This window comes from Mobula hypostoma, chromosome 3 (genome assembly GCF_963921235.1).
Source record: "Mobula hypostoma chromosome 3, sMobHyp1.1, whole genome shotgun sequence".
In the NCBI taxonomy this organism is placed as follows: domain Eukaryota; kingdom Metazoa; phylum Chordata; class Chondrichthyes; order Myliobatiformes; family Myliobatidae; genus Mobula; species Mobula hypostoma.
This window is the reverse complement of record NC_086099.1, coordinates 172,521,418-172,809,775: the sequence shown is the minus strand read 5'-3', so window position 1 is coordinate 172,809,775 and position 288,358 is coordinate 172,521,418. Positions and strand designations below refer to the sequence as shown.

The 288,358-nt window shown below is 40.0% G+C and overlaps 2 protein-coding genes across 5 annotated transcripts; one reads left to right on the top strand and one right to left on the bottom strand.

Annotated features, from left to right (window-relative positions):
- The first annotated feature begins 46,496 nt into the window (after positions 1-46,496).
- akap9 (A kinase (PRKA) anchor protein 9) lies at positions 46,497-256,273 on the top strand. Of its 4 annotated transcripts, XM_063044114.1 has the most exons (52): positions 46,497-46,616; positions 53,731-53,973; positions 61,953-61,997; positions 63,541-63,597; positions 65,746-65,904; positions 74,042-74,197; positions 79,321-79,518; positions 80,866-83,445; positions 89,790-90,003; positions 90,954-91,030; positions 92,057-92,201; positions 99,926-100,023; positions 100,693-100,804; positions 100,972-101,203; positions 113,328-113,409; positions 115,673-116,023; positions 116,285-116,740; positions 119,421-119,585; positions 123,863-123,994; positions 124,429-124,544; positions 125,983-126,200; positions 128,540-128,629; positions 143,541-143,767; positions 158,298-158,460; positions 170,032-170,244; positions 173,801-173,836; positions 174,836-175,068; positions 187,011-187,130; positions 189,946-190,122; positions 191,427-191,531; positions 197,900-198,052; positions 201,776-201,952; positions 203,436-204,158; positions 205,666-205,830; positions 206,387-206,845; positions 208,683-208,743; positions 215,232-215,341; positions 220,530-220,721; positions 221,849-222,013; positions 223,740-223,890; positions 226,299-226,521; positions 227,547-227,697; positions 231,307-231,999; positions 234,565-234,815; positions 236,219-236,324; positions 239,187-239,366; positions 241,176-241,379; positions 241,613-241,845; positions 242,363-242,442; positions 244,540-244,696; positions 245,223-245,362; positions 252,529-256,273. In XM_063044114.1, exons 1-52 carry the CDS (start codon positions 46,569-46,571, stop codon positions 252,570-252,572), a joined length of 12,066 nt encoding a protein of 4,021 aa, XP_062900184.1. In that variant the 5' UTR covers positions 46,497-46,568; the 3' UTR covers positions 252,573-256,273. The 4 variants fall into 4 exon arrangements, with proteins under 4 accessions (XP_062900184.1, XP_062900186.1, XP_062900187.1 ...); XM_063044116.1 differs by lacking the exon at positions 63,541-63,597; XM_063044117.1 differs by lacking the exon at positions 128,540-128,629.
- Positions 256,274-259,357: 3,084 nt separating this feature from the next.
- LOC134344396 (lanosterol 14-alpha demethylase) lies at positions 259,358-287,889 on the bottom strand. The gene is made up of 10 exons (XM_063044113.1): positions 287,523-287,889; positions 282,779-282,877; positions 281,063-281,239; positions 278,567-278,693; positions 275,637-275,811; positions 273,387-273,506; positions 272,116-272,311; positions 270,732-270,827; positions 267,993-268,161; positions 259,358-264,056 (listed from the first exon to the last, which is right to left on the bottom strand). Exons 1-10 carry the CDS (start codon positions 287,685-287,687, stop codon positions 263,878-263,880), a joined length of 1,503 nt encoding a protein of 500 aa, XP_062900183.1. The 5' UTR covers positions 287,688-287,889; the 3' UTR covers positions 259,358-263,877.
- Positions 287,890-288,358: the final 469 nt, after the last annotated feature.

Here is a 288,358-nt window from a genome sequence, read left to right as displayed (position 1 = left end):
AAAGGTTCAAAGGATCGACTTCTAATTTTCTCCAAACTAAGACATAGCATCAATTGAGAGAACCATTGTGACAAAGTGGGAGCTGATGTATCCTTCCACTTCAACAAAATGGCCCTCCTAGCTATCAATATAAAAAATAAAATAACATGTTGGTCAGACACAGAGATACCATGGATATTTTGAGGAATTATTCCAAAAAGCACAGTTAATTTATTAGGTTGTAAATTAATTTTAAGTGCTTTAGAAATTGTCGAAAAAACTGACTTCCAGAACTGTTCCAGTATAGAACAAGACCAAAACGTGTGTGAGTGTAGCTGTCTCAGTTTTACATCTATCACAATAACTAACAACATTAGGAAATATTTTAGACAGTCTCTCCTTTGTCAAATGGTAACGATGTACAATTTTAAATTGAATCAGCAAATGACTAGCACAGATCGAAGAAGAGTTAACCAGCTTCAGAATCTGTGTCCAATCTTCTGTCATAAAAGTCAAATTGAGTTCCTTTTCCCAATCCTGTTTAATCTTAAATAAAGGATGCTTATCCCATTGTAATAATAATATTATAAATTCTTCCAATGGAACCCTCCATTGAATAGTATAATAGTATCTAACAGGTCAGCTTCCAATATGTAAGGAAAATTACTTAAATAATTTTGTAAGAAATGTCTAACTTGAAGGTATTGTAAAAAGTGGGAGTATGAAAGAGAATATTTATCAACTAATTGTTCAAAAGACATCAATCCATCTTCTTTAAATAAATCCAGAAAATAATTAATACCTTTATTTTTCCAAAGTAAAAAAATTGGATCACTCAAAGAAGGCTTAAAGAAGTAATTTTGATAAATTAAACTACAAAGTATAAATTTTTTAAGATTAAAAAAATTGCAGAACTGGAGCCAAATTTGTAAAGAATGCTTAATCACAGGGTATAGGTTTAAATTAGCAACTTTAGCTAATTGTATAGGTAAAGCAACTCCCAATAATGAGGTTAAATAAAACTGTTTCACAGCTTTCAATTCCAAGTCTACCCAAATTGGCCGATCGTTCTTATCAACCCAATATAACCAAAAGGACATGTATCACACATTAACAGCCCAGTAATACATTCTTAAATTAGGCAAAACAAGACCACCATCCTTTTTCAACTTTTGTAGGTGACATTTACTAATTCTTGGTCTTTTATTATTCCAAATAAAAGATAAAATAATAGAATCAATCTGATCAAAAAAACTTCTTAGTCAAAAAACAGGGATGTTCTGAAATAAATATAAACATTTTGGTAAAATCATCATTTTAACTATATGGATACGACCGACAAGTGAAAATGTAAGTGGACTCCATCTACTAAATAAATACTTCATAGAGTCTACCAAGGGAACAAATTTGGCTTTATAAAGATCCTTATATCTTTTAGTGATTATAACACCTAAATATCTAAAAGAACCTGTGACTTTGAAAGGAGTATTATCATATATAGAGACATATATATATGTATACATATATATACTAAAGGAAACAATTCACTTTTACTAAAATTTATTTTATATCCTGAAAAATCTCCAAATTCATTGAATAATTTTAGCAAGGCAGGAATAGATTCTTTGGGATTAGATATATAAACCAATAAATCGTCAGCGTAAAGAGAAGTCTTATGAATGGTCTCATTCACAAAGATCCCATGAATGTTATTAGCTTCACAAAGAGCAATAGCAAGGGGTTCTAATATTAAATTAAATAACAAAGGACTTAATGGACAACCTTGTCTTGTCCCCCATGAAAGCTGAAAAAAGGGAGACCTACAGTTGTTAGTGTTCTAGGCTCTTTTTGACCATCAACATATGGAGGAACTATCAGGTACTCCCACATCCCCTAGTGATCCTTTGATTTCAGTCTCCAAAGCCGATGTATGAGCATCCACAGAACCTATGGAAAGCATCCGGCCTAGATGAGATACCTGGCCAAGTACTAAAGAACTTGACTGATCAACTGGCTGGAGTGTTCACTGAGATCTTTAAATTCTTGCTTTGGCAGTCTGAGGTACCCACTTGTTTCAAACAGGCTTCAATTATACAGTTGCCCAAGAAGAATGTGGTAACCTGTCTCAATAACTATCATCCAGTAGCATTGCCTTACATCTACAGTGATGAAGAGTTTTGAGAGATGATGAACCTTCATCCACTTAAAGTGCTCTATCTACATTGTCCACTGAGACCTTCAGAAGATCGTGAAATCTGTCAATCATTAAGTTGATTTAAAAGTACATTGCTAGAGGGATATTACATGCTGAGGGTTGTAGTAAGAATAATTCAAAAGCGGTATACTTAAGAGTATTTTCCAAGGGAGTTCTCCGTAATCCTGACCACAGTTTACATGCCACCAGCAGCTGACTGTAATCAAGCGTTTGAGATACTGCATGATGTCATCTCCAAACAAGAAACAGTCCATCCCAAAGCATTTCAAATCATAGTTAGGGACTTCAGCCAAGCTTGTTTGAAGATTATCATCAGCATATAACCTGTAGCACCAAAGATCCCAGCACAATAGACCACTGTTATACTAAGATAAGGAATGCCTGGCATTCCATGCCCAGACTGCATTTCAGTAAATCAGATCACTTGGCTGTCCTCCTACTTGCATACAGGCAGAGGCTAAAGAGAAAAGCTCCAGAGACTAGGACAACAAAGAGGTGGTTGCAGGAGGCAGAGGAGTGGCTACGGAATTATTTCAAGTCAGCGGACTGGACCATGTTCAAGGACTCATATGTGGATCTGAATGAATACACCATGGTTGTCACATACTTTATTAAAACAATTGTAGATCAGTGTGCCCCTGCAAAATCATTCAGCGTCTTCCCTAGTTAGGATGAGTCATGAGATCTGCAATCTGCTGAGAGCCAGATCAAAGGCATTCAAGTCTGGTGACGAAGTCCAGGTATGATCTCCAGAAAGCCAGCTCATGGATGAAGTGATAATTCCAGACTAAACTTGAATCAACGAAGGGTGCTCAACAGTTGTGGCAGGGCTTGAATACATCACCTCTTCTAAGGTTAAATCAAGCGACATGAGCGACAGCAGTAATAAAGTATTTTGAGAGGTTAATGATGAAACATATCAACTCCTGCCTGAGAAGCAACTTAGATCCACTCCAATTTGCCTATCAGAGCAACAGATCCCAAGCAGATGCCACGTTTCTGGTTCTTCACTCAACCCTGGAACATCTGGTCAGCAAAGGTGCATACATCAGGATGTTCTTTATCAACCACAGCTCAGCATTCAATATCATCATCTCCTTAAAACTAATCAATAAGTTCCAAAACCTTGGCCTCAATACCTCATTGTGCAATTGGATCCTTGATTTCCTCACTTGCAGACGATACGGAATGGCAACTATACCTCCTCCACAATCTTCATCAGCACTGGTGAACCACAAACGCGAGTCTGTGCGCTTAGTCCCCTGCTCTACTCACTTTACACTTACATCTGTATGGCTAAGTACAGCTCCAATGCCATATTCAAGTTTGCTGATGACACCACTGTCATAGAAATAACCAGGGTGGTGACAAATCAGTATGAGGAGGGAGATTGAAAATCTGGCTGGGTGGTGCCATAACAACCACCTCTCACTCAACATCAATGAGACCAAGAGGCTGATTATTAACTTCAGGAGGAGGAAACTGGATGCTCATGAGCCATGCTCATCAGGGGACCAGAGGTGGAGAGGGTCAGCAACTTTAAATTCCTTGGTGCTATCATTTCAGAAGACCTGTCCTGGGCCCAGCATAGATGTGTGGTGGAGAGTATACTGACCGGCTCCATCACAGTCTGGTATGGAACCACCAAAGCCCTAGAATAGAAAATCCTACAGGAAGTAGTGGATATGGCCCGGTGCACCACAGGTAAAGCCCTCCTCACCATTGAGCACATTTACATGGAGTGCAGTCGCAGGAAAGCAACTTCCATAATCGGGGACCCCCACCACCCAGGTCATGCTCTCTTCACACAGTTACCTTCAGGAAGAAGGTTCAGGGGCCTCTGGACTCACACTACTAAGTTCAGGACCAGTTGTTACCCCCCCCCCCCCAACCATCAAGCTCTTAACCAGAGGGGATAACTTCACTCAACTTCACTTGCATTGAACTGTTCCCGCAACCTATAGACTCACTTTCAAGGATCTTCATCTCATGTCCTCAATATTTAGTGCTTCTTTTTAAGCTATTATTATTATTTTTTTCTTAGCTAAAGCTTGTAAAACCTGATGTATGGACATAGCCAATCACACACACTTTTGTCAATTGCTAGGAACTTTGAAACCTTAGTGCTGTTTAGTATTGAGGCTTTCTGAAGATTTACATAGATATTACTGTGTAGCTCTAATCGTTTAATGCTATTGTGTAGTTCCTTTGGGATGACACCAGTTGTAGATATTACTATCAGGATAATGTATACCCTGTTTAAGACTGAATTTCCTCTTTTAATTCAGCATATTTTTGGTGTTATTCACATTAATTTCTGTAACCTATGTGTGCTTGGAATGGCTATATCTATTAAATAATTTGTTCTTGCTTGTTTATCCTGCATTATTATATCCGGACAGTTAATTATGGATTGTCCTATCTGTAATAACTGATCAGTTCTAATATAATATGTGGTATTCTGACTAAAACTGTATCAGGCTTGGATTTATAGTCAGGTGTGATTTCATTTATGAGTTTGTATTTTAAAGCAATATTTTGATGTGTGATGTTTGTCACCTGATTCTGCCTGTATAAATAATCAGATTGTGTTAAACTGCTAAAGGATCCAGCAATGTGTTGGATTGTTCCTGGTTTTCCTTGGCATTTTCAGTATTTATTATCTTGAATTTGTTGGTCTTTTTATTATGTATTTTTGATCATTTTTTGTGTTAACCACCCGGTCCTGTGTTGTGCATAGAACCCTTCTGTTTCTAGGAAGAGGTCTTCAACTCTGAGCCAGGCATTTAATGCTTCCTTGTCGACATCAAGTCTACTCAGATTGTGGAGATGTCTTCTGTGGTGGTTCATGCTTTTCCACTGGTTAACTTTTTCTTCAACAGTAATAATGTATTCATTTTTCTGGGTTGTGTTCTCATTTAAGTTTAGTGGTGTATACATCTTATTGGAATTGCATATGCTTGTGTGGAGGGCTGATTCCTGTTTTTTTTTGATGAAAGTATATCCTTAGAAGTTTTATCTGACAGTTGTAGATTTTTAATGTCTGGTATTCCTCTTCCCCCTGCTGTCCTAGGTAGTGTTAATTTAAGTGCATTCGAATGTACATAATGTTTTCTGAAATTTGTCGTTTCAGTTCTTATTTTTCTTTGTAAATTTTCCAGTTTGGTTTTGGACCAAGATATTATGCCAAAAGAATACATTAATATAGATATAGCACTAGTGTTTATTGTCTTTGTTATATTTTCACTCTTGCACTCTGGCAGATCTTCTTAAGTAAATTCTGTCAAAAGTTTTTCCTTTATCACATTATGATCTATTTTCTTTCCATGTTGATATTCCAGATACTTGTATGTTTCATATTTATCCATTGGATGTATTGTATCCCGCTGCTCTGATTTGTATTCTATTAGCTCGATTGTATCTTTCTTTATGTTTAATGCTGCATTTATCCAGGCCAGGATTGGTTGTCCCCCGAGGCTCCTCAGGATAGTTCAGTCATTCCACACAGACATGAAGGGCGTCGTTCAGTTCGATGGCTCTTTCTTCGAGGCCTTCAACATCCACAGTGGTGTGAAGCAGGGCTGTGTGCTTGCCCCCACCCTGTTTGGCATCTTCTTCGCAGTCATGCTGAAGCACGCCTTTGGAACATCAACTGATGATGTCTACCTCCACACCTCCACACCAGATCAGACGGGAGGCTGTTCAGTCTGAGGGCAAAAACCAAGGTTCGTGAAGTACTCATCAGGGACATGTTGTTTGCAGATAATGCGGCACTGGCAACACACTCTGAAGAGCAACTGAAACGCCTCATGGACAGCTTCTCAAGAGCCTGCCAGGACTTCAGCTTGACCATCAGTCTGAAGAAAACCAATGTGTTGGGCCAAGGCGTTGAGCACCCCCCTGCCATTACCATCAACAACTACGAGCTGGAGGTAGTTCACGAGTTTACATACCTTGGCTCCACCATCACGAACACCCTCTCCCTAGACCCAGAGATCAACAGACGGATCGGACGAGCAGCCTCAACATTCGCCAGGCTGACAAAGAGAGTCTGGGAGAACAGAAAGCTGACGACGCACACCAAAGTTGCAGTCTACAGGGCCTGTGTCCTCAGCACACTGCTTTACAGCAGCGAGACCTGGAGCCTCTACTACAGATGAGAGCGGCGTCTCAACGCCTTCCACCTTCGCAGCCTGAGATGCATCCTGGACATCACATGGACTGACCGAGTCACCAACAATGAGGTCCTGGCCCATGTCTAGATACCCAGCCTCTACACCCTTCTCCAACAACGCCGTCTCCGCTGGCTGGGCCACGTACACTGTATGTCAGACGGGAGGATCCCAAAAGACCTGCTGTACGGGGAACTGGCCTCCGCCAAGAGAGCACAAGGACGGCCCCATCTTCATTTCAAAAATGTTTGCAAGAGAGACATGAAGTCACTGAAAATGAACGTCGAGAGGTGGGAGGACATCGCAAGCGATCGCTCTCACTGGAGACTGGAACTACGCAGAGGTCTAAAAAGAGGAGAAGAGAAGCTGCGGCTTGTTGCTGAAGAAAAGCGCACTCAAGACAACACTGGAGGACAGCGCCTTCGAGTGCAGTCGCTGCGGCCGAGACTGTCACTCCCGTGTGGGCCTCTACAGCCACAACAGATGCTGCTCTAACACAGACTAAAGCAAGACTTTCCGGGCGCAGATCCATGGTCTCGCGAGACTAACAGATGCCACCACCATATCCAGTCCAAAGTTTATGTTCATGTCTTTCAAAAATAGTTCTACTATTTGAATTAATTGCTTTAGCTTAACTGATGAAGGAGCATATACTTTCAAATCGTCCATGTATAAAAGGTGTGTAAAGGTATAGCTCATTTCGTTGTTTCTGATTTGATAGCTAATTTTTGTCCAATTCAGTAAATTAGAGAACGGGTTTAAAGCTAGACAGACCATAGTGGGCTTAGAGAGTTGCCTTGGAAAATGCTTCGGTTTATTTTGATAACTATGGTTGTTAATAGATAGGGTGATTACAGTACGCCAATGCTTCATCAGATGTTGCAGGGTTATTGTTACTTATTTTTCCTCAGCTCAAGCTGGTAAAACCTGAGGTATGGGCATAGCCAAGCACGCGCATTTGTCAATTGCTAGAAACTTTCAGACTATTCTATTGGTGTTTAGTATTGTGGCTTTCTGAAGATTTACATAGATATTACTGTGTAACTGTTGATGAGGTTTGTCCCTGTTTCCTGTCGTGTCATTCTCAAGTTCAGTAACTCGGTAATATTCACGCATTATTAATATGGTTACTTCTAATGACCATTTCATGTGTGTCCTCCTTCTCCTAACTGCTTGAGTGGTCTCATAGCAACAGGACTGCTTCCCTGAGAAACACTTGCAGCTGTCGCAGCCTGTGGTGTTGGTGGGCTACTTTGAGTGCCAGCAGTATCTTTATCGGGTTTCACGGTGCCTGCCCGCCTATCCAGCAGTGCACCACTAACGGTTCACTTACTGTCATGCCCAGCGCTCTTTCCATTTCTGAAATTAAAGGGAATTACTTTTTATACCTACTGCCAGTTCGTAGTTTCAGCCGTCTCTAACATGGAGAACAGACACTGACCAGAGCACTGCCCAATCTGGGTACGTTCATGTCTGGACTAATCATTATTATTTTTTTTTTCTTTCTTTTTGTATTTGCACAATTTGTTGTCTTTGGATACTGGTTGTCTGCCCTGTTAGAGCAGTCTTTCAATGATTCTATTGTGGTTATTGGATTTATTGAGCATGGCCAGAAGAAAATGAATCTCATTATTGCATATGGTGGCATATGTGTACTTCAATAATAAATCTACTTATAACCTTGAACCCCTTCTGAACAGAGAGCAGTCTATTCACTCTGCACCAATCCCAACCTAGTGATCAAACTCACAGACAAGACCAGTGCCTTTGGTCTAACCAGAGGGCATTAGGTCGCAAAAGTTGGGCAGAACAACCCAAGTCAGAAAGAGAGAGGGGTAGAGCTGGGAGACAAGAGGCAGATGGAGACAGACAAGAAAAGAAAGATAAAATAATTGAAGTTGTTTGTTCAGGTGAGAAGCGAAGGATAGATGGAACCAGAAACAGGTGTAGAGGGGAAAGGTGTGTGAAGTATGTGGGTGGTAGGCACATGAGTACGGAGGGTGGAAATGAGTGTAACGCCCCAGTTAAGATTTTTACTGGTATGCTGTAGGTAGTTCATTTTGACAGTTCTATAAGAGTAACTAAAGACCACTGAGCCTTACGTCTGTGGTGGGAAAGCTGTTGGAAAAGATTCTTAGAGATAGGATCTATGGGCATTTAGAGAATCACGGTCTGATCAGGGACAGTCAGCATGACTTTGTGAAGGGCAGATCGTGTCTAACAAGCCTGATAGAGTTCTTTGAGGAGGTGATCAGGCATATAGATGAGGGTAGTGCAGTGGATGTGATCTACATGGATCTTAGTAAGGTATTTGACAAGGTTCCACATGGTAGGCTTATTCAGAAAGTCAGAAGGCATGGGATCCAGGGAAGTTTGGCCAGGTGGATTCAGAATTGACTTGCCTGCAGAAAGCAGAGGGTCGTGGTGGAGGGAGTACATTCAGATTGGAGGGTTGTGACTAGTAGTGTCCCACAAGGATCGGTTCTGGGACCTCTACTTTTCGTGATTCTTATTAACGACATGGATGTGGGAGTAGAAGGGTGGGTTGGCAAGTTTGCTGACGACACAAAGGTTGGTGGTGTTGTGGATAGTGTAGAGGATTGCCGAAGATTGTAGAGAGACATTGATAGGATGCAAAAGTGGGCTGAGAAGTGGCAGATGGAGTTCAACCCGGAGAAGTGTGAGGTGGTACACTTTGGAAGGACAAACTCTAAGGCAGAGTACCAAGTAAATGGCAGGATACTTGGTAGTGTGGAGGATCAGAGGGATCTGGAGGTACATGTCCACAGATCTCTGAAAGTTGCCTCACAGGTGGATAGGGTAGTTAAGAAAGCTTATGGGGTGTTAGCTTTCATAAGTCGAGGGATAGAGTTTAAGAGTCGCGAGGTAATGATGCAGCTCTATAGAACTCTGGTTAGGCCACACTTGGAGTATTATGTCCAGTTCTGGTCACCTCATTATAGGAAGGATGTGGAAGCATTGGAAAGGGTACAGAGGAGATTTACCAGGATGCTGCCTGGTTTAGAGAGTATGCATTATGATCAGAGATTAAGGGAGCTAGGGCTTTATTCTCTGGAGAGAAGGAGGATGAGAAGAGACATGATAGAGGTATACAAGATATTAAGAGGAATAGAGTGGACAGCCAGCGCCTCTTCCCCAGGGCACCACTGCTCAATACAAGAGGACATGGCTTAAAGGTAAGGGATAGGAAGTTCAAGGGGGATATTAGAGGAAGGTTTTTTACTCAGAGAGTGGTTGGTGCATGGAATGCACTGCCTGAGTCAGTGGTGGAAGCAGACACACCAGTGAAATTTAACAGACTACTAGACAGGTATATGGAGGAATTTAAGGTGGGGGCTTATATGGGAGGCAGGGTTTAAGAGTCGGCACAACATCGTGGGCCAAAGGGCCTGTACTGTGCTGTACAAATCTATGTTCTATGTTCTATGTCTGTTCTGCTTTCAGTCTGTTTGGGTTGGAGCTGAGATATGAAGCCTTCTTGTTCCACTTAGGAATGTGGTGTCAGCCAATCAGGATGGTGGAATTGGCACAAGGTTCTAGAGAAAGCTGGGCAGTGAGGTTTTGTGAGGGACACTCGTGTGAGTCCTGGCCTTTTATGGTGAGAGCTGGGAGAAGACAGGAGGGAAGATGGCTGTAGATGCCATCCCTGTCGATCAATACTCCCATGGGAGACCCATTTGTTTGAGGTGGACTTCGAGTGACATTCGAAAGGCAGTGTGTGCTTTCACGCAGACCGAGGGTCCAGTGTGTGAGTTACGTACAAGTTCAAGATGAGCTCCAACTTACATGCACATTTAATTGTTTAATTATAATTGGCCCTTTTTGTTTTTTTCCCTTTTCACTAATAATTCTCTGGTTAAGTTAATAGTCATAAAATATACTTTCTTTATAATTGTATGCAGTGTACGATCTGTTGTTTCTTGCCGACGGATGATTGCAGGGGTCAGTAAATCACACAGCACTCACACAAACCAGGGTTGGGATGGGCAAGACATCCCAACCTCATGGATTTGGCAGAACCAAAGTGTATACACCCGGAGCCTGAGAAAGGTGGGTTTCTCACTGTGGAGTCCAGTGGCTGTTAGTGAGGGACCCATGAACCCCATTTCCTGAGACGCCCGGTAAACAGGGGTTTCATGAGTGATGGGGGACTGGAGGGGCATTGTGAAAAAGGGAACAAGAATACAACAGGAGGGGATCAGAAGGAGGGAGAGAGGGGAAAAAAAGAAGAAAGAAAGAAGTAGGTGAAACTTCAATATTTGTTGTTCCTTATTCCAGCATCTGCATCTCTGGTGTTTCCATTAAACTAAAGCATATTTGTCCTTTAATAAAATTGTAGAATAAAATTGGTTAGGGGAGGATGAATGTAATTATATGCACTTGATGGTCATTGTGGAATTGGTGGGCTAAAGAACCTATTTGTGTAGTATATGAATCACTTGCACACAAAATATCCGAATTTGTTTTGTACTTTGTCTATTTTCCACTCACTTTAATAATAATGGTGTTGTTTCTGAGGATGGAGAATGGCAGCACATAATCCTGACTGATACTTGCAGACATGGACCAAAGAGCTAGATTCCAGAGGAAATGTAAGAGTGGCCATCCTCACATCAAAGTGGCATTTGACTAAAATTGGCATCATGAAGCACAAGTGAAAATCAATGAGCAGCTGAGGGAAAGCACTCCACTGGCTGAAGTCATACATCACGAAGGAAATATGGTTGGTCCTCAGAGCAACCAACTTCTATGACTTTTTTAATGCCCTTCTTTCATCATAGGGCCAGAAGTACTGATTGCACAAAGCTGAATTCTATTCACAACTTCTCAAAAAATGAAACTCAGCAATGATAATGTTGGTTCACTCTTGTTAAAGGTGGTAAGTTCTTGGACATTTGTTGTGCTAATATTATTTGTTATTTATTAGCCCATGTCAGCATGTAGGTTAGCAACACAATTCATGAAGATGGGTCACTATCACTTTCTCAAGGCCATTTACAGACAGGTAATAAAAGTGGCTTTGCTATTGATACTGTTAAAAAATCAATAAAAATACTGGACATTTTTAGTACAGATTAGGGCAATGCCTAACAATTTTGTCATATTCATAATTAGTTAAAGAGTAATACTGCACGGAATATGGGTCTTCATCCCCTTCATTAAATGACGACCGAAAAGTCCATCTAAGCTAGTTCCATTTGCCCACATACCCCCTACTTCTTCATGTACCTGTCCAAGTATCTTTTTAAAATTGTTATTGATGTTTTTGATTCATCTCAAGCACTTCCAGCAGCTTGTTTCATATATGCATCTCTGTCAATGCAGAGAAGTTGCCTCTCAGGTCCTGTTAAACCACTCACTTTAAAACTATGTCCACTACTCCACTTTGATTCACTTATACTGTGAAAAAGGCTATGTGGATTCACCCTTTCTATGCCCCTCATGATTGCATACACCTCTATAAGTTTACTCCTTAGTCTCTTATGCTCCAAGGAATAAAGTCCACCAAGAATGCCTACTGTGCTATTCCACACAGACTTCAGAAAATCTGATCACCTGCCTGTACTTCTACTCCATGAGTATAGGCAGAGACTGAAGACTGCAGCACCAGTAGTGAGGACCAAAAAGGTATGGACAAGGGAAGCACAGGACTGCTTTGACTCGGTGGACTGGACTGTATACAGAGTTTCATCTGGATGAACATGCCATAGTTGTTACTGATTTCATTAAAACCTGTGTGGTTGAGTGTGTGCCAACAAAAACATTCCCAAACCAAAAGCCATGGATGAACCAGGAGGTTAATGGTCTACTGAGGGCTGGATCTGTGGCATCTAAGTATGGCGACCCAGATCTGTACGAGGAAACAAGGTATGACTGGTGGAAGGCTATTTCAAGAGCGAAGAAACAGTTCCAAGTGAGGTTGAATGAGACATCAGGTGCACATCAACTCTGGCAGGGTTTGCAGGTCATTACTTCCTACAAAGTGAAAGCCAACATCACGAATGGCAGCAATATTTCACTACCAGATGAGCACAATGCCTTTTTGTCCACTTAGAAAGTGAGATTATAACTACATCTGTGAGGATCCCTGATGCACCAGATGACCCTGTGATCTCTGTCTTGGAGGCCAACATCAGGCTGTCTTACAGGAGGGTGAACCCTTGAAAGGCAGCAGGCCCTGATGGAGTACCTGGTAATGCTCTGAAAACCTCTGCCAACCATCTGGCGGGTGTATTCAAAGACATCTTTGACCTCTCGCTGCTACGGTTGGTAGAGTTCTCACCTGCTTCAAAAAGGCAACTATTATACCAGTGCGCAAGAAGAACTTTGTGAGCTGCCTTAATGACTGTCGTGCAATAGCACTCACATCTATGGTGATGAAATACTTTGCGAAGTTGGTCATGGCTAGAATCAACACCTGTCTCAGGAAGGACCTGGTCCCACTGCCATTCGCCTATCGTCACAGTAGGTCTATAGCAGACGCAATCTCAATGACTCTTCACGAAGCCTTAATTCACCTGGACAATACAATCAACTAAGTCAGGATGCTATTCATTGACAATAGCTCAGCATTTAACACCATCATTCCTGCAGTCATGATCGAAAAGCTACAGAACCTGGGCCTCTGTACTTCCCTCTACAACTGGATCCTCCAATTCCTAACCGAACGACCAAATCTGTGCAGATTGGAAATAACATCTCCTTCTCACTGACGTGCACCACAGGAAGGTGTGCTTAGCCACTGCTTTACTTTCTTTAGACCTGTGACTGTGTGGCTAGGCATACCTCAAATGTCATCTATAAAATTTGCTGATGATACAACCATTTTTGGCAGAATCTTTGATGGAGATTAGAAGGCATACAAGAGTGAGATATACCAGCTAGTGGAGTGGTGTCACAGCAACAACCTTGCACTCAATGTCAGTAAGACCAAGGACCTGATTCTGGACTTCAGAAAGGTAAGGTGAGGGAAGATGAACCAACCCTCATAGAGGGATCAGAAGTGGAGAGAGTGAGCAATTTTAAGTGTCAAGATCTCTGAGGATCTAACCTGGCCCCAACATATCAATGCAGCTATAAAGAAGGCAAGACAGTAGCTATATTTCATTAGATGTTTGAGGAGATTTGGTTTTGTCACCTAAAATACTCAAACTTGTATAGATGTACTGTGGAGAGCATTCTAATAAGCTGCATCACTGTCTGGTGTTTGGGGGGGTGGGGGGCTACTGCACAGGATCAGAAGATGCTACAGAAAGCTGTAAACTTAGTCAGTTCCAACATGGGTGCTAACCTTCCTACAATGTTCCCTCTAATTTGTAATGACCGTTGTGCGTAAATATCTTGCACTGTGCAATTTTTTTGCCCAGCGACAACATGTGTGCACTGAATTTTTAAGTGGAAATAAACCTGAAGCTATTCTAAAGATAATAAACTTCCAAGTCCAGTTTTTTGTTCTTTGTTTATAAGAAATAAAATAATACACATCGATGATTTTCTCGCCGGAGCTTTTGCACACCACCCATATCTGATTTACTTGCTAAGTGACGTTTTTAAAAGTCACTCCACTTCTTCTCACTTGCAAATCCTCCAACAACTCTTGCATCGCGACAATACATGCAGGTAACACGAGCTATTTATTGTACATAAATTTCTCGTAGCTGCACATTCCTGACCTCATGAGCTTTCAGTGTCACAGTTTCTACTGTTTCATTAAGCCATTCTGATTTCAATGAGCTACCAGTTCTTTTGCACTTCATGCCCTTTGCTTCTTTGGAATTCGACATAGTGAATCAATCATTTCTTCAATAAAAACAGTATAAATAAGCCAGTTCTAAAATCTGCAGATAAATCATCGCAAACTCCACATTGTCAACATCAGAAACTGAAAAAAGAAATGTGATCGTGTACGATCATGAAATATACTAAATTTGCCAATGAGGTAGAGGGTGACAACCTTTTGTGCACAGTTTAAATTCCTTTGTGTGCTAGCAGCAAAAGATGTGTGCACGCGAACATCTTAGAGAGGACATTGCCTCCGTAGTATCCAAGACATCTTCAAGAAGCAGTGCGTCAGAAAGGCAGCATCCACCATTAAAGACCCTCATCACCCAGGACATGCCCTCTTCTCATTGTTACCATCAAGAAGGAGGTACAGAAGCCTGAAGGGCTCAGCAATTCAGGAACAGCTTCTTACCCTTTGCCATCCAATTCCTAAATTGACATTGAACCCTGAACACTACCTCACTCTTTTCCCTTTTTTTTTGCACTATTTTTAATTTAACTATTTAATATACATATATATATACTTACTGTAATTTATTTTTTTAATGTTCATGTATTGCATTGTAGTGCTGCTGCCACGTAAACAAATTTCACGACTAATGCCAACAACAGGAATTCTGCAGATGCTGGAAATTCAAGCAACATACATCAAAGTTGCTGGTGAACGCAGCAGGCCAGGCAGCATCTATAGGAAGAGGCGCAGTCGACGTTTCAGGCCGAGACCCTTCGTCAGGACTAACTGAAAGAAGAGTGAGTAAGGGATTTGAAAGCTGGAGGGGGAGGGGGAGATGCAAAATGATAGGAGAAGACAGGAGGGGGAGGGATAGAGCCGAGAGCTGGACAGGTGATAGGCAAAAGGGGATACGAGAGGATCATGGGACAGGAGGTCCGGGAAGAAAGACGGGGGGGGGGTGACCCAGAGGATGGGCAAGAGGTATATTCAGAGGGACAGAGGGAGAAAAAGGAGAGTGAGAGAAAGAATGTGTGCATAAAAATGAGTAACAGGTGGGATACGAGGGGGAGGTGGGGCCTAGCGGAAGTTAGAGAAGTCAATGTTCATGCCATCAGGTTGGAGGCTACCCAGACGGAATATAAGGTGTTGTTCCTCCAACCTGAGTGGCTTCATCTTTACAGTAGAGGAGGCCGTGGATAGACATGTCAGAATGGGAATGGGATGTGGAATTAAAATGTGTGGCCACTGGGAGATCCTGCTTTCTCTGGCGGACAGAGCGTAGATGTTCAGCAAAGCGGTCTCCCAGTCTGCGTCGGGTCTCACCAATATATAAAAGGCCACATCGGGAGCACCGGACGCAGTATATCACCCCAGTCGACTCACAGGTGAAGTGATGCCTCACCTGGAAGGACTGTTTGGGGCCCTGAATGGTGGTAAGGGAGGAAGTGTAAGGGCATGTGTAGCACTTGTTCCGCTTACACGGATAAGTGCCAGGAGGGAGACCAGTGGGGAGGGATGGGGGGGACGAATGGACAAGGGAGTTGTGTAGGGAGCAATCCCTGCGGAATGCAGAGAGAGGTGGGGAGGGAAAGATGTGCTTAGTGGTGGGATCCCGTTGGAGGTGGCGGAAGTTACGGAGAATAATATGTTGGACCCGGAGGCTGGTGGGGTGGTAGGTGAGGACCAGGGGAACCCTATTCCTAGTGGGGTGGTGGGAGGATGGAGTGAGAGCAGATGTACGTGAAATGGGGGAGATGCGTTTAAGAGCAGAGTTGATAGTGGAGGAAGGGAAGCCCCTTTCTTTAAAAAATGAAGACATCTCCCTCGTCCTAGAATGAAAAGCCTCATCCTGAGAGCAGATGCGGCGGAGACGGAGGAATTGCGAGAAGGGGATGGCGTTTTTGCAAGAGACAGGGTGAAAAGAGGAATAGTCCAGATAGCTGTGAGAGTCAGTAGGCTTATAGTAGACATCAGTGGATAAGCTGTCTCCAGAGACAGAGACAGAAAGATCTAGAAAGGGGAGGGAGGTGTCGGAAATGGACCAGGTAAACTTGAGGGCAGGGTGAAAGTTGAAGGCAAAGTTAATAAAGTCAACGAGTTCTGCATGCGTGCAGGAAGCAGCGCCAATGCAGTCGTCGATGTAGCGAAGGAAAAGTGGGGGACAGATACCAGAATAGGCACGGAACATAGATTGTTCCACAAACCCAACAAAAACCCAACATATTATTCTCCGTAACTTCCGCCACCTCCAACGGGATCCCACCACTAAGCACATCTTTCCCTCCCCACCTCTCTCTGCATTCCGCAGGGATCGCTCCCTACACAACTCCCTTGTCCATTCGTCCCCCCCATCCCTCCCCACTGATCTCCCTCCTGGCACTTATCCGTGTAAGCGGAACAAGTGCTACACATGCCCTTACACTTCCTCCCTTACCACCATTCAGGGCCCCAAACAGTCCTTCCAGGTGAGGCATCACTTCACCTGTGAGTCGACTGGGGTGATATACTGCGTCCGGTGCTCCCGATGTGGCCTTTTATATATTGGTGAGACCCGACGCAGACTGGGAGACCGCTTTGCTGAACATCTACGCTCTGTCTGCCAGAGAAAGCAGGATCTCCCAGTGGCCACACATTTTAATTCCACATCCCATTCCCATTCTGACATGTCTATCCACGGCCTCCTCTACTGTAAAGATGAAGCCACACTCAGGTTGGAGGAACAACACCTTATATTCCGTCTGGGTAGCCTCCAACCTGATGGCATGAACATTGACTTCTCTAACTTCCGCTAAGGCCCCACCCCCCCCTCGTACCCCATCTGTTACTCATTTTTATGCACACATTCTTTCTCTCACTCTCCTTTTTCTCCCTCTGTCCCTCTGAATATACCTCTTGCCCATCCTCTGGGTCACCCCCCCCCTTGTCTTTCTTCCCGGACCTCCTGTCCCATGATCCTCTCGTATCCCCTTTTGCCTATCACCTGTCCAGCTCTCGGCTCTATCCCTCCCCCTCCTGTCTTCTCCTATCATTTTGCATCTCCCCCTCCCCCTCCAGCTTTCAAATCCCTTACTCACTCTTCCTTCAGTTAGTCCTGATGAAGGGTCTCGGCCTGAAACGTCGACTGCGCCTCTTCCTATAGATGCTGCCTGGCCTGCTGCGTTCACCAGCAACTTTGATGTATGTCACGACTAATGCCAGTGATATTAAAGCTGATTCTGATTCTGAGTCTTAGCTTACCCAACCTCTGCCTACAACTCAGACCCTCGAATCTTAGCAACATTCTCAGAAATTTTTTTGCACTCCTTCCAGCTCAATGGCACCTTTCCAACAGCAAAGAAACTAAAACTGTGCACAAGATTCCAGGTGCGGCCTCACCAACACATTGTATAATTGCAACAGAACATTCCAACTCCTGTACAGTACTCAATGCCCTGATTGATGAAGGGAAGCATGCCAGACACCTCCCTGTCTACCTGCAACACCACCTTCAGGGAATTTTCCCAAGATTATAATTGTAATGTTGAAACATAAAAATGAAAATGATACTCATATTTTAATGGTAATCAAAATATATCTTATAGATCAGGTTACATCAGCTCACAATAGTTCCTTCAAGGTTATAGTTACAAAGTTACAACCATAATTCGAACTTGAACAGCACATGTCTATATTGCTCCACTTCCTGTCTGTTGGTGTACTTGCCTAAATTAGCATGTCCAAGAGTGCATTATTTGTTCAGTATCATTCTTAAGGATCTGCCAATATCTTGCTTTTCTTGTGGCATAAATGTTCAGATTAGTAAAATGTGGGTAATTGTTGGATGTAGATAATGCTTGCAATACAGATTAATGCTGGAACCTATTTGGTTTCCCATTCATAGAGATCATTTAGATATGGGCACAATAGGAATCACATCTAATTTTTCCAGTTCCAGATTAGCAGGCATACTAATTTATGAAAGAATGCTGGGAGAAATAAAAGAATTTGAGTAGACACACTTGATTCAATGAAAAGAATTGCAATGAAATACTGAGCTAAGAAAAAAATAAGAATGCTGTCTATTATATTGTATAATAGATCCACATGAAAGGCTGCAGATGCTGGAATCTGGAGCGAAAAAAACAAAGGAACACAGCAGGTCAGGTAGCATCTGTAGAGGCAAATGGACAGATGAAGTTCAGGTAAAGACCCTGATCAGTATGAAACAGGATGTGTAGAGGTGTCAGGGCACCGGAGCGGGGATCCAATCACAGACCCAGTACTGTGCACACAGTGATATTAACTGAGTAACAAATCCCGAGGTACAAGCAAAGTCAGCGTCAAAGTTCAGGCAGAGATCAAAACACCCAGAGAAATCCAAAAAACAGAATCAGGAGCAGGCAGAGTTGATATTTTGACAGACAGAGTACAGATACAAATTCTGGGAAGGCTCAGGAAAATTCACTGGCACAATCTAGCAACAAACAGGTGAAAACACCAGTCTGAAATACACAGCAATAAACAGAGAGGCAGATGATAGATGGAGCACAATGAGATACAGGTGGCAGCAATACAGGTAATAATGAGAAGCAGGTGATAGATGGAGTACTCAGTAATACAGGGACAGGAGCACATGATATTGTAAAACCACAGACTGGCAACTAGGAGGAAACACACAAAAAGACGGAGTTCAACTGGAGGTATTGACAGAAGCTGAGGCTGGAAGTACAGACAGACAGACAGAGAGAGAGAGAGACAGAAAGAAAGAAAGAAAGAGGCTGTGTGGATACTGGACTCTGAGAGGTAAGGAAGATGATAAGTGGATCCAGATAAGGGAGGGATGATGGGCACGTGGAATATGATGGGGAGGGGGACTGGAGGACCAGAATTTGTAGTACCTGGGTGATAGCAGATGGAACCAGGTGGTGGAGAGAAATGAGACTGGATGGTGGGGGTTGGGGGGGAAATAAACCAGGAGGAGGTAGAAAGGAGCATAGGAAATGTGGATTGCCTCCAACTGGAAAATTTAATATTCATCCTATTGAGTTGTAGACTGCTCAGAGGGAAATATGAAGTATATGAAATACATACTTTTTCTAGTATGTATTTGGCCTTACCCAGCAGTAGAGGAGGCTCCGGAATGACTGATCAGTATGTGAATTGGGAGGGAAGCTGAAATTGCATGCACAAACATGAGGAAATCTGCAGATGCTGGAATTTCAAGCAATACACACAAAATGCCGGTGAAACACAGCAGGCCAGGTAGCATCTGTAGGAAGAGGTACAGTTGACGTTTTGGGCCAAGACCCTTTGTCAGGACTAACTAAAAGAAGAAATAGTAAGAGATTTGAAAGTGAGAGGGGGAGATCTGAAATTATAGGAGAAAACAGGAGGGGGAGGGATGGAGTTAAGAGCTGGAAATTTGGTTGGCAAAAGGGATATGAGGCTGGAGAAGGGAGAGGATCATGGGACGGGAGGCATAAGGAGAAAGAAAGGGGGAGGGAAGCCCAGAGGATGGGTAAGGAGTATAGTGAGAGGGACAGAGGGAGAAAAAGGAGAGAGAGGAAAAAAATTAATAATAAATAAATAACGGATGGAGCATGAAGGGGAGGTGGAGTATGAAGGGAAGGTGGGGCATTGACGGAAATTAGAGAAGTCAATGTTCATGCCATCAGGTTGGAGGCTACCCAGACGGAATATAAGGTGTTGTTCCTCCAACCTGAGTGTGGCTTCATCTTGACAGTAGAGGAGGCTGTGGATAGACATATCAGAATGGGAATGGGATGTGGAATTAAAATATGTGGCCACTGGGAGATCCTGCTTTCTCTGGCGGACAGAATGGCATGAAACTGGGATTCAGGATGGCCATTACGAACGGACCTTAAGTACTCCGCAAAACAGTGACTTAGTCTGTGGTTTGACTTACTGATGAAGAGGAGGTTATATCAAGAGCACCAACTGTAGTAGCGGAGGTGCATGTTAATCTTTGTCTGACCTGAAAGGGCTGTTTGGGTGGATGGTAGGGAGAAGTTGTAGGGCAAAATTTTGCACTTCCTACAGTTGGAAGGGAAAGGGCCATGGGGTAGAGAGAGATTGGAAGGGAGAGCTAAGCAAATTAGGAATTAGAGAGTGCAGTTCCTGTCAAAAACAGAAAGTGGTGGAGAGTGGAAGGTGTGATTGGTGGTGGGATCCCATTGAAGGATGATGTACTGGATACAAAGGCTGGTAGGGTAAAAGGTAAGGACCAAGTGAACTCTATCTCATTAAATGGTACAATTGTTCACAAGGGTAGGAAGACTACAATGTCTATATCATGGATTTGGATCATCCCGAAGTCCTTTGAAGCCAGTGACATGATTTTGAAGAGGGGTCACTGTTAAAAGGTAAGAAATGTGACTTTTTCTCATCTCTACAAATACCAATGCAATACTGACCAAGCAGTCTGTTTGTGATGTGGTTTGAGGCACAAACATTGGACAAAACACCAGGATAATTTTCCCACCTCTAAAAAGCTATATTTTTATTTTACTCTTGGCCCAAAGGGACAGACATAAGCTGACAAAAAGAGACATATATGATTCAGGTACTTAGTGTTGGATCCAACTGCTTAATTGTCATTTTCTTTGCTGTTCTACAATTAAATACCTGCTTGCATTTTATATAATTACTTGTATACAAATAACTGCTTACAATGATCCTGGTGGCTATATCGTGCATTACAGTTCAATATGCCTCTAGTGGCTACACAAAACTCTGGAAGCTTTGTTCTACATTAACTGAATAAGTGTTTTCTCATTGATTAATTTTTCCTGCAGCATTGATTAAATATTTTGTAATTTGATTATTATCTATAGATTTGAATGTAACTTTTCTTATCTCTGAGTATAAAATAGCTGCTTTGTGCTAGGTGCCATACTCTTGAATCTTAAGTTTCCCTTGTCAGTATCTGGTCAGTTTTCTTCTGTTCTATCAACGCTTTATAAAGGAATCATGAAGCAGCAAGCTTTGTACCTCTTTCCTGGCTACTAAAAGAACTTGAGATTAAAACTCCAGAGCCCATCACTAGGCCGCTGAAGAAAGGAGTGCAAGTTAAAAGAGGAGGGAAAAAAGTGCAAATTGAATTAGTTATTAGAGATATTTAACATAATTGAAATAACAATTCAGATTCAGAATCAGGTTTATTATCACCGGCACGTGACGTGAAATCTGTTAACTAGCAGCAGCAGTTCAATGCAATACATAATCTAGCAGAGAGAGAAAAATAATAATGATAAATAAAATAAAACATAATAAATAAACAAGTAAATCAATTCAGATTTTGAGGATCTAATACTGGATAAACCAAGTATAATCCATGGATTGCAAGTAATGTCATAGGTTACGCAGTTCTGAATACGATGTCACGATGTCCATTCTAAGTCTCAAGTATCTGCTTATTAATCTCCCATTTCCATTACTTAGTCTATAGTTTTCTATGCCTTGGTGATTCAGGTGCTCCTATTAAATGTGTGAGAGTATCAGCTACATCTATTCACCTAGATAATGTATTCCAGATTTCAGCTATCCTCTGCGTGAAGAAAGTTCATGCTCACTTTAAATTTCTTACTCCAGTGCTAAATCAGTGTCCTGTATTTTAGATACCTTTGCTATGGGTTTCTGACGATCAAATCCACCTCATAATTTTATATAGCTTCATAAACTCCCTGCAGTCACCTCTCCTCATAATGAATACATTCAATCCTGGGCAAAGGCTTGGTAAATCTCCTCTGCACCCGCTCTATTGCAATCGTGTGCTGAGAATTAAAATTCTATGGAGTACTCCATCTGTGGTCTAATTGATGATTTACTAAATGGCATACTAAACCAAAATTATTCTCTAAATGCCTTGCTGCTCTAACTAATTCTTGTAAAATTGTGGCTCATATCAGTAAAAATCCAACAGTTTGAATAATGGGGACACAAGAGACTGCAGATGCTGGAAATCTTGAGCAACACACACAAAATACTGGAGGAACTCAGCAGGTCAGGCAGCATTCTTAGAGGGAAGTGAACAGTCAACAGTTTGGACTGAGACCCTTCAAGAGTGGAAAGCAAGAGAACAGAAGATAAAATGGTGGGGGTGGGGGCAGGGGAGGAGGTGTGCATGGGGAGGATGAGGGAGGAGTACAAACTGGCAGGAGATTGGTGAATCCAGGTGAGAGGGGGAAGGTAAGGAGGGGTGGGGAGGAATTGTATGAGAAGCTGGGAGGTGATAGGTGGAAGAAATAATAGAATCATAGAGGCATACAGCACTACAGACAGAAACAGGCCCTTCACCTATCTAATTCATGCTAAACTATTTTTCTGCCTAGTCCCATCGACCTGAGCCTGCACCATTGCTCTCCAGACCCCTCACATCTGTATACGTACGCACATTTCTCTTAAATGTTCAAATCCACTGCTTCTGCTGCCAGCTCATTACACGCTTTCACCACCAAGAAGTTCTGCTTCATGTTCCCTGAAAACATTTCGCCTTTCACTCTTAATCAATGACTTCTAGTTTTAGTCCCACCCATCCTCAGTGGAAAAAGCCTGTTTTCACTTGCCGTTCATAATTTTGTATACCTCTACCAAATCTCCTATCAATCTTTTATCCCCCAAATGATAAAAGTTCTAATCTATTCAACCTTTCCCTATAACTCAGGACCACAAGTCCTGGCAAGATCTTTGTAAATTCTCTCTGTACTCCTTGAATCTTATTGATATCCTTCCTGTAGGCAGGTGACCAGAACTGCATACAATACTCTGTTAAGCCTCACCAATGGTGTATACAATTTCAACATATCAAATTCTGTACTCAATACTTTCATTTATGAAGGCCAATGTTCCAAGAGCTCTCTTTACTGCACTCCTCCGTGCCCTACCAATCACTGTACAAGGCCTACCCCGGTTTGTCCTCTCAAAGTACAACACCTCACGCTTTCCTGTATTAAATTCCATCTGCCATTTTTCAACCCATTTTTCTAGCTGGTCCAGATCCCGTTGTAAGCTTTGATAGTCTTCCTTGCTGACAACTACACCCTCAGTCTTGCTGTCATCTGCAGATTTGCTGATCTAGTTAATCACATTATCATCCAGATCATTGATATTGTTTACAAACAGTAATGGACCCAGCATCAATTCCCTACAGCACACCACCAGACATAGGCCACAAGTCAGAGGGGCATCCGTCTATTACCACTCTGTCTTCTCCAGCAAAGCCAATGTCAAATCTGATCCACTACCTTATCCTGAGCATCAAATGACTAAAAATCTTGACCAGCCACCCATGCAGGATCTTGTCAAAAGTCTTACTAAAGTCCATGTAGACCACATCCACGTCCACTACCTTTCCTTTGTCACGATTCCTGGTTAGATATTATCTTCTATGCAGAAAGCCCTGTTGAACATTCCCAATCAGTCCCCTTCAATCTAAAAACTTTTATATCCTGGTCCCTTACAATACCATCCAATAACTTGCTACTGACATCAGATGCACCAGTCTATAATTCCCTGGCTTATTCTTAGAGCCTTTCTTAAACAAGAGAACATTAGCTATCCTCCAATCGTCTGGCACCTCACCAGTGTCTAAGACCATCTTAAGTACCTCTGTTAGGGCCCCTGCAATTTCTGCACTAGTTTCCCACAAGGTCTAAGGGGACACCTTGTCATTCCTGGAAATTTATCCACCCAAATCTGCCTCGAGATACAAAGCATCTCCTCTCATATGAGGTTCATGTCTTCAGTCATAGGAGAGGACAGTGGACATTGGAATAAAAGGAACAAAGTGAGGAACCAGAGGAAGAAAGATGTAGGCTGATGGGCAGGTTATGTAGACTGGGAAGGGGAAAGAGAACAGGTAAAGGGGCAAGAAGGATAAGGGAAAAGAAATGAGAAGGGGGCAGAGAGGAGTGGTTATCAGAAGTTGGAGAAGTTGATGTTAATGCCATTGAAGGCTACCAAGACAGAATATGAAGTGTGGCTCCTCTAGTTTGCATTTGGCCTCAATGTGGTAGTAGAGGCTGTGGATCGATATATAATTGTGAGAATTGCAAGTGGAAGCAAAATAGATGGCCACTGGGACTGTGGGAATGTGAAGCTAAAATGTCGACTGCTCATATACCCCCATTGATGCTGCCTGACCTACAAAGTTCCTCCAGCATGTTGGATGTGTTGAACAATGGGGAGTTCATTTGTCACCTGGGCAACAAGAAAAAAAATTCTTCCTGTAATTCTCTGATTTCCTGTATACTTTAGTGCTGTGAAACCAAGAATATAAAATTTTAAATCCTGTCTTATTTACAAATTTAATAAATAATGATTTACAACATAATTAGAAACAGTATTTTGAGGAATTCTTCCAGGTTTACTAGAAGAAAAACTAAAAGTATTATAATTTCTTTGATTTTAAAAGAACATTTCAGGCAGAGGACTCACATAACGCTTTTTTCAGTAGGATAGCTGGCATGACTCAAGCTACAAAATGGGCTTCGTATATCATCATATTAGAAACATTTTGACATCCCAAGTCATTAAACAAATTGTGCCATCAAGCCACATTCTGTAGGCTAATATTCTTCCAGCCTGGATGCTAAATTCCTAGAACCATACGTCAGCCGTGACTGGAAGTGTCAGGTTTAGAATTTTGTTCAGCTTTATAATTTTCACAGCAATACTAATGCTTAAATGTTCATCCATTTTAGTCGTCACTTAATTTTGTCATATCTTGAGAAATTTATTGATTCTAATTTCTTAATAATCATTCCAATCAATGCCAGATTTTACAACTAGAATTCAAATGCCAATTTCATGGAAACATAGAAAACCTACAGCACAATACAGGCCCTTCGGCCCACAAACATGTCCTTACCTCAGAACTACCTAGGCTTACCCTTAGCCCTCTATTTTTCCTAAGCTCCATGTACCCATCCAGGAGTCTCTCGAAAGACGCCATTGTTTCCACCTCCACCACTCCCACCGGCAGCCCATTCCATGCACTCACCATTCTCTGCGTTTATATAAAAAAAACCAACAACTTACCCCTGACATCTCCTCTGTACCTACTTCCAAGCACCTTAAAACTATGCCTTCTTGTGCTAGCCATTTCAGCCCTGGTGAAAAGCCTCTGACTATCCACACAATCAATGCCTTTCATTATCTTGTACACCTCTATCAGGTCACCTCTCATCCTCTGTCACTCCAGGGGGAAAAAGGCTGAGTTCACTCAACCTATTCTCATAAGGTTTTCTCCCCAATCCAGGCAGCATCCTTGTAAATCTCCTGTGTACCCTTTCTATGGTTTCCACGTCCTTCCTGCAGTGAGGCTACCAGAACTGAGCACAGTACTCCAAGTGGGATCTGACCAGGGTCCTATATAGCTGCAACATTACCTCTCAGCCCTTAAACTCAATCCCACGGTTGATGAAGGCCAATGCTCTGTATGCCTTCTTAACCACAGAGTCAACCTGCGTACAGCTTTGAGTGTCCTATGGACTCGGATCCCAAGATCCCTCTGATCCTGCCAAGAGTCTTGCCATTAATGCTATATTCTGCCATCATATTTGCCTGGAATATCTTTTTACTGTGTTAAAAATTAGCAACATTTTTGGTTTCCTTGCTACAGGTCCTCGAGGCCCAGTTTATGATGGGGTTCCATTTCTGTAAACTGTTCGTAACTCGAACAGTTCACAAGTCAGAAATGCAGCCATCAAATGACAGGTTCTGACATGATAGGTTATGATAGGAAATCCGTTCTGGTCTCTCAAATGTTATTCATACATATAGGGTTTTCATTCATTTGTTAGCTGGGGAGGACTTGTACTAAAAATTGGAACTTTTAGATAGTATCAAGTTTGTAATCTCAAATATCTGATTTGAAATTTTACAGCCCAGTTTTGAAGAACCAGAATGAAGAGGAAATGTCAGTTAGCTGATTCTCAGCTTGTTAGTTGTTAAGTATTTAAGCATAAGTATACCTTCAAGAATGCTGTGTATTATGTGGTTTGGCATGTGATACGTTGTTCTATTGGATGCTGCTATTCATTGTTAGCTTACTGCTCCAAATAAAGGATATTCGTTTGATAACTCAATTTCAGTTTTTACCTTTGAAAAGAACAAATCTAATGAGACTACAGACATCATGTTGTCACAAATGGAAAACTGACAATTCAGAAAAGACTTTTAAATTTGCACATCTGAGCACCATTCAGCAACAGCCCCAGCAGACTGATTAAAATAATTATTAAACATTTAGTCAATAATGGCTGTTGCAAGTGTTTAATGCTTTCTATATTTCTTTAATTTGTTGAAATTAAAAGGGAACTGTGTCCCAGTGCCGAAAGAACATTGATTTGCATATCTATCCCCCACACAGGGGTGGTTTAATATTTATTCTCCTCAGAAAACAGTTTTTTTTGAGGAAGTGCCAATTGTATTTGTGCTTGTATTTGATATAACGTACATGGATGTTAGCAAGAACTTAGATAAAGTCATGCCTGGTTGGCAGTTCAAAAACCCATGGGTTAAAAAGTTGAGGTGCTAAATAGGATTAAAACTGGATCAATGGCAAGAAGCAAGATATGGTTGTTCATGTGCGTTTTTGTGACTGGAAAGATGTCAGTACTTTTCCTAACGACCACGAGTTGCTCCTGTGATCCATATTATTGACTGAGACCCCCATTTAGAGGGAAAGGTAGAGAATACTGTCGATGATAGACAACTTAACAGTGAAAAGTTTCAGAGTGCAGAAAGATATAGGTGGTCTGGTCAGTCGGGTACAGTTTAGAGAAGTGAGTTTTTTTTTGTGGAAATGCAACACAATAAATGGGAATTATGCAGAAGGACCAAAGTTCTAAAAGTTTATGTCCATAGATCCTTAAAACTAGCAGGACATGTCAATGAAGTGGTTAAAATGGTTTATGGAATGCTTTCCTTTATTAGTTGAGACACAGAATACAAGACCAAGAAAGCGAATAAGCAACCTCCTAGCTATTGTATGCTTTTGATGATGCTGAGTGCTAACAATTACATGCACTTCGCTTTGTGGGCATTGCATGCCAACTCGATGGACTGCAACTGGAAGGAATTCTTTTCACTCCAAAACCATCATACATATCTGCCTTAAGTATTCAGCAGCAGCCAAGATGCATGCAATACCCCTCTGTATCAGCTGGATTTGGTATATGATCCATAAGGTAGCTACTGGAATGAAAAAATTATTCATTGACAACATAACTTTAGTGGTCAATCCAGGCACAGATGGGTAACATGCCTACAAGCAGCAACATGATATAGGATAGACTCTGATATCATCTTGTTTAAAAACAAGTGCCCACCATCTTGAGTGCTCCAAGCAAGCCCTACCATAGTAGCCCAATGGTTATCAGAATGTGTATCAAGATTGGTGGTCATCTCCTGCATGCTGCAAATTCATCTTCACCTTCTGCTACCAGTTAGCATCTGTGGTTCAGGGGTCAGAAAAAGGTTGCATGTGGAGGAGGAGAGCAACAGGAAAGCAATGGCTGGCTACAAACCCTGGGCAAAATTCTGAGCAAGCTTCAAAATTCAAAGTCCAAAGTAAATTTACTATTGAAGTATGTATACTGTATGTCACCATATACAGTACTACCAGAAATACATTTTCTTGCAGGTGTTCACAATAGATACAAAGGAATACAACAGAATCGATGGAAAAACTAAACACAAAGAAGGACAAACAATCAATATGCAAAAGAAGACAAACTGTTCAAAACAAATAAAGCAATTAATTAACTAATCAATCAGGTAATAATATCAAGAAAGCAAGTTGTAGAGTCCTTGAAAGTGAGTCCACAGGTTATGGAATCAGTGTTGAGATGAGTGAAGTTATCCATGCTTGTTTTGAGCCCGATGAGGTAATAGCTATTCCTGAACCTAGTGGTGTGGGACCCAAGGCTCCTGTACCTCCTTCCCAATGGCAGCAATGAGAAGAACATGTCAATGAAGTGGTTAAAATGGTTTATGGAATTCTTTCCTTTTAACAGTTGAGACATAAGAGAGAGCGAATAAACAACCTTTACGATGGATGCTGCTTTCTTCTTCTAGCGCTCCTTGTAGATGTGCTCAATGCTGGGGAGGGCTTCCCCTGTGAAGCACTATGGTGTATCCACTACCTTTTGTAGACTTTTTTTGTTCATGGGCATTGGTGTTTCAAAGAGCTCCATACTTCTGAGACTGCACAGAGAATCTCTGGCAGTGGGATTAGTGTGGAAATTTGCAGTGAATGCTTTGATACTTTTGAGCTTGAGTGATGGGAAACAAATTATGCCTGCCTTGTTGAGGGCCAAGTGGAAAAGTCTTTGTTTTAGTTTTTATCAAGCCCTCACTACTTTTTCAGTTACATAGATCATTGTTTTGCTGTTGTTTTGTGCTTTGTACACTGATACAGAACCGAACATTTTGTTACGTCTGGCACCACGCTGCCAAGAAAGTGTAGCAGTTAGCACAACACTATTACAGCTTGGGGCGTCGGAATTTGGAGTTCAATCGCGGCTTCCTCTGTAAGTAGTCTTTGTACGTCCTCCCCGTGGAATATGTGGGTTTTCCCTGGGTCCTCTGGTTTCCTCCCACAGTCCAAAGACATACTGGGTAGGTTAACTGGCCATTATAACTTGTCCCCTGATTAAGTTAGGGATAAATCAGGGTTGTCAGGGTGTAGTGTGGCTCAAAGGGCCAGAGGGGCCTATTTCACACCGCATTTCAAAATTTCGGGTTCCTAAACTGCGGACCCCTTAGTTAATGATGGGGTCCATGGCATAAAAATGTTGGGAACCCCTGCTCTAAATAAATAAACTTTCACCCTGCTATTACTTTCACATTGTCAATCTCTGACTCCTCTCTTCCTCAACTTCTCTTTCTCCATCTCAGCAGATAAGCTAACAACCAATATCCATAATAGCAACAGCAACCTTGGCAGTATCTCTTATCTTTCATCAAGTAAGAACTTAATTCCATTCTCTCAGTTTCTCTGACTCCATTGCACCTGTTCTGCTGACAATACTTTCTAAACAGCTGTCTCTTAGATGTCTTCTTTTTTTCTTAACTGCAGCTTTCCTCCACCATAGACTTTCAACCATATCTGTTCTATTCCCTGCACTCGTACTCTCACCCCCTCGTTTCCCATTCCATGCAAAATTAGAACCTCCTTTTTCCTGACTTTCTACTCCTCCATAGTTATTGCTACCTTGAATGTGATGCCACAAATTAGTTTTCCAATCACAGGCCACAGCAGAGGTAATTTTGTACTTTTTGTTACTATAGATGCTGCCTGACCTATAGTTATCTTTGTTTCAAATTTCCAGCAACTGCTGTATATTGTATCTCACAATTTCTTCAGGATTTTTTTTTCTTCTATGGTCCTTCTTTATACAGCTCCCTCAGACAGATTAGCTATCATGAATAAGCATTCAGCACACCACCCTAGACAATGTTGAACTGTGTGTCAACTATCTTGATGTTTATCTATCCTAGACCTTTTTTCTACATTCTATCCATTCTTTGCAAGTTTCAATTAGATTATTCTCTAAATTGTCCCACTTCTACAAAAGGTCATCAACCTTGAGCTTTTATTCTGTTTCTCCCTCCCTAGATGCTGCCTGAATACTATTTATATTCTTGGACACGAGGCATTGATTCAAAGAGATCTCCAGCACAGAAACAGGCTCTTTGGCTTACTGTGTCCATTCCAAGCTTTTTGCCCACCTCGGTACATTAATCCCATTTGCTCACATTATATCTGTATCCTTCTATAACTTCTTCATGTACCTGTCTAAATGTCTCTTAAACGTAGTGATTGTATTATCTGATTCCACCAGCTCCTCTGACAATGAGTTACAGATATCAACCATTCTCTGCAAAAACTTTACCCCTCAAATCACTTTTAAGATGCCTTGTCGTCATCTTTAATCTATATCCTCTTTTAGTTGCTAACTTTATCACAGGAGTTTATCAGTCTCTCAGGAGATTCCCTGCCCCCCCCCCCCGAGTACAGATGGTACAACTCTCATTACAGAGAAGGTTCAGATCCTGCAGAGACGGGCTGAACACTTTGAAGCCGTCCTCAAACGATGAGGTGATAAACAAGATTCCCCTGGTCGACATCAACAGCACCATGGATGACCCACCGTTAGTAGCCGAAGTCACAGAGGCTGTCAGCCAGCTATCCAGTGGCAAAGCCCCAGGGGCAGATGCCATACCTGCAGAGATCTACAAAGCCAGTAGTCCTGTACTTACAGAGAAGCTCTCTGAGTTGTTCCAGTGTTTTGGGAAGCAAGGATCCATTCCTCAGGAACTTAAAGATGCATCCATCATACACATCTGAAAGAGGAAGGGCAATCGACAAGTATGCAACAACCACCGAGGAATCTTGCTGCTCTCCATCGCAGGAAAAACCCTTGCAAGAGTTCTGCTAAATCGTCTGCTCACTCACCTGGAGCTGGGCCTGCTGCCAGAGTCACAGTGTGGCTTTCGCAAAGATCGTGGGACTATTGACATGATTTTTGCCACGCGCCAACTTCAGGAGAAGTGTCAGGAGCAGAATCGTGAACTCTACACAACTTTTGTTGACCTCACGAAAGCCTTCGACACTGTCTGCTGACAAGACCTGTGGAGGATCATGTCAAAGTTTGGCTGCCCCACCAAATTCATTCCGATGGTACGCCAGTTCCACGATGGCATGATGGCCAGAGCGCTGGATGGTGGCGAATCCTCTGAGGTGTTCCCAGTCAGCAATGGCGTCAAACATGGTTGTGTGCTTGCACCCACACTGTACAGCATGATGTTTACTGCTGTGCTGAATGATGCCTTCCAGGACAGTGATGCTGGAATCAGCCTCAAGTACAGAGTGGACGGGAAGCTCTTCAACCTGAGGAGACTTCAAGCTATTACCAAAGTGAAGGAGACTGTTCTGAGAGACTTCCTCTTTGCTGATGACTGTGCCCAGTATGCTGGCTCGCAGCCAGAGATGCAAGGCAATATGGACAAATTCTCCATGGCTTGTGACAACTTTGGACTCACCATCAACATCAAAAAGACAGAAGTCATGCACCAGCCTGCTACTCATGCACCGTACACAGAACCGAAAATCACAATCAAAGGACAGAAACTACAGGCAGCGGACCAGTTTACTTACCTTGGCAGCACCCTCTCCCGAGCAGTGACTATTGATATAGAAGTTAACTGCAGAATAGCAAAGGCAAGTTCTGCTTTCGGTAGACTGCGCTCCACTGTATGGGAATGTCGAGGAATCAGTCCAGCAACAAAACTGAAGGTCTACAGAGCCGTGGTTCTCACTACCCTCCTGTATGCCTGTGAAACGTGGATTATGTATCGAAGGCATGCAAGACAGCTCCACATGACTTGTCTTCGCAGAATATTAGGCATCAGATGGCAAGACAAAGTACCAGACACTGAAGTTCTCTCTGGAGCAAGTCCGCCATCAGTCCACACACTGGTGATGAGAGCACAGACCCGGTGGGCAGGTCATGTCATTCGCATGCCGGATGAGCGCATAGCCAAGCAGCTCCTTTTAGGGGAACTCTCTGCTGGAAGATGCTCGCATGGAGGGCAGAAGAAATGTTACAAAGACACACGAAAGGTCTTCCTGAAGTCATCTGACAGAGACACGACCTCTTGGGGAAACTCTGGCACAAAACCGCCCTACCTGGCGCGGCCTCATCCACAAGGGCTGTCAAGCTTGCAAAGCTAGGTGCATTACTGAAGCACAATGTAAGCGCGAGCTGTGCAAGTCCAGGGCCACCAGCACACCAACTGCAGTGCTGACACGTGTCTGCCCAACATGTGCCAGGACATTCCACGCCCGAATTGGTCTGACCAGTCATCTTCGGACATATCACATCCAGTCTCAAAGTGACTAATGGTGTCGAGGTCTTCATCGACGACAATGGACGAACCATATATTATCACAGGAAAATGTTTCTAACTATGTACCATATATCTGCCTCCTATTATTTCGCATTACTCCATCAGGTCCCTCCTCGGCCCTGCTTGCTCCAGGGAAAATAAACCCATCCTATCCAATCTCTTCCCATAACAAATGTTCTCTAATCCTGGTTAATCTCTTCTGCACCCTCTGCAATTAACTACATCACTCCTGGCTGCATGACCAAAACTGCGTATAATACTCCAAGTTCCACCTAACCAGTGTTTTGCAAAGTTGCAAGATAACATGGAGTCATAGAATACTACTGCACTGCAATTGGTCCTTTGGTCCATCTAGTGCAGGCCGACCTGATCTTCTGCCTAGTCCCATCTACCTGCACCCAGACTATACACCTCCCAGCCCTCCCATCCATGTATTGAATCCACATGTACCTCTCCTGCTAGCAACTTGTTCTACACTCGCATCACCTTCTGAGTGAAGAGGTTTCCCCTCAGGTTCCCCTTAAATATTTCACCCTTCACCCTAAACCAATGACCCCTGATTCTTGTCTCACGGTACTGATTTCTATATTCTGTACACTGACCAATGTAGATGAGCATGCTACATGCCTTCTTCACCACTCTATCTACCTGTGTTGCCACAGAAATGTGGACCTAGAATCCCTCGGGCCTCTGTTCATCAACAAATCTTAGCAGCTTCCCATTTACTGCATATGCTCTATTCCTACTTGACTTCCCAAAATCTATTGCCTCATACTTCCATCTGCCAACACTCTGCCCAGGTTTCCATTTGATCTACATCCTGCTGTGGCCCTATACAACCTTCATCCTATCCACATTACCATCAATCTTTGAGTGAGCAACAAACTTACAAACCATACCTCCTGCAATCGAATGTATTTCACAACAACAAAGGTCCCAGCACCAGATCCCTGTGAAACAGTTACTAAATACTGGTGGTCCTGATTGGAACTGCTGGTGAACTGTATGTCGGCAGGTAGAGATGTAATTTTGTCAATTTTTTGCAAACCAGACTTTCTGTCTAACTTGTTAACAGATGTTTAAGGTACTTATAGGTGCTTCTTTTAAATAATGTCAGTGCTAATTTATTTATTGTAATAAATATTATTGTGAATATTCTTAGAAATGAGATCATTAGTTTAGAGGCACTGGAAGTTATATTTTTACTATTTTGGATGTAATTAACAATACTAAATTCTACTGTCTGACTTTTTGTAAAAGCCAAGACTTTCTTCATTATAAGACCTTCATTATAAGGCCATTTGTCCCATTGAGTTTGCTTCTCCATTTCAGCATGGCTGATCCAATTTTCATCTTAACCCCAATTTCCTGCCTGCTGCCCATATCCCTTCAGCCCTGACCAATCAAGAATCTATCAACCTCTGCCTTAACTAGACATAAAGACTTGGCCTCCATAACTGCCTGTGGCAAAGAATTGCAGAGATTCCCCACTCTCTGGCTAAAGAAATTCCTTCTCATCTCCATTCTAAAAGGATGCCCCTCTATTCTATGGCTGTGTCCTCTGGTCTTAGACTCCCCCACCAATGCCTTTCACCATTTGATAGGTTTCAATGAAGTTACCCCTCATTCTTCTGAATTCTAGTGAATGCAGGCCCAGAGCTATCAAACGCTCTTCATATGAGAAGCCATTCAATCCTTGGATCATTTTTGTGAGCCTCTTTTAAACTCTCTTCAGTTTCAGCACATCCTTTCAAAGATAAGGGGCCCAAACTGCTCACAATACTCAAAGTGATGACTCACCTGTGCTTTATAAAGTTTCAACATTACATCCTTTCTTTTATATTCTTGTCCTCTTGAAATGAACACTAACGTCCCATTTGCCTTCCTCACTAAAAACTCAACCTGCAAATTAACCTTTAGGGAATCCTGAACAAGGACTCCCAAGTCCCTTTGCACCTCCGTTTTTTTGTATTTTCTCTAATTTTGTATTATGCTACAGATAAAGGTCAAAAGGCATGAATCATACCTCCTGCAGTTTCAGCAAATATGACATACTAAACCTTTAACTTTTTAGGAAATATAACAATAACTAAGTAGTTCACAACTAACAAAAAAAAATCAAAAAATTGTAATCCTCTAAGTCTAGCCATCCTGATAGAAGAGCTGGACTAGAGAGTTTAACTCTGTTCAAGGCCAATGTACTTATATTAAAAATGTTTCAATTTCTTTCAAAATTCATTAATATAAAAGCAGAACTAAATATCACGATAATTCAGTACGCCAGGAAACAATGTTCATTTGTGCTTCTTAATCAGCATGTGCTACCTAATTGTCCCTACTTGTATTACAGTTTCTGATATGCTACTCTTCTAATCTAAATAATTCATCATCAGACTTTGAATCTGAAACACTAATACTTTTCATTCCAAAGGCATTTTTAGCTAGCATTGCTACAAAACAGACACCTACTAACTACAGAAAATAAAGGCATTAACATGTCTAAAAGGCGGTGTGTGGAGTTAAAAATCAGTCAAACGATCAGATGCACAACACCATTTTCCAGGAGACAGAAGCAAACCATGGAAACTGGTAAAGTATTGCTTTCAAACTCATCTTAAAGTCTGAGTGGATGCTTGAAAATGCTTCAATGTAACTAAATGATTTGATATGTTTCTAATACTTCTTCCTTTCAATCTGCATCTGTGGTATCAACAACTTATCTCAAAATTAACTGGTAATTAAACATAACATTTTATGAGAAGAACTTAAAACATTTACTATTATCAGTGGTTAAGTGATATTAAAACTCATCATCAGTTCTCTTGATTTCTAGCAAGCTTTCACCCCTCTTATTAACAGACGATGAAAGGTTTAGAAGTAGTTACAAATGAGATTGTAACCTCTTACTGAACTTAACAATTGAACAAATTTTTAATTTTCTTAAACTAATCGTTCAAAATCATAAGCTACCTTTTGTCTGCACAGCTACTACAGTAAAAATTTATATCACTGCCTTTAACATGCTACAATGTCCAAAAGCACTCAACAGGAGTGTTCTCAGAGCCTATAAAAACTTAAAGATAAACACAAGTTCATTCCAGTTTTTTTTAAAGAGCAAGTACTGTAGAGGGAACAGACACAGAAAGTGAACAAGTCTGCAAAGGGAATCTAAGTGTTGGCAGTTGAGAGTGCAGCCATCAATGGTGAAGCAATCAAAAAAAAAGATAAATCGGAGAAGCTCAAAATCGTGTAAGTTTTCAGAGATACGGAATTGTGAGACCATGGGTAGATTTGAGTGCAAGCAAAGAAATGATGAGATCAAGATCAGAATCAGGTTTAATATCACTGGCATATGTCATGAAATTCGTTAATTTTATGGTGGCAGTACAATGAAATACATGTTAAATAAATAGAGGAAAAAACTGAATTACGGTAAGATGCTGCTTTACCAAGGTTTGCCAAATTGGTACAAATAGTTAGCTGGGTCTGAACGTCTTCAAGGTTATGGAAGGTGGAAAGGATGAAATAGTTGATTGGATTCATTAAGATTATAGCTAATAAGGGACCAGATGAAGGTTTCAGCAATAGATGCTCTGAGATGGGGGAAAAAGGACAGAGCAACATATTGTCGGCCATCTCTATTTTGCAAAAGTTATCAAAATTCCAATCAAAATGGTATGCTATCCTTCTAAAGCATTTGTTAAATTAAATAAATAAAGCTTCAAGAAAAGTATATCAATTATAACCTTAACTTTTATTATTTTATATCATCCAATGTAACATTTATTGAAGAAAGTTGCCTACATTCCTTTTACTTTTGGTAAAACAAACATTTTTTTTAATGTGGAAAATTAGAGTAAGAATGATCTCACCCTTGTAAAATGGCCTCTCAAGTTATGTTTTAATGAAAATTCAGCCAAAAATTTCCACCAGTAGTGAGCAGTGTCATTATACCTTCTAAACCTGTTTTTGCCATTTGTAAAAGTGGCAAAATACAGATAACTTGGAACTGAATTCTTAAAACTAACTTGTACACAAATTATGAGACCCAGGTGGCAATACCTACAATTTTGATCAAACTATCTTTTAAAAAAAAACTATTTGTTTTGTATCCATAAACAAGGTGATTAATCTCCTCCCGGGGAAGCATCATTAGAGCTTCTATCAAATTCCTTCAAAATGTACATGCTTCACTTTGCAGGATAATATTTTTCCTCCTGGGGTCATTTCTAGCTAGGTGAACTTGTTATAAAACTAATAATCTTTAATTAAACTTCTCAATATTTGACTAGGCATGGACTAGATGGGTTGAAGGGCTTGTTTCTGTGCAGTAGATTTCTATGACTATAGTGCTCTATCTTGAAATTAACTGCAGCTGGAAAATCAGTATTGAATTTAAATTTACTAGCCTGTAAAAGTTGGAATATACAGTGAAGTTAGTATGAAATTACAGAATATCATAAGACCATAAAACAAAGGAGCAAAATTAGGATATTCAGTCATTCAAACCTGCTCCATTGTTTTATCATGGATGATTTATTATCCTTCTCAATCCCATTCTCCTGTCTTCTTCCTGTAACCTTTGAGATCCGGACTGATCAAGAACCTCTCAAACTTTGTTTTAAGTATATCCAATAACTTGGCCTCCACAGCCATCTGTGGCAATGAATTTGACAGTTTCACCACCCTCTGGTAAAATAAATTACTCCACATTTCTGTTATAAAGGGAAATGTTTGTATTCTGATGTCCCTGGTCATATACTCCTCCACTATAAGAAACATCCTCTCTACGCCATTCTATCTAGGCCATTCAAGATTTGATAGGTTTCAATGAGATTTGCCCCTCATTCTTCTAAACTCCAGAGAGTACAGGCCCAGAAACATCAAACGCTCCTCATTTATTCCTGAAATTATTCTTATGGATCTCCTCTGGACCATCTTCAATGCTAGCATATCTTTTCTCAGATAAAAGTCCCAAAACTGCTTACAAAATTCCAGGTGTGGTCTGACTAATGTCTTAAAAAGCCTCAGCATTTCATCTTTACCTGCTTTATGAATTTTTCATATTCTAGCCCTGTCGAGAAGAATGCTAACATTGCATTTGCCTTCCTTACCACCAACTCAATCTGCAAGTTAATCTTTAGGGAATCCTGCACTAAGGCTCCCAAGTCTATTTGCACCTTTGATTTCAGAGTTTGTTTTCCATTTATAAAATAACCTATTCCTTCTACCAACGTTCATGACCATACATTTCCCTACACTCTATTCCATCTGCCACCTTTTTGCCCATTCTCCTAATCCGTCCAGGTCCATCGAAAGTCTCCCTGCTTCTTCAACACTACCTGACCCTCCACCTATCTTTGTATTGTCCGCAGAACTGGCCACAAGGCAATCAATTCCATCATCCAAATCATTTACATATAATGAGGAAAGAAGTGGTTCCAACACCAACTACTGTGGGACACCACTAGTCACTGGCAGCCGGTCAGAAAAGGCCCCCTTTATTCCCATTCTTGGCCTCCTGCCGGTGATGGTAATATGTTTCCTGTAATTCCATAGGCAGACAAACTTAAGTATTTTCTGTCAGCCATCACTGTGGAAGACACAAGCAGTATGTCTGTGGAAGACACTAGCACTTTGACAGAAGTTTGAGAGTGTTAAGGGGCAGAAGTGAGTATGATTGCTATCGCTAAGGAGAAAATGCTTGGGAAGTTGAAAGATCTGAAGGTACACAAGTCAGGTGGACCAGATGGACTACAGCTCAGGGTTCTGAAAGAGTTAATGCAAGAGATTGCGGAGGCAATAGTAATGTTCTTTCAAGAATCACTAGATTCTGGAACGGTTCCAGACGACTGGAAAATTGCAAATGTCACTCAAGAAAGGAGGGAGGCAGAAGAAAGGAAATTATAGGACAGTTAGCCTAACTTCAGAGGTTTGGAAGATGTTGGAGTCCATTCTTAAGGTTGAGGTTTCAGGGTACTTGGAGATACGTGATAAAATAGGCAAAAGACAGCATGATTTTCTTAAGAGGAAATCTTGCCTGACAAATTTGTTAGAATTCTTCAGGAAATAACAAGCAGGCTAGAGTCAGTGGATGGTGTTTACTTGGATTTACAGAAGGCCTTTGACAAGGTACCACACATGAGGCTGCTTAACAAGATAAGAACCCATGGTATTACCGGAACGATACCAGTACAAAAGGGACGGGTTGCACTTGAGTCCAAGAGGACCTAATATTCTTGCGGGCAGTTTACAAGAGCTATTGGGAGTGGTTTAAACTAATATGGCAGGGGAATGGGAAGTAGTATGATAGAGCTGAGGATGAGCCAGCTGGTTTACAAGGAGGTAAATGGTTTAACATGAATGTAAGGAAGGACAAGCCAATGGTTGAGTACCAATGCAGACAGAGCAAAGAGTTAGATTGTACCACAGAGGCAAAATTCAAAAGGAAGAAGATGCTGTATTAAATGTGCGTAGCATTCAGAATAAGGTGGACAAACTCGTGGCACAATTAGAGATCAGTTGGTATGATGTTGTGGGCATCACTGAGTTGTGACTGAAAGAAGGCCACAGTTGGGAGTTTAATATCAGAGCATATACTTTGTATCGAAAGGATAGGCAGGAAGGCGTAGGCAGTGGTGTGGCTCTGTTGGTAACAGAATTACATCTTTAGAAAGAGGTGACATCGGGTCAGAGAATGTTGAATCTTTGTGGGTGGAGTTAAGAAACTGCAAGGGTGAAAAAACATTCTAGGAATCATATAAAGGCCTCCAAATAGTAGCCAAGATGTGGGGTTGAGATTACAAAGGGGGCTGGATAAGGCATGTAGTAAGAGTAATGACACAATTGTAATGGGGGACTTCAATATGCAAGGGGATTGGGAAAGTCAGGTTCGTGTCGGATTGCAAGAGGGAATTTTTTGAATGCCTACGATGGCTTGCTAGAGCAGCTTAAGCTTGAGTCTACTTGGGGAAAGGCTATCTTAGATTGGGCGTTATTATCAGAGAACTTAATGTAAAGAAACCCTTAAGAGGCAGTGATCATAATATGATTGAATTCATACTGCAATTTGAGAGGGAGAAGCATAACTCGCATGTGTCAGTGTCACAGTGGAATAAAAGGAATTACAGAGGCATGAGAGAGGAGCTTGCCTAGGTGGATTGGAGGAGGATACTGGCAGGGTGACGGCAGAACAGAGATGGCTGAAGTTTCTGGGAATACATCACAAGGCGCAGGATAGATACGTCCCACTGAAGAAGTAGTTCTCAAATGGCAGGGGTAGGTAACTGTGGCTGACAAGAGAAATTAAAGACTGCAAAGAAAGGGCATACAAGGTAGCAAAAATGAGTGGGAAGTTAGATGATTGGGAAGCTTTTAAAATCCAACAAAAAGCAACTAAAAAAGCTTTAAGACAGGAAAAGATGAAATATGGGGGCAAACCAGCCAATAATATAAAGCAAACATGAGGAAATCTGCAGATGCTGGAATTTCAAGCAACACACATCAAAGTTGCTGGTGAACACATCGGGCCAGGCAGCATCTCTAGGAAGAGGTACACTCAATGTTTTGGGATGAGACCCTTCATCAGGACTAACTGAAAGAAGAGCTAGTTAGGGATTTTAATATAAAGCAGGATACTAAATGTTTTTCAGTTATATTATGAGAAAAAGCGAGGTGAGAGTTGATATTAGACCACTGAGGTAGTAATGGGGGACAAATGAATAGCAGATAAACTGAATGGGCACTTTGCATCAGTCTTCACTGTGGACGACACTAGCAGTGTGCCAGAGGTCTATGAGTCCGAGGGAGCAGGAGTGAATGCCATTGTTATTACAAAGGAAAACGTGCTAGGCAAACTCAAAGGTCTTAAGATGGATAAGGAACCCAGAGTCCTGAGAGAGGTTGCTGAAGATAACGGATGCATTGGTCATGATCTTTCAAGAATCACTTGATTCTGACATGGTCCCAGAGGAGTGGAAGACTGCAAATGTCACTCCAGTTTTAAGAAGGGAGGAAGGCAAAAGAAAGGAAATTATATACCAATTAGCCTAATCTCAGAGTTTGGGAAATTGTTGGAGACTATTATTAAGGATGAAGTTTTGTGGTACTTGGAGACTATTGATAAAATAAGTCAAAATCAGCATGGTTTCAGTAAAGGGAAATCTTGCCTGACAAATCTGTTAGAGTTCTTCGAGGAAGTAACAAGCAGAGTGGACAAAGGAGAGGCAGTGGATGTCATTCACTTGGATTTTCAGAAGGCATTTGATAAGGAGATGCACATGAAGCTGCTTAACAAGATAAAATCCTATGGTGTTATAGGAAAGATATTGGCATGGATAGAGGAATGGCTAATTGGCAGGATACAGCGAGTGGGAATAAAGGGGGCCTTTTTTGGTTGGCTGCCAGTGACCAGTGGTGTTCCTCAGGGGTCAGTATTGGGACCGCTGCTTTTCACATTGTTTGTCACTGATTTGGATTATGGAATTGATGACGTTATGGCAAAGTTTGCAGATGATACGAAGATAGGTGGGGAGGTAGTTAGTGCTGAGGAAGTGATTGCAGCAGGACTTAGACAAATTGGAAGAATGGGCAAAAACGTGGCAGATGGAGTACAGTTTTGGGAAATGTATGATAATAGGAACAATTGTGAGGACTATTATCTAAATGGGGAGAAGGTTCAAACATCAGAGGTGCAGAGGGACTTAGGAGTCCTTGTGCAAGATTCCCAGAAGTTAACTTACATGTTGAGTCTGTGGTGAAGAAGGCAAATGCAATGTTGGCATTTATTTCAAGGGGAATAGAATATAAAAGCAAGGAGATAATGCTGGACCCTTATAAAGCACTAGTTAGGCTGCACTTGAAGTATTGTCAACAGCTTTTGGCCCCATATCTCAGAACGGATGTGTTGTTATTGGAGAGAGTGCTGAGGAGGTTCGCAAGGATGATTCCATGAATGAAGGGGGTTAACATATGAGGAGTGTTTGACAGCCTTGGGCCTGCACTCACTGGAATTTAGAAGAATGCGTGGGGATCTCATTGAAACTTACAGTATGTTGAAAGGGCTAGATAGGGTGTATGATGAGAAGATAGAAACATGGAAACATAGAAAATAGGTGTAGAAGTAGGCCATTCGGCCCTTCGAGCCTGCACCGCCATTTATTATGATCATGGCTGATCATCCAACTCAGAACCCTGCACCAGCCTTCCCTCCATACCCCCTGATCCCCGTAGCCACAAGGGCCATATCTAACTCCCTCTTAAATATAGCCAATGAACTGGCCTCAACTGTTTCCTGTGGCAGAGAATTCCACAGATTCACCACTCTCTGTGTGAAGAAGTTTTTCCTAATCTCGGTCCTAAAAGGCTTCCCCTCTATCCTCAAACTGTGACCCCTCGTTCTGGACTTCCCCAACATCGGAAACAATCTTCCTGCATCTAGCCTGTCCAATCCCTTTAGGATTTTATACATTTCAATCAGATCCCCCCTCAATCTTCTAAATTCCAACGAGTACAAGCCCAGTTCATCCAGTCTTTCTTCATATGAAAGTCCTGCCAACCCAGGAATCAATCTGGTGAACCTTCTTTGTACTCCCTCTATGGCAAAGATGTCTTTCCTCAGATTAGGGGACCAAAACTGCACACAATACTCCAGGTGTGGTCTCACCAAGGCCTTGTACAACTGCAATAGTACCTCCCTGCTCCTGCACTCGAATCCTCCCGCTATAAATGCTAGCATACCATTTGCCTTTTTCACCGCCTGCTGTACCTGCATGCCCACTTTCAATGACTGGTGTATAATGACACCCAGGTCTCGTTGCACCTCCCCTTTTCCTAATCGGCCACCATTCAGATAATAATCTGTTTTCCTATTTTTGCCACCAAAGTGGATAACTTCACATTTATCCACATTAAATTGCATCTGCCATGAATTTGCCCACTCACCCAACCTATCCAAGTCACCCTGCATCCTCTTAGCATCCTCCTCACAGCTAACACTGCCGCCCAGCTTCGTGTCATCCACAAACTTGGAGATGCTGCATTTAATTCCCTCATCCAAGTCATTAATATATATTGTAAACAACTGGGGTCCCAGCACTGAGCCTTGTGGTACCCCACTAGTCACTGCCTGCCATTCTGAAAAGGTCCCGTTTATTCCCACTCTTTGCTTCCTGTCTGCTAACCAATTCTCTATCCACATCAATACCTTACCCCCAATACCATGTGCTTTAAGTTTGCACACTAATCTCCTGTGTGGGACCTTGTCAAAAGCCTTTTGAAAATCCAAATATACCACATCCACTGGTTCTCCCCTATCCACTCTACTAGTTACATCCTCAAAAAATTTTGAGATTCGTCAGACATGATTTTCCTTTCACAAATCCATGCTGACTTTGTCCGATGATTTCACCGCTTTCCAAATATGCTGTTATCACATCTTTGATAACTGACTCCAGCAGTTTCCCCACCATCAACGTTAGGCTAACCGGTCTATAATTCCCCGGTTTCTCTCTCCCTTTTTTAAAAAGTGGGGTTACATTAGCCACCCTCCAATCCTCAGGAACTAGTCCAGAATCTAACGAGTTTTGAAAAATTATCACTAATGCATCCACTATTTCTTGGGCTACTTCCTTAAGCACTCTGGGATGCAGACCATCTGGTCCTGGGGATTTATCTGCCTTTAATCCCTTCAATTTACCCAACACCACTTCCCTACTAACATGCATTTCCCTCAGTTCCTCCATCTCACTGGACCCTCTGTCCCCTACTATTTCTGGAAGATTATTTATGTCCTTAGTGAAGACAGAACCAAAGTAATTATTCAATTGGTCTGCCATGTCCTTGCTCCCCATAATCAATTCACCTGTTTCTGTCTGTAGGGGACCTTCATTTGTCTTTACCAGTCTTTTCCTTTTTACATATCTATAAAAGCTTTTACAGTCAGTTTTTATGTTCCCTGCCAGTTTTCTCTCATAATCTGTTTTCCCCTTCCTAATTAAGCCCTTTGCCCCCCTCTGCTGAACTCTGAATTTCTCCCAGTCCTCAGGTGAGGCACTTTTTCTGGCTAATTTGTATGCTTCTTCTTTGGAATTGATACCCTCCCTAATTTCTCTTGTCAGCCACGGGTGCACTACCTTCCTTGATTTATTCTTTTGCCAAACTGGGATGAACAATTGTTGTAGTTCATCCATGCAATCCTTAAATGCTTGCCATTGCATATCCACTGTCAATCCTTTAAGTGTCATTTGCCAGTCTATCTTAGCTAATTCACGTCTCATACCTTCAAAGTTACCCCTCTTTAAGTTCAGAACCTTTCTGAATTAACTATGTCACTCTGCATCTTAATGAAGAATTCCACCATATTATGGTCACTCTTACCCAAGGGGCCTCACGACAAGATTGCTAATTAACCCTTCCTCATTGCTCAAAACCCAGTCCAGAATAGCCTGCTCTCTAGTTGGTTCCTCACTCAGATGTTTCCTATGATGGGGGTTTCCAGAACTAGAGGGCACAGCCTCAAAACTGAGCGGCAATCTTTTACAACAGAGGTAAGGAAGATGTTTTTTAGTCAGACAGTAGTGAATCTATGGAGTGCTCTGCCACGGACTGTAGTGGAAGCCAAGTCTGTGGGTATACTTATGGCGGAAGTTGATTATTTCCTGATCGGACAGGGCATCAAAGGATATGGTGAGAAGGCAGGTGTACGGGGTTGACTGGGATCCGGGAGCAGCCATGATGGAATGGTGGAGAAGACTCAATGGGCTGAATGGCCTAATTCTGCTTCTATGTCTAATGGTCTTATGATATCGGTGCCCCTTGGAGTTCAGGTGTCATTCATCCTTTTTGTGCGGTACAAAAATATCATGCAGGTATATCAGTATAATTTGATTAAGTTTGCTTACACTCTATTTATGCACATGATACCATTTTCTCTAAATGTATAACTCATTCTTCAGACTCAGATTAATGCTTGTTCTTTGTCTACCTCCTACTGTGAATGATAAATCTTTTATCTGTCACATCCACGCCCTCTGGTTTTGTCTTTCAGGATTATTCAATCACTCTGAACTTTGAAAGGCTTCCTAAAGATCTATCCTGCCTCTGCGATTCATCTCTCCACCTACATTACTTAACTTCTTCCATCTATCTGAAATATTCTGTTATGCTGGACCTGCTGTGCCAACTCAAGTTCTTGTTAACATCCTCCTGTTTGAACATTCTTCATAGTATTTTATATAATATACAAAAGTTATAATTATCATTGTTTATAATCCCCTGTTTGAAATCAATCCATACTATCATTGTACTGGAAAGGATAAAAACACACATCTTAAAAGAGCAATGTAAAAAAAAAAGAAAAATGCTGTCTAAACAAAGTCTTGATTTTTAATGATATGATTTGAAATAGCTGATCATCAGAGATTCATTTTATAAAATAAATTGCATTATTAAAGAAAAATAACATTATCACTTATAAAAGAGCTGTGTACATACATCTACTGATGCCTCTGGACACATCTTCAGTGATGTTCCTGGAATCATCGAGTGTTTCGGGTCTTTCAACATCATACACCCTCCTCCAGGTGACCCAGATGGGGCTGATCAGACCCCAGCTTGAGTCCAGATGACCAGCTACTTATGACTCCATGGCTTCCCTCTTTTGAGCCACAGCCATCTTGAGACCCTCTCTGCCACATCGGTGGTACTGCAGATGGCTCTCCTCTTCCTCTCTCCCTTGATGCCCAAATGGCTGAAGGCTCTGGCTAAAGAACGGGCAGCAGCACCACTTGCTTAGTAGACTCACACAAGGACAATGTCTGGTTGCAGGGTGGTTGCTGAGATATGGTTGGGGAACTTCAGCTGCTGTTCACGGTCCACCAACAGCTGCCAGTCCCTTGCAGAGGTCAGAATGCCTGAAGATGTTCTTTTGGCAGGTATTGGCTGCTCCCCAGCTCTGACAAAGGGAATGGTCCGCTTGGAGGGTCAGGACCGCTTTGCCCACTCAACTCCTGTGCTGTTGGCTTCAGCAATGGTCTTCAGGACCTGATCATGTCTCCATCCCTCACCAAGTGCCCTTGTGCAGCCGCTGAGGATATGCTCCAGGGTTCCTTGCTTGGAGCACAGTGGGCATGCAGATGAATCTGCCTTGTCCCATGTGTGCAGGTTTGATGGGCTTCCATCATACAATGCCTGGGTGAGAAATTGGATGCAGTATGGTTCGGCTTCCCAAAGATCAGCCCAGGTCCCTTTCCTCTCAACTGCATTCTGCCATCTTGTCCAAGCTCCCTGTTGCTTCATTCCCACTGCCTTGCAGTACATTTTAATATATCCTACCCATATCACAAGTTTTGGATATTCATGATTTGATATGATAATTTAATTTTGGAAAGCAAAATTTGCCAGCATTAATTACCCAACCCCAGAAATGTATAAATACCTGGGGTTTAATCTCATAATGTCAATGTAGAAATCCTTCATACAAACATGATCATTCTACTGAAATCATCCAAAATGATCCTGTTCTCTTAATTCACCCCTACATTTGTCTCTTTTGCACTGCCTGATTCTTCCGCTTTGCATTTTGTTGTGCTAAGCTCTCATTACCAATTGAGCCAGGCACCAATGGCACACACATTAAAGAGTGAAATGGCTTGAAAACTCCTCTGATGGTACAGTATTTGACATTGCATCTTTTCATGTTAGCAATTTCCATTAAGGTAAATTGACTATAAAAGATTTGAGCCATAGAGTTATGTAGAACCAAAAAAGGTCATTTGCCATACCATATCTGTGCCAGCCATTAAATACCTTCTGTCCTAATCCTGGCCAGTAGTCTATTTTGCCATGGCAATGCAAGTGCTCATCTCAATACATTAAATATTGTAGGAATATCTGCTAACACTACCTCCTTACAAAGTGCTTTCTAGATTCAGCTTGATGAAAAACTGTTGCTCAAATCAATCTAAAACTCCTAATCCTTACATTAAACCTATGTCCTCGGGCTATAATCCTTTCTACTTAGGGAGGAAGTTTTTCACCAAATGCCCTATGTCCCTCATGATTTTGACACCCGAGGTTCCCTCCTTACCTGCTCTGCTCAAAGAAACATAACCTCCCTTTAGCTGAAGGCTCACTCCCAGGGAACGCCACCTCTGCACTCTCCCCAGTACAATCACATCCTACTTGCAGTGCGGCGACCAGGAGTGTACTACATTCCAGCCGTGGTCTGACCAATGTTTTATATAGCTATACAGTAACCTCTTTGCTCTTTTATTATATGCCTTGGCTATTAAAGGTAGATATCCCGTGTGCCACCTCATCTGGACTGGCTTTGCTTGCTGCCACCTTCCTTCTCGTTTATCCGGAGTAAGATTGTCATCGCCTTTCTCAAACCAGCTGCCAGGGGGCCTGTGGTGCAGCTGTGGAAGTTGCGGGATCCCTGACATGCGCAGTGCGGGAGGCGGCGGTGGTGGTGGCTGGCGCTGCTAACGTGTCACTGATTGAGCTCTGCTCTGCTTCTCTGTCGGCAGCCATGGAAGACGAGGAGCGGCAGAAGAAGCTGGAAGCGGGGAAAGCCAAGGTAAGAGCCCCCGCTGCCCGGGAGGGCACAGTGAAGACAGGAGGAGAGACAGCATTAAGGCGTACAGCCAGTCGGGCGCTCGCTTGTTGCTGCCTGTTTGAAGTAGCCAGCCCAGCGGTCTATCCCCCAGGTACAGCTCAGGGACGCACTGCACTGTCCCCGAGCTTTGTCATCAGCTCTGCAGGCTTTAGTAAGCTGCAAGCGACTCGTAGGCCTCTAATACTGCTGTGTTTTTTAGTGTGTGTGTGTAAGTGGGATGACAAGTGGTTGCAGATCAAGATTTGGGCCTTTGTTCTATCTCGGTGTGGAAGTCAACGCGTTAAACAGAATGGATATAAAGACATCTGGTAGAGGACGAAACTGTTTAGTGAGCATTAAACAGGCAATGTATAGTAATCAGGGCTTTTGTTTAATTGCACCCTCTTTGAAACAAAGATTGCTTTGTTATCCGCATTGCACTGCGAGTGACAGCTAGTGTCCTACATCCTAACGTCTGGAAGTACATACAAGATAACGCATCTTGTGTGGGTTGAAGGCAGAGCTACTTCAGTGTAACAAGGTTGCGGAGTTCTAAAAAACGTCTGAGTGTGCAGTTTGTTACATGCTTGCAGATTTAGAGTTTCATGATGCTAATTAAGATAGTCTCGCTCAAGTAAGTAGCATTTTAGCTACAATGCCTGCAAAGTAGTTGGTCATCTGGTGTAGTTATTAGCATCCTTTTTCACGCTGTGCGATTCATCTATGAATAGCGAGAGCTTCATCTTAAGTACTTCATATCATCGATTGTAGTTTTGTATGCAACATGCATCACGGCAAAACTTAATTACCCGGGTATATTAAGTTTGTGAGAATTAGGTTTGTGGCAACATCATATTTGTAAGGATAGATTAACGCTGTTTTGTATAGTATTTTGCATTTACTGGCTGTTCTACGTAACTTCAAAGCTAAAGAATTGTTTGTAAAATGCAACTATTGTTATGAAAGCAACATTCTACATCTTCTTGACTGATTGTCAGGTTGAAGAGTGTTTTTCTGTGTGGTGAAAAGATAACTTGAAAACTGTGGTCCCTGGAGAGGAAAAATCATAATTTAAATATAAACAGAAACTGTAACATACAAATAAAAAGATGTAAGTACAGTTTCTTTTACATTTTAAGATATCTGTTGTTTACCTATATTTGCTATTGACAAGGAAGTGAGTAGGGTGTTGTCTTGACTTTCTGCAGTCGTTGATGAAACAGTGGTTGGGCATTAGAGTCAGGGTAATGTCCTGAGGAATTTTACTTCTAATTTGTCAATGGCAATCTGGTCATCACTGGCGATACTTTCCCTAATAGCCCTTGTAAAAAGTGTTTGTGAGACACCTTGTTTAAACTAATGCTGTCTAAGAGATGAAGATACTTCCATTGTGCTGTTGCAGAGGCAGCTTCAGGATTTGGACCAAGCTCAGCTCCTCGGTGACTTGATCGAGAACCCTGAGATTTGTTTTCTTGCCGGCAGCCACCAAACAAAGAAACACAATAAAATAACATACACAACAAAGACTGTCAAACACGCTTTGCGTGGGCAGAAAAAGAACAAATTGTGAAAACAATAAAAAAGGTAAACAAATAACACACAGAACGGGAACTGCGGAGTCCACAGCCCCGAGCCAGTTCATTGCTGAAGTGAGTGCGATGATTGCAGGCCGTAGCTGCAGAGTCAGTTCATCGCTGAACCGAGTGAACTTTGTGGAGTAGTGAGCCAAGCACTGGTCTGTTTTTTGTCCTTAGCCTTGACTCTTTGATCACATTGTGCAAATAATTGTGGGTGGGGGGGGGGGAAGGTAAACAAGAACGCATGGAAGATGAACTGCAGAGTCCCTGAAAATGAGTCCACAGTTGTGGAGCCCATTCACCACTCAGGCAAGTGAAGCCTGTCCAGGAACCAGATAGCTGCAGGGCAACAACGGCTCCTGAACCTGGCAGTGTGGATCCCATGACTCCTGCATCTTTTGCCCAACGGTAATAGCGAGAAGAGAGGGAGACCTGTCATATGCAGGCAGACGGTGCTGAAGACCTGTTTGTTTTCAACTCTTGTCTTTGATGATTTAATCTTGCTTTAATGGACATGGAATATTGGAGCCTACCATGGGTTCATCTTCTGCCATTCAGTCTTGATGCAGCATCCACCCCCAGCGATGGCTGCTCTGGCCATTGCTGAACTCCTAACAGTCTAGTTCGCTGAATCCCCCAGGAGATTGCAAAAGCACTTAGTCGGTTCAAAAGTACATCTTAAAAGGGACATTACAGCCTGCAGACTGCAGCAATCACAGTTCAGAAGAAGTATATCTACTAGAGTATCTATTAGCTTTATGAGCTCTCTGCAGCACATCACCATTGGCGGCTGGTGCTATCTTGCATCACTACTGCACCAGGCAGTCACGATATGATATCAAACCTCTAATTTGATTTTGTGGCCACAGTGTTTATTAATCATGTTATCGCAGTGATCCTGCCCCAGGATACCGATGGTGGACAATCCTCTTCAATCCTTTTGGTCGCCACTTTAAAAAAGATTTGTGAGATATACTTTCCCATAAATGAATTCCTACTATCTGTAATCAGTCCTACTCTGTCAAAGTGCTTATAGATCCTGTTCCTCAGAATTCTCTCCAGTAACTTTCCTGCCACTGAGAGGACCAAAGTTTGTCTATCATCTGCCTCCACCAATGCTTTCCTAACCCGCTAAGTTTCTCCTGCAATTTCATTTTCTTTGCTCTTGATGCAGCCTTTTGTGTTTCGATACTCAGGTCAAAGTTGAATGTCGAGAGTTAGCAATGTCGCAGTATCAAGGGTGAGTGGTGTGGTGTTGGTGTTGATTATGTAGCACAGTAGAACAGCAGCTAGCGTAGTTCTTTATGGTGCCAGCAATCAAGGTTCAATACCCTTCGCTGACTGTAAGCAGTATGTATGTGCTGCTTGTGACTGTATGTTTCCTGCAGGTGCTCTGGGTTCCTCCCACATTCCAGAGGAATACAGGTTAGTGAAGGAAAGTTGTATGCATGCTACATTGGCGCCGAAGCATGGCGACACTTGCCTTCGGTACTTTCTGGGATGGTGTTGGTCGTTGACACAAAATGATACACTTCACTATATGTTTTGATGTATCTGTGATAAATAAAACTAATCTTAACTAATCTTTAAATCTTTAGATTCCCTATTGGAGGTGAAAATTGCCTGGCATTTAAATTAACAGTTAATATTTGAGGAGGATGGCAGGATGATAATGATCAGTTCATAAGACAGACAGCAGTGAAAGAGAGACAGGAAAGGTTGGGATTATTTTTCTTTGAGTGGCAGCTCTGGATAATCAAGTGCAGGTAAATTGGATTAGCATTGCTAGATACTTGATGGTGTGACTTTAACATATAACATTGATGCCACATTTCAGTAGAATTATGCAGGTATTGACAGCTTCATTGAATGGAGGTGTGAGTCAGAGTGAATACTGCACATTCATGAGCATAATCACTTCAGATCTTGTAAAAGGAAGGCTCCTGATGAAGTAGATCAAAGCTTAGTGGTTAGTACAAAGCTTTATAGTACAGGCGATGCAGGTTCAATTCCAGCCACTGCCTGTAAGGAGTTTGTACGTTCTCCCCGTAACCACGTGGGTTTCTTCCAGGTGCCCTAGTTTCCTCCCACAGTCCAAAGATGTACCAGTTGGTAGGTTAATTGGTCATTATAAATTTTCCCGTGATTAGTCTAGGATTGAATTGGGGAATTGCTGAGTGGCATGGTTTCTGGGCTGGGTGAGCCTATTCCGTACTGCATCTACGTAAATAAATAAAATATCAAGGGCAATCACCCTTGCCTCTGCTGAAATGTAGCTGCTCTGTATACCATGTACCAAGGCTTTAATGAGGTTTTAAGTGAGGTCCTCGTGAAACCTAAACTTGGTCCTGGGCACAGGTTAAATGAGTCCTTCATAACAGTATTTAAGGCACCTCCTGTCATGTTTCCATTAATTGAGAATAGAATAGTACAGGTGAGAGAGAATACCAAGTTGGATTTGTCATATCTGTTTGCTAGGCAGGACAGACTTCAGTAGCTTTTCCTCATTTTCACTTTGACTATACTGGAATAACTTTGCTAGAGAAGCAGTGAGTTCTTGGGCACAGTTGTCAGTACTGCAGCCATGGTGTTGTCTGGACCAGTAGCCTTTTCTATATTTAGTTGGCTTAACTTTTCCTTGATCTCACAGGGAATGAATCGCATCAGCTAAAAGCGAGCTTCTCTGATAGGAGACCAAAATGGATTATTCATTTGAATTTCTGACATGGGGTAATTGCAAGTGCCATCCCTTTTGTATGAACTCTTGTAGCATTGATGATGGGAATGTAATTGAAACCTCTTCTACTCATTAGTTGTTTAATTACTCACCGTTATTGGATGTTATACAAGTTATAGTCGGTAAGTTTGCAGATGATACTAAAACAAATGGGTGTTGTAGATAGCATAGAACATTATGACTTCTCCAAGGATCGTCACCTTGACATCGAGGAGAGGGCTGTGATTCCTGAGATCACAAGCATTTCTGTCTGGAGTTTAGCTCCTGGTAGGGTCACCGATGGTGGTAAGGTCAAGGGAGAGGTTCCAGACAAAGAGCGATCCAACTAAGTCGTCAACAGTGGAGCTGGCAGAAGATGATGACTCATCACAGTGTCAGTGAAGGCAGAGGAAGGCTGCAGTAGTGAAGGGTCCCAGTTGCCTTGCATTCCATGCCACTGGACCCCGACTCTGATCTGTCAGGGACTGTGTTGTGGCTGCCGGTGCCCTACCCTCCCAACGTTAAACATAATCGTGCACAGGCATTCTTCATTAAGAACAATCTGTTAGGTCAGGGGTTCCTAAACTGGGGTCCACAGACCCCTTGGTTAATTGTAGGTGTCCATGGCATGAAAAGGTTTAGAAGAATATCATACTCGACTTGAGTGATCACAATACTACTAGGTTATGAAAAAACATTGCAAGAAGATCTTGATCAGCTGGGTATGTGGGCTAAGGATTGGCAAATAGCTTTTAATCTTGATAAACGTGAGGTATTGCATAGTGGGAGGACTTATCCAATGAATGGATAAGGTAGGACTTATCTAGTGAATGGTAGGGGTCTGAGTAATATAGAACAGATGGACCTAGGAGTGCAAGTGCATTATTTGCTGAAAGTGACATCACTGGTTCAGCTGGGACAAACTTGCTGGGAAGCAATTGGTATAATGAGTTGGGCCGAAGGACTTGTTTCTTTGGTGTGTGACTCTTGACTCTTTCATGATGAGATGTACAGGAACACTGAACCTGTCTCATCCCGTCACAAATGGTGGTGGCCAATTAACCAATAATAGAAACATAGAAACATAGAAAATAGGTGCAGGAGTAGGCCATTCGGCCCTTCGAGCCTGCACCGCCATTTATTATGATCATGGCTGATCATCCAACTCAGAACCCCGCCCCAGCCTTCCCTCCATACCCCCTGACCCCTGTAGCCACAAGGGCCATATCTAACTCCCTCTTAAACATAGCCAATGAACTGGCCTCAACAGTTTCCTGTGGCAGAGAATTCCACAGATTCACCACTCTCTGTGTGAAGAAGTTTTTCCTAATCTCGGTCCTAAAAGGCTTCCCCTCTATCCTCAAACTGTGACCCCTCGTTCTGGACTTCCCCAACATCGGGAACAATCTTCCTGCATCTCGCCTGTCCAATCCCTTTAGGATCTTATACGTTTCAATCAGATCCCCCCTCAATCTTCTAAATTCCAACGAGTACAAGCCCAGTTCATCCAGTCTTTCTTCATATGAAAGTCATAAGATTATTCATAAGATTGCTTAGCTTTGTCAATAGCATGCTGCTTCTGTTAGATTAGTTGTGATTCTATGTAGTGCTAACAGGCTGACACCATATGCCTGATGCTGTACACTTATCATAAAACCTAGATTGCTCTCTTTGTTTTGATGGTTCTGGTGGAGCGAAGGATACACCTAGCCATGACGTTACAGTTTGTGATAGAATACAGTACAAGTATCTCATGGATGGCTAATTTGGCATGCACATGTAACTGTCCCTTCATCTGTATTATGCCATTTTTGTATTTGTAGAGACTACAGTAAACAAAAAAACAGAATGGTGTAATTTAACAGCTTTATTTGTTGTAAGTGGTACTGATAATGACATTTGTCTAGTTCTGGCGTTTCAGCTTTCTTAAACTTTATTTTCTTAAATTATGCTGATATTGGAGAGGGTTCAAAGGAGGTTCACAAAAATGATTCTGGGATTGAAAGGCTTCTCATATGAAGAGCGTTTGATGGCTCTGGGCCTCTACTCACTGGAATTCAGAAGAATGAGAGGTGACCTCATTGCACCCTATCAAATGATGAAAGACCTTGATAGAATGGCTGTGGAGAGAATGTTTCCTATGGCAGGGGACTATAGAGGGGTGTCCTTTTAGAACAGAGATGAAGAGGAATTTCTTAAGCCAGAAAGTGGTGAATCTGTGGAATTCATTACCACAGGCAGCTGTAGAGGCCAAGTCTTTATTTATATTTAAGGCAGAAATTGATAGATCCTTGATAGGTCAGGGCATGAAGGGATATGGGGGAAAAGGCAGGAGATTGGAGATGAGAGGGAAAATGGATTAGCCATGATGAAATGGGGAGCAGATTGGATGGGCCAATTCTGCTCCTATCTTATGGTCTTTTTAAGTTTTATAAAACATTGCTTCAAATTCCTCATGAGAATATAAGATCAAATTATTGTAAAAAAAAAGTAAAATCCCTTAACCCTTTAGTGGTCCAGAAGTTTTACACAAGTATATTGCTGTGATAAATTTGACAGTATAGATGATTTAGGCCATGTAGGCTATTTATAATATGTTGTGGATTGAAATGAGCCAACAGCTTAAACAATAAAACCATAAATTTATAATTTTTGGATAAAGATCAATTGGAAAATGAGGAATCACTGCCATAATTCAATTGTTTCCAATTCTATTGGCAAAAATGTTGCAACAGTCTAAAATTGTCATTACCATTTACATTCTGTTGATGTAAAACATTGATCAAACTTTACATTTTTGCAGCTTGCCCAATTCCGGCAACGGAAAGCTCAAACTGACACCCAGAATCCAGTAAAGAAACAAAAGAAGAAGAAAGTAGCCAGCCGAGGAGAGGAACAACTGCCACGTGTCACATCTAAGCAGAACTTGCAAGGTGGTGATGCTCGTTCAGTGAGAGGACCAGCAGGTGATGGTACAGATTTCATCATTAAAAGGACTTTACACAGTGGTGATGTGATCAGACAAGATCAGATGTACACTATTGAGGTAAGAACCATGCTTGGATTTCCAGCATCTGCAGATTTTCTCGTCTTAAGAACCATGTAACTTATTTTAATTCAGTCGAGTAAAAGTTTTATGGAGGTGCATCTGGAGACCATTGATATCCTGTTCTCTCTTCAGTAGTAATTGACATCAACTTATCTTTCTCTTTTCAGAACAGTTTTGTGGCAACTGTTAGAGAAATTCTTCCTATAGAATAGAAGAGGCCTTCCATTCTATAGGAAGAATTCACATGTAAATTTACTGTTTTGATTATAAAACATTTGGAAAAATTAATAGTTCATTTACCATGTGTTACTTAACAATTTCATGTACTGGACTCTGCAGGCAGTAGTTTCTTTGCTTTGATATTCCAATCTCCCTTTAATAACTTTGAATGAACCATTTGCTTTCCTAATTTCTTTCAGCATTTTCTTATTGGCTTTGTGATTTATATGCAAGAACGCCCAGGTTCTTACGAACACCAACATTTTCCAGTCCCTCAGCTATTTAAAATTATGTACTTTTCTATTTCACCTGCCAAAGATAAGATCACATTCTCCACATTGTTCAATTTGTCAAGCTCTTGCACATTAGCTAAACCTGTTTATCATGGCAGTGCCTGAGAAGAACATGGTCAGCTCCCTCAATGGCTGTCATGCAGTGGCACTCACTGTAATTCCACAGTGATGGAGTGTTTTGAGAGATTGTTGATGAAACGTTCCAACTCCTGCCTGAGAAGCAACTTGGATCTGCTCCAATTTACCAACTGGTACAACAGATCCACAGCAGATACTCTTTCATTGGCTCTTCACTCAACCCTGGATCATCTGGACTGTAAAGGTGCATAGATCAGATGCTCTTTATCAAATACAGCTCAGCATTCAGTACAATCATCCCCCTCCCATAACTAATCAATAAGCTTCATGACCTTGACCTCAATACCTCCTTGTGCAATTAGATCCTCGATTTCTTCACTTGCAGATTTACTAGGATGTTGCCTGGATTGGAGGGTATGTGCTATAATGAGAGGTTGGACAAACATGGATTGTTGAAGGGAGATTTGATGGAGATTTGTAAGATTATGAGAAGAATAGATAAAGTAGACAGACAATATTTTTATGTCTAATTGTCTAATTAGACATTAGACAATGTGTGATACCAGAGGGCAGGCATTTAAGGTAAGAGGGGTTGATTTCAAGGGAGAGGTGAGGGGCAATTTTTTTTTTTTTTTAGACAAAGTGGTGGGTGCCCGGACTGCTCTGCCTGAGGTAGTGGTAGAGATGGAAACATCAGAGGCTTTTAAGAGACAATTAGGTAGACACGTAAATGTGAGGAATATGGAAGTATATGGACATTGTGTAGGCAGAAAAGATTAATTTAGTTAGCCATTTGATTAACTTAATTGGTTTGGCATGACATTGAGGACCGATGGGTCTGTTCCTGTGTTGTACTGTCCTATGTTCTATTTGGAATAGAAATGGCTGTGACTTGGTGTTGTTTCTTGTGCTTCCTTTGAACTTACCAGGTCCCTGGTTTGAGTGTTGTTCAATTTCCCACACACCCTCAAAACTCAGCAGGGCGTTGTTTCCTGTACTCTCTTGAAACTCACTGGGACCACTTGGAAAGTAATTATGCTCTGTAACATTTGAAAAAAAGAATGAAGGGTTTTTTTTTGGTATTACATCTGAAAGTTCAGCAATTCTTTCCAGTCCAGCACCAAATGTCCTAGATTAAAGGAAATTTATTGTAAAAAGTAAATAATTGAGGGTTACTTCCTGGCTGGGGGGGGGGGGGGAGAATCCCCTATTTATTCTGACTCTCTGTCTGCTCTGTGGTAACCAGTCTTTGATGCAGACTAACCTCTTCACACAGTACTGCAAATTCTCCTGCACAAGATGGTCTGAATGGCCTGTTGCATGCTGCATTTTCTGACTGTAAGCATTCTCTGATATACGTATATTAACTCTCTTCCATAAATGAGATGACACACAGTATTCCAGATGTGGTCTCACCAATGTCTATATAACTTGTGCTTCAATTTGTGTACTTCAGCCCTTCAGTAATAAATGATAGTATTCTAAATACTCTTATGAATTGCTTTTTCGATCTGTTTGCAACTCGTGCAATAAGGCAGCTAGAACACAGATCTCATTACATATCAGAGCTCTGCAGTCACTCACTCATTGGATAATATGAATTTTTAAAAATTCCTGTCCGTAGACAATTTCATATATTTCCACATTATACTCCACTTAGTAGATTTATCAGACTCATTTAGCATATCCATGCTATCCTCTTTTGTTTTCTAGTCAATTATTCTTTCCAATTTAGTGTCAACTAGAAACTTAGAATTTATGTTATTGATTCTCGATCTTTATGATAAACTCTGAATAATAGTAGTTCAGTGTAGCCCCACTTTCAACCTTCCGAGCCACTCTTGTTTACATTTTGATTCTTTCTTCTGACACCATGTGCATTGATCTTGTCAATCCATATAGCACAGAAACTGAAAGTGTGTTGGAAAGATACATAAGCTGACAGTATCCTTTTCTACCATATGCTGTCTCATCATATAATTCACTAATAGTGGTTACGCAGACTTTTCAAAGTCTATTATGGTTTTGGAATGTTTTATTTCTTTTCTTTCTTAAAGAGGGATACTGTTGTTTTTTGCATCACTGATATTAAGCTGACTGGGCTTTGTGTATGCTTCCTTTTTAAAATACAGGTATTTGGCATCTGTCAGTTGTCGAATTACTTAGACTACTAAGGATGTATATAAGCACCTCTAGTGTGTTTATTAATATTTTTAAACATTTTTATAATATTTGTTTTAAATTATTGCAATTTTATCAGTAATTAGATACTTCTGAATATTGGAGACCTTTAATGGGAAATGTGGTTCCATTTCCTAGTTTGTCTCCTGGCAGAGGTTTCCAGCATGTTTCAAGCATGGATCTTCAGTTGTATGTCAGTTTAGGTTTAGTTGGCACTGACACCTCAGTGCACCATGTATTGTGACTCTAGGATTGAGAGACCCAGCATGATTTGTTCGCTGCATCTGTACAACATAAGTAATAATGTGGATAGAGTAGGATGGGTGAAGAAATACAAAGTCAGTGGGCTGAATTGAGCACAATATGACTCAGGATTACTCATTTATGTGTTAAAGAGAATTGTATCATTTTAATCATTGCCTACTTCACAAACACTAAGCAAAACATTCATTTAGTATTGCTGCCATTTTTCTACCGCTGCCTGCGATTTTATCACGATCATTAATTAGTGGCCCTATTCCCATCCTGTCAATTTTTCATGTGGATAAAAAATTATTTTCATTTATGTTTAATGATACTTTAATATTCCTCTTTGCCTTCTAAATTGCTTTTGGATATTAATGCTTTGTATTCTCCCTTGCCCCAAGTTGAAAATGACAACCCATTATTTTGTTTCAATATTAATTATAGACACCATTTGTTTTAGTGCACAAACTTTAAAAGAATTTTAAATAACAGTTATCTGGTTTTGGCTATGTTTCTAAGCTGTTATTCTGAAAATTTATTCCATCTTTAGCTGTTCATGGCTACCCTTAGTTTAGTTTTCTTTATGATCTTTTTGTTTTGAATAATTTGACATCTCCTTATTTAACGTTTCTAAGGCAACCCTGGTCCAAGTTTTAGATTAGATGATGCATGAATTAAATAGAGTAAAGATTAGTTAAGTTCATTCTGCTTTGAGTACAACCTTAGGAGGACCTCTTTGTAGGCGTACTTTCCTATTCTGAGAAAATACCTAATTAGATGTAGTGCAGTGTTGTGTGAAGAGGTTCATTTAGGCTTGAATTAATGTGCTGTAGGGCCCTTGAATCTGCCAGTGAAGATGTGAAGTTTTTTTTTTGGTTGTGAATCTTTTTTGACCATTATTTGTTTCTATGCTTTCAGTGGAATTTTTGACAAATTCCTGCAGTGTGTAATCAAAAAGAACTTCTGTGGGTGTAGGTGTTTTTTAAAGTATGCATTGATTAAAATATTTGTTGCAATTTTTCTGTTTCTTCCTTGTTCTTAGCTTCATAACATTTGTAAAAGTTGGAATGGGCAAAACTGAATTTTATATATCAGCCTAATTTATTACATTTTTTTTTTGTCCAGAAATCAGGCAAAGACAATATGTGAATAGCCTTTTCAAAGCTATTATATAAGTTATTGTTTGATGTCAAAATATTCAACTCCCCCTTGGATTCTACCACTCGCCTGTCTACTTTAGAATGGGCAACTGAGTGGTCCCATTTCTTGGATGCAGGGGAAGAAGTCAGATTTTCTGAGGACAAGGTTGAACTCAGGTGATTGGAGCTATATGGCAGTAGCTCTACTAGTGCTATTATGCTGCCCCAAGAAAGGCATTGAGCAATCTGTGTCTGTGCTGACTTCCTAATAGCAAAACCATTAGCCCATTAACTAACCAGCCCATCTTTGTACTTTGGATGGAATCTCACTTGGGTCTCTGGATGAAAGTACGAACTTCACATGGACAGCAGCTGAGGTCAGAATCAAACCAGGCTCTTTTCAGCTGTGAGACAGCATTTACTACCCACTGTGCCACAGAACTTACTTCCATCTTAAACTAACTTTCTTAGCATCAGTTGCGTATGCTTATGTTACGTTATTCATTTGGGCCAACCAACACCGAATTAAAAAGCAGTGATTTTGGCACTACTTCATGTAGGAAGGCAGTGAAGAGAGTCCATTAACTGCAATAGGAGTCTGCGCTGATTTTGTTCATTTACAGTCAATCAGAAGAACACGCAGTGTAGACTGGATGAATTCCTCCATCAGTGACTATTAGGAACTAATACTCAGTTTTATAGTACTGCAGGAATATTGGTGGTGTTTTAAATTGTTCTATATTTAAATACATAATATATTACTCAGTTAAACAGCGGCTAACCTACTTCGGCTCAGTGGGGTAGCCGCTTAATTGAGCCAAAATGTATACATATTTATTATAGTAATTTATAGATTTAAAAAATATATATATATTGCAATGCACTGTTGCTGCAAAACAACAAATTTTGTGACATATGCCAGTGATTTTAAGACTGATTATGAATCAGGATAATGTAGACTATTTCAAAATCTGGTAAGTGTTACGTATTGAATACTACTGATACACTATAATCTCATTAATAGGTCAAATGTCAAATAAGCAGGAAGTGGCTAATATTTATCACTGATCTAAATCATGAGATAATAATTGCACCTTAGTAATTTTTAATGTTTATTTAAGGGGATTTTATTTTGCCCTTTCTTTATGGTTGTCATGGTAAATAGATTACTCAAGCAGTTAATGTATGCACTCAGGACAAATTGGTATATCTGATACTCTACCAGAAAATCATTTTACACTGTCTTTCCAAAACACTGTCTCGCTGCTCAGGAATATGATGTCTTTTGTTTAGTCATTTTTGTTGGCAATATTTCCAGTCATTGAACATTTTCATTGTAAAGAAAAAAACACTCTGATACAAGTTTTTCTTTAACGTAGTGAGTTTCTGTTTGCATCAATGTATTGTTCTGGGTTTGGTTTGTCTTCCTCTCAAATATTTTCAAAGTGCCTTTGAGATTTCTCTCTTCAAAGCTTAACAACTTTTTTCTATTGGTCTATTCCAACCAAGGTCAGATTCCCACTTTGATAATAATTACATTCATTGCACTTAAATGAAATTCGATGGATACAATTGATTGCTAAAAAAAAAACACACAGATCTGGGAGTTTAAAATGATTAACTGTAATTGATGTTTTGGAGAGGATCCAGAGGAGGTTCACAAGGATGATTCCTGGAATGAAAGGGTTATCATATGAGGAACGCTTGATGGCCCTGGGTCTGTACTCGCTGGAATTCAGAAGGATGGGGGTTGGGGGGAATCTCATTGAAACCTTTTGAATGTTGAAAGGCCTAGACAGAGTAGATGTGGAAAGGATGTTTCCCATGGTGGGAGAGTTTAGGACAAGAGGGCATAGCCTCAGGATAGAGAGGCGCCCTTTCAAATCAGGTGCAGAGAAATTTCTTTAGCCAAAGTGTGGTGAATTTGTGGAATTTGTTGCCACATACAGCTGTGGAGCCCAGGTTGTGGGCGTATTTAAGGCAGAGATTGATAGGGCCTTGATTGGACATGGCATCAAAGGTTACGGGGAGAAGGTGGGGAACTGGGATTGAGGAGGAGATAGAAAAAAAGGATCAACCATTATTTGATGGTGGAGCAGACTCAATGGGCCAGATGGCCTAATTCTACTCCTATGTCTTATGGGTTCTGATCCTACACTAGGACTTCTATGGAGGAGGGAAAGTTCCCAATATATGTCAAATATGGTATAAACATTGAATTTTCCATTATCAGGTAACCCACACCCCCAGTGTTCTCCTCCTATACACACTCATCTGTCCACCTAGTTTTAGATCATAAAACCACAAGAGATAGGAGCCGAACTGGGCCATTTGACCTGTTGAGTCTGTTCAGCCATTTCGTCATGGCTGATCCATTTTCCTTCTCAACCCCATTCTCCTTCCTTCTCCCCATAACCTTTCATGCTTTGAGTAATCAAGAACCTATCAACTACCACCTTAAATATACCCAATGACCTGGCCTGTGGCAGTGAATTCCACAGATTTACTAAAGAAATTAGTAAATTGGCTAAAGAAATTCCTCTTCATCTCCATTCTAAATGGACATCCCTCTTTTCTGAGGATGTACCCTCTGGTCCTAGACTCGCCCACTATAGGAAGCATCCTCCCCACCCATTCCATCTAGGCCTTTCAACATTTGATAGGTTTCGATGAGATCCACTCTCATTCTTCAGAATTCCATTGAGCACAGGCCCTAAGCCATCAAACACTCCTCATATCATATCATATCCCTTACATTCCTGTAATCACTCTTGTGAATCTCCTCTGAATGTTCTCAAATGTTAGCACATCCTTTCAAGATAAGGAGCTCAAATCTGCTCACAGTACTCCAAGTGAGGCCTCAGTATTCCGTCCTTGCTTTTACATTCTAGTCCTCTCACAATGAATGCTAATACCGCATTTGTCTTCCTCACCACCAACTCAACTTGCAAGTTAACCTTTTGGGCAAACCTGTCCCTTTGCACCTTGGATTTTTGAATTTTCTGCCCATTTAGAAAATAGTCTAGGCTTTGGTTCCTTCTACCAAAGTGCATAACCACACACTTTCTAGCATTGTATCCATCTGCCACTATTTTGTCCATTCTCCCAATCTGTTCCCTCTCTAAACTATCTGCCCCTCCACTTATCTTTGTATTGGCTGCAGACTTGGCCACAAAGCCATCAATTCTGTCATCCAAATTGTTGACATATAGTGTCAAAAGAAGTGGTCCTATCACTGACACCTGTAGAACGCCACTAGTCACTGGCAGCCAACCAGAAAAGACTCCCTTTATTCCCACTCTTTGCCTCCTGCCAGTCAGCCAATCTTCTATCCCTGCTAGTATCTTTCCTGTAATACCATGGGCTCTTATCTTGTTAAGTAGCCTCATGTAATGCAGCTTGTCAAAGCCCTTCTGAAAATCCAAGTACACAACATCCACTAATTCTCCTTTGTCTATCCTGCTTGTTATTTCCTCAAAGAATTCCAATGGATTTGTCAGGCAAGGTTTTCCCTTAAGGAAACCATACTGACTTCAGCCTGTCTTATGTAGCCTGAGACCTCATCCCTAGCAATCGACTCCCAACATATTCCTGATCATTGAGTTCAGGCTAACTGGCCTATAATTTCCTATATTTTGCCGCTCTCCCATTTTGAAGGGTGGAGTGACAGTTGCAGTCTTCCAGTCCGATGCCAGAAGTGTGGTGTTAGTACAATGTATAGATTAGTTCTATAAATTTTTACCCACTTGCCATTATGTTACTCATGTAGAGTATTTTACTTGAGAAAATGTCAGGTGTTTTATCTATGTTTGTTTTTCAGGCAGAGAGTGAAGTATCAACAACAGCTGATGACTGTACCTCAGAGGTAAGAATTTAAAAGAATGCAGAGTTCTAAATTGTAAGTGATATTAAAATATATTTACATTAAAGATATTTAAATATCTTTTTAGTAAATGAAACCAAAAACAGTAAAACGAAGAGACTACTCAATTAAGGACAAGAAAACAGAGGGGTAGCTCTTGAAATCTGCCAGAATTGCTTGGAAGGAATATTAGGGGATCTTAAATGACAGGCAATGACAAAAATGCAAATGCTTAAAATCAAAATATTTTTTCATTATTATAAAAATGGTCTTTGGAGGATTATTATAGGACTACAATTTTCAAGGTTGATGTTGACACCTGCAAACCTAAGAGCAGAGCAAGCAGATAATCCAGCAAGTGTGCAGCAATTCACAACGTGAAGGATATCTATTCCTCACCATTAATTTCTGGATAATTGCATACAAGTAATGCTGTGTTGTTGGCGCAAGAAAAACAGAACAAATAGTTAAGCATTAAATATGCACTCCAGTATAATTTAGCAAAGTGTAAAAATTGAAAAGGATAAAGAGACGTTAAGGATAAGGGTGTGACACGGGAAAGGATAAGCAATGTACAGCAAAAAGCAAAGACCTGCTTTCAATAAAATGAAAACAAAAAGTTTGGTGAATTGGACTAGTCGCGGAACTAGGAATGTTTAACAACCAAAAGGTACAAATTCAAGCATGTTTCATGTTTGATAAAGAAGAAATGTTGGAAAGCTTGAGTTCAAAACCTGAAAATGTATATATAAAGTAAATAGTTATAAATAATAATGGGCTGATATAATAATAGGTTGATATGAAAAGACTTTGTACATAAATTTTAATGCAAACAAAGTGAGGAAGGGCTGTCAAAATGTACTGTGGATGTATTTTCTAACATTAACAAACCAGAAGTAGTTGAAGTTTATTTGTTTGAGAAAACACTAAAAAATATTAGATAATTCATTGCTGTCCTTAACCCTTTCGTCAGGTCTCCAATGGTAGATAAAAGAAATTGGGGACTGACAAAATGTCAGAGTTCTTGCCATGTAAATGGCTAAGGGCTTTTGAGCTTGTAGAGGTTACAGAAAAAGAGTCAAACCAACAGATGGATTTGAAGAAAGGTAGTATCTTTTTTTTTATTATGGTGTTTACTAGGCAGCAAATGTTGTTTAATAGTTGGTAAGCAAAATGTGTTTTACTTTAAATAATTCAAAAATGTTATCCTTTTATTGTCTACTAGTGTGATTCAAACCATGAATAAGTTGTTTTTTAGTAGCTTGATTAATCATGATTATACATTTTTAATTGTTCATCTGCCCAGTTATAAATCGTTTTTATTGATTCTTTACAGCTTATGGACACGAGAAGCTACAATAATGTTTTCAAATTGGGCTTTAGGAGACTTAACTCACTTCTAGGTTAGAAAGTGTATACAGAAATGGATGGGAATGGTATATATGGTGTTTCACTGTTACTAATAAACATCATTGCGTGGTTCTCGTATAATTTTGGATAGAATTGATGAGAGGATACTGTTAAAGTAATTGTTTGGTTTGAACAGGGAAATGGTTGTACAGTGCAACAAGAAATACTATTTAAAGCAGAAGATATGACAAGGGTACAGTATGAAGAAAAACATCTTAATGGCATATTTACATATTTAACCATAGCTGCTGACACGTTTCCTCTCACCCCACACCCCCCAACTATGGCTGGAGTGGTTCACGGTGCGTAATTCCATATCATCACCCACAGTCAGGAATTAAGTAATTCAGAGAAGTGTGTTAAAGTAGTTTTTTTTCAACACTAATCCAATCTGCATCATTCATTGACAATTTGAGAGAGAGAATAAAATTGAATAATGCAGAGAAACGCTTAAATGCAGTTAAGGGCATTCCCTTTAAGACTTTACTCAAGGTGGCGATTGAGCTAGAATAATATTGGAGATACAATTGGCATTCTTTTGTCCCTCCTCCACCTGATTGGAACATTGTTGGCAGTAGTAATTAAAAACGGAAAATAAATTTACCCACTTTAATAATCCTTATCATCATTGCATTTATTCACCCAAAAATACCGTGACAATTTTCAGCCCTTTTGCATAGCAATGTGGTTAAGAATGTCTTTAACGTTAGCAAACTATTGCACATTCTATAAACTAACCTTCAATGTATGTGCTTCTTTACTTCATTGGGAGAATTTCTACTGACTCTTTGTTTCTTGCTGCTTTAGAAAATGATTTAATAAGCAGTGGCCATTTTTTGTGTGAACTAAGTGTAATACAATTATTAATACTGGGATATCTAGATTTTTCAAATTAATGAGATTAGGTACAATTACTCTGAATACAATTTATCAGAAGGCATAGTTATGATTTAAAAATACTTTGTATCCATGATCCAATTATCATTACTGAAAAATTTTGACTTTGTATCAGAACAAAATATCATTTTAAAAGGATTAATTTAAAACATTAGTACATATTTTTATGAAATGATATATTGTATTATTTTTATTATGTTGAACTTAGTCTCTTTTCTTGGAATGTTAAATCGTAATTAGTCTATGGATGCTGACAAAACTTGAAATATCTCCTTAAAATAATAAAGAATTGTGAGCATAAGGGGAGGGCAACAGTCAAACTTGATTCTAAAATCAAAAAACAGCAGATACTAGAAATCTAAAATAATAACCGAAATTATTAGGAGCATTCAGCGGGCCATGCAGCATCTATAGATGAAAAAGTAAATCTATCATTTTAGTCAAAGATCTTTCAATAGAATGGAAGAAGAGAAGGAAAGTTAATTATAATTTGTAGAGTGGGTGAGGCAGGGATGGATAGGACAAAGGTAATCTCTCTGATAAGAACAAATAAGTGTTGAGTTATTGTGGGGGTGAGCTGCAAACCAAGGCATTCAATTGATGGATTTGTTGGTGCTATTAGAAAGGGAGAACAAGCAAAGGATGTCAAAGTTGCAAAAGTCAGATCTGATACAAATACCTGAAGTTGCAACATTTGAAATTGAATCTGTCCCTAAATTGAAGATGAGATGCTTTACATGAATCTTTTTATATCAGTGCTGGAGGCCAGAGGAAGACCTGTTAGATTGGGATGGTGCAAGAAGATGCAGTCAGCTAGAAATTCAGGGTCACCCACCTAATTCTGTTCTAATTTCTATACATGCATGATGTTTGTAGGATGCCCAAATGTTGAAAACAGGACTTTAGTATTTCTCTGTAATGAGCCAAAAACATGCTCCTGTCATACAGTATGTACAATAATAGAGTTGTCTTTGTACAAACTATGCCTAAATATTGTTGTCCCCTTTCAGAATATTGAATAATACAGTTATTAGAAGCGCTTCTATTATTTGGTGGTAATTTCTACAGAATTATTCTTATGAGTTGTGAAAATCTTAAATAATAATCAAATTTCCGATGTTGGAGATGAGAAAAATATCTGACAAATTTAATATAGGGTGATGTAACTATATTACAAAATTTCCTGAGCATCCACAAGAAATGGCACTGACTTAACAATATTGTGTTAAATGTTTTATCCGAGTCCCATCGGTTGAGAAATAGACACTTTTGAAGCTGTTGAGGTGCAAATTGCTAACAATAGTTGCTATAGTGATATTTGTGGCTGCATGTTTTTCTATTAAACCTCCTCCTAATAAATGTCTTTTTCCCTGTTTATGGCTTCTGCTCTTTGAAAATCCTAAATTATGCCTTGCAGATTTTAAATTAATTTTAATTCTTTTAGGAAGAGGAATTTAGCATATCAGACATCTGCTCTGAGCACGATACTCAGCCATTTCAGACTAGACTCGAGCTAATGGACGACGATTTAGCTACAAAACATGAGGCTGAAGAGCTGAACAGGGAACCTGAGGAATTGAATGATGCAGGAGGTTTACAACAGGTAAGTTTTCATAATTCCCACTTGCCAAATGTTTGTGTTTTAAATAACTTACTATCCATAATTATCTGTTTGTTGTAGTTCTCATAAAAATTGATTATTTTCTGTTGAATCAGAATATTAGTTGCTGAGCTCTATTTACTGAACATAGAAATCTACAGCACATTGCAGGCCCTTCAGCCCACAATGTTGTGCTGACCATGTAACCTGCTCCAGAAACTGCCTAGTATTTCCCTAGCGCATAAACCTCTATTTTTCTGAGCTCCATCTACCTATCTAAAAAGACCCTATTGTATCTGCTTCTACTGCCAGTGGTGGCAGTGCATTCCAGGCACCCACCGCTCTCTGTGTGGAAAACCTTACCCCTGGCATCCCCTCTGTACCTATTTCCAAGCACCTTAAAACTATGCCCCCTTGTGTTAGCCATTTCAGCCCTGGGAAGAAGCCTCTGGCTATCCACACGATCAATGCCCCTCATCATGTTGTACACCTCCATCAGGTCACCTCTCATACTCCGTCGCTGCAAGGAGAAGAGGCCAAGTTCGCTCAACCTATTCTCATGAGGTACGCCTCCCAATCCAGGCAACATCTTTCTAAGTCTTCTCTGCACTCTCTATAGTCATGCTGACTATCCCTAATCAAATTATGTCTCCCCAAATGCTCACAAATCCTGCCTCTCAGGATCTTCTCCAACAACTTGCCCATCACTGAAGTCAGACTCACTGGTCTATAATTTCCTGGGTTATCTCTGCTCCCTTTCTTGAACAATGGAACAACATTTGCCACCCTCCAATCCTCCAGAACCACTTCTGAACCATTGATGATGCAAAGATGAGAGTTACCTTCCACATTTTATGAAGCTTCTATTTCTTTAATCCTTAAGAAAGGTAAAGATCCTACTGATTGTGCTTCATATAGACCTATTTCATTATCAAATGTGGATGCCAAAATTCTTTCAAAAATAATGGCTAATCGGATGGAGAATATACTAGCTAAAATTATTTCTCAGGATCAAGTGGTTTTTATTAAAGGTCGTTATTCTTTTTCTAATACTCGGAGATTGTTAAGTATTATATACTCATCCCTCTCTAAGTCTCCCCAATGAGTTGTCTCTCTAGATGCTGAAAAGGCATTTGATAGAGTTGAATAGAAATATCTATTTAAAGTTTTAGAGAAATTTGGCTTTGGTACTAATTTTAATAGCTGGATCAGATTGATATATAAAAGCCCTATTGCCACTGTTATCACTAATAACTGTAGATCCCCCTTTTTCCAACTTTCTCTGGATACGAGACAAGGATGTCCGTTAAGTCCTCTGTTATTTAACGATGTTGGAACCCTTGGCTATTGCACTTCGTGAAGCTAAAAATATTCAAGGAATTTCTATAAATGGGACTATTCATAAGATCTCCCTTTATGCAGATGATCTTTTGGTTTATGTTTCAAATCCCGAAGAAGCCATTCCTAGCTTATTGAAATTATTAAATGAATTTGGATTGTTTTCAGGATATAAATTAAACCTGCATAAAAGTGAATTATTTCCTTTAAATGATTCCGCTTCTATTTATGATAACATTCCTTTAAAAGTTACGGATTCTTTTAAATATTTAGGTATTACCATTACTAAAAATTATGGAGACCTTTATAGAGCTAATTTAGTTCCCTTAGTGGATTTTATGAAGCAATTTTTTTCTAGATGGAATCCACTTGCACTTTCCTTAGTAGGTTGAATTCATGCAGTTAAAACGACGATTTTACCAAAATTTTTATATGTATTTCAAAACATTCCTATTTTTCTAACTAAGAAGTTTTTTGATCAAGTTGACTATTATTTCATCTTTTGTTTGGAATAACAAAAGACCAAGAATTGGAAAATGTAATTTACAAAAATTAAAAAAGGATGGATGTCTTACTTTGCCTAATTTAAGAATGTATTATTGGGCGGTTAATATACGTTATGCATGTTCTTGTTTATATTGGACCGATAAAAAGGAACAACCATCTTGGGTTGACTTGGAATTGAGAACTGTGAAACAATTTCATTTAGTTTCATTATTAGGAGCTCCTTTACCTGTACAATTAGCCAAAATTTCTATTCTAAATATAAATCCTATGATTAATCAATCATTACAAATTTGGTATCAGTTTCCTAAGTTTTTTAATCTTAAAAAAATTAACCTTCTTAGTTTAATTTATCGAAACTATTTATTTAAACCTTCACTTAGTGATCCTACCTTTTCTCTTTGGAGGAATAAAGGAATTTTTTCCTTTATGGACTTGTTTCAAGAAGGTCGATTGATGTCCTTTGAGAAATTAGTAACTAAATACTCTCTCTCATATTCACATTTTTTTGCAATATCTTCAGGTCAGACATTTTTTTGCAAGAATATTTAAGTAATTTTCCATATATACAAGATTCTGACCTGTTAGACATTATTTTAAAAATGAACCCTTTAGTGAAAGGCTTTATTGGGAAAATTTATAATTTACTATTACAACAGGACAATTATCCTTTACTTAAGATCAAGCAAGATTGGGAAAGAGAGCTTAATATGACCTTGATAACAGAGGATTGGTTGTGAATTTTGAAGCTGGTTAACTCTTCTTCGATTTGTTCCAGTCATTCTCTAATTCAATTTAAAATTGTTGATCGTTATTATTTGATGAAGGAGAGATTGTCTAAAATATTTCCTAATGTAAATAGTCAGTGTGATAGATGCAAAACTGAGATAGCTACATTGACACATATGTTTTGGTCGTGTTCTGTATTGAAACAATTTTGGAAATCTTATTTTTTCTATAATCTCTAAAGCTTTAAGAATCAATTTACAACCTAATAAATTGGCAGTTTTATTTGGTATAATTCCTCAACATATTCATGGTATTTCTATATCTGACCAATATGGAATTGCATTTGTCATATTATTGGCTAGAAGGGCTATTTTAATAAAATGGAAAGATGTCTCTGCTCCCACTTTGATACAATGGTTCTCTCAGGTGATGTTATGTCTTAGTTTGGAAAAAATTAGAAGTTGAACTTTTGATCCTATGAGAAAAGATGGGGTTCTTTTGCCCATTATTATCATTTGACTTGAGTTAATTAAGATGGTCCTTTTCTGATGCTTGGTTATATGAATTTGGTTAGCGGTTTGATGTCTTTTTTTTAATGGAAGCTTGTATGGCGCATAGCTCTGGGTTTGTGCTCCAAATGGGTTTTTTTCCCCTCTTTTTTTAGTTATTAGGGGTTTTCTCTGTTTTAGTTAGTAAGCGTCCTTTTTTTCTTTCTTTCCTTTTTTCCATTTAAAAAAAAGCTTTAATACCTTGTTTTTTGATTATTATTGATATACTGTTCAGCCTGGTTGATAGTTTAACTTTTACTCTATATATGGATATGTTATCTTGATTATTTTGATGTATGTTTCTCTGTTGTTGATTTTCAATAATAGTTAATAAAAAGATTTAAAAAGAAAAGATGATGCAAAGATCATCGCAAGAAGCTCAGCAATCTCATTCCTTGACTCCCACAGTAGTCTGAGGTATATCTCATCTGATCCTGGTGACGTGGTGCTTTTCACATCCTCTTTCTTAATGTCTATATGCTCAAGCATTTCAGTCCACAATTACCAAGGTCTTTTTCCCTGGTGAATATTGAAGCAAAGTATTCATTAAGTACCTCCACTCCCTCCTCCGACTCCATGCACATGTTTCCACTATCACACCTGATTGGCCCTATTCTCACACAGCTCATACTTGTAAAAATTTTTGCTTCATACTTAATTAAATCATGTTTTCTGGAAGTCAAAATAAAAAATCTAATTTCTATTTCCAGCTGGTCACCTAAGTTAGTCTGCTCTGTTTTGAATGTTTTTTTTCCAATTAATATTTTGTAAATTTTAATTATTTTAATGTGTTTCATTTGTATAGTTTTCTGGCAGTCAGTTGGCCTTTCCTAAGCGATTAGGATGTGATTGGTGGAAGTTTATCCAAATGGGTTTACAAGTCATGCGAGCTATATTTACCTTTAATATTTGTTTTACTTGTAAGGAATTACATTAGTGGGGCAGTTCCTTTGTTTCTGTGCTGATGGTGACTGTGGAGGAAGTGTTATCAAGGACAAGGAAAATAACTTTATTTTGTAGAATGTGTAGAATAATGTTTTGGCATTGAAATAGATTCTAGATATTTATTATAAAGTAGAAACAAAGGAAATGCTCCACTAATGTAATTCCTTACAAGTAAAAAAAATATTAAAGGTAAATATAGCTCACATAACTTGTAAACCCATTTGGATAAACTCGGATAAGCACACTTGAAAATAACTCTACTTGCTTTATGCTTATGACTACGAGGCTAAGTACAGCTCTAAGGTCATATTTAAGTTTGCTGCGACACCTGTCGTTGGCTGAATCAGAGGTGGTGTCAAATCAGCATGTAGGAGAGAGATTGAGAATCTGGTCACAGCAACAAACTGTCACTCAATGTCAGCAAAACCAAAGAGCTTAATATTGACTACAAGTGGAGGAAACAGGAGGTCACGAGCAAGTCTCCATCAGGAGATCAGAGATGGAGAGAGTCAGCAACTTGAAATTCCTCTGTCTTATCCTTTCAGAGGATCTGTCCTGGGTACAGCATATACAAGGAAGGCCCTGTAGCACCTCTACTTTCGTAGAAGTTTGCACAGATTTGGCATGTCATCTAAAATTTTAACGAACTTCTATATATGCGTGCTGGAGAATATACTGACTGATTGTATCACGGCTTGATATGAAACACCAACGACCTTGAATGGGGATAAAACTACAAAAAAAAGTAGTGGATACAACCCAGTGCATCACAGGTAAAGACTGCCCACCATTGAGCACTCTTACAAGTTGGGCAGCCACAGGAAAGCAGCATCCATCATCAAGGACCCCACCATCCAGGCCATGCTCTCTTCTCGCTGCTGCCATCAGGAAGAAGGTACAGGAGCCTCAGGATCCACACCACCAGGTTTGGGAACAATTATTACCCCTCAACCAGCAGGCTCTTGAACTAGAGGAGATAACTTCAATCACCCCCAACACCGAAATGATTCCAAAACCTCTGGACGCACTTTAAAGGACTCTGCAACTTGTGTTCTTGATATTTATTGTTTGTTTGTTTGTTTATTTATTTGTTGTTGTTTTCTTTTTGTATTTGCAGTTTGTTGTCTTTTGCTCATTGTTTTTTTTTGTCTGTTTCTGTTGTGCGTAATTTTTCATTGATTCTACTGTATTTCTTTCTACTTACTGTGAATACCTGCCAGAAAATGAATCTCAGGGAAGTATGTGGTGACACACAGTACATGTACTTTGATAATAAATCTACTTTGAAATTTGAACTTGGTCAAGGTTTTATGAAACTCTGATAAAACTCAAAGTACTATATTCCCGGTGAGGCATATGACAGTAGTACAACCGAAGAACTAGTAGTAATAGTTGTGTCCATCATCACTTGGTATAACACATCTACTCCCACTCGTGACCCAAATTCCTTTTAGTCCAGACCACCTCGCTAAAAGACAGCAAGTTCAAGTGCTGGAGCTGCTGAAAGCATAGAGACAAAGGGAAAGGGTAAAGTTAATGCAAATTTCAAGTTATAATCCCAACTAGAGTGAAGTGGAGTGACTACCACAGCACTGATTGCTTGTTTGTGGTGCATGAATTGACAGTGACTTATCCACAAGGAGAAAAGTTCAAATACTATATCATCAATTTTCCCAAGTGTTAAACTATCTTGTCAAGTTAATGATGAAAAGTATTAAATTTGAGGACTGAAGATATATGTGTGTAGGAAACATTGAGCAAACCTATGAAGGTAATTGAAAGGATATACCTCTCTTGAGAAGAAAAAAAATTAATGCAACCAAGGACAGGTTAGTTCTGCTTCTTTATGGCAATTTTTCCAGAAAATTGAATGACCTCACATTTTTACACAGTATTTTCAACTGCCAAGTTTTTTCCTATTTAACATCACTTGAAGCCTTGTGCATTCTTGTGTTGTACCCAGCTTCAAATTGTCAGCAGACTTGGATGATATATATGTAAGGCATGATATAGATTTGTGAATAGATGAGGCCCAAGCACCATTCCTTACAAGATCTGAACACAAAAGTAACCCATTTATGTCTACTGCAAAAAACACATTGCTGGAAAAACTCAGCAGTTCCAGCAAGGAAGTGGGAAACCAATGTTTCAGGTTAAGATTTTTCATCTGGACTTATAGAATAGAGGCGAGATAGCCACTATAAAGTGGTGAGGGAAGGGATATGACAAGAGGTGGCAAGCAAAATGTGGAAACAATTGAGGAGAAGTGATCAAGTAACTTATCTGATTCGCTCTTCTCTCTGCTCATGGGTTGAATACTTAGTTTTATGAGGGGAAAATAGGAAATGTTTGTAAATTATTGGATCACAAATTATTTCTTAATTTTTTTTTGCTGTTAACAAATATAGATTTGTTATATACATTTGAAACTATTGGACCCAGCCCCTAATAATTTTGATATTGTAGATACTTTTGACAAGTGCAGAAGTTTTGCTCTTCAAAGAAATATTTCATTTGCATTGAAAAATAGGAATAAGAAAAATGTAATATAAGAGATTTTAAAATGTTACTTATATCCTGCACATTATTTTATTACCAATTTATTGCAAGTAGTAGAGATCTGTGAATGCAGATGTAAAAATTGAAGTTAACCACCAGTAATTTTTTTCCTGTATGACTGGGCTGTTACATAGAACAGTACAGTGCAGGAAGAGACGCTTCAGCCCACAGTGTTATAGAGTCATAGAGCTCCACAGCACGGATACAGGCTTTTCTGCTCAATGAGTCCACACCGACCTACCCAGTTAGTCCCAATTCACTAAGTTTAATCCACAGTGCTCTAAACCCCCACCCCTACATGTATCAATCATAGTTCTTCAATGGTACTATTACACCTGCCTCAGCCACTGCCTTTGGCAGTTTGTTCCAAATACTCACCATCCACTGCCTGAAAAAAGTTGCCCCGCGGGTCTCTTTTACATATTTACCCTCTCGCCTTAACTTTTTGCTCTCTAGTTGAGAATCTCCCTATCTTTGGGAAAAGACTGTTACCATCCACCTTATCTGTGCCTTTATAGTTTTTAACATTTCTATAAGGTCACCCCTTATTTTCCCATGTTCAAAGGAATAAAGGTCTAGCCTGACCAGCTTCTCCCTTTAACTCAGGTGCTGTAGTTCTGGCAACACCCTTGTAAATCTTTTCCGCACGCTTTACAGTTTGGCTATCCCTTTCCTACAACAGGGTGATCAAAAAGTACTCCAAATGCGGCCTCACTAATGACTGTATAACTGCAACATAATGTCCTAATTCCTATATTCAATACCCTGACTGTGGGCTTGGACCCCAAGATCCTGCTATACACCAATGTTGATAACTGTTGTGCCACTAACAGTGTCCTGTCCCTTTATATTTGATCTCCCAAAATGAAGCAGCTTGCACTCCATCTACCATTTCCCTGCCCATATCTGCAACCTGACTATGTCTTGCTTTTTCCTTTGGCTATCTTCTGTGCTGTCAACAATAACACCAACCCTTATGTCATCCACAAACTTAGTAACCCGCCCTTGCACATCGTCTTCCTAGTCGTAGATAGTAAAAATTATTATCAGTATTTATAAAGGGATCTTGGATCAGTTGGGCAAGTGAACCAAGGAATATCAAATGGAATTTAATTCTAAGTGTTGCACTTTTCAGAGACAGACTAGAATAGGGTTTCCACAGTGCACGGTAGTGTGCTGGGGGAAGTTGATATGGTAAGTCCATGTTGTGGGGGGGGGTGGAGCAGAGAAAATATGGTGCATTTTTCTTTTAAATGGATAAACCTTTTATTTAATTTTGCATTTATTTACAGGTCTTGTGACAGCTTTATTAGTGAGAAAAAATATTATGCGTTTCCTTCAAATGTGGTAATGTTGAGCTTTATTAATTTTATGTGACACTGTCAGTGCCAAGAAGCTGTGCTATGCCAAAGGTGCAAAGTTTGAAGATGTAGAAAGTTGGATGTAAGAACTTCAAGGCTGGTTATTTTATTTTGTCAATAAGTAGTGCTATTTATACTGTAAATTTTTTTGGACAGCTACAGGATTTTGAAGCTGCAATCAAACAGAGAGATGGTATTATAACTCAGCTTACTGATAAGCTACAACAAGCAAGGAAGGAAAAGGATGAGATTCTGCAAGAATTTTTGGACTTGACAGAACAAAGTCAAAAGCTACAAATTCAGTTTCAACAGGTAAACTCTATCTTTGCTACTCCTATAATGTTAAAAAGGTCAGTCCACATTTTTCCCTGCTCCGTACACAGAGAGGCCCAGGCTGCATCACTGTCTGGTATAGAGGGGCTACTGCACAGGACCGAAAGAAGCTGCAGAGGGTCATAAAGTTAGATGGCTCCATCTTGGGTACTAGTCTACAAAGTACCTGGAGCATCTTCAAGAAGCGGTGTCTCAGAAAGGCAGCGTCCATTATTAAGGACCTCCAGCACCCAGGGCATGCTCTTTTCTCACTGTTACCTTCAGGTAGGAGGTACAGAAGCCTGAAGGCACACACTCAGTGATTCAGGAACAGCTTCTTCCCCTTCACCATCCGATTCCTAAATGGACTTTGAACCCTCGGACGCTACCTCACTTTTTAAATATATATTATTTATATTTTTGCGCGATTTTTAATCTATTTAATATACGTATACTTTAATTTATTTATTTTTTTATCCTATATCATGTATTGCATTGGACTACTGCTGCTAGTTAACAAATTTCACGATACATGCCGGTGATGATAAACCTGATTCTGATGCATTAAACACTCAGCTAATTCAGGGGAATGGGATTCAGTCTTTGCCTCAAGGAGTGAACATAATCTGAACAGACCATTCCTTAATGAGAGAATGTTAAAAATTGTTGGAACATCTAACTTTTGACAGTTGATGTATGTAAAATTTCTTAACACACCATTCAAAAAGAATGGTGAAACTGTAATAGTATCTCAACCAGCAATTCAGCCTTGGTCAACACAATCTTAAAATCTCTTAAGCAAGTCAGATATTTTATTTGCATTTCATGAGATATGTAATTTATTCTTCATCTTAAGCCCATCACCTCTACTGGGGCATAGGCTGCAGACTGCAGCTTGCCAGAGTTCTCTGTCCTAGGTCAGTTTATCAAGTTGTCCCCAGGTGCAGCCCATCTTCAAAGATCCTCCCTCTCCCAGGGATGAGATCTTTGGAGCTTCTGTTGGTGTTTCTGTACCTTTGCATTTTTATGAGATGAAGTTGCTAACCCCATGCACAAATCTCCTCCTTTGACTGTGACCATCCGTGGCAGAGTTAGAAATATGAGTTAATTGCTTGTATGTACATACAAAATAACGAGTAATAGGAAAGAGTAATATGACGTATGATTCAATCTGAATCTGAAGCCTTGGTAATTGTTAGCCTGTAGTCACAAACAAGAGAAAATCTGCAGATGCTGGAAATCCAAGCAACACACACATTTTTCCACAGATGCTGCCTGGACTGCTGAGTTCCTCCAGCATTTTATGTGTTTTGTTAGCTGACAGTATTGATGCTAAGCTTTTCCTAATCTTAATTCTGAGGCCTAGAACTCTTAGTGCAGGGGCAAAAGATTTATGTCGTTGAAAACTGGTTTAACTCAGCACAGAAGAAAATTGCACCCATTTCCAGACCCCTCGAACTGAAAGGAAATTTGACCTTGAACTTTCCATTGGGATATCCATTAAACACATTTTCCACTAAGTACATGCCCTTGTCCAGAGCAAATTGTTGATTTATTATATCTGGAGTTTAGAAACCATAGAAACTACAGCACAGAAACAGGCCTTTTGGCCCTTCTTGGCTGTGCCGAACCATTTTCTGCCTAGTCCCACTGACCTGCACATGGACCATATCCCTCCAAACACCTCCCATCCATGTATCTGTCCAATCTATTCTCAAATGTTAAAAAAGAACCCACATTTACCACCTCGTCTGGCAGCTCATTCCATACTCCCACCACTCTCTGTGTGAAGAAGCCCCCCACCCCCAATGTTCCCTTTAAACTTTTCCCCCCTCACCCTTAACCCATGTCCTCTGGTTTTTTTCTCCCCTTGCCTCAGTGGAAAAAGCCTGCTTGCATTCACTCTATCTATACCCATCATAATTTTATATACCTCTATCAAATCTCCCCTCATTCTTCTACACTCCAGGGAATAAAGTCCCAACCTATTCAACCTTTCTCTGTAACTGAGTTTCTCAAGTCCTGGCAACATCCTTGTAAACCTTCTCTGCACTCTTTCAACCTTATTTATATCCTTCCTGTAATTTGGTGACCAAAACTGAACACAATACTCCAGATTCGGCCTCACCAATGCCTTATACAACCTCATCATAACATTCCAACCCTTATACTCAATACTTTGATTAATAAAGGCCAATGTACCAAAAGCTCTCTTTACGACCCTATCTACCTGTGACGCCACTTTTAGGGAATTTTGTATCTGTATTCCCAGATCCCTCTGTTCCACTGCACTCCTCAGTGCCTTACCATTAACCCTGTATGTTCTACGTTGGTTTGTCCTTCCAACGTGCAATACCTCACACTTGTCAGTATTAAACTCCATCTGCCATTTTTCAGCCCATTTTTCCAGCTGGTCCAAGTCCCTCTGCAGGCTCTGAAAACCTTCCTCACTGTCTACTACACCTCCAATCTTTGTATCATCAGCAAACTTGCTGATCCAATTTACCACATTATCATCCAGATCATTGATATAGATGACAAATAACAATGGACCCAGCACTGATCCCTGTGGCACACCACTAGTCACAGGCCTCCACTCAGAGAGGCAATTCTCTACCACCACTCTCTGGCTTCTTCCATCGAGCCAATGTCTAATCCAATTTACCACTTCTCCATGTATACCTAGCGACTGAATTTTCCTAACTAACCTCCCATGCGGGATCTTGTCAAAGGCCTTACTGAAGCCCATGTAAACAATATCCACTGCCTTCCCTTCATCCACTTTCCTGGTAACCTCCTCGAAAAATCCCAATAGATTGGTCAAACATGACCTACCATGCACAAAGCCATGTTGACTCTCCCTAATAAGTCCCAGTCTATCCAAATGCTTGTAGATTCTGTCTCTTAGTACTCCCTCCAATAACTTACCTACTACTGACGTTAAACTTACTGGCCTATAATTTCCCGGATTACCTTTCGATCCTTTTTTAAACAAAGGAACAACATGAGCCACTCTCCAATCCTCTGGCACTTCACCTGTAGACAACGACATTTTAAATATTTCAGCCAGGGCCCCTGCAATTTCAACACTAGTCTCCTTCAAGGTCCGAGGGAACACCCTGTCAGGTCCCGGGGATTTATCCACTTTAATTTTCCTCAAGACAGCAAGGACCTCCTCCTTTTTGATCTGTACAGTTTCCATGATCTCACTACTTGTTTCCCTTAATTCCATAGACTTCATGCCAGTTTCCCTAGTAAACACAGATGCAAAAATCCTATTTAAGATCTCCCCCATTTCCTTTGGTTCCGCACATAGCCGACCACTCTGATCTTCAAGAGGACCAATTTTATCCCTTACAATCCTTTTGCTCTTAATATACCTGTAAAAGCTCTTTGGATTATCCTTCACTTTGACTGCCAAGGCAACCTCATGTCTTCTTTTAGCCCTCCTTTCTTGCACTTCTTATACTCCTCAAGCACCTTATTTACCCCCTGCTTCCTATACACGTCATACAACTCCCTCTTCTTTATCAGAGTTGCAATATCCCTTGAGAACCAAGGTTCTTTATTCCTATTCACCTTGCCTTTAATCCTGACAGGAACATACAAATTCTGCGCTCTCAAAATTTCTTGCTTTGAAGGCTTCCCACCTACCGATCACATCCATGCCAGAGAACAACCTGTCCCAATCCACACTTTTTAGATCCTTTCTCATTTCTTCAAATTTGGCCTTCTTCCAGTTAAGAACCTCAACCCTAGGACCAGATCTATCCTTGTCCATGATCAAGTTGAAACTAATGGTGTTATGATCACTGGAACCAAAGTGCTCCCCTACACAGACTTCTGTCACTTGTCCTAACTTGTTTCCTAACAGGAGATCCAATATTGCATCCCCTCTAGTTGGTCCCTCTATATATTGATTTAGAAAACATCCCTGAACACATTTTACAAACTCTAAACCATCTAGACCCCTAACAGTATGGGAGACCCAATCAATATATGGAAAATTAAAATCCCCTACCACCACAACTTTGTTTCCTGCAGTTGCCTACTATCTCTCTGCAGATTTGCACTTCCAATTCTCTTTGACTATTGGGTGGTCTGTAATACAATCCCACTAATGTGGCCATACCTTTCCTGTTTCTCAGCTCCACCCATAAGGACTCAGTAGACAAGCCCTCTAATCTGTCCTGCCTGAGCACTGCTGTAATATTTTCCCTAACAAGCAATGCCACTCCCCCACCTTTCATTCCTCTGCCTCGATCACATCTGAAACATCGGAACCCTGGAATATTAAGCTGCCAGTCCTGCCCCTCCTGTAGCCAAGTTTCACTAATTGCTACAACGTCATAATTCCATGTGTCAATCCATGCCCTCAACTCATCCGCCTTCCTCGCAATACTCCTAGCATTGAAATATATACATTGAGCAGTTAGTTGTAATAGAACAGGAATCCATGCTTCTAATGTGCATTTATTTAAATGTATGCATCTTGCAGCACGTTCATGTTTTCTTATTACTATTATGTGATATTGTGCTCACCTCAGTAGAGAAAAAACATTAAATCCAGTGGCCTATAGGCATTGCCTTTGAATAAGACACTGAAGGTAATACATGGAGGCTGATAATCTCTAATATCCTATTACAATTTAGAAAATGATCTGGTATTTTTTTTCACAGTTTTTCCATGTTTTTTGGGAAAGTTGAGTTTTTTTCCCACTTTGTCTAATGTATTATGTTGTAAGTATGGAATTTTCAAGTGCAATCCTCAGTAGCTGTTTAAAAGTCCTTCAATATTGATAATGATTGGCATTCTAGGTCAATTACTTAGATAAAGTAACTGGGGCATCTATGCCAAGTCAATAATATGACAGCACAAAGAGGTGAGGAACCATCAACTATAGATAGTCTTTAAGGCCCACCTCTCACTCCCAAGTATCTGTGGTCATGAAGCCTGAGGTATTAAATGATGGTGTAATTGGGGAGCTGTGAACTATTGGTTATAAATAATAATGCAAGTAAATTAATTAATTGTTCACTGTTGAGGTAGTATTGATTTCTTTAGCTTTCTGTTTGAAGCTAACAACTTGAAATTTGTATGTCTTCATTTATGCGAAATGAAGTTGCAAGCCAGTGAAGCAGTGAGAAGTACGAGCCACGGTACAACAGCAGCTGACCTAATTCAGTCAAAGCAGCAACTTGTTGCATATCAAATGCAGATCGATGATCAGGAACAACAGCTGAAAACTTTTCAAAAAATAAATCAGGAATGCCAAGACCAAATAAAATACTTGCAAGCTCAACTTCAAGATCAATTAATGGTATGCCTCTTTCTTGAGTATATTCATAAATGGCATTGTTTACTCTTAATAGGGAACCATTCTGTACTTTTTTGATTTGATTAATTGTGTGACTCATGTTCTTTATTTTTGTTTAAGCATAAAAGCAAAACTATGAGAGCCTTCTGGTTTATAATTGCCAACTAACTGGTGTGATAGGGCTGAAAGCTTGTTGAGCAGGAACTGTCTTAGTATGCAGTCGTACATTGGTTGGATCTTGGGTAATGTTTTCAGTGTTATTTAAAGTGAGAATAGTTTGTGAATATTCTTTAATTTTTCATTAGTTTTCTGATATAGATACAGGAAGGATATGATGGCACTGGTGATGACATAGGAGTCCTACGACACGGCGAAAAAGAACACTTTTGGCACACTATAGGCAAGCTAGCAATCAAGTATTCATCTATATAAATAGCATCTGTAGCCTTCTATATCTTAGCAGTTCAATTGCTTGTTTAGATACTCATTTAAATGTTGTGAGACTCCCTGCCTCAACCATGGCTTTGGACAATATTTTCTTGATTTTTAACTACCTGATAGGGGTAAAGAAACCTCAGATTCTACTTCAAATTCCTACACTGTATCTATGCGTTCTAGATACTACTGTGGGGGAAAAAATTCCCACAAATAACCCTACCATGCCCCTCATAATTTGGTATACCTCAGGTCCCTCTTTACCCTCCTCTCCTCCAAGGAAAAACAAGCTCAGTGTCTCCTCATAATTGAGGTGCTCCAAGCCCAAGAAATGCCCTGGTAGATCTTCTCTGTGTCATCACCAGTGCAATCATTTCCTTTCTGTAGTAACAGGTTGAAACAGTGCTTCCTGCAGAGGAGCAGGGAATTACTGACAGATTGGGGTTTACGCATTTTAATACCCTTTGTGTCTTTCAGTAGTTTTTGCCACTTTCTTCGTTATAATGGTAAATGCTGATGGCTTTACTAATCCTACCAAAATTCCAGACCAACTTGAACTCTGGTCTGTTTAAGTACAGCAAGTCAAGTTCCACAATATGCAATAGTATTTCATCTACAGTCATGATGTGCATTTATTAAATTGAGTTTAGCCTTTCTGTCAGCTGCAAGAGATTTTTTTTCCTGCATTATAATCCCAGCTAATTAATCCAAGAATGCACTTTTCTGTTTAAATATATGCTGTTAGAGTGTATTGGAACGCTCGCCCCAGATCATTCAAGCCTTTGGGTTACTCGCCCAATGGCATGGATGATGTAATTGTATTTAAACCTGTTTGTACAAGCTTGCTGCTTCACCTGATCAAGCACTGATTTTTGTTTTGCACATGTATGCTTAGATTGTTTTCCCTTTTTACAGAATGCCAATGAAAAAACTGACAAAGACCAACTAATTGAACATCTTGAACAAACAATAAAGGGTCATGAAAGTGCCATATCACTGTTGAAAGATAAAATGCTTGCTTCAGAAAAAATAGTTCAAGATTTAAATGACCATATTTTGCAAAAGAATCAAGAGGCTGAGAACCTAAAAATAGAACTAATGAGTTCAAAACAAAGGGAAAGACAGTCATCAGAGGAAATAAAGCACCTTATGGGTAATGTAGAGGCTCTCCAGAAACGCTGCCACATGGGCAATTTATCTGAATTGGAAACAGTACAAAGGATTGAAGTAGAAAATCAACGCAAAATGGACCAACTTCAGGCAGAATTGGATGAGATGTATGGAAAACAAATAGTACAAATGAAACAAGAATTGCAGCAACAACATGCTTCGGAAATTAGAAAACTTACTGAGCATCATAAATCTGAAATGGAAAAGGCTCTGGGTCATTCTGTGAATAACCTAGTTAATGAAGAACAAATTAATGTGTTAAATATGGCAATCAATGAACTAAATGCCAAATTACGAGACTCTCATTTTCAAAGAGACCAAGTAAGGCAAGATATGTCACAACAGTTAGAAAAAGCTTCTGAGAAACAGATGGAGCTGCAGAACCAAGTCCAAGATCTTTTGGAAGAGCTCAATTTCACTAAAGATCAAATGCGGAAAGCATCAGAAAATATTACAGATCAGAAATACAAAATGCAGGAAGTAGAAGAACTGAAAGACATGGTTGACCAATTGAAGGCCCAACTCAATGCTGCTTTGGAATCTAATAAAGATCTCGAGTCTAAGCATGAAGCAGAAGTTACCAACTACAAAATTAAGCTTGACATGCTGGAGAGAGAGAAAGATGAAGTTTTGGATAGAATGGCGGAATCTCAGGAAGCTGAATTAGAGAGATTAAGGACTCAACTTCTATTCAGCCATGAAGAAGAGCTAAGTAAGCTGAAGGAAGATCTGGAAAGAGATCATAAGCTGAAAATTTGTACTCTTCAAGAGCAAATGGCTTTGAATCAGAATCAGCAATTGGCAAGCTTGCAAAAAGAATTTGGAAAGAAGATTGAAGAGGTGAATTGTGAAAAGGATAATATGGTCATTAAAAATAATCAATTGTTATGTGAGGTGAATTTACTAAAAGAGGAAATAGAGTTGTCACAGAAGAGTTCTATGGAAGCTGAAATGCGTTTGCAAATAAGTGAACTTGAAATGGAAGTTAAAGCACTAACAAAAAATGAAAAAGAAAAGAGTATACTTGAAAAAGAAATCGTTGAACTACAAACCAAAAGAAATTTTTTGGAAGAACAGATTAAGGAACAAGAAAGTATGAAGGTGGAAATTACTGTTCTTCAGGAAGAGAATGAGGCCCTAAAAAAGATAAAAAAGGAAATGGAAGAGAAGTTGAAAACTCAAATTGTACCTGAAGTGAGTAAGTTAACATCGTTTAGCGAACGTGATCTTGCAGAAATGAGAGGACAAATAGAAAGGCTTACTGTAGTTAATGAACACCTTGAAGCCCATGAGAGAGAGCTCAAAGAAGAAGTTGAGAGACAAAGGAACACTTTTTCCTTTGCAGAAAAAAATTTTGAAGTTAACTTTCAAGAATTGCGTGATGAGTATGACTGCCTGTTGAAAATGAAATTCGATATAGAAGAAAAAATGCTTAAGCAAGAAGTTGAATATGAGACAAAGTTGAAGGCCTTAAGTGAACAACTCCAGGTTTCAGAATCAAGGGAAGACGCTGATGATTTCACAGTGATAAAACAGATTCAGTTAGACAAAACTCTTGATGATTCCAGTAGCCAACCTGAAATTTTAGGAAGCAGAGAAGTCATTGAAAAGGATGCTACTGAACTCATGGAAAAGCTTGAAATAGCTCAACAGGACAAGAAAGAGCTAGCTGAGAGACTTTCAGATCTTTCAGAGGTCTTAATTTTAAGGCAAAATGAAATCTTGCATTTGAAGGAGGAGCTTAAGTCTTTAAAGGAGCAGGCTATTGAAAGATGTGAGAAAACTGACATAATAGAGAATCAGAAGCTGATGATCCAAGAAGGTAAACTGTCCCAAATGAATTTGATAAAAACAAAGAATGAACGTCAATCTAAACAGCCAGATTTTACTGTGACCAGCAAGCTAAAGGAAAATGAACAAGAAAATCTAACAGAGCAAATCATTTCACTACAAAATTCAATGAAAATTATTGTCTCAGAAAGAGACGAGTTGCGACAGAATCAGATTAATCTGATTCAAGAAAAAGAATCTTTATTAACTGAAATTAAGACGTTAAGAGAAAAGCATATATCTGAACTTTCAGACAGTTTACATACTGAAAGAGATTCTTGTTGGCATCATTTGGAGTCTGGTCAGTCTGAACAATTGGGATTTGCTGAACTTACACCACAGAAGTCTTTCCTGGAAGAAATCTTTCACAAAAATGGAGAGGAAACAAAAAATACGTTGATTATTGCTCAGCAAGAAAAAACAGTATGGGGGAAGGTTGAAGATCAGTCTGGAGGATCTGCTTGTGAACTGAATTCTGAGCCAAATGAAAATCAGGTAATGAGCTGTTTTGAACGAAATTGTGTGTAAATTAGATATTTGGTAGCATTAAGGCCATTTAGCTTGAAGTTCATGGCATATGAATATCCTTTATCTTCACAAAGTCTAAAATAACTGGATCCTTAAGGAGTAATTTCCTTTGTAGATTTGAACACTTGAGATTACACAACAATGCAGTAGGAGATATGACCGCTGATTTTACCAAATTCGTAACTTCTGTTTTGAGATACACATGTAACTCGTGTTGCAACAGGCAAAAGATGCAAAGGACAAAGAATGTGAGAATCCTTTAGCAGTTCCAAAAATTATCAAATCTAATGAAGATTATCTGCCACAGCTAGAACAAGCACAGCATCAAGAAGAGGTACCGTTTCCTCCATTTCTGCTTCCAAATGACTCTTATCTGATCCTCATAATTTCTTCGGTCATATCTTAGTACAGAGAGCAATATAGTAATCATATTGAAACCATTTTAAATGATATCTCTGAAATGTAAATTAGTGAAGAATGTTGAGATTCATAATTGCTATTTGGATATACAGTACCTTCTGGTTAATTGGTCCATCGGTTATTCGGGTCAGCCATTTATTTGGGACAACTCTTAAAGAACTAATCGAGAAAGTAGCTGGAATTCCCTTTGGGACGCTGTCCACTTAATTAAGACAGGAGACTATTGCCAAACAGTTTCTAACTAGCATTAGTCGTGTGAAGTTATGTGGCCGTTAGCCACTGTATCATGCTTAGAGTGAATGGTTTTTAAATAGTGTCAGTTGCATATGTTTGTGTTCAAAAAGCAATGATTATTGTCATTGATAGTTGGTGAGAAATAAGGAGTAAGACAAGTTGGAATTGTTTTGCTCACTGCAGTTTCAAGCATTTAGGCTTAAAAATGCCAGAAGCAGCTTGGAGTGAATCTCCTCTATTTTATCCAATGCTCCCAATGTGGCCTCCTCTACATTGGTGAGATGCGACGTAAATTGGGGGACTGCTTTGTCAAGCACCTCCGCTCCATCTGCTAAAAGCGGAATTTTCTGGTGGTCAGTCATTTTATCTGCATTCCCATTCCGACATGCCTCCTCTTTTGCCACGATAAGGCCACTCTCAGGGTGGAGGAGCAACATCTCCTATTCTATCTGGGTAGCCTGTAACCTGATGGCATGAACATTGATTTCTCCTTCTGGTAAAACATTTCCCTCTCTTTCTCTCTTCTTCTATTCCCCACTCTGGCTTCTTTCCTCTTCTCCTCTCCTGTCTATCACATCCTGCAGGTGCTCCTCCTCCTCCTCCTCTTTCTCCCTTGGTCCACTTTCCTCTCCTATCAGATTCCTTCCTCTCTAGCCCTTTACCTTTCCCAACCACTTGGCTTCACCTATCATCTTCTGGCTAGTCCTTCTTCCCCCCTCACCTTTTATTTTGGCATCTTCCCCCTTCTTTTCCAGTCCTGAAGAAGGGTCTTGGCCCAAAATGTTGACTGTATATTCACTTTCATAGATGCCGAGTTTCTCCAGCATTTTGTGTGTGTTGCTCTTGATTTTCAGCGACTGCAGAATCTCTTGATTTCTCATCCAAGTCATTTGTATAAATATGAATAACAAGGTCTTCCAACATTAACCTCTGTAGCACACCAATAGTCACTGGCCTTCATTCCAAGAAACAAACTTCAACCACCATCCTCTGCTTTCTACTTTTGAGTTACCTGGATTCCATGGGACCTAACCTTACAGACTCACCTGCCATGCAAGACCTTGTTGAACAGTTTTTTGATTAGATTACATATACTACCTTATTGTTATCGACCCTATTGTTTAACCTCTTCAGAAAACTCTAAAAGGTTCATTAAACACATCTTTCCTTTCACAAAGCTATGCTGATTCTTCCTAATTAGACTCTGTCAATCCAAATCTTGGTAGGTCCTGTCACTCAGAATTCCACTATTAACTTCCCTGCCAGTTATATCAGGCTGACTAGATCAGCGGTCCCCAAACACCGGGCCACAAAGCATGCGCCACCGAGCCGCGAGGAAACGGTACGATTTGGCGTTATGAGTCAGCCGCACCTTTCCTCATTCCCTGTCACGCACTGTTGAGCTTGAACGCGCGCGAGGTCATTACGCACACGTCATTCATGTCAGCGCAGGAAGGAGATCAACTCCTCAAGCTTGTAATTGACGGCGGGCTGAAAAGTATGTTTGACATAACATCTCTGCCGGAATTCTGGATCAAAGTCAAGGCTAAATATCCTGAGATAGCCACAAAAGCACTGAAAACGTTGCTTCCATTTCCAACATATCTCTGCAATGAATGCAACGAAAACTAAATTGCGGAATAGACTGGGCATTAGGAACCCCCTTCGAGTATGGCTGTCTCCCATCACCCCTCGATAGGACCATCTTGTTGCAGGAAAAAAAGCCCAGGGCTCCCACTGATTCAGCGATATTGGTGTGTTGCAATGATTTTATATGTTCATATGGGGAAAATATGTGCTGTGTGTTTAATATCCAAATGTTACTTAAAATGTTATGATGCTATTGACTTACAAGTGTCTTATACAACCATATAACAATTACAGCATGGAAACAGGCCATCTCTGCCCTTCTAGTCCGTGCCGAACGCCTACTCTCACCTAGTCCCACCGACCTGCACTCAGCCCATAACTCCCCATTCCTTTCCTGTCCATATACCTATCCAATTTTTCTTTAAATGATAATATCGAACCTGCCTCTACCACTTCTACTGGAAGTTCGTTCAACACTTACTTCAAGCTCCCCTGATAATTGACTTATCGCTATATTCATGCGAGGAAAATATGTGCTGTGTTTAATATTAAATTCGTTAGATAAACCCTTTTAGAAACGAAATTGAATGTATTAGCCACTTATCTCCTATATTCTGGTAATGATTAACACCCCCCCGCCCGAACAGAATCGCCAAAAACGATTTGTAGAAAAAAATCGGCACGTACACGCATGCGCAAGTTACGCATGTGCACTGGTGCCTGCACAAGGCTTTGTGGTCATTGTAGTCTTTCTCGGGGTAAACACAACGTATTTGACTGCTACTCGTCTGTTGGCAACCCTACCGCCCACCACCCCCCCCCCCGGGGGTCGGCCGGTCTGCAAAAATATTGTCAATATTAAACCAGTCTGCAGTGCAAAAAAGGTTGGGGACCCCTGGACTAGATTATCCTTGCTATCCTTCTTGAACAATAGAATGATATTTAAAAATGCAAACACGAGGAAATCTGCAGATGCTGGACTTTCAAGCAACACACATAAAAGTTGCTGGTGAACGCAGCATGACAGGCAGCATCTCTAGGAAGAGGTACAGTCGACGTTTTGGACCGAGACCCTTTGTCAGGACTTACAGTCGACGTTTCGGGCCCAGACCCTTCCTCAGGACGAAGGGTCTCGGCCCGAAACGTTGACTGTACCTTTTCCTAGAGATGCTGCCCAGCCTGCTGCGTTCACCAGCAACTTTTATGTGTGTTAATAGAATGATATTAGCTGCATTCCAGTTTCGGGTACTTCATCTGAGGCTAAAGATGAAGCAAATATTTCCACGAGGGCCTGCGCAATTTCTTCAGCCTCCCATGAAGTCTAAGGATGGACTCAGTCAAACCCTGAGTTTATCTGCCTTAATGCACCATAAGGCTGCAAATACCTCATCCCTGGTAATGGAAATCATCTTCAAAACATCTTACCTTGTTTCCCTTACTCCTGAGCAACCATAATTTTCTCCTCAGTAAATACCAAGGAGAAATATTCATTAAAAATCCCCTCCATCTCCTGCTGCTTGAGATGTAGGTGGCCCTGCTGTTCTCTAAGAGAACCCACTGTTTCCCCAGCCACCTTTTTATACTTAATGAGTTACAGAATCTCTTGGGATTTTCCTTAACCTTATCTGCTAAATCCAGCTCATATCTATTCCTTGTCCTCCTCACATGTATTCTTAATCTTTTAATCGTCATCAAGGGATGTAGATGCCCTACATTCTAAACCCAATGTCTGCTTCCTTTTTTACACCCAGAGCCTCCATATTTCTTGTCAGCCAAGATTCTCTAAACTTGCCAGCTCTGCCCTTCACCCTAACAGGAAAATGTTGCTCTTGGACACTTGATGTCACACTATTAAAAACCTCCAATTTACCACTCATTCCTTTTCTTTCAAACTGGCTCACCCAATCACCCTCTGCTAGGTCCTGCCTAATTCTCTTAAAGTTAGCCCTGCTCTAGTTGAGGACCCTAACATGGTCTATCCTTTTCCATCACTATCTTAAAACTAATCAAATTATGGTCACTAGAGCCAAGGTGCTCTGTGACTGTCACTTCAGTTATTTGTTCCCTAAGTGGAGGTCCTGTATTGCACTCTCCTGAGAAGGGCCTTCTATATATTAACTCAAGAAACTTTACTGAACGCATTTGTCAAATTCCATTCTGTCCATGCCCTTAACACTCTGGGTAATCTGGTCAAAATCAAAATCTCCTATTGGTATTAGTTTGCTATTATCACCTTAGCAAAAGTTTGTCTTGCATATTGTTCATAGAGATCACATCATTACACAGTGCATTGAGCTAGAATAAGGTAAAACAATAATGTGCATAATAAAGCGTAACGGTGACTGAAGAAGTGCAGTACAGGTAAATGATAAAGTGCAAATCATAAAGAAGTAGATTGTGAAGTCAAGAATCCATCTTATTGCACAAGTGGTCCATCAAGAGTCTGATAACAGTAGAATAGAAGCTGTCCTTGAGCCTCTGGTATGAGCTTTCAGTCTTTTGTATCTTCTATCCAATGGAAGAAGAGAAAATAGAAAATGTCAGGGGTGGGTGGATCTTTGATTATGCTGGTTGATTCACTGAGGCAGTGATAAGTGTAGATACAATCAATAACAGGGAAGCTGGTTCTCATGATGTGATGTGCTGCAACCATAACTCTGCAGTCTCTTGAAGTTCCGTGCAGAGCAGTTGCCATACCGAGCCATTATGTATCCAGACAGAATGATTTATGTGGTGCATTGATAACAATTAGTAAGTGTTGATGGGGTTGTGCCAGATTCTTTCACCCTCCTGAGGAAGTAGAAGGGTTGGTGAGCTTTTGTGGTCGTGGGTTCAACATGGTTGGATCAGGACAGGCTTTCGGTGATGTTCACACCTATGAGCTTGAAGCTCTCAGTTCTCTCAAACTCAACACTGTTGTTGTAACAGGAGCAAGTGCACAGCCCCCTTTCTGAAGTCAATGACTTGCACTTTTGTTTTACTGACATTGAGGGAAAGGTTGTTGTCATGACACCATGCCTCTAAGCTCTCTGTCTCCTCATTACTTGAGATGTGGCCCACTACAGTAGTATCATTTGCAAACTTGTAGATGGAGTTAGAGCACAGTCTGGCCTTGCTTTCATGAGTGTATAGTGAGTAGAGTAGGAGGCTGCAGACACAAACACCAGTGTTCAGAATAATCATGATGGCAGTGTTGCTGCCTGTCCTTACTGATTGCAGTCTATTGGTCAAGGATCCAGTTGCAGAGGGAGACATTGACTCCCAGGGTCCAGTGTTAGGTGATGAGTTTGCTTGGAATAATAGAATTGAAGGCAGAACTGCAGTTAATAAACAATAGTCTGATGTAAGTATCTTTACTTCTAATATAATCCTGTAATTCTTACAACAATGAGCAATTTCTCTTCAAGAAATTCTAGACTATTCTGGCGTCTGCAAGAGGAGCGTGACCTTCTCCTCTTGTCTTAAGTTTGACGCATTTGGCTTTACAAGACAATTCTTCATGAATTTTGTTTCTGTATAGTGCTGTTACATCCTTCCTTATGAAGAAGGAAACACACTTTCCTGTACATCTGTCACAGCTGTAGTATCTATATCCTGGAACACTGCATTGCCAGCGTTGCCCTTCTCTCAGCTACGTGTCTGTTATGCCTGTAATTTCCCAGTCCCCAGAGCCAATTCATGCTCCGAGTTTGTTCACCTGTTAAGCCTCATGTTGAAATAAATGCAGTTTTGTTTCGTCCTTTCCCTCCCTTTACTGTACTTTTAGCCATCCTGCTTAATAAGCTTTCTGTTCGTCCTACTGCTTTACCCATGGCCTGTTCCTGCTCAGAATCCCACCACTTACTCCTCACCAATCTAGTTTAAGCTTTCCTGTGTAGCACCAGCAAATTTCCCTGCAAGGATATTAGTTCCTTTCCAGATCAAATGCAACCTGGTGTGAGTCAGAATGCTTATCAGGTGGTCATTACCACCTTTTATTTTAGCCTGCTCTGCCCTTTAGAATGAGAGGTGGATTTGTTGAGGAAAGAAAATGCAAAATAATATAAAATGATCTTTGTGTATGACAGGCTGAGCTAAAGCTTCAGTTGGAGGCTCAGCGTATCAGTCTTACTCAGATTCATGCTGCTCAACTGGAGCTTGTCCGTGACAATTTGAAAAATGAATCCGAGGTTGCTCTGGAAAGACTGCAGGAAAAGCTCGCAGCTGCTCATGCACTGGAAATAAATGAACTTCGAGCACAGTTTCAACAGGAATTACTGAACATTCAAGCATCTCAGAAAGGTACGAAAAGTAATAATGGCGGCAGTGATTGAAACAGCTTCCTCCCTATTTTATTGTTTTTTCATAGTTTCTACTTGAAAGCAAGCATTACTTTTTTCTCGTGTCACAATCTGCCTGATCTGTGCAGTGTTCAGGACTATTTGAGTGTTATTCTTCTGGTTTTTATTGCCTATTTCTTTGACTAAAAGAGCAAGTAAAGCTTTCTGCGAATGATTGTAAACATAATGTAATTTCTGCTGATTAAATATTAATTGTAGCTGCTGAAATTTAATAATCATTTGGCTATAGACAGATAATTATTTTAAGGACAGATGCAGAACTTTGTGGCCATATAACAGGACTAGAAAGATTGGCTGTTGCATGTGACTCAGTTTGTAGGGAAAGAAATTTATTTTTTGTTAAGACTATATTGAATTTCACCTCCCTGTAGGGAGGTGAATCATATATTTATTATTCATGATAGAGAATAATATAATTTAGTATTAAGGGAATTAAATGGTCTGGGTTTATTGCAGGAAAGTGGCACTGAGGTAAAGGGTCTTAATGAATAGTGGAGCAGAGGCAAGAAGTGAATGGCCACTCCTCCTTTGCTTATCGCAGTCAAAATGTGAGATAATGTCAGGCTAAATGTGTCTTGTGAGATAACTTTATCACGGTAATTTTAATGTCATCTGGTTTATTATTCGCCCTCTTTTTCTCCCTGAATGAAGAAACTTATCCTCCATACAGTTCCACTGAACCAGGTAGAAAAATCATGGTCAGAGTGAATGATCTCAATTTCGGTGCTTGTATAGATACCATTAAAGTTTAATTAAATTTAAGTTAAAGTTTAGAGTTTAATCTTATCTGAGAGCATGAAGAGATGGACTATAAATACCTCCTTCTTGAGACAAATATTTTTAAATTATTACATTTTTGGTGCTCAAATGTAATCAGTGATTATTGTTTAGGCACTGAAGAATCATCACAAATGCTGATGGAAAGGCTCAACATGATGATTTCTGATGAGTGTTTACAGCTGTCCCAGGTACGTTAAAAGAAGAACTGGAAATATTGCAATTTAAAAATTAGCAATGAACCACTAAAGAATTATTTTAAAGAATTTCTCTTTTCTCACACAGCAAAGGAGGAGACCATCTGTCTCCTCAGGTCCATGCTGCCTCTCAGACCATTCCCTTCAGTCCGACTTCCCCACTTGCTTCCCTTTAACTTCTTCATACGTGTGTCAACTCTACCCCCAACCCCAGTTCTCTGAGTTCAACCCACAATGAGAGCAATCTGCAGTAGTCAGTTAATTTGAGACCAATTAATAATTACTCCACTGAATATAGAAAATTGAAATTGACATAATGAAAAAAAACTTGTTTGCAGTTTCTACTGCAGTTCTTGAAGATCTAAATATCTCTCGCTTGGAAAATACATCATAATAGCGACATTATGCAGTGAAAATTATGAGGAGTATAGATATGGTAAATGCAAGCAGGCTTTTTCCACTGAGGTTGGGTGGGACTACAACCAGAGGTCATGGGTTAAGGGTGAAAGGTGAAAAGTTTAAGGGGAACATGAGGAGGAACAACTTCACTCAGAGAGTCATCGAAGTGTGGAATGAGCTGCCAGTACAAGTACTGTATGCAAGCTCAATTTCAACATTTAAGGGAAGTTTTGATAGGTACATTATAGGTGTGGTAGTGGTATGGAGGGCTGTGGTCTGGGTGCAGGTCGATGGAAGTAGGCAGTTTAAATGGTTTGGCACAAACTAGTTCGAAGTGCCTGTTTCCGTGTTGTACTTTTCTATGACTATGATTATTAATGTAAGAGTAAAAGGTGAATATTGTGATCTAAGACAAATACAATCAATGGTTCAATAATGCAAAAAGTAAGGATTTTCAGATTGTATATTGTATACACTTCCTGATATTAAATTATGTTGTTGTAAATAATGCAGTATTGATTGCAAATGAAGATAATTAGAACTATTTTTCTACATCCTTTTTATATAGTTGCAATTTTCTTGTTATGGATATATATGAATTTAATGTTTTGGTTTGGACAGGCATTTGTCAGCGCATTAGGTGAAGATTATTTGATAGAAAAGAGAAAGCCTCAGGAGCAGTCTGAGGAAGTTGTAACACCAGGAAACACAGACTACATGGAAAAGGAAAACCAGGTGCATAAAGACCCTGTTGAGGAAGCAAAAGGTATACTATGTTATGATAGCTTTTAATCTATTGCAATGGTGCATCAGATTAAAAACAAATCCCATTGAAGTGTTTAAAACATATAAAATCTAAACACTGGATGTGTGCATGTTGTGAATTAACATCCTTGCATCATTACAAAACTAAATAAATACTGAATTTTTAGAGCAAACTTGTCACTATCTTAGAATGGAATTATGGTTAATATTGGTGAGGAGATCAGATTGGAATTTGGCATTGTCTGTATTGGATTGCAGTTTCTAAAAGAGCATAGGCCGATCAGTGGAAAAGGATGGTAAAATGAAATGCATGATAATATTTTCATTGAGAGATAGTCATTGGATTTATCTAATCCTGAGTGATTGTATCCACTTTCATAGTTCATTATTCAGATATTTGTCACTTACAAGCTTATCTTCTCCAAAGTCCTCATTGCTTCTAGTGAATCATAAATTAATTTTCAACAAATAAGAGTCTTCATAGGCGTAATCATAGGAAAAAAATATACAAAGAGTGGGTCATTTGAGCTTGCTCTGCAAAATATCTGTGAGTTAACAGGATTACAAGGAGGAATGGAAGGTGATCGAAGAGGAGTTTATAAGACAAAAGAGATTAGAGAGGAAACTTCAGACAGTTCTCTGGTGGGGTTTGAGATTGTCAGCAGTGAAGCAAAAAATGGAATGATATACATGATGCTCAAGTCCAAGGAAGCAGATAAAGGAATGGGTGAAACAGACAAGTTAGAACTTTAATAAGGTATTAATTTCTGGAATCCTATGCAGATCTCTAAATGACAGATGTGAGGAATGACTTGGACTGGGAATTTACTGTCAGTGTGATAAGATATTTAGATAAGATGATGATGATGAGAAGTGAGATACCAGAGTAATCAACACTGACATGTTGACGGGTGTGTTTTGTTTATGGGTTGGGGTAAAGCTGTAGAGGTAATTAAGTGAAATGAAGATGATGGCTATAGAAGATATTTTTGTGGTTGACGATGTAATGGAATTAATTCATCAGATGTAAAAGTGCTTTGTTACCCATTAGTTAATTTTGATTCTGGAGTAAATCCCTGATAACTTGAAGTGGTTCTACAAGGAACCTTTATCAAGTGTTTAATGAAGTTTTGTCAGAAAATCTGAGTGAAATTCAAATTTGTGGGTCGTTAAGATAAATCTAGAATGTAGATTTGCTCATAGAGTTGTTTGAAGCTGTAACATGTAGTGGATATCAAATAAAGGAGAAGATATTAACTTGTATTATAAATTACAAGGCAAATGTTAAAATCAGAAATTTACCAAATCCAAAATCCAAGTCAATCTTTGAGTGTAAAGTACAAGGTAAGTTTTTGAAATACATACAAGAGGTAAGATCTGATGCAGACAAATGTAAAATATGGTGTATATGTATATAGGGGATTAAAAAAATACATAATTGAATTTTCCTTTATTTGTGTCAATAGTTGGCTACTATAAATTATCACTTAGTGTTGGCAAATGGGAAAATAATTAAAATAGAGTTGATGGCTTATGAGAGAGAATAAATTGAAGAGGGGAAATAGGATGAATGAATGGGACTGCTGTGCTAAGAACCAGTATGGATGTGAGCTAAAAATAAATAATGTCAGAAGAGGCAAAGATGAAATTGATCAAAACCCCAAAGTAAATTTAATTCTCTGCAAAGAAACACTGAAGCAAGAACTAAAGCAGTTGTTAGCAAATGTGAGGAAGTTGGCTTTCACATTGCAGTGTGTTTAGAAAATACTTGAATGCCATTTGTTTCTGATTAATGACTCATGATACTTTTGGATTTTGTAAAAAGCTTGGAGTAAAGGAACAAGCTTATTTTTATCAAAAGGGGTCTGAATTCTGAGGAAAGAAAAGGGAGTGAAAGAAATACTATTTGGGAAAAGTGCAAACTGAGAGAGGTTTTCAGAGAGAAATGTAAAAGCTGACTTGAGATTAAATTGCAAAAATAATACAGAAAATTCAAGTGCAAAGTTAAAATAGAGTTTTAAGCCAGTTTAGGTCTGGTGTCTGAATTTATTGTTAAAAATGAACTAGGTTTAAAGATACCAGAGATGAACACTCAGAAAAATAGGTGATCCACAGATGGTAGTGAGATATTGCACTTACTATTCAGTAGTGAATTAAAATGCATTAAATGACCTTCCACATGCATATGACGTGATTTTGTGAAACTTGCTCTGACTTTCTCACTGGTTTTTATTTTGAATTTCAGTTTTAGACATGGTCCTTTTAGTTGCAACTTTGCATGAAAGCTGTCCTAAGTATTACTTCGCAGTCTATACTAGTGCCCACAAACATGTGACCTGTCTTCCTAAGGAAATTTAAAAAACTGTAGAAACTGGAAATCTGAAATAAATACAGGCAGTGTCTGTGGCGGAAAAAAAATACAGTTAACATTTGAAATCAATAACCCTTTATTAGAGATGGTAAAAGAAAAAAAAGTAAGGTACTTTTAAATTACAGAGATTTGGGGTGAGCTGGAAATGACTAAGGACAAATCTTTGATAGGGTGAGGTCTGTATTGTCCATGGGAATAAGTTGTGGAAGTCATCTGGTTGATGAGTTAATGGGGGCAGTCAGGGTGTGGTAACGGAGAGAGAATAAATGAAATAATGTCATTGATGAATGCCAAAAATGATCTATTTTGTGGGTAGATAAAGCATGTTATCTGAAACTGAAGCTTTCAATATTGAATATGGAAGGCGATTATGTGTTCCAGATAGAATATCAAGTGTTATTTCTTAAGCTGCAGTTGGGCTTCATTATAGTGCAGGAAACCACAGATAGAGGCCATTATGTTGGAATGAAGAATCAGGTGGCAGTGAACAGGAGCCTTGAGATGACCCTGCAGCAAACAGATGAGATGAGTCCAGGGCTCTGACCACTCTGATAGTGGAGAAGCCATGGTTCCAGAAGACTTGTGGCGTACTTGAACGAAAAGCAAATATAATGGAAGAATTTGGAGAATGAAACCAAGTTCTTGCAGGAGGCAGGCAGAAGGAAGTGTGGGTGAGATGGCTGTGAGTTTGTAGTTGTTTAATGGATGTTGTCAAAATCCTCTTCCCAGAGATGGAGGGAGAAGGAACATTAAAGGGAGCAGAAGAATTGGAGATAGACCTCGTGCAAGATAATGGTAATTGTCAGTAGATGTGATGAAATTTTCAAGTTCTATATGAGTGCGAGCTGTGTACTAGAAAAAGAATTGAGGGAGAAGAGTAAAGAATCTGCTGGTAGACCTCAGCAGGTTGACCAGCTTCTGGGGAGGAAAGGAATTTACTGCATGTGGAGGATTGTAAACAGTTTTGGGCTCCACGTCTAAGGAAGGAGGTGTTGTCGTTAGAGATGGTCCAGAGGAGGTTTGTGAGAATTATCCTGGAATGAAAGGAATAACATATGAAGAGCATTTGCCCCTGGGCCTTTACTCACTGGAGCTTAGAAGTTTGAAGGAAGAGCTCAATGAAACCTACTGAATATTGAAAAGCTTAGGTGGCGTGGATATGGAGAGGATATTTCCAATTGTGGGAGAGTCCAGTACCAGAGGCCAAAGCCTTAGAATAGAAGGACATCCCTTTTGAATAGGGATGAGGAGGAATTTCTTTAGCCAGAAGGTGTTGAATCTCTGGAGTTCATTGCAACAGACGTCTGTCTATAAGTAAAACATTGTTTTAGTAAGGACATTAAATGTTGCAGGAAAATGGAGTTGAGAGGGAAAGTAAATCAGCCATGATCAAATGACAGAGGAGATTCGATGAACCAAATGGTCTAATTCTGCTCCTGTGCCTTATGGTCCACCTGCTGAGTTTCTCTAGCAATTTGTTGCTAAGATTTCAGCATCTGCAACCTCTTGTGTCTCAGTTGAGGGAGGGAGCTGAGTAGCACTGATCCACTAAATCTACAAAAAGATAGGCATAACGAGTCCGTGTGAGTTCCTATTGCTATACCTTTGATCTGGAGAAAATGACTGGAGTTAAAAGAGAAGATGTGAGAATGAGCTCAGCTGGGCAAATGAGTTTGCTTGTGGACGTGTTGGCCTTTTGTTCATCCGAACCTGCTAATATTCCTTCTTAGATAATTTTCAAACTCGACTTATCTGCACAACTATTCTAGAGCAAGTCATCAGGAATTTTTGTAAATATTAAAATACCAATTATTTTCAAATGCTCTTTTTAGTGTTCCTTTTTTGCATACATCATTCTTGAATTGCTGTTTGGAGATGCGCGCGCACACACACACACACACACACACACACACACACACACACACACACACACATAAAGATGACACATTTCTTTAATACTTTAAGCAAGAAACATTTTTTATTCCCATCTTTTATAGTTTCAAAATAACAAAAAAGGAAAAGGGCCCGAAGCAAAAATTTGGGCACCCTGCATGGCAGTACTTTGTAACACTCCCTTTGGCAAGTATCACAGCTTGTAAACGCTTTCTGTGGCCAGCTAAGAGTCTTTCAATTCTTGTTTGGGGGATTTTCGCCCATTCTTCCTTGCAAACGGCTTCCAGTTCTGTGAGATTCTCGGGCCGTCTTGCATGCACTGCTCTTTTGAGGTCTGTCCACAGATTCTCGATAATGTTTAGGTCAGGGGACTGTGAGGGCCATGGCAAAACCTTCAGCTTGTGCCTCTTGACGTAGTCCATTGTGGATTTTGAAGTGTGTTTAGGATCATTATCCTATTGTAGAAGCCATCCTCTTTTCATCCTCGGCTCTTTTACAGACCGTGTGATGTTTGCTTCCAGAATTTGTTGGTAATTAATTGAATTCATTCTTCCCTCTACCAGTAAGTGTTCCCTGTGCCACTGGTTGCAACACGAGCCCAAAGTATGATCGATCCACCCCTGTGCTTAACCCCTCACCAACTGTTCTTTTCATGAAATTCTGCACGCTTTTTTCTCCAAACATACCTTTGCTTACTGCAGCCAGAAAGTTCTATTTTAACTTCACCAATCTACAGGACTTGTTTCCAAAATGCATCAGCCTTGTTTAGTTGTTCCTTTGAACCTTTTGAATAGAACTTTTGTTATTTTGAAACTGTAAAAGATGGAAATAAAAAAAGTTTTCTTGCTTAAAATACTAAAGAAATATGTCATCTTTGACTTTATGCCTTTTGGAAATCAGTTCATCTTTTACTCGCTTAGCTATTCACAGTAACAGAAATTTTGACCGGGGTGCCCAAACTTTTGCATGCCACTATATATATGTGTGTGTGTGTGTGTGTGTAGAGAGGAGGAGAATGAATTATTAATTTTAAACTTATCATTCCTTATGGGGTCTATAAGTAATACAGTAACATGATCAGACTAAGTTGGTTCATATTTTCAAATTAAATCATAATGTTATAAAGAGACTCAATAGGGGGAAGAGGAGGAAGAATAAAAGTATAAAATACTGAAGGAGAAAGTTCGTAGCATCTCATGATTACTGATGAGGCAACAGAGGTTCACGTTTTAACTTTAAATCATCCACTGGACCTTTTCTGGAAAGTGGAAGAAATGCTACACACTAGAGTTGTGAAGACAGCAGAAAAAAACCATACTTGAAAGCGTTTATCTGTTCCCTTATTTGATATTGGCTAATCCTTTGAATGCTGTTTTATTTCTGCATCCCATTGTTAAGAGATAAATAACTTCCGTGTGTATTAAATTTAATTTGAAAATTCTTGACTGGCATTAAATGATAAGATCTTTTGAATGGCTGTAAAGGTGGACATGGTTTGAACATTATTTCTTAAATTAATTCATTTGAACAACTTCTTGAGCAAAATCAGGAAAATGGTTAAAAGATTTTTTTAAACTAGGTAAATAAGCAAGCATACCATAAGCTGGTCTTTTCCTTTAAATATTGAAAGCATCATTGACATTTCCATATACAGCAGTCAACTGATTGTATCAATTCTTGGTAAAAGGCTTTGTAGGGTTAGGATCAGGAAAGAACGTTTGAACAAGACATTCAAGGTATGAGACTGTATCAAACCCATGTCATGTTTGTCCTGTGCAATATGGAAACTCAGGGAGGCTGCCAGAGTCCCTGATGACTACATGTGCAGGAACTGTGTCCGGCTACACCTTCTGACAGACCACAAGACTACCCTGTATCTGCGCATGGATTCATTGGTGATGCTGAGAATGTTGTGGATAACATATTTAGTGAGTTGGTCAGTTTAAGTGCCCAGGGAATAGGAGACCAAAAGGCAGAGCTCTAGCAGCAAGGTGGTGCTGGAGTCCCCTGTGGTCATCTCCCTTCAAAACAAATAAGCCACTTTGCATACTGTTTGAGGGAGATAGCTTAGGGGAAGGCAGCAGTAACGAGGATCAAGGCACCATGACTGACTCCACTATACAGGAAGGTAGGAAAAGGGTGGCATATTTATCATGGAAGGGGTATCCATGGTAATGGGAATAATCAGAAGCTTCTGTTACCTCAAAAGGAGACTCCTGTTTGGTGTGTTGCCTCCCAGGTGCAAGGTGCAAGGGTCAAGGATATCTCAGAATGGCTGCAGAGCTTTCTGGAAGGTGAGAATGAATAGGTAGTCGTGATGCATTTAGGTACCAACGATATAGGAAAATATTGGGAGGAGCTTCTACAAATTTAAAAAGTAAGCCCTCTATGGTAATGATCTCAGGATTGGCACCTGTGCCATGTGCTGGGCAGAGTAGAATTAACAGCATAGTCAATGTGAATATGTGGCTTGAGCAGTGGAGCAGGAGGAATGGATTTAGATTCCAGAGGCATTAGTACCAGCTCTGGGGGGAGTTGTGACCAGTACAAACTGGACAGTCTACACCTGGGCAAAAGCATGCTCGGTGTCCTGGGAGATTGTTTCCTAGTGCTGCTGGGGAGGGTTTAAACTAATATGGCAGGAGGATGGAAAACTAGAGAAAGGGTAGACCATAAGATGTAGGAGCAGAATTGTGCTTTTCAACCCATCGAGTCTGCTCCGCCATTTCATCATGGCCGATCCCAGACCCCATTCAACCGCTCTCACCATATCCCTTAATGCCCCAACCAATCGGCAATCCATCAACCTCCGCTTTCAATATACCCACGGACTTGGCTTCCACTGCAGTCTGTGGCAGAGCATTTCATGGATTCACCACTCTTTTGCTAAAAAAAAAATTCCTCCGCACATCTGTGCTAAAAAGTCGCCCCTCAAGTTTGAGGCTGTGCCCTCTAGTTCTGGATAACACCACCAGAGGGAACATCCTCTCTTCATCCACCCTATTGAGTCCTTTCAACATTCGGTAAGTTTAATGAGATCCCCACACATTCTTCTAAATTCCAATGAGTACAGGCCCAAAACTGTCAAACAGTCCTCGTATGTTAACCCCTTCATTCCTGGAAGGTGAAATAGTTTGATTTAAAAACAAGTGAAAATGGTGGCTAAAGTGAACGTAGGTACCTTGAATAATGTTGGGTAATGTGGAAGTGGCCAAGGCCTTGAATGACTATTTAGGTTCTCATGGTGGCAGACACACCTGACATGCTAAAGAAAGATGCTATGAATGCAGTGAGAGGTGAGGACTTCAATACGATCGCTGTCACTAAAGAGGAAGGGATGAACAAACTAGTGGGTGTGAAGGTAGATGACCACACTGTTCTGTGATGCAATTGATTTTCATATTTATCCTCCTATCTGAATGAAAATAAGGTTTCCTGAACTTTTATATTTTGGCTTCTAGAAATGCAAATAAATCTAGAGAGACTTCAAAAATACCTCCTTCAAGAGTACAATCAGCTGGTAGCTCTTCAAACGCAATTAGCTAGTGAACTCAAAAAGGTAAGTAAAATAATTCATCCAGGTTCAGTTTATTCAATAAGGTATAATGTTACATTTTGGCAAATGCTGATAAATTGATTTTCTTACCCTTTGTGTCTTTTAAACAACTTTGTTAGCCATGGTTCAGTTGTTAACACTCTTATCTAATTTGGGAGACGGTGGTTTTAAGTTGCACCTTGGAGCCTTGAACCCATTACCCACTGTAACTGGGCATGCAGCACCATTGGATTTCCATCTTCCTGTTAAGATGTTAAAGGATCTAATCTGTCGTCAAGGGTAGATTTCAAAGATCCTCTACCAATATTTTGATGAAGAATAAGAATGCGGTCTCTGATGTCCTGGACAGTTTATCATATGCTACTGATATCATGGCAACAAATGATCTATTTGTTCATTACAGTTTGTGGTCCCAAGATGTACTGCATTTCCTTTATTGCCAGAATGACTGCATGTCAGTGTACTTAATTTACTATGAAGCACTTTTTACACTTTGTGGTTACTGTATAAATTACTTTCATTGGATCCAATTAGATATGAAAGATTTTAACAGTCTTAGATTGAAGTTGACAAGCATTTTAAGTCCAAGGTTGGGACTGTATATGCAAGGCTAAAATACATGTTTATTTTTGTAAAGCCTTTTTTTCCCCCTAACCTTGTATGTAATTCCAGATTGAAGATCGCCAGGCTGCTTACCTAAATTTGCAATCACAAACTGAAGAAGAAAATATTAGATTGCGTATGCAGATAGAAAGCACTCATGCTAGTTCTCAAGACCTTAACGGTAAACCTTACAACATTATTTTACCTGAAACTTTCTTGTCATGCCAGTAGGGCAATCTGTAATTTTCAAGGGAAGAATATAACAAATAATTGGGAAATAAATCTGTTATAAATTTATGTCACTAGAAAGATGTGGAATATCAGAATTTGCTTATTTATCTTGCTTAGATCTTAAGGAGCAGTTAAGAATCCGGTCAGCTCGGCTTGAAGAGATTGTAAAGCTAAAGCAAGCATTTTGCCAACAAAAGGCAGAATTGGAAGACCAACATTCAGAAGAAATAAAGAATATGAAGACTTCTTATGAAAAGCAGTATCAAGAAATGGAGGCCAAATATGTCGGAGAAATCATCTGTCTACAACAAAAGCTACAAAAAATAACTGGCTTTGGTCCTCAATCCGGGTATGAACAAATTGTTTCACACCTCCAGTTAGAATGCAGCAGTTTGCAAGTGTTTGGGTCTTATGTTCTGTGCACCGACAAATTTATGGCTCCTGTTCATGATTATTGTGTCCGCTGTGGTTCATAGAACAGTACAGCACAAGACCAAGTCATTCAACCCATGATGTTGTGCTAATCTAATCATATTAGTAACCAATTGCCCAACTAAACATTTCTTCTGTCTACAAAACATCCATATTCTTCAGCTTCCTCTACACTTGTTTGCCTTCGTTCGATTTGCCTCCACTTCCACCCTGGCAGTACATTCTAGGCACCCAACACTCTCTGTGTTTAAAAACAAAACAGCTTGCCCTGAACATCTCCTTTGAACTTTATCTCTCTTACCTTAAATGCCCACCCTCTGGTATTAGCCATTTCAACCATGGGGAAAAAACACTGGCTATCTATCTATACCTCTCATAATCTTATAAACAAATGTCACTCAGGTTACTTTCCCTTTGGCATCTGCAGCTCCAAACAAATCAGCTAAGGTTGTCCATACTCTCCTTTTAGCACATGCCCTCTTACTTCAGGCAGCATCCTTTTAAACCTCTTTGACACCATCTCCAAAGCCTTAACATCCCTCCTGTGACACACACAATATGCTGGAGTAATGCAGCAGGCCAGGCAACATCAAAGGAAAAGAGCAAACATTCGATGTTGTGGGCCAGTCCCGATGAAGGATCTCGGCCTGAAACGTCAACAGTTTACTCTTTTCTGTAGATGCTGCCTTGCCTGCTGAGTTTCTTCAGCATTTTGTGTGTTTCCTTTGATTTCCAGCATCTGCAGATCTTCTCAGTTTTGTCATCCTTCCTGTAATGGAACAAACATAATTGAATGCAATACCCTGGATATAATCTGACTATAGAGTTTTAAAAAGCTGTGACATAACTCCCAGACTCTCCAACTCAGTTCCTCAACTAATAAAGGCAAGAGTATCATATTCCTTCTTTACCAGCCTATCACCTGTGGAAGCATTTTCAGGGAGGACATGCTGTATGCCTTCTGCACCAACCTTATCAACCTGTGTAGCCACTTTAAAGAAACAGGTTTATTGTCATTGATGTGTTTCATGAAATTTGTTGTTCTACTAAACATCAACACTGTTAAGGGTCTTATTAATAGTTTACTGTCCTTTTACATTTGATCTCCCAAAGTGCGCCACTTCATATTTAGTTGTGTTCAATTCCATTTGCCATATCTGTAACTGATCTATATTCTGCTGTAGGCCTTGGCAGTCTTCTGTGCTATCCATAACTCCACCAATTTTTGTATCGTCTGCAAGTGTACTAATCCACCAATCTACGATTTTATCCAGGTTGTTTATACATATCACAAACAGTGATGCCTGTGGAATACCACCAGTCACAGACCTCCAGCCAGACTAGGTCATATTGACCACTACCCTCTGTATCAATGGGCAAGCAAATTCTGAATCCAGATAGCCAATTCACCATGGATCCCATTTTAATCTTCTGTGTGGGCCTATGTAGGGCCTTGTCAAATGCCTTACTAAAATCTCCTCAAACTTCTAATGAAGTAGAGACACTAGTGTTCTTTCTTCATGATTGCATCAATATTTTAGACCCAGGACAGATCCTCAGAGATGTTGACACCCAGGAACTTAATGCTGTTCATCATTTCTATCGTTGACCCCTCAGTGAAGACTCGTGTATGTTCTTTTGACCTTCCCTTCCTGAACTCCACGGTTTCTTGGTCTTGCTGATGCTGAATGCAAGGTTGTTGTTTCAATGCCACTCAATCTGCCGATCTACAGTATCTCACTCCTGTACTCAACCTCGTCGCCCTCTGAGGTTTTACCAGCAGCAGAGGTGTCATTTGCAAATGTATTAATGGCATTTGACATGTGCTAAGCCGCACACAGTTATGAGTGTAGAGTGAGAAGAGCTGTAGGCTAAGTATGCATTGTTAGGTGTGCGTGCATTGATTGTCAGCAAGGAGTAGATGTTCCTACTGATCTGACCTGACTGTGGTCTCCTGATGATCCATTTGCAGAGGGAGGTACAGAGGCCCAGGTTTAGAAGCTTGGTGATTAATACTGAAGGGATGATTGTGTTGAATGCCAAGCTGTAATTGATAAACAACGGCCTGACATAGATATTGTTCTTCTTCAGGTGCTTCAAGTCACAGTGGAGAGCTAGTGAGATTGCATCCTCTGTAGACCCATTGTGGCAGTGGGCCCAGGTCCTTGTTCAGGCAGGAGTTAACTCTATCTTTAACTAATCTCTCGAAGTACTTCATTTGGTAGATGTGAGTGCTGCCAGTCAATAGTTATTTAGGTTGCTCACCTTGCTCTTCTTGGGCATTGGTGTGATTGCTGCTTTTTTGAAGCAGATTGCAGCAGTGAGAGGTTGAAGGTCTCCTTAACACTTCAACCTGTTGGTACAATTTTCAGTTCTCTGCCTGAGATCTGATGCCTTACAACATCTTGAAGGATGCTCTGACATCAGCGAGGCAGAGATCACAGGGTCACTGGATGCTGTGGGGATTTACAAGAATGGGTCTAAATTGCTGTTCTTGAATGCCAAGATCTAGCCCTCAGCAGACTATAAATCTCTTGGTTCATCCAGGGATTCTATAGTTTGAGAAGACTTGGTATGTTTTCAAAGGCACACACTCATCTATTAGGTCTTGCTGAAGTCATTAATGGCCGTGGCATATTCATTCAGATCTGAGGATGAATCCCTGAATATGGCCCAGTCCACTGATTCAAACTAGTCCTCTAAACGCACCTCCATCTCCCTTAACCATACTTTCACCATTCCGAACACTGGTGCTGCAGACCTCAGTCCCTGCCTGTGGCCAGGAGTAGAATTATACACCGGTGATCGGACTTGCCAAAATGCAGATGTCGGATGGCATGGTATGCATTCATGATGGCAGTGTAACAGTGATCGAGTGTGTTGGCTCTTCTGGTTCTGCAGGTGATATGTTTGTGGTAATATGTAAGACTTCATCAAGTTGGCCTGGTTGAAGTCCCCTGCAATGATCAGGAGGGCATCAGCAGGCGCTTAGCAAGATCCAATAAAAAGAAGTTAGGATTAAGCGGAGTGGCCATTGTCTGAGTGGTCCAGTGTTGGAGTGGGGAGTTGAAGCTTTTGGCTCTTTGGCACATAGAGGTTTAGGAGAGGTGTAGGCCATAGGCAGATTTTTTTTTTTATTATGTATTCTTTATTTCTTTCTGACTGCACGCTTAGCGCAGTGGGGATGCCAGACAGAATAGTGGAATGTAGCATGCGGGATGTGGGAAGGCAGGGGGACCTTCAGTATCTCTTAATGACCACACCTTTAAGAAGTGCATGCAGTTCAAGCTTCTAACAGTCTGGGTTAAGGAGTCAGAGCTGGAATTGGACAAACTCTGGCTCATTTGGGAAGCTGTGATAGGCAGGACATACAGGGAGGTAGTTACACCCAAGGGTAACTGGGTGACTGTCAGGAGCGTGAAAGGAGACAGGCATCCAATGCAGAGTATCCCTGTGGCTGTACCCCTCTTTGGATACTGTTGGGTAGGGGGGAAAGGTGTGACCTAGCAGAGGAAAGCCACAGTGGTCAAGTCTCTGGCACTGATTTTGGCTCTGTGGCTCAGCAGGAAAGGTGGGAGAAGAGATGAGCTTTAGTGATGGAGAATTTGTTGATTGGGGAACAGAAAGGAGGTTCTGTAGATGAAAACAGGATTTCTGGATGGTTTGTTTCCTCCCAGGTGCCCAGGTCAGGGACATCTCATACTGAGTCGACAGTATTCTTATGTGGGAGGGTGAACAGCCTGAAGTCGTGGTCAACGTGGGTAGGATGGATGATGAGGTCCTGCAAAGTGATTTGAGGGAGCTAGTTGCTAAGTTAAAGGACAGGACCTCCAGGGTTGTGATCTCAAGATTGTTACCCATGCCATGTTCTAGTGAGGCTAAAAATAGAACAATCATACAGTTTAACACATGGCTAATGAGTTGGTGTAGGAAGGAGGGTTTCATATTTTTGGATCATTGGGATCTCTCACAGGAAAGTTGGGACCTGTACAGAAGGGATCATTTGCATCTGAACTGGAGGAGGATTATTATCCTAGTGGGAAGGTTTACTAGTGCTGCATGGGGATGGGGGAGTATTTAAACTTGAGTTGCAGGGAGATGGGAACCAGAACCCCAGAACAGATAGTGGACTGGTTGTGGGGAAAGGTGTTGTGTTAAGCCTATATACGTGGAAAGGAATAAAAAAATTGAGCATGGTGAAACAAGCGTTCTTAGCTGCGTATATTTCAATGCAAGCAATATTGTAGGAAAGGTGGATGAGCTTAGCACATGGACCCATGACATTGTAGCCATTAGTGAGACTTGGTTACAGGAGGGCCAGGACTGGCGGCTCAGTATTCCAGGGTTTCATTGTTATAGACGTGATAGTTCAGGAGAGATTAAAAGGGAAGGGGTGGCGTTATTAGTAAGGGAAAATGTTACAGCAGTGCCAAGTCGAGACAGACTAGAGAACTCATCTAGTGAGGCTTTATGGGTAGAACTGAGGAATAAGAAAGCTATGACCACATTAATAAGATTATTTTATAGATCACTCAATAGTCCACGGGATTTAGAGGAGCAAATTTGTAGAGAGATCATGGACTGTTGCATGAAACATAAGGTTGTGAAAGTAGGTGGTTTTAACTTTTCACGTATGGACTAGGACTCCCATACTGCAAAAGGGCTGGGCAGAAAAGAGTTTGTCGAGTGTATTCAGGAATGTTTCTTGAATCAGTACAAGAAGCCCAGCTCTTCAGAGTATCAGAGTGTGATACTAGATATCCTATTAGGGAATGAGACAGAGCAGCTGACAGAAGTTTGTGTAGGAGAATGCTTTGTATTTATTACAGTTGTCATTAGTTTCAAGGTAATTATGAAAAAGGATAAGTCTCGTCCTTGGGTTGATGTTCTAAGTTGGAATATGTCCAATTTTGGCGCTATCAGAAAGGACCTGATAAGTGTGGATTGAGACAGGTTGGTTTCTAGCAAAGGTGTACTTGGTAATTGGGATTCCTTCCAAAATAAAATTTTGTGAGTATAGGGTTTGTATGTTCCTGTCAGAATAAATAAACAAGGATGACAGGTTTAGGGAACTTGGGTTTCAAAGAGATGTTGAGGCCCTGGCTAAGAAAAAGATGGAGGTGCATAGCAGGCTTTGGCAGGTAGGAACAGTGAGATACTTGAGTTTTATAAATGCAAGAGAACACTTAAGGAAGTCAGGACGGCTTAAAGAAGACATGAGGTTAAAGAAGACACACGCTGCACCCGCAAAGCTATCAGTCTTGTGAAGGACCCCACGCACCCCTCAAATAAACTCTTCTCCCTCCTGCCATCTGGCAAAAGGTACTGAAGCATTCAGGCTCTCACGACCAGACTGTGCAACAGTTTCTTCCCTCAGGCCATCAGACTCCTCAATACTCAGAGTCTAGACTGACATCTACATCATTTATTATTATATTGTTATTTGTCCTCTACTGTGCCTATTTTCTTGTTCATTAATTATTGTACTGCCCTGCACTGTTTTGTGCACTTTATGTAGTCCTGTGCAGGTTTGTAGTCTAGTGCAGTTTTTATGTTGTTTTACGTAGTCTAGTGTAGCCTTGTGCTGCCTCACATAGTCTAGTTCTGTGTTGTTTCATGTAGCACCAGGGTCCTGGAGGAACATTGTTTCATTTTTACTGTGTACTGTACCAGCAGCTTATGGGCGAAATGACAATAAACTCGACTTGAGGCTGCTCTAGCAGACAAAATGAAGGAGAATCCAAAGGGCTTCAATAAATATATTGTGAGCAAAAGGGTTACAAGGGACAAAATTGGTCTTCTGGCAGATCAGAGAGGTCACCCATGTGTGGAGCCAAAAGAGACCGGGGAGATCTTAAATGCAATCAGCAATTACTTGGGAGATGGACGTGGCATCGACGGGAGATGGACATGGCACGATAGATATGAGGCAATGCAGCAGTAAGGTCGTGTACCCTATGCAGATTACCAAGGAGGAGATGTTTGCTGCTTTGAGGCAAATTAGGGTGGATAAATCCCCAGGGCCTGACAATGTGTTCCCTTGAACCCTGTGGGAGGCTAGTGCAGAAATTGCAGAGGCCTTAGGAGAGATATTTATAACACCCTTGGCCACGGGTGAGGTGACGGAGGATGGCAGGAAAGCTAAAGTTTTTCCTTTGTTTAAGAAAGGTTCAGAGAATAAGCCAGGAATTTTAGGCTGATGAGCCTGACATTAGTAGTGGGAAAGTAATTGGAAGGTAGTCCAAGGGAGCTGATGTATACGTATTTGGATACAAGGATGAGCCTGACATTAGTAACTGGAAGGTAGTCTAAGGGAGCTGATGTATACGTATTTGGACACAAGGATATTGCCGGGACCCGAGGGCCTGAGTTACAGGGAAAGTTTGAAAAGGTTAGGGCTTCATTCCCTAGAGTGTAGGAGAATGATGGGAGATTTAAAAGAGATATACAAATTTAGGAGGCTTATAGATAGGGTAAATGCAAGCAGGCTTTTCCCACTGAGGTTGGGTGAGACTACAATTAGAGGTCATGGGTTAAGGGTGAAGGATGAAATGTTTATTGGGAACATGAGGGGGTTCTCTTCACTCAGAGGGTAGTGAGAGTGTGGAATGAGCTGTTAGTGCAAGTGGTGGAGGCAGGGTCGATTTCAACATTTAAGTAAGTAAATGGCAGGGGTATGGAAGGCAGTGGTTCAGGTGCAGATTAACAGGACTAGGCAGATTAATGGTTCGACACTGGCTAGGTGAACCGAAGGGCCTGTTTCTGTGGTGTCATGTTCTATGACTCTATGACATTGCCTCTTCCTTTACCTGACAGCACTGTTGTGTCGCTGCTGGGGTTGAGCCATGTCTCTGTGAAGCAGAGTACACAATGGTTCCTGTTGCCCTTCTGGTACTGCAGTCGTACTGTGAGATCTTCAGACTCAGTATATTAGCCAGGAAGATGGTAGGGAGGTGGGGGATCTTCGGGTCCTGCACTTCTCAAGAGCCACATTTCCTGAAAGAACAGAGACTTTCCCTGAGCTTCCAGCTGCTACATTTGTCCCTGGGTGGTCTGGAGTGTCGAGTCTGTCAGGTCTGAAGATCGCTAGTTCTTTTAAGTAGCTTGAAACAATGTTCCTGCCGTGTCTGTGGCTACAGTACAGATTTCAGCTGGAGTAGTTGTAAAAGGGGTTATTAATGATTCCCTTGAGAGTTGACACAATAAGTCACCCATCTCTGGTGGCTTGACTTTTTTTTTCATACTGACTCTCCCTAATTAGCTGGTGGTTTTCCAAATACTCATAAATCCTACCCCTGAGAATTCTCTTCAGTAACTTGCCTGCCACAGATGTGAGACTTGCTGGTCTATAGTTTCAAGAATTATCCCTATTTCTCTTAAATAATGGAACAAAAATGGCTACTCTGGAACCTCACCTGTGACCAGAGAGGACACAAAGACATTGGTCAAGATCTCAGCAACTTCATCTTCAACCTCCGTCAATAATCTAAATCCCATCAGGCCCTGGGTGTCATCTACCTAATGCTCTCTAAGAACATCTCCCAAGAACTACTCCCGTTGCCTCAAAATACCGCAGCATATTAGCATTCTCAACACTGATCTTCCAGGTTCTTCTTGATAAATACCCATGCACAGTGCTCCTCTAGGACCTCACCCACATTCTTCACCTTAACACACGTTCCATCTTTTATTCTTGAATGGTCCTACCCTCTGCCTAGTTTTCCTCTGCACGATGTATTTTAGAATGCCGTGGGATTCTCTTTAATTCTAATTGCCAAGTTCAGTTGTTTGCACCCTTGCCACAGAATGAGAGGTTGCAGTACAAATCTTGCTGCAGAGAATTAAGCAGATAAGGAGTGACCTATACACCTGGTGTGTAACACTAAGGAAATGTACTGTGATAACTACCTTCTTTCAGGCATAGACTGTATGTTTTCTCACTTGGATATAGAAGTTCACATGGCATTAGATAGAAGAAGAATAGGCTGGTGCTGGTGTTGGGAGAAGAGAGTAGTTATACACTGGCTATGATTGCTGTTCATTTAAAACATAAGCAAAAACATAACCTCCAACTCCAACTCCAGCCTTAACCAACAGCACCTCCAGGCTGGGTCTTCACATGCTGCCACTGGAACCCTCATCTCCCCTTCCCCTACCACCACTCTGCAATCCCGTGTTGCTCAGTTCCCACCGCCAGCTCTTGGGTCCTTGGAGACTCCATCTCCCTCTCACCTCACCTTACAGGAACACCCCAACCCTCCCCTCTGCTCTGACACTACCAACCCCCTTCCTCACACTGATTCCTGCTCTCATCTGTGCCAGGTCTTCCCCATCCCCTCTGACCTTCCCCTCGCTGAAGTAAGACGTCCTCAGTAAGGGCCTCACCTTTGTCCTCCCGCACCCACAGCTCAGTCAGTTCTGTGCCTGCCACGATGCTGAGCTCTTCTTCCACTGCCTCCGACTCTATGCTTACTTCTTTGGCAAGGGCTCTCCAGCCCACATCAGTGACCGTCTTCTGTCTTCAACCCTCTTCCTCTTCCTGGATATCCCGCTCTGGTCTTCTGCCTGATCTGGATCTTTTCATTGCCAATTGCTGACAGGACATCAACTGTCTCGACTTCACCAGTCCTCTCTCCAATTCCAACCTCACTCCTTCCCAACACTCTGCTCTCCACTCTCTCTGCACTAATCCTAATCTTAGCAACAAACCATCAGATAAGGGAGGTGCTGTAGTAATCTGGCAGACTGACCTCTACCTTGCTAAGGCCCAGTGACAACTGTCAGACACCTCCTCTTACTTAACCCTCAAACAGGACCCCACTTAGGAGGACCAGGCCATTGTCTCCCACACCATTGTTGATCTTATTAACTTTGGGGATCTCCTATCCACTGCCACCAACTTCACAGTTCATGCACCACACACCTCCCATCTCTACCTCCAACCCAAGATCCACAAACCTGCCTGTCCTGATAGACCATTGTTTCTGCTTGTTCCTGTCCCACTGAACTTACATCTGCATACCTGGACTCAGTCTTATCCCCCCGATACAGTCCATTCCTACCTGCATCCATGACACTTTACATACTCTTGATCTTTTCAATGATTTCAAGTTCCTGGTCCCGATCATCTTATTTCCACTATGGATGTCCAGTCCCTCTACACCTCCTTCCCCCACCAGGAAGGGCTCAAAGCTCTCCGTTTCTTTCTGGACACCAGGTCCATCTAGTTCTCCTCTACCATCACTCTCCTCTGCCTAGCGGAACTTGTCCTCACTCTAAATAATTCCTCCTTTGGCTCCTCCCACTTTCTTCAAACAAAAGTGGTAGCCATGGGCACTCGCATGGGTCCCAGTTATGCCTGCCTGTTTGTCGGCTATGTGGAACAGTCTATGTTCCAAGCCTACATTGATGATGTGACTTCCCAACTTTTCCTACACTATGTCGACGACTGCATTGGTGCTGCTTCCTGCACTCATGTGAAGCTCATTGACTTCATCAACTTTGCCCCCAACTTCTATCCTGCCCTCCGATTTACCTGGTCCATTTCCAACACCACCTTCCCCTTTCTCAACCTCGCTTTCTCTATCTCTGGAGACAGCTTATCTAGTGATATCGATTATAAACCCGCTGACTCACACTGCTACCTAGACTACACCTCTTCCCACCCTGTTACTTGTAAAAACGCCATCCCCTTCTCTCAATTCCTCCATCTCCTCCACATCTGCTCTCAGGATGAGCCTTTTCTTTCCAGAACTAAGCAGATGTCCTCCTTCAAAGGAGGCTTCCCTTCCTTCACCATCAATGCTGCCCTCAACCGCATCTCTTCCATTTCATGCATATCTTGCCCCATCCTCCCGCCACCCTACCAAGGATAGGGTTCCTCGTGTCCTCAACTACCACTCCATTAGCTTTAGCATCCAGCAAATAATTCTCCGAAATTCCCCCTTTCTCCAACAGGATTCCACCACCGAGCACACCTTTCCCTCCCTCCTCCCCCCCACTTTCTGCTTTCCGCAGGGATCGCTCCTGAAGTGACTCCGTTGTCCATTTGTGTCCCCACTGATCTCCTTCCTGGCACTTCTGCTTATAAGCGAAACAAGTACTTCACCTGCCCCTACACCTCCTCCCTCACTACCATTCAAGGCCCTAAACAGTCCTTCCAGGTGAGGCAACACATCACCTGTGAGTCTATTGGGGTAATCTACTGTATCCGGTGCTCCCACTGTGGCCTCCTGTATATCAGTGAGGCCTGCCGTAGATTGGGAGACTGCTTCACCGAGCACCTAACGTTCCATCTGCCAGAACAAGTGGGATCTCCCAGTGGCCATCCGTTCTAATTCCACTTCCCATCCCCATAGTAACATGTCAGTCTATGGCCTCCTCCACTGTTGTGATGAGCCCACACTCAGGTTTGAGGAACAACACCTTATATTCCATCTGGGTAGCCTCCAACCTGATGGCATGAACACTGATTTCTCGAACTTCCAGTAATGCCCCCCCCACCGCTTCACCATTCCCTATTCTCATTTCCCTTGCCTGCCCATCACCTTCCTCTGGTTTCTTTTTTCCATGGCCTTCTGTCCTCTCCTATCAGATTCCCCCTTCTCCAGCCCTGTCTCTCTTTCACCAATCAACTTCCCTGCTCTTACTTCACCCCCCCCTCTGTTTCATCTATCACCTTGTGTTTCTTCCTTCCCTCCCCCACTTTCTTTCTCTGCCTCCTCATCTTTTTTTTTCAGTCCTGATGAAGGGCTTCGGCCTATACTATTTTCTATGGATGCTGTCTGGTCTGCTGAGTTCCTCCAACATTTTGTGTATGTTGCTTGGATTTCCAGCATCTGCAGATTTTCTCTTGCTTGCAAAAAGCAATGTGTTGTCTGTTCCTTATCACATTGTGTATTGGAGCTTGCTTGAGCATAGATTTAGCTCCAGTGTTTCCTATATATGCTTTCAGACAGCTGTGTTTCTTCCTTAAATCAATATTGCCTTTTTAACCTCCAGCCTATCTTGTCTGAAAACCCTGCACCCAGGGACAAGTGACTATTTCTGCCCATTTTTACACCATATTTATCACTGCCTTCATCTCATATAATACTATTCGCATTTTGATGTCTGGACATGTGGAAGATGGCCCATTTTCTGTGTTTTATTCTCTCTGTAAACACAGAAACATAGATAATAGGTGCAGGAGTAGGCCATTCGGCCCTTCGAGCCTGCACCGCCATTCAGTATGATCATGGCTGATCATCCAACTCAGAACCCTGTACCAGCCTTCCCTCCATACCCCCTGATCCCCTTAGCCCTGTAACATGTGTTTGCCTCATCTTCCAAACTGTCTCTTACCTTAATCTTAACATTTTCATATATGCTCTTTCCCCCTTTGAATCTTAGCTCAGCTTTCTGCTAAATACATTTAAATCCTTCCCAACAGCCATAGCAAACCTGTCTGTGATGATATTTGTTCCATCTCTATTAAGGTACAACCCTTCTGTGCTCTATAGACATCACCTTCGCCTGAACTGGCCCCAGTGACCAAAATACTTGTGAAACTGAGTGTCTAGCACCATCTCTTTGGTCAAGTCTCATCATCTATCTGCACTATCCTCCTAGTTCATTGCTCTCAGGTACAAGTCGCTAGGAGTAACCTGGATTACTACTTCTGAAATCTTGCTTAATTTCTTCCTTCAGTCTTCAAAGTCTGCTTTTTAAATTAAGAGTTATTTTTTAAAAACTTATGCACGTTTGTAGATTTGTGTCTCCATCTTCAGGTTATTAATAAGCACTACTACTGCTGGATAATCACCACGAAAAAAACATTCTCTATTTATATGAGCCGTCTGAATATAGTAAAACATCTCTAGATATTTAATGAGGGCATAATCACACTCAAAATAGTTACCAAATAATGACTTACATTTACAAGATAGCATGGAGTGCTTAAAGGAGGAACGGACCTGATAGGTCAAATGTTTCTGCTATGATTATGGCTAATTGGCTTGATCTTACTCAATTTTGTTAATTTTCTTCCATTTATTATTTAGGACAGGAATAAATGAGACCATTGACAATGTGACTGGAAGTTCTGTTGTTGAGATAGAACAACGAAGAGCAGAGGAGCATAAGGTAAAGGAGAAAATATGTACTGCAAGATTTGACAGAACGCAAAATGAAATGGTTAAAACTGAAGTAATACACACAAAATGCTGGAGGAACTCAGCAGGCCAGGCCAGGTGTTCCTCCAGCATTTTGTGTGTTACTTTGATTTCTCTTGTTTGTGGTTAAAATTAAATATTTCATGTATTCAGAAGAAGAAGTAATTACAATGTTTGTGTAAAGGAGATTACTGGTAATTTAAATAATAAAGGAATGGCAGTGTGTTTCCGATTTACAATTGTTTGTCTTGAAATGGACTACAAAGTGATTATGTTTCTATCTGACTACTGTCCTGTACTTCCAGTTGTTAATATTTATTGATTTGGAAGGTTCTATGAAAACCCTCAGGGAAGTGGCTCTTTTGTGGTAAGTCGTTAAGAGAGGAAAGGTTAATGTTGTGGCTGGATGCTAGTTAATTGGACAGTTCTCTCTTAGATTCTGTTGATCTTTTTGAGTATTGCTGGATCTGTATTCATTCAAGTAAATCAATATTATTGCAGTATACTCCTGATGTGAGTCATGTAGGTGGCAGACTGAGTTTGGAAAATCAGGAGATAAACTGCTGGTCAAGTTCCCTCACTAATTTGGTCATTGTTGTCATAATTATGAGGCTGGTCCTCATTTACTTAACTTTTACCCTCTTGAGTATTCCTTTCTTTTCCAAACAGAGTTATAAATTTATTTACTCCTAATTTCTTTTTACTGTCGTTAATTTAAACCATGTAATTGATAGGTAATTGTAGGACTGATGTCATCAAAGTTTTTGAAGATTGGCAAACAATACAGGATGAATCATAGTGGAATACAGCTGGATACAGGCCCTTCAGCCCAACTGGGCCATGCTGTCCATCCAGTTAGTCCTAATTTCCAGAATTCAGCCCATGTCCTTCCAAGCCCCGCCCTCCATGTACTTAACCAAGTGTTTCTTAAAAGATACGAATTTATCTGCTTCAAACACATCCTCTGGTAGCTCATTTCATATACTCACCAACCTCTGTGTGGAAAAAGTTGCTTTTAATTCTTCTCCCTTTTATCCTGGACATATGCCCCATGTTCTGGACTCTTCTGCCCCGGGTAAAAGACTTGCCATCCACCTTATCTTTGCCTCTTATAATTCTAAAAATTTCTGTAAAGTAGCCCCTCAATCTGCCACATTCCAAGGAATAAAAACCCGGCCTGGCAAACCTTTCCCGATATTTCAAGGATTCTAGTGCTGACAATATCCTTGTACATCTCTTCTGCACTCTTTCCGGTTTAAGCACTGGGTAACCAAAGCTGTACATGCTGCTCCAAGTGCGGCCTCACTAACTACTGCTACAAATGCAAGATTATACCCCATCACCAATGCTCAGGTCCCTAATGGATGAAGGCCTGTGTGCTGAAAGCCTTTTTCACTACCATGTCTTATCTATGATACTGCTTTCAACGAATTACTGCCCTCTTATAAAATTTACAATCATTTTGTTTCCTTTTCTTCGTTTGAAAGCACCCTGTTCCTCATTCCAGAATTCTCAGATCTGACCACATGTTTATTTGCACATTTTAAACATTTTCCTTTATGATTCAGATGTCTTATCTGAAAATAAAAGATGGGTTGAGCACTATAAATTAGCGGTAGATTTACTCCTCCCTCGCTGGACATTCTTGACAGCATTCAGTGGATATTATGGGTTGCAATCAAATTGAAAATGCCAACAGTGCTGAAATGCCTTCCCTTCTTGGACCAAATGCCATCAATTTTGGGATTGCTATGCAAATGCAGAAATCCAGGATTTGTTGGCCACTCTTAGCAAAAATGTCCCTGCTATTCCCTGTTCATTTCAATTGAAATGCAGTTCCTAATGCCAGGCTCATGAGCATGCACAGCATGGTTTCATTAATGGGAAATCTTGCCTGATAAATAATTTGGATGATGTAATTGTGGCCAAATTTGTGGATGATATGAAGATAGGTGGAGAAGCAGATGGTGTTGAGGAAGTAGGGAATCTACAGAAAGACTTAGACAGATTAGGAGATGGTCAAAGAAATGGCAGATGCAATATAGTGTAGGGAAGTGTATGGCCATGCACTTTGGTAGAAGAAATAAAGGCGTAGTCATTTTGTGTATGTTGCCATACTCTGAAGTATGCATAATACTTCTGTGTGTATTTTCCATACAGCATTAAATTTGTTCCTACAAAAACTCCCAACAGAATATGTAGATTATAAGTGTAATGATGTATATTTTTCCTAGGTTGAGTTGAACGTGAACAGCATTCAGGAGCAACCAAGGCACATGGATCATCAAGAGCTTCTGCAACAGGAACAAAATTTGACAAAGACATTGCATGGTTTGGAAGTGAAATACCATCAAAAGCCGGAACGAATACAGTCTATGGTAACGTGTTATGGTCCAGACAGAAAAGGAGGTGGAGATGAGTCGGACAAATTTGCTGGTGGGGAGCCTATTTCAAGTGTCCAAAGTTTGAATGAAATCCTTACAGAAGTTTCATTACAAGGGACCGAAGAAAATAAGGAAGTTGCTTATTCTGTACGTCGTCTGGAAAAGCAATATGAAGAACAGATGCAGGAAGAAATTGCCAAAGTATGCCAGCTTCATTTAAGGCTAAATTTAACCGTGATGTAACTGCAAATAACAATTAACTGCTCTTTTCACTAAATTCAAACCCTAACAATACAATCATATTTCTCTTTCAAATAACAATTGGCAGGTGCTTCACTGTTTGTGATGTTTCTTAATAGTATCACCACTTTAATAGTTTTAAATGACTGAAATGTTGACATCAGTGTGCTTTAGTATAAGTTAAAATAGAAGTTTATCTGACCTTGGCTTATTTCTTTGCAGGTAATTGTTCAGATGTCTGTACGATTTGCTCAACAGACCGAGATGGCGAGGGTGCGAAAGGATGTGGAAGAAGAGCCTAATACAAGCAAAGTGAGTGATGAAGAATGGAAGAAAGAAGTGGAATGTACTCTCAAACAAGATCTGCAGTTTCAGTTTGATGCAGAGAGAAAACAAATGGAAGAATTGTTTTCAAAAGAAAAGGAGGAGCTTCAGGAAACACTCAAACAGAAGAATGCTGAAATTCTTTCTATTCAGAGGCAAATGCAAGATTTCAGGATTAAATATAAATTGGGAACATGTGATGTGATATCAGAAACTGCTTTACAGGAAGAATTTCTGAAAGCTGAACAAGAAATGTTGAGGGATTCTTATGCTGCAGGTAATTCCAGTCTAAAAGAAATAAGCTTGGAATATAAAATGGAAGATAGTGAATTCGAGAACCAAGAAGTTGCACAGGTAAGTTCCAGCTTCTGTGATGCAAATAATAAAAACTATGAACTGGTTGCTCTCTAGCACTTGTATTTACATAATAGTACAAGTCAGATCAGCAAATATTAAAACATACTTACAACCCTAACTACAGAAATTATTACTACATAAGCTGCATCTGTTTCAGATTGTTTAATTTCGTATTCCATTCCCTATTTGTGTTATTGGTCAGTGAGACTTTATTATACTTGTATCTTGCATGACTCCTCTTTTTGAGTAAGCAATGTTATATGTTTTAGGTCTTTATGTTCTTATAAAATATTGGTAACACAATTTGTCCTTGCTGCGTCCAGATTTTCCCTTTAATAATTTTTATGGCATTAAGTGTAGATGAGCTTATATATTGTCATTTTTGGAAATGCTATACAGTGGACTCCAGTTAACTGGGACACCTCTGAATTTGGCCCTAATAAGTGGTTGCCTCAATTAGCAAAAGTTTCATGGAAATAGTTTAAAGAAGTATATAAAAAAAAAAGTCAAACTGAGTCACAAATTATCTATTTAAGTGAAATACAGAACAAATAAGAACACTAACAATATTATTACAGTACTATAATACTGTGTATAGTTCCTAGTACCTATCAACGGAGGAATTCATCCAGGTATACTGTCGTGTTCCTTTGATTGCAAAGGAACCAGCTCAGACACCTGGTGCAGATAATGGACTACCTTCATAGAATGCTGCTGATGATTTCATCCTCAAAATATTCATTTTCATTGTAACATTCAAGATGATTGTCAATACCTTCAAATTCTTCATAGATGGTAACTTGTTGAAGTAGTGAAATAGTTTCATTTTCACTCTAGGCAATTTCTGGCACCTCTAAGCCTGAATAATGGAATCTGCAGTAAGCAAAACGGTTTTAAATTGTCTTACTGCTTATTTCTTGCCAACTATCAGAAACAAACAGTGGCTGCTTTTTTAACATAAGCACACGCAACTAACACTATTTAAAAAACTTTTCACTCGAGTACGTGGTGATGTCCACAGCCATAGAAGTGCACGTGGCTGACGCTACTTAGAAACTATTTGGCACCAGTCTCCTATTCCATTTAAGCAGAATAGTGTCTTAAGTAAGTGAAGGGAAGCCCGGCTATCTTCTCAATTATTTTTTGTTCTTTAAGAGTGTCTGAAATAAGCGGCTGTCCCAATTAACCTATGACGCAATTAACCAGAATCCATTGTATTTTTTAAAAATATGCTTGCATGAAATACTTTGTTGTTAAGGTAACTTTAACACTGCTTACAAAATCATAAAAGAAGTCTTGTATTGTGATAATATGTGATTTCCTTGCATTGCATGACTTCAATTAGGAGATTGGGTTTTACACCTAATGTCTCCTATTTATGACTGATATGCCTTTACACTTCAGATATGAATATGGAAGTAGTTGCAGTGATTCTAATTGTTTTGTTCCTGTGGAAAAGGGGGTTAGTTAGCAGCAAGAGAAGAAATATGCCACTTGGCTCCTTATGCCTGGTCTACACCATTTAATACGAGCATGCCTGATCTGAATTTCAACTTCAACTCTTCCACATTCCCACAATCCTATATACCTGTGCTTAAAACTCTCTCCTCATAAGTAGCTATCTATATCTCTCTTTAAAATATTTTAAGACTCTGCTTCCATCATCCTTGAAGGAAGGGAGTTTCAAAGGCCCTCAGAGAATGAAATATTGCTTAATCTCTTATTTTAAGTTCAAGATCCCTTACTTTTTGAACAGTGACCTTATTTCTACATTCTCCTACAAGAGGGAACATGCTCTCCCATTCACCTTGTCAAGACTGCTCATGTTTTGATCAAGCCTTCTTTGCTAAACTTCAGCACATAGAAGCCTAGCTTGAATAACACAAAGTGTCCATATCAGGTCTTAGCCTAGTAAAATTTCAACTACTTACGTTGCATTAAAGTATTTTACTATAAAATATTTATGTATTCGTCCATCATCAACGTCAATGAACACTTGACACCATTATGATGGTGTCGAGGCTAGCGGGTAATTTGGATTTAAGTGAGGGAGAGTTGCGCAGCGTCAGCCTCTCTCTCTCTTCCCAATTCCCATCTGGATCCAGTGGCAAGACAGAGTCGAGATGGCTGGAGATGGGACTAGGCGCAGTGGATGACCAGGACGTCTCCTGTGTCTTGTCCTGTTCTACATGTTCCATGACGCTTGCAGAGACCGCCTTCTTGACTGTTGGACCTTACACTGGTCTCGTCCGCTCAATCCACCGGAGTCTGTCTTCACATGCTGGGATAGACAACTCCCTATCTCACCGAGGGTTTGAGACCCGTCTGCTACCCTCACCTGGTTTAGCTGGCTTGTCAAAGCCGTTGCCCGGGGTGTGGCCGCTGTCGCATGAAAACAGCTACGGGGAGCCACAAAGTGAGAACTGAGTGCCAGGTGGGGACCAAAGGTGGGCTAACCGCCTTGAAAAGGACATGACATGTTCCCCCACCAGAGGTGCTACCCCTGCCTGACACCCCATACACCCCAAAATATTTAAGTATCAGAACGCTAAATGTTGTTTAAAAATTGTACATATAGAGTAAAATGGCTGATTTTTGTAATGGAATGTTTGAATGCAATTCTGTAGTTACAAGAAAGCAAAATAAATGCAGCTTAAAACTTTCCACTGTTGAATAGGAGAGACTAGAAGACATGAGGCAGGAGCTTGTTCGACAAGATCAGGAGCATCAGCAATCATTAGAAGCTTTACGACAGTTGCATACACAGCAGTTGGAGAGGTTGCAAGAAGAGCAGGAAGAATTGTTGGCTGAGGTGGAAAAATTAAAAGGGCAGCTTCAGGAGGTAAGAAATTTACATTACATGCATCTTAATCATAACACACGGATACGGGCACTGGTGTAGCAGTGATTTTGAAAACACAATGCTGGAAATCTTAACAACCTGATCAAAATTAACTGATTAAAGTAACAATAGCTAGAAACATAAATTATAAAATTGTAGGGTAGTTTCCACTTGTAGGGTGGTGCCACTTCCTTTATCGTGCAGTCGGAAAATGGGGTTCCCTCCCTCCCACTACTATCATTGATGGACCTTACATCTCCTTTATTTCCCACATGAATACTTTTATTCCATTTTCTCCTAAACTGAACAGGGGTGCTGTTCTCCAGCTTTTCACTTTTCACTCCGTAAGCCTATACATTCAGCAGATCATTTTTCGAAACTGATAGGCTATATGCCAGCTATACACCAGTGATACACCAGCTATAACATTTTCCCAGCTCAAGCCAGATCTCCATTTTCCCACTCCTTTCTGCTTTCTGCAGGAACCACTCCCTCTGTGATTCCCTGGTTCATGTATCTCCCCCACCCCTCTACCCTCCCCAAGCACTTTACCCTGCAACCGTTGGAGGTGAGACAGAGATTCACGTGGATCACCTTCAGTCTTGCTCATTGCATGTGCTACTCTCAATGCGGCCTCCTTTACGTTGGTGAGACCAAGCATAGACTAGGCGACAGTTTTGCTGACCACCTGTGCTCTGTCTGCCTTGGCTTTCTAGAGCTCTCAGCTGCTAATCACTTTAATTCCACACCCATTTTCCACATGGACAAGTATGTTCTCCGTCTCCTCCACTGCAAGGGCAAGACTAAATGCAAACTAGAGGAGCAGCTTTTCATATTCTGCCTGTGTAGTCTGCAGCCTGATAGCACGAACATAGAATTCTCCAGTTTCAGGTAAACCACTATTCTGTCCCTTTTCTCTTTCCTCCTAATCAACCCAGTTCCTCCTACACTGACTTCTCAGCCCCCAATCACTCTATTTCTTTTTCTTCCTCCACCTACCATCACCCAATCTCTGCCTATCACCTGCATAATTCTCTCACGTGCTCCTCTTTCCCCATAGCTTCCATCTGCCGATCCCATTTCCATTATATGATTCCATGGTCCACCTTCCTTTCCCATCTAATTCCATCTTTTGCAGCTCTTTGATGCTACAATTTATCTCCTTACATTCGCTGTCGCTACTTCCATGCTTCCTTCTTCCATTTAACAATAACCCTTCCTCACTTGGATCTACCTATTGCTTGCTGATTTGTGATCCACCCCTTTCACTCACCTCTTTATATTGGCTCCTGTCATTTGGACTGAAGGACCCTTCTGTTCTTCAGTGCAAATGAAGAGTCTCGACCTGAAACGTTGACTGTCCATTTTTTACCTTTTTTATTGACGCACGGTGTGGAATTGGCCCTTCTGGCCCTTCGAGCCACGATGCCCCATAACCCCTGACTTAACCCTAGCCCAATCACGGGACAATTTACAATGACCAATTAACCTACCAACTGGTATGTCTTTGGACTGTGGGAGGAAACCAGAGGACCCCAAGGAAACCTATGCAGTCACAAGGAGAAGGTACAAATTTCTTACAGGCAGCTGTGGGAATTGATCCCGGCTCGTTGGAACTGTAAAGTATTGTGCTAACCACTACGCTACCATGCTGCACACAAATGATTATCCCTTCACAAATGCTGACTGTCCATCTCCTTCCTGACCTGCTACATTTCTCCAGCAGTTTGTTGGGCCAATCAAGCAGTTCAAACTGCATCATTCTCTGATGTCCTCTTGCTTCATATCATTTTGCCTACTAAAAAGCTACTGTTGATCACTGCCTCGGAAATATCAAAAGATGGTTAGAAAAACATACATTGCAAGACTTCTAAAACTACCTATTTGTTCCACCAAATGTTTGTCTCCACCATCATTCATGTCCTGTTAATATTTTCTCAACCTGAGCATTACCTTTTGTCTCCTTAAAAATTGTCCTTTGTCTCCTTATCCCAAATCTTCCCTTTATATTGTCCACATGGTTGTGTTTAGTGTCTTCCAAGAATCTTTCCAAGGCTCTCTCTTCCCCCACCCTACCCCCACCACATCTTGCTCATCAGCATCCTGTCCTCTGGCAATTTCAACTCAAAAGACATAATTTTCTCCTTGTATATTTACTTATATTTTTCTTAATTCCCTCACATTAATTCTAATCAGAAAAGATTTCATCCAGCATTTTTACTTCACTCCATCTTCAAAACAAAATCTCAACTGAACTTTAAACTTCCCTTCCAGCTATTGATTTTCACAGAATTTGACTACAGTTACACAAATATCTACAATTTATATTAATGAAGTTAGTTCTCCACATTTATTTGCCTTTTGCTTGCTTTGAAGAATCCAATTTGCACACTTGGGTTTCGAACTTGCCTTTTATCCTCTTTATGGGATTTTTTTCTTCCCTATCAGTAATAAAGCCATGATTAATTTTCGAAATGCCATATCTGCTGTATCTTTGTACCGCTCATTGTAACAACTTCTCTCTTATTTTTGCATTTTATGCACAGAACCAGCACGTTTTCCACACTATTAAACACCACTTTCATTTGAGAAGCAGCAGAGCATTTTTTTTTACACAAAGTATGATATCTGATTTTTATAAATAACCTGGATGAGGAAGTGGAGGGACGTGTTAGTAAATTTGCTGATGACACAAAGGTTGGGGGTGTTGTGGATAGTGTGGAGGGCTGTCGGAGGTTACAGCAGGACATTGATAGGATGCAGAACTGTGCTGAGAAGTGGCAGATGGAGTTTAACCCGGATAACTGTGAGGTGGTTCATTTTGGTAGGTCAAATATGATGGCAGAATATAACATTAATGGTAAGACTCTTGGCAGTGTGGAGGATCAGAGGAATCTTGGGCTCCGAGTCTCTAGGACACTTAAAGCTGCTACGCAGGTTAAGAAGGCATAGAGTACATTGGCCTTCATCAACCGTGGGATTGAGTTTAGGAGCCGAGAGGTAATGTTGCAGCTATGTAGGACCCTGGTCAGACCCCACTTGGAGTACTGTGCTCAGTTCTGGTCACTTGCCTGGATTGGTGAGCATGCCTTATGAGAACAGGTTGAGTGTACTCGGCCTTTTCTCCTTGGAGCGACGGAGGATGAGAGGTGACCTGATAGAGGTGTACGAGATAATGAGAGGCATTGATTGTGTGGATAATCAGAGGCTTTTTCCCTAGGCTGAAATGGCTAGCATGAGAGGGCATAGTTTTAAGGTGCTTAGAAGTAGGTACGGAGGAGATGTCAGGGATAAGTTATTTACACAGAGAGTGGTGAGTGCGTGGAATGGGCTGCCGATGGCGGCGGTGGAGGCAAAAATGACAGGGTCTTTTAGGAGGCTTCTGGATAGGTACATGGAGCTTAGAAAAATAGAGGGCTATGGTTAAGCCTAGGTAGCTCTAAGGTAAGGACATGTTCGGCACAGCTATGTGGGTAGAAGGGCCTGTATTGTGCTGTAGGTTTTCAATGTTTCTATCTGTGTGGAGTGAGCTGCTCGAGGAAGTGGTTGAGGTCAGTAGAATAGCAACGTTGTAAAGACAGCTTGACAGGGACATGGATTGGAAAAGTTTAGAACTTTATGGGCTAAACACTCACTGTCTAATGGGACTTTCTGGATGGCATTTAGGTTAGTTAGGCTGCCACCATGTTGTATAACTCTATAGGGGACATGTTCTTATATTTTACCAACTTTATGTAATTCCTCATGACACCCTTGTGCAGAAATAAAGTAAATGTGACAGGTAGGAAATCAAGAAGTGCTGCTCCTGGAAATATGAAATAAAAACAGAAATTTCTGGAAGCACTGAGCAGGTTGGGCAGCATCTATGTAAAGAGAAGCAAGAGTAAACATTTCAGGGTTAAGTTCCCATACATTTAAATCAGAATAATGCTTCAATGAAGGGTATTTATTGTTCTTTCTTAAGAATGAACTCTTTCCACAGATGAACTTGATTTTCTGAGTATTTCCACTGTTTTGTTATTTTAAATACAATAGTAATCCATCTGATTTTTGTATGGTGGTTGAAACACAGAAACAGCAGCTCAACTAGTTTTTAAAAATAGTTATTTTTGTGTTCCTTTTTTCTTGATGTCTGGTTTTGAGTCAACAATTTATTTATTAATAATTCTGCAATAGAAATAAAATATTACTGTATTATATTTTACCATACTTCCTATGTCAGTATTTATAAAAGTGAATTGGATGTACAGGGAAAATATATGTGTTTTTAACTGCAGACTACTCCTATTTATAATGTGAAAGTGGTATCACAAAATGAAAGAATGCTTGCAGAACTGGAATGTTTTCCTGCAGCTGGAGAGGAAAGACTCCCTTTGGAATATTGTAACAGCAGTACACAGACAGAGATGGTAAATTGAGCTTGTTACTGTCCTTATTTATTCATTTAATTACCTTTTTTTTCCAACTTCAATAATCTTCAACTGATTATTGCCATTGGTTAGAATGTAATATATGGAACTTCAACATTTATTGGTTGCAGCAAGTATGGGTGTGGCATTGTTTGCAAGTTTAATAGATGAAACCTTATGTTGTCCTAGCAGCATACAAGAGGGATTTGTGTATTATTTGTTTTGTCAGACCAAATGTAGTATATAGAACTTAAATTTGCAAGCCAAATAGCAAAGTAATACTCAAGAGCACTAATTTCAACAGTTGTACATGAAGCTGAACTTAATTAGACCTAAGGTCTGAGTTTAATGAAGTTATAAATTTGGGACTTGGGAGTAGAATGACTGGATTTTTGTCACTCGTTAACTTACTACCAATTCATAACCTTGAACAGAGTGAGAGAGAAGACCAGCATAAATCCCCAAAGCATTCTGAACAATGTAAGAACATACCATCATCATTTGAAGAAAAGTCTGAAGAAACAAATCAAAGTGTCCTCATAAGTCAAAGGTTAGCTTGATGCAATGGCCGCCTTTCTGAATTTGCATGAGTTAACAGAACACTGTTTTATTTTCTTGTTGATTGTAAAGTGTGAGATTATAATTTTAAAAACTAGTCAGTGTGTACTTACAGAAAATGTAGTTGTATATTCGGCATTCAGCAATCTCAATGATTATCTCTCTTCTCATTATAGTATCTAAGTGTTATATGTTATGAACTCAAATTGTGTACCGGAACTCATCCAAAAATCTGCTGCAACTTACCTGCAGTTAACCTTCACCTATCAGTCCTTTGCAGTCAACTTTCATTAGTATTTGGGCCAATAATACTTTAGCTTGAAAATAATTGTGCTTTTCCTCAAGTCACTTCTTAGCCTGTATCTGTAGGCCTACAACCAGGGAACTCTGCAGTTTAATTTTAACAATCCACATCTACAATACCACTTTGTCTTGCCTTTTTCCTTTAAGATGCTCATTAAAATCTATGTATTGGTCCATTCAGTGTATTGATCAATTATATGTATTACCTGCTTAATACCTATCAGTTTGCCTTGATAGCAATTGTTATTTTTTCTCTTGTTTAGTATCTGGGATATTTTACTTGGGTTTTACGAGGTAGAAAAGTAGGTGAATGTTATATAATTTGATATAAATAGCAAATGTTGGCAATGCACAGAAGTGCAAGCAGCATCTTGGGGAAATAAATAGAATTGACATTTCAGGTGGGAGAGGGATTGGTAGGACCAGGCTAGGGTTGCTGAGGTGATACTACTGTTAATGGAGATGTCTGCTTGATATTTTAATGAGAGTGAGAGAGAGAAAACAAAGTAAAAGGATAGAATGAAGTTTTAAATTAAACTCAGCTGTTGCTCAACCTGAAACCAAAAAGTGAATGTGGAGAGAGAAAAAGCTGAGTTATATGTTACAGATGGATCACCTTGTAGCAGAACTGATCAGTTAAAATACAAATAGAAAAAGCAAGCTTTGAATTGTTGAATTCAGTTTTGAGGCTGACTGCTGCAACATACCCAGGCAGAAGATGGTGGGCTGTTCCTGAAATGACACGGTAGCGTAGGGTGGCATGGTAGCTTAGCAGGTAGCATAACGCTATTACCACGCCAATGACCCAGGGTCAGTTCTGTCTCTGAACTTGTACGTTCTCTCCATACCCACGTGGGGTTTCTCAGAGCTCCTTCCACATTCCAAAGACGTAGTTTCATTAGTCACTTGGGTGTAATTAGAGCCAGAAGGGCATGTTACACTGCTGTATCTCTAAATAAAAACATAAAAGAATCTGCCTGGCCTGCTGAGTATTTTGAACACCTTCAGTTTTTATTTTGGATGCTTTCCATTTTTTCCATGTTCAATGATATAATTGATAATTATTCTTAAATAATTATTGATCATATATTACAAAGTACTCATGTTAGTATTTTATCCATGTTTAGAAATAGTTTACAAAAGGCCAATGACAGACTTTTGAAAGTTTTGTCAGAAGTGGTTAAGACGACGGCGGCTGCAGAAGAAACTATAAACAGGCACATTTCTGCCATTGTGGAAAGATCAGTGAAAGGGCAACTTCCTTCAAGAATGTCTCTGTGGGAACAAGATGCACAGGATTCTATTGATCAACTGAAACCGTTTACACTTCACAGTCAGGGAAAAGGTATGTCTAGCTTGATGTGGCTATTTTACTTATTTCATCAAATATAAGTAATTTTTGAATGCTTTCATGCACAAATATAACTGCAATGCATAGTAAAGGTGTTTCAATTAACTAGTCTCTCGTTGCACAATTATCTGCTCAAGTAAAAGTTGAACAATGCAATTACTTTAAAACATTTCCACATTGATTGTCTTTTTATGCTTCAACCCTTCCTGATCTCTTTCAACATTCAATATGTTCACTCTCCAGTTCTCTCCCCTTGCATACATTTGTTTACTAATTTTGTTGATAGCTATAATGTCAACAGCTGAAGCCCAAAGCTGAGGATCCCCCTCTCTATACCACTGTAATCTCTTGCATTTAATATGCACCTTCCTCTTTGTCCGAGTTTTTTTCCATCTTCTAATATCTCTTAGATGGCTTGAAATTAGATTTTATTTGATAATATTCTGATAAAATGTCTTGTGACCTTTCATTAATTAAAGGTGCTATTTAAGTTTGTTGGTGAAAAGTAAACTTGCCTCATGGTATTTAGATGGAGGAAAAAATTCAGTCAAAGAAGTAAGAGGATTCAGCCTATAAAAAGTTGTCTTAAAATCATAGTCATAGTCATACTTTATTGATCCCGGGGGAAATTGGTTTTCATTACAGTTGCACCATAAATAATAGTAATAAAACCATAAATAATTAAATAGTAATATGTAAATTATGCCAGGAAATAAGTCCAGGACCAGCCTATTGGCTCAGGGTGTCTGACCCTCCAAGGGAGGAGTTGTAATGTTTGATGGCCACAGGCAGGAATGACTTCCTATGACGCTCTGTGTTGCATCTCCTGTGCCCAACCAGTACATTGTGTAGTGGATGGGAGACATTGTCCAAGATGGCATGCAATTTGGACAGCATCCTCTTTTCAGACACCACCATCGGAGAGTCCAGTTCCATCCCCACAACATCACTGGCCTTACGAATGAGTTTGTTGATTCTGTTGGTGTCTGCTACCCTCAGCCTGCTGCCCCAGCACACAACAGCAAACATGATAGCACTGACACCACAGACTCGTAGAACATCCTCAGCATCGTCCGACAGATGTTAAAGGACCTCAGTCTCCTCAGGAAATAGAGACGGCTCTAACCCTTCTTGTAGACAGCCTCAGTGTTCTTTGACCAGTCCAGTTTATTGTCAATTCGTATCCCTAGGTGTTTGTAATCCTGGGTGGAAACAGGGGGTCAGTGTGGACATTCCTCGTTCAGTGTTGGACATTCCTCGTTCAGTGTTTAACATCCCTCGTTTAACATATTTATGCATCAAACAAGATCATGATGAAAATAATTGGGAATGCAGAGGCAAAGGATAATCACATCCTGAGCAGATTTGCATAGCAGCAAAAGAAAATTAACCTCTCAGCATATGTGTAAGGTACCAAATGTTGGATAGAGGTTTCAATGTCGTATCCAATGTTTGGTACTTAATCTCATTTCTTTAACCTGTACGTAATGCCTGTTATAGCTGTTATTTCCAGTTTGAACTTATCAGTACAATAAGTATTCTTTCTAAAGTGAGCATTATGTATAGGGTATCTTGCTTTTGTTGGTCCCTGTTGAGGGACAACATCACAGCTACACTCAGAGATGACATAATAATACATATAAGTTTCTCCACCAGAAGTTCTTTGTTTTTTTGAATTGGGTCACCATCTGAGCCAAAGCACCAGCTTTGCCGGCACTATCATGCCAATGAGACTTTATAATGACTAAATGTGAATCAGAACCCATCTTTCCCTTATCAGTTTCTATTTTCTGGTTTTGTTTTGGTTCTCAAAGCTAGATTAAAGGAACTGCTGTATTGCAGATGAGACAGTTCAGAATAAAACAAAAGAAATCTTCATAACCAACAGTTTAGATTTGAATTGTTATATTCTGCAAGGTTGTGCAAGCAACGAACATAGAAGAATATAATTTGGTTGAGCACTTATTGAATAAAGTAATTGTAATTTCAATAGCTGCAAGGTGGGCGTTTGTTTTTGTCTCTCAGTTAAATGAAGATACCAGTAGTATAGATTATCAGAGCTGCACACCACCAAAACTTGTTCTCGACCTTACTGCCCAAGATGGCGCTTGTTATAATAATGACATGAATGCCATCTTAAAGTAAGTCACGATGGCACTTGATTTTTGCTGAGTGCAAAATTTTAAGAGGGCGCTTCACAGAACTTCTTTGCTGATGAGTCAAAATGTATAGTGAATTTATACAATGCCATATGGCATTTTTGTTAAAATTATTGGAGAAAATGATGTTCACTGTACTCCTAGATAGAGGGATTATTATCACTGTACTCCTAGATCCATATTGTGATACAGGGAGCAGTTCTTCAGCCACTGTGAACATGCTGCTGAGGAGGATTCTGGCACTGCCTTGCCCTGTAACAGAAGGTAGGGAGATCACTGAGTACTTAACAGATTTAGACGTGTTTTTTTTTCCTTGATGGTGGCCATAATTATGGCATCTCTGTGGAGCGGGAGATCACGGAGTAAGTTAAAGACAGTTCCTTGTGGACTTGATGCACGAAGTTTGAAAAATGACCAGGGCCTGTTGGGACTTGTCTGCCAAGAGGGAGATTGCTTGGGTTAATATTAACTTAGGAAGCATATGGTTCAGTGCATGGAATTATGATGTTATGGCTATTACAGGGACTTGGTTGAGAGAGGGACAGGAATGAGTGCTTAATGTCCCAGGGTTTCGATGTTTTAGAAAATACAGAGAGGGAGATAAAAAAGGTGGTGGAATTACACTATTAATCAGGGACAATATCACAGCTACACTCAGAGGGGACATAATGGACAACTCGTCCACGGAGTCCATCTCGGTAGAACTCAAAAATAGGAAGGGTACAATCACTCTGGGATTGTACTACAGACCTCCAGTAACTACCAGGACATTGAGAAACAGTTATGCAGGCAGATTAAGGAAAGGTGTAAAAAAATAGGGTTGTTGTCATGGGGGACTTCAACTTCTCTAATATAAACTGGGGTTTTCTGAGTACAAGAGGTGTAAGTGGGGTAGAATTGTTAGGTGCATGAAGGAGGGGTTTCTTAAATCAATATATAGATGACCAACATGAGGAGCCGCTGTACTGGACCTGGTGCTTGGTAAGGAGCCTGGCAGATGACTGACCTTCCAGTAGGGGAACAGTTAGAAAACAGTGACCACAACTCCTTACGTTTTAAGATAGAATTAGATAAGGGTAAGTATGGACCTTGCAGTGGAGAAGTAAACTGGAGCAGGGCAAATTACAAGAGCGTTAGGCAGGAACTAGGGAGAGTTAATTGGGAACAATTGTTTTTGGGCAAATCCACATCAGGCATGTGGCAGGTGTTTAAAAACCAACTGCACAGAGTACAAGACATGAATTTTCTAGTCAGAAAAACGAAAATGTCAAAGTAAGAGGACAGTGGATGTCAAGAGAGGTGATGAATTTAGTCAAGAAGGAAAAAAGAAAGGCATGTGAAGCTTAGGAAGCTGGAATCAAACAGGAGTATAAAGAAGCCAGAAAAACACTCAAAAAGGGAATCAGGAGAGCCAGGAGGGGCCATCCTGGCACGCAGGATGAAATAGGCATTCCACACATACATCAACAGCAAGAGGATAATGAGAGAGAGGGTGGGACCATTCAAGTATAAAGGGAGATCATTTGCAAATATCTTCATGTCCTCTCCAGCCACAGCCGAGGACCCAGACTGGTGAGTAGCTAATGTTGTTCCATTATTCAAGAAGGGAACAGGGGATAATCCTGGAAACTAATGATAAGTGAGCCTCACTTCAGGGGCAAGTTGTGTCTTATGAACTTGACTGAAGTTTTTGACAAGGTGACAGGGGTGATTGATGAAGGTAGAGTCTTAGATGTTGTCTCTGTGGATTTTAATAAGACGTTTGACAAGGTACCTCATGGGAGGCTCAGCCAGAAGATTAAGATGCGTCAGGTGCAAGGTTAATGGCTAGTTAGGATTCAGAACTGGCTTGTCCATAGAAGATAGCATGTAGTGGTTGAAGAGACTCTCTCATACGAGATCCACCTTCAAAATGTTGCAAAGAAACTAAAATCCAGAACGGCCTTGATCAGGAAGGAAGCAGGAACCAAATGGGGTGCTAAAGAGTCAGTCCTATGAACGTCTGGCCTAGCACTGTTTCTCAGTCACTGAATATTCCGCACCCACCTGGGAGAGAAGTGCTCACACAAACATCATCAATACACAGCTCCATACTTCCATGAGAATAATCTCAGGAGCCCAAAATCCACACTCTCCAATGGGTCCCAACAATGAGTGGAATAGCACCCCCAGAGATCCGTAGAAAAGCAGCTTCAAAATTCTACAAGCATATCCAAAATATGTCCAACAACATTCCAGTTCGTAAACTCATCGAAAATTCTCCTCCAACTTCCCATCTCAAATCCTGAAAAACTTTCTACAACTTGAAAAACCTTGACTCCTATGAGGAGTACACTGAATGGCCCCAATACTGGCACACCAACATATGCCCCCCCCCACCCCCAGCAGAGATCTGATTGACAACCCCACCTGACTCCCCCCGGGCTTTATGGAGCTAACAGAAAAATCTGGACAGCCACAAATAGACTCATAAGTTGACATGCCAAAGCAGCACAAACACTACACCGATGGGGCAGCCGACAAACCCCAGTTTGCCCCTGTGGTGCCCCAACCCAGGACTTTCTCGACCTGGTCCAAACATGCCTCTCACCAGGATCTGAGATGGCTTTGCTGCAGTGCATTGATGCGACCACAAGTTGGAGGATTGGCTTGTTCAAAACAAAAGTGTGAGAGAAAAGCACCTGCCATACAAAACAACAAGTGTTGAAACCATAACTTTTTTCCTTTATGTGAAAATGATGTGGATGAGCAAACTGATGGCATTGCAGCCAAGTTTTCAGATGACATAAAGATAGGTGGAGGAACAGGTAGTGTTTTGGAGGCAGGGAGTCTTTAGAAGGACTTGGACAAATTTGGAGAATGGATAAAGAAATGGAAGATGAAATACAGCATAGTGAAGTGTGGGTTTACTGTATGTACTTGGGTAGGAAGAATGAGGCTGTAGACTGTTTACTAAATGGGGAGAGAATCCATAAATTGGAAATATAAAGGACTTGGGAGAACTGCTTCAGGTTTCCCATATGGTTAACTTGTAGGTTGAGTCGGCAGTAAGGGGGGGGTGGGCGGAAATGTAATGTTTAGTATTCATTCTGAGAAGCCTAGAATATAAAAGGAGGGTTGTTCTGCTGAGACTTCTGTAATACATTGGTTTGACCACATATGGAATATTGTGAGTAATTGTGGACGAGTATCTAAGGAAAGATGTGCTGGTCCTGGAGCGGCCCCAGGGGAAGTTTACAAGAATGAAGGAAAAATGTGGTATGTGTGGGTTTCCTCTGGGTCCTCCAGTTTCCTCCCACAAAAGACTGTGGTAGGTTAATTGGTCATTGTAAATTGTCCCGAGATTAGGTTAGAAATAAATTGGAGTTGTCGGAGGTTACTGGATGGCATGTTTGAACGAGCTGGAAGGACGTATTCTCCGCTGTGTCTCTTTAAATAAATAAATTGCTTTTGTCTTGTACTTAATGGAATTCAGATCATGAGGAAGGATCTCATTGAACCCTATTGAATTCTGACAGGGTTATATAGAGCGGACATGAAGAGAATATTTAGCTTGGTAGGAAAACCTAAGATTTGAGGGCATAGATTTAGAATGAAGTCACTTCTAGAAGTGAAATGAGGATGAATTTCTTCAGCCAGAGCGTGGTGAATCTGTGGAATTCATTGCCACAGATGGTTGTGGAGGCCAAGTCTTTGGGTGCTTTTTACGCAGCACTTGATAAGTTCTAATCTAGTAAAGGGCTTAAGGGTTATTGGGAGAAGGCAGGAGAATGAGGTTGAAAAGCAAGTCAGCAATGATTGAATAGAAGAGCAGATTTGCTGGGCCAGATGGCCTAATTCTGCTCCTGTATCAAATTGTCTTAAGGAAACAAGTGTGCTATCAGCTACTAAGAAGAATCTCTGGACTGTGAGAAGTTTGGTGTGCACTGGAAAAAAATATTTATCAAGGAATGTGCAATCACAGAGGACTACATCTATTCAAGTACAATTTAGACAATCTCAGTCTGATTGTTATAAACATTGGTAGGAAAAAACTTGTGGAAAAGCTAACTATAACAGGTCATTTTCTTGATCAGATGCTTTAATTTCTTCATAAACAATGCTGGCCAGAAAATGGCAAATGTCACTCCACTCTTCATGAAGGGAGGGAGGCAGAAGAAAGAAAACCATAGACCAGTTAGCCTGACTTTAGTGGTTGGCAAAATTTTGTAGTCTATTATTGAGGATGAGGATTTGGGGTATTTGGAGGCAGATGATAATATAGGCCAAGGTTGGCATGGCTTCCTTAAGGGAGATCTTGCCTTGCAAATTTTTGGGAATTCTTGGAATAGAGAAAGGATAGACAGTGGATGCTGTTTACTTGGATTTTTAGAAGGCCTTTGACAAGGTGCCATACATGAAGCTGCTTAACAAGACAAGAACCCATGGTATCACACAAAAGATGCTGGCATGGATAGAAGATTGGCTGACTGGCAGGAGGTAAGGATGGGAACAAAAGGGCCTATTCTGGTTGGCTGCCAGTGACTAATGGTGTTCTGCAGGGATTGATAATAGGACCACTTTTGTCACATTATATGTCAACGATTTGGATATCGGAATTGATGGCTTTGCGGCCTTGTTTGCAAATGATACAAAGATGGATGGGCAAATAGTGTTGAAGCAGAGAATCTGCAGAAGGACTTGACAGATTAAGAGAATGGGCAAAGGAGTGGCAGATGGAATATGGTGTAGGGAAGTGTATGATCATGTACTTTGGTAGAAGGAATAAAGGCATAGACAGTTTTCTAAATGGGGGAAAAAATTCAAAAAGCCGAGGTTCAAAGGGACTTGGAAGATGTCATGCATGATTCCTTAAAGGTTAACTTGCAAGTTGAGTCAGTGGTGAGGAAGGCAAGTGCACTCTTGGCATTCATTTTGAGAGGACTAGAATATAAAAGCAAGAGTGTTTGATGGCTCTGGGCCAGAATTCACTGGAGTTTAGAAGAACGAGTGGGGAATATTGAAACCTATTGAATATTGAAAGGCCCAGGCAGAGTGGATGTGTAGAGGATGTTTCCTATAAGTGGGTGAGTCTCGGATCAAAGGGCATAGCCTCAAAATAGAGGGATATCTATTTAGAGCAGATGAGAAGGAATTTCTTTCACCAGAGGATGGTGAAGGTAAAACTGTGGAATTCATTGTAACAAATGGCTGTGGAGGTCTAGTCATTGAGTATATTTAAAGCAGAAGTTGACAGCTCCTTGATTAGTCGGGACGTTAAATGTAAAGGAGGAGATTTTGGAATGGTCTTGCGAATCTTGAAGCCACACTTTAGGAGCACACACAAGCCTTTTGCATATGCAGGCAGAGTAGATTATCTTAGCTCACTACCTGCCCCATACACCACCACTTGCTCCATATGTGGAAGAGTCTGTGGGTCTCGCATTGGCCTCATTAGAGAAAACTAGAGTGGAAGTGAGTCATCCTTGATTCCAAAAAATTCCAGAAGACTACAAAAGCTTTTTTCTAGTTCTGCAATACTTGGGTATCCTTTGAAAGTGAGTAGGGGTTGGTTGTTGTGGGGCTTTGAAAATGCTTTGTCCTTGTGGAATTGAAAGAGATTGCTGGTTTGCTGTAAGGGCGGGGTGGGGTGGTGAGTGAGGTGGAGTACCAGGTGCTTGTTGCTTGTACAGAGATTTGAACTCTGAAGTTTATCTTGCAGCATTAATATTTTTTTCTTAAGAGTAAAGGGAAAATAAATATTTGCAAGCACTTTTAGGTACAAAATCTGAATCAAGACGTATTACCTGTTCTGGCTTTCTATCAGAACTTTTAAGATCTATCTTGAAATGTCCAAAGCAATAGCATTGTACCACCAACATATTGCAAATGATTAGCTGCTTTCTAGATATTGAGACTTGGAGGGCCAGAGAGTCTGTTTCCATGATGCAAGGCTGTTCCTCCAAGAGGTTGCTCAATGCTCACAGATAAGATCAATAGGAGTGCCAGAATTAGAGAATGCAGAGCAAACAGGAGACTGTATTAGTTAATGATTGTTTGAGTCTCTCCCAGCATGTTACGTTGCAAAAAACTGAACTGCTGGAGGAATTCAGTGGGTCAGGCAGCATCTGTGAAGTCAGACGGATTGTTAATCTTTCGAGTTGAGACCCTGAAGGACTGAAGCTTCAACCAGCCTCCACAGATGCTGCCTAACCCACTGAATTTCTCCAGTAGTACTTTTTGATCCAGATTAGAGCATTGCTCTCTTGTGTCCATTGTTGTTTTAAAAGGTGTGGTTCGTGTCTGCTTCATTACACTGACAGTCCAAAGTATGTACAAATAATGCAACCTTGAGATTCATCTCTTTATAGGCAGGCACAAAACAAGAAGTCCGAAAGAACCTATTTAAAAAAAAACACCAACACCCAACGTACAGAGAAAGAAAACAGAAAGCAGAGTATGCAAACAATAAGAGCAAGCAACAGCACTGAGAGTGAAAGTGAGTCCATAGACACAAGCAGCTGAGCAGGCCTACAGCCTCAGCCTCAGTTCATCACATAGCAAAGTCTGCAGGTACGAAACCCGGAGCAGACTACACCCTCAGCCTCAGTTCATCACATAGCAGTGGGGCGCAAAGCAAGTGATGCTGAGCAACAGGCTGAACCAGCCTGACCCTCACCTCCGGTCCTGACACCCTGCCTTTTCAATTGTCCAAACACCAATTTGTTTCTCGCTGTAGGACTCAGGCCCGGCCACATTGATATGCTCTGGGCCTGAACCCTGCCTTTTCAATTGTCCAAACACCAATTTGTTTCTCACTGTAGGACTCAGGCCTGGCCACATTGATACGCTCTGGGCCTGAACCCTGCCTTTTCAATTGTCCAAACACCAATTTGTTTCTCGCTGTAGGACTCAGGCCCGGCCACATTGATACACTCTGGGCCTGAACCCTGCCGCCACGTTTTGGCCCATTTCCGACCTTTCCAAATCAGCCCAGCACTTATATTGATCTAACCTCACTCTCAGTTTAGAAGGATGGGCTCCGAAACTCCGAAACTCTTTGCTTCTCACGCCCTGACTCCATCTCAACCATGTCTCGACCTGGCTCCGACCATTTCTCCTCGAACATGCCTCGACCCTGCTCTGACTTCACATCACCCGCCTCGACTCTCAAATCAATGTCACCTTCACTTGCCTCTTCATTGTTGCGGTGATTGTTTACCATAATTTCCTACAGACTAAGTGTAAAGAGTAATATAGTGTATTTCTTTATGAATCACCATTAAGCTGACACCTATTTTCATTTGCACCATCTGAAACTGGATAGATAGTTCTCTGACCAACAACTGTTACCTTCCTTGACATGTAAATTGATTATATTATCACAGACAACACACATCAAAGTTGCTGGTGAACGCAGCAGGCCAAGCAGCATCTATAGGAAGAGGCGCAGTCGACGTTTCAGGCCGAGACCCTTCGTCAGGACTTATCACAGATTTTGCTTGTGTTGCTCAGATTCCAAAAAATTAAATAGTGAAAAATACCTCCAGAGATGCTACAAAATATTTAGTTACTATTGTTCCTTCTCACTAACACCAAACGGTGAATATGTGTTCCAGCTTCAGTACTTCATCACTGAGCTTTTTATTGACTCTGCTATACAATTCCTAAATGGACATTGAACCCATGAACACGATCTCATTTTTTAAAAATGTATATTATTTCTGTTTTTGCACTATTTTACATTTATGCTTACTGTAATCGATCTATTTATTTTTCCAAGTCAGCGGTCCCCAACCACTGGGCCGCGAACCAGTGCCGGGCCGCAAAGCATGTGCTACCGGGCTGCGAGGAAACAATGTGATTTGGCGATATGAGTCAGCTGCACCTTTCCTCATTCCCTGTCATGCCCTCTGTTGAGCTTGAACGCACGCGAGGTCATTACCCGCGTGTCATCCATGTCAGCGCGGGAAGGAGAACAACTCCTTGAGCTTGCAAATGACGGCGGGCTGAAAAGTATGTTTGACATAACATCTCTGCTGGCATTCTGGATCAACGTCAAGGCTAAATCTCCTGAGATAGCCATGAGAGCACTGAAAACGTTGCTTCCATTTCCAACATATCTCTGCAATGAATGCAACAAAAACTAAATTGCGGAATAGACTGGACACAAGGAACCCCCTTCGAGTATCGCTGTCTCCATCACCCCTCGATAGGTCCGTGTTGTTGCAGGAAAACAAGCCCAGGGCTCCCACTGATTCAGCGATATTGGTGCGTTGCAATGATTTGATATGTTCATACGGGGAAAATATGTGCTGTGTGTTTAATATCCAAACAGTGCTTAAAATGTTATGACGCTATTGACTTATAAGTGACTTATATAACCATATAACAATTACAGCACAGAAACAGGCGATCTCGGCCCTTCTAGTCCATGCCGAACGCTACTCTCACCTAGTCCCACCGACCTGCACTCAGCCCATAACACTCCATTCCTTTCCTGTCCATATACCTATCCAATTTTTCTTTAAATGATAATATCGAACCTGTCTCTACCACTTCTACTGGAAGTTCGTTCAACACTTACTTCAAGCTCCTCTGATAATTGACTTATCACTGTATTCATGCGAGGAAAGTATGCGCTGTGTGTTTAATATTAAATTCGTTAGAGAAACCTTTTTAGAAATGAAATTCAGTGTATTAGCCCATCATCACCTATATTCCGGTTGTGATTAACACCACCCAGAACAGAATCGCCAAAAACGATTTGAAAGAAAAAAATCAGCACGTACGCGCATATGCACTGGTGCCCGCACAAGGCTTCATGGTCATTGTAGTCTTTCTTGGGGTAAACACAACGTATTTGGCTGCTACTCTTGTCAGTTGGCAACCCTACCCCCCCCCCCCCACCGGTCGGCCGGTCTGCAAGAATATTGTTGATATTAAACCAGTCCGCAGTGCAAAAAAGGTTGGGGACCCCTGTTCTATATTATCATGTATTGCATTGAACAGCTGCTGCTAAGTTAACAAATTTCACAACACATACGGGTGATATTAAATCTGATTCTGACTAAGATTAGCTTACTGTAAACCATCACCCCTACTGGGGCATGGGCCACAATGATGCAGCTCGGCAGAGTGCTCTATCCTGGGCCAGCCTTTCAAGTTGTTCCCAGGTGCAGCCCAATTTAGAAGATTCTGTCTCTCCTGGGGATGAGGTCTTTGGAGCTTCCGTTTGTGTTTCTGTAGCTCTGGGTTTTTACAGAAGGGGATTGATAGCTCCATGCCCGACTCCCCTCGTTCCACAGCCAGTCTTGGGACTGTTCATGGTGGGGTTACTAAAGAAATAAGTGTTTAGTTAATATTTTTTCTCTCTCCCTGTTGTCAGTAAGCTAGCTTCCTCCTCGTGGTTAAGCATTGATAATCTTCCTGACGGAAATGTAAAAAGGTTTATTTTATAACTCGTACACAAGAAGTACCACAGATGCTGGAAATCCAGAGCAGTACACACTGTGTTGGAGGAGTTTAGCAGGTCAGGCAGCATCTATGGATGGGAATAAACAGTCAATGTTTCGCGCTGAGACCCTTCATCAGATCTAGAAAGAAAGTGGGAAGAGGTGAGAACAGAAGGTGGGGGAGGAGAGGAAGAAGTACAAGGTGGCAGGTTATTGGTGAAACCGGGAAAGGGGGGAGGAGTGCAGAAAAGAGCTGGGAAATTGGTGGAAGAAATAAAGAGCTAGAGAAGGAATCTGATAGGAGAGGATGGAAGACCATGGAAGAAAAAGGGGGAGTACCACCAGTGGGAGATGATGGGCGGGTAAGGAGAGAAGGTGTGAGAGGGAAACAAGAATGGTGAACGGTGATGGAGAGGAGGGAAGGCAATTACTGGAAGTTCATCTCCTTTACCATAGTTGGACATAGAATCTAGATTGCTACTCCACAAGCCACCGAGTGAGACCTGCTACGTCACATTTGGAGCCCTTTGAATGAAACATCAGGTGGATGTTGAATAAACGTGGCATTATTCACAAGAAGGCGTAGGAACCCTCTGGTGTCATTGCCTATCTTTCTCAAATAGCTCCTATTTCACCTATTACCCTGAAATCACACTATTCAGATTAGCTAGCTCTGAGTTTAAAAATATGTGGATAAATGTAAGAAGAAGTAAATGCAGTGGATTCTGGTTAATTGGGACACACTGGGACCAGTATATTTTGAGCCAATTAAGCGGCTGCACCAATTATCCAGAGTTTTGAGGAAATCATTAAATTTTAACAACAAACTCCCCGTAAGATGGCAGTGCGTTGGAATGCAGCGGTCTCTCCAGGGCCAACCAAGGGTGCACTTTTTAAAATGTGTTTTTTATGATTGTAAGACAATACTGAGCTCAAAGATCAACCAGTACAGCAGCTCTGCCACATCAGTGACCTGCTCGTTGTTCGGAGCTGCTGGCCGGTGTGACAAAGGAGCTGGCAGACAAGTCAGAGAAGGAGAAACTATTGGGTGGGAGAGAGAGAAGCCGGCGGTTGGCCGGGAGAGGGAGAAGCCAGCAGTCAGGTCGGAGAGGGCTCAGAGGAGCTGGCCTGGGTACAGACTACTCGAGGACATCGGAGTTGGTGCATGAAGGCAGTGCGTAGTTTAACTATGAGTGACTGTCTTGGACCTTTCTCTTGCGATTGCAAGACCTTGTTGGTCATTGATAATGTGAGATGCTACAGACCTGTTTCCCCCAGTTTGGTGGCAAGACAAGCCATGAGGCAGTAGCGTGGTCTTAGCTGTAGAGAGGACAAGGCCTCAGGCAGGCTTACTTGCTGCTGCAATCCAGGTGAGACAATGCTGGAGGCAGTGTAGTGTGGAGGCTGTGCGCTAACAACAGGAATTCTGCAAATGCTGGAAATTCAAGCAACACACATCAAAGTTGCTGGTGAACGCAGCAGGCCAGGCAGCATCTATAGGAAGAGGCGCAGTCGACGTTTCAGGCCGAGACCCTTCGTCAGGACTAACTGTTGGGAGCTGACGTCTCCTGTCAGTGCTGCCCTCCAGTGTTCGATTGGTGGAAGGACAGTCTGGATTGCCAGGAGCTGTACCATCAATTTGCATACAACAGGAATTCTGCAGATGCTGGAAATTCAAGCAACATACATCAAAGTTGCTGGTGAACGCAGCAGGCCAGGCAGCATCTATAGGAAGAGGTGCAGTCGACGTTTCAGGCCGAGACCCTTCGTCAGGACTAACTGAAGGAAGAGTGAGTAAGGGATTTGAAAGGGGGAGGGGGAGATGCAAAATGATAGGAGAAGACAGGAGGGGGAGGGATAGAGCCGAGAGCTGGACAGGTGATAGGCAAAAGGGGATACGAGAGGATCATGGGACAGGAGGTCTGGGAAGAAAGATGGGGGGGGGGGTGACCCAGAGGATGGGCAAGAGGGACAGAGGGAGAAAAAGGAGAGTGAGAGAAAGAATGTGTGCATAAAAATGAGTAACAGTTGGGGTACGAGGGGGAGGTGGGGCCTTAGCGGAAGTTAGAGAAGTCGATGTTCATACCATCAGGTTGGAGGCTACCCAGACGGAATATAAGGTGTTGTTCCTGCAACCTGAGTGTGGCTTCATCTTTACAGTAGAGGAGGCCGTGGATAGACATGTCAGAATGGGAATGGGATGTGGAATTAAAATGTGTGGCCACTGGGAGATCCTGCTTTCTCTGGCGGACAGAGCGTAGATGTTCAGCAAAGCGGTCTCCCAGTCTGCGTCAGGTCTCATCAATATATAAAAGGCCATCAATTTGCATGTCGTTCAGGGACCTGGACTATACGTGTGTTTTTCCTTGCGTAACGATGTGTGTGTGTGTATTTTTAATCTCTCTTTCTCTATTTTGATTGTATGTTATGTACCTGGGCCCCAGGGAAACGCTGTCTTCTTTGACTTTATCCACACATGATCTGAATGATAATTAAACTTGATTTGATTTGAACTTCATGACAAATGCCAGTGATAATAAACTTGATTCTGAAAAGGTATAATGAAGACAAACTACTGTTTAACTGAATATCAAATTAAGTATTTAAATGAAATGCAGATCAAATTAGAATACTACCAATACTACTCCAATACTAAAAACTGTATTAGTTCCTAATAGTTATCAGCAGAAGAATTCCATCCAGTGTACACTGTCACATTGCTGAGAAATGCATTGAATTCATAACTGAAGCTATTTAAAAACTGTTTGCTCTGTAGTATCTAACGACCACACAAATGCACACAACTGATGCTAGTTAGAAACTGTTCAGCAACAGTCTTCTGTCCCACTTAAGTGGCATAGTGTCCCAAAGAAGTAAAGGAAATCCCAGCTACTTTCTCAGTTTGTCCCAATTAAGTGGCTGCCCTGATTAACCAATGGCTCAATTAACCGGAATCCACTATAATTGTGAAGTGCTTTTGAGAAATTTGAGTTGATTAACTATAGTATAAATGCAAGTCCATTTGCAACAGTGATATTGTAGCAGTGTTAATGCCAAATGCATCTCTAACTGTAGATGAGACATTTGTGTGTGGAGTTAAGGAAGGAGAAGAATCAGTTATGGGAAGGAGAAGAATATGTGTGGTGAATCATTGAAAAATAGAAGAGACTTCTGTTTCAGGCAGAATCGTCAGTAAGAGCCTTCTGAGTCTTGCAGGTCCTGGTTCAAATCGGTAAAAGTTTTCATTCATGGTGTCTGCCTTTGTGAAAATCTCTTCCTCAAGCAAATTACTAAAACAAGTTTATCTATTTATTGAACCTTGCTATGTTCAAATTGACTGTCTCTGTTCACTGCATTATGATGGTAACATGCTTAAGGTTTCATCATTGAATGTAAGGTGCATTTGGATATCCTGAGATTGTGAAAGTAATTCAAAAATACCATTCTTTCATGCTTTCATTTTCTTTTACTTGTGTTGTTTTACTCCACTAAGGCCTTATTTAAATTTGGACCATTATTAAATATTTATAAGATATGACACTATTTCATCAAGGTTTAACTTGGGTTTATTTTAACTATTTTACTAATGTTTGCTTGTAAATGTTACATAATAGAAACATACTTTGGATGTCCGTGCAATCTTTAGGAATGCTACACTGAACTAAATAATAGCCAAGCACAGTGCTAAAGAGTGCAATTGACCGATCTTGAAATTGGTTCATCATTGTGGCTAATTTTATACTTCAAACACGGATGGTGGTGGTGGGTAATTTCCACAAAGAAATTACTTGGAATGAAACATGATCATCATTAGATAGATACTGGAAATAGATGTCATCATTCATAAATCTAAGTGCCTTGGTCTGTATTTATTCTTTAAACAATATACCAGTCACCACCACCTGCCCCAACTTGGACTTCATTATATAGAATAGAAATTTTGAATTGTTGGCAAAGAGTACAACACAATTGATCAGGGAGTATCAGTTTAATTTTCCTATCTGCAAATTAACATGTAATTAACTGCCTACCTCATTCATCAAGATATTCAATGTAAAGCACAGGAATTTATACTGCCTGCAAGATTGAGCTTGTTTTTAATCCAGGTATTAGTTTAATCTTGTTATGAGCATTCATTGATGTCTGAATGCTGAAGCTAAGATGTTTATCTCAGCAATCTCAAATGTAATGTTTTGTATTGCCAGAGAAACATCCATTCATGGCTGTTCGGTACATTAGTTTTCCCACCTGTTCTCCAAAGCTCTTACTGTCATTTTATTCATCAAAAAATGTATAAAGTTCAGTCATAATTTTCAGTTGGCTTAGCATCCACACCTTTTGGGAAGAGCACATTTCAGATTTCAATTATTATTTGTATGAAAAGGGTTTGATTTATCTCCTGAATGGACTCTGACTTTATCATTCTCAGTTTTCTAAAGCAAACAATATACAGACTGACCTCAACCAACTTCCAATTTAACCCATACTTTAATCTTATGAACTTTGGTAAGTTTATTGTGAATCTGTTATGTGTTCCCTTCAAGTCACTGTATCTACCAAAACAGCAGAACATTCCAGATGAGATATAACCAAGCTTGTGTGACCTAACTCATCACATTTTCATCCTTTTTTTTATTTACAGGTGAGATGTAGTTGACAATAACAAGGCCAACATTTTTATTTCCATTCTAAGTGGGCAATGATTTGATGGTGATAAACTGCTTTCTTGAGTAGTGTCAGCTCACATAGAGAAGATATATCCACACTTTTGTTCAATGTGGTGGTTTGAAGTTTGACTGAATTGCAATGAAGGAAATTATGTTAATTTGAAGGGGATATAAAGATGTTGGTATTCCAATGTACCTGAAAATTTGCCATTTAGGTGGTGGAGGAGATGACCTGTGAACAATTACCATGCCTTCTGAACTCTACCAGGGCACACTCCTTGTTTTTAACTCATAGATATCAGTGTGGATACAACACGCAATCCCTTCTCTAAAAATGCTGAAAAGTCATCCAACTTAGCTATGCTTATGCTATGCCCCTTTCCAGCCAGCTGTTAGGCTAGCAATAGTGGTTTTGAATATCAGAAAAATAATCAGCAAGGAGTGGCAGAACTGGTCTGAGTTTCCTTCTACATCTGTTCTTTGTAATCTACTTCAGGGTTTCATGAAGAATGTTGAACCCTCTGGCACTTTGTTCAGGGAAGGATAATCAGGCAAAATAATGATATTTGCTCCTGAAGACCATTACATATGGTTCCTCTCAAGAGTAAAATAGTTGTTGTATTAACAATAGGTTTTCAAAACCTTTGCTGTATAGGTGGAGGAGGCAAATAAGATCATTTGTATAGCTGCTTCAAATAGCTGGCAAAGAGATCATGGGTCCAATGGCTATAGGATTAAGTGACTGAACTACCTCCTGGTCTGTCTCGATTCTGTCATCTACTATATTTTTTTCTACTTGCCACTTTCATTCAAACCATTTATTTTCTGATAAAGTTTAAAAATGTATTCTTTGTCTTGTTTAACAAAATAAGTAAGTAATTCATGAATAATTATTCACAATTTTCTATTTCAAATAAAAATTTCCGGTAGTTAGTATATAGCGCACAAATTGAAATTTCTGCTGAACGAAATCTTGGACTGTAACCCATGAACAAGTTTATGAATATCAATATCTCGTAGCTTTCTGTTCAGCGGTCAAATTCATACTCTAATAACCGGTTATGTATTTCTTAGATGAGCAGCCAGATTCCTATGCTGGTACTGATACAGAAGGAGATGTTACTACTCTGTGGACAGGAGGGACAGATGAAGGACCGGAACAGGATCACAACTTCACACAGGATGTTTTCAGTGGTGGAGAACTCGATTCTGAGACTGAAGAGCTGGTATTACATGTGGGAACTCGTTTACAAGCAACTTTAGAAAAACTGCTAGAAGCTATTACTGAGACCACTTATCAGGTAATTGTTTTTAATATAAGTTTGATTTGAGGAATCTTGATAGAGTGGGAGAACTTAAAGGGCAGTCTTTCATGATTGGAATTACATTTCTGATGCAGTCTCACCTGAGACAGCAGGAAGACCTAGTGGAAATTGGTATACTATGAGGTACAAAAACTGAGGAATTTCATATTAGTGCAATCATGCCTCAGAGGAAATCATGTACAGAAAGCAAAGATTTCACATTCCTCCACAAGACCCTACTGCTTGGTCACTTACCTTGCTCTTTCATCAATTAGGATTTTGATTTTAGAAAACATTGTACTGGAAATGCACAATTCTTAACCTCACCACTATTAGATATGAATATAAAAATTAGGTGCAGGAGTAGGCCATTGCCTTCTCAGACCTGCTGCAGTATTTAAACCCATGGGTGATCTGATTGTAACTCCGACACTGCATTTATGTCTGCACAAGGTTACGTTTTGTCTCTTGCTTAACCGGTATTATCATAAAAGCATTCAATGCCTCTACTTCAGCTGCCCTTTGAAGAAGAGAATTATAATGACTTGTGACCCTCTGAGATGGACAACTAAATGATCTTGGCTATCTTCACTGGATGATCCGTAGATCAAGATTCTCTTACAAGAGGACTCCTCCCCACTTCATATTCATTCACTGTAGGACAGGATGTTATGTTTTAATCAAGTCACTTCTCACTCACATAAATTCCAGTGCTTACAAAGTCTAACCATTTTCATACTTTCTTCAAAAGAAGACCCACCCATTTCAGGTATCTGTCAGAAACCTATATACTGCTTTGAATTATGTTTAAACTACTCTTAAAAGGTCAATTGTGTAACTGAAATGTCTTTAGGCATGGATTTCTGCATTGTTTTTGGTTGATAACTTGCCAATTAAAAGGCATCTGTGCTCTTCTGCACATTCATTGGCCCATATTTACCAACTGGATTCACGACTCATAGTGTGCAGCGTAGACTGTTGTGACAATTCTTTCAGAAACTTTATGGAGGATTGTATAGAAACTTGCCCTACCCCAAAATGTTTACTCTTTGGGCACCTTTTATTTTTAGTTCTCCTTTGGCTTATTACCTATATTTATTAATTATCTCTCTGAAATGCCTGGATAGTGAGGGAATTGAGTGCAGGAAAAAGGTTGTGGGAGATTAACCATGATCTTGATGAAGGACAGAGCTGGCAAAATGCTAAGTGTACCTCTCCTGAACTTTCCTATGCTATAAGAGGGGAATTTTGCCATGGCAAAACCATCATAGTTTTAGGATTAGACATTTAACTCCTCAGATTCTCTTCCAACATTCAGTGAGATTATGACTGGCCTGTGACCTACTTCCATACAATCAACTTCTTTTAATGTAACACTCTCTACCTTAGGCTACCAAAGTCCTATTATGCTCAGATTTAAAATTAACAATTACTGTGTAGCAGTTACACAGATTTTTTTTTAACTTTTGAACTGTTTTCATTTTCATTTTTAAACTATTCCACAAGTCCTACACTATGCAACTAGTAGAATTAATTCCTTTCTATCAAGCTTAACAACCTATTATTATTGTGAAAATTATCCTTTGATCGCCCACATTCTATGGAATGGAATCCTGTGTGCATCTCCCTTTGCTAAACTTGAAGGATTAAATGACAGTCATCTGAGTAACTCCTGTGGTGCATTCTCTCCAAGACCAACATAATCTGTCCAAGTTGTAAGTGTTTACAGTGATCCATGTGTAGCAGGACTAAAGATTGCCCTATCTGTTGAATAGCATTTGCCCCTTGCATTTCTGTCCTCCTTGTGCAAAAATGTATGTTTAATGAATAAAATATTAAGAAATGTGAAGGCTTTTGAGATATAAAATTTCCAATTCTTGAGCATACCTTGAGAGTCCCTAAGGTGTGTTTTACCTCCACAAATGTTGCTTATCCCACATAGTTCTTCCAATGGCTTATGGCTTAAGTTGCAAGCTTATGTATTATCCAATTCCAGAAGTAATTTCTTTAGTTAAGATGTACTGCTGTAGATTTCCAATTTAAATACAAATTTTTGTAGCATGTATTTGACTTCTAACACTACTGCTGCTGCAAAACAACAAATTTTACATTGAATTGAATTGACTTTATTTCTTACACCCTTCACATACATGAGTAAAAAGCTTTACATCTCCATCTAAATGTGCAATTATAGTAATTTATAATAATTTATAGTAAATAAAACAGTCAATGTAATATAGAGTACTCTCAAATCAGCGTGAGTTCATCACTCTGAAGGCCTGGTGGAAGAAGCTGTCTCAGGGCCTTTTGGTCTTGGCTTTTATGTTGCAGTACCACTCCCAGATGGTAGCAGCTGGAATAGGTTGTGGTTGGGATGACTTGAGTCCCCAGTGATCCTATGGGCCCTTTTTACACACGTAAATGTCCTGAATCATGGGAAGTTCACAACTACAGATGCACTGGACTGTCCGCGCCACTCTCTGCAGAGTCCTGCGATTAAGGGAGGCATAGTTCCCATACCAAGCAGTGATGCAGCCAGTCAGGATGCTCTCAATTGTGCCCCTGTAGAAAGTTCTTAGGATTTGGGGGCCCATACCAAACTTCCTCAACTGTCTGAGGTGAAAGAGGTGCTGTTATGCCTTTTTCACCATACTGCTGGTGTGTACAGACCATGTGAGGTCCTCAGTGATGTAGATGCCGAGGAACTTGAAGCTGTTTACCCTCTCGACCCCAAATCTGTTGATGTCAACAGGAGTTAGTCCGTCTCCATTCCTCCAGTAATCCACAACCAGCTTCTTTGTTTTTGCAACACTGAGGGAGAGGTTGTTTTCTTGACACCACTGTGTCAGAGAGATGACTTCTTCCCTGTAGGCCACCTCGTTATTGTTTGAGATAAAGCCAATCAATGTAGTGTCATCAGCAAATTTAATTAGCAGATTGGGGCTGTGGGTGACGATACAGTCATGGGTATACAGGGAGTAAAGGAGTGGACTCAGTACTCAGCCCTGAGAGTCAGAGGGTTGGAGGTGAGGGATCCCACTCTTACAACCTGCTGGCGATGTGAAAGGAACTGTACTCCAAGAACAGCATTCTCACATAAACATCCTTCTTCTCCAGATGTGTTAGGATGGTATGTAGAGCAGTGGCTACTGTGTCAATCGGTTGTGAATTGTAGGGGGTCGAGTTTGGGTGGTAGGAAGCTGCAGATGTAATCCTTGACTGGCCTCTCAAAGCATTTGCTTATTATTGAGGTGAGTGCGACAGGACACCAGTCGTTCAGGCATGTTACCTTGGTCTTTTTTGGTACAGGGACATTGGTGGATAATTTGAAGCAGGAGGGCATTCTACACTGGGAGAGGGAGGTGACAATAATTCTGATGCTATGCCATTGAGTCAAGGTTGTCCCTTGAAATTGCTGGTAAGGATCAGCATGGATAACTTACAATCTGTGCCTAACACTGATCATGATACTTAAGTCAGCTTTTACTAGACATCCCGCATCTCCACGATAGAAATTCCTCAGTAATTCAGGTTGGCCTAATTCATATTGGAATTGCAACTTTTTTATTGGAACCCAAGACATGTTCTTAAATAAAAAGTATTATGTAAGTGAATATTATATTGAATAAACTTACTGCAATTTGCCCTGGTGTCAAAAGTAGCTACAGTCCCTCACTGCTATTGTATGAATAGAAAAAAAATCGAAAAAGATAGCTTTTCAAGAGATGGAGTGAGACATGTAGTGACCTGATTTACTTAATCTCATGCTGGAAACGGTGACTTTGAGGTATGGATATGGTTTATCGTTGTCATATGTACCAAGATTCAGTAAAAAGCTTGTCTTGCATACTGTTTATGTAGATCAAAAGATCAAAACATTACTCTGTGCATTGAGCTGAAAAAAAGTAAAACAATAACAATGCAGAATAAAGTGTAAAAGTTACTGAGCTTTTACAAAAGCAGTGGAGGCAAATGATAAGGTGCAAGATCTTAGGTAGGTTGGGAAGCCTAGAGTCCATCGTTTCGTACAAGAAGAAGATGGCATTTTTACAAGTAACAGAGTGGGAAGAGGTGTAGTACAGGTAGCTGTGAGAGTTTGTGGGTTTATAAGAGACATCAGTGGATAAACTGTCTCCAGAGACAGAGAAAGTGAAATCAAGGATGAGGAAGGAGGAAATTGAGAAATGGACTAGGTGAATTTGAGGGCAGGGTGGAAATTGGAGGTAAAGTGGATGAAGTAGATGAGTTCAGCATGGGTACAGGAAGCAGCACCAATGCTGTCGTCGATGTAGCGTAAGAAAAGTGAGGGATGGTCACCAGTGTAGGCTTGGAACATAGACTGTTCCACGTAGCTGACAAACAGGCAGGTATACCTGGGACCCATGCAAGTGCCCATGGCTACACCTTTTGTTTGAAGGAAATGGGAGTGGCCGAAGGAGAAATTATTTAGAGACAGGACAAGTTCTGCTAGGTGGAGGAGAGTAGTGGTGAAGGGGAATTGGTTAGGTCTGATGTCCAGAAAAAGACGGAGAGCTTTGAGGCCTTCCTAGTAGGGGGTGGAGGTGTATGGGGACTGGACATCCACAGTAAAAATAAGATGATGGGGGCCAAGGAACCTGAAATCATTGAGAAGATCCAGAGCGTGTGAAGTGTCATGGATAATAAATTTCAATGAGATCTTCCCTCATTCTTCTGAATTCCAGTCAGTACAGGCCCAGAGCTATGAAACACACGTCATACATTAAACCCTTCATTCCCAGGATCATTCTTGTGAACTCCACTGGACCCTCTCAAATGATAGCACATGTTTCCTTAGATGATGGGCCCCAAACTGCTTACAATACTCCAAATTTGATCTGAACAATGTCCTGTAGAGCCTCAGCATCACATCCTTGCTTTTATATTCTAGTCTTCTCAAAATGAATGCTAATGTTACATTTGCTTTCCTTACTGTCGACTCAAGCTGCAAGTGTAGAGAATCCTGTGCTTGGACTCCCAAGACCTTTTGCAGCTCCGCTTTCTGAATTTGTTCCCCGTTTAGAAAGTTGTCTACACCTTTATCCTTCCGTCAATGTTAGTATCTTTCCTGTAATACCATGGGCTCTTAACATGTTTAGCAGCTTCATGTGGGGCACCTTGTCAAAGGCCTCTTGAAAATCCAAGTAAGATCCACTGACTCTCCTTTGTCTAATCTGTCTGTTACTCCCTCAAAGAATTCAACCTTTGTTGGTAGAATCTCAGCTGGTGATGAGAGAGCGTACAGGAGTGAGATATGCCAACTAGTGGAGTGGTGCCACAGCAACAACCTGGCACTCAATGTCGGTAAGACAAAACAGCTGATTATGGACTTCAGGAAGTGTAAAACGAAGGAACACATACTGATCCTCATAGAGGGATCAGAAGTGGAGAGAGTGAGCAGCTACAAGTTCCTGGGTGTCAAGATCTCTGAGGATCTAACCTGGTCCCAACATATCGATGTAATTATGAAGAAGGCAAGACAGCAGCTATACTTTATTAGGAGTTTGAAGAGATTTGGCATGTCAACAAGTACACTCAAAAACTTCTATGGTTGTACTGTGGAGAGCATTCTGACAGGCTGCATGACTGTGGTATGGAGGGGCTACTGCACAGGACTGAAAGAAGCTGCAGAGGGTTGTAAATCTAGTCAGCTCCATCTTGGGCACTAGCCTACAAAGTACCCAGGACATCTTTAGGGAGCAGTGTCTCAGAAAGGCAACGTCCATTATTAAGGACCTCCAGCACCCAGGGAATGCCTTTTTCTCACTGTTACCATTATGTAGGAAGTACAGAAACCTGAAGGCACACACTCAGCGATTCAGGAACAGCTTCTTCCCCTCTGCCATCCAATTCCTAGATGGACATTGAATCTTTGGGCACTACCTCACTTTTTTTTTAAATATACAGTATTTCTGTTTTTGCAGTTTTTAACATCTAATCAATATACGTAATTGATTTACTTGTTTATTTATTATTATTTATTTTATTTATTATTATTATTTCATTTTTTTCTCTCTGCTAGATTATGTATTGTATTGAACTGCTGCTAAGTTAACAAACTTCACATCACATGCCGGTGATAATAAACCTGATTCTGAAAGAATTCCAACAATTTGTCAGGCAAGGATTCCCTTTAAGGAAACCATGCTGACTTTGGCATGGTTAACGTATACCTCCAACTACACGAAAAACCTCATCCTTAATAATGAACTCTAATACTTTGCCAATAATTCAGTCCAGTTGGCCTATAATTCCCTGTATTTTGCCTCCCTCCCTTTTTAAAGAGTGGAGTGACATTTGAAATTTTCCAGCCCTTCAGAACCATTCCAAAGTCTAGTGATTCTTGAACAATCAATACTGAAGCATCCACAGTTACATTTTGTAACTACAAAACATAAAACTGACCGCAAAACGAAGATGGGAGCCCAGGAGAATGGGTCTTAGTTTCATTTTTGCTTTAAGTGAGGCGCGTGCCTATGACGTATGCTATTTATGTAATTTCCTTCAAGAGGACCACTGTGGTGTAAAGGTCAGTATAGTATTCACGTTCTTTACATATGAATTATTTGTAACGTAATATATTATTTAAATGAACAAAGAATACATAATCAAACAATACCTTTTCAAATATTAAATGCACAACACTTCTCCCTGCCTAGCTATAAACTCCATTTCAATATAGAACGCTATACAAACAGTATACTATATCATACAGCTGCTATATCCATCCACAGCATAGTAAATTTTAAATTGTTCTATTCAGGCATAAAGACTTAATTGCTGTGGAGGATTTCTTACTCTTGTGGGCAAACGTCTTTCCTGACTGGGGGGGTCACTCTGCCTAGCAGGTTCGACCTGTGGCTGTGAAATAATCTCAGGTTCTGGAGCCGCCTCTGTTGTGGTTGCAGGTTTGACTGCTCTGGACACTTTTCTTGTGGATGTGTCCAATTCCATTTTAATTGATTGCCATTCACTTTTGGTGTAAGCATTATTACTTGTCTTTTGTTAGTTTTCACATTGTAAATTTTAAGGCTATCAGTCCTGTGTCACTCATCATTATCAGATTTTTCATCAGTAGTATATAGATTAGTGGGTGCTCTTTTAGAAACTGCAGCTTTACATCTTATCTTTATATCTTCCTTGTGCAGTCCATTTATTTTTGTCTGCCTGACAGGCTCTTTGTATGTGTTCAACTTTGTTGCATTTCCTGCAAGTTTCATCTTTAAATCTGTATTGGTCTAGGGTGTATGAGCCCCTACCACAAGGGTAATACAATTTGTTTGGCCAGGCTGGTTTCTGTTTAAACACTGCAATTTTGTTCAGAATCAGAATTAGGTTTAATATCACTGGCATATATCATGACATTTGTTAACAGTGGCAGCAGTACAATGCATTAGGTGATAATATAGAACAAAATAAATAAGTAAATCAATTACAGTAAGTATATATGTATATTAAATAGTTAAGTTAAAAATTGTGCAAAAATAGAAATAATATATTTTTTCAAAAAGTGAGGTAGTGTCCAAGGGTTCGATGTCCATTTAAGAAAGGGATGGCAGAGGGGAAGAAGCTGTTCCTGAATTGCTGAATGTGTACCTTCAGGTTTCTGTATCTCCTTCCTGACAGTAACAATGAGAAAAGGGCATGTCCTGGGTGATGGGGGTCCTTAATGGACACTGCATTTCTGAGACACCGCTCCTTGAAGATGTCTGGGATACTATGGAGGCTGGTACCCAAGACGGAGCTGACTAATTTTACAACTTTCTGTAGCTTCTTTGATCCTGTGCAATACCTCCCCCACCCCACCCCCATTCTGGACGGTGATGCAGCCTGTCAGAAAGTTTGAATGTTCTCCATCGTACATCTGTAGAAGTTTGAGTGTTTTAGGTGACAAACCAAATCCCCTCAAACTCCTAATGAAATATAGTCGCTGTCCTGCCTTCTTTATAGCTGCATCAATATGTTGGAACCAGGTTAGCTCCTCCGAGATCTTGACACCCAGGAATTTGAAATTGCACCCTCTCTCCACTTCTGATCCCTCTATGAAAATTGCTTCATGGTCCCTTGACTTACCCTTCTTGAAGTCCACAATCAGCTCTTTGGTCTTTCTGGCATTGAGTGCAAGGTTGTTGCTGCAGCACCACTCAACTAGCTGGTATATCTTTTTTCTGTACACACTCTTGTCTTCATCGGAGATTCTGCCAACAGTGGTTTTATCAACAGCAAACTTATAGATGGTATTAATAGATCCCTGACTGCAGCTCAACTGTGTCTCTGTCTGCTGTTACCACTGATACAGCAACTTCAACTGCTCTTTTAAATATGATTGTGCTTCAGTTAGGAGCCATTTTTGAATGCTTCCTTGAAATATTCCACAAACTAAGCAATCTTTCAGTGTATCATTAAGCCCAATCACTGAACTGACAATGCTCAGACAATTTCTTCAGTCAGCTATGTACACTGAAAAGAATTCCCCTTCCTTTTTATTTCACTTATGAAGCCTAAAGTGTTCTGCAATCAAGAATGGTTTCAGTTCTAAATATTCCTGCGTTACCTTCACAATGTCAACGAAGCTCATTTCAGCTGGTTTGGTTGAAGCAGTCAAAATTCTAAGCAAGCTGAGAGCTCTTCCACCTATTACACTCAGAAAAACTGGCATGTTTCTCTTTGGCTATTCCATTTGCTTTAAAATAGTGCTCTATTCACTCTGAATACAAAATCCAGTATCTCTTGTGCAAACGAACACATCTATCTTTATGATGTAACCAGCCATTTCTGCTTGCTACCTGGAATTCACTGTTTATGAACCTATGAATAGGTCAGTTTCATACCTTTTTTTAAAAAAAACTCGATCATTTCTCTCCTGCGAAGAAAGCATGCCGCACTTTTTTAAAAACATGAATATCTTGCTGTGATTCAACAGTCATCTCATTTCGTTTTAAAACTTACTTGGTGCCACTATTATGTCTTGTAATTCCAAAACATAAAACTAATCGCAAGAAGAAGATGGGAGCCCCGGAGAGCGGATCTTAGTTTTGTTACAAAGAAGAGAAAATCTGCAGATGCTGGAAATCCAAGCAACACTCGCAAAATGCTGGAGGAACTCAGCAGATCAGGCAGCATTTTGTGTGTCTTAGTTTTCTTTTTATTTGAAGCAAGGTGCATGCTTATGATGTGATGGTGTAATGAGGTATACCATTCATATACTTCACATATAACCTGTAATGAAATATTTAAATCAACAAAAATGCTTAATCAAGCAATATATTTACAATATTACTCAAATGTTATGGAAATATTAATCAATATCCACAATCTCTTCAGCTTCCTCTGTCAGAACACTCAGCAAAATTTCATAGAAAATGACCAGATACTCTTTGCATTGGTGTTGGTTGAGGAATTAATGTCCACAGTCTACTGTGGAAGTTCCTCACCTGTGATTAGAAGAGCTTTATGAGACAAGACAGGTGGAGCCTGATTGAAACATCTCATCTGGAAAACAATATCTTTGATGGCATGACACTCCTTTTGCACATTGTTGAAGTGTCAGCCTGTTGTAAAATGCTGAAGTTCTGGATTGGGCTTGTCTGCAATCTTCTGACTTCATCAACAATGTACAACTGAACCAAATTTGTCTTTTAACTCTGGATTATCAGGCTGTGGAATGTATTTTAATATCTAGGTTTTGAATTCCTTCTGGGAAAGAAATGCAAACTACTTGGCACAGTTCATGAACTGACGTGGATTTTGGATCCTGTTTTACCTGCTGCGTGTTGACTGATCTCTGTTTGTGGTCACACCTGCCTCGTTGCTTGGAGATATTAAAATGAAGTCACTCCCTCTCCTGTGCGTGTAAAAATTCTAAATCCAGGAAGCAGTGTTGTGTGTAATCCAAGTTCAGGAAGCAGGCTGCCATTCACGCTGGTGCAGAAAAGAACCTTTCGACGAAAAGTGAAAGTGCAGGACAGTCTGTCTCATTGTTGAATGTACTGTGGTATCCTAAGATGTTAGTAGACCACTAGAAGATCTCCAGTGATCTATTCATGTAACTGAGACCAAGATAAAACTTTGAAGAATACTACAGGAATATTTGGGTTAAACAGGCTTCTTTAAATTAGCAGTGAATTTTATTGTGGTGTTGACAGACTGACTCAGCATTTATGTATCGGATAAAGAAAATGCATGGCAATCATGTGAAGTATTTTAAAGTTGGTGAAAAGGAAGTCACCGTGTTGAAATGAGATAAGCAAATGATAATTTGTTTGTTTTTAACTGGAATTGAATGGAACTGAAGTTTTCAAAGTGACAACTGTAATATTTGTTGGTTGATGTTACAACAGATACTAATTTGACAACAATGGGATTGGTAGTAAAGATATAGGGGTGTTTGCTATGTAGTGAAAGCGCATTTTGCAAAAATAGCATGAGATCCTTAATGAGATGGAGCCCCCTCAGCGATATTGTTCTAATGTTTTAAGTACTGTTTTGGAAGAAGGTGATGAAGATGAAGTCTATGAGGTTGAGTCACGAATCCCATTGGCACTGCCTTATGCTTCTCTAATACGTTTATCAGAAACAAACTCAATAGTGGTACACACGGTAATCAGTCACAACGAGAATGGAGCTAGACGCACACTAAAAGTAATTTCACAGATTTCTTTGCCTTCACCACCTTACACAGTAAGTATTAACACTGTTCTGGTTCGGTTTCATTGAATTCGAGTGGAGAAAAAAATAAGGTTTTTATTAAGTAGTGTGTTCTGATTTCAGGAAAGATTAATTTAACAGAATATTTCATGGAGGTATTTGATTGTATAAGCATGGTGAATTATTGAGAGTTTTAAACATTTTAAGAATTGACAATAATTTGAAATAAATGCTTGTATATATGTCTGTTCTCTGTTTTGTGTATTTTAGACAATTCAGACCTTTACATTTGTACAAATGGAACAACTACAATATTGAGAATTGGAATTTTGGTTTGTGTGGAATTAGCTGAATATCTCTGGTCGAAATGCTGAGAAATCCATTTAATCTATTGAGTATTACAACAGTATTTTGGTGTTACTGCTTAATTCACAACAGATTAGGTGGTGATCATGAGTTTTATACTGCAGTCAAAAAATTTTATGTAAGTTTAATTTACACTTGAAAGAGCAAGGTTGTTTAGTAACAAGTTTAGAGATATTACGTTCATCCAAAGACTGAACAGGTTAGGACTTTATTCCCTGAAGCGTAGAAGAATGAGGGGGGACAATAGAGGTTGACAAAATTATGAGGGGTATAGACAGAGTAAATGTGAGTAGGCTCTTTCCACTTAGATTTGGAGGGATAAATACGAGAGGACATGGCTTTAGGGTGAAAGGGGGAACATTAGGGGGCACTTCCTCACTCAGAGAGTGGTGGGAGTGTGGAACAAGCTGCCATCTGACATGGTAAATACAGGATCACTCTTAAGTTTTAAGAATAAATTGGATAGATACATGGATGGGAGAGGTCTGGAGGGTTATGGTCTGGATGCAGGTCAATGGGACTAGCAGAATAAAGTTTTGGCATAGGCTAGAAGGGCTGAATGGCCTGTTTTCTGTGCTGTAGTGTTCTATGGTTCAGTGAGTTCAGTAGTTTCTGTGACAGTGAATATTCCTTCACTTCATTGAACAGATTTGAAATACAAGATCGATTTTGTTTTTTTGATGTACAAAGTGAGACAATTTAACACCACCTACTTGGTGCTTCATACTTATGCTAGCTTGTTTTAAGAATGTCAAATTAGTCTCATTGATGGCTCAAATTTGATAGAATCTTCTCTTTTGTTGGAAGACTTAGTACCAGCAAAGGCATTACAAAGTTTTCTTATGTTGCCAAAATAGTATACGTTTGTATGTTGCCAAAGTAGTGTACGTTTAACTTCACCATACAGTTTTTAAAAAAAAGCTAAACTTGCAAAAAAGAATGAGGAATAAGCTGGTGTAAGTGTTGCATTCATGTTAAATGCAAAGTTTAATTTGGATCAAGATATTCCACTGATAATTGTGTTAATGTTTTAAATAAAATACAAAGACTTGAGCACATTAGGTTTTAAATTATTATAGATTTTCCATGCAAGAGATGGGAAGCATAAGTGCCATTTTACTCTCTAAGAACTTATGTACTGAGATTTCAGATGAGGGAAATTCGTTTATGGATGGTATATAAAATCTTAGGGTGAATTTATTTTTTAATGTATAACTTTGATTAAGAACTAAGATTGTGGTTCATTCTAATAAAAGAACCTTTCTATCAAATTCCTATACTTGGATAAACTCCCAGCAGAATTTTTGACCCTTTTAAAAGACTTGAGAACGCAAATCTCAAGGGGTCTTATGAAGATTGTTACATGTATGATTAAATTCTAGTCTAAATATTCAGAACATTTTTGTAGAATAGTTGTGATATAGTATATGAATTTAACGTAACAATGCATTGACATTCAGGTTTTGTTAAAAATCATATACGAGGCACTGCATTTTCAAGCTTTGCATTTTTCCTTTTGTTTTGAATGTGACTTTATGGAATCTTGTGAAACTCGTCCAAAATAATTTCCCATTGTCATCAGTTCTTATTTGGACCATTTATTAAATCAATGTATAGAAACGAAAGGAATATGAGAAGTTAACATTTTCATTGAAAATCACAAATGCTGGAAACACTCAGCAGACCAGGTACCATTGGTCGAGAGAGAATCAGAATTAATGTTTTAAGTCATTGACACAACATAAGAAGTTCAGGTGACGGAGTGGCCTACTCCTAATGTATATTTTCATATGAAAGTAAACTTTAAACAGTAGGTATAAGAATCAAAAAGAAAATAATTCCTCATGTCATTTGTTAGGATAAAGTTGCCATGTTCATTCCTGTCTAGACTCCTTTTATCTCATTAAGCATGATTTGGTTTTGCTACAAAATATTATCCACATGTTCTGTATTTCATGATGTTTTTGATACTGAAACAAAAGTTAAAATGGAGCCAGGTTAATCAGGTCTCTGTATCTTTTGGTGATTTTTACTATCAATGGATGCTGTCTGAATATTTCAATAGAAACAGTCTTAAACTATAAACCTGCCCAACATCTCACTGATCCTATTTTTAGAAGGAATCAATTGCCCTTAGGAAACTATGTAATTTGGAAATGAACCATTTTGTTTGCTTTCTGAAATCTTCAACCTGCTATGTAGTAGTTTTGCAAGAACTTGGAGCCAGTATTTCCTCATCCTCCTCATCCTTCCCATCCCACCTGTTTGCCTCCATCAAAAAGTTACTTTCCTTCAACTGAGCTCCAGTTATTCCGCCCGTGCACTTTCCTTATTCAAATACTCAGATGCATTTATGGACACAGTTTGTCAAGAATCAGAAAGTCAACGCAAGTCAAGTCTATTGCCATATAACTGTATACATGTATACAGTCAAACAAGACAATGTTTCTCTGAACCAGAGTGTAAAGCACTACAGTAAACCAAGCACACACAACATATAATAACTTAGGAAAGTAAGGATGAAATCTACAGATGATCCTACACATAAATAAACAAACTAACATGCATAAATTAAATATTGTAAGGTCCAGAATAGATTAACCAGTGACACTTTGAATACAATGTGGCAGGGAGTTCAGAAGCCTAACAGCCTGAGGGAAGAAACTGTTACCTATCCTGACTGTTCTTGTTTTTATGCATCAGAGTCTCTCACCTGATGGTAGAAAGTGTTAAGAGGATGCTGGATGGATGGGTGGGATCCTTAATAATACTAAGGATCCTGCTATGCAGCATTCCTGATAAATGTCCCCGATGGATGGTAGGGAGACCCCTGTAATCTTCTCAGCCATTCTCACAGTTCTTTGTAGGGACTTCTGGTCTGATATTTGGCTGCTCCCGTACCAGATGGAGAGCCAACTTGCTAGGGCTGCTCAATCATCGTCAGAGAGATCTGGAGACTCCAATTTCAAAAGCAAGTAGATTTTAAGACTTAAATAGTTTGACATTTTGTGCCCAAGAACTATTGTTTCATTAGGAAATAATGTTAGATCATCCAAGGTAGAATTTGTGATTTACTAATTATCATAAAACATTTTCAAACTTTAAATGGAGATTTCCATTATGAATGACATAGCCAATTTACATATTATATGTATATTAAAAATACAGAGCACTTAGTGTAATGAATTGAGGGTTTAAATGTAATCTTTGTGAAGCAATATTTTTGAATGAATACAGTATCAGTATGGTATTCCAACTGACTAAAATTGGAGATGGTAAGAGCTTGCAATGCCACCTTTAGTGATAAGTACCAGAGCATAGTAATGTGTAGAGTACAAAAACAAAGCCTAAACGTGTTAACTGCAATTTTCTAAATACACTTAATTTCTTAGTGAATTAAACTGTTTTTTTAAAAAGATTATGTTATTCTATATTGTATGTGAGCTGTTTGAGTTGATGCAATTAAAAGTATTTTTTTCATGTGGTTTGCCTGTAGCTTGATCATGCCAGGATCACTGAGACAGAACTGGTCCGAGAATCTGTCTCTCAGAAAGAGCTGATTGCTGATTTGCATAAACACCAAGAAGAACTCCTCGAAAGACTTAATGAAGAATTGAAGGCAAGGGAGCAGCTGGCGTTGGAGCTTCATAAAGCAGAAAGTATGTTAAAGTATCTCAATAATTATACCAACCATAAATAATATGGAAGATACATATAGATAGATTTTTGTAAGTATGACCCACCGTACACTAGTCACCAAAACTACAATAAAACTCCAATAATCTGCGATCTGATTTGCTGTGAAATTCCAACAGTTTGGTATTGGGTATTGGGCATTGGTTCTTGTAGTCCTTTTATGCTCACCTGAGCCCTAGTCTCTGCACTCCCTTTATACGCATCAGATTTACTGAAAAATTATCATGGCATCCAAGGAAGGTCAATTAAATGTTTTGGAGTATTAACAGAAGTAACCTTCAATGGTATGCAAAATCTGCCAGTCTAGTACCAGCGAAGTCCTAAGGATGCAAGGCATATAGGAATTTAACTTTGCTTGTTTCTTGTCCACATTAGCAAGTTAATATTGTTAGTTAAGTCTGTAGATCCCCACTGACAAGGCTCTGCATAAACTCCAGCTCCTTCTGTGACTTAGCTCAGATATCTCAATAGGCAAGAACAAATGCCGAGGATACAATTCCCCAAGAAAAATGATAACAGCAAAGCCATGATATTAGCTTTGTGTAAATCAAGATTGTTGAATGCTTCAGAATGTAATTTTAAATTGAAATGATTAAAATATTAGCAGTTTTAAGTGTAACTGAAAATGCTCTAAAGCACTGAACCCAGTTAAATAATTAACTAATACTTCCAGGAACAGCAAAATATGTAACTGCCTTATCTTTTGCTCACAATCCCAAAATTTCAATTGTAATGAATTAGACTTGTGGTTCTTATGACATCTAAGTTAAGTGCAGAATTTTCGAGCTGATTTCCTCTCTTTTTTCCTTTCTTTTTCAATATTTTTATTGATTTCTATATAGAAGAATACAGAGCCCAAGAGAATACATATTATAAAACAAAAGAAAAAATATAATAATACCAGATACAGTATATTGAATCACATTAATGAACTCCTTACTCTATATTCATATAAATTAGATTAATTCGTATATTAGAATAAAAACAATCTTATATAAAAAAAATCTATACCCACTACCAAAGTCGAAGCTGTCTGGGGGGAAAAAAAGGGGGAAAAAAAACCTTATCAGATAATAAAATATGCTATTAACCAACTTCTGTACTTTAACGAGAAGTCAAAGATTATGAAAATAATTTAAAAGTAGCCCCCAGAAATCTTGAAAATCTTGGTTAGATTCAGAAATTGAACAACGAATCATTTCTAAATTTAGGTGTGCCATAACATCCCGTAACCACTGAGCACGATTAGGTGGAACAGCATCCTTCCATAGACACAAAAGCGTCCTCCTAGACATAAGAGAGATAAAAGCCAAAATGTGCAAATCAGATATCTTCAAGATGATATCTTCCCCTCCTACCAAATAGGGTGGTCAAAGGATTAGGCTTAAATTTACTTTAAAGAGTACAGAAAAAGTTTGGATTACTTCCTTCCAATATTTTCCAAGACTTGGGCATGTCGAAAACATTTGAATAAATGAAGCTTCTCCATTGTTACACCTATCACAGTAGGAAGATATATCCATATAAAAGCGAGATAACTTATCATTGGTCATATAAGCCCTATGAACCACTTTAAATTGTAGGAGGGAATGACAAGCACATAACGATGAAGTATTAACCAATTAAAAAATTTCATTCCAAGTTTCTTCAGAAATTGAAGTCTGTAAATCTTCTTTTCAAAGATTTTTGATTTTGTCTAAAGAATCATTTCTCATTCCCAACAACATATCATAAATATTGGATATTGAATCATTATAAAATGATTTCATATTAAGAACTTCATCTAATCTGTTCTTATCAGTACTATTAGGAAATGTATATAATTGAGATCGCAGAAAATCTCTAATTTGTAAGTACCGGAAAAAATGGGTTTTTGGTAAACCAGATTTAGTTGACAGTTGTTCGAACGAAGAAAGATTTCCTACAACAAACAGATCCCGGAAACATGTAATGCCCAATCCTTCCCATTGTTTAAAAACCACATCAGTCATAGAAGGCTTAAAAAGATAATTTTAAAAAATGGGACTAGAGAGGGAGAATCTCAATAAACCAAAGTGTTTTCTAAATTGTATCCAAATCCTCAAAGTATGTTTGACTACCACATTTTCAGTTATCTTACTTAAGGATAAAGGAAGTGAAGATCTCAAAAGAGAGATAATAGAAAATTTATTAACCGAGTTAGCTTCTAAAGAAACCTACCCGAGACAGTCCTCATGATTAATATAGTATAACCAAAACGTGAGATTCCATATATTAGCTACCCAGTAATAAAACCTAAAATTTGGTAAAGCTAAACCTCCATTCTTTTTAACTTTCTGGAGATGGACTTTATTCAATCGAGGACGTTTATTTTTCCATATGTAGGAGGATAAAATAAGAGTCCAGAGAGTCAAAAAAGGATTTAGGAATAAAAACGGGTAAAGCCTGAAAGAGGTATATAAATTTAGGTAAAACATTCATTTTAATAGAATGAATTGGACCAATCAATGATAACGAAAGGGGTGACCAATTTGATAATGTTCTTTTTATATAATTTAATAAAGTAAGAAAATTTTCTTTAGATAGGTATTTATAATTCTTAGTAATTGTTACACCCAAATAAGTGAATTGGTTTCTTACAGTTTTAAAAGGAAGGTTGATATCAGTTGATACCAAGTTTTTCAAAGAAAAAAGTTTACTCTTGTGTAGGTCCAGTTTATATCCAGAAAACTGACTAAAACAAGAGAGTAAAGAAAGCACAGAGCTGATTTCCTGAAATGAGTTGGGCTAGTAAATTCAGACTCTGTAAGCTAGTATAAATGCTGGTTGTTCCTGATGGAACTGCTCGCAAAACATGACAAAAACAACAGCCATATTGTTGGAGCAACACACATCAAAGTTGCTGGTGAACGCAGCAGGCCAGGCAGCATCTCTAGGAAGAGGTACAGTCGACGTTTCGGCCCAACTGTACCTCTTCCTAGAGATGCTGCCTGGCCTGCTGCGTTCACCAGCAACTTTGTGTGTTGCTTGAATTTCCAGCATCTGCAGAATTCCTCGTGTTAAAGCCATATTGTTAGGATCAGTTTGTGTATTCGGAGAGCTATCTTTTGATAAGGCTGCTTTATCAGGTTATTATTCTCACACAAACAGAGATGCAGTGAAAAGCTTTTGATTTGTGCTCAATGCAGATATCTTGCCATATAAAATTGCATCAAGGCAGTAAAATGATAAGAGAATGCAGAATATAGTGTTACAGTTAAAGAAATTACAATGTAGATAAGCAAAAACTGTATAGTTCTTATTTTAAGATGGTGGTTAAAGATGATTGAGCTACATTTCTGGAGCCACTGACATTCAACCTTAATTTGTCACAGTTACAATCTTCATCCTTTTTCTCATTTGTTTCATTATTTACCACAAATGGTTGTAGGATCCCAATTTGCTCACCCTCATCCCCACTGGAATCTCAAAGTAGTTTATAAGTAATCTAATTATTCTGGAAACAGAGCTGCCAACATGAAATGATCTACTTACTAATACAGTATTAGAATTAACCTTGCAAGATTAACTATTGTTATAGCAGCCAGTTTAAATATAAATCAAGATTTGGCATTAATGAAACACCTTTCACGCTCTCAGGACAGACTGGTATTTAACTACTTTTGAATTGTTTATAAGCAGTTCACTTAAATAAATAAAACTGACCAGTTAACTATTGCAGCAAAAAAAAAGTCATAGAGCACAGAAAGCATGCCTTCGAGTCCACCATGCCTGCACTGTGCTTATCCATTGCTAATCTATACTATCTATACCAATCCTGTTTTCCAGCACTTGGCCCATAGTTTCCTGTATATTGCTCTTCCAAATACCAAAGTTTTGTGAGATTACCTTCCTCCACCATCCCTCAATCAGCGTGTTCCACATTTCATCAATTCTGAATAAAAAAAACTTACTCAAATTCACTCTGAATTACCCTTCACCTTAAACCTATGAACTCTGATTATAGGCACTATTGCTAAAGGGACAAGTTTCCTGGCATCTACTCTAAGTCGGGTTTCACTTCAGCTTTCTCTGTTCCAAGGAAAACAAACACAACCTCTCAGCCCCTCTTCATACAGTTCGGGGGACATTTTGGTGAATCTCCTCTATATCCTCTCCAATGCAATTACATATTTCTGGTCACTAGAGCAGTTCACAGTGTAACTTAATTAATATTCTAATTATCCAACTGTGCTGCTCTCGGGAGTTCTTATATATATGTACACCAAAGGTCCCTTGATCTCGGAGTACTTTCTATGGACACATAATTCATTGCTTATATCTCAGCATCACCTTGCATTTTTGAGGATTAAATTCCACCTGCCATTTGCCCAAATTAGCAACACTAATATCATTATGTAGTCGAAGACTGTGCTCCTCACAATCAATAACACCACCAGTTACCTTGCATTCAATTAATTTACTAATCATACCCTCTACATTCATATTCAAATTATCAATGTGCCTGACAAATAGTGAGGCATTCTATGTTAGTCCTTTGGTCACAGGCTTCCATTCACAAAAATAACCCTGATTCTGATGTTGGTTGGAGGAGATATTTACAGTATTTTGGGAGAATTGTGCTGCTTCTCTAAAATTTACATCATGGATGCAACAAGTTGGATAGGCTTAGTGTAATGGTTAGTAAATGCATTGCTGACATTATTGCACTGTACTGAAGTTTTAAATCTAGATCATAAGTGCTCAAACATGTCAGAGCAAAAATTGTTGCTATATCTCTAAGAGTATGATATGCTTGTGTACAGAAACTGCAGGGGCATGTATAGTAGCATAGACTGGCAGATAACTTTTACCTGTACTATATGTGCTCAAGAGTATGATGGTGCACCAATTTACAAAGTGTGTTTTCTACCAGTCCAAGTTGGGGAGTCAGAATATTAAGTTTCAACCACTGTTCTTCCTGAACATTAAAATTGTGCATTGTTGCAGCAAGATATTTTATTTGGAGGATGAAGAGAAAACGAGCTTTAAACATTGCCTGAGGTGTAAAAACGGTGATGGTAGGACAGATAACACACGTAAAAGTTGCTGGTGAACGCAGCAGGCCAGGCAGCATCTCTAGGAAGAGGTACAGTCGACGTTTTGGGCCGAGACCCTTCGTCAGGACTGATTATAATGAACTGCATTCATTATATTACACTTTTAAATGTTTCACTTAAGGAATTAACTTATTTGTTTAAAAGTGAATAGGAGGTAAAAGCATATGGCCTGAACATCCTAAACATAAATTCTGTATAGTGCAATTGCAGGTGGCAATTTTGTTGGATCTTATGACATAATTGAAGAACATCAAACTAATTAGTCTTTGGCTAAGCTGGCATTTGTTTGCAATGTATTATCAAAAAAGCTGAAGATTTTATCATTACATGAAAAATAATTAAGAATTCCCAATGATATATGTAATTAAAAGGTGATATCAGCATTGTAAATTATACTTTTTAAACATAAATTTAAATAGTTTATTTGAGGAGGTAAAAATGTACTTGAAGGATTTTCAAAATCTGAAAATCTTGTTCTGATCTTTTGAACGTTAAATTTTCCATTACATTAGCAGAATAAATACTTGAGATAACATTCACTTGATTAAAAATTCACTGGTTCATGATACATGGTGAATAGTATGTGTAAATTATGCATTTCAAGGGAAACTTAATACCTTCTGAAATGAAAACTGCTTTCCAATACTATCATTTAGTGTGGCTGGCCACTGTGGTGCTTTTGATGTTGGATTAGTGTAGCATACAGATTGCTTTATCTCGCATGTAGGTATCCTTATCACTCTTCAGAGTGGTGATACACAGTAAAGGGTATATCAGGTGTTGTTAAATGGTTATTGCAGGTTAAACCAGAGCCAGAATATAGATCAAAGGTACCGCAAACACTTCTTGTTCAGAAATGTTTTATTCTTCCAACATTTTGCAGATATATAAAATTCAATCTGCATAAAATTCGCAATTTCATCCTTAATTTTGCAACTTAAGTAAATTTGGCTTACGTTTAGTTGCAGGGTATTTATATATGTTCTATTGTGCAGGAGAACAGTACGTTGTTTGGGAGATTTTTTAAAAAATTAATTTTAGCATTTGTATGAGCTTCTGCCTATCTTTCAGATTTAGATATTTTGTGTGGATTAAGACTTCAATGATATTTTGCCTGTTTAACTCATTTTAAATTACACAAGTTGCTGTTTTCTCTTAATGGTAATATGAAAGTAACATCTAGCTTAAGCTGGCTAACTAATGTTAGTGTAGAATAAGGTTACTAGCTTACTAAGAAGCATTCTTGATAACTTCTCAGTTAAAGCATTAACATTTTAGTTTGACTGATCAGTCAAAAACAATGGGGTTGCAGAGTGGAGCTAATAAGACCAAGACATGAAAATGTGTATCAGTCTTTATTTAAGGCATACATTCTGTCCTTACACTTAGAATCATAGAATCATACAGCATAGAAAAAAGGCATTTGGCCCATTGGACACCCTTCCATATGAACCCTATCTCTTAGCACTTGGTCCGTAACCATCTATAGATAATCTCTAGACACTTAAATAGTGTTAATGACCCAGCTAAAAACACTCTCTCCAGCAATGCATTCTGGGTGCTTAGCCCTCTCTGGGTAAAGAAGGTCGCTCTGACGCTCTTTACACCCCTCCGCTTGCCTTAAACCTGTCCTCTTATATATTTTACTCATCATCATTTTACATTCCTCGATTATGTTGACTTTTAAACCCCCCCTTCCCCACTTCAGGGAGAGCAGAGCTTGCTTCTCTGGTCTCTTCTCATAGCTGACATGCTCCATTTCAGGCAGTGGCCTGGTGAATCTCCTCTGAATCCTCTCCTGTACCTTACTAATCAGAACTTCAGCAGTAGTGTGACCAACATTTTATAAAGTCATAGAGCAATAGAACAGTAGAGCTCAGAAGCAGGCCCTTCGGCCCAACTAGTCCATGCCAAACTCATAACCTGCCTGGTCCCATTGACCTGCACCCGGACCATAGACCTCCATATCCCTACCATCCTATCCAATTTTCTTTCAAGTGTTGAATTCAAACCCACATCCACCACTTCCACTGGCAGCTCGTTGCACACTCTCACCACCCTCTGAGTGAAGAAGTTCCCCTTAAACGTTTCACCTTTCACCCTTAACCCATGACCTCTAGTTGTAGTCTCACCCAACCTCAGTGAAAAAAGCCTGCTTACCTATCTCACCTATCTGTATACCCTATAATTTTATTAAATCTCCCCTCATTCTCCGATGCTCTAGGGAATGAAGTCCTCACCTATTCAACCTTTCACTATAACCCAGGTCCTCGAATCCTGGCAACGTCCTTGTAGATTTTCTCTGCACTTTCAATCTCACTGATATCTTTCCTATAGACAGGTGACCAAAGCTGCATACAATACTCCAAAATGAAGCCGCTTCAACTTCAACATAACATCCCAAATTCTGTACTCAAAACTGTGATTTATGAAGGCCAGTGTGCCAAAAGCTTTCTTTACCTTTGATACCACTTTCAAGGAATTATGGATTTGTATTCCTCTGTTCTACCACAGTCTTCAGTGCCCTACCACTCACCGTGTAAGTCCTACCCTGGTTTGTCCTCTCAAAGTGCAACACCTAATATTCGTCTGCATTAAATTCCGTCTGCCACTTTTTTCAGCCCATTTTTACAGCTGGTCCAGATCCCACTGCATGCTTTGATAGTTTTCCTCATTGTCCACTACACCCCCCAGTTTTAGTGTCACCTGCAAATTTGCTGATTTACGCGGTTTATTACATTATCAACCCAGATGATAAATAACAACAGACTCTGCACCGATCCTGCGGCATACCAGTAGTCACAGGCCTCCAGCCAAAGAGGTAACCATCAACTACCAACCTCTGGCTTCTTTCACGAAGCCAATGTATAATTCAATTTACTAACTTATCTTGAATACCAAGTGGCTAATCTTTCTTGACCAACCTCCTGTGCAGGATCTTTTCAAAGGCCTTGCTAATTACTTGCAGACGACATCCACTGCCTTGCCTTTATCAGTTGTAGCATAAACTCCCTACTTCAGTACTGCCCTGTCTAATGAAGGCCAGTATCTGATGTGCCTACCTACCTGTGTTGCCACTTTCAAGGATTGATCTTTTTGAGTCTTTTTATTAATTTTCAAAATTATAAACATAACAATAATATTGATAAACAGAGAATGGGATTACATTATTAACAGCTAACATTTGCAAATATAAAATTGCTGATAGTACAAGTATATTTGATCTCCTCAACTCTAAATATAATTGAACATGGTAGATGATAAATGGAAAAAAAAACTAAACTAAACTAAAACAAAGTCGGGCTAACATATTACATTGGATACAATCGTTGAGGTCGTTAACGCCGCTCCTCTATCTGTATATTTTTAGTTTTAAAAAAAAGGATTCGAAAAAGGTCAAACTACATCATATGAAAATATTGAATAAATGGTCTCCAAGTTTCTTCAAATTTAACCGAAGGATCAGAGGTGCCACTTCTGATTTTCTCTAAATTTAAGCAAGATATAGTTTGAGAAAACCATTGAAATGTAGTAGGAGGATTGACCTCTTTCAAATTCAATAAGGTAGATCATCTAGCCATTAATGTAAGGAATGCAATCATCTGGCAGGCTGAAGGGGATCTCACTTCCTTCACTTTGACTTTTGAACACAATGGAATATCCAAGCCTTACCTAAAGGAGTGCATCACTTCAGCAGGTCATGCTGAAAAATATGCAGGTCATTGTTTGGGCAGACCTGACATGTCACATCAATTGCACTGAATAATTAAACATATACATTTGATGGATAGAATTCAAAATTGATTGGGTTATCTCACTATATGAAATAAGGTACTAGGCAATTAATAAGTATTTGAATTACTACTTTCAAGTTAGTGATGCTTAATTAGATAAATGATCCAGCAATTCAGTAAGTTGATGTTTAAATTTGCAGAAATTCCTCTTTTACAATATAACTTAATTTTTTTTTGGAAACTGATAATTGTACTGAAGCACAGTAATCCAAGGTCAACTCTATTATCCTGTTATTCGACAGCATTAACATTTTAGCTATGCTTTAGAGTTTTAATAAAAAAACTGTACACTAAAGGTTCATTCACTAGCATTTTTTGTAAATTGGGGTAACTTTATCCCCTCAATTTTCTAATTGTCAAAGTTTGGATTGATCAAAGAGCCTGTTTACTGGTTTCAGTATTAATGTGTTCCTTCAAGAAAAATATGGATTTAATCAGACTTGAGAAATATTACCTCATCTTCGAATTTTGAAATGAACTTAATCATAATTTGAATCAATTTAAAATAGCACACATTACCTTTAATCTATAAAAACTTTGAGCAGTTTTAGTAAAATGAGACAAAGGTTTAATCTGCAATGAATGTAATCTGATAATTGTTCTTAAATGCCGATGACATTTGACTTTATTTAAAAATCAAAACATTTAAAGGGTAAGTATTCTGTAGAATCACCTTCTAATGTATTAAACAGAGATTAAATTATATCTTTTTTTCTACTTGTGTCCTGGAATTATGTTGGTTTGAGTACCTAATTGCACAGTTGACAATGTGTATGTGTTGAATCTGAAGTATGTGTAAGCAGCTCAACACTGAAAAATGTACCATGTTGAAAATATGGTCCAAGGAGCTGATAGAAGAGAGTTCTCCAGATGTTCTGGTCTATATTTCTGCGGCACATAACTGACAAAAATATTAACTTGTTGCATTCAACAAGTCTGTCAAAAGAGGATTTCTCATCTGCATATCATGGGGAAGGAATGGCATGTGGAATTTAACTTGGACGAATGTGAAAATGTGCAGTTTGAAGTTAAACTAGAGCAGGACATAAGCAGTGCGTGGCAGCTCCCTGTTCAGCATTATTAACAGATGCATAGTTGCTTCAAATTGGCTACATGGGTAGACAGGGTGGTGATGAAGGTGTACGGCATGCTTGCTTTCATGGGTTGAGAATTGAGTATTGTCACGTGCATTGTCACGTTACAACTGCACAGAGCAGGTGTACCCAGCCTGGGCTCCTCGGACCCCTTGGTTAATGGTAGTGATCCATGGCATAAACAATGCTGAGAACCCTTGACTTAGAGTATCATGCTGTACTGGTCACCGTGGTATAGGTAGGATGTCCTTAAGCCTGAGATGCTACAGAAATGGTTTACAGAGGTATCGCCAGGACTGGAGGGCTTGAGTTCTGAGGAAGGAGTGGATTGACCTATACTGTTTTTGCTGGAGTGAAGGCTGAGGAGTGATTTATTGAAGTTTATAAAATTGTATCAATTTTAAGGTGAATGGCCACAGTCACCTTCCCAGGGTAAGGCAGTCTAAAACTAGAGGAACTAAGTATTAGGTGAGCGGGGAAAGATTTACAGAATGCCTAGGAGACAAATTCTTCTGCACAGGGTGTGATGGATATACGGAATGAGCTGCCAGAGGAACTCGTAGTTGTGCACAATTACATGTTTGGGTATGTACATGGATAAGAAAGGTTCGGAGAGATGTGAGCCAGATGGGACTAGATCAGGAAGACACCTTGTTTAGTGTGAATGAGTTGGGCCGAAGAGGCTGTTTCCAGAAACTGTTGAACTAAAATAAGAAATTATGCAAGAAGTTTAACTTGTGAGGTTTACTTTTACAGTGATAATTTGTCTGATTGTTGTACTTTGACAATGTTGTACTTTGACGCTGCTTTGCCCAACTCCCATTTGGGCTCAAATTGAGGAGCTTAGATTTCATGTAGCATTGTTAATGGAAGCAGAGAGACAATCTCATTGGACTGCTGTTAGGCTTTAAAACCAATTTTAGAGTGCTTAACCTATAATTCAATCTGTAGGGAGTTCTGTGATATTTTTTGTTACTGATGTGCTTCTAATGTCTAGATGTCTTTTTTCTTTTCAAATCTTTTCATTTTTTTTTCCAAAATAAACACGAGTACATCGAAGTAAACAACACTTACAATGTCTCAAGAAAAAAAAACATTATATAAAGATTGAAAAAAATTTGTGATGGAAAACAAACCCTACTAAGCAAGAAGAGTGGGGAGAAAAGAAAAATCCCATTAGATGTTCAACCCCAGAGCCATGCATCATACATAAAGCTTCTAAAGATAAACATCAAACCACCAGCAAAAAAAAAGTACCAAAAAAAAATTACAATTAGATCGTGGAGAATCCATCAATTAACTCAAATGATAACAACGAGCAAATGAACCCCATCTTTTCTCAAAATCAAACATAGGTTCAAAGGTTCGACTTCTAATTTTCTCCAAACTAAGACATAGCATCACTTGAGAGAACCATTGTGACAAAGTGGGAGCCATTGTATCCTTCCACTTCAACAATATGGCCCTCCTAGCTATCAGTGTCTTTTTTATTTACATCATATATGTTTTTTGTTTTATTATCACTTAATTGGGAATATTTCTTTGTTTTTAATAAAAATCTCATTCAGGCATCATTGATGGCTACACAGACGAAAAGGCTAGTTTGGAAAGACAAATACAAGAGAAAGCTGAGAGTCAGCATCAGATTACCCAGGAGCTCCAGCACACTAGTAGCCGTCTACAAGAACTGGAAGAGGAGCGACAACAACTTCAGCATGAAAGAGAACTGATTTCAAGGCAACGAGTTGCAATGAAAGAAAATGCAGGATCTGTTGAACTCCGTATGTATTATCCAGTTTAATGTCTTGGCTGTTTACTGTTTTACTTCTTGGGCAGAAATATGGAGTTTGAGTCATTGATAATCAGAAGCCAATCATTTTTAGTTTGTGATTTGCTGGAGAATGTTCAGGTAATTAGTAGAATGAAATTGTGGAGTCAGCATATACTCGGGTATCTTCAACATGAGAGTTTAGGTTTATTAATTTCCTCCAAAGTGCTATCTAAAGACTAATCCAACTCTTCCTTCACTGCTAATAGAGCATAGTTTGCAGTTCCCACACAAAAAAAAACTGTCATATGCACTGAAGTTTTCTGGAAGTATATTAATAGCCAGTGAGTCTTTCTGTTTCCCCTTGGTGGCTACTCTGCATATCACTTTGAAGCATAATCTAGTTCATTGCAATGCCTGGCTTGTCCCACTTCCACAAGTTTAGAGAGCTATATTGCTGTCACGTACATTGTTCCCTCTAAGCTGCATGGATGTGTGACCACGCAGTAACTGAAATACTATCGCGCACATAACTTTTGTTGACGTGCAGCTGGAATTAGAAGCAGCTCGAAAAATATTTACGCAACATGGAAGATTTTCTTTGTTGTACTGTATTTCATTATACCATTCAATTAATAAATAAGTCAAAAGTATGTAATTTTTCAACTTTGATTCTAAATATTCACCATATACATATTTCAGAAGATACCTTTAAAGTGCAGGCAACAGGAATTCTGCAGATGCTGGAAATTCAAGCAACACACATCAAAGTTGCTGGTGAACGCAGCAGGCCAGGCAGCATCTCTAGGTAGAGGTACAGTCGACGTTTCAGGCCGAGACCCTTCGTCAGGACTAACTGAAGGAAGAGTGAGTAAGAGATTTGAAAGTGGGAGGGGGAGGGGGAGATCCAAAATGATAGGAGGACCGGAGGGGGAGGGATGGAGCCAAGAGCTGGACAGGTGATAGGCAAAAGGGATATGAGAGGATCAAGGGACAGGAGGCCCAGGGAGAAAGACAACGGGGGGGGGGGAACCCAGAGGATGGGCAAGGGGTATAGTCAGAGGGGCAGAGGCAGAAAAAGGGGAGAGAGAGAAAGAATGTGTATAAAAATAAATACCGGATGGGGTTCGAGGGGGAAGTGGGGCATTAGCGGAAGTTAGAGAAGTCAGTGTTCATGCCATCAGGTTGGAGGCTACCCAGACGGAATATAAGGTGTTGTTCCTCCAATCTGAGTGTGGCCACACATTTTAATTCCACATCCCATTCCCATTCTGACATGTCTATCCACGGCCTCCTGTACTGTAAAGATGAAGCCACACTCAGGTTGGAGGAACAACACTTTATATTCCATCTGGGTAGCCTCCAACCTGATGGCATGAACATTGACTTCTCTAACTTCCGCTAATGCCCCACCAACCCCTCATACCCCATCCGTTATTTATTTTTATACACACATTCTTTCTCTCACTCTCCTTTGTCTCTCTCACTATACCCCTTGCCCATCCTCTGGGTTCCCCCCCCCTTGTGTTTCTCCCCTGGTCTCCTGTCCCATGATCCTCCCATATCCCTTTTGCCAATCACCTGTCCAGCTCTTGGCTCCATCCCTCCCCCTGCTGTCTTCTCCTATCATTTTGGATCTCCCCCTCCCACTTTCAAATCTCTTACTAACTCTTCCTTCAGTTAGTCCTGACGAAGGGTCTCGGCCTGAAACGTCGACTGTACCTCTTCCTAGAGATGCTGCCTGGCCTGCTGCATTCACCAGCAACTTTGATGTGTGTTCCTTTAAAGTGCAGTGCAGTTTCGGACCATATAAAAAAAATTTCCTGCTTGGACCAATGGTTGGTCCGTGCAGCTGTTTCGAAAAAAATTGGAGGGAATGTTGGATGTGAGAAGCTCATTGGCAGTTTCTGACTTTCAATAGACCAGGTGTTCTATGTGAATATATATGTTGGAGGAAATGCCGTTGATGGCAACAGCATATTATTCTTGAAATTGATACAGGCAGATTACTTGCAGAAATCTAGATGTCATGCATGTGGTACATAAGAGGAAATTAGATCATTATGTACATCCATTACATGATGGATGCTTTGGTAGAAAGTATTTTCCTCTTGGGTGATTTGATATGCTGTTGCAAATACTGTTGCCTAATCCACTACAACTCGATTAGCCTCAGAAAATTTTGATGAAAACCATTCCAAGGTATGAAATGTAAGCATTAGTAATCTTTGTTTCTTTAAAAATTGAATTTAGTTAAGCCACTTAAAAGCTTTATTATGTATTCTTGAATTATTCATGTTAGAAAAGCAAACACTTTTCTAGCCTGGATTATTCAGAACCATCAAATTAATATGGGACTAAAAACAGAATGCAGCTTTTTAAAGTTGGCAAACAACTTCAGCTGATAGGTGGAGGCTGGTGGATTTAATTAATGAAATTTGAAGCAGCCCAGGAGTTAATAAAATGAATCAGTATGAGCATATTAAACCTTGTGCTAAAGTACTTACTGTATGTCATGACATTTAGCCATCTAGAACATTAGAACTTTAGTGCAAAGTAAGTGGAAAAGAAATCAGAAAACATAATGAGCTGGTTAATCTTGGAATGGCACAATGCTGGATGAGCAGCCTGCAATACCCTGCAGTTATCTGGATGCAGAGGACTGAATGAACTGACCATTCACGCCTGTGCATCCCACAGGATGTAGTCAACTCTGTGCTGTGGCTTTGCCTTGACAGCTTACTGAGAGAATAAAAGGATTCTCTCTTGATCTTGATTGGAAAAATAAAAATGAAGAAATTAAGCATTTAAAATGATAACTATGTATACTTATATCAAACATGTATCACTCAGAGACCTCAATGAAATAAATAGTGTTGCTACTCCTATGCTAGTCTTCCTCGTCAGCAGACACCACCCTGAAGCATATTAATGACTTAGATGATTATGTGGTAAACTGGATCAGCAATTTTTTGGATGACACCAAGATTGGGGGTGTACTGGACAGACAGTGAGGTTATCAAAGGTTCTGGTGTGATCTGGACCAGCTGGGTAAATTGGCTGAAAAATGGCAGGTGGAATTTAATGCAGACAGGTGCGAGGTGTTGTACTTTGGGAGGGCAAAGCTGGGTAAAATTTGCACAGTGGATGGCAGAGCAATGAGGTGTGCAGCAGGACAAGGGGGTCTGGGAGTACAGCTCCCTAATTCCTGGAGTGTGGCATCTTTATGACAGATAGATAGGGTCTTAAAGGGAGCTCTTGGTGCAGTGGCCTTCATGAATCAGGGCACTGAGTATAGGAGTTAGGATGTTATGTTGAGTTATAGAGAAAGGTTAAACAGATTAGGACTTCATTTGTTGGAGCACATTCAAGTCAATTCTATAAAATGAAATTTCATGTTAACGCTATCAAATTCAGCCATTTTAATATCCATGTTTGACATTGCATGTGTAACTACACGACTACTAAATTCATTTTACAAAACTCTTTGCTATACTTTCCATGAACTCACCATATTTAAGTCAAAAGCTTTATAGCATCTGAATTACTGTGCTTTTTTGTTCTCCTAGGCCAGGTTGAAGCTGCAGGTGCAGCACCAGAAGCAGGTGTGTTTGTATACTGCATGGCCAGTCTGCAATCGGATCGTGCACATTTGGAAAATTGAGTTATACTAATTTCAGTTTTTTTTTGGCTGGTTGCTTGGTTTTTTTCGCTATCTATTAATCTATAACAACTTTCAAATCAAATAACACATTACAGCAAGTTTTGATTTGTTGAAGCATACTTTAAGTGATTAAGATAAGCATGTCATCCTATTAACTATTTGTTGCAAAGTGAATCCCTAAGAAAAACAACTCATCTTTTTAAAAAAAAAATCATTTGAAGCATTTAATACAGACAAAAAAAAAACAAATTGTCTGATAACTTTTGCTGAATGAATATGCTCAAGTTAGATTTTGATTTCAACATAAGAAGCATAGCCCCTTTGGCTACAGTGACACTTAATTTCGAAAGTAGGGAAAAGGCAAAGCTGTTGCTGTAAGTGAGCCTGGCACAGATCACTGAGAATGAAATTCTATGACTTTTTTTAATGTTACTATAACTTAAAAGTCAAATCCATGTTGTGCTCATCTACATCAATTTCAGTTCTCAATATCATCAGTTTAATATGGTAAAGTTATAAAACAAACTGAAACATTTCTCAAAGTGGTAAACGAGACAATAGCTTAAGTGCCACTTTCTGCATTATCTTTTTTAGGACTGATAAAATGCAAGAGTGAAGATTCAGTGATGAACCAAATTAACCAGTTTAATATTTTTTAAAAAGATGATGGTTGGCATTGGATTCATATCAGCTGCATTGTATAAGTTGCATAACTAATGTGATCCTGCCTTTTCAAAATTTCTGCACTATTTAACAATTGATTACATAAGTGGCTTCTCATGGTTGTGGTTCTTCATGTTTGCTATGGAGGTAGGTGATGGGGAAGGTTTATCAAGGCTTTTGGAGACTCCTTTAGAGAGACAAGAATCTTGGAGCTGCTTACAGGGCCTACCTAGCTATTTCAAACCCGCCAACTGATGTGCTTTTACTTCATAAGCAGAATTTCTGGAGGAAACAGAAAAACTAATGAAAGAAAAACGAGACGTGCAACGTCAGGCAGAGAAAGAACAGAATGACCTCACTAAACAGGTGAAAATGCTCGAAAGTGAATTAGAGGAACAGGTGAACATGACAGTGGAGATGGAACAGGAAAAGAATGCTGAGATTTTGGATCTACAGCAACAGATCTTGGCTCTGGAAAAACAGTTGGAGAAAAACAGAAAATTCTTGGATGTATGTATGCTTTTGCTTTTTGTGATTATAATTCAGTATTTTGAGACAGTACAGTTTGTGTGAGAATGTTTGTAGGCTAAATATGTTCTTCACAAAAAAATGTATCAAGGTGTCTGGCTGCAGAATGACATAGAAAGTTAAGGCACTCTGTCCTCCATCTGTGAATCTGCTGAAAAATATAAATGTTTCTAAGGATCAGATTGGTTTAAACAGGCAGATATAAATTAGGTGTCAAAGCAGGCCTCATTCTAATCAACCATTCTTTGTTTATCAAGTATTTTTCAACCTCTGCCTTTAAGATATTTAAAATGGGAATTTGAGGATCTACTCCTCAGGATGTAACCGAGAAAGCACCTGGAATATTCTGCCTGAAAGCATGGTGAAAGCAGCGTTTTAGAACCATAGAAAACCTACAGCACAATACAGGCCCTTCGGCCCACAGAGTTGTGCTGAACATGTCCCTACCTTAGAAATTACTAGGCTTACCTATAGCCTTCTATTTTTCTAAGCTCCATGTACCTATCCAAAAGATTCTTAAAAGACCCTATCGTATCCGCCTCCACCACCGTTGCCGGCAGCCCATTCCATGCATTCACCACTCTCTGAGTAAAAAAAACTTACTCCTGACATCTTCTCTGTACCTACTCCCCAGCATCTTAAACCTGTGTCCTCTTATGGCAACCATTTCAGCCCTGGGAAAAAGCCTCTGACTATCTATACGATCAATGCCTCTCATCATCTTATACACCTCTATCAGGTCACCTTTCATCCTCCGTCGCTGCAAGGAGAAAAGGCCGAGTTCACTCAACCTATTCTCGTAAGGCATGCTGCCAATCCAGGCAACATCCTTGTAAATCTCCTCTGCACCTTTTCTGTGGCTTCCATATCCTTCCTGTAGTGAGGTGACCAGAACTGAGCACAGTACTCCAAGTGGGATCTGACCAGGGTCCTATATAGCTGCAACATTATCTCTTGGCTCCTAAATTCAATTCCACAATTGATGAAGGCTAATACACTGTATGCCTTCTTAACCACAGAGTCAACCTGCGCAACTGCTTTGAGTGTCCTATGGACTCGGACCCCAAGATCCCTCTGATCCTCCACACTGCCAAGTCTTACCATTAATACTATATTCTGCCATGATATTTGACCTACCAAAATGAACTACTTCACACTTATCTGGGTTGAACTCCATCTGCCACTTCTCAGCCCCATTTTGCATCCTATCAATGTCCCACTGTAACCTCTGACAGCCCTCCACACTATCCACAACAGCTCCAACCTTTGTGTCATCAGTAAACTTACTAACCCATCCCTCTACTTCCTCATCTAGGTCATTTATAAAAATTACGAAGAGTAAGGGTCCCTGAACAGATCCCTGAGGAACTCCACTGTTGACCAACCTCCATGCAGAATATGATCTGTCTACAACCACTCTTTGCCTTCTGTGAGCAAGCCAGTTCTGGATCCACAAAGCAATGTCCCCTTGGATCCCATGCCACCTTACTTTCCGAATAAGCCTTGCATTGGGTACCTTATCAAATGCCTTGCTGAAATCCATATACACTACATCTACTGCTCTTCCTTCATCAATGTGTTTAGTCACATTCTCAAAAAATTCAGTCAGGCTCGTAAGGCACGACCTGCCTTTGACAAAGCCATGCTGACTATTCCTAATCATATTATGCCTGTCCAAATGATCATAAATCCTGCCTCTCAGAATCTTCTCCATTAGCTTACCAACCACTGAGGTAAGACTCACTGGTCTATAATTTTCTCTACTCCCTTTCTTGAATAAAGGAACAACATCTGCAATGCTCCAATCCTCTGGAACCTCTCCCATTCCCACTGATGGTGCAAAGATCATCGCCAGAGGCTCAGCAATCTCCTCCCTCACCTCCCACAGTAGCCTGGGGTACATTTCATCCGGTCCCGGAGACTTATCCAACTTGATGCTTTCCAAAAGCTCCAGCACATCCTGTTTCTTAATATCTACATGTTCAAGCTTTTCAGTCTGCTGCAAGTCATCTCTACAATCACCAAGATTCTTTCCCATAGTGAATACTGAAGTAAAGTATCCATTAAGTACCTCTGCTGTTTCCTCCGGTTCCATACACACTTGCCCACTCTCACACTGGATAGGTCCTATTCTTTCACGTCTTATCCTCTTGCTCTTCACATACTTATAGAATGCCTTGGGGTTTTCCTTAATCCTGCCCGCCAAGGCCTTCTCATGGCCCCTTCTGGATCTCCTAATTTCCTTCTTAAGCTCCCTCTATTAGACTTATAATCTTCTAGATCTCTAACATTACCTAGCTCTCTGAACCTTTTGTAAGCTTTTCTTTTCTTCTTGACTAGATTTATTACAGCCTTTGTACACCATGGTTCCTGTACCCTACCATAATTTCCCTGTCTCATTGGAACATAGCTATGCAGAACTCCACACAAATATCCCCTGAACGTTTGCCACATTTCTTCTGTACTTTTCCCCTGAGAACATCTGTTTCCAATTTAAGCTTCCAATATCCTGCCTGATAGCCTCATAATTCCCCAATTAAACACTCTTCTAACTTGTCTGTTCCTATCTCTCTACAATGCTGTGGTAAAGGAGATGGAATTATGATCACTATCTCCAAAATGCTCTCCCACTGAGAGAGCTGGCTCCTGACCAAGTTCATTTCCCAATACCAAATCAAGTACAGCCTCTCCTCTTGTAGGCTTATCTACATATTGTGTCAAGAAACCTTCCTGAACACACCTAACAAACTCCACCCCATCTAAACCCCTTGCTTTAGGTGTTATTCTTACAGCTTTCCAGGATCTGTTTGCCTATCTGCTCCTTGATATCCCTGTTAGTATTGGGGGGCCTATAAAAAACACCCAGTAAAGTTATTGACCCCTTCCTGTTCCTAACTTCCACCCACAGAGACTCCGTAGACAATCCCTCCATGGCATCCACCTTTTCTGCAGCCGTGACACTATCTCTGATCAACAGTGCCATGCTCCCATCTCTTTTGCCTCCCTCCCTGTCCTTTCTGAAACATCTAAATCCCGGCACTTGAAGTAACCATTCCTGTCCCTGAGCCATCCAAGTCTCTGTAATGGCCACCACATCATATCTTCAAGTACTGATCCACCCTCTAACCTCATCCGCTTTGATCACAACACACCTTGCGTTAAAGTAGACGCATCTCAAACCTTCGGTCTGAGCGCGTCCCTTCTCTATCACCTGCCTATCCTCCGTCTCGCACTGTTTACAAGCTTTCACTATTTGTGAGCCAGCCTCCTCTTCCGCAGTCTCTTCAGTTTGGTTCCCACCCCCCAACGATTCTAGTTTAAACTCTCCCCAGTAGCCTTAGCAAACCTTCCCGCCAGGATATTGGTCCCCCTGGGATTCACGTGCAACCTGTCCTTTTTGGACAGGTCACACCTGCCCAGAAGAGGTCCCAATGATCCAGAAATCTGATTCCCTGTCCCCTGCTCCAATCTCTCAGCTACACATTTATCCTCCACCTCATTCTATTCCTATTCTCACTGTCGTGTGGCATAGGCAGTAATCTCAAGATTACTACCTTTGTGGTTCTGCTTCTTAACTTACTTCCTAACTCCCTGTACTCTTTTTTTCAGGACCTCTTCCCTTTTCCTACCTATGTCATTGATACCAATATGTACCACGACTCTGGTTGTTCTCCCTTCCCCCACAGGATATCTTGGACGCAATCTGGAACATCCTGGACCCTGGCTCCTGGGAGGCAAACTACCATTCGTGTTTCTTTCCTGCATCCACAGAATCACCTGTCTGACCCCCTAACTATAAGGTCCCCTCTTACTACTACCTTCCTCTTCCTTTCCCTACCCTTCTGAGCCACAGGGCCAGACCCTGTGCCAGCTGCTAACAGAAATCAAGATGTGTCTAGATGGGATTAATAGGATGGGTGCCCATTGGTCAGACTGGACATGGTGGGCTGAACAGCATGTTTCCATGCTGTCTGGCTATGACTGTGATATGCTACTTTCACCACCGTTTGATGAAGAGAATTCTAAAGATTCACAACCGTCATGAGAGAAGAAAAATCCATATCTTAATTTTAATTTTTATTTTTAAACAGTGTCTGCCTAATTTTAGATTCAACCACAGGAAGAAACATCCTCTCTGGAGGGACATTTAATACCCATTGGATATTTAATGTCCATCAAGTCCTCCTTCACTCCTTGGAACCCTAGTGGATACATGCTCAGTCTATCCAAACTTTTCTTAATATTATTGGTTTATATTAGGTCCATATTGTTGTTGTGTGAATGAAATCACCGGAAAGAATTACTGGTGGATACAAAGCAGCTTTTCTACTCGACAAAACAAGGTACAGCAGGCATCATATGGAGACGCTTTCGGTGGAAAGGTCTGCAGGCCCAACATGGGGCTTGATATTTATGTGCTAAACACAAAGGACAATTCCATATTTACAAAGTATAGACAATGCTTTCTTTTGAAACTACATACAAATTTCACATGTTCTGATTTGCATCCATCCCACAGATGCCAGCAGTGTCTGGACTGGGATCCACAGCTTTTAGGAATGCATTGTCCCAAAATGAATTCACAATACATTACAAAGGAACAGAAGACTGGTAGCCAAAGCTAAATGAAAATGACCTAAACCCAAAAGTAACTCTAACACATATCCCCCTGTCTTTTCTATCCAAGTACCAATCCCAATGCCTTTTAATTGCTATATCTGTACCTGGCTCTATCATTTTCTCTGTCAGCTCATTCCATGTAACCACCAATCCCTGTGTGGAAGGACTTACATTACAGATCTCCTTTAAGTTTCTTCCCTCTCACTTTAGACTTTAGTTTAGACTTTTCCACCATAGGACAAAGATCCTGCTTCTCTACCCCTTCCGATTACTTACAAAATCATTCACAAGGACATGAAAATCTCACCATTTTTATAATGTGATGTATTTTTTCCTCTAACCAAATCGTACTCTGCTTAATAATCTCCAAGAAGCTTGGGGCCGTTCCACATTTTCCCTCTTCTGCCATGTTTTTATGTCCTCTTTTCTGCCATTAAGGTGCAGCTGGCAAATTTATCAATTATCACAAAATCACAAGACAAAGGAGCTTAAGTAGGCCATTTGGCCCATCAAGTCTGCTCCGCCACTCCACCATGAGCTATGCTATTCTCCCATCTAGTTCCAATTTCTGGCTTTTTCCCCATATCCCTTGATACCCTGACTAATTAGATACCTATCAATCTCCTCCTTAAACACCCTCAATGATCGAGCGTCCTCAGCTGTATGTGGCAACGAATTCCATAAGTCCACGGCCCTCTAGCTAAAAAAATTTCTCCTCATCTCTGTTTCAAATGGGTACCCTCTAATTCTAAGACTGTGGCCTCTTGCCCTGGACTCACCCACCAAGGGAAACAGCCTTTCCACATCTACTCTGTCCAACCCTTTCAACATTCAAAATGTTTCTATGAGATCCCGTCTCATTCTTCTATACTCTAATGAATACAGTCCAAGAGCCGACAAACGCTCCTCATATGTTAGCCCCTGCATTCCAGGAATCATCCTTGTAAATCTTTTCTGAACTCTCTCCAACATCAGTATATCCCTTCTAAGATAGGGGGCCCAAAACTGCACACAGTATTCCAAATGAGGTCTCACCAGTGCCCCACAGAGCCTCATCAACACCTCTTTACTCTTATACACTACTCCTCTTGAAATGAATGCCAACATAGCATTCGCTTTCCTTACTGCCAATCCAACCTGGTGATTAACCTTTAGGGTATCCTGCACGAGGACCCCAAGTCCCTTTGCACTTCCGATTTTTGAATTTTCTCCCCATCTAAATAATAATCTGCTGGATTATTTCTTCTTCCAAAATGTACAACCATACATTTCTCAACATTGTATCTCATCTGCCATTTCTTTGCCCACTCTCCTAAACTGACCAAGTCTCTCTGCAACCTTTCTGTTTCTTCAACCCTTCCTGCTCTTCCACCTATCTTGGTGTCATCTGCAAACTTAGCCACAAAACCATTTAATCCATGATCTAAGTCATCGATATACATTGTAAAAAGAAGCGGCCCCAACACCGACCCCTGCGGAACACCACTAGTAACCGGCAACCAATCAGAATAGGATCCCTTTATTCCCACCCTTTGCTTACTGCCTATCAGCCAATGCTCCACCCATTTCAATATCTTTCCTATAATTCCATGGGCTCTCATCTTATTAAGCAGCCTCTTATGCGGCACCTTATCGAACGCCTTTTGAAAATCCAAATACACAACATCCACAGCCTCTCCTTTGTCAATCTTATTTGAGATTACCTCAAAAAATTCCAATAGGTTGGTGAGTCAGGATCTTCCCTTCATGAAACCACACTGGCTTGGGCCTATCTTGTCATGCACCTCGAGGTATTTCATAACCTCGTCCTTGAGGATCGACTCCCAAGAACTTTATAACTACCGATGTCAGACTAATAGGTCTGTAATTTTCTTTTTGCTGCCTCCCTCCTTTCTTAAACAGCAGAACTACGTTTGCGACCTTCTAGTCCTCCGGAACCATGCCAGAGTCTATTGATTCCTGGAAGATCATTTCCAATGCCTCCACAATCTCCAAAGCCACCTCCTTCAGAACCCATGGGTGCATCCGGTCCGGGAGACTTATCTATTCTTAGTCCATTTAGCTTCCCAAGCACTTTCTCTCTAGTAATCTTGACTGTACCTAATTCTATTCCCTGAGACCTCTGGCTATCAGGTATGTTGCTAATGTCTTCCACTGTGAAGACTGATGCAAAATACTCATTTAGTTCCTCTGCCATCTCTTTGTTACCCATTATAACTTTTCCAGCATCATTTTCAATCGGTCCTACTTCCTTTCATAATTCATCTTTTCTTTCCTAATTTCTTTCTTAGTTTCCTTCTGTAAGTTTTTAAATGTTGTCCAGTCCTCAGTTTTCCCACTAATTTTTGCTTCCTTGTACGCCGTCTCTTTTGCTTTTATTTTAGCCTTAACCTCTCTCGTTAGCCACATTTGTGCCGTTTTTCCATTTGTGATTTTCTTTTTTCCTGCACTTTCCTTATTTCTTGTAGGAATTTCATCCAATTCTGCTCTGCCGTCCCTCCATCTAGCTTACTTTTCCAATCGACTTGGGCCAGTTCCTCTCTCGTACTACTGTAATTTCCTTTGTTCCACTGAAATATCGATACACCTGATACCAGCTTCTCCTTTTTAAATTTGAAACTGAACTCAATCATATTATGATCACTACTTCCAAGGGGTTCCATTACCTCCAGCCCCCTAATCGTCTCAGGTTCGTTACACAGCACCCAATCCAAAATGGCCGATCCCCTGGTGGGCTTCTGGACAAGCTGCTCCAAAAAGCCATCCCGTAAGCATTCTACAAACTCCCTCTCCTGAGATCCAGTACCTTCCTGACTTCCCCAATCCACTTTCATATTAAAATCCCCCCATACTTATCTTGACATTTTCCTTCTGACACGCTTTTTCTATTTCCAGCTACAACTTGTAGTCCACATCCTAGCTGCTGTTTGGAGGCCTGTATATAACTGCTATTAGTGTTGTTTTACCCTTGCCGTTTCTTAACTCGACCCATAAGGATTCTACCTTTTCTGATCCTATGTCCCTTCTTTCTAGTGATTTGATATCGTTGTTTACCATCAGGGCCACGCCACCCCCTTTACCTACCTTCCTATCTTTCCTATACACTGTGTATCCTTGGACATTCATCTCCCAATCACATCCATCATATATCCATGACTCGGTGCTGGCCACAATGTCATATCTTTTAACCTGTAGCTGTACAACAAGGTCATCCACTTTATTTCTAATGCTGCATGCATTTAAGTACAGTACATTTAGATTAGTATCTGTTGCCGATTTTGCTATATTTCCATTGCACAGCAAATTATCCTGTCTATTCACCTGCCTGTCCTTCTTACCATCTTTGCTGCACAGTATCTTTGACTTATTTCTATTTCCCTCTTCCTCGACCCTAATACCCTGGTTTCCTTCCCCCCGCCAACTTAGTTCAAACCCTCCCTAACAGCTATATTAAACAATTCTGCCAGGATATTAGTACCCTTTGAGTTCAGGTGTAGCCCATCTTTTTTGTATAAGTCATACCTCCCCCAAAATAGATCCCAATGATCCAAGAATTTGCCTTTTGTGCCTTCATCCAGGCCACTTAAATAAAATTACAAAATTACCGTTGATCTCTTTTGCATATCTTCACTCTATCCAACCGGACAAAGACCTGTTTATAATGAAGAGATTGAAGACTTGACCTGGAACATCAGTAATGTCTTTCCTCCCACAGATTTTGCATGAATCACAGCTCCTCCAGCAGTTTGTTTTTGCTGCATTTGTAACAATTGTTTCCTGCTTTTCACCTTCATTAATGAGTTACCTCCAACATTCTGCAAGGCCTTTGCTGCTGCATATCAAATAACTTCTGGAACTCCAGGTTTAGTACATTCACCAGTATCCCTTCATCCACAGTACATAGTACTACTTCATTACGACTTGACATTTGTTAAACATAATATTCCTTTCAGAAATTGATATTGATTTTGCCTGATTACTATGAATGTTTCTAATTTCCTTGCTGTAATTTCTTTATTGATGGTTTATAATTTTTTTGGAGAAATGTTAATCTAACTGCCCTGTAGTTTCCTGCTTAATATATTCCTCCTTTTTATAATAAAATGGTTACATTTATTTAATTCTATATACAGTTGCAAGAAAAAGTTTGTGAACCCTTTGCAATTACATGGCTTTTTGCATTAATTACTCATACAATGTGGTCTGATCTTCATTTAAGTCACAATAATAGACAAACACAATCTGCCTAAGCTAATAACACACAAACAATTGTGCTTCTTGTCAATGCTGAGTACACCATTTAAACAATTACAGTCTAAGTTCAAAGAAGTATGTGAACCTCTGGGGTAATACCTTCTACAAAAGTTCTTTGAGTCAGGTGTTCCAGTCAATAAGATGAGATTGGTGCTGTGGGTTGTAGAGGTGCCCTGGCATATAAAAAAGATACGCAGAGTCAGGTTACTGACAGAGCCTGCTCTTCTCAAGAAAGATCTGTTTATGTGTGCCATGCCTCGGTCAAAACAACTTTCAGGGGACCTTAGGAGAAGAATTGTAGAGATGCATGAAGCTGGAAAAGGCTACAAAAGCTTTTCTAAAGACCTGAGTGTTCATCAGTCCACAGTAAGAGAAGTTGTCTACAAATGGAGGAAGCTCAGTACGTTGCTGCTCTCCCTAGAAGTAGGCGTCCTGCAAAGATCACACCAAGAGCACAATGTTCAATGCTGAAGTAGGTGAAAAAGAACCCAAGGGTAACAGCAAAAGACCTGCAGAAATCTCTAGAACTTGCTAAAGTCTTGGTTCATGTGTCCACTATAAGAAAAACACTGAACAAGAATGGTGTTCATGGAAGGACACCACGGAGGACACCACGGAAGAAACCACTGCTCTCCAAAAAAAACATTGCTGCACACCTCAAGTTTGCAAAAGACTACCTGGATGTTCTACAACACTTCTGCGACAATGTTCTGTGGACAGATGAGACAAAAGTTGAACTTTTTGCCAGAAGTGTACAGTGCTATGTTTGGAGGAAAAAGGGCACTGCACACTAACTCCAAAAGCTCATCCCAACTGTGAAGCAAGGTGGAAGGAGGATCAGGATTTGGGGCTGCTTTGCTTCTTCAAGGTTTGGACAGCTTGCTATCATTGGAATAATGAATTAAAAATTGTATCAAGACATTTTACATGAGAATGTCAGGGTAGCAGTCCATGAAGCTTAATAGAAGTTGGATAATGCAACAAGAGAATGATCTGAAAGATGAGTAAATCAACAACAGAATGGTTTAAAAAGAAGAAAATTTGTGATTTGGTATGGCCAAGTCAGTGTCCAGAGCATAACCCAATTGAGATGCTGTGGCATGACCTGAAAAGAGCTGCTTATGCAAGGTATTCCAGAAATATTGATGAACTGAAACAATTTTGTATGGAGTAATGGTCTAAAGTTCCTCCTTGCCATTGTGCAAATCTGATCAGCAGCTACAGAAAATGTTTGGTGGAAGTTATTACTGCTAAAGGAGGTTCTACCAGTTATTAAATACAAGGGTTCACATACTTTTCCCGCCTGGACTGTGAATGATTAAACATTATGTCCAATAATGACAATTGTGTGCTATTAGTTTAGGCAGATCGTGTTTATCTATTATTGTGTCTTAGATGAAGACTAGGCCACCTTTTATGAGTGATTATGCAGAAAAACAGGTAATTGCAAAGGGTTCACAAACTTTTTCTTTCAACTGTAACTGAACCATTTTGCAAATCTTGAAAGTTTCGGAAAAGTAAAACCATTGCTTCTGCCATCTTGGAAATTTTGATATTTTGATAACACAAAAAATGTTGCTATTGAAACTCTTAAGTAAATCCAGATGGATGACACACACTGGCTCTGATACAGAAGATCTGAAGCAGCACCTTATCATTAGCAGCGTGGTAACAACATTGAGTCCAATTATTTCAGATAATTAGTTTTCCCCTTTTGTTCCTTCCAGCATTCTCACCTGTGCCATTTAATCTCTTCTACATTTAAACCTATCACAGAATCTCTTCTACATTTAAACCGACCGTAGATATTTTCTTTCATTCATGCTTTCTCTCCCACCCCCCCCATCCCCATTTCTTTGCATCCTAAAACTTGCTTTACTCTATTTTTTCCCATTCTGATGAGAGGCCAGTGACATGAAATATTAACTTGACTGCTTTTCCCATTGATCTCTGCCATCCAGGATTTTTCTCCATTTTCTGTTATTGCAAAATCTTGACCTTGTTATTGCGGGCCACTTCCAGTGCGCCAGCTTCTTCCATATTACAAGTGCTTTTCAGAGTCAATCACAGACTGCACTAACATTGCATTGTCTTCTCGTTCTTACTTGCCTGACATCTTGCTGAATGAAAAGGAATCATGTTTTTTTCATTGCCCCAGCTGATCTAGTAACTCAGGCAGACTATTTTGCATTTAGCTGCCAGTTTCTTGGTACTCACGATTTAAGTTTCTGGCAGTGCATCACAGCCACAGTTCTTCCAACTAGGAAGCAAATACTGAGCAAATGTATTCACATTTAATTGTAAACAAGAATTCTCTGGATCTTATTTGCGTAAGATTAGTCCCAATGCTTGTAATTTCTATTTAGTTTATTCACTGAGTTATTTCCTCTGCAATTATTATGATTAATTGTACTTTTAATTACCTGCTTAAAACTGCAAGCAAGTTTAGTAAATTTCAACCCGCCTATTTAGAGATATAGCACCACTGTAATTCACCACAATTAGTTTAGTGTTTGCTATAAGGAATAATGATTTCTTAGCCTCATTTCACATCAAGGGAAAGTGTTTGCCACCTATTCAATGTGAGCAAATTTGAAATATATAGCAACAAATGCTTTTATATTTAGAATTTAATGATGTGACTTCAGGGATCACTGTTAGCTGTTTTCTTTAAAAGTCTATACACTTCTGTCTCAAGTCTGATTTTTTTTGTAATTGATAATGCAGTAGCTAAAAGCTAAATTCACACTGCATGTTAATTTCTTTAAATAATTTTGATTTGTACTACAAAGTTGTAAATACCATTTTATATCAGCCATTATACAATGCACATTAATGATGCCCACTTTTACTAATAACCTCACAGCAAATAGGTGTTATTGTATGTGCCTTTTACAGAATCTTACGTTTTATTGAATGAAACTGGAAATTCAATTAAATTTGTTAGTCAAATTAGTAGTTATATTCCCATGAAATGAGCACCTGCTTTTATACATGCATTGTTCTACATTGTTAAATGTCAAAAGTTTTATTCCTGTATTTTGATATAGGAACAAGCGATAGACCGTGAACAGGAGCGAGATGTGTTTCAGCAAGAGATATTGAAATTGGAGCAGCAACTGAAAACTCCCCAAAGGCTCCAATCCAACAATGACCAAAGAAGTAGAGAGGTAACTTAAATAGTTAATGTTTTCCTAGAGATCAGTAGGAATCTTTGTGTTGCAGCTGCATTTATCAACATCTTATCCTCTTTTCCTCCACTGCTACAAAAAACCATCTATCTACCTTCAGTTAAAGATAAGGAATTTAGATACTGAGCTTCTAACCAATGCTTGGTTTTTGTTTAGATTATTACATTTGTATTACTCTAAATGGAATAATGGGCCTCTCACATTCTTGATGACGTTTTTGTCCATCTGCATTAATCCCATTTGCCTACATTAGGCCCAATGTTCCCTCTAACTTGTAATGACCAGTGAGCACAAATATCTTGTGCTGTGCAATTTTTTTGCTCAGTGACAACAACATGTGCACACTGAATTTTTAAGTGGAAGTAAACCTGAAGCTATTCTAAGGATAATAAACTACCAAGTCCGGTTTGTTGTTCGTTGTTTAAAAGAATTAAAATAACTGTCAATAAGAACTCTGATCTCCTCTGGGTCTGATTGTTTTTACTCTCATTCATCTGCACTTTCACAACATGTGTAGTAGGTCTATAGCGGGTAATGAAGGATTTTCTCGCCAGAGCTTTTGCACACCATCCATCTGTGATTTGCTTGCTAAAATTACACTTTTTAAAAGTCAAGTTTCCAAATATCACTCCACTTCTTCCCACTTGCAAATTCTCCAGCAACTTTTGCATCATGGCAATACACACAGGTAACACCAGTTTCTATATTGTATATAAATATTTCTCATAGCTGCACATTCCTGACCTCATGAGCTTCCGGTGCAGTAGTTTCAACTGTTTCATTGAGCCATTCTACTTTCAATGAATTAGCAGTTCTTTTGCGGTTCGTGCCCTTTGCTTCTTTGGAAATCAACATAATGTCTTCAATAAAAACATTATAAATCAGCCAGTTCTAAAATCTGCAGACAGATCATCAAAAACACCACGTTGTCAACACGGTCCGCATCAGAAACTGGAAAAGGAAATGTGATCCTGAAATACACAAAACGTGCCAATGACATACAGAGTGGCAATATTTTGAACGCAGTTTAAATTCTTCTGTGCGCTAGTAGTACAAGATGTGCGTGTACACCTTAGAGGGAACGTTGATGCGTGTACACCTTAGAGGGAACATTGATTAGGCCCATATTCATCTATGTCTTTCTTATTCAAGTACGTATCAAAATATTTCTCAGATGTAGTGATTATATCAGATTCCACTACCTCCTTAGAATTCCAGTTATCAAAATAAATTCCTCTCAAATACCTTTTAAAACTCCTTCTCACTTTAAACCAATGCCCTTTGCTCCAGGGAAAATAGGTGCATCCCATTCAACCTCTCCTCATAAATCAAGCCCTCCCATCCTGATAAATCTCCTCTGCCATTTTCTCCAGCGCAGCCGCATCCTTCCTCTATTATGGAGATCAGAGTGCATGCAATTCTTCACATGCAGTGTAGGCAATGTTTTGTAAATTTGTAACATAACTCCCAACTTTCATATTCTGTGCCTTAATCTACGAAAGCAAGTCTGTTTCGGCCCACATCCCTTTGTTCATCAACATTTCCTATTACTTCCCCTGCTTGATTTTCTAAAATGCATCATTTCACACTTACCTGGATGAAGTTCACCGGCCAAGGCTCCACCCAGCTTTCCATCTGATCTAATATCCTGTTGTGGCTCGAGACAAGTTTCTTCACTATCTAGAACTCCACCAATTATTATTCATCTGCAAACTTACTAATCATTCCTCCAATGTTCACATCCAAGTTGTTAATATATATCACAAACAGCAAGAGTTTCAGCCCCAATTCCTGAAATCAGTGAAACATCCTTCCAGGAACCTTCTGCTTCATATCACCAAGCCAGTTTTGGGATCCAGTTAGCCAGTTCAACCTGTTTTCCATGTGCCTTAAAGTTAAAAATGTATAGCTTCTAAATCATTTTAGTTACCTTAGTTCAATAACATGTTTTTAAAAAGTCATGCAAATAGATGAATATTTCTACCCAGTTCCCACGTTTTAACTTGTAACTTATTTCTTAGCTAACAGTCCATTTCCAGCCATGTACTTCTGTCTCCTCATACTGCTGAAGTCATGATGTTGTGTTGTAAATACAGGAATAAATAGTGACCATAACTGAACTGTGTGCCAGTGGTGAAATTCAATGCAGTGAAGCTTTTAGAATTTTGAAATTCTGCAGTTTAAGATGATTCAACTGCCTAATAATGCAGATGTGAAAGTGTTTGGCACTACCATTTAAAAAATTGTTAGCACAGTCCCATCTGGCCCTTTGAGCAGCACCAGCCAGAAACCCATGATTTAATCCAAGCTTAATCACAGGACAATTTACCATGACCCATTAACCTACCAACCAGTACATTGGGAACAAAAACTGGCACACCTGGAAGAAACCCAAGTGGTCACAGGGAGAATGTACGAGCTTCTTACTGGACAGTGCTGGGAATTGAACCTGGTTTACTAGGTCTGTAAAGCATTGTGCTAACCACTAAACTACTGTGCTGGCTACATGCTTATTCAGAGATTTGAGCAATTTTTGAGGCAGTTTTGGAGTATATGCACAATAGGTAGCTAGGGGCATGAGATAATGTAATTTATGATTATAAGTCACAAATCATATTTTTCATGAAATTCTGGCCGAAATATCAGATTACTGGAGTACTATTTAAGGTGATTTATTTGTGTGTTCTTCAGCATCCATATTTTAATAATAATTCTGAACTTGGTGTTTTTTTAAATTTTAATTAATTCAGACTTATAAAATAAGAAAAACTAACAAGTATCATGCTTTTGGTAGATGGACCATCTGACTGATCAGTTAAAAGACAAGACTGACCGATGTAGCGAACTTCTGCTTGCCAAAGAGCAGCTTCAGAGAGATGTGCAAGAACGGAATGAAGAAATCGATAAACTGGAAAACAGAGTCAGGGAACTGGAGCAAGCATTGATCAGTACCACTTACCCCTTACAAAAGGTACTACTATTTTTGATTTTTAAGCTAAGTTCAAAGGAATGTGTGAACATGGCTCAGGTAGTATCCTTGAGAGTCTAAACTTGCGGTTTTATATGTTCTAATTTCATCTTTCTTTCTGGGGGTCAGTTTACTGTATACCTGACTCATGCTGAGAGAGGCTTCAATATTATACATTGTCACATTTCAAACTCTTGAAGATATGCCACCCATAGTACAGCTTCTGATGATGTATGCCACCAGTTATTATTATTATTATAATAGGCATCCATTAGTCTCATGAGACCATGGATTTGCGCCTTGGAAGGTTTCCAGGGGGCAGGCCTGGGCAAGGTTGTATGGAAGACCGGCAGTTGCCCGTGCTGCAAGTCTCCCCTCTCCACGCCACCAATGTTGTCCAAGGGAAGGGCACTAGGGCCAGTACAGCTTGGCACTGGTGTCGTCACAGAGCAATGGGTGGTTAAGTGCCTTGCTCAAGGACACAACATGCTGCCTCAGCTGAGGCTCAAACTAGCGACCTTCAGATCACGAGACCAATGCCTTAGCCACTTGGCCATGCACCAACACCTATTATTATTATTATGAAGAACTATATTGACCAAAGAAGAATAGAACAGAAAAATCAAAATACTGAAATAGGAATTGCTCTGCACCAATGTCATAGATGATCAGGTCATGAGTTGATTATAGATGGACTTATTAGGTGTGACAAATTCTTATTAACTTTTTAATAGTTTTGATTGTTGCAACATAAGTAATCATTTTAGAGCCCATCAGAAAGGGTATAAATCCAAAGTGACTATTTTAGAAATAGATACTGTTGTGATCAAATCTGAAGCACAATATCCACTGGTCTAATGATTTCAAAGCACTTATTGGTCTGTTGGAGGCAGTACAGAAAAAGCCCGTACAATTGGCTGGTGCTTAAGGAGTAACTTGCATGGAGAGGTTTCCAAGGCAAGATTGAGAAGAAATGTAATCAATTGTTTGCTACATCCGAAAATATGAACAAACTAGAACAAAGAAAAAATTTAATGCCCTGTACAGAATGTATTTGCCTATCATATTTACCAACAAATTATATTCATAATTTTCTATCTATGCAACAATAACATGGTATGTTTATGACTAAGTTCTGAGATTCAAGAAAATAGGCTGTACAAGTGAGTTATTTTGAATGGACGACTTGGGTGACAAAATCTTTTCTTGCAGGAAAATATTATGGTATCTATATTGCTCCATGCAGATATGACTGTAATGTGTTATTGTAAGCAAATATATTCTAATTTATTATTGCCATTAAAAAGATTGAAGAAAGAAAACCACTGGTTACCTTAGAAGTCAAAGGGGATAGTACACTTCAAACACAGCTGCAAGCAGAACGTGATGCTCTGGAAAGAAAGGAGAAAGAGGTAAGGCTGGTCTTTGTAATAATGATAGTCATTAGAAAAAACCCTCTGGTTTACTAGTTTCGCTCAAGGTCGCAATCTGCTGTCCAGGTTGCAGCAATGTGGAATGATTTAACAAGGCATTCTGGTCATGGGCAATTAGGAAGTGACAATAATACTGAGCAATGTCCACATCCCAAAAAAGTAACTTAAAACATGACAGAGTCGCTCATTTTTTGAGACTCTGACATCAGAATCAAGTTTATTATCACTGGCATGTGACGTGAAATTTGTTAATTTAGCAGTAGCAGTTCAATGCAATACATAATCTAGCAGAGAGAAATAAATAAAATTAAAAATAATAATAAATAAACAAGTGAATCAATTACGTATATTGAATAGATTTTAAAAAGTGCAAAAACAGAAATACTGTATTTTTTTTTTTAAAAAGTGAGATAGTGTCCAAAGATTCAATGTCCATTCAGGAATTGGATGGCAGAGGGGAAGAAGCTGTTCCTGAATCACTGAGTATGTGCCTTCAGGCTTCTGTATCTCCTACCTGATGGTAACAGTGAGAAAAAGGCATGCCCTGGGTGCCTTAATAATAGAGGCTTCCTTTCTGAGAGGTCACTCCCTAAAGATGTCCTGGGTACTTTGTAGGCTAGTGCCCAAGATAGAGCTGACTAGATTTACAACCTTCTGCAGCTTCTTTCGATCCTGTGCAGTAGCCCCCCCCCCCCACCCCCACCCGTACCAGACAATAATGCATCTGTCAGAAAGTTCTCCAGGGTACATCTAAAGCAGTTTTTGAGTGTATTTGTTGACATGCCAAATCTCTCCAAACTCCTAATAAAGTACAGCCGCTGTCTTGCCTTCTTTATAACTACATCAATATGTTGGGACCAGGTTAGATCCTCAGAGATCTTGACACCCAGGAACTTGAAGCTGCTCACTCTCTCGACTTCTGATCCCACTATGACGATTGGTATGTGCTCCTTCGTCTTACCCTTGCTGAAGTCTACAATCAGCTCTTTCATCTTACTGACGTTGAGTGCCAGGTTGTTGCTGCAGCACCATTTCACTAGCTGGCATATCTCACCCCTGTATGCCCTCTCTTCACCACCTGAGATTCTACCAACAATGGTTATATCATCAGCAAATTTATAGATGGTATTTAAGCTATGCCTAGCCACACAGTCATGGATATATAAAGAGTAGAGCAGTGGGCTAAGCACACACCCCTGAGGTGCACCAGTGTTGATCGTCAGCGAGGAGGATATGTTATCACCAATCCGCACAGATTGTGGTCTTCCATTTAGGAAGTCGAGGATCCAATTGCAGGAGGTAGTACAGAGACTCAGTTTCTGCTACATCTCAATCAGAATTGTGGGAATGATGGTATCAAATGCTGAGCTATAGTCGATGAACAGCATCCTGATGTAGGTGTTTGTGTTGTCCATGTGGTCTAAAGCCGTGTGGAGAGCCATTGAGATTGTGTCTGCCATTAACCTATTGCGGCAATAGGCAAACTGCAATGGGTCCAGGTCCTTGCTGAGGCAGGAGTTCAGTCTAGTCATGACCAACCTCAAAGTATTTCATCACTGTCAATGTGAGTGCTATTGGGTGATAGTCATTAAGGCAGCCCACATTATTATTCTTAGGCACTGGTATAATTGTTGCCTTTTTGAAGCAAGTGGGAACTAACACTCATAGCAGTCAGAGGTTGAAAATATCCTTGAATACTCCTGCTAATTAGTTTGCACAGGTTTTCAGAGCTTACAAGGTATTCCATCGGGACCTTCTGCCTGCGAGGGTTCAGTCTAACATCGGCCTCTGAGACAGAGATCACAGGGTCATCAGGTGCAGCAGGGATCTTCACAGCTGTGGTTGTGTTCTCCCTTTAAATGTGTGCATAGAAGGCATTGAATTCATCTGGTAGTGAAGCATTCATGCTATTGGGTTTCACTTTGTAGGAAGTAACGTCTTGCAGACCCTGCCAGAGTTGCCCTGCATCTGATGTCGCCTCCAACCTCATTCGAAATTGACTCTTTGCCCTTAAAGTAGCCCTCCGCAAATCATACCTGGTTTTCTGGTACTGGCCTGAGTTGTCAGACCTGAATGCCACAGATCTAGCCTTCAGCAGACGACGTACTCCCCGGTTCATCCATGGCTTTTGGTTTGGGAATGTACAGTAAGTCTTTGTGGGCACACACTCATCCACACAGGTTTTAATGAAGTCGATAACAACTGCAGCATACTCATCCAGGTTCGAAGATGAATCCCTGAATACAGTACAGTCCACCGATTCAAAGCAGTCCTGTAGGCGCTCCTGTGCTTCCCTTGTCCATACCTTCTGGGTCCTCACTGTTGGTGCTGCAGTCTTCAGTCTCTGCCGACACTCAGGGAGTAGAAGTACAGCCAGCTGATCAAACTTCCTGAAGTGAGAGTGTGGAATAGTACGGTATGCATTCTTGATAGTGGTGTGGCAATGGTCCAGTGTGTTGTTTCCTCTGGTATTGCAAGTGAAATTCATCAGCATATGGTGCAAACACGTTGGACCTTGTTTACACAAACATCCCCAACATGTACTGGCTGAGCCCCGCCCCCAGACCACATCTCTGTTATGCTAATCCCAGCATACAGTCCGCTTGTCAGTTGCTCCAGACCAGTTCAGAAGCAGGTGAAAACCTGGTCAGCAGGAGCCATCTCTGCTCTTCATGACTGCTTTGAGCACACTGACTGGCACATGTTCAGAGAGGCTGCAACCGATGGCGACTCTACCAACTTAGAGGAGTACACGGCATCAGTGACTAGCTACATCAGCAAGTGCATCGATGACGTCACTGTGGCCAAGACCATCACTACAGGCACTAATCAGAAGCCATGGATGACTGCAGAGGTGGGTGCGCTGCTGAGGACCTGTGACTCCGCCTTCAGAGCAGGTGACAAGGCAGCCCTAACAACAGTGAGGGCCAAACAATTCCAGGCCATCAGAGAGGCAAAGCGTGCACACGCCCACCGAATCCACAGCGACTTCCAGGACAGCGGCGACACGCGGCGCATGTGGAAGGGCATTCAGGACATCACCAACGACAAAACAACACCATCTGCCTGTGCTGGTGATGCCTCTCTCCCAGATGTGCTGAACAACTTCTACGCTCGTTTTGAAGTGGAAAATGACGTGGCGGCAAGGAAGACCACCTCCCCTCCAAATGACCAGGTGCTGTGTCTTACTGTGGCCCATGTGAGGAGAACTGTGCAGGGTCAACCCACGGAAGGCTGCTGGACCAGACAATATTCCTGGCAGAGTGCTTAGAGAATGTGCAGACCAGCTGACAGATGTTCTCACTGACATCTTCAACATCTCCCTGAGAAGTGCCTTCGTTCCTACATGCTTCAAGGCCGCCACCATCGTCCCCATGCTGAAGAAGTCTTCAGTGTCCTGCCTCAATGATTACCGTCCCGTTGCACTCCCATCCATCATCATGAAGTGTTTCGAGAGGCGCATCATGAGGCACGTCAAGACCCTGCTGCCCCCCTCACTGGAAACCCTGCAGTTCGCGTACCGTCCCAACCGTTCAACAGACGATGCCCTTCCCATCACCCTCCACCTGGCCCTAACCCACCTGGACAAGAAAGACACATACGTTCGAATGTTGTTCATAGACTTCAGTTCAGCATTCAACACAATCATTCCTCAGCACTTGATTGGAAAGCTGAAACTGCTGGGCCTGGACACCTCCCTCTGCAACTGGATCCTAGACTTCCTGACTGGGAGACCTCAGTCAGTCTGGATTGGAAGCAGCATCCCCAACACCATCACACTGAGCGCGGGGTCCCCCAGGGCTGTGTGCTCAGTCCACTGCTGTTCACTCTGCTGACCCATGACTGTGCTGCAACACACAGCTCGAACCACATCATCAAGTTCGTCAATGACACGACCGTGGTGGGTCTCATCAGCAAGAATGATGAGTCAGCATACAGAGAGGAGGTGCAGTGGCTAACGGACTGGTGCAGAGCCAACAACCTGTCTCTGAATGTGAACAAAACAAAAGAGATGGTTGTTGACTTCAGGAGGACACGGAATGACCACTCTCCGCTGAACATCGACGACTCCTCCGTAGAGATCGATTAGAACACCAAAGAGCACCAGGTGTTCACCTGGCGGAGAATCTCACCTGATCCCTCAACACCAGCTCCATAGCCAAGAAAGCCCAGCAGCATCTCTACTTTCTGCGAAGACTGAGAAAAGCCCATCTCCCACCCCCATCCTCACCACATTCTACAGAGGTTGTACTGAGAGCATCCTGAGCAGCCGCATCACTGCCTGGTTCGGAAATTGCACCGTCTAGAATCGCAAGACCCTGCAGCAGATAGTGAGGTCAGCTGAGAAGATCATCGGGGTCTGTCTTCCCACCAGTACAGACATTTACACCGCACGCTGCATCCATAAAGCCAACAGCATTGTGAAGGACCCCACGCACCCCTCATACAAACTCTTCTCCCTCCTGCCATCTGGCAAAAGGCACCGAAGCATTCAGGCTGTCACAACCAGACTATGTAACAGTTTCTTCCCCCAATCCATCAGACTCCTCAATACCCAGAGCCTGGACTGACACCAACTTACTGCCCTCTACTGTGCCTATTGTCTTATTTATTATTTATTGTAATGCCTGCACTGTTTTGTGCACTTTATGTAGTCCTGTGTATGTTTGTAGTCTAGTTTTTGTGTTGTTTTACATAGTCTAGTGTAGCCTTGTGTTGTCTCACTTAGTCTAGTGTAGTTTTGTGTTGTTTCATGTAGCACCATGGCCCTGGAGGAACGTTGTTTCCTTTTTACTCCGATTGTACCAGCAGCTTATGGTCAAAATGACAATAAAAAGCAACTTGACTTGACTTTATCTGTCGTTGGTAGTTGCTTGGTGATTTTCTTCAGACTGGCTTATTTAAAATATACCAAAACGGTGGTGAAGGTGTTAGGGGTGCACTCTTTTGTGCATGTTGATCCCATTGCTCAGATCATCTAAAGCCTGCTTGACGTTGGCCTGAGGTGGAATGTAAACTGCTACCAAAATGACCCCAGAGAACTCCCATGGTAGGTAAAAAGGGCGGCATTTACTGCTAGATATTCCAGGTCTGGTTGAGCAGCATTAGGACAGCACTGATATATTTGTGTACCAAGAGGAGTTGATCATGAGGATACTCATCTGCCTCTGCTTTTGAGAGACTCTATAGGCCTATCCTGACGGTGTGCAGTAAACCTGTTGATATGAATCACTGCATCCGGTACAGAAGGGGTTAACCAGGATTCCGTGAAACAAAGGACACACGCAGTCCTAATGTTCCTCTGATTCAGCACCCTGGCTCTGAGATCATCGATTTTATTCACCAGGGACGTAATGTTCGCCAACAAGATAGTCGGTATAGGGAGTTTAAAACCCCATTTCCTTAAATACACTTGTAATCCTGATCTACGCCCCCGCTTCCTCCGAGGTGTCGTCCGTGGGCTCTTCCGACCACAGACCGTGTTGTTTCCGTCGGTTTTAAGCAGCGATAGTTCATTTAAATGCATTAAGACATCTCTGTTGACTGTACTGACCTTGGAGGCTGTTGTGCTTTTTAGCATTCAAGGTATAGGTTAATGCTGACCTGAAGGGCAAGGACGTAGAGAGATTAATTAGAAGAAGTCATTAGAATGTGAGAAAGTTACATGAACAGGTTTAGGCAGAGACATTATTGATGTGATATGGATTATATGAACCAGGAATGTATTACAGTTTAGCAAATCAGATTAATGTTTAAAAATATTATTTCTGAACATCTCTGAAACTTAAGAAGTATGTTGGAATTGCACTTTAATAACATAATTTATGATCATGAAAGTCAGCTCTGAATTGCTTCAAATGCTTGGACTTGACACACCTTTTTGCTGCATTTTTTCTCACATTTACCAATTGTTTTCCATTGACCTCTTCATTATTATGTACATGATTTTACTTTGCCATTATTCACCATTCCCTAGTTCCGGGAGTATCCTGTTATGATCTTCTACCTGGGCTTTAATTTTTCAGAGCATACATTAAAAAAGTTTCATAACTTTTTAAATCTTTGCCCTGGTCCAAGATTTCTTAATGGCCTGTCTTATTAATGCCTCCATGCTCTCTATGATTGTCTTTCCTACTGTCTTGTTTTCCTTGTCTACTCTATAACATGAACTGCCATTTATACTTTGCATAAGCATGTTATTTGTTTTTGTACAATGAAAGAAATTTAGTTAAAGAAGTTTCATCACTGGATACATATGACTATACTTTGTGCACTACATTTTATACAAAGGAAAATCACACTGTTGATGATTGATGGTTAATCACTTGGATTGTGCTGGATTACAGATTGGAAACTTGGAAGAACAATTAGAACAGTTCAGAGAAGAGCTATTAAATAAGAATGAAGAAGTTCAGCAATTGCATATGCAGTTAGAAATTCAGAGGAAGGAGTCTACCACTCAACTACAGGAGATCCAACAAGAAAACAAACAACTTAAGGCAAGTGCTTCCCCATTCAGCAACACAAGGCTGTTTACTGCACTTTGATTAGCTTAACTTAATTAGTTGAGCAACCATAGTTTTAAGATTAGATTGCAAATTTCAACTAAATACAGGTTGAGCACCCCTTATTCAAAATTGCAAAATCCAAAAACCTTCAAAATCTGACATTTTTGGAGCATTGTCATGACGTCTCAAATGGAAAATGCCTCAAGACGCTGGGACTAGGAACAAGGAAAGGTTCCCAGGCAATGAACAGGTCTCTGCGCACCACAGACTGTTTCTGAGAAATGGCCTCACATATGGAAAGAAAAATAGATAAACACTGCATAAAGTGAAAAATGAAGAACTTGAATGTGTATTGAAAGAGTGGATTCATCAGTGTCAGAGTGAATGCCGCTTAACAGTATGCTGATCGTTGACACAAGCAAAGATCTATCACAACGACCTGAAAATTTAGGGTAATTGTGAATATTCAACAGGCTGATTGCAAAGATTTAAGAAAAGACACAACGTTAAATTTTTAAAGATTTATGGTGATAAAGCATCTGCTGATCACGAAGCAGCAGAGAAATTCATTGATAAGTTTCCCAAGATTGTCGCCGATGAAAATCTAGATGCTGAATGGCTCCATCAGTACATACATGTGATGAATAAGTGTAAAACAAAGACTGCTTACCAGTAGCACACAAATTTGGGAATGATGGTAATGCCAAACAGCCATTAAGTGCCCACCTGGCGGCTGAAGTAGTGATAGCTATTAAAATATTATATAAAACTACCTTCAGGGTGTATATATAAGCTTTATATGCAATATAAATGGATTTCGTGTTTATATTTGTGTCCCATCCCCAATGTATCTCTTTATATATATATTCATTCCAAAATTCAGAGTCCGAAACACTTCCGGCTGTAAACATTTCAGATAAGGAGTGCTCAACCTGTAATGTTACAGGCCTTGCATAGAAGTTACCGTTAAAGTTACAAATTGTCATCATATGAAGAGTATTTTTTATGGTGAACTCAAAGATTTAATGCAGTCATGCAGCATGGAAACAAGCGACTTCAGTCCAACTCATCCATGCTGACTGTGTTGTCCAGCAAAATAGTCCCATTGGCCCAAAGTCCTCCTAACGTCTCCTATCCACCTACTTGTCTAGATGGCTCTTAGATGCTGCTAATGTGTCCGCCTCAACCATTATTTCTGGCAGCTCCTTTGAAATACATACCACTCTTTATATGAAGAAGCTACCCCTGATTTCCCTTTTAAATCTTCTGCCTCTGATCTTAAACCTATGCCTTCTTGTTTTTCACCTCCACCCTGGGAAAAAGGCTATATGCTTTCACCCTGTATGTGCTCCTTGTGATCTTATGTACCTCTATCAGATCACCCCTCAATTTGCAACGTTCCAGGGAATGAAGTCCAAGTCTATGCAAATTCTCTTGTAACTCAGGCCCAAATCCAGGCAAAATCCTGGTAAATCTTTTCTGCACTGTTTCCAGTTTAATAACATCTTTCCTATAACAGGGTGACACAATACTCCCAAGTGTGGCCTCACCAACATTTTGTGTAACTGCTACATAACTTCCCAACTCCTATAATTAATGCCCTGACTGAAGGCCAGTGTGCCAGACGCTGTCTCCACCACCCTATCTACCTGTGACACCATTTTCAGCAAACTGTACACTTGCACTTCTAGGTCATTCTTGTCCATAACTCCCCAAGGCTCTCCCCGAGACATTTGCCCGTCCTCAGCCCACACACCATGCTGATAAAGAATCCCTGTAATTTCACAACCTTCTGCAACCGTCTGTCTTATTACCACACACAAAGGTCTTGTACATTAACATACAAATCATTTATACTAATTACTAGAAATAAAGGTCCCAGTATCAGCCCTGTAGACACAATCCTCCAGTCCAAGAACCAACCCTCAACCATCATCCATTCAATCTATCCTTCCATACTAGACTGTCTTGAGGGACATTGTCACAGACTTTGCTAAAATCTATGTAGACAACTTCCATTGCTCTAACCTCATCTGCCCTTTTGGTTACTTCCTTGAAGAGCTCCAAGGGATTTATTATGTACAATTTCCCAAGCCACGAAGCTGTGTTCACTGTACTGAATCAGACCTTGTCTCTCCACATGTTGATAGATCCTGTCCCTCAAAACCCCCTCCGACAATTTTCCCATCACTGATGTTGGACTCACTGGCCTGTTAGTTTTCTGGCTTGTTTTTGCTACCCTTTATAAGCAATGGTACCACATTAGCCACCCTCCATTCCTCCAATTTTCACCTGTGGCCAGAGATGAAGCAAGAATCACTGCAGAGGTCTCTGCAATTTCTTCTCTAGTTTTCCACAAAGTCAAAAATGTCCTAGATCAGGCCTAGGGAATTTATCCTCCTTAATGCACTTTAAGGCCTCCAATCACAAACAAAATGCAGATGCTGGAATTCCGAGCAACACACACAAAATGCTGAAGGAACTCATCAGGACAGAACAGGCAGCATCTAGGAAAGGAGTACAGTCAGTGTTTCAGGCCGAAAGCCTTCGGCAGGACTGGTGTTGGCCTGAAATGTTGACTGTACTCTTTTCCTAGAGGCTGCCTGGCTACTGAATTCCTCCAGCATTTTGTGTGTGTTGTTAAGGCCTCCAATACCATCTTTCTGCTAGTTTGTACTTGTCCCAGACAATGTCACTCATTTTCTCAATTTCCTTAGCTTCGATTGTTGTCTCCATAGTAACTGCTGAAGAGAAATATTCATTAAAATCTCATCCATTCCCTTTGTTTCCATCTGCTTGAAAAATTGCATTGATCCCTTGAGTTCAGAATCATTTTGTGGTAACTGGAGACACCAAAAGCTCTAATGATTTTACAAGACAAAGTACAATTCTTGTAATAGATTGTTAAGTTGAGAAGTTTGTGAAAGCCTTTCTCTAGAGCAGGGGTTCTCAACCTGAGGTCCATGGACTCCTTAGTTAATGGTAGGGCTCTGTACCATAAACAAGGTCAGGAACCCCTGCTCTAGAGATTGTATATGCACTACAAAACTGTTATTGATTCCAGCTCGCATTTCCGAAGGGAGTTGCCAACATTCAGTGCTGGGTCCCAGATTTATTTGCCCCCGTATATATCTGAAATGCTGGGTATCCCTGGGTAGCACATCTGTTACTCTACCCCATTATTTTCTAATCTCTGCAATGGAGGTGGAAAAAACAATAAATTCAGATCATTTTTATTTAATACTGTGTAAGCTGATACAGGTTCAACAAGTACACATCCTGGTCTTACTCGTTGGAGCACCCAGGATCAGCACTTCTCTGAATCGAAGGCTGAGTATAAATTTGCACTCAGGAGTGGAAGTTTCTGCCCAGTTAAGATGGCAGATCTGTGATCATAGAGAAAACCTGTAATATTAGTAACTAACTGCTTTCATAACACTATCCAAACCTTTTTGGATAGTTTTCCATATTTGGCTGTATTTGCATCTCATACTTTAGTGATGTTTTTATTGATTATTATAAAGGGTTTAATTTGGATATCCCTTGATATTCTCCAGCGCACATATCCTGACATTGGCTAATGCCACCTTGAAACCAATACATTTTCCATATAGATGTTTCCATTTTGTGTTAAAATTGCATTTAAGAAATAAAATTCATTTTATCCTTAATCACTGAATATTTTTACATTATGTTTCATCCTTCAATTGACAGAATAAGGTGGAAAACTTGCTGGCATCTCTCAAAGATTCTAGTGAATCATTTGAAAACCGTCAGTCACCTGTTGAGAATTTATCTAGAAATGTCAAAGAAAAAGATGAAGAAATAGTAAAACTTAATGAGCAAATTATAACAATGCAGCAACAACTGGAAATCTTTTCTGACAATAAGGTCAGTAAAATCAGATAAGTGGTCTCTTATGAGTTATTTCTCTGATGTGTTCTAAAGGTAAATATAGAAAATTTATATCCAAATGTTAGTGCCTTTCTAATCCTTTTATCCCGATTTCTTTAATCCAAAAGTGCTCTGTACCAAAAATTGCTAGATCTCAAATTGAGACTCAGCAGCGCGTAAGAGATCCTTAAATCTTTTGCTGTTTTTTGAGCCCCATATGTTGTTGACACAGATAAAAGTTTGGCATTCTTTTTGTCCCCGCCTAATAAATGACAGAAATGGTACTACATTTGACCAAAACAAAATAGCCTAATTTTGCTCCTGTACCTTCTGATTTAACTCTTCTGAATAGTAAATTCTATCTTAAATTCTTTACATTTATTGGAGGTGTGAGTGCCGTAAACAAGATTTAAAGCAAATCTTAAAACCAAAGGAAAGAAGCCAGGGTTCTTACAGAAATGGGGCATGTTGAGAGTCACACTCAATGGTGCTTGACATAATCATGCACTTTTACTGAAATATAACTGATGGAACTATACCTAAAAGATCAAGCTCTTGTGAATACACTGCACAAATCAATACTGAGTAAAAATTTCAGTGTAGCAAAGCCTTACCATCATGGGTGAAGGAAAAAGAATAGTTTAGTAGGTTATGAATCACAATGAAACTAGTAAATAGAATGTCCAAAGTGAGCCAGAAGGGAATGAATTGCTCATTTTGAGTTGCAATTTTTCCAGATGAAAGTGTGAAAGGAATTTTGGTCAGCTGGAGTAGAGGGGATGCAAGTGATGAAGTTTACAAGAAAATGGCTGCCTTTGAACTTGGCTATGATCAGAATCTTGGGAATAGTGAATAGTCACTGTGCCAGCAAGGTTCTGAGGGAAGACCATGAATATGCATAGGACGATTTATTTGGAAGAGAGAATTAAATAAGAGGCAGTTGGTGTAATTGATCATAAGAAAGCAGTTAGCAAATAATAGTGGCAAATATAATGGCTACACTAGAATTGTGGCAAGAAAGGTGCAAACAGGGTCATGGTGATGTTTTCGGAGTGAGGTTCATGATGTAAATTACCAAAAAGATGCAGTAGTTAAAGGTCAGTGCATGACAAAAGAAAATAAGAGGTAAAAATGATAAAGGGTCTCGACGCAAAACGTCGATTGTTTACTCTTTTCCATAGACGCTGCCTGACCTGCTGAGTACCTCCAGCATTTTGTGTGTGTTGATTGGATTTCCAGCATCTGCAGATTTTCTCTTGGTTTTAGAAATGATAAACTTATGTTGGGACAGCAGTAAAATTTCTTTTCTAAGTTGGAAGCAATAGAGTGATAAAGCAGAGATGTAGTGAAAACAGAATTAGGTGATTACATGCTTGTTAAAGTAGCTGAAAATTGAGCCTAATTGAAATTGAAACTAATCTCAACAGTGTTCCTAATGCTGGAAATTCAGTTTATTTATACAATGTTTTTCTTTTTTCAGCTTACTGAGAAAAAGGATGAGCAGATCAGGGACTTGGAAGCCCAAATAGAATATCTTAAAAGTGACCAAGAACGTCTTAAAAAGCATAATGAGGAAGAGGTTGAACAATTAAATGAAGTTATAGAAAAGTTACAACAGGAGCTGACAAAAGTAATGCCATTGGGATTAGTTTCTTCTGAAGAGGAAGAGAATTTGAAGCATCAGCTTGATGTGATGAATGTGGAAAAAGAGCTTCTGCAGCAAGAGATAGATAAGCAGAGAGAAGAGGTGATATTCACAAAGCAGAAACTTGAAGAGCAAAGCAAAATGTTGCAAACTCAGGGATTAGAATTGGCAAATAGCACAGTGGAGAAAAGGGGCAATTTTCCAGAAGGTTCACAAGACACTATAAACAGTGTGACAGTCCAGATGCAGGAGCTGCAGATTGCTATCAAAGAGAAAGAAAAAGAGTTAGATTCATGTAACCTTCAAATACAAAACCTAAAGCAACAGGCCCAGGCTGAAACTGAAGTACATGAGAAGCAAATTCTTGCTCTGGAAGAAGCTCTCAGAGAAAAAGTGGCAACAGTTCTCGTGAGTCAGGTACAGTTAAAGGCTGTACAGCAACAAGTTGGGCTCTGCCTAGAGCAACAACTGAATCAAATCAACGGAAAAGGTCACATTCCCAATATCAAGGAAGACACTGTTTTGGTGCAGCAACTACAGGAAGGAGAACAAATGCAGGTACGCCCAATGGGATCAAATAATTCCACATCATAAAGAACAATACCTTACAAACTTGACTGAGTCTTTTTAGGAGCTGACATAGACGAACAATGAAGTTCAAGCAATTTATGTTTTACACATGAACTTTAATAAAACTTTTGCCAAGGTGGCTCATGGTAGACTGGTCCAGAAGAACCATGGAATCCATAGAGACATGTTAGCCTGGATTAAAAATTGGTTTTCCCATTGAAGATGGAGGGTAGTGGTGGAGGGATGTTGTACTGACAGGGGATCTGTGGTCACTGATATTCCATAGGACCATTGCTGGGACTTCTGTTGTTTGTGCTACTTTCAAGTAATCTGCACAAAATTGTAAGTGAGCTGATTAGTAAGTTTGCAGGCAGCACAAAAATTGGAGGAGTGTGGATAGTGAGGAAGATTGTCAAAGGATTCAGCAGGACTGTAGATGGAGATCAATCCAGACAAATGTGAGCTGTTGCACTTCAGGAGGTTAAATGTAAGAGGAAATTATATGGCAAATGGCAAGACACTTGGGAACGCTGATGTATAGATGTATCTTGGGTGTAAGACTATAGCTTCTTGAAAGTGGCAACACAGTTTATAGAGTTGTAAAGAAGTTGTATGGCAAGCTTGCCTTTGTTGGTCGAGACGTTGTAAAAGTAGGGAAATCGTGTTGCAGCTCTGTAAAAATGGCTAGGCCACACTTGAAGAATTGTGTGCAGTTCTGGTCACTATTACAAGAAGGAAAGTGCAGAAGAGGTTCACCAGGATGTTGCCTGGATTAGAGAATACTAGACAAGGGGAGAAGGTGGACAAAATTGAACTGTTTCCTCTGGAACGTCAGAGACTGAGGGGTGTCCTGATACCAGTATATAAGATTGAGGAATAGGTTGGGTAGATAGTTTTTTTTTCCCCAGGGTGGAAATGTCACATAGTAGTGGGCATAGGTTTAAGATGAGAGGTGTATTTTGAAGGAGATTTATGAGTTGAGTGTTTTGTTTTTACAGATATATTCCTGAAATGCAGTAGCAAGGGGGGGTGAATGTAGACAAGGTAGTAAGATATAGGAAGCATTTATACAAGCCTGTGTGCAGACAGTGAATGGAGGAATATAGAGTCTCTGCAGGCAGATGTACAGTTTAAATTAGCATCAAGATTGTCACAGACATCATAAGTTGAAGGGCCATTTCCTGTGCTGTTCTGTTCGATGTACCAATTTACCATTATTTGATGAGCTGCAAGAAGAATTTGTTAGGACAACATTTAAAATACATCAAATGAAAAATTAAGTTTAGAGACCTGATCGTTTGTTCTTAATATTGTCATAGAAACATAGAAAACCTACAGCACAATACAGGCCCTTCAGCCCACAATGCTGTGCTGAACATGTACTTACTTAGACATTACCTAAGGTTACCCATAGCCCTCTATTTGTCATATTGATAATCTCATCTTATTATTGTAAACATATGACATTTTAAAAAAAATCTCCTTGGCTTTGCAGGATGTTAAAACAAGTCCATCAGTAGAACAACCTACTCAGCTAGATGCCACTTCCATAACTGACCTGGTTGTAGAATTAAATCAGGTCAAAGCTGAAGCTGCAATTACCAAAGAAGAATTAAATAGTTGCAGAGAGGAGACAGAAAAACTCCTGGAAGACCTGCAGGTAGATTTTGAAAGCTATTCTTTCTGTATGAAGAAACTTACTGACAGTCGGCATCTGCAGTCTGCACATGTCACAGGCTCTTCTTTGTTAGACTCTGTTCCCTCATTCTCTGACTCTCTATTATCACAGTCTCGTCTTTCTAATAGTGTTTCTATTCCTCTGTCTCATGCACTGTCTCCTGTGCTCCTCCTAAACCACTGTTAATTTTGAATAGGTATGATATTGTAATTAGGTTTCCTTGAATGGAAATCGATTTATCCAACTTGATTCACCCCTTAAGACATTATTTTTGACGGAAAGGAATTTAAACCCAGTTTACTGAGGAAAAACTCATAATAGGTCTTGAATTGCTAATTATCTTTTCTGACTAAACTGTTAAGTACAAGTAATATTTTGTAAATGTGTATAAGCAACATTCTGAAAATGTATGTAAGAATATATTCATCTGCAACAAAGTGTTGACCTCCTCAAGTCTAAGATACATAACCTCTCTAAGAGATTGTTTATGAAATCTAACTTGCAAATTGAAAACCTGAATTGTTTTTCTCTTATTTAGGCAAAAGAACAAGTCATAATAAATCTTCAGGAAAAGCTCAGTACTGTGACCAAAGCCTTATGCAAAGCAGAAGAGAAAGCTGCTCATTTTGAACAAGACAAGCAAACTCCTGAAGAGTGTAGAAACTTTGATGAGGTTGATAAACCAAGAAATGATTTAATTCAAGAAAGGCCAATAAAAATCCAAGCAAATTCCACATTACAAACTGAAATACCAATTGCGGATGTTATTGAATTGGAAAATGCTGAAGAACAAATTAAGCCTTCACTTATTCCTTCAGAGGAAATTACAAATATAAAAAAACAATACTCTGAGAAAATTGATCAACTGAAAGAGCTACATGCTGTTGAAATGAACAAGCTGGAAGAAGGGCACTCTGCTGAAATGGAAGCTTTGAAAAAAGACTACACAACACAGATAAATGAACTGACTGAAAAATATGATGCTCTTAAAACAATGGTTAGTGCAAATTACTGGAATTCTGATCATTCTAGTGAAGATACCACACTTGATCCAATGGCTTTTAAAAAGAAACAGTTGAATCATTTTGTTACATCTACAGCAGGTTATAAGTTATTCTCTGATTAGGGTTGTTTAGCCTCGCTCATTAAGATTTGTACAATTTGCATGCTTTTATATCTAACCTGTGAATTGCTGATTTTCATCGTTTCATTGTCGACAGTCATATGTTCAGCTGTTTTAACCCCGAGATCTGGAATTTCCTACCTAACCATTTCTGCATTTTCAAAGGCATAAACCTCCCTTAAATCAAACCTTACGTTCCTGACCAAGCTTTTAGTCGGCTGTGGTATATCTCTTTTTCTGCCTAAGTGCCAGATATATTTTGATGATACTTCAAAGATGCAACTGGAGATTGCTTACTATGTTAAAGATGCACAGTAGGCTCATTTTTCTTCCAACTGCCAAGATGTTTGATAGCTTTTTCTTTTAATTATTTTTTTTGTCTTAGTCACCCAGTACAGAGACACAAACTGGTTCAGGGGAAATTAAGGCAAGGCTTTCAGGGTCCAATGGATTGTGGATAGATCAGCGATTTTTTTTTTTTGGAAGTTATATTTCTGTTAGTAATGAAAGAAAGCACATGGTTTCACTGCCATTGTACACATGAAGAATTGTAAATGGGACCTTACCACGACAGAAAAGAAGAATATGGTGCTTCTTCTGAGTCACTCAGTCAACCTGGGAAGCTTGGATGCACTTAAGCAAATTCTTCAGTTGGTCGAGTGTAATAGGATGTCAGGTGATGTAACTAAAAGCTGAATGCAAGTTTGAAAAAAAAAGAAATTAATATTATAAGTACAAAATGGCCCATCATCAGCTAATTTCAAAAGTTTTTCCAGCTTTTGGGGGAAATGGTGAAAATCACACTGCTGTTATAGTCACTATTTCCATGTAAGACCAAGAATTAGACCATTCGGCCCATCGAGTCTGCTCCGCCATTTCATCATGGCTGATCCAATTTTCCTCTTAGCCCCAATCTCCTGCCTTCTCCTGTATCCCTTCATGCCCTGACCAATCAACCTCTGCCTTAAAAATACATAAAGACTAGGCCTCCAAAGCTGCCTCTGGTAAGGAATTCCACAGATTCACCACTCTCTGGCTCAAGGAATTTCCATTCTAAAAGGACACCCCTCTATTCTGAGGCTGTGTCCTCTGGTCTTAAACACTCCCAACACAGGAAACGTCCTCTGCACATCCACTCTTATCAAGGCCTTTCACTATTTGATATGTTTCAATGAGGTTACCCCTCATTCTTCTGAATTCCAGTGAATACAGGCCCAGAGCAATCAAAAGCTCTTCATATGACAAGTCATATCTAGCAGGTTGTTTAATAAATCGACCATTTATTAAACATCCAGCACATCTGCTATTCTTTTAATAAATTTGTGTGAAATGGTTCTTGTATTAATCAAGATGTTAAAATTTTGAGTAACCCTTGTTTATCCTACATATCACGAACAGGGTTACGGACATCAGTAATATTATCAAGTGCCTTAGGTAAAATTCCTTTAGTCGAAGTATTGACAAGTGAATAGAATGTAAATATGCTGGATTTGACCTTTTGAAGAAGGACATACTCCTATTTCTAAACATTTATTACTTTGCTTCCTTTATTATAAAAAAAAACATGTATTTTTAAAACATTTTCACCTTCTGCACTTTCATCTTTTTCTATCTGCCTCTTGATTTTAAAAATTCCTTAATTTCTGAAAAACCTTTTAATTGGCATCATCAAAACTTATCATAATCTTTTGTCCTCTTTTCCTTCATTTAGGTTCACATTGGTAGACCAGAACCATTGGCAACATTGCAACTCAGGGATAAAGAAGTCAGTGGTAAGCTTCATTAGTATTTTTTTTATCATGTCAAAGTGCTGTGTTTTACTTGATATTTCTTGAAAACATATTGCATAGAATAGCAATGTATCTGTTAATATTCTGACCCAATTGAAGATAGTGAAATCAGAGCAATCTGTCCTTAAAGATAACCTTTTATTCTCAGTATCTACTCAGTGTTTTGTGTCTGTTTGTGGTTATTTCTGTATATTGACCACTTTACAATTTTCTAGTTTCTTCGCACGTAATCTAAGTACTCATTTGATTTTTCTTAAATGGCTCAACAATTCCTCACTTTGAACTCAGTCTGCCATGGATTTCCCTACTCATTTGATGTTCTTCTGCAGTGTCCTGATCCCATCTGTACAATTTGCTCTATCACGTACAGCATCAACAGCAAATATGAAAACACTTCTGTATTTCTCCTCAGTCATTGATAAACATAATGAAAGCTGAAGCACCAGTACATTTCCCTTATAACACTGCATATACTTAACTTGAATCCTGTTCTCTGTTACTCTTAATCAGTTCCATAATTATGTCAACAGCATGCTTTCATTTCTGCTGTTGGTCTTGTATAAAATCTTATCAAATTAGAAACATAGAAACATAAAAAACCTACAGCACAATACAGGCCCTTCGGACCACAAAGCTATGCTGAACCTGTCCTTACCTGAGAAATTATCGAGGGTTACCTGTAGCCCGCTATTTTTCTGAGCTCTGTGTACCAATCCAGGAGTCTCTTAAAAGACCCTATTGTATACACCTCCACCACAGTCACTGGCAGCCCATTCCACTCTCTCACTGCTCTCTGTGTAAAAAAAAAAAAAAAAAACGTACCCTTGACATCTACTCTGTACCTACCTCCAAGCACCTTAAAACGGTGCCCTCTTGTGTGAGCCATTTCAGCCCTGGGAAAAAGCCTCTGACTATCCACACAATCAATGCCTCTCATCATCTTATACACCTCTATCAGGTCACCTGTCATCGTCCGTCGCTCCAAGGAGAAAAGCCCGATTTCACTCAACCTATTCTCATGAGGCATGCCTCCCAATCCAGGCAACATCCTTGTAAATCTCCTCTGCACCCTTTCTATAGTTTCCACATCCTTCCTGCAGTGAGGTGATCAGAATTGAGCACAGTACTCCAAGTGGGGTCTGACCAGGGTCCTATATAGCTGTAACATTACCTCCCGGCTCCTTAATTCAATTTCATGATCGATGAAGGCCAATACACTGTATGCCTTCTTAACCACAGAGTCAACCTGCGCAGCAGCTTTGAATGACCTGTGGACTCGGACTCGGACCCCAAGATCCCTCTGATCCTCCACACTGCCAAGAGTCTTACCATTAATAGTATATTCTGCCATTATATTTGACCTATCAAAATGAACCACTTCACACTAATGGTTGAACTCCATCTGCCACTTCTCAGCCCAGTTTTGTATCCTATCAATGTCCCGCTGTAACCTCTGACAACCCTCCACACTATCCACAACACCCCCAACCTTCTGTCATCAGGGAATTTACTAACCCATCCCTCCATTTCCTCATCCAGGTCATTTATAAAAATCAGGAAGTGTGGGGGTCCCAGAACAGATCCCTGAGGCACACCACTGGTCACTGACCTCCATGCAGAATATGACCCGTCTACAACCTTCTGTGGGCAAGCCAATTCTGGATCAACAAAGCAATATCCCCTTGGATCCCATGCCTCCTTACTTTCTCAATAAGCCTTATATGGGGTACCTTATCAAATGCCTTGCTGGAATCCATATGCGCTACATCTACTGCTCTACCTTCATCAATGTGTTTAGTCACATACTCAAAAAGTTCAATCAGGCTTGTGAGGCACAACCTGCCTTTGACAAAGCCATGGTGACTATTCCTAATCATATTATACTGCTCCAAATGTTCATAAATCCTGCTTCTCAGGATCTTTCCCATCAATTTACCAACCACTGAAGTAAGACTCACTGGTCTATAATTTCTTGGGCTGTCTCTACTCCCTTTCTTGAATAAGGGAACAACATTTGCAACCCTCCAATCCTCCGGAACCTCTCCCATCCCCGTTGATGATGCAAACATCATCACCAGAAGCTCAGCAATCTCCTCCCTCACCTCCCACAGTAGCCTGGGGTACATCCCCTCCAGTCCCAGTGACTTATCCAACTTGATGCTTTCCAAAAGCTCCAGCACATCCTCTTTCTTAATATCTATATCTCAAGCTTTTCAATCCTCTGCAAGTCATCCCTACAATCGCCAAAATCCTTTTCCATAGTGAATATTGAAGCAAAGTACTCACTAAGTACCCCTGCTTTGTCCTCTGGTTCCATACACACTTTTCCACTGTCACACTTGATTGGTCCTATTCTCTCACATCTTATCCTCTTGCTCTTCACATACTTGTAGAATGCCTTGGGGTTTTCCTTAGTCCTGTCTGCCAAGGCCTTCTCATGGCCCCTTCTGGCTCTCCTAATTTCATTCTTAAGCTCCTTCCTGCTAGCCTTATAATCTTCTAGATTCCTACCATTACATAGTTTTTTTGAACCTTTTGTAAGCTTTTCTTTTCTTCTTTACAACAGCTTTTGTACACCATGGTTCCTGTACCTTCCTCTCCCTGTCTCATTGGAACATACCTATACAGAACTCCACGCAAATACCCCCTGAACATTTGCCACATTTCTTTCATACATTTCCCTGAGAACATCTGTTCCCAATTTATGCTTCCAAGTTCTTGCCTGATGGCCTCATATTTCCCTTTATGCTTTCCTAACTTGGCTGTTCCTATCTCTCTCCAGTGCTGTGGTAAAGGAGATAAAATTGTGATCACTATCTCCAAAATGTTCTCCCACTGAGAGATCTGACACCTGACCAGGTTCATTTCCCAATACCAGATCAAGTACAGCTTTTCCTCTTGTCAGCTTATCTACATATTGTGTCAAGAAACCTTCCCGAACACACCTAACAAACTCCACCCCATCTAAACCCCTTGCTCTAGGGAGATGCCAATCAATATTTGGGAAATTAAAATCTCCCACAATGATAACCCTGTTATTATTACACCTTTCCAGAATTTGTCTCCCTATCTGCCCCTCGATGTCCCTGTTACTATAGGGAGGTCTATTAAAAACACCCAGTAGAGTTAATGCCCCCTTCCTGTTCCTAACTTCCACCCACAGAGACTCAGTGGACAGTCCCTCCCTGACTTCCTCCTTTTCGGCAGCTGTGATACTATCTCTGATCAACAGTGCCCCCATCTCTTTGGCTCCCTCCCTGTCCTTTCTGAAACATCGAAAGCCTGGCACTTGAAGTAACCATTCCTGCCTCTGACCCATCTAAGTCTCTGTAATGGCCACAACATCATAGCTCAAAGTACTGATCCACACTCTAAGCTCATCCGCTTTGTTCACAATACTCCTTGCGTTAAAATAGAAACATCTCAAATCATCCATCTGAGTGCGTCCCTTCTCTATCACCTGCCTATCCTCCCTCACACACAGTCTCCAAGCTTTCTCTATTTGTGAACCAACCTCCTCTTCCCCAGTCTCTTCAGTTCAGTTCCCAACCCCCAGCAATTCTAGTTTAAATTCTCCCCAACAGCCTTATCAAACCTCCCTGCCAGGATATTGGTCCCCCTGGGATTCAAGTGCAACCTGTCCTTTTTGTACAGGTCACACCTGCTCCAGCAGACATCCCAATGATCCAGAAATCTGAATCCCTGCCCCCTGTTCCAATCCCTCAGCCACACATTTATCTTCCACCTCACTCTATTCCTGTACTCACTGTCATGTGACACAGGCAGTAATCGCGAGATTACTACCTTTGAAGTCCTGCTTCTCAACTTCCTTCTTAACGCCCTGTAGTCTGTTTTCAGGACCTCCTCCCTTTTCCTGCCTATATATATTGGTACCAATACGTACCATGACCTTTGGCTGTTCTCCTTCCCAGTTCAGGATATCGTGGACACGATCAGAAACATCCCTGACCCTGACACCTGGGAGGCAAAATTTCTTTTTAAAAAATCGCTAGAAGTATAAGTTTATGGAGAAACAGTTTCAGATTGATGTCAAAGTTTGAAGTACATTAATTATCTATGTATACTATCTTGAGATTTATCTTTTTACAGGCAGCCATAAAACAAACACACGCAGCAGAACCCATTTTTAAAAAACCCACACAACAAAGACTATCAAGAACCCAATGTGTGATAAAAAGAATATACTATGCAAGCAATATAAAAATAAACAAATAACACATAGAACGTTAAGTGCAGGGTCCTAGAAAGTGAGTCCACACTCAGAGAGCCAACTCAACGTTGAGGCGCATGCTGATGGTTGCAGGCTGCTGCTGTAGAGTCAGTTCAGTGCAGAAGCACCTTGATCAAACCGCGCAAATAGTAGTTAAAAAGTAAACAGAAGCCTCACGGGACATAAAGTGCAGAGCCCCCAAAAGGGAGTCCACAGTTGTGGAGCCCAGCCTGCGCTGCGGCGAGTGAGGCCTATCCACGAACACAATGGCTGCAGGACAGCACCTGCTCACGAACATGGCTCCTGCACCCCTCGCCCGACAGCAGCCGCAGGAAGAGAAGGAGGCCCGTTAAACGCAGGCGGATGGTGCTGAACGGCCACAGGAAGAGAAGGAGACCCGTTAAACGCAGGCGGATGGTGCTGAACGGCCGCAGGAAGAGAAGGAGACCCGTTAAATGCAGGCGGATGGTGCTGACAGCTGTCTGTTTTCCGCTCTCAACCTTGACGAGTTTAATTTTGCTTGACACTTCAATCGGTGTTTTGCAATCAATCTGACCACAGGTTCAAGTTTCGCTGTCGGGCATCAGCGTAGCCAAATCCCCAGGAGATCGCAAAATGCTAGATTAAATAGTTGGCTCAGAAGTACATCCTTAAGAGGGAAATTGCAGGCTGCAATCGATTGCAGTTCAGAGGAAGTACATTTAGAGGAGAAGTACTTAGCAGTTATGTGAGCTGTCTGCAGCATATTGCCATTTGTTGCTGGCAACAGCACCTTGTCATTAGATGTCAGAATGACACTGCATCTATTACAATTGAGAAAAGTTAGAAAATAGAAGTTTATAATACGGTATATTTAATTGGATGCGGGAGAAGTAATTGAGCGGTTCAGTTGGAAAGAGTGGCAGAGCAGTACGATACTGTAAATGGTGGAGTTGTTGTCTCACATCTCCAGCCACCCAGTTTTGATACTAACCTCCAGTGTTGTCTGTACCCTGTGGGTTCCCCCAAGGGTACTCGAGTTTCGTCTTGTGTTAGATTAGTTTGTTACTGTACATTTGCCCCTTGTGTAGGTGGGTGGTGGTGGAATCAGGGTGGAGTTGATGGACAGGTGAAAGGCCATAGGTCACAGTGAAGTAAGTGGGAGAATGGGATGGATGAGATTGCCACCTCTGTGCCATGAGAAATCCTTCCTTCCTGGAGCCGCACTCACACCTCCCCACACACAGATACTGCTTGACCCCCGAGTTCCTCCAGCAGGTAACTTGCTGCTCCCATTTCCAGCATCTGCAAGCTCTTGTGTCTTCACGATAAATTGAGTGCTTCCATCACTGCTACGAAGTGCCCCATGCACACTCTCTGTGAACAGACTGCATTTCTTGTTATGATGGTAACTCCTCTATGTGGGGAAACAGACAGGTTAAATAGTTTGTAGAACATCTCTTTTCAGTCTGGAAGCATGATCCTGTGCTGTCCTTCGTCTCTTTGATGCTCTATTCTTCTGCAACTCTGACTCTTGTCTTAGGCTGCCTATACTTTTCCAAAGGAAGTTCAACTCAAGCGTAATAGAGGCAGCTCAATTTTCTGGTGTCACATTTCTTGCATTCTTTTTCTTCTCTCACCCCTGAATTTTCAGATATTCTTTTTCCTCTTGTGATTTATGCCTCCCCAGAAGCAACATTTGTTTTTTTTCACCACCCTTTATCAAGTCCCTCAGCTGGTTTCGTCATCACGTGTCAATCTCTTCTGGTCTCCACCCAACCAAAGACTTCTTTAGTTCTCTCTCCCTCTCTCTGACACTTAAAACTTATTTCCTTTTTACTTTTCCAAGTCATTGGGCTGAAATATTCTTTGTTGAGATGTTGCTTGATTTTGCTGAATACCAGCATTTCTTGTTTTTATTTTAGATTTTTAGTTTCTGAATAATCCTCTACAGATTTTTTCAGAGCAGACTTGATGGCGTAATTTTGCACCTTCGTCTTATTGTCTTGATGTACTCAGATCTACCCAACTGGTTAATTTTCAACTTGCCTTTTTTTTAGCTGAAGCTTGCTGTCTGTGCATTCATGTTGCCTTGTATTTGTTCATTTTTGTACAGCTTTCCAACATCTATTGCTAATGAAACATTTCTATAATTTCCTTATAATGGGTGGTGGGCACCGAGTCATTGACGTGTCATTTCAAGTTGTTTCCACATGACGGTTCCCAGAGGATTTCATGAACCTTTGATTTTGCTTCTCAGGGCAGGAATATACAACCATATCAGAAGCAACCAGAAGGCAGAGCAATATTACTCCTGCACTTCAATCAACCTTTGAACAAGGTACAGAGAATCTCCCTGACAAAATAAAGGTGAGAATCTAATAGTTTCAGTAACAGAAAACCTTGTATAGAGTTGGGGTAAGCCGCATTGTTGCAGTAAGCATTTCTGACTTTTTTTTTGCAGACTTCCAATATGCAGTTTTTTTTGGGATTATTATCTGATGTGGACTTAAGACATCACTAAGAACATTTATTCTGTACACAATTTAGAATATTTAATGATATTGAGAGAAGTGCTCAGTTTACTGCTAGCCTCATTTTCATCATAAAATTGCACAGTATATTTAAAACCATAAGACATAGGAGCAGAAGTAGGCCAATCGGCCCATCGAGTCTGCTCCACCATTCAATCATGGGCTGATTCAATTCTTCCAGTCATCCCCACTCCCCTGCTTTTGCCCCATACCCTTTGATGCCCTGGCTATTCAAGAACCTATCTATCTCTGCCTTAAATACACCCAATGACTTGGCCTCCACAGCCACTGGTGGCTACAAATTCCACAGATTTACCACCCTCTGACTAAAGTAATTTCTCCACATCTCAGTTCTAAATGGACATTCTTCAATCCTAAAATCGTGCCCTCTTGTTCTAGACTCCCCTACCACGGGAAGTAAATTTGCCGTATCTAATCTGTTCGGGCCTTTTAACATTCAGAATGTTTCTATGAGAATCCCCCCTCATTCTCCTGAACGCCAGAGAATACAGCCCAAGAACTGCTAGACGTTCCACTTATGGTAACCCTTTCATTCCTGGAATTATTCTCATGAATCTTTTCTGGACCCTCTCCAATGTCAGTATATCTTTCTAAAATAAGGAGTCCCAAGCTGCACATAATTCTTCAAGTGTGATCTCAGGAGTGCCTTATAGATCCTCAACATCACATCCTCGCTCTTATATTCTATCCCTCTAGAAATGAATGCCAACGTTGCATTTGCCTTCTTCACAACTGACTCAACCTGGAGGTTAACCTTCAGGATATCTTGCACAATGACTCCCAAGTTCCTTTGCATCTCTGCATTTTGAATTCTCTCCCCATCTAAATAATGGTCTGCCCGCTTATTTCTTTTGCCAAAGTGCATGACCACACACTTTCCAACATTGTGTTTCATTTGCCACTTCTTTGCCCATTCCCCTGAACTATCTAAGTCTCTCTGCAGACTCTCTGTTTCCTCAACACTACCCGCTGCTCCACCTATCATTGTATCATCGGCAAATTTAGCCACAAATCCATTAATACCCTAGTCCAAATCATTGACATACATGATAAAAAGCAGCAGTCCCAACACCGTCCCCTGTGGAACTCCACTGATAACCGGCAGCCAGCCAGAATAGGATCCCTTTATTCCCACTCTCTGTTTTCTGCCGACCAGCCAATGCTCCACCCACGCTAGTAACTTTCCTGTAATTCCATGGGCTCTTATCTTGCTAAGGAGCCTCATGTGTGGCACCTTGTCAAAGGCCTTCTGAAAATCCAAGTTCACTATGTCTACTGCATCTCCTTTGTTTACCCTGTTTGTAATTTCCTCAATGAATTGCAGTAGATTCGTCAGGCAGGATTTTCCTTTCAGAAAACCATGCTGGCTTTGGCCTATCTTGTCATGTGCCTCCACATACTCCATAATCTCATCCCTAACAGTCAATTCCAACAACTTCCCAACCACTGATGTCAGGCTAACAGGTCTATAGTTTCCTTTCTTCTGCCTCACATCCTTCTTAAATAGCGGAGTAACATTTGCAATTTTCAAGTCATCCGGTACAATGCCAGAATCTATTGATTCTTGAAAGATCATCGCTAATGCCTCCGCAATCTCTCCAGCTATTTCCTTCAGAACCCCAGGGTGCATTCCATCAGGTCCAGGAGGTTTATCCACCCTCAGACCATTAAGCACCTTCTCAGTCGTAAATTTTCACTGCACAAACTTCACTTCCCTGACACTCTTGAATGTCCGGTATACTGCAGACATCCACTGTGAAGACTGATGCAAAATACGCATTCAGTTCCTCTGCCATCTCTGCATCTCTCATGACAATATCTCCAGTGTCATTTTGTATTGGTCCTATATCTACCCTTGACTCTCTTTTACCCCTTATATACTTAAAAAAGCTTTTAGTATCTTCTTTGACATAAGTCGCCAGCTTCCTTTCATAATTCATCTTTTCCTTCCAAATGACCTTTTTCATTTCCTTCTGCAAGTTTTTAAAAGCTCCCCAATCCTCTATCTCCCCACTAGCTCTGGCTTCCCTGCATGCCCTCTCTTTTGCTTTTATTTTGGCTCTGACTTCACTTGTCAGCCACGGTAGTGTCCTTCTTCCCTTTGAAATTTCTTATTATTTGGAATATATTTGTCTTGCACTTCCCTTGTTTTTTGCAGAAACCCTAGCCATTGCTGTCTTTCCTGCAAATGTCCCTTTCCAGTCAGCTTCAGCCTGTTCCTCTCCTTTATTCCAATGAAATACCAACACATTGGATTTTATTTTTTTCCCTTGCAAATTTCAATGTGAACTCGATCATATTGTGATCACTTTTCCCTAAGGGTTCCTTAACCTTCAGCTCTCTTATTACCTCCGGATCATTGCACAACACCCAATCCAGCACAGCTAATCCGCTAGTGGGCTCAACAACAAGCTGTTCTAAAAAGCCATTCCTTAGACATTCTACAAATTCTCTGTCTCGAGGTCCAGTACCAGCCTAGTTTTCCCAATCCAGTTTCATGTTAAAATCCCCAACGATTATCATGATATTGCCTTCCTGACATGCCTTTTCTATCTCCTAGTGTAATTTGTAATCCACATCTCGGCTGCTGTTTGGAGGCCTGTGTACAACTGCCATTAGGGTCCTTCTACCCCTACCATTTCTTAACTCAACCCATGAAGACTCTGCACCTTTCAATCCTGTGTCATCCCTTTCTAATGATTTAATATTATTTCTTATAGACAGAGCCAAAAGACCCCCTCTGCCTACTAACCTGTCTTTCTGATACACCGTATATCCTTGGATGTTCAGCTTCCAATGACAGCTATCCTTTAGCCAAGTTTCAGAGATGGCCACAACATCATATTTGCCAATCTGTAGCTGAATTTCAAGATCATCCATTTTATTCCTTATGCTACGTGCATTCAAGTACAACACCCTCAGTCCAGTATTTGTTGCTTTCTGATTTAATTGCACCATGCCTCCATTGTCCTGTAACTCATGCCACTGGCTTTGATTAAGCCTCATCTCCTCCCTGTTCTTTGTATAACTTCTGTTGCATGCTATCTTTGATTTATTTCAGTTTTCCCCTTCCTCAGCCCTGTCACTCTGGTTTCCATCTCCCTGCCAAATTAATTTAAACCCTCTCTAACAGTTCTATTAAATGTGCGTGCTAGGATGTTGGACTCCTTGGGTTCAGGTGTAACCTGTTCTTTTTGTACAGGTCGTACCTCTCTCAGAGGAGGCCCCAGTGATCCAGGAATCTGAATCCCTGCCCCCTACACCAGTCTCTCAGCCACACATTAATATGCCTGATCATGCTATTCTTGCACTCGCTAGCATGTGGCACAGGCAGCACTCCTGAGATTACTACCTTAGAGGTCTTGCCTTTCAGCTTTCTACCTAACTCCCCGAATTCTCTCTTCAGGACCTCCTCCCTTTTTCTACCAATGTCATTGGCACCAATGTGTACCAAGACTTCTGGCTGTTCACCCTCTCCCTTCAGAATACTCTGCATCCGACCCTAGACATCCCCTACCCTGGCACCTGGGAGGCAACACACCATGCGGGTATCTCTATCAGGCTGACAGAACCTCCTGTCTGTTCCCCTCACTATGGAATCCCCTATGACTACCACATTCCTCATCTTCCTCTTTCCCTTCTGCACCATGGAACCAGGCTCAGTGCCAGAGACCCGATCTCCATGGTCCTCCTCTATCAGGTCATCCCCCTTAACTGCATCCAACAGGCCACAGGGGTGCTCTCTACTATATGGGCTCTTTCCCTTCGCTTCCCTGACTGTCACCCACTTACCTAACTCCTGCAGCCTTGTGGTGACTAACTCCCTGTAACTCCTCTCTATCTCCTGTTCACTCTCCCTAATAAGCTGTAGGTCATCGAGCTGCAGCTTCAGATCCCTAACACGGTCTCTCAGGAGCTGCATCTCAGTGCACTTGTTGCAGATGTGGCCATCTGGGAGACTGGAAGATTCCCAGGATTCCCACTTCTGACACCCAGAGCAAAAAACTGACCCTACCAACAATTCGGCACGGACTAGAAGGGCGAAGATGGCCTGTTTCCGTGCTGTAATTGTTGCATGGTTATATAATCACTACTCCTCAAAAAAAATGCAAAGAAAAACCAAAAACGAAGTCCACTTACCTCGCCAAAGCCTGAATAAGCAAAAGCCTGTAACTTCTACTTTTGCCACTAGCCTACTCCCGTCAAAGGCCGCTCCGCTTATCCCTTCTGTACTTTTATTTAGCTCGTCGAGCTCAGTTGTCACCGCTGATAGGCCCCACACAATGGACTAACACCCGCGAAGCTCTCGTTTTAAATCACCAACTCTGACCTGCAAGAAGCCCTCCTCCATTGAGCTCAGTTGCCACTGCATTTCTTTTAAAAAAAATTGTTGAAGGATGGTTGGTCATTTTGCTAACATTTGTTATATATAATCTGGTGAACATACAATCAGTGGTCACTTTTATTAGGTACAAGAGTAGAACCCAGTGTTGAGTTCTGCTGCTTTGGCCCATCTATTGTTGTAATGTATAATCAGTTTGAACCAGTCTGCCCATTTTCCTCTGCCCTGTCTCATTATTAAGGCATTTTCACCCATAGAAGTGCCACTCACTGGATGTTTTTTGTGTGTGTTTTGTTCTTTGTACCATTCTCTGTAAACTCTAAAGACTAATTGCATGAAAATCCCAGGAGATTAGCAGCTCCCGAAATACTCAAACCACTCCGTCTGGCTCAAACAATCATTCCATGGTCAAAGTCAGTTAGATCACATTTCTTCCCCCAATCTGATGTTTGGTCTCAAGAACAACTGAACCTCGTGATCATGTCTGCATGCTTTTGTGGATGCATTGCTGCTATATGATTGGCTGATGAGATATTTGTAGGTGTACCTAATAAAATTGACACTAAGTGTATAAACATACAATAATATCTTGCCTACAAAGTAGTAACTAAGGTGTGTAAATTATCTGCCTAAGTCTTGAATGTGTTTTTTATTTTAACAGTCTTTACTTCATGAAGTACATCAAGAAGGGATGCAGGTGTTGTCTCTTTCAGAATCACCGCACCTTGAAGGACAACTGCGACCACTGGAGAATAACCCAAACTATTGGCTTCAGGAAAGGCAGGGACTTCTGGATGTTGTACAGTCACTTAATGATGTACTTTCCAAAATTCAGGGCACTGGGGAAGCAAAGGTAAGGACACAGTATGTTGAAATAATTTTCCACGAGGGACCTGGGTGAGTATTTCATGCAGCATGGAAATTACCTTGTCCTTGCTGAGCCTGATCGCATTTTCCTGCATTATGTCTATATCCTTCTACAACTTACCCAACCCATTACCTCCTCTGGCAGTTCCTTTCAGATAACCAGCATCCAATGAGTGGAAAAACTGCCCCTCAGATTTCCTTTAAGTTTATCCACTTGCACCTTACATTGCTGGAAGTTCTAGATTCCCCTATTTAAAAGACTCTAGTTACCCTTTATATGCCCCTCATAATTTTTGAAACCTCTTTAAACCTCGGCTTCCTACATTCCACTGAGGAAAAAACACCCTTTCAAAATCTCTACCTTTAATTACATTTTTATTTTCTGCATGTCCTGACCAAATTCTGTACATTACCCTCAAAAATTGCTAAAGAAGTTTGTGTGAGTTTTGAAGTTTTTCGAATTTTCCACTATATCAATTTTTGTTCTGTTTAGTTTGTAGACCTCTATCCTTCTGTCAAATATCCTAGCTAGCAGGATAAGATAGTTTAAAGGAGAATTTCATCACACAAATTAATATTTTATCAGACACCATCAGTAAGTGCAAGTGGGTCACTGCTGATGACAAATCCTTGCTCTAACAAATTCATCCAAAGCAAATAAGCTAAAGGGGTTTGCCTTTCTGCAGGTTATTTGCTCCACTAATTAACACAGCCAAACTTTTGAAGATTAATTTGTCAGCATCTGTTTTCAAAGCCTTTTGCTTTAAATCTGTCCAACTGATATTAACATTCAGGCACCATTGAAATGTGGGCAGGTTCTTCCTCAGTGATGATCAAACAGAAAACAGTGCCTGTTGCATAAGGGGAACTTCAATTTGCCATCCTGCCATGGAATCCTCCATATTTCCTGAATAGGCAAATAGATACTTAGTTTAATGTCTTATCTGAAGGACCAAGTAGTGAAACTGATATCCTAAAGTATGTGGAAATGCTTACAGATTATGAATTTATGGGGCTGAATATTTTTGAAATATCTATAAAGTTAGCTCTCGTTAATGGTAATATATCTAAGAGAGAGTAGAGTAATAGGTAAAAATGTAACATCTCTTACAGGCTTTAACTGCTGAAAACATCACAGACTGGCGACGTGAGCTACTGCAAGCTGTCCAGCATGTTTTTAATAAAGAACATGATGCCTTTATAACGGCTGTCCACGCACAGGCATCATCCCTGAATAATGTGGATGCAATGACGTTGTTGAGCTTGCTGAAAGAACAGGTATTTTCCTTTTAATCATGACTGGCATTGTAGTTTTTGCAGGAGTGGTAAAGACTGATCTGACCAAATCATGTCCATCATTTCTATTAAAAACAATAATTTAAAAAGTGCCGTTGGTTTGAATTTGAAATAAAAACTGGAAATGCTGGAGGTACTCAGCAGGTTAGTTAGGATTCCCTTTTATTTTAAATTTATGGTAACCTGCAGTATATCTTTTATTTCATAGATTCAGCATAGTTTCTTTCTGCTTTCATTCAATTCTATTGGCATCTCCTGCAGATAAAACATCCATAATTAATAAGCATTTACGTCCTCTTTGTTGGCAACTCTGTTCTGCTCAAGTTCCGTCGACCTCATCTTGTCAGACATTCCTTCCTTCTCTACAACTTAAAACATGTTTCTGCTTTTGATGGAAGCTATTCAAGCTCAAATGTAACTTGTATTTCTTTCCATAGATGACCCACTGTGTATTTTGAAGTTCATTGTTTTTCTGTCTTTTCCATTCTAATTTTCTGCATGTCCTGGCCAAACTCTGTGCATTAGCCTTTAAAATTGCTGAAGCGTTTGTATATTTTTTGATGTTTTTTCTAATTTTCATTTAAATTGATTTTTGTTCTTTTTAGTTTGTGGGCCTCTAGCCTTCTGTCAAATATCCTAGCCGGCATACATAACTAATATCTAGTGCCATACACTTAGAAATTTACAAATCTTCAGAAATTAATAATTTATATTTAATAACAAGATTCATCAAATTAATGGTTAAATAACTATTTTTGGGGTAGTTTTTTTTTAGAAAAGCACAGTTCCAGAGCCAACCAGTGAAAAGGCCACCCTAGGCCTGGTATAGTGCAATAATGTAGATGAGAGTGAACATAGTTCTGCTAGAAAATGAGACTGGATAATAACAGGGGACAAGGAGATGGCAGATTAACTAAATGTCTATTTTACATCAGCCTTCACTGTGGAAGACACTAGCAGCATGCCAGGTGTTGAAGGGTGTGAGGGAAGAGAAGTGAGGGCAGTTACTATTACAAGGGAGAAGGTGCTCAAAAAGTTATAAGACCTAAAGGTGCATAAGTCACCCAGACCAGATGAACTCCACACAAGGATTCTGAAAGAGGTAGTGGTAGAGATTGTGGAGGCATTATTAATGATCTTTCAGGAATCATTGGACTCTGGCATGATTCTGGAGGACTGGAAAATTGCAAATGTCATCCTATTTTATAAGAAAGGAAGGAGGCAGCGAAAGGAAATTATAGACCAGTTAGCCTGACCTCAGTGGTCGAGAAGAAGTTGGAGTCAATTGTTTAGGATGAAGTGATGGAGTACTTGGTGACACAGGACAAGATAGGACAAAGTCAGCATGGTTTCCTTAAGTGAAAATCTTGCTTGATGAACCTTTTGGAGTTCTTTGAGGAGGACTGATGAAGGGTCTTGGCCCGATGCATTGACTGTTTACTTTTCTCCACAGATGCTACCTGGCCTGATGAGTTCCTCCAGCATTTTATGTGTGCTGCTAATCTCTGGAGAAACTTGGCAGCATCTGGGGAGGAGGGGATGTGTAGGGGAAAGGAATTTTCAATGTTTTGATTTGAAACACTGCATCAGGAAACCCTGCTGCTCCTCTAGATTTGCCCAGACAACCAACATGACAGCATAAAAATTGGAATATTTGGGCTGGCATAGACGCAGATAATTGTATCTGTTCATCTTCATCTGGCCTTAGGAAACTCAGAGGAGAGCGGATGTGCAACTTTTAATGACTGCAGATCGGAATAGCATGATGATGGAAATACGCGAACTTTGGTCTTACCTGCAAAGAGTCCAGCAGGGTGACAGGAAGCCCAATGATGTGCGAGAACACAGCACACAAAGAAGTAAGGGGATTTTCTAAATGCATGCCTGATGTGATTAATCATATTTATAATGTTAATAATTATGTCTTTTAAAACTGGAATTGCTTGTCAAGATTTTGTGTGGTATGACTGCTTCTTTGTTAGTGGTTTGGTAGTGGCTCTGATAATGTAGAGGAACGTCAAATTCATGTATCTGAGGCTTGAACGGAGATGGCAAAAAAGCTGGTGGTTGTGTCAATAGGAACATAGTAAATATAACTCAGCTGTTCAAGAAGGAGGGAGGTATAAAATACAAATTATGAGGTTTTTAGTTTGGGCTTAGTCATTGAAGTACATGTATTATTACGGGTGTAGTAATAAGATACTTAGAAAATATCCATCATTTAGCAGAATACATGCTGTTTTATGATGGGGCAACTGTATTTGGCAGATTCTATTTTTTAAGGGTAGAACGAACAATAAAAAAGGAAACCAGTGGGTACGTGTATTTTCAGGAACTATTTACTAAGGTCTTTCACAGTAACCAGCTGAACAAGACTGAGGTTCATGAGACTGAAGCAAATATGAACAAACCATTTTCAGTGTTGTAGGAGTTATGAGTGAAATTGTACAAGGATCACTGGCTTTGAGCCATTCTCAATATTATGTCAACAACTTGAAAAAGCAAAATATATGCAAGTTTGTTTTTAAGACAGATCTAATGAGTAAAGTAACTTCTGAGAAGAATATAAAAATGCTACCACAAACAGTACCACCCTGATAGCCCGATTATTTCCACTTCTCTATCCCTATTTAATTTGTGTCTTCATACAGTATCTGGACATCATCCTGTCTCCCCTTATCTAGTCCCTTTCCATTTATATCCAGGACACGTTTCACACCCCCCACAATTTAGATAACTTCCCATTCCATGGTTCCTACCAGCTCGTCTTTACCATAGATGCCTGGTGTCTTGCCACCCTCAGTTCCTTTAGGAAGGTCTTGGAGCTTTCTGTTTCTTTCTTGAACAAAGACACAACCAGTTCCCCTTCACTAACTCCCTTATCCACCTTGCAGAACTAATCTTTCCTTTCACTTTCTACAGGTCCAAAAGGCAGACTTGCAGACCTGCATGGGCCCTAGCTTTGCCTTTCTGTTGGTTGGCTCAATTGAATTGGCCTTGGTCTAAGCCTATACAGCACTTTACTCACCCTACCCCACCCTCAATTCTTTCTCCTGTGCATTGACATACATCTTCCTGCACTTGTGCAGAAATCATCAGTTTCATTACCTGCACCACTATCTTCCACCCTGCCTCCAGATTCACCTATATCAGTGGTCCCCATATGATCATGTCTTTCCATCTGCACCTCCCCCTTCCCACTCCGTCCCCGTCCCTCACCAAGTCTTTTCACAGAGGACTCTGTTATATGCCCATGCCTCCTCTCCACCCTTCTCCATCCCATGTAACCAAAGGAGGTGTAACAGAAAACTAAATAGAGGGAATAAGTGAATCATTCTCAGTTTAGCAATCTGCCAGTGGCTATGGAAGCTCAATGGTGCATGTCCTTGTTTGCTGATGATACTCACCAGATGGATTTCTGTGTATAGGAGAGGATGGAAAGAAGCTTTAAAGGTTACAGGCAGGCAAAACGAGCAAGGAAGAACATGAGGTCATCCATTTTGATGTATGTTAACAGAAAAGCAGAGTATTTTTCCTATCCTGACAGTGGATCATATTGATAGTCAAGGTAACCTAGAAGTGCTTTGCACAATTCACTAAAAGCCAAACCATTTCTGTTGTAGGTAGCCTTTATTTTGAGAAAATTTGAATACATCAGTAAAGGAGTCTTTGTAATTGTGTGGGCCTTGGTGATAGCACCCCTGCAGTATGGTGTGCAGTTTGATTTCCTTACCTTTGAAATGATTTCCTTCCCCAAGTCTCTGTAACGAGAACACAGCAAAAGTTCATTAGACTGGATTCAAGGTTAGTAGGTTTGCTGTATGCGGAAAAATTCAGTAGATTGTAGAAGAATGAGGGATCTCACTGAAGTTTATAAAATTCTGAAAGGGCTAGAGAGCTGAAAGGTCTTTCCTGTGGCTGAGGACTGTAGGGCTTAGAGTAAGGGCTGTCCATTTCAGACTGAGATGAGGAGAAGTCTCTGTACTAAAAGGACAGACGATGCCTGGATATCTCTACCTCAGAAGGCTGTGATGTTACAGACAGGCTTCCAGTCAATAAAGGAATTGAGGGATATCTATAGTGCTAGAAGGTATCACTGAGACAGATTTAATTTTAATGAATCGTATTTAATTAATAATACCTTTTATCTGGCACAATTGAAGATCTGGCTAACCTATTCTTCCTATTTCATATGTTATTAACTACATTGGTATCTCAGGATGTTTTTACGAATAGCAATGGCCTGATGTACTTTATTTGCTTTTAGTGGAATTACTAGAAAACAATCTGAAACAGAAGCAGGCTCAGATTCTAACATTACAAATGGAATTGAATACACTGAAGGCAAAGGGGCCTGAATTCCAAGACCATCTGAATTCGGAGAAGATGCTGCTGGCAGAATTGAAAAATGAGCTTTCTCAAACAAAACTGGAACTTGAAACCACACTTAAGGCACAACACAAACACTTTAAAGAGTTGGAGATGCTGAGGTAATCAAGTGTCCATCATATTCAAATTGTCAACGGGAGGGTGAAGTGGAGACCCAAGTGGATGGATTGGAGAGTTTTGAGGGGAATTGTACATCTGCAGAGAATTTGAAATTCATTTTCAGTTTCTTTAACTTCCATATCTTGTCTCCTCTTAGTAAGGTTGATATTGTTTGTATAACTTGATTACTTTCAGTACAGATCTCCTGTGTTCTTACAATCAGTGGTGTTCATACCAGTTTATTTAACTTCAAATTGATTTATGAATTTTTGAACCCGGTGCTTTTGGATGATCTTCTCCAAAATTAGCAGAGTAGCTATATGATTAGTGTTTTCCATCAAAATTCACCAGAGCCTTTACTTCCTGAGAAAACTAAAGAAATTTGGCCTGTCCCCTAAAACCCTCACTAATTCTTATAGATGCACCGTAGAAAGCATTCTTCTAGGGTGCATCACAACCTGGTATGGAAGTTGTCCTGTCCAAGACCAGAAGAAGCTGCAGAAGATCGTGAACACGGCGCAGCACATCACACAAACCAATCTTCCGTCCTTGGACTCACTTTACACTGCACGCTGTCGGAGCAGTGTTGCCAGGATAATCAAGGACACGACCCACCCAGCCAAGACAATTTTCGTCCCTCTTCCCTCCGGGAGAAGGCTCAGGTGCTTGAAGACTCGTACGGCCAGATTTGGGAACAGCTTCTTTCCAACTGTGATAAGACTGCTGAATGGATCCTGACCCGGATCTGGGCCGTACCCTCCAAATATCCAGACCTGCCTCTCGGTTTTTTTTTTTGCACTACCTTACTTTCCATTTTTCTATTTTCTATTAATGATTTATAATTTAAATTTTTAATATTTACTATTGATTTGTAATCCAAGGAGCAGGAAGTGCAGAATCAAATATCACTGTGATGATTGTATGTTCTAGTATCAATTGTTTGGCGACAATAAAGTATAAAGTATGTACAGATTTTTCACAGCATTTGTAATGAAATAACTTTTTATTGGCTATTTGCATATTTTAGGGTTGAGTTAACTGACAAGGCGGCTGCTGTAGAAACGCTAAATGCTGCAGTAGCAAATGAACAGAAGAGGTCACAGGACCTAGAATGGGCAATCGAAAAAGAAAAGCGCAAGCTATGTAGACGAGAAGAGCATGACCGAGAAGAACTGGAGGTTTGGATGTTTTTGTTGTCTCAAACATGATTCATGGAAACAGATCACTGATGCATAATATCTTATTGACTGCCACCTTCTCCTATCTTGACTCCCAATGCCAGACTGCATATATATTTAATTGAGTTTTAGAATAAGCCATGTTGTGTAGGCATTAGGTCCTCTGGTTGTTGGGTATGTTAAATTTATGAACATGAGATAGGAGTAAGTAATATGGCCCATCAAAGCTGTTCCACTATTCAACAGAATATTTGCTGATTTTGTGCCTCATTCCCTTTCCAGCATAAACCCAGAGTCACATGGCACAGAAAAGGCAGTGTGGTCCACTGTGACAAAGCCACCCATCAAATGCCTCTTTTCCAGCATTCAGCCTGAGCTATGCAATGGCGATGCATGTGCTTATCTAAATACCCCACCATTCACTCTCAACCCAGCCCAGAGTAAAGTTCATCACTCTACACCCTATCTATGCTCTTCATAACTCTGTATTTCTCAGTAAGTTGCCCTCACAATCTTCTCTACTATAAGAAAAACAGATGCAGCTTGTCCACTCTCTCCTCATAGCTGAAAGGTTTTACCCCAGACAACATTCTGGTGAATATTCTCAACACTCCCTCCAGTGCAGTCACATCCTTTATTTTGTGTGGTGTACAGTGCTGTGTGTAGTTCTTCAGCTTGTACCATTACCTAACTACTCTTTTATGTCGCAGCACAGCTAATGAAGAAAGCCTTTTTAGCCACTTTATCTACCTGTGCTGCTTCCTTCAAAGTCCCACTGTCCTCAGTACTTCTCCAGACCTACAATTCATTGTGTAGATCCAGCCTTATTAGTCTGTACAAAATGCATCACCTTCCATTATTTCAGAATTAAATTCCATGTTCCATTATGCTTCCTATTTTCCTAATTCAGGATATCATTCTGTAGACAAAGATCCCCTCCACCCCTATTCTCTAAAATGCCACTGATTTTGATATCATCTGTGAATTCACTGATCATGCTCTTACATTTGCATCTGGATCACTAATACATTTAACAACTAGCAACATTGATACACTGCTGGTCACTACTGTATAATTGCAATAACAAGTGAGCATTCTCTGCTTCTTAAGGTATTTTACTGGTCCAATTTGCCAAAGTCACTAGATCCCATGGGGTTATATTTTGGATCAGTCTTCCATGTGGGACCTTGTGAAAAATGTGACTCAATCCCAGGTAGACTATTATCACACATTGCCTCTTGGAAAAAATTAAATCAACTTAGTTGGATCTTCCAGTTTCTCTTAGCATCCAAAAATCTGTCATTCTCCGCTATACCTGTACCCAGTAAATAAGCCTGCAACGGAACTTAGAAACAGAAATTCTAAAAACTTCCAGAGACTTTGCCTTCAGAATATTTCTTATTTTAACTTTGAATGCTCCAACTGCTTAAAACAGATGTATTCTCTATCCCCGGCTCTGGTTGTACATCCATCCATCTTCTCAGTTCCTGCTTCCAGCCACTCACCTCACCATGTACCCAGTCCCTGGTTCCGACCACACATCCCTCACCCACTCCATCAATCACAAACATCCGTGGAACCTGCTTCTCAATTCCAGTTGCCCACACAACTTCATCTCGTCCCCATCTTACACTTTTTTATAATGGCATACAACCTGTGATACTAACCAATGAATCTACAGCAAAACCATTCTTGGTGAAGGCTGATGTCATTCCCCAATGTTTTCCTCAGTTCTTCTTGCTATAATGTTTCATCTTATCTCCAAAGACCTTCTTGTGAAGGTAATTGCTCTTCAAACCTGATGAAAGGCTTTTCAGCCTGTGTTTACTACGCTCCAGAACCAAGGTTACCAAGATCTCTCCAGATGAGAAAACAGTGTGCAGCCAATATGTGCATTTGTGCATGCTCAGATGCATTTTCTCAAAGCCCATGAAGAAATGCAACATCCCTACTGACTCTGAAGAATCTCTGTCACATAACCACTCAACGTAGAGAAGGATAATGTGGGATTGTACTGAGAATATTGCCCTAAGCATCATAAAAACAAAACACCCTGCACATGCATCACCTCATAAACTACCCACCCTACTGTCCACTCAGCCATGACTTGACCTTTGGATGTCTGTGAATCATACATAGGCCTCAATATCAGCATTAGAGGTTACAAGAATGAGGGACACTTAGTCATTCTTAGTCCCAAAGAACTGCCAGACAAAAAGTACAATCTCAGTAATCTCAGTAATGTTTGCTTTTTAAGCCACTTGAAATCGATGTTGACAGATCCCTTCTGTGCCTCATCTTGACTGATTTTCATGAACCAGTATATCAAGATCCTTCTGTATGTCAACATACCAGTTTTTTCAACATTTCATGCTTTTCTGTTCTTCATACCAAAGTGCATGAGCCCATATTTTCTCACAGTATTATCTCATCAATAGATGTTGTGAGCTTTACAAACTTAACAAAAGAAATGAGGGAAGTCCAAATGGTCCATCCTGCTACACCTTGTCCACTCCTTGACCACATTAGTTTCTGTTATCAAACCTAGGATTTATTACACTCTCTCTTTCCATTTAAGCAAATAGAAATTGCATGTAGCTGAGGGGCCTGTTTTAACTTTTGGGTGATATCACTAATTACAATTTATCTATGGATCTTATAAATTCTGGGCCTGGTTATCAACAAATCTGTATAAAATAAATAATATTAAAATTTAGAGATTATTCTAATAATTTTAGAAGGGAGAATGAAAAGCTTTCATATGTAATTAATGCTTGCAATTAATTTGAGAACGGAAAATACATCAGGTTATCTTTACAATTAAATTATCAAATTATCTTTATTATCTTTAAAATAATCTTTAGATGATTAGATCTTTTTTATCTTTAAAATTATCTTTAGATAATTTGCTGCATTTGCCTTGTAGATTCATTCAGGCACCTTTATGTGAGATAAGTGATGAAAGGTATTTTGTATATTTATGCTGCCTGTCACATAGAATAACCCATTCATCCTACTTAAGTACTTGAATATTATTTAAATTTATTATTTAATCTAATCATTTATTTTCATTCAGATTGGATCATTTATTTATCTTCTGCCATATATTTGAATACAGAAAACTTTGCTTTGTACCCTGTATCTTTTTTGAAGAATAGTAAAGTAATATTTTTAAAATATTTATTTACAGGGTATGGACATTTCTGGTTATAACAGCATTTATTGTCCATCCCTAATTACTGAAGAGGCTTTTAAGACCTAACCATGTTGGTGGCTTTAGAATCACATATAAACCAGACCAAAAAAAAATGTCAGATTATCTTTCTGAAGAACACTAATGAACCAGATGATTTTCTTTAAATATAACCATCTGGCAGCATTATTGTTACTGAGCAAACCTTTCCTAAAAATGAATACTAGATTTATTTAATTAGCTGCCAGCTGGTGGGACTCCATATCGCATCTCTGGATGAGTGGTCCAGATGTTGGCTCCAATCTACTGCTTTACACCTATAGTATAAAGTTTTTTAAATATCCAGAATTTAGAAAATTAATATATAATTTAAAGAAATAGAATGAACCAGAAAACCATATACTATTTAATTTCAGGATTTGAAGTTGGCACTTGAGGATCACAAGAGGAAACTTTTGCAGTTGGAGTGTGCTTTGGTAAAGGATCGGGAAACAATAAGTGAACTGAGACAGAGCATGGATTCTGAGAAAGCCCAACACAAAGCTGAACTGTCTCGGGAGAGAAGTCGCATCACTGAACTCCAAGTTATCTTAGATGCTGAGAAATCTAGAGCTTCTGACTTAACCAGTGCACTTGAACAAGAACGTCAACTCTCCAAGCAATTTCAGGGTGCAGAGGAGATGCAGGAAGCAAGGTGGAAACCACCAGGGAAGTCTTCTGAGATGCTGATTCGGGACCTGCAGAAACAGCTGAGTGATCAGCGTAACCGTACAGTAGAGTTAGTGAGTGAGATGGAAAGGTACAAACTCGAGTCACTTCAGTTGAAGCAGCGTCTTGAGGAGCAGCAACAGATTCATAGGAAATCTCTGTTAAAAGAGCAGGAATCTCACAGACTAGTTTTGGAGAAAGTGGATTCCTTACAGCTACAAGCAAAGGAACTGCTGCAACAACTGGAGAAGGAAAAACGTGAAGTTTTAAAATTACAAAGAGAGGAAGGAAAATTGAAGGAAACTCTTCTAGCATTACAGGGAAGTGATCAAATAGGGAGTCAAAAAGAAACAGAACGTCATTTGGAGACCAGTGTTACTGAGAAAATTCATCGGACGGAGGTATGCTCTACAAACTTAATTATTGTTTTCTGCAACCTCCACAACTAAAACTGTAAAGTTGTTATTTCACACCATTTTAATGTGTAGAGATTTCACTAAATATTTTCAGGAATGTATGCAAGAGGGATTGAAGCATTGATTAATGATCTAGGTGTTTATTATCACATGTGCTGTTTTTGTCCACAGAATCTCCAGGTAATGGGATGAATCAGCAAGATTTACTGCTCATACCACTGCTATGATAATTGGTATCATACATAATTACAGAGTGGAATAGAGCCTAATTCTGCCCTTGTGCTGCATTCATGTAAATAGGCTGCTCTCCTTCTCTAGTATTATTTGTAAAGATAGACTAATATAAATAATGACTGGAGCACAGTACGTGCTTGTGGAACTGATTCTTCAATATGCCTTGTCATCTTTATAAGAGGATTGGTATGAAATACAAAGTGAAAGATATAAGATAAATCAAATTGAAAGCAAGGTAAAAATGCTGGAAAATTCCAAATGAATATAGTCACGCACTGTAATGGTTTGCTGAATATGGCTTCCAGCAAAGGCAGAGAGTTCAGCAGTCCATCCAAAATACAAACTTGTCTCTTACTAAGTAATGTTGGTTACTTAATACAATCATATACTGAACTGCAGCATTAATTATCAATTATAATCAGTTGATGGTGAGGTGCAATTATCTTATGTAGTCCCAAGAAAAATCTTTATAAATATATATATATATGTATGTATATCCAGACAGCTATTCATGAAAGAATGACAAAATTGTCCTTGCAAAAGAGTTGACATTTTGTTAATACTGTTGGTATGTTTTATACAGTTTTAAAATTGCTCAGTTATGCAACATCAAAAATCAATTTAACCTATAAATATGCTGAATATCAGAGACTAGATCAATAAATCTGTTACAAAATTGATGAAAATTAAGTTTTTGATCAGTTGCTCTCAGGTGAAACAGGAAGCAAAGCCATGTGCTAAGTTCATGGCTTGGATGACTTAATACCAGTTTCAAGTGTCTTAAATACTGCTGGAACTGCAGGTTTGAAATGTTTTCCATTGCATACTTCCAATCTAGTTTGAGGCAAATCATCTATAATAATAATAAAAAATAGTTTATAGTTATTTGACATATTCAGTAAAATATTTTTTTAAAATATATGTTCCTATTTTGACATGTATTTTGACATATGATTTGGCAATGATTGGTGCAAGATTATTTTGGTTTTGTGGGATAACAGAGATGAGGAAGTTGTAGAGTTGTCAGTCATTATTTCGTGCTCTTTTTATTAAACCCAAATGAGAAAATCAAACAGAACACTGAAAGAAACTGTTTTGGGCCAACTAGCAGTCACAAGTCAGAGCTAATGATCGAAACAATTCCCTTACCCAACCAAGCAATTCCCTTCACCCATCAGCTATGCGTTTCTGTGCTGTGTATTCATTTAGCTTCCTCCTTGCTGACCAACTCAAGCAAAATCTGTGCATTTCACTCATTTCTTGTTTTTATCTGACCCCAGTTGTAGAGTTTTTGACTCATATCAGTTAACTTATTGGGCTTTGATCTCAGTTGTGCTTCTTAAAATTGTGGAATTATGCTGAAAAATATGATAGAGACATGGAAAGTTGTTTTTACTTTCTGTAAGTGTAATAATATAGGGGTGGTTGTTTTTGTCAGTGGCAAAGGTAATTATAGTCACTGATGAAGAAAATCTGTGCAAAAAGACCAGAAGTATTTTGATTCCAGTAGTTCCAGTATAAAATGCAAAAATACTGAGCCGGTCAAACAGTTTTCAAAGTCACGGAAAATAGTAATGCCGGCAGTCAAAAGACAAGTTTGTATCACCTACATTTCACTGGGAAGGTTGAATGATTAAACCAGAGACATTAGGCAGGCAGAGGAAAATACGTTTGGTTGCCATGTCACTGATGCTTTCAGAAGTGATCGGAGGAGGCTAGTTCGAAAAAAGAGAAGACAAAGAGAACTCTTTCGTGGTCTGTGTGGGACAGGGAGAGTTGGGAATGATTGCTGGAAAGTGAGCAGGCTTCTTCGTGGGCTTTGTCGATCACCATGGAAGAAATTTGGAGGTCAAATCACAGGAGGACATGTGGATACGAGAGTAGTACACCTAGTAGAGCCCCCCCCCACCCCCACCGCCCCCAGCCAGGTTCAATTCAGACCTTGAGTACTGTCTCTGCAGATTTTTCTAACGCTTAGAAAATTGGTTCTATGTTGACTGTATCTGGAAAATTTGCTTCAGCATATTCTAAGAGGAATAGGCCATCAATGATGGCAGCTTCCAAAAGTCTGTTTGTAATTATGTTTGTCAGTTTGACAACATGACGCCACTGGTTACTAACAATTTTAACATCAATGTGGCCACAAATTTTGGTCTGTCTTGTTTTCAAAATGCTTCATCAACAAGGCTTTTGCTTTATCAAAGCTCTTTAAACCTGAGGAGATGTTCAATATCATCTGAGGAAAGTTGCTCCTACAGTTATGCTGATTTTATTTTCTGCTGTCATTTAGTTTTAAATTTCTGTGCTTAATTTCAGGAAACTTGTAAAATTGAGCCTTCATCTGACAGAACAAAAAACTGGATTATTCAACAAAAGCTGGCAACAACAGATTCGAGAAATAATGCATCGGTTTCTGACAGGCTTTGGTATGCTCATTCCGTAAGTGGTGCTGAAACTGATAGAGGAAGCTGTGGGTCTGGAGAAAATATAAACTTGGAGACCATCAGACAGAAAATACAGCTGATTATTTCCAAGCTCTCAATAATGGTCAACAAAGCCACTAACAGGTGAAAAGGACTTGATATTAGTTCTCAATAATGAATGCAGTTGATTTCTTTAAAATAATAGTAATATAACAGAATGTGAGCAAAATATATTGGTCTTATGTGCAGATCTGTTTTACCAAGTGTTTAATGTTGCAGGTTAATATGGAACATAATGTTCCATATGTTTCTGGTTAGTAGCTCAGTCTCCAGTATATTAAAATTTCATATCATTTTTCTGTCACCTGAGAGAAACATTGGAAATAGTGTCAGAACAAGCCCCCCACTCATGAAAATCTATAACATACGTCTAATCTCAGCCATGCCTCCAGATAGTCATAGAGTTTACTGCATGGAAAAAGGCTGTCAAACACTCAAATTAAGTTGTCTGCCTGGGCAAGTCCCATTTACTTGCGTTTGGCAGGTACCCCTCTAATCCTTTTCTATTCATGTATCTGTTTTAAATCTCTTTTAAATGTTGTGATTGCACCTGCCTCTACGGCTTCTTCTACTATCTCATTCCATGTACCTATCACATTCTGTGCCCCTTCAGGTCCCTTTTGAATTTTTCTTCTGACATCTGAAACCTATATATAGTTTTAGGCTCCCATTCTTCCTATCCATGTTCCTTATGATTTTATGTACCTCTGTAAGGTCACCCTCAGCTTCCATTGGAAAGGAGTCCCAGCCTCTTATAACTCAAGCCCTCCAGTCCTATCCTCATGAATCTTCTCTGCATAATTTCTGTCTTAACAGTGCCCTGCCTATAGGTGGGTGAACAGAGCCACACACAACAACCCAAATACGGCCTCACCATCTTTCTTGCACAGTTGCAACATGGCATACCAACTCCTGTACTCAGTGAAAGCAAACATGCCAAATGGAGTCTTCATCGTCCTGTCTACAAATATCTCTAGTGTAACTGGTTGTGAAATCTATCAAAAACATTGAATGTTTCTGACTGCTCTTGACATTAAGAATGGCATCCAAAAACTCTTCATTGTAAATAGAACAAAAAACATTTTATATTATTAAAAATGATTTATGAATATAGAATTTAAAAGCAATTAAAATTACCAAACTCAATTTTTTAAAAAAACAAGTAAATTAATTTACACTTGCCCTCCACTGAAATGAGTGAATGTTCTGTCCCTTTGCGAGACTCACAAGGAGCACGTGTATAAAAATCCAAAACGCGATGGTATTTGTGTGAAGAAATGCTGTGAGTGTAGAGTTATATTTTCACTGTTTCCAAACAAGTTCTGGGTTATTAACAGGAGCTTTAGAATGAAAATTGAATGAACTGAAAAGATGCAAAGAAACATCAGTGCGGTCTGTTGTTAGCATTTTTGTTTATTCTACATGTTTTAAGATCCTATTTCATTTGGTGATTAAGTATGGAAAAATGCATTGTTTATTCACAACAGGATTCAGGATGGTGCTGAAACCACAGATGAAAATGACCTCATTTGGTTACACAACAGCATTCAAGATTTGGCTTTGCAGTTGCAGCAGCTACAGGTTCCTGTAGAGGTGAGAATGAAATACGCTGCAAATGTATAGATCTTTTGCTTTTACAGTTTCAATTAAACAAATTTTAAGTTGCTAAAGCTGGTAACCTATCCAACCAGTTGTTAAATGGATAAGCTATCTTAGTTTTTGTTTTGCACGCTGAAAAACAGTTTAACTATAGAAACAATATTCCCTTTGTTATGCTTAAATTAATATTTGCGTATTTGGCTTTGGATGTCAGATGATGCTGGGCAACACGTTGACAATTGGCAGATTTATAATTAGGATATTCTCACATAATTAATTCCTAACCTCTTTTTCATGAAAGGCAGAGGATGAGGATAAGATAAAAACAGAAAATGTTTCATGTATTCAAAATCAACAAAATGCAGATATGGGAAACCTGGTATAAAAAATTGAAGCACTCATTTGTTCAGCCAGCATCTGTGAAAAGAGAAATTGTGTTAATGTTTCAAGTCTAAGACCCCTCACCAGAACCAAGAAGAGAAAACATTGGTTTTGTATTCAAGAGTGGGTGGAGGAGGAATAGAAAAGATAAAAGGGATTATCACTGATAAGGTGAGGCCAGAGTTGTTGAAGTGATTCTGCTGTTTCTTGGAGTTGTATATTTGATAGATTAGTGAGTGTAATCAAAAAGAGAGCAAACAAGGAGACATGTAAAAGCTATGAAATGTAGGTCAGAGTTGTGGCTGAGACCCAAAACCAAAAGGAGAATGTTGGACTGTGGTGCAAGGATCTTACAAGTAGATAACCTTGCAGCAGAATTGACCAGAAAAAGTAAGTTATCTGAAATTGTTCGATCTGATATTGAGTTCTGACATTCTAGTCAGACTTAATCTGTGCAGAATTAATGTTTCAAGTCAATGTCCTTTAATCAGAGGCATCAGAACTTGCCTCCAAAACTGCATCTAATTACTTATGTTTTGTTAATTCATGGTGGATCAAATGTGAGTATTCTTAAATTGCACCTTACAACCCAAAGGTGTGATTGCTGCTCAATATTGCAATACTACAATGGGCCTTTCACTGCTCAAATTTGCATTAGCAGCTGCTACTTCCATAAACAACAGGAATTCTGCAGATGCTGGAAATTCAAGCAACATACATCAAAGTTGCTGGTGAACGCAGCAGGCCAAGCAGCATCTATAGGAAGAGGCGCAGTCGACGTTTCAGGCCGAGACCCTTCGTCAGGACTAACTGAAGGAAGAGTGAGTAAGGGATTTGAAAGCTGGAGGGGGAGGGGGAGATGCAAAATGATAGGAGAAGACAGGAGGGGGAGGGATAGAGCCGAGAGCTGGACAGGTGATAGGCAAAAGGGGATACGAGAGGATCATGGGACAGGAGGTCCGGGAAGAAAGACGGGGGGGGGTGACCCAGAGGATGGGCAAGAGGTATATTCAGAGGGACAGAGGGAGAAAAAGGAGAGTGAGAGAAAGAATGTGTGCATAAAAATGAGTAACAGTTGGGGTACGAGGGGGAGGTGGGGCCTTAGCGGAAGTTAGAGAAGTCAATGTTCATGCCATCAGGTTGGAGGCTACCCAGATGGAATATAAGGTGTTGTTCCTCCAACCTGTGCTCTGTCCGCCAGAGAAAGCAGGATCTCCCAGTGGCCACACATTTTAATTCCACATCCCATTCCCATTCTGACATGTCTATCCACGGCCTCCTCTACTGTAAAGATGAAGCCACACTCAGGTTGGAGGAACAACACCTTATATTCCGTCTGGGTAGCCTCCAACCTGATGGCATGAACATTGACTTCTCTAACTTCTGCTAAGGCCCCACCTCCCCCTCGTACCCCAACTGTTACTCATTTTTATGCACACATTCTTTCTCTCACTCTCCTTTTTCTCCCTCTGTCCCTCTGAATATACCTCTTGCCCATCCTCTGGGTCACCCCCCCCCGTCTTTCTTCCCGGACCTCCTGTCCCATGATCCTCTCGTATCCCCTTTTGCCTATCACCTGTCCAGCTCTCGGCTCTATCCCTCCCCCTCCTGTCTTCTCCTATCATTTTGCATCTCCCCCTCCCCCTCCAGCTTTCAAATCCCTTACTCACTCTTCCTTCAGTTAGTCCTGACGAAGGGTCTCGGCCTGAAACGTCAACTGCGCCTCTTCCTATAGATGCTGCTTGGTCTGCTGCGTTCACCAGCAACTTTGATGTATGTTGCTACTTCCATATATAGCTTGTGCAATGGCCTAGCAGAACACTTACGCTACTCACAATTTCCATGACCTTTTTGTCACTTATTGAATGATTGTCTGCAGCTTGTTAACCAGGCTGAATATATTGAGCAGGAGCCTGTATTTTTACTAGGATGTAATTGTCAAGTATATTTCTGGATGATTGAGGCTTGTGGGATATTTAGTTTAAAAGTTAGTGACAGACTTCATTTCATTTCCCGGCTAATAGGATACTTTTAAAGACACAGCTGTAGTTTTCAAGGCTGCTTCCTGTGGACGCCATTTGTATAAGAATGCAAGTGAAAATGTTGTAGTCTCTCTCAATATTTATCTGAGTGAGAGCAACAAAATAATAAGCCACTGTAGTGTTCATTGCATCAGAATTTGTGTACATCGCAAACAGAGTTCAAACAAAATGCCCTATTTACTTGGTTAGTATAGCATAGATAAGATGCAGTGAGTGACAAGGAAGGCTGATGGGTTTTGAAAGCCTATGATATAAACCAAGTCACCATGGCAGGCAAACTGTATGCATCTATAGGCCAGCTTTAAGAGTTGGGTCTGCACTTGTTCTAAATCTGGATCCACCTGAGGTTCACTGTGCCTCTTTTTGATACTGAATGCCTTTTAGATATGTACAAAAATACTTGAAGAGTTCTTTCTTATACATGTTTCAACAGAATATAATTCATTCTACGGGATCAACAAGTAGTCTTATTGAGCAATTATTAAGGCAGAATGCAGACTTGACGGGTTATGTTAGCAGACTCTCTGAAGAAAAGAATGACTTGCACAACAATCTCCTGAAACTAGAAGAAGAGGTTCGAAAACACCGTCATCTCAGTTCCAGTGGCGAGCAGGTTTGTAATAGTGTGGAAATGCTGATTAAACTGAAAGAATAACTGAAGCACAAAGAATTGAGAATATAAATTTAAAATATTGGCAGATTAGAATCAATTGATTTGAATCAGCACTCCATTAAGATTATTATATTTTCAAAAATTATTTTCATGAAATCAACATTGTATTTTGATCAGTAAATTTGTTTCAAAGTGTATTTAATTTTTGTCCACTACTGACATCTTTTAAAATGGACAACTGATGCAGATACTAAATATACAGATAATTAGATAAAAACTTCTCACTAGCTGTGAATCTTTAGTTCTTGGGAGAGGGGGAGGAATAAGATAGTATTCTTAGCAGTAATGACCATAAAATGCTGATTTGTTGCAAAATCCAATTGGACTCACTAACTTCCTTCAGAAATTGTAGTCTGCCGTCCTTGCACGATCTGACTGGTATGTGACAAGATTCACAACAATGATGTTCACAACTGCCCAGTAAGCTCCTCAGTTGTTTCACGACTGCCAGTTTCAAACAAAAAAGGGATAAAATATCAAATTCAGATCTGACAAAGTTGGTGTCAGCTTAGACCATCGTGCTCATAAACAGAAGACCATGGGACATAGGAGCAGAATGAGGCCATTCAGTCCATCAAGTCTACTCCAACATTTCATCATGGGTGATTTATTATCCCTCTGAATCCCATTCTCCAGTCTTCTCCCCTTAGCCTTTGATGTCCTGATTAATCAGGAACCTACCAACCTCCGCCTTAATACACCTAAGAACTTGACCTCCACAGCCATCTGTGGCAATGAATTCCACAGATTTACCATCCTCTGGCTAAACAAATTCCTTCTCATCTTTGTCCTAAAGGGACGTTCTTCTATTCTGAAGCTGTGCCTTCTGGTTTTAGACTTTTCCACTATTTGAAGCATCATGTTCGTTCTGTATTTCAATATGCTGTAGATTTCACTGAGACCCCCCGCCTCCCCATTCTTCTAAACTCTCGAGAATATGGGTCTTATGGTCTCAGAGCCATCAAACACTCCTCATGCATTAACCCTCTCGTTCCTGGGATCATTCTCGTAAACCACCTCTGGACCTTCTCTAACGCCAGCATATCTGGTGGCTCCAGTTTCCTCCCATGTTCCAAAGATGTAAAAGGTTAGGGCTAGTAAGTTACGGGCACGCTATGCTGGCGCTGGAAGCATTGCAGACTTGCGGGCTGTCCCCAGCACATCCTTGGACTGTGTTGGTCATTGACGCAGACAACATATTTCACTGTATGGTTCAGTGTACATGTGACAAATAAAGCTAATCATTAAATCTGTAAATTGCTCAGGTATGTTCTACCCACAAAAGTCACATCAGTATAACGTAGCTAATTATAGTCAAAACAATGCACCAGTTTACTGTCAGCTATATGTTGCAATGTTCTCCTGACATGAACCATACAAAAAGAAATGCTCTAACTGATGATAAATGAATGTTGATTTGCCATAATTTTCACTGATATGGTTTCCACAGTAATCTGAAAGTAAATTGAAAATCTAAATTGATTTGATGAAGAACTTATTTTGTACTACCCTTGAATTAGTAACATACAATTGTTTGACTGCCAATGGTGATAAACTCATTCGAGTGGCAGCAAACCTTCCTACAAGGATATTGTTACCCTTCCATTTCAGGTGTAAACCATCCCAATTGTAAAGGTCCTACTTTTCCTGGAAGAGAACGTCAGGAAGACGTTATTTTTCCAGCTTTTTTACATTCTCAATAGTCTGTATGTTGACATGTGTCTTTTATCCCCTCCCCCCATTTTTCAGCTAACTAGAAGATCTTTGGATAACCAGGATTGTGTTGACATCCTAATGAAATCAGAGAGAGCAGCTTGGGCTAAGGAAAAATCAAACCTTCAGCAGGCCCTGAAGCTGACAGAGGCAGAGTTAGCCAAAATGAAAGCTGAAGCCAGAAATGAAGCTTTACAGACAGAACTGCTTGGGTCATGCTCTGAAAGTATTGCCGTAAAGGTAAATCCACTTTTTCATCACTCATAGTTGGTCATATTTGATTACGTTTGTAGAGAAATATCTGCTGTATTATGGAATTTAATATTGCAATTGTAGAGCGACATTGTTAACCTAAAAATGATAAAGACCTTCCCCAAGTCTCTGAAATAAAAATATAACATTGTGGAACTAAAAAGGTTTGTTGCTGAAATAAAAGATTTGGAATTTTAAGAGCATTTTTATTTACAACACAGAGAATCTATGGAAAGTATCTGCGGGCAGAGAGTTTCCGAAAGGCACTAATCTATCAGAAAAAGTACCTGTTACTTCTGCTCGGGGGCTTTCAAGAATGTGAGCAAGCGACCCTCTCGTTTATTGCCCGAATGGGTGGTCACCCATGTTACACAAGCTTGCAGGTTATTACACGTCGTTCCAGAAGTTTTACCCGATTCCGCTCTGTGGTCAGGGTAGTTGTAGCAATCTCAAGGTAAGCAATTGGAATGGGTTTGGATTGTTCAGGAAATCAATTCTGCTGTAGCCCGTAACTAGATGAGTAATTATTTAGCACCAGTAATACCATTTTATATTGGTTTTCGCTGTACATGGTTTTTCTGCCAACTGGAATTCAGAATTTTCTTAACTGCAAAAGCTAAGAGTAGAAATCTCTTCGCCTTATTCCCAGAGTTCACATTCACCCAAGGTTTGCTGGTGCTTTTATTTAATAATGTTATTATTTGTAGCACTAATTTGCATGTAAATATTTGCTATGCAAGAAAGCAATAGCTTATTGTTTTCCAAACATGCTGAAAATTTTAGGCTAGAAGGACTAAAGAAGTTTTATTCTATTTATTTTAATTTCCATTGATGTTATATTTTCACATTTCTAGTATTGATTTATTATGTCAAAAGTTAAAGCTAGAATGTTGTACAAAATATTCATGTGCATTATAATAGATGAAGTTTGTTCAACACTTAACTATTGTTTTAAACTTTCTCTATTGTAGATTGAGATTCTTGGTCCGCAGATGGCAGAGATCTTCTGGGTCAAGTAGCTTAAACAGGAATGGTCATGGCCAGAGTTTGGGTAAGCTACTTTCAATGACGATTTGATATTGAACTGTAAACCAGAGACCCAAATTTGTTAATAATACAAAGGTAGGTAGTATAGTATTCAGGGTAGTGATTTTGAAGACAGGTTAACTGTGGTAAGGGGATTTACATCAAGAGTGATTTCATTTTAGATTCAAATTAGACAAGGATGAAGTACTTCCTGTAATATAAACAGAAGCAGCTCAAAGAGTCTTAATGGTTCAAGAATCATAAAAATTCAATGGACAGGTCAAAAAATAATCAAGAAAACTAATTAAAGGTTGCTCATTTTACAAGCTATGCTCAGCTAATCTCAGACACAGTCTTGCTTACACCTCATGTACCTTTGATCCTTTTTGGACATAAGATATTGGGAGAAATTCACTGCCCTTGGAGAGGGTACAATATAGGTTTACAGGAATGGTCCCTTGTTTTCAAAGGATAATTATCTGGCATGGTTACACAAATGAGGATTGCATTCCCTTTGGGCGTAAATGGTGATTTTTAGCACATTAATGTAGAAAGAAATACTATGGTTACAGATTAATTATTTTTGATGATGGGGGAATATAACACTAGAGGGTATAGCCTAAAAATTAGAACCAGGTCATTGTGGAGTGGTAAAGCTGAGGAATTAAAGTTGGGTTCACCATGATCATGTTCAATATTAGAACAGGTTGCGGTTTCTAAGCAGCCATAGAATTGTACAGCAGGGAAACTGGCCATTCAGCCCAACTTGTCCAAGTGGACCCTTGGATATTAGTGAATATCCAATGGATATTAATCCCTCCTCCCAGCATTTAATCCATTACCTACAATGCCTAAGGCAGTCAAGTACTCATTTAGTCAATCAAATGGTGTCAGCAATTCAGCTGCAAATATTCCCACAGACAGTGCATTCAAGGTACTTAACACTGACTGGGTGAAGAATGTGCCCTTCGTATCCCCTCCAAATCTTTTCATACTCACCCTAACTCTCCTTATTTACCTCTGATAAGCAGCAGCTTCCTACAGTGTATCTTAACTATAGCTTTCAAATTTTTTATAATTATATCATTTCCCATTTTAACCTTCTCCACTAGAGGGAGAACAGATTTGGCTTCTCATGTCTCTCCATAACAGAACTACTCTGTCTAGTTCCTGTACTGAAGTAAAATACTTGTAAAATGCATACATTTACTGTATTTATATACCAAAAAGACACAGAAACCTTAGGTGCCACACCAGCAGGTTCAAGAACAGCTATTACCCTTCAACTATCAGGCTCCTGAACCAGTGTGGATAGCTTCATTCACCTTAACTCTGAACTGATTCTACAACCTATAGACTCATTCAAGGAATCCACAACTCATGTTCTTAGTATTACTTATTTTTTTGTTTGCACAATTTGTCTTTTGCATATTGCTGTTTATCAGTCTTTGTTTATGTATAGTTGTCCATACATTCTATTTATTTTTGTTAATTAGAAATTGTGCAGAAAGATTGAAAACTGTGGGCACAGAGTAAATAGATTTATGTTGGTGATAATGTGCTCCATTATTCTTCCAACTAAAATAGCTTAGCAACAATTGATGAGGCTATATAGTGGAAGGTTTAATGGCTGTAGCACATTTAGAACCTAGAACAGTAAAGTTTTCTGTGCAAATAAAACCTACTTCTGATATCTCCTAAACTTTCCTACACTCGCCTTCAATGACCGTCCTCTGGTATTGGCTATCGCTTCCCTGGGATGTGGGAAAATAGAAAATTTATTCAGTTTTTAAAATAAAGGTAATGTTACTGAAATTTAAGGTGGCCCAACGTCACGGATACTTGCTGTATAATGAATCTCCCTTCTGTGGGCAGCGGTTGAAAAGATTGTAGGTTGTGCCAGTGGATCCAAGAGCCTTCATTTAAGTCTATCATTGTTCAACTTTAGTTAGCATACATAGCATAATTGTTACTTCTCTGTTGTAACAAGCCAACTGTTTGATGTATAAATAAAGTCACACCATCGGGCAGAGCCTTCAGTATCATGTATAAATGTAAACTAAGTAATGGGTAATTGGTTAATCATTGCCACACATTCATTCAAATGTTCTTTAAAATCTAGCTAATGAACTAAGAATGGATTCTCCTTTTGTACATTCTGGAACCATATCTTTGGAATCGTCCTTAGCTAGAGAATTATTTGGGGATCGTAGGCACTGCACAAGTAGACAAAGATCTGGTCAAGAATCCCCCAGATCAGCCACAAATTCTCAACACAGGTGACTTTTTGGCATAATGTAATTAATATAATGTAAAAAATTAATGTATGTAACTAGTGTATCTGTATAAAAATGGTTCAGTCTGTCAGTATCATCCACTGAAACTTACTGAATTAGTAACACATTTATGTCTTTGTTTTAGAATAACTGTACTTTATATATTTAGTATAAATGTTTACCTATGAGAAAAGTAACATGAAATAGAATTGTCAGATCTTCAAATAATTTCAAAGCCTCTTTAGCACATTCCTACTTGCATAGACAGCTATAACTATTTTGAAAATTACACACTGTAAACATGTCTATTAGTTTTAATTTATTACTGTCCCTATAGACACATTCCAATGAGTAAATGTTGTGTTTGGCATTTACAAACGTATATTTGTTATTTGTAACACATCATACTCTTTTGATAGAGTTTTGCTGATGTTACTGCTTGTCTAAAATTGGCAGATAACCACTAGCTTGAGTCAATGTTAATTGTCAAGGCGCATGTAGATATCTAAGCTTTTTCCTCATCTCCTAGGTCTCAATCCAGTCTACCCGATTCTAATTCAGGGTCTTTGGCAGCTTCACACCTCCAAAGCTACGACCCTGACAGAGCTTTAACAGATTACATTAACAGACTGGAATCGCTGCAGCGACGACTGGGAAGTGTGCAGTCAGGTAATATGGTTTCATTACTGATATGGTTTTGGTGCTTGTTTGAAAACCTGCTAGGTGGAGCTATAAATCTGTTCGTTGGTTGATTATGTTCTACTTGTGCCTGAGTGGATATGCCAAGTAACATGTTTTCGAGCCTCCTTTTGGGCTGGTGACACACACACTCGGTGGCCACATTATTAGGTACAGGAGTGGAAACTGGTGAGGTCTTCTGCTGCGTAGCCCATTCTCTTCAAGGTTCAAAATGTGATGCGATTAGAGATGCTCTTCTGCACGCCACCGTGGTAATGTGCGGTTATTTGAGTTACTGTCACCTTCCTGTCAGCTTGAATCAGTCTGGCCATTCTCCTCTGGCCTCTCTCATTAACAAGGTTTTTTTGGCCACAGAATGGCCACTTGCTGGATTTTTTTTTTTGTTTTTGCACTGTTCTCTGTAAAGTGTAGAGACCGTTGTGTGTGGAAATCCCAGGAAATCAAGAACATTTTTCTGAGATATGTAAACCACCCCATCCAGCACCAACAATTATTCCATTCAGTCACTTAGATCACATTTCTTCCCCATTCTGATGTTTGGTTTGAATAACAATTGAACCACTTTGCCATGTCTGCATACGTTTATGCAGTGAGTTGCTGTCATGTGATTAGGTATTTGCATTAAGGAGCAGGTGTACCTAATAAAGTGGTGACTGAGTGTATGGTCCTGCTGGTCTGACATCCCCACCCATCTCCTTCTGAGCTTTCAGCTACTGGTTCAATTTCACCTTACATGGTTAGGAGGAGGTAATGCTTAATGAAAACTCTGTCTTCTCAATCATGAATGACAACTAGGATTTACATGACTTCAGTGCTTAAATGGCACTGAATTAATTTACTGTATTAATTTTGTTGACATGAGATATAAAGGGGCAGATTTGTCAAATTTTAAGCACATAAGCAGCCAGAAGCTTGGGACTCCAAGCACAGACTGAAGTAGGGTCCACTGCTCAAGATTTTCCACTCTTAGCAGTTAGAGTTCCTCTAAGAGGACCACAATCTTGTCATAGGGTTTGGAGGCTTGTGTGCCTCAATGACCCAGAGAGCCATGTTGGCTCTATGCTTTGGCTCTTGGTAGGGTCACCCATGCCAAACAGGTCAAAGGCCAGGCTAAAAGTGGTCTACCATTTCTTCAGGTTCAGGGTTCCAGCTCAGGGTTAATGTCCTAGACCGGTAAAACAAAATTGTTAAAAGAAACAGCAAATGAAGAATCCTTCTGTATCTGTGTGCAACAGTATAGACAGAGTTGGAGGACCTTCATTGTCCTAAACACCAGCGGTGTAACAGGCAGTAAGTAAGCAGTTTATAGTTACAAAGGTATTTTAAAAAAGACAAACTACCATTTAAGTGAGTAACAAATTATTTAAATAAAATACAGAACAAATTAAAATACTACTAATACAGTACTATAAATTGGATGAATTATGCAGCCATTTTCTATTGACTGTAAATGAATAAAATTAGCGCCGATATCAAGTGCAGTAAATGGAATGCCTTCATACAATTTGTGACAATTGCATCCTCCAAATTTTCATTATCATTGTAACATTCAAGATGATTGTCGATACCTTTAAGTTCACCATAGTTCCTAACCTGTTAAAAGTAGTGAAACCGTTTCATTTTCACTCCTTGTTGTTTATGGCGTCTCCAAGCCTGAACACTTGAAACCACAGTGAGCAAAACAGTTCAAAATTGACTTACTACTTGTTACTCGCCAACTATCAGTGACATAAATTGCTGATTTTTTTTTTAGCACAAACGCGACTGACGCTATTTAGAAGCTGTTCGCTCCAAGCGCGGTACAGTGTGACTGCCACACAAGTGCACGCAACTGACACTAGTTATAGAACCATAGAACCATAGAAACTACAGCACAGAAACAGGCCCTTTATCCCTTCTTGGCTGTGCCAAACCATTTTCTGCCTAGTCCCACTGACCTGCACACGGACCATATCCCTCCATACACCTCCCATCCATGTATCTGTCCAATTTATTCTTAAATGTTAAAAAAGAACCCGCATTTACCACCTCGTCTGGCAGCTCATTCCATACTCCCACCACTCTCTGTGTGAAGAAGCCCCCCCTAATGTTCCCTTTGAACTTTTCCCCCCTCACCCTTAACCCATGTCCTCTGGTTTTTTTCTCCCCTTGCCTCAGTGGAAAAAGCCTGCTTGCATTCACTCTATCTATACCCATCATAATTTAATATACCTCTATCAAATCTCCCCTCATTCTTCTACGCTCCAGGGAATAAAGTCCTAACCTATTCAACCTTTCTCTGTAACTGAGTTTCTCAAGTCCCGGCAACATCCTTGTAAACCTTCTCTGTACTCTTTCAACCTTATTTATATCCTTCCTGTAATTTGGTGACCAAAACTGAACACAATACTCCAGATTCGGCCTCACCAATGCCTTATACAACCTCATCATAACATTCCAGCTCTTATACTCAATACTATGATTAATAAAGGCCAATGTACCAAAAGCTCTCTTTACGACCCTATCTACCTGTGACGACACTTTTAGGGAATTTTGTATCTGTATTCCCAGATCCCTCTATTCCACTGCACTCCTCAGTGCCTTACCATTAACCCTGTATGTTCTACGTTGGTTTGTCCTTCCAACGTGCAATACCTCACACTTGTCAGTATTAAACTCCATCTGCCATTTTTCAGCCCATTTTTCCAGCTGGTCCAAGTCCCTCTGCAGGCTCTGAAAACCTTCCTCACTGTCTACTACACCTCCAATCTTTGTATCATCAGCAAACTTGCTGATCCAATTTACCACATTATCATCCAGATCATTGATATAGATGACAAATAACAATGGACCCAGCACTGATCCCTGTGGCACACCACTACTCACAGGCCTCCACTCAGAGAAGCAATTCTCTACCACCACTCTCTGGCTTCTTCCATTGAGCCAATGTCTAATCCAATTTACCACCTCTCCATGTATACCTAGCGACTGAATTTTCCTAACTAACCTCCCATGCGGGACCTTGTCAAAGGCCCTACTGAAGTCCATGTAGATAATATCCACTGCCTTCCCTTCATCCACTTTCCTGGTAACCTCCTCGAAAAACTCCAACAGATTGGTCAAACATGACCTACCACGCACAAAGCCATGTTGACTCTCCCTAATAAGTCCCTGTCTATCCAAATGCTTGTAGATTCTGTCTCTTAGTACTCCCTCCAATAACTTACCTACTACCGACGTTAAACTCACCAGCCTATAATTTCCCAGATTACTTTTCGATCCTTTTTTAAACAAAGGAACAACATGAGCCACTCTCCAATCCTCCGGCACTTCACCCGTAGACAGCGACATTTTAAATATTTCTGCCAGGGCCCCCGCAATTTCAACACTAGTCTCCTTCAAGGTCCGAGGGAACACTCTGTCAGGCCCAGGGATTTATCCACTTTAATTTTCCTCAAGACAGCAAGCACCTCCTCCTTTTCAATCTGTACAGTTTCCATGGTCTCACTACTTGATTCCCTCAATTCCATAGATTTCATGCCAGCTTCCTTAGTAAATACAGACGCAAAAAACCTATTTAAGATCTCCCCCATTTCCTTTGGTTCCGTACAAAGCCGACCACTCTGATCTTCAAGAGGACCAATTTTATCCCTTACAATCCTTTTGCTCTTAATATACTTGTAAAAGTTCTTTGGATTATCCTTCACTTTGACTGCCAAGGCAACCTCATGTCTTCTTTTAGCTCTCCTGATTTCTTTCTTAAGTATTTTCTTGCACTTCTTATACTCCTCAAGCACCTGATTTACCCCCTGTTTCCTATACATTTCATACAACTCCCTCTCCTTCTTTATCAGAGTTGCAATATCCCTTGAGAACCAAGGTTCCTTATTCCTATTCAATTTGCCTTTAATCCTGACAGGAACATACAAACTCTGCACTCTCAAAATTTCCCCTTTGAAGGCTTCCCACCTACCAATCACATCTTTACCAGAGAACAACCTGTCCCAATCCACGCTTTTTAGATCCTTTCTCATTTCTTCAAATTTGGCCGCCTTCCAGTTCAGAACCTCAACCCTAGGACCAGATCTATCCTTGTCCATGATCAAATTGAAACTAATGGTGTTATGATCACTGGAACCAAAGTGCTCCACTACACAGACTTCTGTCACTTGCCCTAATTCATTTCCTAACAGGAGATCCAATATTGCATCCCCTCTAGTTGGTCCCTCTATATATTGATTTAGAAAGCTTTCCTGAACACATTTTACAAACTCTAAACCATCTAGACCCCTAACAGTATGGGAGTCCCAATCAATATATGGAAAATTAAAATCCCCTACCACCACAACTTTATGTTTCCTGCAGTTGCCTGCTATCTCTCTGCAGATTTGCTCTTCCAAGTCTCGTTGACTATTGGGTGGTCTGTAATACAATCCCACTAATGTGGCCATACCTTTCCTGTTTCTCAGCTCCACCCATAAGGACTCAATAGACAAGCCCTCTAATCTGTCCTGCCTGAGCACTGCTGTAATATTCTCCCTAACAAGCAATGCTACTCCCCCACCTTTCATTCCTCTGCCTCGATCACATCTGAAACATCGAAACCCTGGAATATTAAGCTGCCAGTCCTGCCCCTCCTGTAGCCAAGTTTCACTAATTGCTACAACGTCATAATTCCACGTGTCAATCCACGCCCTCAACTCATCCGCCTTCCCCGCAATACTCCTAGCATTGAAATATATACACCTCAGAAGACTTTTACCACCACTCACAACCTTTCTATCAGCGGATTTGCTTAAACTTTCAACATCATTTATTTTCACCCCAGCCACACTGTCAGCTCTGGCACTCTGGTTCCCATCCCCCTGCAAATCTAGTTTAAAGCCTCCCCAATAGCACCAACAAACCTCCCTGAAAGGATATTGGTCCCCCTGTGGTTCAAGTGTAACCCATCTCTCTTGTACAGGTCCCACCTGCCCCAGAAGAGGTCCCAGTGATCCTGAAATCTGAAACCCTGCCCCCTACACCAGTTCCTCAGCCACTTGTTCCTCCTCCAGAGCATCCTATTCCTACCCTCACTGGCACGTAGCACAGGTAGCAATCCTGAGATTACCACCCTCGAGGTCCTGCTTTTCAACTTCCTACCAAGCTCTCTATACTCACTGTCCAGGACCTCCTCACTCTTCCTTGCTATGTCATTGGTACCAATGTGCACCACGACATCTGGCTGATCACCCTCCCACTTCAGAATGTCATGCAATCGATCAGAGACATCCTTGACCCTGGCACCTGGGAGGCAACAAACCATCCTGGATTCTCTGTCACGACCACAGAACCTCCTATCTGTACCTCTAACTATCGAGTCCCCTATCACTACCGCTCTCCTCTTTCTCCCACCTCCCTTCTGCACTGCAGAGCCAGTCTCAGTGCCAGAGATCCGGCTACTGCAGCTAGTCCCGGGAAAGTCATCCCCCCCAACAGTATCCAATGCGGTATACTTGTTGCTGAGGGGAATGGCCACAGGGGAACCCTGCTCTGCCTGCCCTTTCCCCTTCCCTCGCCTGACAGTGACCCAATTTCCTGTCCTCTGCCCCTTGGGCGTAACTACCTCCCTGTAGCTACGATCTATAATCTCCTCATTCTCCCGAATGCTCCGCAGGTCATCCAGCTCCTGCTCCAGTTCCCTAATGCGGTTTGTTAGGAGCTGCAGCTGGATGCACTTCCTGCAGGTGTCGTTATCAGGGACACTGGAGGGCTCCCTGACTTCCCACATTCTGCAAGAGGAGCATTCCAACATCCTGCCTGGCATTCTCTCTATGCTAGACAAATCTGAACAAAAAACTTACCAGAACCTACCCTCGCCTCTACCTGTTCTCGCCGAAGCCTGTTGAGCTAAAGCCGCCCCACTCTGACTCAGTCCACTCCGACGATGGCTGCTGCAACGATGGCCGCTGTATATGGTGGTCTGCTTTTTAAACCTTGGCACGCTACGTCACACGCCTGCACAGTGCAGACCTTTCTCCCCGAGCAGTTTTTTTTAAAAAATGACTTTTTCGACCCGAATTCTTCCGCTCACTTCAACTACTTGCTTCGACTGAAACAAGAACCGTTGAAATTTTCCCTTTTTAAACCTTGGCGCGCTAAGTCACGCGCCTGCGCAGTGCAGACCCTTCTCCCCGAGCAGTTTTAAAAAAAACGACTTTTTCGACCCGAATTCTTCCGCTCACTTCTCCAGCTACTTGCTTCGACTGACTAGTTAGAAACTGTTTGGCAAAAGTCTCCTGTCCCAAATAAATGAAGGGAATCTGGCTATTTTTTTCAATTATTTTTTGTCCAAGTAAGCAACTACCCCGATTAACCAATGGCCCAATTAACCAGAATCCACTGTACTTAAATTTAGTGTTTGGCAGATTGGGATTCTAATAACCTGTAACAGCATTTCATTTTTAAATGTTTAAGTGTTTACTGGATTAGATAATTATTCTCCTCGTGTATAGTTAATTTAGAAAGTTAACCAACAAGCTACAAAGTTTGTACATACAGAAAGGATGAAACTAAAGCTGGCAATCCTATTTCCAGCAGAAATAGTTTTTCAAGGACATAATAAACAAGTTTTTGCTCCTGATCGCTTCCCATGAGGCTTTGTGTGCTCTTATTTTAAAACTGGTTGGTTGTTCAGATAAACTTTTCTGGTTATACAGAAACATCTCCATGTGATTGTTAATCCATGAAATCAAAAGGAATTAATAGAGTTGATTTAAATAGGAATGTACATGTATATGCAAACTATTACCCATACTTTTCCTTAATCAGTTCAGTTTCAAATTAGACCACTAAATATTCAAAGATTTGCCATGTGCATTGGTTTGTTACTAATGCTACCAGTTTTTTTTTAAATTCACAGGCCAATTTTTGAAATTCATCTAAGGCAGATATTGTTTGCCATTCCTTATGGATGTAATTTCTACTCAGTAAGATCCATTGGGAAATAGTGTGTTTTTTCCCCCCAGTTAGCATTGACCCCCAGTAAAATAACTTTTGCTCACAAGGTAAAATATTTGAAATGTCTTGATTATTCTAGAATTACCTAGTGAATTATTTGTTCATAAACCATACCGTATGGCTTTTCATCAGTTTGTTTTCTTTGCAATACTTAGGTTCAGCGTCTTACGCTCAGATGCACTATGGGACCAGAAGATAGTGCCTTGGAAACTGCTTTTTGACCTGAAACTGGATTGCTTTTGAAGCTGTTTTGAATATTTTTCCTTTTATTTTCTGTATATTGTGGGACTTCTGTGGATTGGATAATGAAAATGCCTTGCCTGCAAATCTAAATGTATTTTATCCTTTAAATAAGTTTAAGCTTCCAATGTGCAGGATACAATCTGTCTAAATAATTTAATTGTATATTTGTGGATTGCTAATTTAAACATGATTATAACTTAAAGCTGTTTATTTAAAGGGTAGAAGGAAAAATGTTTATTAAATGATTCCAAGCGCACTGCAGTCTTTCTGGTGGCTGCTGAGGTTACACTACAAGGTCCATTACAGCTTTGGCACAGTGGACAGTAAGTACAGTTTGTAGAGGAATTATTTTTGTAATGGTAGAGGTTTTGAATTATATGGGTATTTTGTCAAAGTATTGAAATAAACAGGAATTCAGAATTCAGAACTTTTAAATTTGCACTTTTTTTCCTCGGAACGAAGTTGATTGATTACAGAACTGCAATTTTACACTGTCATATAGAATTTGAACATTTTGACATTCTCAGTTTGGTTTTGGAAGGACAATTTTCCTCTGACTCTTTGGATTTAAAATATATCTGTAACTGCATTTGACTCATAAAAGATGTTCTAAAATAATCATATAATAACAGTAAATGGCAAACTAGTTTAGATGTGAAGCCGGACTAGACATGCCGAGGCATCATTCCTGATGAAGATGGCAGAGTTTGTCATTGAAACGTTGGTTAAAATCGATACCTGTACCCAGCTGGTAGCCCGAGAAGAGTTTATTCATGACAAGTAGTATTTCATAGTAGCACCATAAAAAAATCATGACTAATTACTATGTTTAAGTACTTAGCATTGTCAAGGAAAATCCAGTACTGCCTTTGATTATACATTATTATTCCCAATAAACTACCTGGGAAAATAATTCTAATATTCAGTGTTTGCAATGAAATGTTGATTTTGTACATTCCAAAGTTGAATGTCTTGCCTCATTTGGCCTATGATTTTCAATATTTAAGATCTTGACGGTTGAGCTAATTTAGGCTATGAGCAAGTTATGCTTGAGAATTATTATCCCCACCAATGTTCTCATCTTTGGATGTTGTGAGAGCTTTGCTCACAAAGGAAAGAATAACAAGTTAATTTCTGCAAGCTTGCAAATGGAATAATGTATTGAAAAATCAACAAACTTAATTCTCTGAAACTCTTCAGTCACCCTCTTGACATTATGACTGCCAGCTAATCTGCTCTCATTCAAATCAAGTTGCACAGGACAGGCATTTGTAATGGATTCTCTTCTTTGCAAGCTACCAACATCTTGTTCCCTAAGGAGCTCTTATTAATCTTGTTCTAATGTGGTGCTTTCATTTTATGTAGTGTTGTTTGAAAGCGTATCAGGTTCCACACACCATCTGTTATACAGTGTGTTTGATATGCAGTTCCTCCAATCTCAACCATCCTCATGTGCAGTTGCTTCCACTCACATAAACACATTCAGACCTCATTAATTATCAGTCAATGATCCTGTGGTCATTAACCCCAGGTCCTAGACATTTTGATTTTAAAATTTAAATTCAGATGCTTGACTCTGCCTGTTTCTGTAACTACCTACAAACCTTAAATTTCTTCTTCCAGAGTTGTATTACCATTTTCCCAACTGTAGTCTTCTTTAATTGTCCAGACCTTAGGAGGGCTTTGTAAAATTTCTATCAAGATACCAGTATGACCAATCATTAGGTTAGCTTTTGTAATAATTGTGAAGCACATGAAACATTATTAAAGTGTTAATGATGGTATGTAAATCCAAGTTGTCAACTTGTCGTCTTTTTGCAGAGAACAGTGGTGCTATGCTGTTATCTTCTTTGAATGCAGAAAGTTGGTGCTTTCTGTGCCCAGAAGTGATTTAGAGCTGTAGTTAAGTGGCTAAGGTGCTTCAAAGTAATTAAATTCCACACTCATCTTTAGAAATAATGATTTTCTGTAAGACTTTTCAAATAAATTCTCAACAATTTCTGCTTGGTCACACGATCAATAACTGAAGACCAACTCTGGCAGCAGATCATTTATTTAAGTTTGAGAGCAGTTGGATTGTTTAGTGATGTTTTATTTACAATGCTATGTTTTTTTTCTTTGAGACAGATAAAAGACAGTGGGGTGAAGGAACCATGGTTGATGAAAAATGTGGAACAAGAGGAAAAAAGCTCAGAACTCAAGGATCAGACAGGACTCTTGAGAGTCATAAGGTAGCTGGGAAGGAGCTTAAGAAATGAGAGCTAGGGAGACTTCCGGTAGCGCTCATGGAGTGAAGTCGCGTTCTTGACTCGCTCCATTACCTCTGAGTTTTTTCTCTCTATGGTCAGCTATACTTTAATTAACTATTAAGGCATCAATTTTTACAATACTTTGAATTAAACTGAATTCTCTGACAATTGGATGGAACTTAGATCTGCTATGTCTAAGAACGGGAAAGACGGCAAGGATGGTAAACCTCCGGTTAAACCGAAAGCTACGGATCTCCCTCCGACTGAATCACCGGTGACTTTGGAAGCTATATCGGAGTTAATTCAGAGGGAAATTTCAACCTCTGTTAGGGAGATGATTCGTACAGAAATTATGGGCTTTGTTAAAGACCTGATTCATATGGAAATCTCAACTAAGTTCCAGAAAATTGCCGATTTAATTGATAAGATGCAAACATGTATTGCGGAACATCAGTCGGCTATATCTGGTCTTCAAAAATCCGCGCAACAAAGTGAGCTTAAGATGGGGAAAGTCGAAGAAACAATTAATGTAATGAAGAAGAAACTTGACTTTTTGACTTTTAAAAACTCTGACTTGGAATCTAGAATGCGACGGCAGAATTTACGAATGATTGGCGTCAGGGAAGCCGTGGAAGCTAACAACCCTATGAAATATTTCTCTCAACTTTTAAAAGATGCATTCCCTACTGTATTTCCTGACCAACCACCGCTACTGGATCGTGTTCACAGAATCCCATCATACTCGTCTAGGTCAGATAGACCTAGGCATGTTATCTTACGTTTTCATTACTTTCAAGATAAGGAGAGACTGTTTCGATTCGCTCGATCTAAAGGTTTCATTGATTTTTCGGATCTTAAGTTCCGATTCGTGGAAGATTTCAGTAAACCAATCTGGGACCAACGGGTCCGTTACAGATCCGTGATGTCGGAATTCTATAAAATGGATTTAAGACCAGCGCTGCTGTACCCTGCACGTCTAAGGATTCGCATGTTAGATGGAGCTCTTCGTTTTTTTGATTCTCCATCGGATGCCCAGAGTTATCTGGATCAACTTTCATCTTCAACATCTTAATTGCCTTTTTTTAATTTTCTCCGTTGATCGGAGGCTGTGAATTGGTTGGTTTTAACTTTTCTGTGCCCTATTTGGGCAGAAAAGTTTACTTTCGATTTCTTAATATGGCTGCTAAACTTTCTTTTTAACTGCGTCATTTCTTTCTTTTCCCAGGGGATTCTGGGTGGTTACTTCCCTTTTGTCATCTTACGTATTTCCTGTGCGGCCTTAAATTTTGTAGTTTTTTTTAAATTTTATTCTGTTTTGCTTTTTATAATCATTTTATGTTAATAATCCTATTTTTTTTGTTGCTGTGTCTATTCATGAGTTTGAGGTTTATTGTGGTTTTTTTTAATATATACTTTCCGGCTTTTGTTCTGTTCTGTGTGTATTTTAATTGAGCTAACTTTTTTTTACTTATTTTTTACTGTTTTACAATTAGCTGATCCTTTTCATATTTATACCTTTTTTTTAGGGAGCGTATACCGGAAGTCATGGGGGTAGTTTTAGCGCTTGCTTCTTTCTGGCGGGTCTGCTTTAGATTTCGCCTTGGGGTCCTGGGGTGGGGGGCGGTGGGAGGGGCTTCACGTTTTAGTTTGTTTCTCTTTGGGCTATATACATTATTGAAGTATTGGTTACGTCCTTTTCCCCGGTATCTTTTGTATGTTCTGTTTCCTCTCCGGGTCTGTGGGTCGCGCCTATTGTCAATCCTCCTTGTTATGGGTTGACTTTAGGATTTATGGAGTCTATTATTAATTTTGTCTCCTGGAATACTAATGGTCTTAATCATCCTATTAAAAGGAAAAAAGTTTTTAAAGTGTTCCGGAGACTTAAAGCACAAATTTTATTTTTACAAGAGACCCATGTACGGAGGGGGGACAGACTACGTTTTTTCAAATTTTGGAAGGGACAACAATTTCATTCGAACTCCAATGCTAAGATTCGAGGCGTCTCTATCTTTATAGACTCCTCAGTTACTTTTATACAACAGGATATTATCTCTGATCCGAATGGTAGATTTTTATTGGTTAGTGGTTTATTATTTAATAAAAAAGTAGTTTTGGTTAATGTTTATGCTCCTAATATGGATTGTCCGGAATTTTATAAATCATTGTTTGATCAGTTTCCGAATTTGAACGAGTTTTCATTGATTTGGGGCGGAGATCTTAATACCTGTTTATCTCCAGCTTTGGACCGTTCGGCTCCTTTACGGACTTTACCTAATAAATCTGCAAATTTGATTAATTTTTTCCTTTCTGATTCTGGGTCGACGGACATTTGGCGTTTTCTGCATCCTCAGGAAAAAGATTTTTCCTTCTTTTCACATGTTCATCATTCCTATTCAAGAATTGATTATTTTTTCATTGATTCTCGTCTCATTTCTTCAGTGATTAAATGTGATTATGATTCTATAACCATTTCGGATCATGCTCCACTTAAGCTTTCTATTAAAATTATGGCCAATATACCAAACAATAGACAATGGCGTTTTAATTCGCTGTTGCTTCAGGACTCGGACTTTGTTAATTTTATGAATGAACAGATTGAGCTTTTTTTTACAATTAACCATACAGAAGATATTTCGGTTAACACTCTTTGGGACACTTTTAAAGCCTATATTCGGGGTCAGATTATTTCGTATTCCGTTGCTTTGAGGAAGAAACAGAAGCAGGAGGAGATGGTAATTGTGGACAAGATTAAAGAAATTGATAAGAAATATGTTATGGCTCCTTCTGAGGAGCTATACAAACAAAGAACTGAACTTCAAATGGAACACAGTTTACTACTCTCGTCCTCGATTGTAAACCAATTAAAGAAAACAAGAAGTGATTTTTATGTTCACAGTGATAAAATTGGCAAGCTGCTGGCTAATCAATTGAAATCTAATTATGTTAAATCTCAAATCAATCAGATTTATAACCAAAATGATCGATTGATATTGGATCATGTGGGGATTAATCAAACCTTTTGTGATTTTTATTCTTCTTTATACCAATCAGAGTCTCCTCGAGATTCTAAATATATGAATGATTTTTTAGATAAGTTAGACTTCCCTCTGATTTCACAGGATATGTCTTCTTTATTAGATACTTCCATTACAATGGATGAGATTAAGAATGTTATTTTTTCTATGAATCTGGGGAAAGCTCCTGGCCCTGATGGGTTTACCGTTGAATTTTATAAATGTTTTGCTTCTTTATTGATTCCTTGGCTCTATAAGGTTTTTGAGGCTTCTTTGAAACTTGGTAAACTTCCGGAATCTTTTAATAGAGCATCAATTTCTTTAATACTAAAGAAGGATAAAGACCCTGCTCAATGTGCATCTTATAGACCAATATCTTTATTAAATGTTGATTCTAAAGTTTTTTCTAAGTTATTAGCAAATAGACTAGAAAAAGTACTTCCTTCTATTATTTCGGAAGACCAAACGGGTTTTATTAAAGGTCGTTACTCTTTTTATAATATTCGTACATTGTTAAATATCGTTTATACTCCCTCACAAAATGTTCCTGAGTGTGTTATTTCTTTAGATGCCGAGAAAGCTTTTGATAGAGTAGAATGGCCTTATTTATTTAAGGTGCTTGAAATGTTTAATTTTAGCTTGAAATTTATATCCTGGATTAAACTGTTATATTACTCCCCTGTAGCCTCGGTTCGTACTAACTCCTTAAACTCACCTTTTTTTCCTCTCTTTCGTGGTACTCGACAAGGCTGTCCTCTTAGTCCCCTATTATTTGATATTGCATTAGAACCTCTTGCAATTGCTATTCGAGAATCTTTAAATATTACTGGGATAACTCGGGGATTAAAGTCCCATAAATTATCACTCTATGCTGATGATTTACTTTTATATATTTCTAATCCTGAGAGATCCATTCCTGCTGTTTTAGAGTTATTAGCACAATTTGGTCTTTTCTCAGGTTATAAATTAAATCTTAGTAAGAGTGAACTTTTTCCGATTAATAAACATCTTCCCTTATATTATAAATTTCCATTTAAATTGATTAATAATTACTTTTCATATCTTGGGATTAAAATTACTTGTAAACATAAAGATTTATTTAAGACTAACTTTTTACCATTAATAGACCATATTACTCAACTTTCATCTAAATGGTTTCCCTTATATTTAACTTTGATTGGTCGTATTAATGCAGTTAAGATGTTTTTTTTGCCAAAATTTTTATATGTGTTTCAGGCATTACCAATTTTCGTTCCTAAATCTTTTTTTGATAAAGTTGACTCTAAAATTTCTTCATTTATTTGGCAGAACAAGAATCCGAGACTGGGTAAAATACATTTACAGAAAGCTAAGAGAGATGGAGGTTTAGCATTACCTAACTTTAGATTTTATTATTGGGCTATTAATATTCGACATATGAAATTTTGGTTACTTGATCGGGACATACTATTTATTCCTAAATGGGTAGCATTGGAATTACAATCTGTTCAGGGTTATACACTTGGTTCTATTTTAGGTTCCTCTCTTCCTTTTGATTCGAAACGTCTTAAGCAGGTCTCTAACCCGATAGTTAAATATGCTTTGCGCATTTGGTTTCAATTCAGAAAATTTTTTGATCTTAATCAATTCGGGTTAGCGATTCCTATTTTAGGTAACATATTTTTTCCTCCCTCTTTTACGGATCGCGCTTTTCAAACTTGGAAGACTAAGGGTATTTTACGGTTTTTGGATTTATTTTTAGATGGTTCCCTTATGTCTTTTGAACAATTATCTAACAAATATAACTTATCAAGAATACATTTTTTTAGATATTTACAAGTTAGAAATTTCCTAAGTACTATACTTACTTCCTTTCCAATGCTTCCTCCTATATATATTTTAGATTCGATAATTAACCTTAATCCATGTCAGAAAGGTGCATCGGCTATGATTTATAATATTATTATGAAACTTAGGAAAGCTCCATTTGATAAGATTAGGGTAGATTGGGAACAGGAATTGGGGCTTACCATTTCTGTGGATGATTGGGGGCAGATTTTACAATTAGTTAATACTTCCTCTATTTGTGCTAAACATTCCCTAATTCAATTTAAAGTGGTTCATAGAGCACATATGTCCAAAGATAAGTTAGCGCGTTTTTACTCGCATATTAATCCTTTCTGTGATAGATGTTCGGGGCAGATAGCCTCTTTAACTCATATGTTTTGGTCTTGCCCTACTTTGGAAACTTTTTGGAGAGATATTTTCAATATTATTTCTAAGGTATTAAATATAGATATCTCTCCTCACCCTATTACTGCTATCTTTGGACTACCTAAAATTTCTAGTAATCTTTCCCCTTCAGCCCGTAGAATGATTGCATTTCTTACTTTAATGGCGAAAAGATGTATTTTACAACATTGGAAAGAGCTTAATGCTCCAACTACCTTTTTTTGGTTTTCTCAGACGATTTTATGTTTGAATCTGGAGAAAATTAGAAGTAACCTTTATGATTCTTCATTTAAATTTGAACAGATTTGGGGACCTTTTATTCGATATTTTCATTTAATGTAATATTTACCCTTCTTGTTTTCTCTTCACTGTTTTAATGGAGGTTGGGATTGAGGACGTGATTTTAAGTTTAACTCTGTTTGGTTTCAAGTTAGCCCATTGCTTTGCTTTGCTTTTAGTTAGTTGCACGGTGGGTTTTTTTTTGGGGTTTTTTTTTTCTTTTTTTCCATTGATATATATAAAATCTAGTATACTATTATGTTATCTTGGTTTCTTATGCTTAAATTACATTGTTTGTAGTATTTTCTTTTTGGTATTGTTATCTTTTGGAATTTTATTATACTTTAACATTGTACTAATGTTTATATGGCTTACCTTTTTTGTATACTTACTCAATAAAAAGATTTAAAAAGGAAAGAAATGAGAGCTAGAAGGGGACATCAGAAGGCCTTGGTGAGTAGGATTGATGAAAACCCCAAGGTGTTCTTTGTGTACATAAAGAACAGAAGGATGACTATTCCAGTAGGACCAATCAGGGACACAGAAGAAACATGTTTGGAATTAGAGAAGGTCGGTAGGTCCTTAATGAATACCTGCCTTCAGTATTCATTATTGAAAGGGAAAAGGGACCATGACGAATGTGAGGACAACGTAAAACAGGCTAATATGCTGGAAGTTTTGAAAAACACTAGGATAGATAATACCCAAAGCCTTGATATACTCCAGGAAATGAAAGAGACTGCTACGCCTTTGGAGATGATCTTTGCATCCTCACTGGCCACAAGAGTAATACCAGCAGATTAGATGGTGGCAAATGTTATTTCTTTATTCAAGAAAGGTAATAAGGATACTCCTGAGACTTTATAAACCATTGAGTTTTACATCGGTAGTGGGCAAATTATTGAAGAAGATTCTTGATTTTCGAGAAGCAGTCTGATTAGGGGTAGTCAGTATGCCTTTGTGAAGAGCAGGCCATGCCACTCAAGCCTGAATGAATTCTTTGAGGAAGTAACAAAACAAGTTGATAAAGCAATGAATGTGATGTTTATGGATGTAAGAAAATAAGCCTGTCATGTTTCCCTATGCTAGGCTGATTCAAAAAGTCATAAGTCTTAGGATCCAGGAAACTTGGTTGCATGGATTCGAAATTGGCTTGCCCATAGAAGGCAGAGGAAGGTAGTAGGTGATGCGTATTCTGCCTGGAGGTCAGTGAAAAGTGATATTCCACAGGGATCTGTTCTGAGCGGGACTCTTGCTTTTCTTGATTTTTATAAATGACTTAGCTGAGGAGGTGGGTGGGGGAAGAGTTAATAGGTTTGCAGATGACGAAGATTGCTAGGGTTGTGGATAGAAGGTTATGATGGAACTTTGATAGTATGCAGAGCTGGGTTGAGAGGTGGCAGATGGAGTTCAATTCAAAAAAGTGTGAAGTGATACACTTTGAAAGGTCGTACAGGGTTCATATGGGATTCTTAGCTTCGTGCAGCAACAGAGGAATCTTAAGGTCCACATTCAGAGATCTCACAATTGCAGTGCAAATATATAGAGTGGTTAAGGCAGCAAATGGTTTGGAGACCTTCATTAGCTGGAGGATTGAGTTCAAGAGCTATGAGATATTGTCGAGCTCTATACAACTCTGGTTAGACGGCACTTGGAGTACTATGTTCATTTCTGGTAGCATCATCACAAGAAGCTTTAAAGAGAATGAAGATTTATTAGGATACAGCCTGGATTAGAGAGCACATTTTATGACGATAGGATGAATGTATAAGATATACAGCCAGTGCCTTTTTCCCAGGGTGGCTAATACAAGATGGCATAATTTTAAGGTGATTGGGGGAAGTATAGAGGGGAAGTCAGGTAGATGTTTTTTTAAAAACTGATACTGATAAGTGCTTGGAATCTCCTGCCTGGAGTGGTGATAGCAGCAGATACATGAAAGAAAAATGGAAGACAAAGGCAATATTAGTGTTCAAGAAGTCTAGGATATAAAAGCAAGGATAGAATGTTGAGACTTCATATAGCATTGGTTGACCGCAGTTGGAGTGCTGTGGGCAGTTTTGGGGCCCCTATCTAAGAAAAGATATGCTGGCATTGGAGGGGGACCAGAGGTGGTGCACCAGTATGATTCCTGGCACAGAAGGGTTAATGCATGAAGAACATTTAATAGTTCTGGAATTGTTCTCCCTGGAGTTTAGAGGAATGGGAAGTGATGGGAGGAGAATATTGAATATTGAAAGGCCTAGACAGAGAAGATGTGGAGAGGATGTTTCCTATAGTGGAACAGCCTAGGACCAGAGGGCACAGCTTCAGAATAGAGGCAAGTCCCTTTAGAACAGAGATGAGTCAGAATATTTTTAACTAGAGGGTGGTGAAAGTGTAGGATTCATTGCCACAGACAGCTCTGGAGGCAAAGTCATTACATATATTTAAAACACAGGTTCTTCATTGGTAAGAGCAAAAAGGTTACAGGGAAAGGATAGGAGAATGGGGTTGAAAAGGATAATGAATCAACCACAATGGAATGGCAGAGCTGACTTGATGGGCCAAATGGCCTAATTCTGCTCCTGTGTCTTATGGTAAAATATTAACAGCAAACAAGTGACATGCCTTCATGAATTAACTACAACTGAGGACTTAATTAATCATTTTATACATTTTTACTTTATAAATTTGAACTTATGCATTAAAATACTGTTTTACAAACACCATACCAAATAGGCATGCTTTTGCTCATGAATTTTCAACATAACTATCCTTTGTTTTGAGGCTAGCTGAGGGATGGGGTATAAATAATGAGATGAATTTCCTGATCCAATGACCAATTTTGGTGCTACATAATTAGTTAAAATAATACAGAACAAAATGACAACCTATTACATTCACAAGTGAGACAACAGTTTTAAAGCCTTAAGCAATCCCATTTTGAGAGGCTACAAAGTCATAACCATAATTATCCATCCCAAGCTGGTACAAAATTTCTACAAACCAAGCTATACCACAACTTCAGAAACTCCAAATTCATATTTAAAAGCAAACTTCACTCCCTAATGTTCATACAAGCAGCCCACCACTGGAAAACTGCAACATATGTTCTCTACATTTCTCTAGTGACATCCTAAAATGTTAAAGTACCTGTTGCAAAAGGGACAACATTCAAATTGATAGAAGTTTAACACTGAGAATCAATCACAAAAGGATGTGATAATACAAGGAAATTCACCAAGCTGCTGTCTTTGAGTGCTCAGTAATGCAAATAATTCTCAACACATCTTTGCTTTCAGGGATACAAATGCAATTCATGAGCAGAGACACCAAAATTTCAGACCACTACTATCTGTAAAATTGACCCCAGTTATCAATATCCTTAATTTAGAAATTAATTAACAGTAATTACAGAATCAGTACTGAATTAGTTGAAATTCTTATACAGCAAACCAACAAAATGATTTGATAGCATGAACAAGTCACTGAAGAATAGCAAGATTAAATTTTATTAATCTATTTCTCATTTCATTCGTCTCTTATAGCTGATAACTGGGTTTGTAGGGGTATGGATCATGGTTGCATAGTTCACAACTGGAAAGTATCCATCAACAAGATCAAATTCATACAAACGGATTAAAGTAGACCAGATTGTCTTGATCTGTACATATGCAAAATTTTCCCCAATACAACGATGACGACCTAGAGGAAGAAAAGAAAGTTAAAGGTTGTAAAGTAAAAGACATGATGTGATAAATTGTCTTTTACAAACAAGAACATCTGCAGATGCAGGAAATCCAAATAACACACAAAATGCTGGAGGAAATCAGCAGGCCAAGCAGCATCTGTGGAAAGCAGTACAGTCGATGTTTCAGGCCAAGACCCTTCATCAAGACTGGTAAAGGGTTTTGGCCCAAAACGTCAACTGTACTCTTTTTTTCATAGAAGTAGCCTGGCCTGCTGAATTCCACCAGCATTTTGTGTGTGTTGCTTGTCTTTTCTTTTAATTACTTCTCAAAAAAGAGTAATGAAATATGAGTGATGAAACTATTGTGCAAAATACCTTTAATTTATTTACCCCTTTAAAAACAAAAGTCAAGCTCCATATTGGTTCTGCAGAGGGATACATACAAAGCAGGAGTTGCAGTCAACAGGTGATCTGTAAATTTCATCAAGAATGGCAGCTAGTAAGGATGATTCCAAATCAAAGGAATATTAAGCAACACACATCAAAGTTGCTGGTGACAGGCAGCATCTCTAGGAAGAGGTACAGTTGACGTTTCGGGCCGAGACCCTTCGTCAGGACTAACTGAAAGAAGAGCTAGTAAGAGATTTGAAAGTGGGAGGGGGAGGGGGAGATCCAAAATGATAGGAGAAGACAGGTGGGGGAGGAATGGAGCCAAGAGCTGGACAGGTGATTGGCAAAAGGGATATGAGAGGATCATAGGACAGGAGGCCCAGGGAGAAAGAAAGGGGGGGGGGACCCAGAGGATGGGCAAGGGGTATAGTGAGAGGGACAGAGGGAGAAAAAGGAGAGTGAGAGAAAGAATGTGTGTATATAAATAAATAACGGATGGGGTATGAGGGGGAGGTGGGGCATTAGCGGAAGTTAGAGAAGTCAATGTTCATGCCATCAGGTTGGAGGCTACCCAGACAGAATATAAGGTGTTGTTCCTCCAACCTGAGTGTGGCTTCATCTTTACAGTAGAGGAGGCCGTGGATAGACATGTCAGAATGGGAATGGGACGTGGAATTAAAATGTGTGGCCACTGGGAGTTCCTGCTTTCTCTGGCGGACACAATGCAGGTGTTCAGTGAAATGATCTCCCAGTCTGCGTCGGGTCTCGCCAATATATAGAAGGCCACAGCGGGAGCACTGGACCTCGACCACATTTTGACTCAAAGGAATATTGGTACTGGGGAAATGTTAAGTCAGGCTTGTTTCTATTTTAAGAAATTAAACTTTCCATGGACATTGTAAACAAAGCACATTGCTCATGGGGGGATCATACTGGCCAAGGGTTACACATTTTAAAATTAGCACTTTGGAAGTTAGAGGAATTCACACAGTATACTTCTTCTGGCAGAGCTACAGAGTACTGGCGAAAGGATGTTTAAAAGAGAATATTAGGAAAAGGAGTAACCACTTACCTCTTCAATCCTACCCTGATCATGGCTGATCTACCTAGGTCTCTTCTGTATCGTTCAGAAAGCCCTAATTCCCAAATCGTTCAAAACATTATTTACTTCCTCTTTAAATAATAATATAATTTACATAAATCTGGAGGTAGAGAATTCCTGAAATTCAACACCCTTTGCAACTAGAAATCCCTACACGCTTGTTTTAAATAACTGTCGCTAATATCGATAACTATGTCTTTTTGTTTGAGATTCTCCCACTTCTAGAAACATTAGCATCTGCCTTATCATATATACTAAAGTTCCTGCATGTTTCCATTGGATAACCTCTCACTCTTTCAAACTCAAAAGAATATTAATCTATTTTTTCTTAGCCACTCATATCTGGAATGTCTCCTTTGTCAGTACAGTGGATTCTGGTTAATTGGGACAGATCAGGACCAGTACATTTTGGCCCAATTAAGTGTCTGCCCCAATTAGCCAGTGTTTCATAGAAATAGTTAAGTATTTGTTACCATTTAAATCAGTAACAAATAATGTATTTAAATGAAATACCAAACAAATTAGAACACTACTGGTGGTTGTCCATCACATCCGACGATGACGGGAAACCTAAGCAGGAGAGTTTTTAAAGTGGAAAAGCTGTTGCACTGGAGCAATTCCACTCTCGACCTCAGAGGTCTGGGTCCAGTGGGAGGAGTAGACATCACAACCAGCTCTTCCCTGATGCAGTGGATGACCGTGACTTACTCTGTACCTCGTCATGCCCGCCGCTCTCCACGTAGCAGTGTAGAACCACCTTCCAGGCCATTGGATCTCACTGTAGACCTCATCCACCCCATCTACCAGACCTGACTTTGCACGCTGGGACAGGCACGTCCCTATATCACTCGCGTAGAAGACCCACCGGCTGAGTGTCCAGTGGGGACCAAAGGTAACATTCAAGATGATTGCCAATAACTTCAAATTCTTCAAGGTTCCTAAGTTGTTAAAGTAATGAAATCGTTTCCTCTTCTCTCCCAGCTAGTTCTGGCACATCCAAGTCTGAATGCTCGAAACCACAGTGAACAAAACGGTTCGGAATTGCCTTTCCGCTTCTCGCCAACTATCAGTAACAGAAATCACTGCTTTTCGAACACGAACACAAGTAACTGACATTTTTTTTTAAACTGTTCGCTCTAAGCACGGTGTAGTGTCCAACAGCCACATGAACGTGCACCTGACTGGTTAGAAAATGTCAAGAAACAGTCCCCTGCCCCAATTATTGGTGCGGTGTCCCAAACAAAAAAAGGAATCCCAGAAATGTTCTCCATTTGTTTTCGTCTTTAAGAGTTGTCCCAAATAAGTGGCTGCTCCGATTAACGAATGGTCAAATTAACCAGCTGCATCATATATCCTTTCTTCAACAAGAGCACCTAGTTGTGCATAGTACTCTAGGCTCAGCCTCACCAATATCCAGTACAATTCTCAGTTAGTCTCCACTTTTGAACTCCAATACTTTTGCAAATAAAGGCCAATACACCATTTGTCTTCCCAACCACATGCGTACTCTTTTGAAAATAAGACCATGGGATATCAGAGCAGAATTAGGCCATTCAGCCCCTCAAATCTGCTCCACCATTTCATCATGGCTGATCAAATTTTCCTCTCAGCCCCAGTCTCCTGCCTTCTCCCATATCCCTTCATGCCCTAACCTATCAAGAATATATCAACCTCTCCCTTAAATATACAAAAGATCTGGCCTCCACAGCTGCCTGTGGCAAAGAATTCTACAGATTCACACTCTCTGGCTAAATAAATTCCTTCACATCTCCATTCTAAAAGAACACCATTCTATTCTGAGGCTGTGTCCTCTGGTCTTAGACTCTCCACCATGGGAAACATCCTCTCCACATCCACTCTATCATGGTCTTCCACCATTCGACAGATCTCAATGAAGTCACCCCTCATTCTTCTGAATTCCAGTGAATCACAGCACAGAGACATCAAATGTTCTTCATAGGACAAGCCATTCAATCCTGGAATTATTTTCATGAACCTCCTTTGAACTCTCTCCAGTTTCAACACATCCTTTCTAAGATAAGGGGCCCAAACCTGCTCCAAGTGAGGCCTCACCAGTGCTTTATAAAGTCTCAACCTTACATCCTTGCACTTATTCCATTCACCTTGAAATGAATGCTAACATTGCATTTGCCTTTCTCACCACAGACTCAACCTGCAAATTAACCTTCAGGGAATCCTGCATAAGGATTTTGCATTTCAGTTTTTTGTATTTTCTCTCCCTTAGAAAATTGTCAGCCCTTTCATTTCTTCCACCAAAGTGCATGACCATACATTTCCCAACACTGTATTCCATCAGCCCATTATCCTGATCTGTCTAAGTCCTTCTGTACCTTCTCTACTTTCTCAAAACTACCTATCCCTCCACCTATCTCATAGCACAAGAGCTCCAAACCAGGCAGCAACTGGCTTGAAACTTTTTTGACAGAACAAAACCTACCTGCGCCAAAAGGTACAAACGCAAACTTTTGTTGGGCAGCCGGGTTATCTCGGAGATAGCGATCCGGGTCGAAATCAAATCTTTCAACCCAAGCATCTTTAAGTCTGTGGTTGATGGTAGGAGAGACACACACTTGATGGCCTGGAGGAATGGTGTAACCAGCAACAGTCTACAGGAGGAACAGAAGTCAATATTACAGATATTCAAAAAATTTAACAGCAGACCTGGAGAGCTTAATGAAAATGTCAGTGGATAATTGATCAATGCAGCACTGATCACTTGTAAGTTTTTAAAGAAGCAAATTGATAAGCCTTGTTGAAGATTAATAACTTTGACACATGGAACAATTGTGCAATTAGTTTATCTCACATTAAACTCAACTAGTGACAACGAGGTAAACAAAAATTAGTGACTTTTCATCACAAGTGTCAAGGGAATAGCTGTTCATGCATTTCTCAAATAAATTGAAACAAATAGTCAATATAGTTAAGTGGTAATCAAGTTATGATCATGTCTAATCTTATCCGCACCACTGTCCACATGAAAACACTTATCAAGAGCTCAATTGCTTACTTTTTCCAACTCTTGGAACATTTTGGCCAGGTAGATCAAGTCCTAGGCACTTTACATGGGACTGTGACAGAACATTCTCCAGTTGTCTAGATGATTATATCTCCACAACTCAAGAACCTACACATGAATTGGCTTATTGACTAGAATTTAATCCTCTGTGCTAAATATTTGCCTTCTCCACTTCTAGTGAAATGTGATTGTAGTGTGAATCACTTACAAGGTATCCTTTATTTTACAAAGTACAATGGCAATAGACCTGTCCACTACTTAAGAATTCCTCTTTAGGTCATACACTAACCTGGTATGGAAGTGTCATTGTTACTGGGTCTAACTTTTGGAACGGCCTATAAGAAAAAACTTCGGGAGTGCTTTCACCATTCAAGAGCCCATCAACCTCTGACTTAAATACACCCAATGACCTATCTGTACAGCCACCTGTGGCAATGAATTCCACAGGTTCACCACGCTCTGGCTAAAGAAATTCCTCTCCATCTCTATTCTAAATGGATGTCCCTCTATTCTGAAGCTGTGCCCTCTGGTCCTAGACACACTCACCATAGGAAACATCCTCTCCACATCCACTCCATCAAGGCCTTACACCATTTCATAGGCTGGTGTCCTCTGGTCTTAGACTCTCCCAGCATAGGAACATCCTCAAGGCCTTTCAAAATTTGATAGGTTTCAATGAGTTTCCCCCACCCCCCATTCTTCTAAATTCCAGTGATTACAGGCCTAGAGCCATCAATCACTCCTTTTACAATAGTTGTTTCAATCCCAGAATCATTCTACTGAAACTCCTCTCAACCCTCTCCCGTATCAGCACATCCTTTATTAAATCTGCTCACAATACTCCAAGTGAACCCTCACCAGTGCCTTATAAATCCCCAGCATTACATCCTTGCTTTTATGTTCCAGTCCTCTCGAAATGAATGTTAACATTGCATTTGCCTTTCTCACCACCGACTCAATCTGCAAATTAACCTCTAGGGAATCCTGCACAAAGATGGCTCACTACCATTTTAAGAGCAAATACACTCTATTTTCAAAACATACATAACGATTATGCTATTCAGCTCACTAAGTCCAAACTGGCTCCCAGCAGAGCAATTCCATCAATGCCATTCTCCCTGGTCCTATTCTCTTGCAATCCTGCAAATTATGCTCTCCCACATGCTCTTCAATACTCTCTTTTTGGCTGCTTTTCATTTTATCAAGGGATAACTTACTGCAGCCAAATAACCTGCAAGGTTGAGAGAGAAAAACTTCAGGCAGAGAACATTCAAGCTGCTAATTTTAGCTGAGCCCTAGAACTGCTGCACCAGTGCCGTCCACAATGCCCACAACCTGTAAATAATACAGGAGGAATCTGCTGTTTAAAGAATCTGGTGCTATTTTGTCCTCCGTCTATCACAATTACTGCTTAAACTATCCAAGAGCATAAATGCCAGTGCTATCAAGTTTGCTGTTGTGTGCTGGGGCAGCAGGCTGAGGGTAGCAGACACCAACAGAATCAACAAACTCATTCGTAAGGCCAGTGATGTGGTAGGGATGGAACTGGACTCTCTCACGGTGGTGTCTGAAAAGAGGATGCTGTCTAAGTTGCATGCCATCTTGGTCAATGTCTCCCATCCACTACATAATGTACTGGGTGGGCACAGGAGTACATTCAGCCAGAGACTCATTCCTCTGAGATGCAGCACAGAGCGTTACAGGAAGTCATTCCTGCCTGTGGCCATCAAACTTTACAACTCCTCCCTTGGAGGGTCAGACACCCTGTGCCGATAGGCTGGTCCTGGACTTATTTCATAATTTACTGGCATAATTTACATATTACTATTTAACTATTTATGGTTCTATTACTATTTATTATTTATGGTGCAACTGTAACGAAAACCAATTTCCCCCTGGGATCAATAAAGTATGACTACTACTACTACTAAATAACAAATGTTCTGAATATCACTGTGTAGATTAGCAGTTAAGACAGATAGCAGTCCCATCTGTTCATGCATTCATTTAAATTGTGTGCTCATATAAAAATGATTCCACTGTGAAAAATAGAAGTGCTTCTTTCGATTTAGAATACTGATTCACAATTCCGTATAATCCATGATGGTATTTTTAAAGCCCAGAAGCAAGTTATAATGTCCTAAGGCTCTGACATACCTGTGGAGTTCTGGCCATCCTCATCATTGTCATTATTGGAGGACGGAGCCTGAGGGTTTCCTTTAAGCAGCGATCCAACAAACTCATGTCCTTCAGCTGCAAGGAAATTTTTAAAAAAAGGACTGATGCTCTCTTTGCACAAGTCACTAATGAACCAAACCTAGCCCACCATTTTATTTAAATAGTTCATTGATTAAAAATACCCTTGAAAGCAATTTACATGAATTAAGCATAAAACTCCTCAGATATAACCAGCAATACTGGTTCCACAGATTATGGGGGACTATGCAGAAAACACTATTTTCTATACTTAGAAAATACAAGTTATATATTTAGAATATATGTTTCTGCACTAGGAACAGTATAAATCAGATAATGGGTAACAAGAAATGTTGAAAGTGAAGCAAGGAAATTTTAAGGTCAGGAGATCTGGTTTGAATAGAAACACAAGTGAAAAAAGTACACCAAATTGTCAAGCAGCTAAGTAACAAACCGTGGTTTGTTTTGACCACAAGCATAAAAAAGGTGCTGAAATATTGGGCTCTATTGTCTCGCTGAACTGAATGCCAGGAGGAAAATATTACAGACATGTGATGCTACAATGTACATACTTAGTTCTATGGATCAAGGTATTTGATCTTGGGCCAATTAAGAAAATCTAGGTTGATGTTATTTAAAAATGTATAGAAAAGCAAGTTACAGATTCAGTTTCCTGAACAGTATTTCCAAAGTAAACTGGTAAATTTAAATTGGTTTATTTTTGTCACATGTACCAAAGTACTGTACAATGGAAAAACTTGTCTTGCTTACTGTTCATACAGATCAATTTATTACAACAGTGCATTGAGATAGTATATGGTAAAACAATAACAGACTGCAGAATAAAGTGTTAACAGTTACAGATAACCACAGTGCAGGCAGACAATAAGGTGCAAGGTTATGGGGTAGATTATGAGGTCAAAAATCCATCTTATCGTACAAGGGAAATATTCAATAGTCTTATGACAACAGGATAGAACCTGGTAGTATACGCTTTCAGGCTTTTGTACATTCTGCTGATGGGATGTGGGATATATCTGGGGTATGGAGCCTTTAATTAAGCTGGCTGCTTCACTGAGGCAGCAAAAAGTATAGACTGAGTCCATGGAGGGGAGGCTAGTTTCTGTACTAAACTGTGCTACGTTCGCAACTCTTTGCAATCATGGGAAGAACAGTCACCATATCATCTTTGTGGCAGCTTTTCTCCAATGTTTAATCCAGAGATGTTCAGATTGTAACTGTGAATGATTTGCACATAAAGAACATATTCTACCTTTAACAATACATTCATTTAGAGAGATGGTTTACAAATCATCCACATTGTCACGGTTCAGATCAGGCATACCTGATTGTAGGTGAGCAGTGGCAGGTTCTCCCCAGCCACTGCTTTCTGCTCCACATAGCAACGCTCCTGCAGCTCTTTATGTTGAGCCAAGAAAAATCCCATCCAGGCACTGGTAGTAGAGGAAGTATGCTGCCCTGCCAACAGCAGTCCAATAAGCATACCTGCAATTTCGTCGTCAGTCAGAGAAGTTCCATCCCTACAGAAAATATAAATATCAAAAGAAATAGCATTACAGCAAAGCAAAATGGCTGGACAGGAAGGCATAGCTGCCATTTGAAAATCAGTGGATGTTGTTTACTTGGATTTTCAAAAGGTCTTTGACAAGGTGCTGCATATCACGTTGCTAAACAAGATAAGAAATCATGGTATTACAGAAAAAATACTCGACTGGGAAGTCTAGAACCAGAGGGCACACCTCAGAAAAGAAGTAAGTTCCTTTAATAAAGAGATGAGGAGGAATTTCTTTCACCAGAGGGTTATAAATCTGTGGAATTTATTGCCAGAGGTGTCTGTGGAGGCCGAGTCATTGGCATATTTAAAGCAAAGTTGGATGGTTACTTGAGAGAATAAAGGTCAAGTCAAAGGGAGGGATAAAAACATCCAACAGAAACGTCAGAAGAATGGAGTTGAGAGGGAAAATAAATCAGTCATAATCGAATGATGGAGCAGACGCAATGCCCAATTCTGCTCCTATGTCTTATGGAAAACATCAGTGAACCAGATGAGTTTTTAAAGACACTGTTACATGGCTATGATTACTAAGGTCAGTATTTTTAAAATTCTCTATTCCAGATATAAATTCAAGTTCTACAACTCACGAAGTTGAATTTGAATTCATGTCTCAGGATGAAAGAACTACTAGTCCTGCCATTTAATCAGTACAATATCTTGCTCATGGAAAGATTGTCCATTTGTTCTCCTGTATTCTATTGCTGCTCACTTATCCAATTTTAAAATAGAAGCATATATTTATCAAATCTATCCACTTAGAAATGATCCAAGTCTATCAAACATTTAGGTTTTAAATCAATATCCTCATCTTAATCCCAACTAAGGATTTTGGGAAAGCGCCCTCCAACACAAATTAATTCTATTAACACAGCACTACAGTAGCTTTCAACATCAATGACCAATGCTAAAAAGCAAAATGATAAATCTTTTCAGTATAATTTGACTTATTCATTTGTAACATAGTGTTTTCAATCACAGGAATAACCTGGTGAATACTGAAAACAGAAAAGCTCCTTCATCTCTGAGTGCTGAAGACATACTTGTAGGTAGCATCCAGTAAGGTCTGTAGCATGTCATCCTCCTTGGTACTCGACTCCCTCCGTTTCTTAATTACATCATAGAAGATATTCTTGATCTTCTTATGTGCTTTATCACGTCGTCTATCCAAAAACAGAGAGGAATATTTTGAAAAATGTCTGAATAAAACTTATTAACAAAGGCAACCGTAAATCATTTGACTGGGTACAAAATAAATATCAGGGCAGGGAGATAACAAGCATGTCAAATGTGTAAAGCTGACAATAACCTAGAGTACAAGAATTTACACTGGTAGAAGCATTCCAAAGCCATTATATTTACAGTATGTTTACACCTATATGTTCTTTCTTCCAGTATCCACAACCACTTCCATCTCCTTCATGAAGTCATTGTTGGCTTACTGGGCAACAGCTCCTCAGACTGGGGAAACTACCACCTGCTACACTCAACCCTGATCCCCAAACCATAAAGATCAAAAACCTTAAAGAGCGGGCTTGTTGTAGAAGGTTAAATTAAGCAGACTTAGCCTATACACTCACGTTTAGAAACACAAATCATTATGTGATTAAAATATAAAAAATCCTAATGGGACTTAAAAGGTAAGTGCTTCCCCTGGCTGGAGTGACCAGAGTCCCAAAATAAAGGCACAACCATTCAGGATAGAGTTAACAGGAACTTTCTTTGTTCAGGGGTAGCTGATCTTTGAAATTTTCTATCCAGCTGCATGGCAGAGAATTGGTCAATCAATATATTTAAGGGAGTCTGACAGATCTTTAAAATAAGAACATGGGATTTGTTCAGGAAAGAGGGACAAAGTCAGCCACGATCTTACTGAACGGTAGAGTACACAGGGAGCTGAATGGTCTATTCCTGTCTCCATCTCTTATGAATTTAAAAAGGATACTGCAGAATCAGAATTAGGTTTAATATCACTGGCAAACGTCGTGAAGTTTGTTAACTTTGCATCAGCAGTACAATGCAATACATAATGATAGAGAAAAAACTGAATTAAAGTATACATACACATATATACACACACCTGTATATTAAATAGTAAGTAGTGCGAAAATAAAAATTTTTTAAAGTAGTGTTCACGGGTTCAATGTCCATTCAGAAATCGGATGGCAGAGGGGAAGAAGCTGTTCCTGAATCGCTGAATGTGTGCCTTCGGACTTCTGTCCCTCCTTCCTGAGGGCAGCAATGAGAACAGGGCATGTGTGGGTGTTGGGGGTCCTCAACGACGGATGCCATCTCTTTGAGGCATCACTCCTAGATACTACCGGAGGCTAGTGCCCACAATGGAGCTGACTAGGACTCTCTGCAGCGTATTTCAATACTTCTTCCTTGTAAGTCAACACAGTAAGCTGCAACATTTGGCCTCACAATCCACTTGGCTCTTTCAGTAACTGAAATACAGATGACACCGCATGCTTTTTTATATAATGGAGTACTGCTGCTTCATAGCTCTAGATGATCTGTGTTTGATTCTGACCTCAGCTGCTGTCTGAGTTCTCCATATTTCTGTTTGCACATCCCCTGGTTATTCTAGTATTTTTCCACCAACCAAAGAGCTGGATAGTCAACTGACCATTGTAAGTCACACCTTAAAATAACTAAAAAAAAATCAAGGGTGAGTTACCGGGCAAGTGAAAGAGGATAAGTTGCAGGATACAGCGAAATAAAGAGAGGGGGAAAGGAACTGATCAGATTGCTGTTTCATAGTAAGTCAAATACATCTTAGAAAAGCTACTGACATACATGCTTTATAAACTGACCATAAACAATGTTATGAGAATTTATTACCAATATTATTCACTAAAACTCCAGATGATACACACCCTCCAGTGCAAATTTCTGTTTCACAATGCTGGACTTGAAGGGTGTATTTAATTGATATTCACACACAAAAGGCAAGTGATTGTCTATAATCTTCCGCAATCTTTGGTTAGATCTCTAGTCTACTTCTGACAGAAATTAAATCACTAATTTCTGTCAGAAGCAGACCAGAATAACAAGTTGATTTCTCATTGTAGCCCTCTGACTGGCCATGCCTAATGCTAATATGACTGGTTAGCAATATGACTGCATTTTATAAAAAGGGATAGTATATTTAAAATACACAGAATATTTATTTGGATTTCACAGTTTAAAGTTCTGTGGATACTTTCAACAGTAATGCAACTCTTGGAGTTATTGTTTGACCCAAAGGTTTTCAGAACAGTATGATTTATCACTTTACACCCATTCAGTACCTGAAACTGGGAAGAGGTAACCAGCTGGGAAGAAGCCATGCAGCATGGGTAAATCCACCATCAAGGTCAGCATAGAGCTGAGCAACTTCCTCACTGAGCAGGTTTCGAATCTCTTTTCCATGTAAACAACAGCTGGCTGTTAAAATGATCAGCTCTGAGAGGGCCTCAAACAAATCTAAAAAATAAACAAATTGAAGCAATTTATTGTAAGTTTTAAATGCCCTCTAAATACTAACATTTTCTGCAAATAAACTTATTGTCAATACAATGAGAGAACAGATTCTTGTTCTGAATTTTTTTCCTTACATTAAACTTTACTGGCATTTTGCACAAATAACATTCAAATATTGTAAAAGCCCTGCAACTTTAATTGCTACAGTCATCCAAAAAATCTCACGCAGTTGCTTCACGTTCAGTTCCTGGACGACTTCACTTTTGGTCCGTTCACTACTGCATTCGGTTTCGATTGTTATCCTTTCCTCTTCCAATTGCATCAGCTCTTCATCTATCAGTTCTTGGTCATGGGATGCCAAAACCTCTTCAACATCATCTTCGTCACCTTCCACAAGCCAAACTCACTTTGTCCTTACTTTGTTCACCATGATCGAAATGCTTAATTATGTCTAGTTTTATGCTAAGTGTAACACCTTTATGAGCTCTTCTAGGCTTTTCCGATACCTTAGAACTCATCTTGCTAACGGATGCTCACAGACACGTGTTTAAGCAATGCGGGCTAGAATGCAGTTCCAGTGGAGGAGCTTGGCTGCTCGGGGTGCACGCTGCCTTCTATCGCACGTTGCTTTTTTTCATAACAGTGCAAACACCTTCTGTTAGCGAAAACAGGTAACTAATGTAGGTCTTCCGTAACAGCGAGGTTTTGTAAAACGAACGTTCGAAAAGCGGGGGACACCTGTATCTCCAGCTACATTGAGATATTCAGTTCTCACCAAACCACCCTCCAATTTAAACCATCTCAATAAGCTTAGCAAGTTTATGTGTTTGCTAGTGTAAAGTTCTTTCTTACAACATGTTGAGCATACTTGCTCTACTGGACAGAAACTTGCTCATTTAGATACAAGTCAGAATAAGTTAGAACACAGAGCATAGAACATACAACACAGTGCCTACCATATAACCAACTCCAAGATCAATCTAACTCTTCCCTCCTACATAGCCCTCCATTTTTTTCAATCATCCATGTGCCTATCTAAGAGCTTCTTAAATGCCCCTAATGTATCTGCCTCTACCACCACCTCTGGCAGGGCATTCCATGCACCCACCACTGCGTAAAAGTTAACTCTGACATCCCCCCCTATACTATCTAACAATCACCTTAAAATGATGCCCCCTCATATTAGCGATTTCTGCTCTGGGATAAAAAGTCTCTGGCTATCCACTCGATTTATGCCTCTTATCATCTTGAACACTTCCATCAAAACACTCTCATCCTCTTTCCCTCCGAAAAGTCCTAGCTTGCTCAACCTATCCTCATGAAACACAGTATTTCAAGTGTGGTCTAACCAGGGTTTTATAGAGCTGCAACATTACCTCGTGGCTCTTGAACTCAAGCCCCGACTAAGGACTTCTTAACAACCCTATCAACTTTGAGGGATTGATGGACATGCACCCCAAGGTCCCTCTGTTCCTCCACACTGCTAAGAAAGCTGTCATTAACCCAGAATCAGAAAGAGGTTTAATATCACTGGCAAACATCTCTGGGGACAAACTATCAACATCTTTTATAAATCTACTGATTCCTATGGCTATCTCGGCTATACCTCTCCCCACTCTATTTCCTGCAAAAATGCTATTCCCTTCTCTCAATTTCATTGTCTCCGCCACATCTGTTTGCAGAATGTGGCTTTCTGTTCCAGGAAATCGGGATGTTCACCATCTTTAAAGAACAGAGTTTTCCTCCCCCTACTACTGATGCTGCCCTCACCCGCATCTCCTCCATTTCCCAAACATCTGCGCTCACATCATCTTCCCGTCGCCTTAACAATGGTCCTCTTGTCCTTACGTACAACCTCATCAGCCTCCACATCCAACACATGCTTGGCAACTTCCGCCATCTCCAAAGGGATCCTACCACTAAACATATCTTTACCTCCACCCACCTCCGCTTTCCACAAGAATCGCTCCCTCCACGATTTCCTTGTCCAGTCATCTCTCCCTATTAATCTTCCTCCCAGCTCTTATGGCCCAAGTACCATACCTGCCAAACACCTCCTGCCTCATCTCCATTCAGGGCCTACGGCAGTCCTTCCAGGTGAGGCAAAACTCCACCTGCAAATCTGCTGGGGTTGTCTATTGTACCAGTGAGCCTGATGCGCCTCCTTTACATTGGTGAGACCGCTTCGTCGAACACCTCTTTCTTCTACTACGTTTAGAAGATAGTTTGTCTTGCAGAATACAGTTAAAGAGCCATATAGTACATGAACAAATCCTTTAGCCCACTGAGTGCACACCACTATAAACCACCCACTTACTTAACACCAATTTTTAGTCTCCCTATGTTTATGAACTTGCCAAATTTTTTTTACCATTCGCTTGCACACAAAGAACAGTATATAGTGGCTAATCAAAGTACTAAGCCACGAATGTTTGAGGGTTGGGAGGAAATATGAACAGCCCAAGGGAAACCCATGTGGTCTCAAGAAGAACATACGCGCACCACACAAACAGCAGCCAGGGTCAGGACTGAACCTGGATCTCTGTTGCGATGAGGCAACATCTCTGCTAACTATGCCACTGTCCCCTTCCCACCCCTTCAAGTTAGAATATACAATTATTTAGTACTACATTTCAACCACAATTAAATACCTCAGCATAAAGAATAATCCTCAATTTAACTTCTTCGGAATTTATGCAAAACTTTTTTAAAGTTGAAACCACCAAAAGCAGAGATGACTAAATATTCAAATACTTACTTTTGACACCACTGTCACCCCAACGTTTAAAATACTCAATAGTTTCCTCTTCAATCAGAGGGATGTGCTGTTTAAATTGTGCAATGTTCAGACCAGTTTTGAGCATCTTCTTCTGTTCCAGAAATAACTTGTCAAATAAGAAAATAACTTTTATTTATGGAAAATACTTAAAAATGGAAAAGTTTTTTTTTAAACTTACAGAAACAATTCAATGCTCTGAAGAGACGAACTTTGCAACTTTGTTCTTTCCTATTCTAAATGACATATTTTACTTATCAAGTTAACTTACAGATAACTCAAAACGGAAATTGTTCAATAAACATTGGCTGTTCACGGCCAAGGTTTCCGTTTTATGCTCTGCATTAACTCGTCAGTGATAATAAATCTGATTCTGATTCTGAATTTCTAGTTAGAGGCATTGATCTACAGAGGAATTGGAATTTTATTTTACATTTATTATATTTTCATATTTTCTCATGACATAGGAGGGGTCATTAGGTTGACTGAAACTGTGCCAGCTTTCAGAACTACCTTGTCAGTCCCATTTCCCTAGATGCTATTCTTCCTCACATGCCATGCACCCATTCTCTTACAACCCAATACCCTCAGGGTCATTTATAGCAGCCAGCTAACCAACCATCTGTGACATGTTCTCTCCTCATATGGAAGGAGGCAAAGGAGCCTAAAGACACGTACTCAACATTTTAGGAACAGCTTCTTCCCCTCAGCCATCATACTGATAATGAACCAATGAATATATTTCACTATTTTTGCATTACTTATTTAGTTTTTTTTATGTATATTTCTTTTTGTAATTTATTGTATATTTTAGGTATGCACTGTTCTGCCGCCAAGAAACAACAAATTTCATGATTAGTGTCAGTGATAATAAAAGTGATTTTGATTCAGATAGTCAAGTTCGAAACATATATTTAGGGAATCGGAAAAGGCCAACTATGACTTAATCAAGCTTCAGCTCTGAGTAAAAAGGCAAAAGGGGCAAGTTTTCAGACCAGACACACAATAAAATATTCAAGTTAAAGACAAACATGACATCCAAATTACAACAAAAGCCCTTCACCAATAATTCCTGTTAGATGGATAAGCTTTCTCTCCATATTGCTCTTGCCCCCTTTTACACCATTGCCTTAACAAACGAGATTTGGAAGTCCATATACACCATACCAACTACATTTCCCTCACATCTCTGTTACATGAAAGCAAATTTCTATAAAGGTCAGTGAGACACAATTTGCCTTTAATAAATCTGTTCTAGCTTTCATTAATTAATCTGTGTTTGTCCAAATTATTGATATGATTATTTCTTCTTTATTGTTTCTAGAAAGCTCCCTGCCACAAAGTTTGCCAGTTTTCTAAATTTTGGCTTCATTGTATGCTTAAGATGCCAAGAAATGCAATGCAGCAAGTGCAGAAGCTAGAAACTGCTGGGAGCACTCAACAGTATCAGTGGGAAGAAAGAGCCGCAGAAAGATAAAAACTGCAGATACCAAAAAAATAGATCTCTCCCCATTCAGCATTCTACACAGTTTGTTCCCTCTGCGAGTCCCTGCTTCATTCTTATGAGTCCACCAACCCATCAATTCATAAGGGCGGTCCAGAGTTTTCCCTCAATTTTCCATCCCACTCTGAATTCTCTACCTTGGGCTTCTTATAGATCATTCCAACAACACCCAAAAAAAGCTCAAAAAAACCATCTCATCTCCCATTGTAGACCTGAGGCTGATTTTAACAATTTCAAGTGACCAGCTCTTCCTCTCTTTCACATACATACATCCCTCTCCCCACACCATCCATGTGGCTTTTCAATCTCAATATTTTGCTTCTTTTTTCTCTCTTTTTCTTTTATCTCTAACTTTTTTTTTAAAACAGGTGATACTTTGATCATTTTAGTCTGCACCATATTACAGACATTTCTTCTTTGTATACACCTTTAACCCTCCCTACAACCCAACTCAGGCAAGGATGCTCACTTTCCAAATCTAATGTAAGGCCTTCAACCTGAATCAAAGCATCTACATGAATATGAGTAAAACCAATAAAATAGGCAGAAGAAACCTAGCAGCTCAGATAGCATTTACAGACCACAAAATAGGGTCAATGTTACAGATTGATTAGAACTACTGAATATCTCCTATATTTTCTATTTTTTATTTCAGATATATGGCATCTGCAAATTTTTATTATCAGATGAACACTATTAATATAACAAAAATCTAAAGTTTCTTTGTGGCAAAAATAAATTTGCCTTTGAATTAGGTATAACTAGGGAACAAGACTGATGTCCAATGTTTAATTCTGTCATTCATTACACAATTTCCACCTTCAGCAGCTTACTATCATCAAGAGATCACAAATAGATTAGACATTTAAAAAAAACAAACTGGATCTTTAAAAAGAAACTAATTACAGGACGAGTCCTGATTACAGTTGATGTGAAAAGCCCCACATTTCTGTCCAACAGGAAAATATACATACTGGGTTTGGAATATCATAGGCAACTCCTTTGCCAAAAACTGGTGTTGTAAGCTTGGAGTAAACATCCTCAGCATTTAAGTCCTCATTTTTACTGTTGAAGAGCAAAGCAGCCGAGTCACTCCCCAGCAAATATGTAAATGTCTTCCCAACCATTGTGAAACTAAACACAGGACCATACTGTTTAAAAAAAGAGAATGATTTAAAATGATTAAAAAAAATTAAATTGACATTAGTTGACCTATTACTTATAAAGAGCATACACTTAGTAATTCTCTGCTTGAGACCAACTAAACTTGTCATTCTGACAATATTTACTTTCTCAAATAACAACTTGTGAAAATTCAGCAGAGCCTGTACATAATGCATTCACAAGCTTTCACTCCATTAATTTGTAACACAAAATATTGATGCATCTGAATACAAATCTACAGCGACTTCATGACTGAGGATATCAGCAGTTACGCCATTAATCTGAGAAATAGGGATCTTGGGATAATGGTCACAGAAATTGATACAGACTGTTAGTAAAGGCATTTGTACATCTTTATTAGTCAAGGCACTAAATTCAACAGTTAGGAAATTATGGTTAAACTTTTTATAAAGTTCTGGTTTGTCCACATCTGGAGTAGTGCATTCAGTTCTGGTTTCCCCATTTTTGCGAGCTTTGGAGAGGGTGCAGAAGAGGTTTCCCGGGACGCTGCCTAGATTAGAGGCATGTTAAATAAGGTGAGGTTAGAAAAACGTGGCTTGTTTTCTCTGGAGAGGCAAAGGCTGAGAGGAGACTTGATAGATACTTATAAAATTATGAGACATATGTACCATAGAAAGCCAATATCTATTTCCCAGTGTTGAAATGTCTAATCCTAGAAGGTATGTATTTAAGGTGGGGGGGAAGAGGGGAGGAGGCAAATTCAAAGGAAATGTGTGGGAGAATTTTTTTTTTAAAAAAAAGCACAATGAGTGGGGGGTTCCTGGAAGGGGAGTGGAGGCAGAAATGAAATTAGACATTTAAGAATCTTAGACAGGCACATAAATATACAGAGAATGGAGAGATTACTGACAATACAGTATGCAGGGAGAAGGGATTAGTTTAATTAGTACAGCACAATATTGTGGGCTGAAGGGCCTATTCTGTTATTCAAAACAAATTGTACCAATTAAGCAAAAATGGTAAGTAATTATAGATGGGTTTTAATGTGGAAATAAATTTGCAAAATAGCAGTAACTCTTAATGTAAGCTCGCACAAATGGGGAAACCAGAACTGAATGCAGTACTCCAGATGTGGACAAACCAGAACTTTATAAAAAGTTTAACCATAATTTCCTAACTGTTGAATTCAGTGCCTCGACTATTGGCACTATAGGAATGAAATAATAAATTGAAGTAAATGAAAAAATTATAAACCAACAAAATTTTAGTCCTACAGCTATTGAAATTTGTTTTGAATTATTCACCTCTCAAAATACATTAAATATTGCAAATTCAGTTTTGCACAATAGATTTAGTAAACTTTGAGCATTTCCCCCAATTAATCCTCCACAAGTATCAGGCAAGATTTCTGATAAGTCCAGCACAACCCTTTTTCCCCAAATCAAACACTCAGCTCAACCACATTTCCTTAAGGTCACTGTAATGAACAGTAGAAATAGCGGTAACTGGAAATTATGTACAATTAGATTATGTGACTGGAGAGCAGAGGTATATTTAACACTTACTTTAGAGTATGCATCTTCTAAAAAGTCAATCGGATTTCTTCCAAAAGCAATTGCATGTCCAAGGAACGGAATGCTAGAATGAATATATGGCGGGTATTTCTGAAAAAAAAAGACGCCAGTAACTTAGCAAGCAACCAATGAAATACACTAACATAAACAGTAATAATTTCACACACTCAGTCCATCTTGTCGTCTATCAGATACACCAAGTAATAAGAAAGAGTAATAGAAAATTGGTCTTTACAGCAAGGGATAGGAGGGGGAAAATTAGGGGAGTTTTGATCCAGCTTTACTGTATACTGGTGAATTTGCAGTTATAGTCTCCATATTTAAGAGATTACATACTTGCTTTGGACAATGTGAAAAGAAGGCTCATTTCATTGAGTACTAGATATGAAGAGACGTATGAAGAATGGTTGAGTAGGGTTTATATTCAGTGGCCAAGTGGTTAAGGCATTCGTCTAGTGATCTGAAGGTGGTTAGTTCGAGCCTCAGCTGTGGCAGCGTGTTTGTGTCCTTGAGCAAGGCACTTAACCACACATTGCTCTAGTGTCTGTGTGAGGATTGGCGCCCCACACAGACGTCCAATCTGTGCCTTGTAAGGCATGAAAATGCCCGACGCAGGCCTCTCATGGTCTGAGTCAACGTTCCCTCCCTCCCCTATATTCAGTCAGAATAAGAGTCAATCAGACTAAGATCTGATTGAAACATAAGAAAGTCTGTGGGGATCTGACAGGGCAGATGCCAAGGGTACGTTTCCCCAAATTGGGGATCGAGAATTAGGGCACACTATTTCAGAATAAAAGGATGCCTGTTTAAGGTAAAGAGATGGAATTTCTTCACCCAGGTGGTTGTCTTTCTGAGGTATTCCCTTATCACAAATACATTCAATGCAGATAATGAGAGACTTTTGAACAGCAGGAGAGGCTTCAAAAGTCCAATCAGCCCACTTTTGTTTCTTATATTCAACAGTTATCCACTAGACAAAAGATAAAAGTCCTAATAACTCTCCTTCTAGTTTTAAGTAGCACTTTAACTGCCATTCCAATTACATCAAGTGACATAATTCTCCTTCCATCAGCCATCACAGTCTCGACGCTGTCAATAATTTCACAAAAGCACTTTTCTTAATGTGATTATTCTTTACATTATTCTGTACTAGTTTTAATTACATTGATCATATCAACATATGATATCAACTGCAAGATAAGAATGAAAAATAATCCACTATTTTCCAAGTTTTTTTTATTGTTCAGTGTACCCCCACAATACAGTTCAGGTAACAGAAATTCACCCATATGGAATTCACAAATCACTACCAAAACAATTGAGATACAGAACAATGATTTGTTCTTACAGATTTTATGTGAGAAAAAAATAACTAAACAAACAAAATGTGAAAGAAAGGAAAATATGTTTCTAGGAATACAAACCTTCCATAATGTTGGGGCAAGCCATATTTGCCTTTCCTCTTATTTTTAATATACATTCATTCATGATTAGTGGGTGCCTTTAATGAGATATGTGAGCTGTCTTCTAGAACCACTGCAATTTGAAGGTAGCACTGTAGTGCTGTTGGGAGTTTCAATATTCTGATTCATCAACAATGAAAGAACAGTGATAAATTACACTCTGAATTCTGTTATCGCTTTTCCCCTATACTACCTTGATGTACTAATGTGCTGAAATAATCTGTATGGATGGAGCGCAAAACAAAGTTTTCCACTGTACCTCAGCATGTGAGACAAATAATAAACCAATCAGCAAACTCTCAAGTCACTACATGACTTGAAAAGGAAGTCAGGGTTGGTGCTGTTCCCCTGCACTTATTGTTTGTTTTTTTTAAATGGGAGATACAAGTTATAGATTTGGAGTGCTCTCAGAGAAACCTGCAAAACTGCTGGATTACATCTTGTGTATCATACGTCCTGCAACCACAGGGCCCCAGCTGTAAAGAGAATAATTATTTGTGGTGGGTTGGTCGTCAAGGACGCAGACTTTTCTGTCCTGGATAGAGTTGTGTTTGAGTTTTACTGGTGCTGCACTCATCTAACCAACACATGAGTATGGTGTTGTACTTCTGCATTGTGCTTTCCCAGTGCTGCAACAGCCCTGGGATGAATCATTCTGAAGAATACCCAATTTTCTGTCTGCTTTTGTAAATCTAAGTGGAATTAAGATTCAGTCCAGGATTGGCCATGGGGTATTCAATAGCACTAACACAATGCAATATTATGAGATGACAATACTCTCTTCCTAGCACTTGTGGCACAAAACGTTGCCTTGTCACCTGTCAGGCAAGCCAAGGTGTTCACAACTCTTGGCCCATGCAGACATGGTTTATTCAATAGTGTAAAGAATTGTGAATGGAACAGTATATTATGCAAATGTTGACAAACATTCTGATCTTACGATGGACAGAGCATCACGGATAAAGCTTAATTTAGGAAATAACACTGAGAAGTTTCTGCCTCGATGGTTTGGAATAGAGTTAACTGGCTTCCAACTACCTTACTTTTCGAACATAATCAAGATATGTGGTTTTATAGCTGTGAACCGGGCTATCATTCAAGGGATCATATCTGAATTTCTGTATAAAATCCAATTTCCTCATTGGCGTCATTAATCTCAATTTGCATAATCTCCAAAAATCAAGCATTAATTATTTTCCAATCATTACAGGCTCTAAAGTAAAGAAAATCATATGACTGGCAATTTCCCTGAGTGAAAAAGTATCTCATCATAGTCATGTCTGAAGACCATGACCTCCACCTTCAAACTTTCAGCCCATGCTTAACACACTAAGCATTTTTTTCCCCAGAGAACCAAACACTTTCTTGAATGAAAGAGTACTGGAAAAGTTATTGGAACTATAAACCAGTAAATCCATTAAACCTAGTGTTTCAAAAGAACAGAGAAAATGTGGAATCAAATGCAATCACAATGTTTGAGGGGCATTTAGACGAACACTTAAATAGACCAGGCATAGAAGATATGACGGTATAAATGGGCGAAAATGTCACCATGGAAGTTATGGACCAAGGAGTTCATTTTTGTGCTGAACAAAGTGGCTACAAAGATGACTTATGAATTGATTACAATGCCCAAAACCTGCAAACAGAATTAAACAGTCTGGAAAATGACAAATGAACACCATAATTTAATGAGTGAAAAAGACAAATGGAAAGCCAGTTTCATTCAAGAAATGTAGGAAAATAATGAAATCTGTGGTTAACTGTTAATTTAGAGTTTAGGAAGAACTGGTATTTTATCCTTTATCGTACAGAGTAAGCAATTCTTGTGGAAGGGCTTTGATGAGACTTCACCTGCAGCACTGAGCTAACTTTCTCTCTAACCCCCTAGTAAGGTAAACAAAAATGAAAACCAGGATGAGAGAGCTAGCCTTTGAGGAGAGAGATTAGCTTATAGACTTTCGAATTTGGAAGAATTGAGAAACAAACACATACAACACAGGATTTTGAAAGGATTTGATCAGAAAATTAGCTTTTATCACCTTCCGGTGAGTTCAGAACTTGAAAGTACAACCTCAGGATACAGAGGTCTGTCATTAAAAACCTAGGAAAGGAGAAATACGTTCACTAAAAGGGCTGTGAAACCTCAAAGGGCCTTCTTTAATTATAGACTGAAGAAGAAGAAGAAAGCCCTCAACTCCAAGTGGAGTCATCGGGATGCCGTCGTGACGGAGCTTTTTTTAGCAGGCTTTCTTAATTTTACCATGCCGAGTTGCTAGCTCAACACTCAACCCAGCACGGATGGAAAGCGTGCAAGGGAGCCGGCTGGATTCAAACTCGGGAGCCTTCGCTCTGAGGTCCGGCGCTGATGCCACTACACCACCAGCCGGCGGAAATTAAAGACTGAGATCAATAAGGTTTCAGGGAAGTGGATCAGAGAGGAAAGAACTTTTTTTAAATATCATGGTATCATAATGGTTGGCTTGAATGACAGATCTGACATACCAGGCCATGTAACCTATTATTTCTTATGGCCCAGAATATCCTTTGGTACTAAGTTTCTACAGTAAAATAATGTTCAATTAGTTCGAACACAATTCTGTAACTACTTCACAGGCAGCAACAAAGATCCATGCAATCTATAGTTTGCAATTTACCTGATGGTAACCATTGCATCAAAAATTACTGAGGTGCTATCACAGGATGTTAACAAGACAGTAGGCAGCCAAGAATTATGTCTGGCTCTATTATTACCACTGGCAGACTCTAACGGCATACTGTACAAAAGTTTCATATCACGTATTTCTTTAAAACATCACTTTATTCCATATCAGCTAGTTCCTGGCTTCTGCACATTGGAACAATTTATCTGTCAACACTGAGGAATAATTAGAAATACCTGTCAGATCAGCTCCCAACCTGCCACAGCTTCGTCAACATATCAACCACATTATAATTTACAAATTAAACAATGTGATATTTCTAGTCAGCTCCTGTTAACAATTTTTACTATGGCAATCCTTATGAGTAACCGTTAATCTGAAAGAACAGTGAACCACATTTTAAATAATTGAGATAAATTGAAAACGCCTGCTTCCAGTATGATTATTCATCCTCAAAGGTGGTTTACTCTTAATTTCTTCCCCACTTCGGAGGCAACTGAGGATGGGCAATAAATGTCGCACTGCTAGGGGCATCGGATTTCTGCAGGGAATGATAATACAAAGTTAAACCATTTCCAAAATATAAAGGAATTGAGTTCTAATACATACCGTGTTCGGATTTTCATAATGTTTTAAGCTCATTTTGGAGAAGTACGCCAGACTCAAGATAAAAGCTGAAGTAACCAGCACCATGGTCGTCAAGCTGCCATCCACGACCTTTTCCACGGCATTTCCCAGGATGGACGAGCCAGCCGCCAGCAGCAGCAAGAGCATCACTGCGACCACCGACCCTTCCCTGCACGGGACAGATTTGCAAACTGTAGTCCCGGGAAAATTCTGCCCGGAGATGCAATCTGACGCCCACAGGCGGTTTATGCCTCTACTTCTGTAATTAAAGCCAACAACATAAAAAGAAAGCGTAACGGTGAGATCTCCACAGCGGCAGCGCTGGGAGGACCGAGAGCAAGGAGGCGGGCTTGCCGCTCGGACCAGCCGCAGAGTCAGGCAACTCTCATTGGCTGCACGCCGCTCTATGCAGAGTCGGACAACTCTCATTGGCTGCACGCCGCTCTATGCAGAGTCGGACAACTCTCATTGGCTGCACGCCGCTCTACTGATGTCTGACTATATGATGTCACAAAGCAACCCGCGCAGTGACGTGACCCCAGGTGGGGACGAGTCTCTCCGGGTGGAACTTGGCTGTGGAGAGCGCTGTCAGACTTGGGGACGATTTAATTATAGAACCAGAATAACTGGCAATCAGAAAGTTGAAAAACATCAGTAAATTCTGGAAATCTGATTTTTTTTGGAAAGTGAGACAATCTATTTGGAGAGAGAGTGTTAACTTTTCATCGAAACAGGAAATATTAGGTGGTGCATGATTGTTAATTACATTTATCCAACCAGGTGAAGATGTAATTAAAAAGATGAAATACCAGACACTG

What these genes read in the sequence shown, in the direction of transcription:
- LOC134344396 (XM_063044113.1), bottom strand. Translation starts at nt 287,687, where the DNA reads ATGCTCTTGCTGCTGCTGGCGGCTGGCTCGTCCATCCTGGGAAATGCC. An exon ending in CCTATGATATTCCAAACCCA is followed by an intron (nt 278,694 to 281,062) that starts GTATGTATATTT and finishes TTATTTGACAAG; the next exon opens with TTATTTCTGGAACAGAAGAA. An exon ending in TTACCTCTTCCCAGTTTCAG is followed by an intron (nt 273,507 to 275,636) that starts GTACTGAATGGG and finishes GTTTTTGGATAG; the next exon opens with ACGACGTGATAAAGCACATA.
- akap9 (XM_063044114.1), top strand. Translation starts at nt 46,569, where the DNA reads ATGGAAGACGAGGAGCGGCAGAAGAAGCTGGAAGCGGGGAAAGCCAAG. An exon ending in GCCTTGCCCTGTAACAGAAG is followed by an intron (nt 128,630 to 143,540) that starts GTAGGGAGATCA and finishes TGTATTTCTTAG; the next exon opens with ATGAGCAGCCAGATTCCTAT. An exon ending in AGAACACAGCACACAAAGAA is followed by an intron (nt 223,891 to 226,298) that starts GTAAGGGGATTT and finishes ATTTGCTTTTAG; the next exon opens with TGGAATTACTAGAAAACAAT.